The sequence below is a fragment of the Leuresthes tenuis genome, unplaced genomic scaffold, assembly GCF_036924035.1.
Source record: "Leuresthes tenuis unplaced genomic scaffold, fLeuTen1.0.hap1 SCAF_2, whole genome shotgun sequence".
Classification (NCBI taxonomy): domain Eukaryota; kingdom Metazoa; phylum Chordata; class Actinopteri; order Atheriniformes; family Atherinopsidae; genus Leuresthes; species Leuresthes tenuis.
In genome coordinates, this window is record NW_027325356.1 from 11,541,735 (window position 1) to 11,772,581 (window position 230,847).

The 230,847-nt window shown below is 41.9% G+C and overlaps 2 protein-coding genes across 4 annotated transcripts; one reads left to right on the forward strand and one right to left on the reverse strand.

Annotated features, from left to right (window-relative positions):
• The first annotated feature begins 56,753 nt into the window (after window positions 1–56,753).
• Window positions 56,754–174,185, forward strand: fto (FTO alpha-ketoglutarate dependent dioxygenase). Of its 2 annotated transcripts, none has more exons than XM_072380192.1 (10): window positions 56,754–56,836; window positions 76,798–76,875; window positions 77,015–78,041; window positions 80,435–80,560; window positions 85,263–85,342; window positions 85,701–85,844; window positions 91,845–91,964; window positions 108,017–108,141; window positions 171,822–171,983; window positions 172,661–174,185. In XM_072380192.1, exons 1-10 carry the CDS (start codon window positions 56,759–56,761, stop codon window positions 172,665–172,667), a joined length of 1,947 nt encoding a protein of 648 aa, XP_072236293.1. In that variant the 5' UTR covers window positions 56,754–56,758; the 3' UTR covers window positions 172,668–174,185. The 2 variants fall into 2 exon arrangements, with proteins under 2 accessions (XP_072236293.1, XP_072236294.1); XM_072380193.1 differs by having other exon boundaries at window positions 171,822–171,962.
• Window positions 174,186–217,383: 43,198 nt separating this feature from the next.
• irx3a (iroquois homeobox 3a) lies at window positions 217,384–220,890 on the reverse strand. 2 transcript variants are annotated; one of them, XM_072380195.1, is made up of 3 exons: window positions 220,271–220,890; window positions 218,671–219,706; window positions 217,384–217,711 (listed from the first exon to the last, which is right to left on the reverse strand). In XM_072380195.1, the coding sequence occupies exons 1-3, from the start codon at window positions 220,487–220,489 to the stop codon at window positions 217,695–217,697; spliced, it is 1,272 nt and encodes a 423-aa protein (XP_072236296.1). In that variant the 5' UTR covers window positions 220,490–220,890; the 3' UTR covers window positions 217,384–217,694. The 2 variants fall into 2 exon arrangements, with proteins under 2 accessions (XP_072236296.1, XP_072236295.1); XM_072380194.1 differs by lacking the exon at window positions 217,384–217,711 and having other exon boundaries at window positions 218,085–219,706.
• Between the last annotated feature and the right edge of the window lie 9,957 nt (window positions 220,891–230,847).

Below are 230,847 nucleotides of genomic sequence, written 5' to 3' on the forward strand. Positions count from 1 at the left end.
TGTCCCACGCTCATTTACAGACTCCATTTCACAAGAGCTGTAATTTTTATGTTTTGTGTCGTTGATGGACAGCATTCTGTTGGTCAGTGTTCCCGCTCGGTGTGTGTATATACAACAGCCTTAATTTTGCCAAGATATCCGACAGGCCCGGTCCATCTGTGTGAAAATGTTGACTCCCAGTGGAGTTGTGACTGACACTCACTGCCCAGTCTGCCTCATGCCAGCCATTGATCGTTGCATATATCTTTCTCTGTGCTTCCCAAACCTTCATCAACAGATGCGGCTGCAGAATTGATTAGCAGCAAGTCAATGACCAAATCTCTTTGGAAACATTTTTATTTATGTGTGTGTTTATGTGGATAGCTTAGAGGGCCATTAGTAGGATTACCTTTGAGGCTTGGCTGAACAACAGATGTTCAAGGACGACTCAATCAATTTGACTTACAAGGGGCTGCAGTTGCCGGAAACAAGTGATAAGTCTGGGGGGGGGTCTAGATAAAATCGGTTCACTGTGGTAATGAGCAGGTATAGCAGAGCAACAAACATGCTCATTTTAGAGTGAGATCTGACAGGTTTTCTGGCTTTATAAGCTCATAGAATTAAATCTTTTAAAAGTTGATCATAACATTTGGTTTAAGTACTGGAACTATGATCATTTAAGTCTTATTGCAAATTTAAGTTTTAGTTTCAACTTCTGCCTGTGTAATAGGAAACCAGGGCCTTTTTCTTTTTTCTTTTATCAAACCAAAGTGTGCACATGATCTGCTTAATGTAGTTTCAGCATTTTTTAAATTTTTAAAAAAATTTTTTAGTTACTCCCAAACACATTTAGTTTGGCCTTTTCATATAACAAACATATGTGGTGCAACACATACGAATCAAAAGGATTTCATGCTAAACAGAATCGCATGGGTAGAGCATTTTTTATCAAAACCAGTACCAACCTCCTCAAAGGCCGGTTTTAATTTTAACTTGGGCAGAGCCGTGCATTCAATTGTACAAGCATATATATTGAATTCAAATTGATGTTTGATATGGATATTTTCCATTATATTTAAATAATCTCAATTCAGCGCAAAATTGATTATTTCTAAGAGAAGATCATGTTCTTTCTTTCTTTTCAATTTTCCCTTTTCCTTTTCATGAATCAAGTAGCGAATAAATGTGTTTCAGCGACTCACGATCTGCCTTTCAAGTCCATGCTCATGCTTCCTTATCTGCAAACTTATTAAAATTAAGTCAGAACACAAAATGGTATTTAAAAAGTTTAAGTGAAACAATTTGCATCGGGGATGTGTGAAAATGCTAATGCTTTCTTTCACTAAGCCTCACAATCACTGTCACCCATTTTCGGTTCTGATTGTTTTCCACATGGATGCTCTCATTCATTATTGCAAAATTATAAACATAAAGAATATCTCTGTATTAATATTTCTGCTTTTTGTGAAAGCTCAATCAACCATAATGTCCTAATTTTTTCTCTGTGAACCTCATTTCTTATTATCTCACTACTCAAGGAATGGATGTCCCAAAAGGGATTTATTTCATTTATCAGGATTATTGAATTAAATTAAACGAGACACTTCCCGCAAGCTGAACGGAGGTACCTTATCCACTTAAAAGGAAGGCCTGCTCTTCACTGCTATTTAGGCAAACACATTAGGCAGCAAATGCCTTTTGTTGGCTGAGCCTATGTTACTGCATAATTCATTTGTTCATTAAGGAAAAGCATTGAAAGTGCTTGAGGTAAGTGGAAGAGGTCATGTATTGAATGGATCTTTAATTAAGGTACTTTACAAGCACAGTTACACGACTGATGACAGACGCATCATGTTTGTTTACAAACAGAATTAGCAGGCCAGGAAGACAATAAGTTCAAATGAAATGACGAAAAAGGGGTAGAGGAAAATATTATTATAGAATTAATGCAATAACCTATCCGAAATGTTTATATGTCAGTATATATGTATTTGATCATGAGTTGGGATCAGTCTTGTTTGTTTAGATATTTTCTTACATCTAGAGATGGTATATGCCTGTCATAAAGAGGAGAAAACATTTAGAAAAACACAAGCTTCGAGTGATTTTCAAGAAGCTTTTCTGTTATGCTAGTTTCCAGCAGCAGATGGCAGACTATTTCCACTGATGAACAACCTCCCAGCACATGCTGAACTTCTGTACCCTGCTGCTGATGTTGGCTTGCCAGACCTCGCTGCTCTTGCCTGTGAAATGCATTCCCATTAAAAAAGCATTTTTAAAGCCAACGCCAGTGCTATAACAATCATCTCCCCAAAGCCAAGCCTCCACACACACCCGGGAGTGCGGCGCTGCCACACAGGCAGACATGTGGCGGTTGCCACAAACAAAGGCCCTGCACTCTCCTCCCCATTCCTCTTCCCTAAGTCTCCACATGGTTGCAGGCCGGCCTGCCATGGCCAATTACTCCCACAGCCCAATGTGTGAGGTCTCACAGAGACCCCAATCACCACTAACAAGATCAAGGTAAATTCTATCAGATCACACATTACAAACACTTATACACCTGCACACGTGTGTGCAAACTGTCTGTTCCCTCTCTTCATCCAGTCTCTCCCCCTCTTCCTCTCTCTCTGTCACAGTCTGAAATTATAACACATTTTGAGTGGCGGTGGAAAGTATATGGCTTTTTTTACAAAACAAAACAAAAATAACAGGGTGACAATCACGCTGTCACTTGGCTGTCTCCTCCTACTCTATGTCAAAGTTCAAGATTTTGATGGTGACACACAGCACAAATACAATGAGTTATTTCATAGTATGTTTACGCTGTATAGTTAGGGCTGTTCAAAAATACATTATTTTCTTTTATTTGTCATTATTTGTGCTATCAGTTGCTCCATGAGAGTCTCAGTCACTCTTTTTCAAGCAGGGCAGATATCTGATCTTGTGTTGTCCAAATCAGTCACTGATTACAAGGGCGTACATTTCACCCTCTTATCAGACCTGGCAAATGTGGACAGGTTGGTTGGCTGACAGAAAGAGAAACTCTACCCCTGTACCCTGATACAGCCATCAATACCCATGAGGCTGAGTGTCATGTGACTCGCATCCTGAACAGACACTGACATGCCTCCCGTGATAGGCAACCTTAGCGAGCCCATGCTTCATGTCCTCACACCAAGCTCTGATGTGGCAGCTTGCTAAATAATTTGTGCTTCTTTACCGGGGTCATTGGATAGAGAATATGGTCTTTGAATAATTAATTGAGACACAATCTAAGCAGCCGACTCCTGTTTCCTCCTCGTCTTAAGCAGATTGTCTGCGGCTGTCCCCGACTTTCATGCTGACTTGCCGTCTAATTCATCTGGACTGAAACCTCCATCATAATAACGCTGTCGGCAGACTGGTGTTAAGACAATCTTGTCCTGAGTGTGACCCACATGATCTCAAAAAAGAAAAACCACACACAGCCGCAGAATCTATTTCTATTTTGTGGATAAAAATAAAACAACAGCCTATTACCGCCGTGGCTTTGTTTAGCTCCATAATTGCTTTTCATTATTCAGTGCCCGATTGATACCCACTGTGTAGGTTGAAAGAGGCGCAGTTGTTCGAGAAAGGCTGAATATGAAATCTTTTATTGATACAGCTGTGTCTCAGATCTGGCTCTTAGAAATGCTTAGTGATAAAAATGGAGCCTGATTGTCTGTCAGTCTGTGAATACTAATGGCACTATTCAGGCTGCTTGAAGGCCCCGTGGTAGCTGGAAGGTTGGTTGTGAAACAGGCTTGTTACTTGGAGATTCCCTATTCAGTGCAATGGCAGCAGTTGAATCAGAAGTAACTTTAAAGAAAAAAAGTTCAACATTTGTGGAAATAAGCTTTGTTGTGCCTTTGAATGAAAGGACAAGGTTTTGGAACTATTTTTTTGTTTGTTAGGTAAATATGGGAATATGTGCAAAGGCAGTTAGCGTGAATTACCATAAGCACTGGAAATAAAAAACATTTTTTAGAAACCTGAAATTCACAATAGGGGTTATTTGCTGGACCATTTTGTTTTTGTTGTTTATACTGTAGCTTTTAAAGATAATAAAGTAACAAGGTATACTACTTCATTAGCTTGGTATTTGCTTTTAACTGAATATCTGGACAGAGCTAGGCTGTTTAGTTATTTGTTCCATTTCCAATTTTTATGCTGAGCTAAACTAATCTTCTGCTGGATGTAGGCTCATATTTACTAGCCAGCCCAGTCGCTTGAATAAAATGTACCCACTTTATGTCTTTGGACAGAAAGAGGTGTCACACAGACTCTTATAACAGTCAAACCGCAATGCCAAGGTGAAACTAAGTTCAAAAAAGACAAAAAAACAATGATCTCACACTAGACACAAACCCTGACCCCTCTTCCTGCAGATTTTGTTGCTGGTTGATAAGGCACACACTCATGTACTGTATGTTGGTGGAGAAAGGCTGTTTGCTTCACAGCACTGACAAACAAAAGGCACTTTGTGAGGTTATTAGATGTTCAAAAACATTACGATTATATGCTTTTGTTGGTTTATAGAAACACATAATTATAACTTTTTAAAAACCTGGCCTCACAGAAATATATGATCTGGCCACAAGTTTACAAAAATACTTTATGTGTAAAATACGTATGATGAGTTAAAATAGCTTGTTGGTACCATGGAGACATTACATTTATGCAAAAAGCACACTAAGTGTACATACAAAAAATGTTAAAATATCGCTATTGCCTGAGCAACTACTTAAAGCTCCTTGAGCAAAGCACTAATGATTACGATAATGCAAATTTCCTTTATCATTTCAAATCCCTCAAACTAATCACTGTTTCCAGACAGCAATACTCTCATAGATTAAGACTGTCCACTTTATTTACAAAGCCCTATAATACCCTCAGTGCTTAAACGTGAAGTGTAACTGACCCCAATTGGAATCACACCTCTAAATCTGTCAGTTTTACTGGACTGCAAGCAATATCATCATTTGGAAATCAGACACCAATACTCAGGCCTATGTCAACGAGGCTTAGCTTCATTATTTTGGATCTCAGAGCCAAGACTGTGATTCTCGTGTGTGCATTCCTCAAATACTTTACCATCACTGCAAATCCAATTCGCATTTAGCTGCCCTTGTGCTCGTTACTGATAGCCTTCCATGTGTATCTAAGTCCTCACTCTGATTTACTCTCATATTTTGTCCTTCTTTGGTGGTTTTGAGAAGATGTGATGTATGACCAGGGCTGGTAGCTCTGGATAATGCCCCAACATGGTTGTCAGGGTCTGTGTCCTTTCAGAGCAGTCTTGAGAGATAGGGCTGTAAGTCTAGAGCGTGTGGTAAAAAGGATAGAAAGAGACAGAGCTCTTTAAAAAAAATACACCAAGACAGGAAGAATGACACTTAGCCCTTAATCATCTCTATGTCTGCAGGGATCCCCTGTACTTTTGTGTCTATTGCAGATAATGGTCTTTCCTTACTTGACAGCATGTCTTTGCCGAGCCGGAGCTCTGTTTAAGTGTATCAGGGTGACAAAGCGCTGCTAGATTCAGTGGTGTCACAGCTCATCATGTAGTGACATTGCTGACAGCTGTGGTGTTAAGACAGTGCGGTTGTTGAATGAAGTTAGAATAGATTCTAGTACAGCAGACCCAACTTCCATAACAATACTTTCCCTCGGGATTGTGCTGCAATATGCAATCCAATAACACCAGCTGGAACCACTGGACGACAGGAAGGGGAAGTAATGGAAATCTGAAAGTGCAAACCAAAATGCTGCCTCAGTTATTGGAGCGCATGAGTGCTTGTGTTTCAGGAGAAAAACCAGAGGCAAAAAGAGTACAAGAATGACAATGTTGTTTGTGGGTTAGAGCTCTCACACGCCATAGTGGCTGGCAGGCTATCCAAATATGCTGGCTGTTTCCAAAGAAAAAAAAACTGTTGGGAAAGTCTCAGCTATCAGATATAACCACACCATCTTGAATCTGTCCAGCTCCATCACTTCTCCTCCATGAGCTTGTCAGAGGAGATAAGTCCTTGCCAGGTCCGCTAGTTTTAAGGAACTTCCTGTTTGTTGAAAATAGTACAGACAAATTGTATAATGACGAAACGTGGGCCAAGCATCGCGGGGACGTGCTGTCTCTGGACCTCAAACTCAGTTGTAACTAATTCAGCCTCAACCCCAAAACAAGCAGAACAACATGACAATGACCAGGCTTTGTCTGTTTCCACGCAAAAATGGTCCCTGAGGTTTGGCTGGATGTGAAGAGAGCTTTGCTTCTAGCTATCCATTTTCTACTGGGCTGTAAATAGTTTTTTTTTTTTAGCATGATCACATTTAACATGACCAATAAATGCACATTTTCCCCTCCACATTCCACTTATAGGTCATGCACAAACCCAGGCTGAGGACAACAAACTCTGTCTTGAGCCATGATGTGTTTGAGAGACCTCACAGCTAACTTGATTTCTGTGTTTGTGCTGCTGATCAGGGCCCTGGATTAGATTATTGTCATCCTCTATTAGAGGTTAAGATGAAATTAAATCTTAAAGAGAGATATTCTGAGTCATCTTTCTGTCCAGACGTAGCCTATCCAATTACATAGGCTGCCCTGTGTACTGTGCTGCTGACACTGCTGATATCTTGAAATGCATCCTAAACTCAGGTTTGTGGCTTTAGCATTGCCTTTCACCTTCTTAAATCATGATAGATATACTGTCCATTCCCTGTATGACATCAGCCCGACTTGCTTTATAACTCCTTTAACAAATAATTTGAGAGCACCATGAGCTATGAATAAAAACACAGGATTTCCAGATCATCTAAAATCCATATGCGAAAAATAGTGTATCAAAGATAGTTAAGCTATGCTATCAAGCATTTAGAGGTTAAAAAGCATTGCTCATTCTGGTTTGTTTGACAGAGCTAAGCTCAGATGACAATGCAGTAACTTGTACCAAGTGCCAAAAAAGAAAGCAATTGTTCAGAATTCCAAGGGAATCACAGCCACATACCCAAGAGCAAAATTTTGTGTAGGCCAGTAAAAGTACAGGCTGTAACCCAAGAGTCCTAAAGTCAGCAAACTATACGAAGCACCCACTTCATGTCTCAAAATGCAAATCTCTGATCCAGACTTTAGTTATTGTAACTACACAGAAAACATATTTATATTCATGCAAGGAAACAAATGGATATTATATTTTGCATTAGCATAGGGCCCCCCCCAATGAAGTACTGTTTAAGGCCATTCAGTTGCTCACTATGGAGTAACTTCCGAATGTAGTCGAAATCTCGCCATTTCTCAGCATCTGTGGTGACAAATGTATTCAATTACACCTGGGCAATCTAAGATAACATCAGTTCCAGCTACTGTCCCATACTAAACTAGCTGTCATTTTCATAAATATGTATAGTAGGTGTAATCTATTTTTAAGTGTGGCAGGTTGTAAAGTAGCCTTGTTGTTTTTACTTATTGACCTTAGTGAAACAAATGTAAATGTATTTTCTACTAAGGAAAGCAGAAACACACAACCACAAACCAGGTGAGATGATTCAAAAACATTTTCATCTTACATCTCACATGAGTCTATATGGAAATAAGAAGCAATAAAATGGTGTTTTACGATTGAGTTTTCATAATTGATTCTACAAGAATCTACAAATAATTAAAAATGTAATATAATGAACATTTCTGAAAGCAGTTTGTTGTGGTTATGACCCTGGATGAATGTGAATCCAATAACATATTGAAGAAAAAAAACATCTTTACTTTACTATTGTAATCGCACTGGGGTTAGTCGTTGCTGAGGGTTTGTGCTGGGCAAGTTCATTTGAGGTTATTATAAAGATCTTTAACACAACAGCCATCTACAGCAGCTTTGTGTATGTTTAAGCAGTGCAGTGTAATGCTGTTGCTGACTGTGTGCTTATATCTGGCGGCTCAACTGCGTTGCTGAACTGTAATGAATGTTGCTATAATCTATTTCATCCCCCGACCATTAGCAGGCTGTGAACACTCTAATACCAGTCTGGGCCTCATTTTCCAGGTCTCTGATCGCACCAAGCAGCGGGCACCTAATTCGCTCAATGAAATGGGGCTCGAGTTTACTGAGGCAGAGATTTAATATATCACGGAAAATTAGGTCAATTTTAATAAATTAGGCATCCCAATGAATAGTCCACATATGCTTACGGTGGAGAAAGGGCTGTTTGGCTGGTGGGAGGGCCAGTTGTTTTAACATGTGCATTAAAGGCGGAGGAGGAGATGGGTGGGCTGTCTGTGAAGTGCCAGTACCAAAATAAGGAATGTAAGACCTTTCTAGTTGCTCAGTGGCTTTGGAGTTCCTTGTAAACAGGAGCAATTAAGACTCTGGCCTTTATCTTCAGTCTTGTGATTGGATATGCATGGACCTCCACATCTAAATGATCTATTTTTATAGCTTCCTGGACCTCCCAAAAAGCCACTGGCTCTTCTATTGGCACACAGCAACTTGTCACACAATGCCTGAGTAAATAAAATATGAGTTAGAACATTTTCACCATGTTGCACAGGGTGTATTTTACTTTTATGGTAACATATTTTGCTCATGATGGAGGGGGAGTGCGAGAGAAGTTGAAATGCCTCCATAAATCATTCCTTGTGTTCTACCTCAAAAATAGTGCTCACATGATAAATGCTAGTTTACTGGAAGCATTTTAACTCAGCACAATGAATCTGTGTGTGTGTGTCTGTGTGTGTGACAAATCTGGAAGCATTTTATGGTCAGCCGCAGAGGCCTCTGTGATTGGACAAGCTATGTCACTCCTGGTCTTAAAAGACTTTGCACAACGGCGAGGGCATCTCCGAGTCATCCTTACATTTGAGGTATAAAAAATTCCACAGGATACACCACATGGTTCAGTTCAGTCCAGATGGCCTGTATCTGCAGGCTCTTGCTGACTCATGATTCAACTCAGCAAGCTGTGATTGTGGTTCTTAATCAATAACCATGGATTTCTGGAGTTTCACACCTACTGACCTGGAAATGGATTTGTCATTGTTCAAGGAAGTTAGTACTGAATCCGATACTGACTCCAGTGTGTGTATCTCATTGTGAGTCAAGCTTTAGGAAACTACAGCTTCTTAAATGTGAGCTTCATAATTTTCTTGTTTGACTGGCTTGGAAATAATACAGTATTGTTTTGGGAAATGTTGCCTGTCACATTCACATTCTATTCAGTGATAGCTCCCAACTCATCCATCCATTTTCTATACATATATATCTATATATTTTTCATCCAACTCAGGGTCGCTGGGGGGCTGGAGCCTATACCAGCTGTGATTGGGCGAGAGGCAGGGTACACCCTGGACAGGTCGCCAGTTCATCACAGGGCCACACAGACAAAAACAACCATGCACACTCACACTCACTCTCACTCTCACTCTCACTCCTAGGGACAAATTAGAATCACCAATTAACCTATCATGCATGTTTTTGGGAGGTGGGCTGAGTAGCTGGAGAGAACTCACACATGAACATGCAAACTCCACACAGTCAGGACTCGAACCAGGAGCCCTCTTGCTCTGAGGTGACGGTGCTAACCACCACCGTGCAGCCGTAGTGGAGCTTTTCCAAAAATGTGAAGTATTGTTGAAAATGTGAATAAAATCAGAATACAAATATTTTACAGACTGGAAACATTATTCAGTGCAAAAAAAAAAAAAAAAAATCACTTGATATCACATCTCAGAAATTTGCAATCAACGGATTAGTTATAATATTCGATAGTAAAAGAGCACCTCACAGCATCATTCAGAAGTAAACAGACTGCATACAAACATGACAACAACAACTTAAGAATTATATTTCTCAATGTAAAACTGCAAAAATTTGAAAGAATTTGTCATCTACAGTTCATAACATAATTAAAATTTCTGAGAATTCAGATGGATTTCTCTGTACATCACTAATAATTGGTCATCATTTTGAACATGACAGCTCTGAGTTAAAGGAGACATGTTTCCCACAATTTCCTGAAGTCTTAATGAAATGTCTTTGGTAAAAATATTACACATATAAACTACCATATCGCCCTTTTTAATCTTGAATTGGCAGCTCTTTTGGTTGTGCCTTATTCAAAATCTGTCCCACAGCTTTGAGTTACTATGATCAAGTTAATTTGGACACAAACTCCACTCAATGGCTCTTGGAGCGTGATATACCATGGGAGTGCATACAGTACCAAACCCAGGGGCTCACAACAACACACCAAATTTATGGAAAGTACTTGATTGGGGTACTGATCTCTCTTTCCGGGATCCCATCATGAGCATTGTATTGAACTGATTCAACTTTGGAAAACACTGCACCACAGAAAAGAAAACTGATTTAATATAATAGCTATACCATTTGGCCAAACAAAACATGTCAAAATTCTTCCTTCACATATACAACGCAAACATCGGGCTCTACTGTCAGTCAATTATTCTGTGCTTTTGGAGGTCAATGTTAGGAACTATTGTATTTTTAGACTTTTTGTAATGACTTAAGTCTGTTGCTACTGATGGTACATTCAATGACAAATCTGAATTTTAAAGTTCCAACTGGGAAAAAGAAAAATGACGAAGACCAATAAGAAGTTAGTCGGGACATAAAACATAGAATAAAGTTCTGGGAGTGCTTTATTAGCATTATTTTTTCCTTAAACCCCCCCTTTTTTCCACCATGTTCACATGTTAATACAATATATGTTACAAGACAAATCAGAAGCAAAAGCAACCAAGGCTACAACTCAGGATATCTTCTTTGAATCTGTACAAAACCACCATTAGCCTAAGAAAGACGAGATCAGACAGTTCAAAAGTTCTACATAAACTATTTGGAGGAACTAGCACCAACCAATCCTAATTACTTGCTGGGTGGGACAGTATTAGCTGGCCGAGGTTCACTGCTGCGGTTCTGTCTGACTGTGGTAAAGCAACGCAGAGCAAGTCTTTTGCTATGAGTGACAGCCCTCTCTCCTCTCTCCTTTGCTGTTGAATTTGACCCAATAACCAGATGGGTTTGCAGCAAAACTTATGATGAAGACTGACGCTAGTCTAACCAGTAGTCTGGGAGACTTGTGAGTACAAGAGCGCATGTCAGTAAGTTTTATGTGTTTTCTCTCTTGTTTGCATTTCATGCCACCAAGGAAAAGGCCACAATCAATGCTACCAGCAGCCGAGCCACCAACCATCCGTGTTTCCAAGGTATGTCCCTTGGGTCGACTACACAGTGTGCTAGTTTTCTCATACAGCTGCCTCTTGAGCGATGAGTCCAAAAGAGTCATTTAGACCCGCTCAGCTTTACTGTTGTCTCTCGGAAAATGAACAAAGTAGAAGGGGTTACTGAATCTTTTGTGAAGAACCCATGATTTTTGTGCTCAGTAAGTTAGAGTTAGCAGCCCTGATCATTATTTTATTGCAGTTTGTTCTTTACAAAATGAGCTTAGCAGAGTGACTTTTGTAGAGTCTGAAGAGACTTTGAGGAGGTGCTGAGAGGCTGAGTTGAGGGCAGGCTGTTTGTACATTTTTTAAATGTGCTTGCTGCTTCAATTTAAAAAAAATTAATATCTCTTTAATGAAGTAAGAGCATCTGAAGTAGATATAAGGTTTAAACTCTTTGCAAGTCGTCACATTCTGTTTTTGCTTACATTTTCAGTGGAGTCCAAACATTTGTGGAGATGTGGTTGAAGTCTAGACCTGCATTCCAACTCGTAGTCATTACCTTCTGGAGAAAGATGTACATATCTACACTGCTGGTCTATGGTTGGCAGTAACTTCATAAAGAAACAACATTTAGTTCTGTTATACGTTATTGCTACCTGATGAATGTAAGTCCTATATATATATATATACTTTTTTTGTTTTGTTTAGGTCTCAGATGGGATTCATCTGGCTCTCACTCAATCCTTCTTTTACCCCTGCCCTCGATTTGTTGCAGTTTGTTGCTAACTTTATTTAGCTGCAATTTTAGGCCAAACATCTGATGGGTTCATGAAATATTTCTGGCAAAGAAAGCTTCCCGATGTGGGCAAAAGCAAAGCTGATGATTGCAGTAAAAGTAGATTCACTGGCAAGAAAATCAAAACATGCACATTTCCTGACTGAGTTATAATGTCTGCAACATTTTTCACAGTACATTTGATAATCTCTAACCCTAACCAAAGAATATTGAGAAGAGCTTCTTTGAGTAATTGAGTAATTGTCTTTATAAACTTAGTGAGGCACAACATTTTACTTGTGATATTGTTATGATGATAAACCTCATCATGGAATATGAACAGGGTTAGAAAATATGCAAAATACCAAACATGTCATTGCTATACGTGTGATTAAAAACTGTAAATAATAACCAATCACATCATATGCATGGAAAATTATGTAAATAATCGTTGTATAAATGCAATGTTACTGCAGTCATCAGTCAAACAACTGAAATACAAAAGTGTAGTTCAACATACTTTGCATCGATAGATGTCTTGCAAAATAAATGCTTATTCAAAGAGGTTAAACTTTATGTCTTTTTCATAAACAGATTTTAAAGAGAAATCACATGGACTACTTGCATATTTACTCTTCCTGGTGGATGTTTAGAGGCTTGTTTTAAGCTCTGTGAAAGACATGCAGAGCTCCTAGAATTGTTCATATCATCACATTGCTCCTTCTGCAGTTCATAAACCCATTCCAAACAACCCCCCCCCTGCCCCATTCCCTTCCCTTTCGAGATAAATATGAAACCAAAAGGAAAAATTCATGCTTGAAGCAAGGAACTAATCTCCCTCCTGCCTGTTTCACTCTTCTGTGTTTAATTGATAGAAATTGCACGCATCAAAGAAAACGCACACTGAGATTTAATGGGCATAAAATGGACATTAGCATTTTAAAGAGGTGGATTAACACATTAATCCGGGCAATTTTCATCCAGCACTTCCAATGAGATCGTCACAGCGCGCAGGCTCCTAATGGGGCTTAACTGGCTTTCCGCTTTACTGCTGTTCTCAGGGATAACACCAAAACTTTTAGTTTTTGGAAGAGGGGGAACCGAAGGGGCTTAATTTGTGTGACGGCTCTTTCAGAAGTGAGCTTTTGCTTCCAAGTTCACATGACAAATTACACAAGTTGCACCAGTGTCATGGGTGTACTTCGTGTTTGTGTGGAGCAAAAAACACTTTCGAGACAAGGGTTTTAGATGGGGCGAATGCCAAAAAAGCAGTAATCAAAGAAGCTGTTGTTGGAAGAAAATCATGGAGTTGACTTTTCATCCATGCTGAACATATGTGGCTTTGCTCAGAGGGTCACACTGGGTTGCTAAACACAACAACTATATATATAATATAACCAAGTATTACTGTACTACAATATGGTATTGCTTTGCGATCAAAGGACATCCAATATGCTCACCGTCCAGCCAGATGAAACTTATTTGGCCTCATTTTCTGTGAATCACATCTACAGATGTGCATTGGTTGGAGACTTCCATTCCCAACCTCAAAGGTAGAAAATGCTCTGTACTGCTGTGGATTGTTTTGACGTACCACTTGTCAAGTCTTGTTGAATGAAGTGGTTGCCAGTTGGTCCCACAGGAGCGTTAGGAGTGTTTTATGTGAGCGGGATGAACCCATGAGCAGTGATGAGTACACGCCTCCTGTTTGTCACATAAAACATGTTCTCACACAAACTTCATACCAGCGCAAGCCATCATCAGTGACACAAACCCCTCAGTGGTGGAGATTAGATTACAAAGAGCTTTCTGAATACAGTGTCCCCAACAATGGTACGCACTTTCATTCCCTTCCCTATACGGCTGCTCTTCTCTTTTGTTTGAGGCATTTACACCGCAGTTTATGCACACACAACATGTAAGACCGCTGTACCTCCATGCAAAGAGAATGTAATGTAGGTCATCAAACAGGGCCTACTGGGAGAGTGTTGTTGTTTGTGAGCAGTGAGGCAGCCTCCAGAGTAATGGTGATGTGAAAGGAGGGGTGTAAAAAAAAAAAACACAATGGAACAAACAAAAGCTTCTTTGACAAACTGTTAAAATGGGGAGCACGTCTGTTTTGGGTGTTGTCACTGGTGGATAGAGGTATGGAAATGCAAAAACACTGTTTGCTCTCTCATTCCCTTTCCACCTGTCTCATGCTCTCCAGTGAATAGTTTATGCTACGCACCTTCTATTCACCTCTCCTGTACTTTCCGTCCCATTATCGCTCCAACATGAGTTTGCACTCAAGACAATGTTGGAATTTTTGATAACATGGATTGTGAAAATGAAACACTGTTCTGAATTAATAAACAACACGGTCTGGAGCTTTTAGAGTAGAGCCCTCCCTTTTCCTGCCTCAAGCTGTATTATTAGCAATATCATTTTTTCATTCTCTGCCCGTTGTCCAGTGCAATCTGAGTAATATTAGAAAAAGCTCTCAGCCTCCTGAATGGGAGTTGGGGATAAATGTGTCCTAAAACATGCTCTGCCTGGATGCTGTGATTTGACAAACACCTGAATCTGCAACAGGAATTACATCTGAAAAGACAGGCTACACTTAAAGGCATGTTTCACCATTCTCCCAGCTACCTTTGTCTGAAAGCCTTTGACATCTTCATACACAGGTGCTGGACTGTAAGATTCTGAGCTGAAGTATGGCCTAGATTTAGAGCCGAATGGGTACAAAGGCATTCTCATCTAGCAAAGATAGTCCTTTCACTGCAGTGGACACAGACAGAATATCATAAATTCATGGCAGTTTTATAAAGCTCTTGTTCATCTTCCATAACTTCCCTCTTCCACAATGAATACAGTAACTCAATCAGCCTTCCATTTCCAACACGTGTTTACCAGATAAAGAAAAAAGAGGCACCCTCCACCCCCAGCGTGAGAGATAAAGTTCACATTCCTGTGGCAAATGTTCTGTCATGGTCAGCAGTTTCTTGCCAGACAGTAAAACACACAATGCTGTATGCTGATCCAAAATGTCAATAATAGCAAAAACTCAAACTGCTCTTGCACAAAGAACAAATCAAATGTTGCTCAACATGAGCCACATTTTCCATAAAGTTCTCATCAAGAATTTTCTCTATGCACATGCTAATTGATTATTATTGACTCCTCAAAGTGGAAATACTTCAAATGTTAGAAGATCTCTGTTTGGATGTGATGACCGAGAGAAAGAGAAAACCATATACATACACAAGGAAATGCTCACCCAGCAGCAAACTCTGGCTCGTGTTTGAAACACCGTAAAAGATCTGTTCATCGCTCAGCCCTTTGAGAATAGTTACACTGTATCTATTGCTCGGTCTGATCCCCGTTAGCAGCTCGAGAGACAGAAAAGGACAGAAATTTTCAGCTCAACGCTTGTCTTTTCATTCTCCTCAACTATGCTTTTGACAGCCTCAAAAAGCTGGTAAGCTCAGAAACTTCTGAACCTCATGATAAGGATCAGCTCAAGTCAGACAGACGTTAGGCTGAGAAGAATCCAATTTTACATAAGGGCTTTCAGAGAAGCACAGCATCTGTAATTGAATATAGAGTACTCAGATAAAATGATCAAAGAAGAGAACTTGCAAAATTAATGAAAATAAATAAAGCTAAAAGTACATTTCTGTTTACTTCCAGAATGGTTTAAAAAGGATGCTGCCTTATTCTTAATGCTGAGACCTGTTATCTTCATAAGGGATATATTAGGGGTTTTGCTTTACCCCACAAAAGAAAAGAAAGAAAGAAATATTATAAGCGAACAGAACAGAATTTGATTAGGACACACATTTCTGTTCAATGCGTATGTGTGCATGTGTACGGATGTGTACGGATGTGTACGGATGTGCGTGGAATAGATCCATCCATTCCTGATGCGGCTCCCAGCAGTCGACAGCTCTGCCAACCGTTGTCATTTTCTGGCAGCCAGATTACTCTTGGGGTGGCATTTTCACAGTTGTCAAGTGAGGATTTAATGGCCAATTATCCTCAGATAAATATATCTCTGGTGAGGAGAGGGAGCCATCGTAGGAGTGGGAGACTATCGCTTCTAATTGTAGGCTAAAGAAAGAGGAAAACATGTCTGGTCAAAGCCTCCAGAGACGGAATGACTTCCTATATCCCTGCGCTGCCACTTCATCATCAGCCGAGAAGGCAGTTGGATCCTTTAATAGAAATAAATAATAAAATCCACTGTACTTAAAAATCACATGTTACGCAAACAGCACGAAGAACACTGTTGTCGTTAAACAGGGTGTCGCCACGCTCACTTTGACCAGAGCCATGCTGTCAATAGCTTTTTTTTTTTCCGCACTGTGGTGTCCATGACAGGAAAGGAAATTGCTCACTGAGGAGACTCTTTAGGACCGTAGGATGACTGAAATGTGGGAGTAATGGGATTGTGGAAAGGAAACATGGAAAACCAAACTTAGCACCTTGCTGCTGGGCAAAAGAGATGACGCCAGAGAAACATTATGACAAGTTTGAACATTCCAGTAATACTGTATTCTTTTTTTACACCAACATACTTCTTCACCACTTTACAAGCAAATCTTTATGGTCTGAAATCAGTCAGAAAGATTCTTTCATGTGTTCATGTCAATTTTAATACACACAGGCTAGTCAGCCTCTTAGTAGCAGCACAGGGGTCAGTGAGTCACGTCTGAGGGTCATCAAAGCAACCCAAAAGAACAGCAGAGCCATGACTCTCAGTCATGCCCCCTGTTTCTGTGAGATGAGCGTCAGTGTGTCCCATATGGTCTGGTTTATATGGGTTTTCTGTGAGTGAAGTTTTTCTTTTTTCTAAAAGTGACAGAAAAAGACTCTTTCCAGAAAGCAGCATCATACAGACACACATCTCCACTGCTGGCAGGTTAGCAGTGTGTAGTTGTCAGCTCAGCCCACGGCTAACGGGCGTGCGCCAACGTCACCTCAGGTTAATGACAGTGACAGTCTCAATCACTGGACTGGTGCAGAAGATTTAATGCTTCCCCTTTGGCACTAGGACGTGCTGATAATGATGCTGGGTGGCATGAAGCGTGTCCCCTCTGACATTAGCAATGATTTAAACTCCTCCAATGGTGAGGAAGTCCATCAGCACACACACAGAAACAGGCGAGAGAGCAGTCACTCTGCCCAGATGATACTTCTTCTAATCTATTGTAATCTTTTTCTTTTTTTCTCTTAGAAGAAAAGCACACAACAATAGACACATAAGTCCAATCAGTATAGCAAATCACATTAAAATGCAAATGACTTTCAAATATAAACATTAATTGGTACATCTTGTTTCCGATGCTATAACTCAAAATTAAATAAATCCTTCTGTGAAAAAGGGTTTATTAGTTGAATGTTTCACATGCGGACATACTTCACAGTCAAACTAGACTACACACTGACACACTATGGCACACCAGCCATCAAGAAGAATGTTGAAGGCCCAAATCAGATTTTAATCATTTGCTTTGTGACAGAGGTGTCATTTTGAGCTAACCGGCTACACTGCTAACCAGCTATGAAACAACCATGTGCGATGGCCTGTGCCACATATGTCGCACACATCTGAGTATGTCAAGCCAGAAGCCAGACATATTGCATGCATAGTTAATTATTTTCAGATTGTCACATGCAATTTAGTGTTGTTTAAGAAAACTTCCATTTCTAGTTGAATTTAGACAGTCACTTTGCATTTCAGTATTCTCCAGTTTGACCAGCTGATGTAGTTTTTCTCTCAGTGATTGCTCAAGAGTTACTTTGAGGAATTATTAAGGATGTTATTTTGATCTCTTGATGATTTGACTTTAATACACTTACAAAAGCCTGGCTGTATCTCTGTTATCTAGCTGATGATGCCATGTTTACACCTGAGGAAAACATCAGATTTTCACTCCGACACAGGTGTGATGGGTGTGCTACTCCCACCCACCAATGTGAAATAAACTCAGCGTAACTGATCAAAATTAAACTGAACATTTTCCCTCCCTGTTGCTACATTGCTCAAAATCACTACATGTGTAAGTGTAAGTTGAGCCGTTGCTGGATATACTCCATTTCCTCTTCTTCGCTGCCTCTACTCTTCATATTTGCATTATCATCATTGACACTATAATGATTGGTGTGATTATGCATGCAGACGGGGCTATGAACGGGTGTGTTGACACGGTGTTGACAGGCTGGCGCGGTCACATCTCTCCCACTGTCTCAGGTGGGAGTTCTGGTTATGCACAGTCTTCATTTAGATTCGATTACCGTGATGCACGCCTTATGGGTGTCACTTCTCTTCCGCTTCACAATTTAGGGAGATAGAATGGGCAGTAATTGTGCTACCTGGGTGCAGAAGGCCTGTTGGCAAATCACGCAATGGGGTGCGCAGTGGCATACTGTCTGGCTACCTTTCCCCAGCTCATTTAGTTGACTCCAGTTGTCAACTCGGGAATATCAATGTGTGCAAATTAGTTATCTGGGCCTTCATGAAGCCACACTGCTTCTTCCCGCCCACTCTGCCCGAGTGATGCCTGTTATGTCCAATTACACACCCAGTAGCTGTGATTAGCACGTATAACTAGCAGCTCCATCACGAGCCCCCATGCACGTGAACACATACACTTCATCTGCATGCAGAAACCAGCCATAACACAAGAGATACACATCCTTACCCGCATCTGCTTCATTAACCACTATCACCTCGTCTTAAGGGCAATACGGGTTAGCCCAGATATAACACTTACAAACACTACCATTGTGTGACACATGCCACGCTGACACATATTCCCAAAGTAAAAAAACCTGCTGGGAACAGAGAGATCGCAGTTTCTTCTCTAGTCAACAGAATTCTCATCTTACCAGCTCTGAAGCTTTTGGGTATTGCATATTGCAAACAGCCTACAGCAGTGTAGTTATGTGGAACCGAATAGAAAAGCATGCTGGTTTTGGTTGGTTGAAAATTAAATGTCAGATCTGTAGCGTTTACTGTTGTACAGTTGTTGTTATTTCAGTTAGTGGATATTGTGGCACGTCCCTCAACATGTCCCGACCAAAGAAACAGCATTACTCAGGCTCTGGCCACATGTGAGCCGCACATTACGCCAAGCTGCACTGGCCTCTGACCACCCCTGCTCTTAAACTGCAGTGAAAACAAAAGGAGGCAGAGAGTTCAAAGCAGTGACTGTTTTGTGTGTAGTCATGGTGGCCTGCCGTTGGATGCTTTCATCATATCTCTCATTGATGCCACAGTGCCCTGAGGGGATGATGTCACAGCAAGGTCAATGTCAAATATGAAAGAGGGCGTCGTGGCTGCCAAGAACTTGTGGGGAAAGGCAAATTCAACCAGAAGTGTCCTGAGATTGGAGGCAAGGAGGCACCATGTGGCAAATTTTCCTACCCGGCTCCACATAAGGCCTGTGTATTATCAGCCAAGTATAGGCCCCAAGGCCTATGGATGTAGAGATTCAGCCACGTGCTTACGTTTATGTCTCTGTCACTCTTTGTCTTTTCTCTCAAACTGTCTGGAACACAGTCAAATGGACAAAGCGCTCTGTGAACAAAGGGAGCACTGCTATCCTCAGTACGACGCTTACTGCTCGGAACAGCTGTGGAAATGTCAAACAGGGCTGAGATGAGAGAAGTGTTGCAAGTGGGATGAAACTGCTGACACCTCATTTCCTTTTATTCCAAGTTCTGAAGCTACTTTTGTCGCAGAATGTTTTTTATATGTGCTGGCCCTATCTCTCGTCACTTGTGCTTTTTACCCAACATCAACTGCAGAAACACAACACGTGCTATCATGCAAACGGCTGCTTGTGAGCCATTTGTTCTGCCTCGGAAGCGTGCTCCTTGTTTGAACCTGAACCGTTTGGATCTCTCCAAATTTACTTTTTAGAGGGAGTTCAGAGGGAGACACTGTTATTCAGACGGGCTGAAGGTTTTTCTGTCTGAGTGTGTTGTGATTGCTGTCTCTACTATCACTATTCTTTTCTCCCCGAAACGTAAATCTCATGTTTTAAAGATTCCTTTTAATGGGAATCAAAGTCTAAATATTTCAATACAGCTATTTTATTATTCAGTAGACTCACAGGCATTTCCAGCCATCTGACTACGAGAAATCCTTGTGCCTCACGTCTTAGCGATGCAGGTACATGGCTTCAGCTGGCAATATTACAAGGATTAGCATGGCATATGAAATATTTAGTGGATTTCTTCTCTCCATCCTCTAAAACCTAATAAATCAAAATGACTGCCAAATGTCATTAAAGTGATGGTCTTTGACTGGGTAACAGAGAGTCCCTTTTCATATTCAAATTTGGGGTGAAAGAAATGAAAGAGCAGAAAGGTTACTTGGTTTAGCTGACAACCCCCAGTGCCCCTAATGCCGGTGGGTGAAGACTCGGAGAAGGGCAGATGGAAGGAAGAAGAAGGAGTAGTGAGGCGCAGTGACAGAGAGGGTATTGTCTGATGTGCCAGCCGGGCGTCCTTGTGGCACTGGTCTCCTGTTGGCGCAGGCAGGGTGTCTGGCCTGCTGTTTTGATTAGTCCATGATGGGGTTTTTTTCTCCACTTTCCTTTTCATTTTTTGGCCGAGGTGTCACCTCACACTGGATCACAGGCAGGGGCTAGTGGGACAACCAGCTGTCTCTGTCACCAACTGTTACCGGCATTGTCTATCCTCCTTCACTGACTGAACAGATGATGGACAGTTGAATGGCAGCCACCATTCCGCCCCCACCTCACATCTTGCCCAAACCCAGCATACAGAGGAATCATCGATATTCATCCCCTCGCCCACCTCCAGCCTCCTTTTCTGTATTTTGACTCATTCATATGTAAACTCAAAGATAAAACATATGGTGCTAATTTGCAACAAATCAACAGTGACCCAGGCTGACTTTCCACTCAGGATATTCATAGTGAGAGTCACTAGGCACTCAGCACCTGTCTATGTTTGAAGCCTTCCCTTATTCATTACCAAAGTGTGTTGGCAAAGAGTGTCGACAAAGACACAGCAGGCCTGTAATTTGCATTCCTCCTACAAGGTGACATAATGATGTAAATTATCAAAGAAAACTGATTTTGCCGAGGTTGTCGTAATGCCATTGCTGCTGGTCTCTTGAGACTATTTGAAAAGAACATTATAATAGATACACAAGCCTCTGTTTGTTACTTTAACTCCAAGGGGAAATCAGCTTCAAAATCAATGTGAACTCAGTGAATGACAGCTGTCCTTGTGTCAGCAGCTCATCAGGAATGACAACACTGATCTAAGAGCCAAACAAACTTTGATTTCACTTCTCTTACATCATTACAACCACTCATAAGGTCACAGTATGAGCATAATCAGACTGAGGAACATCATGAAAACACTGCTGGATTAAAAGAAAACAACGTTGACAACGTTAATATCTATTATACATCAAATTGACTGTTAATTTTGAATAAGTCAAAGGTGTGAAATATTCATGCGGAGCTGTCCAAAGTTTTTACATTTTTTTTTAAGTTCCTTTTCTCTCCTCCTTCTTCTCTTCATGTTGACTTGACTTTCTTCTCCATTAATTATCATGCCCAGGAGGTTTTTCAGGGAGAGGAGCAGCCATCAGCCTGAATCGTCTTGACAAGGCGGCATGGCCCAATTACACCAGTGCTCCGCCGGGCTTTGATGTGGCGGAAAAGAAGAGAGATAGGGCAAATTGCACAGCGATATTATGGTAATGATCTGATTTAATCCTGCCACTAAACTTTATGTAGCTTGTTTAAAGAAGATGCTAACGCTAATTACAGAGGTGCACAGAGGTGCTGGGTGGGATCAGGGTGAGAGGCCTGAGCCAAGGGGCTTGTGGCAGCGGTGGTGCTGGTGGGAGTTTCCAGTCTACAAAGTGCAGCTCATAAATGTTGTAAATGAAAATGAGACAAAGTGGACTTATTTCTGTTTAATTATAGATCCAGCACAGGTGAAAAGGTCAGGAGTACAAGAGGCCACATGTGCAAGCTCAAAATCTGTTGGGCAACCGCTGCTAATTAACACATCCGAAGACGTGAGGTAGAGGAGATTTTTGAGGACAGGAATAAGACTGAGACATGAGAAAAGGCATACATGGGGAGGGGGCAGAGAGGGGTGTTACAAGGAACGCACGATAATATCAGCCTGTAATTAACTTGTCACTTCAATTACAGCCCCTCAGATTGGAATTGTCTTGGGTTATGGCGCCGGGCCCTGTCTGTATGGTTAATTAGCCTGACGAATAGCCACCGCACTCCTCTCTGCTCTCCACGCCGTCATGCCTGCAGCAACTTGGTTTGTTGTTTCTAATGATTGACTAGCATGGAGCACTGAGTGGATCAAACTCAAGAGAAGGAGCCCGACTGATCAGCAGTCAGAGACACAGTAAACCCACTCCATACTGTCCTCTATTATATTTTAATGGCTGTCATAACTTTAAGCTCTTTGCTTCTTTTTTTTCATCAATTATTAATGTCTCATGACTCAGAGTGTACTTGAAATAATCTCAAGTTGATATCATCTTCAAGCAGGTGGAGACAGATGATGGCTGGTTAAATCTGAAAGTAACATCAGTAGAGGGAGGCTGTCTTGCTAATCTTAATGTAAATCCACCTGTGGACCACATCCAAATGCTAGACAGAAAAGAAGAGGAATTAAAGTGCGACAGCAAAGATAATGTATAGCAAAGTTAGCAGAATTGTCCTGCAGTCTTCTCACTGTCCCTTTCTTGTTTGTCACAGCACAAGCTATTAGTGCCAGAGGAGATATGAAAGCAAATATCACACTGACAAATTGCAGACTAGAGAGAAGCTACAAAGCTTCCTTGCTGGATCAGACTTATCTTTGATACCATCTGTTATATTCATAAAGATAACTGTGTATACATCAATGGTCACAAAAAGTAAACATAATTATCTCTTTGCATTATGCCCAGAAAGAGATCAAAGATATTAATATTCTTAGATAGGGCTTTTAGCTTTTTAAATGCAGCGGAAGTACTATAAATATACAACAGAACGATAGCTGCAGTGACTGGCTCAGTTTGTCCTCTGTGTTACCTCTCTCTCCGTGAACATGAGGACATCTCCTGGGATGCTGAAGCCCTCTTTGTAAAGATTCATCATTTACACAGACAGCTGTGTATACTATCACAGCTCATGGTGTAACTCTTTGAAATCTTACTCTCATGCAGAACTTGTACTTGTAAAGAACTTCTGAAGAAGTGTCAGGCATTTTGACACAGGTATCATCCGCACTGGGCCAAGGTGGGCTGGTGTGTTGTCTCATAGTCTCAGAGGGAATTTTGACAGTTCTTGTTCCAGCAGATATGAAATGTATTAATTTATTTCAAGAAACAAGTCTAGATGTCCAAAGTGGGATATGTTAATGTGTTCTAATTCAATAGCAGAGCTTTGCCTAACATTGAAGCGAGCAATTCTATCAGAGGTATGTAATTTGTTTGACTCATTTCAGTTGATTTTTCAGCTATCTTGGTCTCATAGTAATACTGCATTTACTGCACAGTTTGAGCTTGCAAAAGTTCATAGCTGACTTTTAGCAGCACAGATCATCAAGTTAAGGTGTGGTTAAAATCTTCAGAGATTGCCATGAATAGATGGAAGTGTTATTTTTGTGGCTTGGCTGATGATATCACACACAGTGTCAGCAGGTAACACAGGTGAAGTCACTTGGGAGACAATCTGGACAGAAACTCACAACCAACAGTTTAATATCCAGGGGGCAGAGATGTTCCATCCCAGTGATCGTCATGTCCTAGAACTTGAATATCTCCTTCTTTACTGTTCCCTCTAATTATGCCTGTGCAGTCTGCAAGCTGCAGAAATGTCTCATTGCATTCCCAATATTCCTGCATCATCTTCTCCAAGCTTGTCCATTTTATCTGCCTGTGATGTTAAATTTCCCATAACGATCAAGAGAAAATTGGTTTAGAATATCTCCTTCTTTCTCCAATTTGTTCCTGCTCTACCTGCTCCAAATGTATCCTTGAAAAATGACCCACTGATTTATCATATTATGAGACATAAATGCAAGAATTCAGGGAAAAAACTTGGCAATCCAAGCTGTGCTCCCAAAAGAATCCTTGACAATGTCACATCTGTGTGTTCTGTTTCCTGTTTTATTATGGCGTCTCGTTCTCTGTTTCCTGTTCCCTCTTCTCTGTCTCCTTCAGCTTTCTCCCTGTAATTAATATCCCTGTAATTTCACCTGTGTCTCAGTGTCGTCTCTGTGTTCCATTCTTTGCCAGATTGTCAGCTCTGCTCCCTGTGTGTCCAGTACTCTCCCGGCCTCTGTGCTCCCCCTTGCCCTCTGTTTTCCACGCGCTGTGTACTTTGTTTGTTATGTGTGTAGTTTATTTGTGAATATGATTCCTAAAAGTTGTAAATTAGTTTGTTGGGTCCATTTTTCTGATTTTCAGCACTGTGAGTGTTCGGTTTGCTAAAACTGTAGCTATCGAGTCCAGTTTTCCTGGCTAAATGGAGTAACTTTCCAGCCTAGAGCAATTTTCTGCATGAGACGGGACTTCCTTCATTGTCTCAACGTTGTTGTGTGTAGTACTCATTTTTTACATCGGATTAATATACCTTGGTATTTGGTGGGGTTCCACATGACACATAGAAGCCAGAACCTTGCAAGCAACACGCCATGCAGCTGCTTCAGTTTAACCTTCAGTTGCAGCCTGCCAGAAAACAGGTATACAAGAGGGAGGATCCATTGGTGATACAACGATGAGAGTTCCGGCTAGACAGAAATGGCAGCTGTGCACTCTGAGTCCTCTTTTTAATATTTGCCAATTTAGTAGTTTGGCTTTGATTTTGCCTCATTAACCTGACGTCTGGCACCTTAAAAACACACCTTTTTTTATGTGAGAGGCTGATATGAGTAATAGTCTACAAGTTGATTCTTGAGCATTCAGTCCTACGGTGGGGGATTTTCTGTATATACATCAGAACACACACATAAAACACATTCGTCGAATGCAACTCAGAAAAGTCCTGACATTCCCTTTCCAAGGGTGGTGAAAGAAGAAAAGGTTATTTGAGAGATCAAACAGAATAGTTCCGTGAAGGCTTGATTTATGGCTCATTCAGAACGTCGCACCAAGACCAAACGACATCATGTCATGAATAAAATAATAAGGTCCCGTCAACATCCAGTGAAGAATGTTATAGTGGGAACGAGAAGCAGAAGTTGTGGGCGTTGTGTCATATGGATTTTTAGGAGATGTCCCTTGTTTGCTGGGTATTCAGGATTACACCACTAGCCAAATGTTTATGCATCGAAATTAAAGTGAAAAATGTACCTTACCTGCCAAAACACATGGAAGGTTGTTAGAAGGTTGTCTCTTACATCATCTGTCACAACTGCCACAGATTTTTTTTATTCCTTTTTTATTCAATTAATACATTTGTTGTTTTTAATATAGTTTCAGAGTTTTCTCTCTTCTTGTAAACCCAACTGTTATCTATTATGTTGAAATGAATTTCTGTGGGGGTCTCAACCATCTGCTGCAGGACCTCTTGATTTATAAAGCTGTTTATAACTGCATGGCTATATCCATAGAACGATCTCTGGTGGTGCAAAGTGAATGCCAGGAACTTTTTTGCTGGGGTGTGTTTCAGAACTTTAGGGTCAACAAAGTTCAACAGTCACTAACACAGATATACAAGGAATTTCAATAAAATCCGAATTCTTAAGTGATATGTTGGACCTTGATGAAGTGTAAGTAACTTTTCTTAAGTATTGGTAGCATGACTAAAATGGCCAGTAAAGGGAGATAAAATAGCTCTAAAATCCAAACAGCTGCCACATAGTTATGCATTTCACATTTCCTCCATCAGTTTGAACTCCCAGCAAAATATTTGTAGATTGATGGACTGTAGTCCCTGTGGAGTTGCTGGTAATAAAAAAAGTTACACTCTTGTACAAAAACATTGTTTTCTTTGAGGGTCTGCCATCAGACTATGTCATCCACTTGAGGTTATGCTATCCCGGTCACTGCAGAAGTCTTGGCTATGAGGGGCAGGGGTGGTGGCTGCACAAAGTCATGATGAGGCTTCCTCTCTGCCTTGTTCTCCTACATGTATCTGTCAGTTTGTGGCCTTCAGAACTCGAGCCCAGAGGGCCTACTGGGACTCATTCCGTCTGACATTGTCATTACTGGACGGCATACAAATGTTGTGGTTTACAAGATTGAAAACACAAAGAAATTGTGTTTCTTTTTCTTATTTCGGGTTGACAGAGACTGTGTTTGTGCACATATTTACTGGAAGTGAAATGATCTATAAAAGAAATGGCTGACCTATCAATCATATCTGGCAACAGCAAATATGGAAAAGTTTCCAGCTAATTTGTATCAAACTGAAGGAAGGATTTACGGTTCTTTGTCTGCCATCCTTTACACTTTCTATTACACAGATTGTCACGTTTTGAGTTTTGTTTTGTTATGTTTTCAGGTTCTTGGTTTATTTTCTTGTCATGTTTTTTTCCCCTATCACTTAGTTTCACTCAAGTCACCTGTTTCTGTTCTACAGCTGCACCTTGTCACCAATCATCTCCCCACAGTTTTTAGTTTCCAGGTTTACTCACAGTCATTGCAAAATCCTCATTTAACCTTCCATGCCACGTTTGTCAAGTCAGGTTTTTGCACCACATTATTTAATTATAGTCTTGTTCATGTATTTCCATAGTCTTGCCTTGTCTTGTTTTTTCACAATTTAGTATTTTTGACAACTGGCTCTGCTGTGCCCTTTGTTCTTTTCTTGTGCTTTTTTTTTTTTTTTTGTAAATAAATCTCAGTTTTTCCACATCGGGTCCTCCCTTCTCGCACCGCGTGACACTAGAATTTCGCTAGACATGGACCCAGCGGAGCTATGGGAGTTTATTGGGCTGGTTGGTGCCCTTCGTTCCTGCCAGAAGAAGGGCGCCAACCCTCTCCGATGGATGAAGGCGTCCGGCGAACTCCTGGACTTTATTGAGGACCATCCAGTTGTTGCCGCAGTGGCAGCATTATCCAACATTTTGGAGGAGGCCGAGTGGATCAACCAGGCAGCCGTGGAGGAGGTTTTTGGGCGGAGGCCTGCACAGGTGGCCGCTATGCCACATCCTACTCCCGCTCATGCCCCAGCTTACTCCCGCCCATGCCCCATCTTACTCCCGCCCATGCCCCAGCCTACTACCGCCCATGCCCCAGCCTGCTGCCTCTTTCCTCGTGCCAGAGATTTGTTCTTCCCTTATCTATAAATTTGTCTTCCCTTTTTTTTTTCATATATTTTATCATAATATTTGTTATAACTATTTTCAATAGAAATAAAGTGCAGCTCATCAGTTTGAGAGTGACAATTGCCAGGTTGGTCTGGTTCTGATACTTTGGCATTCATCCATATGAAATCAATCTCACCAGAAATTATACCAGGACTGGAGAATGAACACCTCATGAATAAGTTGAAATGCAAAACCTCTGTTGCAAGAAGACTGAATTCAAATGAGCTTTGTTATCAACCTCCTCCATGGTGACTTGCCAATGGCTGGACTGCTAGCATGGCCGTTATCCAATAGCACAAACCCTTTGATCAGTATTAACCAATGTGTAGCAGCGTCTTGGGTTTAGCTGAGGTTTGTCCTATCCTTTTCCATTTTGCAACTTGTTTACAAAGTTACGAAGGAGCCCCCATCCTATTTGTAGCTGTCAGTCTGTATGATTAGAATAGACAACAAAGTTTGGCCTACAACATTTGGAACATGCGTGCAAAATCTGTTGACAACAAGGCTTTGGAAGATTCTAAATCAAATTTAGGGTTAAAAGGCAAAATTAGACTGACAATTACTTTGTGAAACAGTGCGGCCCCCCCTGCATCAAAGGGTGTTGATCTGATTAAACTGTTAGCCTTCTTTATCCTGGGATGATCAAACAAAAAAAGTTCAGCTTGCTTCTTTCAGTGCTGCCATCAAAGTGCCCCTTTCCTCCCTTGCATTATGTGAAACTCTGAAAAGATCAGTCCACTGCATTTTATGAAATAACAGTGTGTGCATGGCCTCAATGTGCATACAGAAAGACAAAGCCACCTTCTTCATGGTGAAATGGCTAGAGGCATCTCAACCCACATATTTTGGTCCAACATATTCCATGCTTGTGTTTTACAAATTTGTTTATTTAAAGTTTGCTTTGGATCTTTCAGACTCACACAAACAGGTGCATCTGCAGTTTTAATTTGAAACACAGGAGTTCTGTTGCACATTACAGTTCACTACAGGTGTTGGAACCAAAATTTCTTTGCAGCATATGTTTTAGTTAGTTTCTATGTGTAATGCAGAACCGGCTAATGGTATTTTGAGTCCTTCATACATTGCAAAAGTTATTTGTGACATCTTTAATAGTTAAAGGAAAAAAAATACAATCCACTTTTAAACCGACATACGCCATTTATTCAGGCGTTCGGAAGTTTTGTCATCAAAGTGTACTGAGATGTCATCCAATCATGGTGTGACCTTGTCAGTGTGACCTATATCAACCATTCTAAAAAAAACATAATAATAATCATAATGCTGGCACCAATGACAAAGCAGACTAAGCTTCTGCTTTTGTCTGGACCAGAAAACCAAACTACAAGTGTAAGTACTCTGTAAATTCACCCACAGTAGACCCACGTAAATAGTCAGATTCTCGTTCAAATGCAGTCGTCTTTTACAAAGTCTATAAGAACCTTTCTCATCTCTTTATGTCTTTGTGATGTTTAAAAACAGGAGAAGCAGTTTGTAAGACACATATATAGTTTTTTTGTTTGACCTTTCGACTTTCTCCCAAGTCCAGTTTTCTGCTAATCCAGGTGGTGGTGAGGTGGTGAAAAGAGAAAGCAGCTGAAATGTAGATAAGGCTTTTTTCCCACTTTAAATAAGGACTAAAACTAAACTACTTTAGTGAAGTCCCAGAAAACTATACAGCTGAATATGAGCATTCATAATAATGTATCCTTTTAAGTAGAACCTTAGGATATATTCGGGCATTATAATCTGACCAAAGGTCAGTCTTTTTCTCAGTTATCCTAAACAGGGTAAAACACAATCATAAAGTTGTCATGCTCACAAACTGTTCAGAGCTGCTTTATGAGATTACGCCACAAATACCAAATCTGTCTGTTATTGCAAGTGACATTGTCATTATGCACTGACACAGCATCCCTGCTCTAGTGGGGCATAAAAATGTCCTACTAAACCGGCAACATAAACATGCTGATAAATTACATTTATATGCCATCAAGCAGCGACATTTGCTGACACCAAAAATGTTTCTCCAGATCTACCGAGGCGATGGTTCTCATTATCCAGCTGAGGAGGGAGCTGCGCTGGCTTGTTAATGAAAAATACACAGACAGTGACCTTTGTAAAGTCTCCCTGCAAATGACAGAGTTAACAAACTCCAGTCAGAGAGCAGGGAAAACTAGAAACAGAGGGAGCGGCCCTTGTTTCTCAACATACACTAGGATAACTCAACATTTTATCTGCTTGACTCTTCAGGCTGTCATGTTAGATGGATTATGACTGGGTCAGAAAGGCCACAGTGGTCACTATATTGCTCCAGAAATCACAGCTGCAGCAGGAGGAAACCTCAGGCCTAAGCTATGCCCAGGCACCAGGGGAGTTGGAACAAGTCAAAAGACATACTCCACAAAGAGTGTGCAGGAATTTCTATAATGGCTAATGTCTTAATTAGCCCATAACAAATAATAAAGCCCAGGACTGAAACTCAGCCCGCCAGATCATGACAAAATGGCAGTAACTGCTCACTTGGACTCCCAAAAAACATGTAACTCATTAAGCATGAGGGTAACAGGCTAATTTCCTATTTTGCAGACAAAGTTTATGGAGTAAAATCAAATGCAAAATTTTAATAAACATAGGTGTGTCCAGCAGACAGCACATAAAAATTATATTTTGTTTCCTTTTATGCCTTCAGATATGCAAGCTAGTATTCTTGCGGTATTATTGTACAACTGTAAAGGCGCATTGAAAAACAATTAGAGGATTTACTGCCAAGTGTCAAATTAAACCGCCTGTGACCTCTGGGTTCACTCAGTCATTTTCATAAATCCTTGCTTGGACTGATTTATTGAAAGACCTTAAGACGGGTGACCAGACGAACTGTGAATTTGCTGAGTTGATGATGGCACCATGTTTTTTATGCCCCAGCCTATTAGGCTCCTTTGGAGCTTAGCTGATGGCTGCTGGGTCAAAACAATGACAGTTGCTATATGAGGAGCAATCAGCCCTGGGACCATTAACGCAGGGGTAATCATCCTGTATAGTGGTACCAGTTTATAAAAGATGCACACAGCAATACCAGCAGACTGTGCTAAAGGATGATTGTGAATGCAATCAACTTAGACAAGACACGGATGGGCCCCACTACTTCAGGATAATTTACTGTTTGATCAATTGTCAATCTCACGCAATACCCTAAACTTACTTTAAAACCATCTTTGTGCTCTGTAGTTTTAATCAATTCCATCCATGTAGAGAGCCAAGACTTTTCTGCCAAACTCTAAAAATGATTTTCAGATCCGAGCTGACCGGGCATGTGCACTAATACTGCCTCAGAAGTTTTTGGGAAATGTTTCAGCACTTTGTGGAGTTGTTCTTTTGCTGCACGGCAGGTGCCCTTTCTCACGCTCTCACTGAGACCATCTGGGCCCGTCCAGCCTCAGCCTTAGCCTGCAACAGGCTCAGTGCCTGCCAAAGCCCTGTCACACCTGAGTACAGAAGATCAAAGAGCCCCGCAGTTTCTACAACCACACAGCTGCTGCACGTGCCAAACTTTCCTCTCTGCTCCGCTTCCTTTGCTTTCAGCACATGTGTTTCCAAGGTTGACCACTAATCCTCCATTTATGTGCATTTTCGAGTCTCTAGAATTTACAGGACTGACAACTCTGGGAACCCTCAGTCATGTCATTGTGTCTTCAGCGATGTTATCCCATAGCTGGTTCAACTTTTTGAGGCTTTGCTTGTTTTTGTTTGTTTCTTTCATCTTAACTGCAAAGAGCTGTATTCTGAGAGTGGGAGCATGAAGAGAAAGCTTGTATGATCCCATGCAGCCAGACCATAACCAGTAAGGGATAATTGTTGTTGGGGTTTCCACTTGTAAAACGATGGATTTGGCCTGCGATGGAGGCAGCTTTCCATACTAGCCAGCCCAAAGAGAAGAGTGTTTTCTGTTCAGTGCTGAATTAAAACTCCAAATTGGGACTGTCATTAGAAAATTCCACAGGGACTGCTAATGCAGCTGACTCCAACCAAAGTGAGAAAAACCTCTAGGGCAAACAGTGCATTCTTGATCCAGCCCTGTATCTGAGCAGCAAACAAACAAGCATATATAACAAAGATATAGCCAACTGATTAAACACGAGGCAGAGCTATTGAGTATGGCTCCGATTGTAGAGGTTTCTGAACTCTGTCTACCGATTAGTGTAACAAAGACTGGCTTGAGAGACAACTTGAAGTTCATGTCCTCTGCAACTCAATCCTCGTCCACCAGACAGTGTCTAAATGATATTATTGACTTCTGCAGATACAGTCAGTCAAAGTTAACTTATTTGTTGTCGCTCCAATGACTGATTCTTTTAAATTCACCAGAAATCTCTTTAATGTTACACTCATTTCCAATGATGTGTCAGTGTTTGTCCTTAGCCATCCCCTTAATATATCTAACCATACAGAATGTTCAAGCATGTAAAAAATTTTGGATTTGATTGATTAAGGAAATTGCACACAGTCTTGTGTTTTTGAACATTCTCTGGAAAGCTTCCCACTGACGTGTATATTGGAAAGAATGGGTTAAACTAACATTCAGAGCTGTATCTGTAGATGAACTAATGAATGTGGCTAAAGTTCTTGGAAGAAATTAGGTATTGCATAAACTGAGCGAATAGCAATAGTGTTTAAGGAGCTGCACAAAAGAGATATACAGTAATTATACTGATAATGTGGAAATCATGACATAGTTTACTAAGTCTGTACCCAATATTTTGTATCAGATGCAGCTGTATGTCTCAAATAAACTATAATTCAGTGAAAAAAAAAGCTTTTGCTCGCATAACTGATATTCACTGTACCATTACTGAGACGCGGGCAAGGCCACGCTTTTATTTTATGATGCAGATGTTTATCAGAAATGAGTCACAGCTCCTTGGAACTGGAAAGCTGCACTGTGATGTACCAGCATTATTGTCTGACTGCCAGATGCAGCGGTCTCAATTTAATGTTTTCATGACAACTGTTAAATCGAGGCAAAGCCACAGTGTGAGCATATCCCTAAGGTCAGATGTGGACCACCGCTCTAGTTTTCCGTTAAGAGTCACATTCAAGATGTTTCAGTTTCATCCTGAAATGATATATCCAGTGAATGAAATGATGCCTACCCTTGATCTGCTTGCCCAAAGCTCTGACAACAGGATGTACAGATGGACTGAGTTGGAAAAGACTCAAGACTTTCTTCTGCAGGTTTGAAAAAGAACAAAAATAACTTCAAAAGCAATGTTGTCACTTTTCTTTGCCATCTCTGGAAAGCCATACCACCCTCCCAGCTCAATTATGCGTGTTTCAGGGGTTCCAGAGGACAGATCAGTTTAAATGCCACAAACCTGGCTGACAGAAAGGACTTGCAAAGTTAACATTGCTTGCAAAATGTGGAGATGGAAAATTAACTCTCTGCATGTTTCTGTGGTGTTTCAATTAGACATTCTTGAACCAAATCTGAAGAAAAAAAAAAGAAGATTAAATGTCTCACCCTCTGTAAATTTGAGCCATGTAACAGTGTACTTGCTTTATATTCCATGAAATGTTAAGCAGGAGTATTTGGAGTCATTGTTTATGATATTGTGGTATTTTGTATAAACAATTTTCACACACTGTATGTTGCAATATATCTAAACAAAAGCAGCTCTTGTGAGGACTGGATGAATGTCAATGTGAGAAAACTCATGCATGTGTTGACAGTGAAGGACAAAGAAGCAAGAGCAGTGCTTGTGAGGATGTTAGCAGACAGAAACTGTATCAGTGGTCAAATGACACGTTGCCTGTGTTCCATGAGGATGTGGGTTGTTGGTTAAGCTGTTAAGGGGGTGGGATGGGATTTACCAATAAGAACCAGAAGGTTTAGGGGTCATTTGGGTAGTAGTGACAACATGTCACTCACTGAATCAGCTCTTGTCCTTCTAATGTAAGAATTAACCAATCTCCATGCCAACCACTGCGGATTTGAGGGTGACCGGGCTACACGGCTTTGCAATACTTCCATCATAATTCAATAAGGATCAGTTTCACTACAAAGAGCGCTGGCGTCAGGGAAGGGAAATCATTCGAGCAACACAACGCAGAATGAAGTGCAAATGCTGAGTCTCGCCGAAAGGTTTAGATTTTGCTAGTCATGCTCTCCGTGATTGACTGGGGTTGAGAGGCATTTGGTCCGTCGCCTTATGTGTTCATGTTGGCACTCGCCTTCTCACCCGAATGGGGGCCAGATGTCTTCTTTTTTTTTTGAGCTGAAGACCTAAAGCACAGTGGCTCAGAGGGTGCTTGTGCTGCTCCAACAACCACAAGCAGCGTACACGCAAACTGGCACCATTTAATGAGTCACACAATTGCTTCGAAGTGAAATTACATCCATTTAAACCTGTCTTACACGTCACCCAAAGAGGCACAGAAAAAAGTGTCTACCTTCAATTTATAGCCGAATGAAAACCACAAAGACAAAAGTGGGACATGTGCAAGTTATTATGTATACACTCCATTCTCACTGATGAGAGCAGCATGTATGAAAGGAGGGGTTGAATAGTCTCTGCCCAGCATATTTGTATGATAGCAGACTTTGAAATGGAAAAATCAAAGCAAAGCTTTTTAGAACAAAATGTGAACTTTCTTGCTGTCTCTTCATGACCAGGCATGGTAAATAATCATCGTTTCAGCTGTTGCGCCATCAAAGGCTGCGCACTCCAGCACTTTATCACAGGTGATCACAGGAAAGTCAGGAGACATGCTCGGTGAATAAAAGCAGGCTAGGAAAAAGTACGGTCTGAGCTGCTGACAGAGTACAGAGAGGGCAGATTGTTTTGGCATGTAAAACCTACACTCACATATAAGTGAATATAGGGCTATAAAGCCTTAATACAACACTTGGGAGTTATGGAAAAAGCTGGTACATGGCCTATAGTTAGAAGCAGAGGGCCACCATGTCCCAACAACTGTCCACAGCTGTGTGGGTGGCTGAAACAGTGTGATGAAAAAAACACAAGAAGAAAACAGTGAATTTATCTGATGTGCTCGTCACAGACAGAGTACAAAAATATACAGCTGTGGTACTGTCAATAGCCAACATACAAGGCTGCGAATATGGTGGCAGGTCATGTAACCCGTGTCAAAGACATTTCCCAGAGACAGACAACAGGCTTATGTGAATTTCTTTTATTACCAAGAGCAATGCTAATATGTCAGAACACCAGCTGCTGCAGATTAGCCACTAAAATATGACTCACATTATAACTAACACTATAACATAGTAAAAATTAAATAAAAAGTCCTAAAGGTGAAAAAAATGAAAAGTGTCGTCTTTTTTTCCTTACTTCACTTATAGAGAGACACCCTTGAAATGAACAATATTTAGTGTTTTCAACAAGGCCGTCAAAGTTCAAACTGACTGCGCGGGTCCTTTTTGACAAAGGAAACAGGCTAATAAATGTGCTTTTATGCTTTTGATAAAACTTCTGGCTTCCTGGGGCTTGCCACGCTTTCATGTCAAGCAGCTGGGCAAATGAGTTGACTTTAAGGCTGGAACTGGACCTTAATGTCTTCCAGTCTTCCAGTGTGCAGTGCAGCCTCCATCATACTGGAAAAGAGGGGAAAGAGCTGGAGGAAGTAACACCTGGTTCCCTGGAGTCCCATTTTGGAGGCCCCCGCACAGGGATAGCCTGCACAGTGCCACTCCGAATGGCCCACGCGGCCCTAAGCTGCACCTTTTAGGATGTTGAAGTGTGTTACCGTAACGACCAGCTGAGCAGATGATCTGAGGCAGAAGGCGCTTCGCAACGGCATTTAAACATCAAGGTGAGAGGTGGGGCAAGATGGGGAAATGAGTGTGAGCATGTATGTGTGTGTGTGTGTGTGTGTGATAGAATGTGTTTTGATAGTGTGTCAGGACTAGCAGGGTGAAACCAGGTAATCTGTCACTAATAAATCCTTTTGTCCTTAGCATGTGCTTTACAGACAGCCCATCTTTCTCTGGCAGCTGTTGTAAAAGTATCAGCCACAAGAAGAAAAGTCCAGCCAACACGTTCTCTGAAACACATCCATATGACATGCAAGTTGAAATATGTGATCATGAAGGTGGTACCATCACACATACACACACATACACACATGTGCAATAACACACTGGACTTGGCACATCAACTTCACAGGCCGCCTTCCTCTCCCACTGTGTTGAAAGTTGAACCACATCTGGAGGCGCTGCTGCAAAAAGGCAGCAGTCCCCTCCTTCTCCTGTGCAGTCCTCATCATCCTCAGTCCCATTATAAATCCCACCTTGCTCTGTCCGTAATTATTCCACTCATGCTTATGCAACAAAAGCAGTAGCCAAGCCAAATGACAAACAGACCAGAGCTATAAATTAAGATCTATTTCTTATTTTAATGGCTTGCACTCTCATAATGTTTGCCACTAATTCTGTGCTGCAAAAAGTGGCAACAGTACTCTTTTCCCTGCACATCAGTCTTATTAACACCAAGTATCTACGTAACGCTGCAAATACAGCTTGTATTGAGAATAAAAACGAAACATTTGTTTCCCAATTGTAAATTAGTCTCTGCAAGGAGATTCAATTATTCAATGTCTTTAAAGTCACAGTTACGCATTCAGTATTGTCGTGAAGCTGCACACATAAATAACCAGCTGAGTTAGAACTAGTATTCCCAAAAAAACAGCCAAAAGAAAAACATATCTTTGGGTACAGGCCACTGTAAATCATTATCCATTGTCAACAATTCTTAATTATTCTCAGATCCAGAGCAACACATAGATTATCCAAATCTCCCTATTATAACAGCTCTGTTTGTGTTTTACCCCATTAAAGATGACTGTTCCGATTGGCCTCCAGAGAGACTCTTGACCCACAACCCTTCGTATCTCAACCGCTTGGTAATTTGTGCCAGTTTACCTCTTTATTACGCCAGGAATCTGAGAGGACAGAAGGAGTAAGACAAGAAGAGCATAGAGGAGAGCAGCTCTCCCCCATCCTGGGGCCTGCCACTCAGCTGTACCCAGCACTCGCTTAATCAAGCAGGCATGTGGCATGGTGTGGCAACTGCCTGGGTGCATAAGTAGCTACACATCTTGTGGTTAGCGCTGGTTTAAGACAGGACGGATGTGGCATCGTGGCAGCCTGTCTCAGCTTGTTCCCGGTATGTTTGTTTTGACAGTCAGCTAAGACCCCATGGGCAAGCCTTTGCTGATCCAAAAAACATAATACATTTGGTTTTGAGGCAGAAATAGAAGCCACATTATGCTTCAAATAAGTTGTTGCCCAGAGAAACATATGAAATAAAACACAGTGTTTAATTTTTTTTCTTAATACCCCCTCATGCCTTCTGGCTTTTTTTAAAAAAAGCAGAAATACTCAAACATGCATTTCAGCCTTGCACACCATATGTATGAGCATTAATCAAATGCTCCTGGGTCTTGCCTTTAGTACCTGATACACAATATAACAAATGTTCCTCCAAGCAGCACATCTGTAGAGGATGTCAATAAAGGACTTTGAAATGTACACCAACGCCAACACTTGGAAGACAAGAAAAGAGGGCTTTGAAACAGCTCCCATTGGAGGTGCTCGGTGAAAGGAGGACCAGCGGGGTATTGAAAAGCTGTCCGTTTCCCCAACTTTTTCCATATGTAAATCCACATTCCCCAAGGGTTCCTTTTCTCAGAGAGGTATCTATATATGGAGCCACTTTATTATGGACAAATCCTCTTTAATGTTCTTGTCAGTGGAGTAACAGCTGGAGTGGAGATAAAAATGAGGAAGCAATCTGCAGCAGCTGTTGAAGTATTAATACAAAAATTAACTACTGTGTGTTGGTTAATTGCTTTCTGCTTAATGTGCTTTCAAAAGCCTTGATTCCTCTTTTCTGTTACACAATCGCAACTGCGGCGGGATATCAAGAGGCCTGTGAAATTAAAGATTCCATTTAAAGGAGCAGCCCTCCTCCGCCCCCCCTCCAATTCTTCTCACGGCTCAGCGGTCATAATGGACTCATGTGTTGAATAACCAAAATGGTCACATTAGACACCTGCTACTGTGGTCTTGGTAGGCACAGATAGGGAACTCTCTCAGACTGCAGCAAACACAAGTGCCGCTCATCCGTCAAGAGCTCATGCAAACATTTCCATAAGTGAGACTGTAAGTTTATAACGCTCCACTCTGTCTCATTCCAGCGATCGCACGCCCACACAGCCGGCTGAGTGACGACGAGTGATTTCAAACAGCACAGCTGGTATACTTGCTTTAACTGCCATGCGTTTTATTTGCATTATTATCTGTTGCCACCTCACTCCTCAGATCCACTCTGACGGAGGCCACATGGAAACACTTTAGAACAACGTGTCCCTTTACAGAAAACAAAGAGATCCCCCCCCCTCTCCCCTTTTCTTAAAGAGCCGCAGCTCTCCTTCTCTGGGGCCCATACATGTACGGGTCGTCTATCCAGCGCATTTAATTCCATGCTGTAAAAACAGTAATCAGAGCCAGATGAAGTGGGAAGAATTGAGAGACATTATGTTTTTATGGATAATTTGAGGTTATTTATGCAGGATAAATAAGGAAATAATGAGCCCCAGGCAGAAGTACTGAGGACGCTGTTTGCTGTTTGGACACTTTGCAGTAAATACTCCACTCCACAGCACTAATCTTTACAAGTACTATTAAAGATAGATAGATAGATAGATAGATAGATAGATAGATAGATAGATAGATAGATAGATAGATAGATAGATAGATAGATAGATAGATAGATAGATAGATAGATAGATAGATAGATAGATAGATAGATAGATAGATAGATAGATAGATAGATAGATAGATAGATAGATAGATAGATAGATAGATAGATAGATAGATAGATAGATAGATAGATAGATAGATAGATAGATTCTTGCTATTGTTGTCCATTAGATGGCTTACTTGTACCATAAACTTCCAGCATACTGGGGAGGTTTGGGGCTCACAGTTCACTATCAGGCCACAGTTGATATCTTCCATGAAAACAATGTTGGATAAGAGCACTGTGTGACATATGAGAGGTCAGTCAGAGGGCTCAGCAGAGCAAAGAGTTAAAAGACGGGGAAGAGGTCAAGGCAATCTGACAGCAGTTATTACTCCCTATTACACACCCATGTGTTGGAAACTGTATGCTATATGCTCACAACCACTGTGATCAGAATGTGCTTTTGATGGACTGCTTGGATTTACATCAGTACAGTAAAAATTTGAGAGAGAGAAGAAAAAGAAAAAAGAACAGAAAAAGGTTTAAAGGTTTAGGAAATGTGAAGGATGTACAACACAAACTCAGGACAGTCCTGCTGACCAAACAGAGGAATACAGAAGAAGAATGAAGAGGTGGTAAAATGGCAAATGTATGTTAAAAAATCAATTTGAATATATTCCAGTGTGCTGATTAAAAAGATGGCATGATAGCGAGGAATCATGACCTTATCCTACTGCACAAGTTTTAAATAGAAAAAAAAATCCCACCTCCTCTCTGCTTTGATATTGCATGTGTTGTGAACATGGAGTCTGTATCCCTGCTCCAGCGGCACCACCTCGAACTGTCATTAAAGCGCATGTCCTCAGGTGGAAAATGACTTCTGTGGGGGAGCTTCTCCAATGATAACATGGATTTGCTCTAAAATACGCTGCTTTTCTCAGTGCATCATGAATAAGTAAACCTTGACGAAAACCTTTCGCATTTTTTCACCATCATTCCTAATGCTTTTGCTCTCAAGATGCACATTGTGGCATGCATAAAACATCCTTTTTCCCCTTTCTCTGCCTCGGCATTGATGGATGGAGTAAACTTGTGCTCACAAAAGGCCCTTTATGGCAAAAAAGAAAATAGATGAACAAACACAGCAAGTAAGTCTAAAAGTGTCTGAGGCGTAAATTGAGGCCTAAATTATATGTTACTCCTTTTCCATTTAGCTAAGCATTGCTGTATGAATTGTGTTAGCGTCACCAGAGTTTACTTTGGTTGAATGAGCTTCATGTGATCTTTTAATTCATTCAATTGTCACTCGTTGCCCTGGAAAACAGAGCTGTAATTTTAGCCATGGCATTGATAAGTTTTTCACTTAGCATTGAGAGGATTAAATCAATTATGTTGATTCTGTATTTACTGCTTCCATACCCACTGTCGTTTGTAATTAGCTTATTGCTTTTGATCTGATGTAATGTGATGAAATGTCAGCAAGCAGCTCTGGGAGCCTGCTTGGCTGAAGCAATTGGGGTGGGCGCCACTTCCAGGTTCCTGAAGCACATCCCATTGTCCAAGCGAGGAGAGAGGAGGGGAACGGGGGACCCCGGCGACTCGCGTGAGCGGCTGCAGACAGAGGGGCAGTGGGATCGCTGCCGGAGTGGAGAGAGGGACCACCCGCTGAGATGGCAGCATCCTCCAAACCTCATTACCCTCAGAGGCCTTTCCTTCAAATGCATGTGTAATTACACCCCACCCTGCCCCACCCCATTCCCATGAAAGTTCTTACAACACCTGATACCCACAGGTAGAGCGCCACACCACAAGGGGGGAGGCCCTTTGCAATGATAGGGTTCCAAGGCCCGAGGGCCCGCTTAGAGTGACTACCATTCTAGTCTGCCCACCCACATCAATCAAAGACCTCATAACACAGAGATTGATCATCTGCTTCAGAGAGAAAGAACTGTTTATTCATGGAAAGCTAATTGTTGTGCCCAGCCACTGTTGTGTATCCAAGTCTGTACAACAAAGCACAAAGGATTCAGGACTGGATTTGAAAAAGTCCAATATATTTGGAGTTGCCTGAAGGACTGGATGTTGCCTGACTATTTAGGGAAGGGAATCCTTTTCAAGTTAATTCTGTCAACCTTCTGGTGAACAGACAGATGAAGTCTTTGGCTTAACTGATACAAGAATGAGCAGGACCTCAATTAAATTCAGTCTCAAGTGTTGCCCATCTTTCCTCAAAGCAGAACAGCTCCCGCACTAACCCAACAGAACCCCTCCCAAAGCACCCCTTTATCACCCCCTTCTTTTCCTTTCCCAAACTGGCGAAACAGGCCCATGGTGCTCTGCAGACTGTTCTGTTTATGAAAGAGGTCAGGGTGCCACATATGGTCAGCACGTTAAAATACACACAGCTCCTGCCGTGGCTGCTAAAAATGTACTGCGGCTGTCTGTACATGCAGGGATAAAATAAACTCTGGATGTTTCAGCAAGCAGTGCTGAGAATTTAATGATTGAGTGTTTGAAACTATGGTCAGATTTGTACATGAAAAAGCAGAAAAACACACACATCTTTAAAAATCCAACGATATTGGGTTAGACGTCAGCAATATACAGACTTGTTTGACTTGGCAGGACTGGACGCGCAGATTTGCCTGGGATAAGTGTGTGTCACACGCCATCTGAGAGGATAGCAGGGCCGCAGTAAGCCGTAGGAAGCTAGCGGTGAAACTAAACACATGCAATGACAGCCACAGGCAGTTGATGTGAGCCAAGGAGTCTTAATTCCCAAAAGACTGGCCTGAGGGGAGAGAAAGCAGGGCTACTGATAAGTGGAATAAAGAGCAGAATATATGAGTACCTTCCCCTTCAAAGCAAACCATTATGTGCCACTAAGGTCTGATTATTTTTAGTGCGACTCAGCTGCTTATTTCTTTTGGCTTCATGGAGCTCGTCTTTGGCGCTGTAACAGATTTGTGGTTCTATGTTTCACCTCACCAGCAAATATGCTCTGTGTTTAATAAGAAAGAGGTTAGAGATTACACTATAGATTGTGCGAGCACTAACAAAAATGCCTCTAGTGGGTTTTATGATCATCACGCCATCAATAAAACCTCCTCTAACACCAAAGACAAAATTTCTACAACACCAAAGTACACAGCTTCTGCAGGCGCCAGAGAATGTGAAGAGAAGGTCAAGCAGAGATCATGGCATGTCACAGGGTGTTGTTCTTGTTTTTATGACTATAACGCCTTGAGACTGGGTGCAACGTTTTAACACTGTAAGATTACAAGTTTTCCAGAAACAGCCTGTTCATTCATCACTGAGGAGATGCAGTGAACTCCAACCTGCTCCAGCTGGCTGCCACTTCTAGCCACTGTGGTGAAAGGTCATATTTCTTAATATATTCTATGATTTAAGTTAGTTTTATTAAATAAAAATGTTGAATTAGTGAAACTCTCCAGACAGTGAAAAACAAAGGCTCTGATAGTATACGAGGCGCCTGTCAGAGTGAGCAGGAGTTCAGGGGGGCATCGGCGGGTGCTGCTTGGGGTGTTGCTCTCCAACGCCCTGTCTTTACGAGATCAGTGGTGGTTCTGTGTAATCTGCTGTGACCTGTGGCAGGAAGACTGTGTCCACCTCTCCGCGCAGTGATTCTTCCTTACACCTAGCAGTTGTGGGCAATAACCAACCATAATTCCATCTCCTGCTGGGCAATGAAAAACCTCCCCCGCTGTTCTTTGGGGTTTTTTCCAGTTGCAAGGTCATGGGCTAGCAAAGCATTGTGGGAGGAGAGGGGTGACTGAGCTGGAGGAGGAGGAGGAAAAATTTAGGGTGTACAAGGGACAGCTCATATAAAAAAAAAAAAAAGAATAAAAAATTTGTGTTGAGAAAAAATGTGGTGTGTAACTATTGGAAGTCATCAACAACAGAAAATAATAATTAAAGTGCAGGATGAGGGAAAAAAAAACCTGAAGCTGTCTTTTCGTGGCTGGGAGACCACTGTCATCATGTCTCAGGAATTAGGCAAACATATGCTGGTCTGCTGCTGTTGAAACCGAGGCGCCTCGCTCAGGCTGCGGTTTGGGAACATGAAAGGCTTTGTGGGATGAGCAGGAGGACTGGCCCTAATTCAGGGCCTCATTGCCAGGGAAGCTGGCAGCAAACTCAGATTGTGGGACAGGGAAAGGAATTTGGTTACATATTCCAGCAAGGACCGCAGCTCCAAACAAACCAAAGCAACAGGCTGCTGAGCAAACCATTCTGTCCGCATTCAAACCCTGGCTAATGCTGCTGCTGCTGCTGCTGCTGCTGCTGCTGCTGCTGCTGCTGCTGCTCTTGTGCGGACAGACTCACTCCCACCTGAGTGAACCCCTGAGGAGGCTGCGGAGGGCAAACATGGAGAACAGGAATGTGCAGGGTCAAGCCTGACACTGAAAATGAAGCTCGACTATCCTGCTGAGATCTAGTCTCAGGCAGGGCTCAGGATGCTGGCAGTAGGCTCCCTCATTTGGACGGAGCTTTTGGAAAACAAAGCAGGCTTTGTGTTGTTTTATTGCAGCCAATTAAACTCCAAAACTCAATATCTATCTCTGAGAGGATGCACAGAGGTCAAACTGAGATGTGTAAGGGAAACAGACAGGGCAACTGTTAACAGGTCCAAATAATCTCCAGGCTGCGAATTTCACTGGGTTTAAAACAGCATGCCATCACTGTAACTCGATCAACTTAGCAAATTGGATCAAACTCTTTTGCTCCTGTCTTTGCACAGCCTTTGCAATATATATCTACAGGACAAGCCTCTCCTGATTGCTTTCCAATAAAGAGACATTTTCTGGCTTTTTCAGAATGGCAGGGATTAGATTAATCATGTCTCTGCTCAGGGTCCATATGATTGTGGTTGACTGTTTACAAGTTTTCTCAGATGCTTTTTCTGTGCCAGGACATAGTGGTAGAGCCTGAAACTCATTCTCGCATCTGGTGGTCTTTTCTTAGACTGAGTTGTAAAGAGAAATCTGTCACTTCTTGACAGTGGAAAGTGCAGATGTGAGGTGGCGTTGGATTTGCACTGTCTTCCTAGCATTTATTTAACTTACTTTAGTTTCATTTAGTTGAGGCTTAACATGTCAAGTATTTTCAAGTGATTAATTATCGTTCAGAAAATCTGAATTATGTCGTGCAGTTATCCCCAAGCAGCTAAACACAAATGTGAAATGAACTACTTTCATTATTGCTTAAGATTGTCTCTCAAGCAAGGATTTGTTACTGACTGTATCATGCCCAACCAGTGGGAGGCAGCACAGACTGGAGGATAATAGGATTAAGAGTGCACACACACACACACACACACACACGCTCAGTTGCATGCAAATATACACTGAAGGTAAGTGACTCCTGTGGTTAAAGATGACCGTATCACACATCTGGGGTGCAGCCCCGAATGGCCGGTGGCAGAGGAGAGGACCAGGGTCCGTGGCCTAAGAAGCTGTGACATGTGGCATGCAGAGTGAAGAGCAGACCGCATTTCAGTCTCTGCCTGTAATCCTGCGCCTGAGAGCAATGTTTGGTTTTGGTTAAAGACACTGTTGTCCCACATTTTCATCCACTTCTAATTACAACATAGCTGAGGCTCGGCTGCAGCCAGTGTAACCGTTGTTGTTGTTCCTGTTTGTTGACATTATACACCCATCCCACACAACACACTTGTAACACAGATACACACACACACACACACATGTATGTTCAGACTGATTCAGGCACATACAATCAAGACCAGGTCATTTACACCCATGTGTAACACCACTGCATGTGCCCACATACAGGAGCGCGCATGCTGTATTTAGGGACCCTCAAACTCCCACACACACACACACACACACACACACACACTACAGGGAGGTTTTACACTCTTAAACACAAAGAAACATGCACATCCGTCCACAAAGTCATCATCATAGTTGAGTGGTAACCATTGCTGAGCCCAATATAGAGACACAAATGTGTTTGGTACCGCTGGGAGATTAGCAGGAACCACACAGAAAACCAAAAAACACTATGTAGACATTTGGGTGGAACGGATATCACAACTTGTACGTTTGTGAGAGAAATTTAGTGCGGTGAAATGACGTGTATATGCCACATACTAACTGCACAATACAAATGAGTTACCGTTGATTAATAGGTACCAAATACGAATGGTTGAGTGTGATAATTTAACAATATTGTAACAAATTAGTGTACAGCATTTTATTCTTGAGGAAAAAAAAAACTTGTCTTATATGTCATATAAAAAATATCAGGATTATATAACTGACAAAACATTGAGGTAGTTGTTGTCTTATTGATTGAATGTGGACCATTTGAAAAAGTTGCCTGTGCACTCTTATATTAACAAACACACACTAAGAGCAACAAATAGATAATGCTGGCACATATCAGGACCAAAGCTGCAGCTGGGAGTCATTCTAAATACACACTGTAGAGTGTATGCCACAGTTTTGCAGTCTGTAATTTAATGTTTACAATTAAAAACCCATGTGTTGTCTCACTGAATGCACAATTTACTGAATCAACGCCTTTAAATCAAGAGCTCCCTTCAGTGACAGTCTTGTGTCTCCCGGAGGAATCTGCCATTCCAAACCACAGTCTGCAATCCCCTCGTTGCTCTCACTCCCAATCACACACTTTATCTCCAGTTGCTGACTAATTACCAAGAGCTGAGGGTTATGGGAATGGCCCCAAAAATGTCAGTTTGATGTTTTTGTGGTTTAGCATCATGGGTCGCTCTTCTTCTGCTTTGTTGTTTTATTGTTTGTCGACTTACACTGTGTGAAACTGGGGTCGGATTTTTCATAGGTCAGGACGGGGTCAATTTCTTTTTTCCTTTTCATTAAAACTTATCATCAGTGAAAAGAAAATGAGCTTTTAGAAACTGTAAAAGTACATTGCTTCTAACTTTGCTATTTGTACATCGTAGACTGTGCCGCAAGACATGCCTGCAGATACAGCCTGTAAGGGTGGCATTGTTCATCCTCATTATGCCACCAGTAGAGGCATGCTTACATTAGACGACTGACATGGATGAAATGTCAAAACAAAACTTGAAAATAAAATATGCTAAATACGTCTGAAAATTTATTTAAGCCAAGTGGGCCAGATTATAACTCTGTTTTATGTATATATTTTTCAAATATCTTACGTAATGTAGCAATGAGAAAAAAGTATAGAAAACGTCTTAAGCGGTGTTCCTTGAGAGTTTTATTCCCAACAGACCAACAGTGTTTCAGCACAGAAACAAAGGAACTAACGTTTTCCATTGAAAGCGTGAAAATGAAACTGGGAAACTCTGAGACAAAGTGAGGCATCATTGATTGGCATCATAAATCATACTTCTCTCTGTGTGATCTCAGATGCTGTGCATGAAGTAATCTGACGACATGCCATTCCACCGCTGATGTGCGTGCGAAACACCTGAGGTGACTGACTCATATAGAGACAGTGTGCAGTGTGACATGTACGATTCTCTGGCGAGGGGAAAAAAGAGGGGGTGTGCTTAATGCCTCTGTTCACGATGAAGCAGCGATTTATGGAGACAGGGTGTGTCATCTCATTCTCCGCTCCTTTCATCATAATCTCCCCCACCACGTTCAGAGAAAAGCTCACTGGAGGCCATCAGCCCTGGACCGCTGCCTGGGACATCACACAGAGATCTACCTATGGCCTATTTTAACAATTCACTACACACTCGGCTCATGGATTAACAGGCACCGTCTTCAATTTGGAGGAGTATAAAGGAAGTCAAATGTATGACAGAAGTGGCCTTCCTAATGTATACGTGTGAATTTTTCAACTGCTCAAACAGAAGTGGAAGGTCTGCCGTGCAGCTGTTATTTTCTGCACTAACTGACTAGTGACAGGCTGCAAACAGGAACACACACACGCAATGCAATGTTAAAAGCCAGAACGCAATAGTAGAAGGAACAGTTGATGCATTCAGAAAAAAACAATATTACTCTCCTTGTATAAAATGTCTACTACAAACTACAAACTCACATTGGATGATACTGCTTTACAACATACAGAAGTAGTGGAAGAAGTACAATCATTAACATGGGGTGTAAATACAAACCCTATTTCTGGAAAGCTGGAAAATTGAATAATTTGATTTTAGCAACACACCCAAAAAAAATGTTCTGGGAGATGGGCATGTTTAGCATTGTTTTGCTTTACACATTTGCAAGTCATCCATGTCGTGTGCACTCATGCATCCAGGTACCATCAATGTTGCTGGCTTTTGTAGCTTTTGCTTTTATCAGCCTGGATGGTCATTCTCATTTTAGGCATTTAGAAAAATGTTCCATTTTTTCACTTCTGTTTTTCTAAAAGCAGCTGAAATGAGGACTTGTTTGACCAAAGAACTGAAGCACATCCAGAGAACTCACCAGCCTTTATGTTGCCTCCTTGCATAGCACAGTTATGCATTACATTTCTGGATGCAGCAGTGGACTGTATTGAGTGAAAATCATTTTCCAAGTTATTCTTGAGCCCATGTGGATGTATTAATCATGGTGACAAAACAGCTTCTCATGAAGCGCCACTTGAGAGTTGAGAGGCTATCTTGTAATGGCTTTTACGCTTTGAGATTTTCCCTGACTTCTTGAATCCTTTTTCAGTCTTATCCACCGTGGATGATGAAAAACCAAAATTCTTTACAGTCTTGCATTTAGAAATATTTTTTGGAACTTGGAACTTTGGAATTGATGTTTCTTTGACCAAATTTGGCACAATTTGGTGAGCCACAAGCCATCCCTGCTTCGAAAAACTAATTAGTTTATGGATACTCCTTTTATACCCAATCCTGACACTCTTACCTGTCACCAGTTAATAAGCTGATTACAGAATCTTCTTGAAAAAATGTTACTTTTATATTCGGTAAACTTTTTTGTCTCAGTTTCCCGCCATACCAATTGTTTTTTGTTGGCTACAAATTCTAAATTTGTTTTTGATATTTAAATACAAAGAAGTTGTTCGGTGAAAACAATGAAAATCTTTTTGCTGCATTTGTTAAAAAGGACTAAATGAGCAAATGACTGACTTCATTATGTGTTGTATTTAAGGAAGTGTCTCGACTCATCTTGAATCAAAGATTTGTAGCATCAGAAACACACTCTGTAGTCAATATCCAGTAAGATAGTTTTGCATTATTTAGTCTGCAGTTTGACTTTTTTCTAAAGTTACGTTGTTAAATCTTAACTTTGACTGTAAGTAACTGCAGTTATGACTTAAATGTGTAATAATAAAACAAATTTTTTACCGTTCTAAATTTCGATGTTTATCGTCTGTCAGAACTGTACTTGAGCTGCTGACAGGCAGCTACACAATACACTGTTTTTTGGTTTATTCATTTTTTTGAGTGGCAGTGCCCTTATTGGTGAGTTCAGCCTGGAACTTGGCCACCATTCATTACAACAAAATTGTTGCCTGCTTTTAACATAATTATATTTCTGTTGCTTTGATTCCAGTCCGAAGTAATAAAACACTTCTAACCCAAACCTCAAAATCCATCCACAACTACAATTAAAGTTAAAAGTGCAGTTGTTTTATGATAAGAGCTGCAGGCTCTGTAGCCACCGAGTCTTGCACCACCTGCTTCTGATTGGCTAACGGCATGTTATTTTCCCCTCACACATAACCCAGCATGCACTGGGGTTTATTTATTAGGAATTTGAAAAAAAAAAAGGAGTCACTAATCTGTGTTCGGTTCAGACAGCGGGCTCCCCCTACACACTTGCACACACACATACACATCTGTGTACCAGCTGAGCAGGGAGCAGTCCCACTGTTAGGCTTTCACATATCAAAGAGCCTGGGGTACTTTGGCACCGCTGGGGTGATTGTCCTTTTTTACAGAAGACAAACAAGCAAAGAGCTCGGGATGTGGTCCAAAGCCGCCTTTGACACAGTGCTGAAATTAGGATTTGGCTCTGTGACATGCAGCATAGACTACATGTGTAAAAAAGTAAAATATTGGGTGACTATAGAGAGACAATCTACATTCTTTACCATGAGGAAGGATCATTTTCTGGATTGGTCAGTGACTTTAAACTTGAGGTATTTTGTGTCAGGCGTGTGTTGAAAATATGATTAGCATAATGTGAGTGGTACTTCTCTAATGTCTGTTTGACAGATTTTTTTCAAATGTCCAGATGCTACACTGTGACATCAATTACTACACAAATAGAAAGTTGTGAGAGATGATCAGTTGAAAGCCTCTCTAAATTATCCCACAACTGTCAGAAGCTCCCTAAGAGACTTGTGTTTCCAAAACAGCTTATCATATAGCAGCAGTGGAATCAATCATCATTGGTGGTAATAGCAAAAGTTAAGACATGAATAAGGATGATGAAGATTAAGGCAGTGCTGTGCAACTTAAAATGATCTTAAAAGACTTTGCATGTAACACACAGAAACAAATCACAGACATCCAATCTGTGCACCGCAACACAAATACAAAGCACTGCTTTCAGCAAATGGAAACAAGGCCCATTTGGGATCAAAGCATCTAATGGGTTCTGAATAACCAGAAGCTGCTTTCAGTTTGGGGCCAAACCAAACAGACAATGAGACATGCAAACACATGTGCCACTGCAGTCCAAAAGATTTTCAATACTGCATAAAGAATTGAAGCAACATTTCATCTCAGTCTAACCTCCTCACAACCATACAATGAACATCTCGGTGGGGACAGTAATGGCTAACAGTTGTGAAAAATGACTTGCCCGAGTTTAACCAGGGGTTGTGCAGTTGAGACACTTTTACCAGTGAATGCAAACAGTTCAAATATTTTTTGGTGATGATGGTTAGTTTTCAGGATATGCCTTTTGCATTTGTGCGCCTCACTCTGTCTTGAACTGCACCTCCATCCTTTTAAGAAAGAACAGGAAAAGCACGCGCTACCAAACATAACCTTTGAGGGTGAGCAGGGGAGAAAAGTGTAAAGTTCCTCTGCTCTGTCCTAAACCACTCTAACATTCAATTGGATGTACAGTAATTAAACATGAAGGTGGCCTCAAAAGCATATAAGAAGTTATGTATACAGGAAGTTGGGTGTGATTTAAACTTTTCATTCAGTGTTAAAAGTACCTGTCACCATCAGCACGCTCCACAATGTTAACTAATTTGGAAACGGGGAAAAATGTGCATGGATAAATAAACTCATTTCAGTGTTCATGTCAGTGGTCAGACTGGTGGGTTTGGGTACACTTTGGGCTGTCAAATGAATCATGATCACTTGCCAAACTTGAATCAGCCTCACATTCATCACTCTCAAATTTATTAGAAACAAATGGGTAGAATAATGCAATGAATGTGCATGCAGTCAGCGAAAATAAAGTACCATACAATAGATCTTTATTATCAATTTCAAAGACCCCCAACTGCTGTTTTCCCAAGTACTACCAATATCACTCACGTCCTCAATGTGTAGTAACAATTGCTGTCGTATGCGCGCCTTATGTGCATCTTACTGAATTGAGAGACCAGTCACACAATGAGACCTAAACCTGGTAACACTGACTCAAGGGGAAAACACGCACATTAAAGACCAGAAAAAAACCCCAATAAAAAGCCTCTAATGTAAAACAGTCCTCATCAAAGAGAACTTTCTCAATATTTGCTGAACTCTTACATATCATATTAATGCCATATCAGCCATTGTTGGCTCAGGCTGCGTTTGATCTGCAGGCCTGTTATAACTCTGGGGTAATGGGAGTGCTAATGAGAGGAGTTGGCACTTTATAAACACTGTCAAGAGCAGGTGGGAGTAGGGGGTCACATTGAGCCATTGTGTCCACCTCAGCTGGACCTATTCAGAGAGACTTATTTTCTTAGATCACGGAGTGTTTTGACAGATCAGCATATTTCAGACAGACGTCTTTGTTAAAAGTTAAGTCCAGGGTGGTTGATTATATCATGCTGAACAAATGTGTGATTAATCTGAAGTTTGGTGCTGAGCTATGGGGCACAGGCTTCTCCAGAGTAAAAGGTCACTTCTCCCTCTACAAAAGATATTCACCCTCCTGATGGAGGCGAGGACGCACACAGAGATCATGTGCTCCCGAATAGAGTTTTATGATGTCTTTCAGCTTGACAATGTGCGTGAGATTTAAACAGGGGCTCTTTTGTATGTCAAAACCTCACTTTTAATGGGTTTCTTATAAAAGTGCTCAGTGATCATGGTATTCAAATCACAGCAATAGCAAAGCGCTTCCTCATTTTGGTGTCTGGAAGTGATCCCAGGCAAGGAGGTGTACCACATCTTACACTAAGGCTGCACGCTCTTTCTGTTCGCTAACTGAGGGGTTTTTTCCTGTAGTGGTATACGATTATTTATTGAGGCTTAATCAACATGTATAGAATGGTGTATGTACTTGGACCATTTTAAAAGTCCCACTGTGCTCTTTAAGTCTTGTCTATGTGGTTGCAAGAGTTTGAACAATTCCCAGCACTGCTGACATTGTGGCTGAAATAATCTTGCTTCACTTTGACAATAACAAAAGGAAAGCAGGTGCTTCTCAGTCTGTGATGACCGTAAGAAACAGGTCAAATTCAAAATCCAAATCTTTGACAACCTGTGAAGTTTATGAAAAGAGTAGTGGAGAAGCAAACTAAACCAGTCAGGCAAAAAGAGAAAAAATGAAAAATAAACAAAGGGAAACAGCAGGAAACCAGGAAGCATGAAGAAATAAATTCAAAATGGGGAACACAAGGAAGAGTCAAAGAAAATCTGCTAATTGAAAGGACATCAGAAGTTAGTAAAAAACAAAGAGTGAGTATTGTAATCTTCTGATCCATCACAAGTGATCCAAACAGGCACTTATGAATTGAACAGACAAGAAAAATGATTTTATTATAATACTTTTGTTATAATAATTAAATAAGTTTGCTTCAATTTGAAAAGAAAGTGATAATGTAGTTTGATCTTGTCTTTCCCCCAAACAACAGCCTAATGCACTCATTACAGAAATCAGGCATGAGCATGTGTAAAGGTGCTCTTTGTAAAAATAGCACATTTTTAATGATGAATTTATTTTACCAGATTTTCTTTGGACCAGCTCCAACACACTGACATGATTGAAATCCATGAAATGACGCAGGTGGCTGTCTCACATTTGGATGTGCAGTTGATGTTACATTTGATAGTTTTTTAACATAATGCAAATAACAGGAGTATTTATATAAAAAAGTGGCTCTCGTGGAAGTTACAGTCCCACATTAGAGATTTTGGAAAAGCCTCTATAATGTACCCACTTACAACTTCTAATCTTCCTCATCTCTATTGTAGAGCCACATTTTTATTCCCTGCAACTAATAGGCCACCGGGTGTGAGCCACACAGGTACCCTGGTGCTGCAGAAAATACTGTTTAAGCTGTACATGAGTAATGTGGGGGTGCTTCAAAGAAACAAGACAAAGGTGGTAGAGTATATGGGGTGGAAAAAGTCGACAAGAAAAAAAAAACCTCTTCTGAACAGACATAATCATTTGGAGGACCCGAGCACATAACCTAAATAACACATTTCAGCTTTTGATACAACCACTAATGCCTGCAAATAACTCTTTGATGTTAATTGAAACCACTGGGCAGCAATCTGCTTTATGGTACTGACAAATAACAGCTTCCTAAGGCTAAGCACTGAAGGTTAGCAAGCAGAGAAGGCACATACTTGCTCCATATGCTCATTCAGTACAAATAAAAATCAAAAACAAGCTTGTCTTCATAGAGGCAGAACAATGCTGAGGATAGTCCCAGGCCTCCACTGCGATGAATGAAAAATGCTGCTTACAATTCTTACCAGTACCTTCAGAGGTCCTGTGTGGTGCAGAACAATGCTTTGCAGTCCTGTTTTCAGTTTTCCCTGTAGTTTTCTTCCTCTCTCTTTCATAGCGTAACCAGAACTTGATAACGCAATTATGATATTTAGGTGGTCCAACTGAAACTCCTGCATCAGAAAGATGTTATTCACAAAGAAGCCTGTCTATTGTACTTCAGGTTTTTTAGGGTATACAATACTTTGAAACATGGGGGAAAGATGATCGCAGGGCTCTGGTTTTAATATAAACACAATACAATGGTCCCAGTCTTCCTTTGCTTTAGTACATTCTGGCAAAGTGTTTTGTTCTTTTTACTCTCCTTGAGCTTTTTAAGACTCTCGTTATATCAAGGGAAACCTACTCAAAAGGTCATCCGGCGCTGATGCAAAGTGCAATAACAGAAAACATAACCACAGCGTGAGCACAAACATATTGACCAGATCAGTTGAGAGGGCTATACGATGATAGAGGAAGTTCAAAGTGATTCTTCTTTCCCCCTTCATCCCAGATGATACCACATCAGAGTGTGTACAGGGGTGACCTTGTCCTCAGCCAGACTCCACAGGTCAGACATAAGAGAAGAGGTGCCTGCTTTAGAACCTGATTCACTGTAAGACAAATGACAGGCTCTGTTGAGGGAGGTAATAGGCTTGTCTCTATGTAAAGAGCCTGTATGTTATGATTGCTCACAGAGCCCCAAATGTGAGCATCAAACGAAAAAGGTCCCAAAGAACTTTTCCTCTTTGACATCCTTTCCATCATGATGATAGACAGTGAGAACCTGTGAATGATTGTTTGACTCATTCCCTCAGGTAACAAACTATTAGGTTGCACAGAAAATGCTTGTAGGAAAAACAATTTTGACAAGACCAGAACAAGAAGAAAGCATTTTGAACTTTATATATACAGGGTTGGGTGTTGTGAACATTGAAAATTATTTCACTTTCTTTCTTTTTTTTTACAGTAAGCTGAAAAGAACTAAAGTCGCTTTCTTTCTGAGAACTACTGAGAAATTTACAACTACTTTCATACAAAGGCATGTCTCCTAACTAGCTAAGCACAGACAAAAACAGCGAGAGTAAGTAGCTAGCCTTCATTTCATATTAAAAACTCAGGGTCATGTGGGGTCAGGGTGCCCTGTGCCAGCGCTGAAACCCTTATTGGTTACCCCAATACCAGTTTTAAACATTTCAATTAAAGTATACACAGTTTACAGCAGCCTATATGAAATGTAGTTGCTGAGATTTGAAAAGAGAAACTATTATGTAAGAGTACAAGTGAATGCAGCATGAAATAACGTTCCCTGTGGGTTCATCAGCATACTGCACTGAGAGGCAATGATAACTATTACCGTAATCTAATGAGAGCTATTACTGCAACTCACAGAACCCCATCTGTAATAAAACCAGTCACAATATGTAACTCAGACCAAGTTAATCTAAAAATGGATGTAACAGAGCATTTTCTGAGTGTGATTCAATCTTTCACATAGAACACATATGTTATCATAATGTTAGCCAAAAGTGAATTTACTTGCTGAATACTTGCTTATCGCACTGAATAATCTGGAGGACTGGGCTGAGATTTTCATACTTATAAAAAAGACTGAGATGATATAATAGAGTGTTCAACCCTAGAACTAGAACAGCAATGTCAGACAGTGCTAGAAGATTGATTATTCAACAAGTGGATTAATGTACAGTTTACCTTACTGGAACATAGTACAACACAAAGTCTATGCAAAATAAAACTGCAGCCTTATGTGTCGAACTGGAACATATCTACCATACCTACCCCAACAAAATATTGCTGTCTTTCAACTTCACAGCTGTAATTGAGAAACTACGACATTTTGTGCTGGGGATCAACTTACTATTACCACAGGCTGCACATAAAGATGGACATAACCACTGTGATGTCACACATTGGCTTTTGGACTTCTGCTCTGAAGCTCTGATTTTAGCATAATCTATTACCATTTTGAATCTTTTTTTTAGCCAGAGGATAAGGAAATGAATTAAAGGAACAACCTATGCAGTTCTATTTGGTAGCTTACTTGTTACTCGTGTCTATGTCCATAATAAATGCATATTTCTAAGTCTTAAGACAACTGGATTATTGATTATATACATGCTATAAAGCCAACGCTGACTTTTGGAGGAAGAAAATCTGATACACTTTATTCATAATCTCACAACCTAGATAAAATTAGTACTTGTACTGCAGCATTCAGAATCATAATCTGTGAGTGGCCTCCCAGATAGTTATTGAGACATTCTGAAAATCAAGGAATATAATAGTAATAATGATAGTAAAACGCAAATGTTATAAGTAGACAGACTAGTTTTTTGCCACCAGTTTGAAATACAGTATGATATTCCTTGATTTGGACAATATTGTGTAGGTGAAAAATAAATCATTTTCTGCCTCCTCTGCACAACACAACATATAATACCTTGTTTGTATAATACATGCAATAATTCGATTGAAATTTTTTTCAAGTTGTTGCCGTTGCCTCACAATAAGAGGGTTCCTGGTTCGAATTCCGTCTTGGACCTTTCTGTGTGGAGTTTGCATGTTCTTCCTGTGTAAATGTGCGTTCTCTCTGGGTACTTCGACTTCCTCCCACCATCCAAAAAAAACCCATGCATGTTAGGTTAATTGATGTCTATAAATTGAGTGTGAGTGTGCATGGTTGTTTGTCCCGTTAGTCTCTGTGTGGCCCTGTGATGGACCAGGGATCTGTCCAGGGTGTACCCTGCCTCTCAGCTGGGATAGGCTCCAGCCCCCCTGAATTGCATTAAGCAGGTATAGACAATGGATGGATGAATAGAAGTTGTTGTTTGGTTAATGCCAGACAGTTTATTTGCTGGGAGTAGACTTCCCTGCTGTCTTCTTTATATACAAATGAGATAAAGGGTATTACCTGGTGAGCTTTAGAGTTGTTTGAAGGCAGATTTAGTTAGTTTTAGTGAGTACCAGGCTAGTGTTTCCTTCTTTTTCCAGCCTTAATACTAAGCTGAGCTAATGTTCTACTGGCTGCATTATCAAAGCTGTCTACTTTCAATATCAAATCTATAAAGTTCTGACATAATTCATTAGCCTAACAAATTTGAATGATATATGTTTTTTGAATAATTCAACAGGGCCCACTGAGCACCAATGATTCTTCTGCCATGGGGGCTGTGAGGGCTCTGACATCATCCCACCAGCAATGGAATCAGAAACCAAGCCTGTGCAGGAGTCATTGTACAAAGCATTGGGGCTGTCTTCCAGTCGAAGACCTATACATTGTGTTCACTCATAGAGCAACAGACCTTACAAAGTAAGCCAAAAATGTTGACGTTAACCCTAAAGATAACTGACAGTGGAAATATGTGAATGAAAGTTTAAGACATAAAAGGGACATATTGTAATGATGGATTGGGGTGCTAGGGGCTGCATGTTGGCAGATTTTGACATTGTAAGATTATGAAGAAGAAATTATTTACAACATCATAAGACTTTTTTTTCTCACAATAGTAACCCTAAAGAGGCTCCATGTGCAGGCATATGTCCAGCTGAAAAATCGTTGACATGCATGCACATGGATCTAGTTTTCTGAAAACGATTCCAAGGATATTTTACAAACATTTTCTCCCCTTGCAGGACCAAGACAGAGGAGAGGAAATGTAGGATATAAATAGGAATCAAAAGAGCCCCCATTTTTTTATTAGTTAAGGATGCCAGACGCACTGACATCTTTGAAAGTGGGAGAGCTTTTGAGCATTTTACAAGACAGGTGAAAGAAACATATGTGTTAAATCACAGTACCCCACTCACTTGGGTCAGCTCTGCCATAAAAGAAAAAAGATTACAAAGGGAAATAATGAAGACACTGATCAAAGTCTGTAATGGTAATATGTAACAGGTGTTTCAGGCCCCTGCACCGCCCTCCCATGACCAACACCACTCCATCCGTGAAACTCTCATGTATTTCACATGTGCTTCGATCGGAGCAACAGACAAAGCATATTTCAGCACTATTCAAACTATGTTATGGGCAGTCTGGTTTGACTCTTGGAGGGCATGTGCAGGTGATACACAAAGGCAGCCACACAGGCGCTGCACATTTACGGTGCACTTTCATGATCTGTGGTGAGTAGAAGAGGGCTGACGTAGTTGAAGCCCACAGTGATGGAAAAGCAGGCACCTGGATTTCGGATGCATGCAAAAGTTGAAAGAAGATTGGCGGGACTGAAACTGGAGTGTGTTGAAAGCATGACTGCTATTTTTACACAAAGTCAAAGATGAAAGTGGCTATGCTCATGATTGACAAAAAGCCAACAGAATATATTTAATATTCATGTTGAAAATAGGATCCTTTCAAGACAATATATTAACACCTTCTAGAAAATGTAAATAATACTAATATTAGTAGTAGGCTACTACTAAAACTACATCTACAAATCCTAATAATAACAATGATAAGAATACTGATAATAATGATGTAAACGTATTTCTCTTGCACAGATTTTATCTCGCCATTTTAGAGACCGTAAATATGACATCACTGATTTAAACATATTCTGAGAAGCCTGACTGCTCCGTACAGCACTATACCTGCGCAGCACCTGCGCAGTGCAACATCTAGAGCGTGTCGGAGCTGCTTCCGCCGCGCGTACTCCGTCTCTCTGGGACTTGTAGTTTCTTTCACTGCTTTTTTAGGATGCCCTGCTAAAAGTTTGCTAATGAAATGCTTCACACTTAAGCTGTTGACGATATGGATTTTACTGACATAAAATAAACCACTCACTAATATGTGCTCCGTCTTACACGGGAGAAGGTCGAAATGGCGTTTATTCGTGTACTACAACAACCAACATCGCCCCTAATGAAAGCGAGGCAGTGTAAACACAACTCCAGGAACATGAAAAGATCGGGTGACAGTGAGGGGGAGAAGAGAAGAAAGGTATTGATAGCGTTTTTCTCCGTTAGGTCTGGCATATTTGTAAGCCCTGTGGCTCGTTGAATGTCTAATGCTCCTTATGTAATGCTGCTGGCTGCATTTTGGAGGCTAGAGAGCCGGGAATGTCAGCGCATACCTCACCTTGCCTGTTTCCTTTATTGTGTTTTCCATTTTCCCCCCAATCTACCACAATGAAGAATTACAGATACATTAAAATGGTGTTTTTTTTAATCACCGAAAAACACTTCTGACAAGAAGCTGTAGGTTGCAGAACAATGTGTTGGCAACATGTTATATTGAGTGGAAATACGGTATGAATGACTATAAGCAACATCTGTGAAACGACTGCAACACAGTTACTGTAAGAATGTGCTATTAACATTAAAGTAAAAACATACGTAGAAAAGAAAGTTGTTATGCTGGGATGTTATTCTGGTATGAATCGGATATAATGAGTCAGTTTGTTGTGTTGCAGCATCGACGCAGCTCAGTGCAACAGAGACACAAATGGTAAAGTTAATGTGCAGATTTGGCAAGCAGCCAGGCCAGCAGTGTACAGCTGTTACAGCCTGTACTTCTGATACAGTGGATAATAACCTGTGCTCTGCCTGTATGAGAGAAACCATCATTTATACGCTTAATGTTTTCATACTGTTGGAAAATAATTCCCTCTCTTCAGATGCCAGTTGTGGAACTTAATACAGGGTCACATTGAGGAGATAGGTGTGTTTGTAACCTATGAGAACTGAATGCTAATGTTTCGGGATGACCTGGGTTAGATCAGACTTTCACTTACCATGAAATCGTAACTTGGCAGTCTGTGGAGACATTAAAGGAATGGAGGGAAAGACCTCTGCGGTACCCAAGGTGTTTCTGGGCTGTTGCACCTATATGTAGTCTCTCCTAACGTCTGTCTGTCTGCTTCTCCTCTTATCTCCCAACTTGGACGCTGTCTGCTGTGGCACATGTGTTTGGATCATGTTAGACAGCAGTGAAACTATGTAAGACGTGGTTCCTCCTGTTTATGAAAGCAGCCACGGAGGCCAGATGAGCGGCTCAGAGAAAGAACTCATTCCAGCTGGCCCTCAGGCAGTCAGGCAGCGCCGCACGGACCTAATGCCTTTGCTTCCTTTCTCTTTAGATAAATAAAAGGATGAGCAAGAGGAATTATAATTGCAAAATGACAGCATGACTATTAAGCAGCCAAAGAGGGAGCTGCTTGCACTTTGGCTAGTTTTCACAATTTCACTGGTTGTATGATGAAATAGCTAACTAATACTTTGGATGTGATGGCAGTCTTATTCAGTAACTGAGTGTGTTTTACAGTGCTGCACAAAGTGAGAGATGCATTATTGTGATGGGCGCACTGTTGTTCAAATAATGAAATGCAAGCCCCAACAGATTAGTGCCAAATGAACACACGGTCCTTGTAGAAAATCCTACCACGCTACGTCAGATTATCATTTACAAGTGGGATGCAGTCGACTCCCTGAATATACAGAAATATATGCTTTTAAAGAAAATAATATGAAACATTGGTCTTGGAGCCTTTTGGGCATCAACCAATCCTGTCGATTTTATGATTTTTCTTTCCATCAGACAGAATTCAATACATCATGAATGATGAAAGAAAAATTTGAACTTCTCTCTATGATCTCAAGTAGCATTCAACTTGTTATCTGATGAGTTGAACACATTTGAATATGCTTTATCAGTATTGTCATCACAGGATGAAATTCCACTCATGCCTTGGCAAGTGTGAAAACAGCACTGACCCTGTCCCTTAACCCGATGTTCTAATGCTGCCTTTGATGCAAGCTCACCATTTGGACAGTGATGACAAGTATGAAGTGCTGTGTCGAAACAGGAAGTGTGCGTGTTAGCGGCAGGCTAAGTAATGATCACACAGGGTCACCAGATGTTGTGAGGTCCTGGGCTCAGCCCAGCCCATTGCTTAGATCAGCCTCATTGCTTTGCTCCAGTTGTGGCACCTAGTGCAAGCTGTTTAGGGTATTTAATTTCTAAACACTCATTAAAATGGTTTGTGTTTCCCTTGGCAGTCCTGTTAAATTAACAGCTAGTGAGGTAAAAGCTGATTATGTAGCCACACGTCCAGACATGGTTAATCAATTCTCCCCCACAAAATGTTAGCTGCTGAATTAGTGTAAAGGAAACGATTTATGGCAACTAATGCCGATGTCCTGTCATGTCGAGCCTGGTGTTTTAGCAAGAGGGGGGTGTCAGATTCAGCACATTCAGCAGCTTTGTGCTCTGCCGGCCATCTTTTTCTCCCCCCTCCAAACCTAGCCTACATGCTGCTTGCTCTATTAATGAGCCAATAATGGAGAAATAGTGTTGGGTGCTGACATAAAACATGGGAATGTATACCTAGGGCTGAGTAGCACATAAGCTCCAGCAGAGCTAGATTTACACCAAGGCTCTGTGTAGAATGGTGGAAAGGGGAACACTCTGCATGGGGGCTCTCAGAGCTTCATCAGACCCCCGCTGGTCAGGCTGTGGAAAAGCCAGGGCTTAGAAAAATACGGCTGTGGCAGATAATGATACCATTACACTAATGGAGCTGGCAAATGAAGGAGAACCCAGATGCCCTGCTTTATTACCAGAGGGGGTCATTTCCTCGCTGCATTCCTAATGGCCTGAGCACACAGTATTGATCAGGCTATCATGCTGCTAATCCTCTACAGAATTACTTATCACTGCCTAGGTGTCGATCCACTGCATGCCCTGTGCTGGCCTAGCCGCTGGGTGGCTGCTGCTTGTCCGGCAGGGACCTAGTGGGCTGCCTACCCAAACATGATTTAGGGCCAAGAAGGGATGGCGTTTGGGAGGTCTTAGTTGATGGGCTGGTTAGTTCATTGTGTAAAAAAGGAGGCAAATGAACCGAACAGCTTTCATTTAATTAAGAAGCAGGCAATGATGTGGTTCCTCCCTCTTTATGGCCCTACTGGCCACTGTGAAGCTGAGGAAGCTTGGGTGTTGTTCTCAGTAATTGTGTTGTGCTGTAAATAAGAGCAGACAGCTATTCTGTCATCAACAGCATGAGGATGCCGCGACCACTTGGCCTGATTTGATTACCATGTGCTCTACATATTCACCTTGACACATTTGTTCCTTTCAGCCCATGAAATTCCCATCTCTCGTAGTGGTAACATAAAAAACTGATTTTTCACAGTATGCATCATTTAACATCACTTGGAATGGTGTACCCTGAGCCCATCATCAGTAGAAATTAATATGAGGGTGAGGACTTTTTGCCCAGGGCTTGTGACTTTCTGTATCCTTCGTCTTTTTACTGGGCCCCTGTGTGCATTAGCATCCTCGGGCCGTTGGAAGCGTGGCATCCCAGCAGCAGACCCCTCTTGTCACCTCTGGCCTCAGCTAATCAAAGAGTTTACCTTAAGGGGTGCATTTAGCCCTGTTAGTTAGCGCTACTTCAGTAGCCATAAAGATGTATTTATATATTTCCATCTGGAACAACCTGTCGCAGCTAAGGAAACGAGCTATTGATCCAGATATTTAGTCATTTCTTTCTGCGTGTGCCATCAATATTGTGCAAACATCCATCCAGGCGTCCATGTGAGAGTTGACCTCAGCCCTGGCCTTCGTTTGCGCTCCCATTGGAGCTCAATGATATACTATTATGAAAAGTAAAATCAATGAATGAATATGAAGTTTTGGTGTGTAATATAGCGCTGGCCTGCGGCCCCAGGTCTTTCATTGATCGGCTGTGTGCGCTTTGGAGGGGGCAGATTTTTCTGCTGCTGTGCTTTTCATCTACATGTCTTTACCTTGTCTTGCCTGTTTGATCTTTGCTCATATATTTGGATTGGCATGTTTACACAGTTTAACAAGTCTAAGCCTTTATTGAAATCAAACCATTTGCACTAAAATAGTTCCAAGGATGTCGTAACTTGGGTTAGCATTAAACTAATGTAGCAATAGATAGAATGCCAATGTGCTCATTTAAAAAAGAATCTCCTTTCAAATCAATAATAAAATGTGTGAGGCGTGGTGTATCTCGGATTTCACACCTTTTTCTTTTGGCCTAACGGATTTATTCTCAACAGACACTTCGGGGGCCCAAAAACTGTACAAAAAAAACCCCGCCTGCTTTGGCAATTTGAAATAGTAGAGAGTCAAGACAGAGCACAAGCAAATGTTCGATGGAGTGTGTGTGGTGTGCTATAGACATACAAGTCACATGAGTGTGTGGCCATGACTGATGTATGATTGCTCATTGTAGTGACAGTCAAAAGCACATTTCTGCATAATAAAAGCATGCGTTTTACATAATATAAGCAGCGCATTTTGCAGGTCAAATAATATGTGGATTTGAATGCTATTAATAATTTTATTTGTTTATTCGTCATATTTCCCACTGGCAATTTCGGCTAAATATATCGGAAGCTGCTGGACAACAACCTCGGATACCTTCCACAGCAGGCCCATAACAGCCGATGTAAACTCTGGAAAGTCAGAATCTTTCAAGTGGATGATGGAAGAATTAATTACGTAGCTATGTGTTTGTAGTGTACATTCTTTATTTTCTTATTAAATGTCTTAGAACCAGTGGGTTGCTGGAAAGATGTGAGGTAATCTACCAAGCTGCTAATTATCAACACACACTGTGGCTTCTTATGATTAGTGGGAAAGACCACGCGTGTCACTGCATTTCTAACACCAGTCCATGTTGAGTACATGAATTTATATATGACGTTAACATTTGCATGTGGAAGGATATCAAAGGTCACAGCACACTGCGCTGTCAAGGCATGATATTTTGAGATATTACAGTTTGCTGTGACTCGATGACTGAATACTACATTGACTCAAAATAACCATCTGAGGGCCATCTGTGAGATTTCTGTGAGACACTTACTGCCACCGGATGATAAGATGATATGAGACACAGTCCTGTTTTACCCGCTGTGTAGGTATGCTTATTTTAAATTTTCCTGGAGAACATTATCCATCTTACTCTGTATCAGTACTTCGCCTGCTCTTCTATTTTAAACATCTACTAACTACATGGTTTTGTTGCATGCTAGAAGTCACGAAGATTGTCCAAACCGTCGGTGACAGCTTATGTGTTTGACAGTCCCTACCGAAGCACCTCATTGTAGCGTTAAGGCTTTAGCCACACAACTCAGTATATTTGCAAACAAGGCAGCGATTTGGATCATGGGAACTGACCGACCAGATCAGCCGTCAGGTTCAATGACTTTCCATCAAGAATGACCTGCCGAAGTAGGGTTCATCTGTCATGCATATGTCCTGTCACAAGAGAGCCATAGAATAATCAGTTAGATCAATAGATGGTGGTGGCTCATTGGACTTGTGCTGAATAAACATGGGAATGACCCGCTCACCTCATACACAGAGGCAAGAGCCTCTGGAGGGTTCATTAGCCGCTCAAGGCTATGATCCAAGTCAGTTGTTGACTTTCATTTCTGTTTCTTTGGTATGATGATGGTGTGTGTGTGTGTGTGTGTGTGTGTACATGTATAGTCTGTGTTTGGATGGATGTAGTGCCAATACTCGCACAAAGAGAAGTTGTCTTTCAGGAGTGTGTTTTGAGGCTGTTAGTGTACGGATATGTGAGATAAGTTGTCTTTTAGGAGTGTGTTTTGAGGCTGTTAGTGTACAGATATGTGAGAGAAGTTGTCTTTTAGGAGTGTGTTTTGAGGCTGTTAGTGTACAGATATGTGAGAAAGAAAGTATAAACCTTCTCTATTCCAAGGTTGTTTTTTTTTTAAATCATCTGGTTCTTACCAGTTTTTAAAATGAGGTAATAACAGCCACAGAGGAACAGCAGCACAGTAAAACCATGTCTTTATTTATTTGGAAAAAAAAAAAGCTTGTACAAAAGGCAGAAGCTGTGTGTGGAAATCTAAGTGCATCCCACGATTAAGTGGCTTGTTGAGCGAGCATTGGCAGTAAAAACTCAAAGTAATAATTTTGGCTCAGTCTTCCCTACAGCGTTGCGTTCAGTTCCTTGGTGTTTAGGGCATTCACTGAGGCGCAGCTCTCTTTAGCAACGTCAGTCGGGTCGTGGTCTGTACTTTGACTGGGTCATTGCAACATCTTCATCCTTTTCTTTTTCAACCATTCTGTTGAAGAGTTGCTGCTGTGTTCAGGATCATTTTCCAGTTGCATGACGCAGTCTCGGCCAACCGCTGCGTTTGGTTCTCACCGAATGGGACGCGGTGCATGATGGCCAAACCTCTTCACATTGGTTTTGTCTGCCCAGAAGATGTTGTTCCAGAAGTGTTGAGATCCGTTCAAATGCAATTTTATAAACCTAAGCAGTGCTGTTGTGTTCTCATTCGAGAAGTTTTCTCTTGGAAACTTTTCTAAACGAGCCATTCTTGTTCCCCTGAAAGCTCCAGACAGGCACACTGCATACATCACTGCTTTTAATAATATAATATTTGTTTAGCATAACCTAATAGTTTTGTTCATTGTGTCCTGATAGTAAAACTTTAAACTTGAAAGAGGATGTACCTCTTTTTTAAATGACCACGGGTTACATTATAAAACCATGAATACTGAAATAATTTACAATTACCAATGTAATGGTGCACCAATTAGTGACTTATTCACTTTAAAGAATAAGGAAGAAATATCAGTAATAGTCAGTGCTCCCCTTAACACATCCTAGCTGCCCTGCTTTTTGCTTATTTTGGCTCTAATGCCAGTAAGAACTTTTTCCAGGTGGTAAAATGCCTCGCATCTGACAGAGCCTTGTTCGTGCTGTTTATTTGTGAAACTTATTTTCCTTTGTAATGACTCACCTTTCTAATAAAATAAACGTACCTACTGGTAACATCTGGTTTCAATGGAAGGCCCAAAACCTTTCATTCACAAAAGCTGCAGGAGACCAGGTTCACAAGATGCTGTAAACGGTAACTGTTAATTTGTACATCATAAGTTCGTTTCCATAAATGTGAGCAGTGAAAGTGTGTTAAAATACCTGGCACAGGGATTCCCTCGCTCAGCCAGAGACAGAGTAAAGCGCTGTTATTAGCTTAGCCTGTTGTCGGACTCCGCTGCTCAACAACCACCGCCAGTGTTTTCCTCCTGTGCATACAAAGGTAACGTGTTGTAGGTTGTTACTCTGGTGATTTATTGGATGGATGGCGTCAGGCTTGAGGGGCGCTCTGTCTTCTCCTATGTAAAATTAGCAGAGAGCAAACGAAACATGAAAAAACAACTCTTCCTTACTTTTTTTTTATCACCCAAACAGACCTTACAGATACTGAAATTGTTTTAAAGACATTTTTATTTGCCAAACCTTTGGCTAACTGCTTCCATTTTAGGACATTTGTAACCACATGAACGTCCATTGCGGTGTAGGTGTCCTGGTTATCCTGGATTTGCCTTCTTGGAGTTTTCTTTTTTTTCTTTTTGTACAAAGTATTTACTCCGTATCAAGTCTTTGAGAACTGTCTGCTCACTTCAGGTGGGCTGTTCATGTCTCAGTGATTCCTTCTCTGAGTCCTTGTGTGTTTTTTCTTCATCAGTCTAACTTTTTCTTGCATATGCGAAAGAGCCAAAGACAGCTTGACTGGCATGCTGTCAGACAGGCGATGCCTTTCCAGTGGTGGAGCATCAGCCCTTTTCCTGAGAGCTTGAATGCGTGAGTGTGTGTGTAGGGAAAGTGTGTGTGGGGGGGGGTGTTGTCAGGACGTGACCAGCACACTTTGCATGTTCTTCCTGAGACAGGTGCTCCTGGGCGAGCACTGGTGCATGACAGTTGCCTTTCATTGCTGTCTTCTCTGCACTTAACCCCTGACCAGCCCTCCCTTCTTCCTCTGGCTCCTCATCCTCTTCTCCTCTCTCCTCCCTCCTCTTTTTCCTCCACATCTGACCTCTTCTTACGGCTCTTCCCTCGGCCGTCCTGAGTGATGGACTGGGAAAGCTAGCGGGCGGCTCGCGCTTTGTATGTGGTGGTGGTGAGGTGCGGCCGGCTTGTCACAAGCCTAACACTGTCAGGCTGTGGAAATTCAGCTGTCCAGACCAAACTGCACAAACATCCGCTCATTTCCACACACGCGTGCACCCACACCGCAACTTTTTGTTCACCAGTCCGTAATTCCATCCACTGGCGCTGTCAAGCACTTGATCAAACGTGCATAAAGAAAGGAGCCCCTTGGCTGATTCCCATCCTCTCTCCTCCCAACATAATTTAGGCAGATTTTCCCTCTTCTGCCTGTTTCTTCAACTCTGTTTATTCAGATGAGCCTGTCGAGGGGGCAGCGGGTCACATCCACTTGCCTGGCTAAAACGGTCCTGAATTGAGGGTTGTCTCCAGTGAGATGGAGAGAGAAAAACACAAGGAGGGGTTAGGAAGGGCTGCAGTGCGGTCATGTCAGGGCTGTTTTCAGGTCTGTGTGTGTGTGCTGCGGTAGGGGTAAGGGTTAGCGAGTTTGAAGGTTCACTTGTCAACCCCTGTGTCATGCTTGCCCTGGCCCTGTTATGTAGAGGGCATCCACTGTCATTTGTTTCAAGACTGTCTGAAGTGGAGTGAGCCACAAAGCATAAAAAGTAGTCGGCATACTCTGAGCTCTCGGGTGCCTCGGTGTACCACATATTCATTTAAGAGTGCAAATTCCTACACTGCAGGAACCGGTCCTCTTTTTTCCCCTTTTATCAGAAAATAAGCGCAGAGGCTCATATTGTTTTTCAGTGATTTGTTTTAGGGTTAGCTTTGTAATCTCAATCACAACTGTGTTTGGTATTTAGTCAAGATGGAGACATGAGTCGCGTTAAGTTTATTTCTGCTTTTTTCTTTGAGCTTCATCATGTTAGAAGTTGGTGGATTACAGTCATCCTTAAAGCCAACTCTGCAGACACACTCTACGTAATGTAAGCTTTTGCTTTCCATGCAGTTATTCTGTTTTTTTTTCAAGTTTTTTCAAGTTTTATCTCAATGTGTTTGAACTCATACATATGTGTTTGTGATTTCAGGTGTGTGTGCGTGTGTGTGTGCGCGTTTCATCTTGCGTACATCTCCCACATCCTCCCCTCTAAGGGGAAAAAAAAGCAAATGTTTAAGACTCTTTAAAGTTGTTGTCGGAGTGTCAGTGAAGACACGAGCACAGCATGAGCTTAATCCAACAACAGCCTGTCTGCCATACTGTTCAGCCGCTATCTATGAAAGAGTGGACCCCTTCTTTGCAACTATTGTCACATATAGGGGGGCATTGTCACATATGAGATGGACTCATGTAAATGCGGTGACAGGCTAGTGTCTCAGCTGACTGACAGCACAGAGGGATTGGGCTAATCTGAGTGACTGATTTGAGGTGCACAGCGGCTCGGCTGTCCCCATAACTCCTGAGAAAAAGACAGCTTCAGCGGAGTTATCTGTGTTTGTAAGTCCTTCTGCTGCGCTGGGATGACAATAGGGATTAGTGCCAAGGTTCTTTAAACTGTTTTATTTTTTTATTTTTATTTTTAGGAGGGGGAAGGGGGAAGCCTTATCGGTGTCTCGGCAGCATGCTGCCGCAGCCAGTTTTCCTTGACTGTCAATTAAAGAGGGGATCATTAACTTCAAGGGTATAAATGTTCTAACACTGGTATTACGTTGGGAAGCTAAGTCGCTGACAGATGTTCCAACTTTAATTCTCCACTTGTTTTTTTGTCCTTTAATTAATTTATGTATCACTATTCGGGTTTTAAATATTTTTTCCCCCTGTCTGCTCTTTGTTAGCCTGTAATCTCAGTTGCCATGGTAGTCGCAAAGACGATTGGGCCTTGTCACTCGCCTGTGTTCCTTACGAGGTTCAATCGGCTAATGCATTCAATATCATCCAAACTGAAAGGTAAACAGTATCTAAGGGTGCATGTGTTGTTGCACTGCCTCAGTGCAGCCTATTGGGCGGGAGGAGCACAGCATCTCTGCTTCCAGTTCTTCGGGCTTTTCAGGAGGACTCAACCACCTAGAATGGTGCTTGATAAAAGCAAAAGGAACACAGCTTGTACCTCTGTACTCGTGTGGTTCCTTGGGAGGCAAACAAAAGTAGCTTGCTACTTTGGGGTTTTTCTTTTGGAAGCTTTGATGGCGGTTGTGAAGCATCTGTGTGACAGCTGTGGTTTTTAAGCACAGAGCTGTGGCGGGATACTTATAAGGAAGGTGTATACAGTTGGTAGCTACATGGAGAGAGAAAGAAAACTAGAGGCGGAGAGACGTTAAGGGGAGTAGGAGAGACAGGCGACAGAGACTGCTAATGGGCAAACTCTCTTCATCCACCACCACTGCCATCACCATCACCACCACCCCACTCTTTTATGACAGCTCTTTTCCTTTGTTCTCCCCGTCGGCCCACTCTCTGCTGGGGATTCGTGACAAGTTTTCGCGGGCTGATCAAACGGCGCGGTGACACCTGATTAGGATATTGCGCATGTTTACAGTCGTGCATGGCGAGGACCCCCCTCTGCCCCCCTTCACAGACAACAAGGGAGACTTCACCTTGACTAATTAAATTTGCACCTGCAATGCCAGCTGTGACAGCCACTGGAGGGCTGCATTTATTTATGCCACTCTGTACATACTTCCTGTGACGTTCATGGAAGCTGAGTTCGCACTAGCTCATCTGTTTACTCTCAGCATGGGTTTCTCCAATAGCTGCCTTTGTTGTGTTTATATCTGCCATAATATTGGTGGTGGTGGGGGGGGATTAGTCCTCCACAACTGAGACAGACGACTGCAGTTGTGGAGCCGCTGCTGAATGGGAATGACTGGTTAGGATGTGCAAGCTCAGGAAATCCCAATGTGTAATGTCCTCTGACGTATTACTCAGAACATCTTTTACTTTTTCATGAACATTTTACATTTCCGGATACTATATTGTCACTAATTCCTTGAACGTCGCTCACTGTTTGAATGAAAAAGTGAAATCCAGATGTCGCTGCAGTGGGATAACAGAGAAAATAGAAAACCTTTTTTTGTCAGTTTTCTAAAGAGTCAGATCGTTTTTAGTAGTAGCCAGTGGATAAGCTGATTGTATTAGAGTCAGCTCTGCACGCTAATTAAAACAAATTAAATTCTGTATCATCTCTTGAGTCCTTTAGATCTCATTTTGAAAGGGTTTTGAACCCTCGTTTAGAATAATGTGATTTGTGAGCTTCCTGGCTAAATGTGTGCCTATTTAATCATGCATTGATGTGCATACACACCGCGTGTGTGCTTGTACATGATCTGCCTTTCAGAGCGTGCATGCGTGTATCTATCTAAATCAGTGTTGAGAGTGTAAAAGGCCACAGCAGAAGTGAGCAGGACATCAGTCACCCGGCAGCAGGAGACAGGGCCTGGTAATTTGCGGCTCTGCCCTCTTTTTCTACACACCCCCTCCGACCCCCCCAAAACTCTGCCTCCCCAGCCTCAAATTGACCAGGCTCGACTGCTGGTCATGCTGTATTACATGGGTTAGATGAAGTAATTATTTCTAGGCCACTGACTACAAGCAAGATTAATAGTTTTTGAAACGGCCATAATGGAGGGCTGACCCACCGTGACATAAGCATTATTTCAAGCTCACCTCCACTCTCATCCCTCTCACCTCTGGGCACTGGCAGAGTGTGATTTATACCTGGGCTAATGAGGGGAGGGGACCTATGAGCTTGGGGCCTCTGGCCTACCAGTGCAGTGTTACAGGACTGTACTTTGGAGACAGTTGAGGCACCTGAAGACGAGCGATTCGATGTTTGCTTGAGTTTTGATCAGGTTAAATATCATCTTTTTAATTCAGCTATGTATCATCTTGTGTGAAACTTGAATGGTTTAGGTTGCTCTTTTGTAAATGATCAATGTCCACTGACTTGTCCTTGAAAGGGCAAATACTTTTGATACTGAATCCCAGTTCAACCTCCTCACCCTTTGTGCTCTGGAGCCTGAAAGATCAGAAAAGCTGGAGAGCTGTCACTAGGTGGCACTTGGACATCATGTTATCAGATATTTTGTCCCCTTCCTTGCCTTCTTCACCACATCCCTCCCCCCATGCTAAGTACACCGCGGATGTCAAGGTGCTTTATTTTTATTGGATGAGGGCAGTGTGTAATGCATTCACCTCCGTTCCACCCAGCTGTTAAGTGCTGCGGAACATGGTCTGGCCAGGCTCCGCCCTGTTAACCTCTCTGATTGGCTGTAATAATTAGCGAAAGTGAACAGTAACTATGGCGCCTAGATGAGTTTGGGACAGCTTGCAGCTGCTTGATACAGTGGGCTTCAGTGACTTGGGTCTGGGCCACCCTGCCCACATCCCTCCTGACTCAGGTCCATGTGCATATTTTGAGCTTTAATATTAACCCATAACTTAAATACATGCGTGTAGCGTGGCATCAGCAATTACATTTTCAAATGGCTGGGTTTGTAAACCTCCAGGATGTTAATCTGTCACCATTCAGGCTACTGCGAAGACTGAAACGGATTAAGCCATTCAATTCCTGGTAGAATATTTTCCTTTGTTCAGAATGAGTGAAAGAAAAATAAATAAAGAAATGAGGTGGCTTCTCAAGCAAGACAAGTGCCGCCTGCTGTACTTCTGGATTTTGCTAATGCCATTATGGCAAACTTATCTACTTCACTAGCCTACGAAGATTGTCTGACTGTCATATAAACAGCCACAAATGATATTCAGCCCTTAATGCAAAATTAATCTGAGGTCACATCATAATGCCAGTTTATCTGGGTCAAAGTCTACATGAGATAGGATTAGACCTGTCCTAGATGTGCAGTCCACATCTGTTTTGAGCCTTATGTTTTTCTAGTGGCTTAGATTGTTGTCAGGATTTAAACTTAGAGCAGAGCTCTAGCTTGTTAATAATACCATATGCAAAAAATCAATTTCAGCAAATAGGCCAGCAGATCATTTAGGAGGTTATCCTACTTTTCTGTGAAAAAAAGCAGAGATAGAGATAGAGTTCATAGCAGAAACGTTGCAAATTCGGCCTGTTCCTGGAAAACCTGGCGTGCATTGAATGCTATTTTTGATGTCTTGCATGGTCTTCTGATACTTTTCCCCTCCAAAATAGTGCATCTTAAAATAAAATACCCCTGAAGTGTTTCGCCAAGCAATGCAGTGCATCAAATCTTATGTTCAGCACAAGGTAATCATATACCACATGATAATTTTCACAGCTGTCAACCAATCAGGCACATTTCCCCTGTCATAACCCCTCATTTACCCTTGACTCCCAACCCCTTGGGTCGGATTGCACATCATCTTTATCCCAGATGAAGTACCAGACTCGGAAGTGTCAGAAGATGATCTAATATGGAGCCAAAAGGACACGAAGCTGGGAAATCATCGTCATTTGAAGAGGTTGCTTGTCACGGGATGGGCTTGATCAGCCTGTGCTGCTGTACACAGAGCCGGGTCTTTGCTCTGTCTAACAGTGGTACTGGATTAGAGACACAAGCCACTTTTACTGTGATCAGTCACTCACACACAGAGACGTGCGGCAGGGCTGAAATCCTCCTTGCGCACTTCATCCATGTCTTGTACAGGCTTCTTCTTCGTCAAGCCTACTGTATGGAAATGAGGACTGAGGAATCTTGCAGTTGACAACGAAAGCACACACCAGTTTTTCCTGTTTTTTTCTGTTCTTTTCTATGTCTAATTGTATATAGCTGCTGTAACACTCACTGCTGAGTGAGATAGAGTCCCAGGGTGTGTTGGCCTATAAAGCTGCCTGACCTGCCTGAATGCTTCTGATCTGTGACATGTTGAGACAATGGCAGAGTGTGTGAAGATTCTGGCCCTACACCCTTCAGACACTGTGTATCGCTAAGTGCTATTGAATTGTTTACTGTCACAAATCACAAACCTTTCAATGACCAGGTGCGACCACTGTACACCCACTCATCTGTCCATCCAGCTGCACAGCCCTGAGCAATGTGTTGGTCTGCTGGGCTCTGAGGGGCGTAGCGCTGGCCTCTGGAGCTGGGGATTTTAAACGCTCCACCTGATTATTGATCTCTTCTGCCTCGCTGAGCCAGCCAAGCCGGGGTTGCAGAGAAACACAGAGAGAGAAAAGAGCCGGGCTGCAGAGGGGAAGGGCAGTCTGGTGGCCTCAGTCCTCTGGCTCTCTGGTCTGTCCTTGACACTGCCTATGGGACAGGCCTGGAGGACGCCTCTTGTCCTCGCTGTAAGCCCTGCATCCAGCCCCCTACGGTTAGCTGGCCCTCCCCCGTGGGCCTTCCTGCACTTTGCACAGCCATATTGATTTTTTTGGAGGGGTAGGGAAAGTGTGGCTGTATGGCAAAAGTGAAAGAGGGAGGGAGGGAGGAAGGGGGAAATGGAGAAATCGAGGGAGCTTTCTAAAGCACTGACTTCTCCTTGACTGCACCTCGAGACGCGGCAACCCTGTTAGAACAACTCAGTGGCCCTGGTGCTCCGCTGAAAACTGCTAATCACAGTCTTTCAATCAACGCTCTGCTGCCTCTCTTCTCCTTTCTCCCTCTATCCCTCACCCGTCCTCATTTTCTCACTCTTTCCCCTGACTGAACTGGACCCAGCCTGAATACCAAGGGACTGTGTCTGCATTAAAACTGGCCATTCCACATGGAAAACAGCTGACCTCATGAAAGCATGTTGTAATTTGAAGGTGAAAACTAAAAAGCTTTTTTCGATCGACATAATCCTAATGGAAACATTATGGCCTGGCTGCAAACTAACAATTAAGGCAAAATGGGTATCAGTGGGGCTTGCCAAGAGTTCATAGACGTGTGACATTGTCTCTTGTGACAGCAAGGCTACTAGTTTGAATCCTGCAGATGGTGGCAAACTCTAAATGCCCTTTAACAAGACTTTTTACCTCTATTCGTCCATTGGAGGAGCAGAGGAACTTTTTATTATTCACCAGAAACTCCTTAGATGAGCCGAGCAGCTCCTTTGTGTGAAATCGTTGGGGTATGTGAGTGTGAAGCAGCTAGTATGTTTCTGATAAAGAGCATGCTCAGTCAATCACTCCCGGATAAATAAAAAAGGTTATGTAAGGCATACATCGACAGATCTCTTAAACCGCCCCCCCCCCCCCCCCTTCTCTTTCTCTTCTTTTCCTCTCTTCTTTTCTCCAGATTTGACACTTGCTAAAGGTCACAGAAACATCTTTTTCCCCCTTTGAGGTGTAGATAAGTGTGAAATAGATGTTGACACCAAAGACACACTGAAAAGCACTTAAACAGAGTGGCCATGTGCCAACCTGTCTGAGACTGGTTCTGTGCATTTGTAAATACTTTTGAATGATTGATCTGGAAACGTGGGTCCTGCTGTAAGCCTGTCAGGTGCAGTGAGAGAGATGAAGAGTTCAAAAAACAGATGAGGTTCCACACTTCTTTCTCTCTGTTTGACACACATGCACACGCACACTCCCCATCAGACGAACAAAAGAGCGGTTTTAAGTAAGAGTACACATGGCCGACAACGAGAGACGAGGCAGGACTTTGGATACTAAACTCACACTGGTTGTGTGTTTGTGTATTCAGTGACAGAAACGGTGGCCACGTTGTGTGTATGTGTATACGTCTAATTAATGACTGGCAGTGGTCCCCCACAGCGCTGGTAATGTGTTCAGATCAGTGCTATAAACAGGGCGTGAAAGGTCTACCCAGCACCGGCCTTTTAAACGACCGGCCTGTTGTTCAGGTAGATGGATGGAAATGTTCTAATATTAATGATCACATCTCCCGCCACCCTGTCGCGAGGTGAAATGAACAACTCAGCCCTCAGCCTCCAACAACAATTAACGGGCCGAAGCCGGGCCCGCCTGCCATTTGTCATCACTTACCCCACCTGGGCAGGCCCTCCGAACACATGCTGAACATGTCTGTCGATACATACAGAATGTTCCCTGATTTGAAAAAGTATGCAGCGGTTAATGGGATGCCATTTGCACTCTCATTTCTGGGCACACGTGTCTTTTTCTTTTCCCTCTCATTTGTTTCTAATCAAAAATTGAAAAGAAAAACTGGAAAACAAAAGAAGTTTGTGGGAGTCATAAATTCAGTGTGACCCCTGCCTTTTATGATATCTGTCATGTGTTTCTCACTGAGAAACGCTGAGGATTATAGTCTCAGAAACTGACAGGAACATTTGATATATTTTTGTTTGCATGAGTTAGAATGACGTACTTTGGATTAAAAAAAAAAAAAGTTGGATGAAAATGTAAGCTAGACCTAAAGCATGAGAGGATAACGCAGACCATCCCACAACATTTACATTTTAACAAGAAAGTTGCTGAAAGCTAATTTTATTTGGGATATTTCTGGCAACGTCTTCCCGACTGACCTCCCGCCCTCACGGTGCAATTCATATTCATTGGCTGGCCCTGAGCAGGAGAATGAAGACATGGGGTTACACATTACCAGTGCCCCAGCTCCGAAGTCAGCTCCCACACATTCCTGTTATCTATTCACCGGTCTGCCCAGTCAGCCATCGCACTGAGTCACCAAGCTTCTAGCTGATACGCTTAAAATAAATGAATGCCACAAGGGCCTGAAAACAAAATGTCAGAAGAGAGAAATGGTTAATTTTTCACCCCTAGTGTTTGTTCAGAGTGGCATGCATGAAATGAAGAAGTGTAATGTGTGACAATATTTGAAAGAGGTCATTTGTGACATTGTAACTACTACGGGAGCTGATGATGTTTAGTTTGTGCGCTGGGCAGCAAACGTTTGTACAAGTGATAAAAAGTTGAAGCCCTGCAGAGAATGCCGAAGCTCTTTGAGCACATGTGGTCACGTGCGCGTCAAATTATCTGTCAACGGCCCATTTATGTGTTCTGGCACCTCAGTGGTGCGTTGTTTGAAGTCAGTATCATATCCAGAGGATGAGATAGGCCTTGACCTATAAAGTTCTTTATGGAACAGACAGGGCGACCATTGGCTCGGACCTTGGGATTTTGATTTGAAGGGCTTTCGGAAATTATTCTGTGTATCTTTCTCCTCCGTTTTTGTCTGCTCAAATATGAACTCAGGGTTTCCGCGGTATCCTCTATGCTCCACACATGCAAACACAAATGTCCTGGTGGAACGGGCACACCGTGCCCTTTCTCCACTCCGTGTTGCTTCACACAAAGTTCCTACATTCTTCGATCCGGTGCCAAATGGACCCGGGGAGGAAGCACCTTTGATGTACACGGAAAGCCTGTCTCTTTGAATTTGACGTTTTACAGCCGACTTGTCAAAACTGTTGATTCACCATCACTTTCGGAGAGTGGGACCATTTCTGAAATGGGTGTCTGACAAGTACCATTAGCTTGCTGTTTAAACACAGCGCTCTATTACACAGCTATCTCTCATCACGTCATGCTTTGGCTGCAGAAGGTTCGCTGTGTGTCTGCAGCCTGTAAAATGTGCACTGGAGAGAGTGCTGCCCTCCTTTGGTGGGAGGTCTTGAAGGAAATGTGTCACACTTCTCGCCTCACAGTGTAGTACAAAAGATGTAAGTATAGCCTTTCTGTCACACTAAAGACGACTTATCCAAAAGGCAAAAGCTACATCTTCTGGTGAATGCTCTGGACTTACAAAACTTTGAAGCTTTTCGTTGCCTTTTTAGATGCATCGGCCGAATCTAGACAAGCCTACGGGAACCTGTGTGTCCTCTGTCAGTAGTTGAGAGAAATGCTTCTTTTTTTTCTTACAGTGGCCCTTCTGGGGCAGACACAAGTCACATTGGAGGTGTTTTTATCCCTGCAGCTGTGGAGTTATCTGGCTATTTTGAGCTATTGATGCTAAGCACTGGACATTAATCTACTCCGTGAAGATTGCTTTGAAGAAAGTGTCCGTTGGAGTGTCACAGATGTGAAATAAATGAAATTATTAAATATATGGTACACAGTTTGATATCTCTTATAGGCTAGATCAAAGCAAACCAATTGAGTTCTATTCTACCTAATATGTTTTTCCGTGATAAACAGTCCGGCTGAGGGAATAATCCTATCAAGGAAGAGAGAGATTAAGAAAGCAGAAAAAAAAGAGGGGAAAAAAAGCATCAGATATATCACTCAGCACAGACGGTTTGCACCGCTACCGTGAAGCACCCGCTTTATTATGAAATTGGTAATCTCGTTTCTTGGGTCTGAGTGGAAACGCAGACCTTTTTTTTTTTTTTTTTTTCTGCGCCTTGTGATTTTTCCTTTTAGAATCAGGTGCAGACACGTAGACAGGGAGACAGACACACCAGTTCTCTAATACTGCGAGAGTCCATCTGCCTCAGAGGGCTCCGGTAACTTCTCGCCTTTGCTTTTTTTTCTGTGGAATTTCTTAGTAGGCTGATGTATTTGACACATGTGTGACAGCCTTGGTTGTGTGCGATTGGGGATGAGGCATCACGCTCGCTATCTCAGCTGTGCATTATTCAGACAGGACATATATATAGATATATCTATATATATGTATTTTGAGTGTGTTTGTGTGTATTATAGGCACTTTTGTTTGCTGTGAATAAAGCAGACTGTAATCATATTACTTCTACAAATATGTGCACACAAGTGAACTATATGACTGCCAGCTGATTTGACCAAAGACTCGCCCAGCTGCAAAAAGAGATAAACACACACAGATGCATACACACAGCACTAGCCCAGAGTCACACCTTGATATTTTCAGCTTCTGTCATGAGTTAGACTTTGACACCGACGAATGTGTGTCAGCTTGTCAGTTTCTTCCAACAGCAGCCTTTGAATGCAGTCTGGCCATGAATAGTGCATGTTGTTTTGTCTTTTTTTTTTAGGTTCCAACTGTCTGCAAGTCTGTTTTTGTTTGTTCCAGAATAACTTGGAAGGGCTGCACACTCTTGCACATCCGTTAAGAAAACTTTCAGCAGGTGTTGTGTTGTTTAGCCTAAGGTAAAGATTCAGCCCTGAAGGTATATTCGTCAAACTGCCTCAAACCAAATGCCCTCCCATTTCTTTCTGCCTCCATTATTGGGGTCTTTTTTTTTTTTTTACCCCTTCTCTCCCTTCTGTCTTTAATGCACATACTTTCACCGCTTGCCCTCTTTTTCGTATCCATCCTTCCTTTGATTCCGGACAGAAAACTTTTTAGAGCTGTACTCTAATGTTTATGAACAGGACGTTTTACTTCTCTCTAAAAGTCGGGACATATTATGGCAGCTGTATCCCATATTTCCCGCAGCGCACCACATGAGGATTTTTGCATTATTAGCACGGGGAAAATGTCGGACGCGTGTTGTAAATGTCGCGGAAATATACACACTGCCTTTCTGACTGAAACGGTTGTTGATGCACGAGCCATTCATCCAAAAACTCAAAGACTTTTCTCCTTTCTGCTGCAGAAGCACCACGCAGAGAGTATGTGGGGAATTAATTGCAACTTAAAGAATCCACATGTGCATATAGATACAATGCACACATACGCTCACGTACATGGGGGAAGAAGAAGTGGGGCTGAGAAGCTAATTTTATTTGGTGCCATAGTTTTTATGTCGGTTGCTGTTTGAGTTACAGGTCAGAATGGAATGTGGCCCAATGAAAGGCACTTTGATTCGTTCACCAGGTTGACGGTTTTATTGGAGGTGCTCTGTATGGCACTGGGCATCTTTTATAAGGTTGTGAAGAACCCACCAGAAGTCTTTTTAGAATAATAAAAATGTGAGACTTCAGTGAAAATGACCTCTTTTCTTGTGATACCTCAGTCACTTCTTTAGGCATCGTTTGTTAAAAATGACTATTGAAAAGGACCGTTAATACCTTCTGATTCAGTTATCATGATTTCATTGTAGCGAGCTGTTCTTTATCTCGGTACATGTTGTCCTAAATGATTATTTTTCTTATAGTTGGCTTCACTTCGGTAGTGGGACGTAAACTCTTAACCCATTCAGAAATGCTCTAATACACAGTGATTAAAAAAGAAAAGTTCAGGCTAGTTAGACACACAGCTACTTATCGGTCTGATTTATTTGTGCCGTGTTTCACAGAGGCGTAGGCTACTGCAGGAGTTGGGAGACCAGAAGATCCCCTTTCTGGGACCTTCAAATCGAGGTTTTCAGCAACTGGTGAGTCAGCCCTACCCCAGAAAAAAGACACCCCAAGAGGGTCCAATGATACCTCCTACATTTTGAAAAGCAAGATGAATTAAAGTTTGTAAGGTTTTATGTTTCTGGATGTCTTGGTCTTTGTCTTTTTGTTTTCTAGTGGGATTCCAGTTACTCTGGCCTGGTGTTGAGGAGATCGTGCTCACTGCCTACTGAGCTGCATGGGCGGGTTCAGGCTGCTCTGCTCACCCTCAGAAGGAAGGGATGCCTCCTGAAGGATCTTGTCCGCGTCCGTGATCGAGACGTGTTCACGGCAGTGTCACGAGCACTGCTGGGTGAGCCGGGCCACACCTATCGCTATCTGGACACACGGCTCTTTGCCATTCCCTGGCACAGTGAGGACACCGAGGTCAAAGGAAAGAACTGTTGTGAGCCTGATTTGAGGGCAGCTTGCAAGGCATTGTGGGAGCTTAACACCTTTTTCTGCTCTGATGTGTCTCAGCTGAAGGAAGGGGACAGGATAACACAATGTGCGAAGGCAGAGGCCGAGGCCAAGCTCGGTGAAGAGGGGGACACGGAGTCAAAACACAGTGAAGACTCCAAGAATAGTGAAGGAGGGGACTCGGAGTCCAAACAAAGTGAGGAGGGGGACACGGAGTCAAAGCACAGTGAGGAGTGGGACATTGAATCCAAGCACAGTGATGAAGGCTGCTCAAAACAAGAAGGGGAGTGGGAGACTGAGTTCAAACACAGCAGTGAGGAGGGGGAGTCCTCTCAAGTCAAACAAAGTGAAAGCAGCGCTGCAGCAGCCTCAGAACACAGCGAAGGATGCCCCGGCTGGGCAACCGACGCCATCAGCGGCAAAGAGACTGCGCCTGTGGGACGAGAGGCCCAGGAGAAGCCTGTGGCTCAACTAAAGCACAGCCTGCTAGATTACCACATTCAAGACAAAGAGGAACACACAAGTGGGCAGGGTTGTTCCCAGCCCAGTCCTCCACAGGTATACACCGGTCCAGTCAAGTTCAATGTCACCTTACTCAATTACATGGACCCGGCGCAAATGAGCCATCTCAAAGAGGAGCCTTACTACGGCATGGGGAAAATGGCTGTAGGGTGGCACCATGATGAGAATCTGATCACTCACTCACCAGTGGCTGTTTACAACTATAGTTGTCACGATGACAAAGGTAAGGGTTATTAAAGTCCAGCTGATGACTGATTTAACTTTCAGAGGCTTTTCTCTACTCTTTATTCTCTTAAGCCAAATGTATCGAGCTAATCTTTTGCAATTTAATTCTGAAAATTAGCATTCATCTTCGTCTTCCTCTTCAATATCCATCCCATCAACTTATCTCAGTGGCTTTTTGGTGGATCAGATGCAGCCAACGTTGTGTATTATGGCCTGCCAGCAGCGCTGTAGCAGCTGTAGACATGGCCTCTAGTGAGGCAACCATCAGATCCATCTATGCGATAGTGTCAGGGCATTATCAAATGTCATCACCAGTTCGCTGCTGACAGTCTTATCACCGCCTGAGCGTCGGGAGATCACAGACATTTGAATCTGAGCTCTTAACACCCGCTCAATGGCGCAGTCAAACAAACAGGCCTTATCACACACACTGCATCTCATCTAAATCATTTCCCCAAGAAATGATCGATGTGCAATTATCTGATACGGAATAATGAGGCCCGCTTTGATAAGTGTTCCTAGACTGTACTCTATGGATAATACGATGTCTCCTAATTACGGAATGTGCACAATCTGAAGAGCTGATAGTATTTGCTGATTGAGTTGATAGAGAGATAGAGGGAAATTTGCTTTCTAGATAATATCCAAAACAAACTGTTGGACACAATACAGCTATATCTAAAGTGTTCAAATCTACAAATTAATACAGAGTGCACTCTCAACATAGATGACTTGTGAAGGGCCTTATTGCAGTTTGCCTCAACCTTGTACCATCAACCAAATTAGTGAATTTTAAAGTTACTGTCAAATGTCCCTTGCACAGCTACCCAGGAGACCATTCCTTGCTCCCTGCAACGTCTGGAATGAGCGCATAAGCATATTTTTCCTGTTGTGGATGGAGCTTTAGTTTTTATATATGGTAGATGTGCTTTACCCTGAAAGGCAGGAGGTGTACACAGTCTGAATCTGTGTCTTGAAACGGTAATTTTGGCGCACAGGTGCAGTTCCAACTGCTCTGACATCCCAACACATTTTACTGCCAGCCTTTCTTCATTGGACTTGCTTAAGGAGAAACACCTGCTCCAGAGGTCTGCTTTAATAATTTGTTCTCGGCTCTTTCAACCCTGAGCCTGTGAACACAGGCTTCAAACGCCGCAGCGTAACACCTTGCCGGGCTTCGCAGCTATGTCTTCTCTACTTCTGTGTGACCCCCACTGCTCCAGACTTTAGAGGGGAAAGTCTGACGAGAACTATGTTCCGGTGCTCGGCTCAGCCAGGCCGAGCTTTTAGACGCACACCCATTCCCGAAGAAACATCAATGTAGCACGTTAGAAATGTCAGATATTCAGAGACTACAGGTTTTACATTACATATGCTTCTTTTGAGATCCTTTTTCTCTCTGTTCCATCAGCCTCACTTTGTTTTGTTCTTTTGACCAGAGTACTGTAGAGTTGCGTCTTTCCCAGCTGCTCTGATCCAAAGGAATCTGCCGTGACATGTTTTCCGGCACAGAAGATGGTCTTCCACAATTCCTGAGGCCTTAGGGAGTACAGTCATTAGCAGGCTCTCAGAGCACAATGGCTGGAAATTAAGTTACTATTTATCCGTGCTGAGCAAAGGAAAAGGCAGCCGTGGGGCAGAGAGGCCCAGAACGACTTTAGTATTGATTTTGCTGAAGGGTGTTGGCCAGCCCAGCCAAATCTTGTTTTCTTAGGATGCCATGTAAGAATGGAGGGAGAGACAGAGAAGAACATCGGAGGTGGTATCAGTGAATGGGTTCAGCAGCAGGAGTATCATAGGATACATACTGTCCAGTAACACACTCTCACACACTCACTAAACAACATCAGGGGCTTTTATCTCACTATTTCCTCTTGCACAGCATAATGATAGCATAAAGATCCTGTGCTAACAGCCAATATGACCACAGCAACACGTATCATCTTTGTGTGGACGTTAAGTGATTCTTGCTTTCTGGAGACAAAGGCTTACATCTTACATCCATTGTTTGGGTGGTATTGATTTAATCATTGCACTCCATACTTTTAACCTGGTAATTCTTAATTTAATTTGGTTTTATTCTATTTTCTGGCATCTGTGATAAGTAGGCGTTGTTATAGTGTTTCTGTACTGCATTATCCAGATGTAACACTCACCAATTTGGAAAAAAAAAAAAACGGATGAGATTCATTTTATCTGTAATAGGTTGCAGTTTGACCTAACAATACCCACGTATTTCCATAAAAAATGTGACAAAATTGAAGTTAAATCATGTTCCTATTACACCTAACCAAGTGTCACTGGGTGAAAGTGGCAACCTTGAGCTCAAAAACATGAATATTAATGTAAGATGCTAATGTTACAGTGAGCTGGCCTGTGTATGACTGACAGGTGAGAGCAGTGAAGGAGGCAGCGGTGAGAAAGCATACTGGAGGATTGGGCTCAAGGTGGCCTGGGACATCCACACACCTGGCCTGATGCTGCCGCTGGAATCTGGAGACTGCTATTACATGAGAGGTACTACGGTTTCTCCATAAACACGCACGCATAATGCACACATGCACATGTTAACATGGTGCTCGCACAGCTCGCCCGCATTCACCACCGTGTCTGAGAGCGGAGGAAGGAACGCTTTCATTACCCTGTGTTTTAGTGTTTCTTGTACTTTGTCCCAAATGACCCGTACCAGCAGGATGCACTTCACTCCCGCTCTTCATGCTCTGCGCTCGTCTTCTAATTCTCTCTGCAGGAGGAATGGAGCCGAAGCATGTGTGTGTGTGTGTGTGAGAGAGAGAGAAAGCGAAAGAGAGAGGAAGAGCGGTTACTTGGCCTGAACACAGAGCTTTAAGGTTCCATGAAATTGTGTGCATTAGAGAGGTTAGGAAAACCAAATGTTATTTTTTGAAGTCCTGTGACCCATTGCTGACTATGTCTCTATGGGGAGAACAGACAGCAAGCCACAGGGGTGTAAATCATAGCTTAATGCTTTTGGCTGCTGCGGACACCTCCACCCTCCTCTTTTTGGTCCCATGGGTCCCTCCAAGCGTTCTCATATTTTCTGAGTGCAAGGACATTTATCCACATCACAACAGAAGCCTCTGTTGAGACGGACAAGAATTGAGGACCCCTGGTTGGATGGATGGGGGATTTATTATTTTATAAAAGGCATCGTGATGTCATAAGTATGAAAGAATAGACATAAAATACGTTCTTGCTTTAACCGCTTGATGAATTATTACACTTTATTTTCAAATAAAAGATTAGTTTGTGTCATTTTTAAAGAAAGACAGACAAGGTAATTATTTGTCCCTGAGAAATAATATGTGTCATTATGCTTTATACTTTACACAATATACTTTTATTGTTGTTTATTGAAGCCATGTTTACATCCCAGAAGTCTGTTTTTCTTGTGCACCTTTTACGGTCATGTTTATCTAATCACTTTATGATATTTCAATTTTTACCTCTTAGTATTAGTTGGTCTCATACTGCCTTTCATTTTTAACAGCTATATCCATGTAGAAATCAACATGCTTTTCTTTATTCGCTTATTTCAGATTTTTAGCCTCCTATTCAAAAACCTCATACATGTATGAGAAAATGTGTTTGACCAAGTGATTAAAGAGACTTTCTTGTGATTAAAAGATCACAGTTTTTATCCCCTCAGGATCAAATAAGATCCAGACAATAACCCACAAAGCAACACGTGCTGTCAGTTTTTTTTTATATGAAAACACTTCAGGTTTACACCAGCTCTTAGCTTCTGGATTTTTATTTTTTATTTACTTATTTGTTTCATCATGTTATGGACTTGGAGTTGGGAAGGGCCTTAACCAAAAAGGTTTTGGAAGGACCATCTGGACCATCTCTCTGTCTGTATTTTCTTGATGATTTTCTTGAGATTCATTGAGTGTTTTTAAGCTCCGGGGCTCATGAGGCTCATTCTAAATCTTTATTTATAGAAGGTGTTGTAAAACCTGTTCAAGTGAATCTCTTGGAGAAAATGTTGGGTTAGCGGGTAAGTGTTGCCACGTTAATTCACCTTCTGCTTAAGATATACATGTAATTTAAAGTCATGTGAAAAGGAAAGTGCATCCTCTTTCAGCTCTAAGGTTTTATGTATCAGGACATAATAAAAAATATCATCTGGTCCTTTCTTGGTTAAAATGAGATAAATACAGCGTGTCACGTCATAAAGAAAATTGGATCGCTGCACTGGCAGTATTTGAAAAATGAAGCACAAACCATGAGTCAGTAGCTTGTAGAACCACCTTTAGCAGCTGTAACTTGAAGTGATCATTTTCTGTATGGCATTATCAGTCTCTCACATCATTGTGGAGGAATCTTGGTCCCATCCTCTTCACAGCGTTGCTTCACTTCACTGAGTTTTGGGAGCACTTGTTTGTGCACAGCTCTCTCGAGGTCCTGCCGCAGCATTTCAGTCAGGTTAAGGTCTGGACTTTGACGGCACCACTAAAACACAGATTCTTTTTTCTTTTTCAACCATTCTGTTGTAGATTGGTGTCCAGTTTCTGTGGCTGCTAAACACCCCTCCACTATCATGCTTGACAGTTGGTTTGAGGTGTTTGTGCTGATATGCTGCGTTTGCTTTTTAAACATCTTTGTTTCGGTCTCACCTGTCCAAAGAATCTTGTTCCAGAAGTCTTGTGATTTGTTCAGATCCAACTTTTTAAACCTAAGCAGTGCTGCAATGTGTCTTTTTCTAATCGTACATTGTAAGATTTAACATGCTAACTGAGGCCCGTGGAGTCTGAGATGTAGCTCTTAGGTCACTTGCATTTCTCTGCATTGCACGGTCCGACCTTAGGGTGAACTCCTGGCAATGTCGGCGACTGTCTGACTGTCTCTAGTGACTCCAAATAGTTTATGTAAAATAGTAAATGGTCTTATAACCCTTTATTTATTCACACATGTCTGAATGCTCCAGACAACCAAACTGCCCAAACTTCTGCCCTCATAGAGGTGCTTACACATCCTGTGGATCAGTTCATTAAGTTCCTTCAATAAGCTGCACCTGGCTGCTACTTACCTTTTCTATTCCTGTGCTGGAATTTGGCTTAAGTTTAGTTGAATAGGTAAGTGTCAGAGGTGTCAAAATGTGTTTTTGTTCATACGAGCTTGGATTTACCAAATTTATTTTCATTGTTGTTAGTTGATTTTTTTTTTATAAACCTTAGAATTGAAAGAGTGTGTCCTGCCTTTTACACATGACCGTATAGTAGTATTAATTTGTATCATCCAAATACCATGGATGCGTAAATACATAGACTGTGGAGTCATCAGCAAATGCATTAGACGCTTGATGAAGACAATAATTATGTTAGTATTATAAGTAATTTTGCTCTGTTTTTTTGTATCGTGACAGTAAACATGTTGATACACTATATGCGATATGATGTAAAGTTACATTTGAGCTGTTTTAAAGTAGCTTTCAAACCCTAACAACTAAAAAGGAACAGAAGGTTTTAACAACTTCCTCATACCCACTCTTTGAAGATGTTTTCATCAGGGTTAGCAGCAGTGTCTGTACCTAATATTCAGCTTGACAGGCCTTGAAGCCAACCTCCTTTAGCGGGATAAGATTTACAATAGAACCGTCAGTTTCAGGCCAACCATGATAATAGAGTGATGGGCTGTTGTGCAGACCATTCTAATGGGACTTGACTGTCGCGGATCAGTGGGGATTTATGCTCCACTTGGTGAGTACGCCCTTGAGAGGCCAACTGCTCTACAACGATAGCGACTGACACAGTCCTCGGCCGTCTGTTGCTTTGTTGGCCTACCTGAATTAAATACTTGGCACAGTGCACAAACATATGCACTCACTTATAAATTTGCACAACTCCCTTTTTGAAAATACACACATTTGAAGGGTGCTTCTGACCCTCCCTCATCTCAAATACACACAGACAGAGCAGTCACATCTAAACCAAGTGTTAAAATATTTTGTACCGATGTTTCAGTGACATACACCCTGCGATAAGTAGTTTTTCTGGTATTAAAAGGAAACTACAATGGCATATAACCACAGACACCATTATGTATTTTCAGCACCATTTGTCGGCGGCTGGCCCTTTTGAACTGCTAATGTCTGAGCTGCTGGAGGCAAATTGAATCACCATCATTTCCACCCAAATGGAATTTCAGTGGTTAAAAAAGAACAATGCAAGTCTTGACACCAGGCCTGTTCAATAATCTGATTTCCAGCTCCCAATGCACAGGGGGACTGGAGAAAGGAGTTGACCCAATATATTTAAAAGCCTGCTTCCTGGAAAAGGAGGACAAGTGGCAGCAGGCACAGGGGTTGAAAGAAAGATAAATATTTATTACAGTTATCGAGTTTGCCTCTACTCCCTCCTGATCCCACTGACTGCATCAGACGCGCCAAGAAAAGAGCAGATTGATGGAGATAATTTGTTATTGGATATAAACAGTTTTAAAGACGCAGAGTAATTCTGCCCAGAGACCTAATCCTTCACAATCTCATCAGGGTGAAGAAAACACCGGCAAGTTGTTTTGTTTGTCACCGTCTTTTTTTTTTTTTTTTTTCCTCCCACCAAACAATAATATCTTCCTCCCAAAGCATTTGGCTGTTTGACTTTCAAATCATAGGCATTAGCTGGTGTACTCTTGCTCAAGGCGGGTGTAAATATGCACATGTGCTGTGAATGACAGCTCTGTCATGGCTAAATTAATTATTGGTGTGAGGCAAATAATGGCAGAGCTGAGAAACATCTATACACACAAAGAAACACATGGCGGGATACGCAGGAAACAGCACCAAGGCCTCTTTGTAAAGCGCGTGTGATATTGAACAAATGTTTGTTGGTATGGCTCTTCCATCTTGACAGATTGAGCACGATCTGGTTTTGTTTGGTAATTAAAATTATAGTAGAGTGCTCGCCACTCTACTTGATTTGGTGCTGGACCAAGCTAAATCTGTCTGAGTGTACAAGCTGATTTAGTCTAATTCACTTCGTGCTTTTCATCTGTTTTTCTGCTGTAAAGTGTTCTTTTTGAGGGTCTGCTCTTTTCTTTGTTGAAATGAGCAAAATCACTCAATAAATATTAGATTAATATTCTTTTAGTCTTTTCAGGTTTGAGCTCTCTTGTGTTCTAGCCCCTCTCTGTTCTTTTGATGATTCTCGGCGGGATTGTTAGTATATGCTGATAGTTTACTTTTCACTGTATCCACCAGATGACCTGAACAGCACCCACCAGCATTGTGTCCTAGCTGGAGACAGCGCACGCTTCAGCTCCACACACAGAGTTGCAGAGGTGAGAAGTCAGAAAAACTAAAGGGAAAAACACTGCGTTTCAAATCTGTGTGGAAAATGCTGTGCGGTATGCAAACAGTCTCTTTTGGCTTCAGTTTGAACTTGTGGTTCAAAACTTTACTGACATTTTTTTCCCCTTAAAATATGCAAATTTTTCAAAAATGGGTAAAGCAACAAATCTTTGGTTTTAAAAACAAATGGAATACCATCTTTGGGAAAGTAAACTTTTGGCATTATTCATAAGACCACCATTAGGTAGACAGTTGTTTTCTTATTTCAGCATCTTTATATCGAAATAAAACGGGTAATCCCTGCTCACTGGTAACGTTTGGGATGTTGGGTCGTCTCATTCCTATCAGTGTTCCAGCGGGACCCTGACCTACATCCAGTCACGGTGCCAAGAGGCCCTTTCCAACCTGCATACTGACCCCGAGACGGGCTCCCACAGTCTGCTGACCCTGCAGCCGACAACGCTGCAGCACTGTGAGGAGATTCACAATGAGGTAAGTGTTCATATGCATGTGCATGCACTTATTCATGCAATAATACGTCTGTAAATGTGCATTATGCTTCTTTTTTTTAGATTAAATTTTTGTGTGCTGGCAAAATGGTTGACACATATCTTTATGGCACTGTTGAGCCTACTAATGCATCAGAACTGGATTAAATGGAATCCAAACAGCATTTGGAAATACTTGGGCTGAAAGCCCTCTTGGAGAGGTGAGCCACACTGGAAAGCAGAATATGGTCCAAAAGTGTTTACACAATAGCATGGCAGTCTTTGAAAGTTTTAATATATTCATCCGTGACTGTAAACCTCCCTGACACAATCTGAGTTGTACTGATGCTGTAATCCTCAGTAATCTGTTACTCCAAGGAGGTTAAAAACAACTAAGAACCATCTGTAAATATGATGATGATTTAATCCAAACAGCATCGATGTTGTTGAATACAAAGAAGGCATTCTTTATGAATAACATGGATAAACATATAGTTCAGGAATTTAATGTATTAGAGCAAACATGTATTTGTGCTTTCTGCATCATATGGATTTACATACCTGTAGTGTATGTAGATCCAGAGCACGTATGTAAATTACAGCTCTGTTAAACTAGTATTCTGTGGAGAAAGAGTTGACAGCAGTCATATACTATTATATCTTCATTTCTTTATGGTTAAGGTTCCTTCATGTCATCGCTTTAGTCAGCTAGATTACAAGCAATGCAGCATTCCAACAAATACAAATCTCTCATAATTGAAGGTGCACACAGTAGGATCCAGAATAATTACAGTCATTTATTAACAGAAACACGTATGGCATCGATACTATTTAATCGTGGATGATTTTGTTTTCCCTGCATCGTGAGAATTAGAGACCATACTGGGAGTAGTGTGATGGCAGGTTAACACTTTTTGAACAGCAGAAAGGGAGCTTGCCAGCTTTCCGCCCTCTACTTACCTTGTTTCTACTCAGGGAAATGCTTTCAATATGAAATCCAGGTTGTTCTCATTTGTCCTGGCCTTTGATGGATCGTAAGGCAATAGCCTCTCCATATGTTTTCTAAAGATGGAGTCTTGCCCCTGTCCCCTCCCTAACCCCCGTTCATACAGAACAATGAGTGATGCTGGCTTGGAGTACTGAGGGATAAAGTGAGGTCAAAAATGAGGAACTTGAGGGTCTGACTATAGAGCTATTGGCCTCCTGTGTTAGCTTGCCGCAAGGCAGCAGTTAATATCACATCTCACCTCTCCCCCTGAACACCCCTGTGCCCAAAGTGCACATCCAAGCCGACGCTAGCATCCGGGCCCCTCAGCAGGATGCCATGACAGATGAGTCTGACGTAAGGTTGTTTAAAGGTTGTAGACAATATTAATTATTCAGCACTGCCAAACAATAGGGCTGTCTGTGCTGGGGGAGAACTGCTGCGCTAGTTGAACTACCAACACCTGGTAGTTTACTGCATACCGCCACAGGATTACCAAGCATAGGCCCTCACCAGGGGGGCAAGGCAGGTTTATTTAGGAAAACAGGGAGCTATTTATACAAGGTTGATGTGTGTCTGTATGTGGGAGTGCTTAAGTAAGAAGGTGGTGCTCTCAGGGGCTCAAGGCTACCCTACCTGGCTCTTGCAATGATCGATGTGGCCATTTGTTTGGAGCTGCCCACGAGAGCAGAACACCCACTTAAATGATGTATTGTTGGTGGAGTTATTTATGATGACGGCCCACTTTGGTGCTCGGTGGGTGCATATTGCACGGGTCGTGTTTGACATGGACAACCGAGGAGTGAACAAGCCTGAGACATGCAGGCAGCCTGACCTGAGCAGCGCCTTTTGGGCCTCTCCTTTAAATGTGCTAAACAGCAAACACGAACCAGCTGACACTCTGCTGATATTGTACAATAGAGGGAAGGACAGGGGCTTGGCATATTTCAAAGGATGTAGGTGGGGCCTGATGATGATGAAGTGGACCGTCTGCCATCCGGGTGTCGCTGTTTGTTGATGGTGCAGGGTGTCTGGTTGAAGAGACAGAGATGAAGAAACCCGAGCTTCCCACCTGTTTGTTGAGCGTGGTCCCTCTCACTGTCTCTTTTTAATCTTACCTGCTGTCTCAGTCGGCAGGGGTAGTCAAACATAGCGTCGCCACGCAGCCCCCATGTGCACGTTTGGCTTTGAAATGCTAATCCCAGACGCAAATGTCGTGTCTCATTTAAAGCCACTGTGTCACTTCCCAGGTGGGTGTGTGACAGAGTGCCCTGAGGGACGCCCTCTAATGATGCTAGTCCCCCCACAGTAAATATTGAAGGGAGGGACAAGGCTTCCCCACATGTTCTGGCAGAAAGTAAACCTTGCAGAAGCAGGTGTGCATGACCTTCAAGTGTCCTGCTTTCAAAATGCCTCCCCAAGGCTCCCAAGTCTTTTCCTGGCTTTCAAACACCCTTCTTGAGGGGCTTGTCATTGTAATCGTATAAATCACTTCTGAAAACATAGTTTTTCTTGCAGATCAGTGCTGTGTGTAGTTTGTATTTGTTATTTTGTCCGTGTTTACTGCTTTTTCTACCCTTAAGCATTTTATTGCTCACCTTACAGGTTTAAATTTATCTCTGATTTATAATAGGGATGAAATGTCTTGAAAGCAAATGTGTTTCACCTTCACTTCTACAAAAATGAGCTTTTACAGATTTTTTTTATGTTGTTTCAAGACTGAATGAATGAACTTGATAAAACTGACACTAATATTGAGTTTTCCGTCACTGGGGGGTAAAACTACTACTACTGATAATAACACAAATAATTTTGGATAGAATACAAATTGACATTATAACCTTGTATGACCACTTTAGCAAGTATGTGATGAGTGTCAGGTCACTCACAGAGAGTTGGAGGAACCAGTTATCCTGGCCGACGTGAGAGGAGGCCGGGATAGGTAAACAGAGGAGGATCGATCACACTCTCATCAGCTCTCACCTCAGGGCTCCGGCTCGGAAATTGATTGGACCCGTTCAGGGAATGCCGTGAAGGTGTGGGGGGAAAAAAAGAAAATGCCTCTCATTAAATAAGAAATAAGAGGCTTTCTTGGCTTTAACTCCAGAGTTGCCAAGGTGGGTGGCCGCACCACTAATGTGGAGCTAATGTGTCGTTAGTGTGTCCATCACCTGGAGAGATGACAGGGACTGCCGCAGGGGAGTCACTGGCTCTCCTCTCACTCCCTCCTTGCCACCTCAGAGAAAAACTAGGCCTAACAACCACCCTCTATTTCGCACAGGCTTTCGATCCGTCTGCCCGGATGGGTGGCATTTAGTCAGAGTTCCCTGCTTGGCAACTCTCAGCTGGGTGGCCAGACTCTCAAATACCAACTAGCCAGTGCTCCTCAGTTGCTTTAGATGGCCTGCTTTGTGCCTGCCACTTGCCTGCGCTGTGGGGGACAGGCAGCCATGTCAGCTCAAAGTGGAGACACAGGTTGGCTTCTTCTCACCAAAGGACAGGCAGACAATCAGAGAGATAGAAGGAGAGACAGACTGAGAGAAAAGGACGTCCGATATTGGCTCTCGTGGCTTTGTTGTGTGTTTGAGCTGTAGTGATCGAAGGGGAGTGGATTTGGAGTGTGTTGAAGGGACCATAAAGGATGACATTTCTTTGAAGGGTGGGTTGTATGGAGTGACTGAGAGGCTGCTGAGCTGCGCCACTGACTGTGTATTCTCCCTGACATGCCCCAGTCCTTGCATGTCATCCCTGCTGTGATCAGAGCCTTTTGGGAGTCAATGGCAGAACTACTCTGTGCACAGATTCTGCCCCAGACAGGCCACTCAGGTTGTTTGTGTCAATAATTCTCATCCTTTGTTGTTTATGAGGTGATGGCTGGTGGGTGACTTGACTCATCTTACAGAGCAATGACCACTGGAAAACGCCAACATTTGGAACAATATTTCGGGCACAATGTTAATATTTGGCAAATTCACTTTTGCTATCAAGAATTGGAACTTGGCTTTAACTCAAAATTACTTTACTTTCATCCTTCTTATGAAAAAAAGGAACACTTTAGGAAATGTGGGAAGTGACAGCCACATACATTCAAATGACCAACCCAGATATATATATATATATATACTATACCAGTGTTTAATTTCCTGATACGTATGTTTGATTTTCTTATTTGATTTAATGTTAATTCTTACATACAATTTAAACCATCATTCAAGACACAGAACCGGTTTTAATATATGTTCCATCTGTAAAAAAATCTCATGCAAATGTCTTGTTTTTAAAGCTTGCTCCATCTCATACACCACCAACAACAAACAGTTGTGCTCATATAAGATGCCAGACACAAACAAGTTAAATATGACCAGCGTGGAATGCCCTGTAGCCCCCCTTTTATTTTGTTTCAGTTTGCTCTATTTTTCTTTTCCTTTTGTGCGCCCCTGTTGAATGTTGTAATATTTCAATGCAACGCTGTTTATGAAGGAAATATTGATGTGGGAAAAAGTATAACGCTATGATGCTAATCCGCTTGCGAGTAGCCAGATGAACCAATTGTTGTGTTGGGAGCGAGGCTTCATTTGTCACGGATCACATGATTTCTCGGAGACTGATTCAAACCTCGCATCGGGGCTTCATCTTAAATGGCCCTTTCTACCTGACATGAGCTTCAGTTACGTATAGATTGTTGGAAACGGGGTTGGATTACAGTTGAGGATTGGCATACAACGCCAAAAAACTGTGCTATTGGAGTATGAGATTCATCGAAAAACAAAAAAGGAAAATAATAACGTAGCAGGAATTACATCTCATGTGACCTCTTGAACAGAATTATGTGCTCAAACCTGTAAGTTGACTGCCTGTAAGTTCACGGGTGAAAAGACTTGGTTGTATATGTTGACTAATGCTCTGTTAGAAGAACAACAAAAAAAGCAGTTTTCAGAAAATAAACAATAGCGCTCTCTGTTCCATTTCATATCCGACTCCATAGTATGCAACTGCAATTTGTGTTGTACAGTTGTGTACGTCAAGCTGAAGTGGGATGTGCATTGTTTTCTCTGGATGATGCTTTGTAAGGCGTTTTAGGGGGAGGACAACTTGGCGTCTTGCGTTCATGTTGGTGGCATTTGTGGCAATCTCTGACATACGCACTCACATGGCAATTTAATGCAGAGACATTAACAAAGCCGCTTACACACTTATGCAGACACACACGCGCGGGGACGCAACCACACTGATGCGTGTACAGTGCAGGTCCAAACTCACAAACAGGCATGCTGAGCGACACACTCAGAAGTGGTGGGGCTACACCTGGCTACGTGAAGCATCCTGGCGAGGATTAAATCAGCACTTCAAAAGAGCAGGAAACAAAAACACTCCCAGCGGAGGAGAGGGGAGCGGCTCAGCAGCAGACACTGTCATCTCCAGACGGAGCAGGAAAGGAGGGGAAGGAGGGGTGAGAGAACGAGGAGAGGAGGAAGTAGATGGAGTTTTCAGGTGTGCTGAGTGGAATTTTTTGGGTGAATGAACTGTTTGCGTGTGATGTTTGCATATCTGTGGTTTTTAAGGGTGTGACTGTTGTCACAGGGATGACCACAGTTTGGCATCTCGGCTACATCATTTTTTACATGCAATGGAAACGTTTCAGTGTAGCAATTTGAAACATAGTTTGGATTTCCTCTGTATTCTTCTGCAATGTACAAAACTGTTGAAAGAAAAAGCAACGCCTAAGCAGACCTGTCCCAACGTTTGACTGGACCCGAATAAATCGATATGTTAATTCAAAATGTTTTTCATGTTTATTTTTCATTCAAAGATTAAAAAAAGATTGGATTTTATACAAATATATAACTGTATTATTCCTAAATGACAGGTTTCGTGTTACTCCATATTACGCTGTTGTTTTTTAAAAAGTTTTCTCAGTTTTTTGTCTTTCTTATCACCGATCGGGCTGTGGGAAAATGTTCCCTCTGTGCTAATATTGTTGTCCTCTGCGTGTGTGTGCGTGCATGTATGTTTGTGCAGGTGGAATTCGAATGGCTGCGACAGTACTGGTTTCAGGGCCAGCGTTACGCTCGTTTCTGCAGCTGGTGGACCAGGCCGATGGAGCAGCTGGAGAAAGACTGGAAGCTCATGGAGACCATGGTGAGATAGCTCTGACACGCTGCTGGTCATGTGACAGCTTTGAAGACCAACTGTTACAATCGGTTTGGTTTAGTACACCACTTCATTTTTGCTTTAATTATAAGTAAAGTCCAATTTAATTCAAGTGTACGTAACCTGATTTATTCCTTGCAAGCTTCGATTGTGTAAAAGCCTGAATGTCTCCCACATGTGTTACTGGACAAGCTTCAATCATAGAAAACTACTGCTTCTCAACAGCTGAAACATTTAACGTAATATTGTTCAATTTGCCTGCAAATGTCCTAAGAAAAATTGTTGATAAGATTAGGCTCCAGGCTGGTTTACCCAGTGATGAGATGAAAAATGTGGTCATGAATGTGAGAGCCCTGTATCCACAGCCTGAAGGTAAGCGGCTGTTTTAGTTTTGCAGTGTGTGTGTAATATCCAACAGTAATTACCCTAATTTGAAAATATGGTAAAATATACTATACCTTGAACTAAATCTTATTGGATTAAAAGCAATATTTCTGTTCCTATTATCTAGATAAAACCATAATATGAATCAAAAAATGAGTAATAAGAATGTCATATTATGCCATTTCCTGAATATATTAGTGGCTTTATATTTCAATCACTCCTTCATGTCATAATACAGATTTTCACATTTCAAATTGCCCAACAAGCCTCAGCTTTTGCTTCTTACAGAAACTACATAAGTGCTCCACTGTCCAATAATGCTCCTCACAGGGGAGGGCGAGTTTAAACTAACATGATGGAGTGCCTAACTTCACACTATGCTGCATCATTAAGGATGTGTCATGTGTTTAATCGTAGTCTCACAGAGGTTTTATTGGAGAGGAACGTGGGCACATGGCTATTACTTATACACCACTATAAAGCAATCACGGAGCAATGTCAGGTTTGTAATTAAGTCACCTTAGTCAGAGCCCTGATCAGTACATACTTTAAGTGTAGCAAACACACACGCAGAGATTGTTGAGGATATAAAGCACGTAAACACACGGATATATATGCTTGGTCTTGCTTTCTCTCCCAACTTATTGCTTCTACAAAGTACCTCTCTCGTGGCTGAATTTCAAAGAGTGTGCATTCATGTGTGCATGGCATTAATGTGTGTGTGTGTATTCAATAGCCAGACGCGAGTAGCAGCAGGGGGCACTCTTGTATCACTGTAGCAGCAGCATAGTGAATGAAAAAGCTGTGCTCCTCTTTCTCTGCCGGCTCCCTCTCCGTCTCTCACCCACTCCTGCTGTCTCTGGGAGCTCTCTGTCTCTGTCAGTGTCGAGCGCTGAGCAGTAATCACATCTAATGCTCAGGCGGGGATAAAGACAGGGGCTGGAGGAGAACAGTGCTGCTGCTGCCGACGCTGCTCAGCTCTAGTCGTAGTCTCTCTCTCGCACAGTGGAAGGGCCTGGCAGAGGGTGGGTGGGGGTGCTGGTGGTTTGGGGGTTATAGTAGACGGGGACTAAACTCATCCGAAGCCTCCACCTCTGGGCCCAGATGAAATGTGTGATTCGGCCCCGCGTTCAGAAAAGGGCACCGGTGAAATGTTAAGTTTCTCCGTCTTGCTAATGGAGGAGCAAATGGGGGAGTTTCTACATATCAAAATGTGAATTACTGTCACTCACCGCCAACTTAGCAATAAACTTTATACAAAGCAGCAAATATAATACGAGCCATTTTTTTTTTTATCCGAAAAAAAGTTTGCAAAATTAAAAATAAGTGTGTAATGCACATTTGACAATGAAATGATGTGTAAAATGTATTATTTCAGCATCTCAAAGTGCACGGATACGCGTTTATTAGAAGAGTTAGCGCTGCAGATTAGAATATTCACATTTTCAAATCACACAAAAGCAAGCATGTCTTCTGCAGAAATGCATATTGAACCAGTGCAGAAGTAATCCACTGGTGAGCACATAAAGGTAATGATTCACTATTGTGATGAAAGACAACGTTATTGCTTTTGCTAGCAATATTTACGTACATGCATCGACCTCTGATATGCTGATGAAAAGCACTTCATAGATGTGACTTATAGATTTTCCTTTTAGAGGCTTCGATAGCTGCGGCTTTCTCTGACGTTAGATTAAAACACATTTCTCTAAATTACTTTGAGTTATTTAAATGACGGGGCGGATGGGGGGGGGTCCTTTATAGCATATAGTTTACATTTTGATGCTGAAAATTGACAGCATATACAAGTGACCTACTGCGTACAGATGCTGTTTACTTTTTATTTATTTAGATATTTCTGTTGCCTGCAGAATATATTTTTTAACACAGCATTATTTTTTTAGTCAAATCTGATATCAGCGGGGGTATTTTAAAATAACAAATATATGTCTATTTAAATAGGCTTTATAAAATGACACCGTATTGTTTTATACACCATGCTGTAGCAATAAAACAGTCTTATTGTTTTATCCTGCTAAAATAGTCATACAAACCACCAGGCTTCCTCTCTTTATTGTCATATTTAGCAACAGTGTTGTGGGATGCGTTGGGCTGCGTTTGTTAGTCTGTATGAAGAATATTGCAATATTGGGGGGGGGTCTCGCTCCTGTTTATGGATACTGTCTCTCCCTGGGGCTCCCTCTCTGCTCCTCAGCCTGTTGTCATGCAAATGCTCATCCTTCCATTTGAATGACATTCTGATAAAATACATAAATAAATATAAAAAGAAGCGAAACAAAACAAGTCCACTCGCTTCTTTTTGATACCTCGTGAATTCATGTGGTTCCTTGATCGAAAGACTCGGGCTCCCGAATAGTCTTCAAGAGCACTTTATGTCAATGTACAGCAAAGAAAAATGTGTGTATGAGTGTGTAAAGGTAAAGGAAGGTAAAGGAGGGTGGAAGAAGGGCATTAACCGAAAGGTTTTACATTCCCTTGTGATCCAAAGTGCTGAAGTCCGTTTAGACCTGCCTGGCTCGGAGCCTTGTGTTCCCTCGTGACTCTGCTATCATAGCTATCACACAACAGTGACATTTCCTTAAACTAGCAACAACGAATAGCTTCCATCTGAGTGACAATAGACAGAGAATCTTGGCTTTATGCAGAATATTTTAAATGGCGGTGTGATATTTTTTTATCTTTCTTTTTTTCACTCTGGGGGAGAAGCGGCAGCGAGCCCATGAGCACATCTCCTTTCTTCCCCTGTCCTCTGTGTGTGTGTGTGTGTGTGTGTGTTAGCGTGTACATGTGAGCCATTGATGGTAATGTATGCACTCGGCGTGACTTTAATTGATTTAGCAGCTCTGCTTGCACAGTACAGCTTTTTCCCTAATTTGTCACTTTCCTGACTTCTGTGGCTGCTCATCTCACAACTTCAAAAGCCAGCGGATGCAAAGAGATTTCAGTGCACTCCGTCGTCGTCTTCTTCTTCTTCTTCTTCTTCTGCTCTCTCTTTATGTTCTTTCTTTCTCTTGTTTTCTCCCTCTTTTGCTCCTGCTATCTCACCGTATCTCTTTCTCACATTTTCTCCCTCATTTGACAGCAGAACGAGCCTTGTAGATGGAAATCTTTTCAACACCTATCAAGGAAATTAATCTACTTTCATAATAAATGGGATCCACTCAGTTGAATACATTTGTATACTTCAAGATGTACAAAACAGGAAGTGGTATCGGGGCCACGTCTTCCTCTGCTCCATTCACCCAGCCTGTCAGTCCCTGTTTTCAGACGGTTTGGTCACACGCACAGACGCACGTATACTACATATACACAGTCGGCTTTTTTCTCCTGGCGTGACAAAATTTACTCCCTCTGATTTATAATGGAGGCTGTCTTTTGCATGCTTGTGCTTTTGTGCGGAGATGCGCTCGGTGACCATTTCATCTTCTCCCCTCACTGTAATAACAGTCCTCGGAAACAATCTAGGCTGCCGAGGAGGGCAGCACTGCAATCATACGCCGCCTGGCCCGGTCGCCATCAAGAGCTGATTAGGTTATTGAGCAAACGTGCTGAGGAGGGGGTTAGAGGAGGAGGGATGGCAGGCGGTGAGGTGCGAGGAGAGTCTGTGGAGTCAGAAACATAGAGGGGGAGGTAGAGAACTGAGAGAGGGACTGCATGTGTGTGTGTGTGTGTGTGGGGATGGGGGGGTGGTGTGGAGGGTAGGGGGGTCAATGTAAATGTTATTGCTGTGTGAGCTCATTTGATCAAAGTCCTGGAAAGGTTAAGCGAATCCAATCTGGTTTTGTATGGCAGAGTGGAGACACAGGCACTAGGGAAGAAACCCCCAGGACGGAGAATGGATTATCATATTGGCGCTGGAGTAGCAGGGGCCTCCGACGGACAGTTTACTCTGCCTGTAATGTGTTTAGACAGCAATTGGCCTTAATAACCTTTATTGACTTCAGAGGGTCAGTGCCAAGAATCTAATTATCAAAGTGTATCAATTTCATCGGAGTTTAGAGTTGCAGCGCTCAGAATAATTATTTTAAGGTCGGGCCGGGGCAATTAATCCCCTCTCCACTTATTTGATGGCTTTGTAAAACATAATAAATGTTAAGGTTTCCTGTTGTGCGTTTCTGCGTAAATAATTTTGAGGGTGCAGTTTTTTTGTGACGACTTATTTGGAGCTTTGCTGGTCCAGGTGAGAGGAAAAAGGCGACCTGTTTTCAAGGCTAGAGGCTACAGCCGAATTACCTTGCAGATGTTTACCAGCAGTCATTTTTCTCTTTCGCTCGCCGATTTACTTCCACAGTTGGGCAGAGTTTTATACCCACTTTATATGCACACATGGAACCCAGATTAATTAGAAGTGTGAACTAAGCAGTAAACTGTTTAAAGAGCATTTTTATTGCTCATTATGAAGCCATTTATTATCTCTTACATTAAATCACACTGTTTAGGCATCGTATTGTTTTGCATTTAAAGCTTCATGCTATGTAAATAGGCTTATATGTTGATTATATGCCATTTCTTTGCTGTTCTTCGCTCATACAGCGTGTGTGGATGTGTGTATGGCTGCTGGTTTGTTTGTATGTGTCAGTGTGTCTTTACGTGTTTGTGGAGTGTGTCCACAGTGAGAGTGCAGCTGCACGGTAGTTTATCCTTCATTGACAGTCAATATGTGCTGTTACCTGGATAGTAGCAGCTGTTTCTCCTTATCGCGCTACATAGACTCGAGGCCTAATCCACACATTCATTATTGCATGGCCTTGTTTACCGGCAGTTGTATATTAGCATGCTTGCTTTGCCCTATTTAGACAGAGCTGTATAAAAACGAAATTACTGAGAGATTATTGTTATTATTCATTTAAAGAGGAAATATATGGCTGTTAATACATTTTACATCGCGCGGCAGCTTGTGTTTGGAAATATAAAATGAAAAGAAGCAGGAAGAGACACGAGAAAGAGAGCAAGAAAGAGAGAGGGGAGAAAATGTAGCGGTGCAAAGGTATTTGCAATTCTCTTTGAAGTCCCTACTCAACAGGGTAAGCTGAATTTTCGGCAGCGCCTGATAGTGTTTCTGCGTAAATGCTTAAACCCCTTTAGAGAATTTTCATGGACAGATACGCGGTGGCTTGAAGGGAGCGTTCATGTTACCTGGAGCCAATGCAGCCCGCAGCTTTGTACCTAAAGATGTACACTAGTGTTGAATGGAATCCCACAGAGGTTTGTCTGGGACAGAATCTCAGTGCAGTATCGCTGTAACCCCGAACAGGTTTAACCCTGTCAGTCTTTCACTAGGCTCTCTCACATGTATTTATCTACATGAATTGAGACGTGGAAGGACAGAAAGACATGCTTACATGCACACAGCGGTGGCCATTAAGTTGAGTCTAAAAGCAGCGTTTTGGTAAAGTTTAATGTTGGGAACACCTTAGTGAAGAAAGAAACAATGACTGCTGCTGCAGTTGAACATTTTAGTTCAAATTATTAGTTGGTCTGTTAGGTTTTAATGTTATGTGATAAAATGAAAATGGCTCACATGCAGACAAACACACTCACAACTGTTCTTGTTCATAGTATTGTTCATAGTGTTTTACTGTGTATTAGTGATTCAAACCTGACACCAGCTTTTCACTCTCCTTTAAAATGATTGAATTGATCCATGGTGAACAAGTGTAATTCTTTCCTAATTACAGCATATAGTTCATTGTTCCAAAACTTTTTGCTCCTCTGCATACCTACTGTCCGCTACGGTATTGTGCTTCTGTACACTGTTACTGTGTTGAGTTTTATTGACAGCAGTTTGGATAATTCATTTTGTTTGTCTGTGAATTGTGATGTCGACAGTGTTTTTTACTCCATCGGTAGTCTTTGAAGGCAGCTTGTCTCGTCTTCTTAGAAAACAAATGAGCCCTTTACAGAGACTGATCTGCCTTATCCGCTTAGCAGCACCCTCAATCCCTGCGTTTATTTATTTACTTACTTATTTACTTACTTATTCATTTGCTTACCTCTGTATGGATTTGGTTTAATTTCTCCCCCTCTACCCGTAGTCTCCCCCTCCTGTTCCTCTCCTCATCCTTGGCCCCGATCAGCACGATAAGCCTTCAGAGGAGGGGAGATAACATCCATTAAAGTGGTAAAGAGGAATTATGGGGCAGCCCAGATTAATCACTGCTCAGTTTAATCGCATTCAGTGTGGACGGCTGCGTTGGCTGCGGGGTGCAGCTTCTTCCTGTGTCATACCAACAGAAATAGAGAGAGTGAGATGCAAGGATGAAGTGTGTGTTTGTTAGAAAGTGCCTTTATGGGGGAGAAAGTACATAAAGATGAAAGAGAGATTCATAGCAAAGCCCACCCCTCTTCATCTGGAGACATTACCGCTAACCAACACTTGACATGTAATTATTCGACTACTTTGATCCAGGTTTAATTGTTGACTCTTGCAGGCAATCATGTCATAGTTGTTAAGTAACTGAAAGCAAAGAAAACAACTCAATTTTTTTTCTTTACTTGATGTATAGAATATACGGTCAGAGCTTTTTCAGTATTTCTCGTGTTCAGAAATAGCATCGCGCTTATTGCGACTTGATTCTGAGCTCTGTTAGCCTGACTGAGCGCAAATAGAGCCTTCATACCCTGAACTCTGCACACACACTTTTTAATAAAATTATTCAAAATCTATATCTGGCTCCTCATCAGGTCCTATGGTTGATATTCTTATTATTGTTTATCTTCACGCCAACTCAAATTCATTTCGCATTTATTTGCACAGCCCATAATCACAGTCTTTGGTCTCACGGGGCTTTATTTCACCCACACATTGTGAAACAATAAATTAAACCAATTAATTAAAATAAAAACAGCCCACCCCAACTGTAGATTCTCAAAGTGTACAGTAACAAAAAAAAATAAAAATGAAAAGAAATCCCAGTTGAAGCCTAATTACAGGCAAAAATAGAACATACCTTCTTTAGGTCCTAACAAGGTGATCTGTTTTCTTGTATCATAATGCACAAGTGAGGACAGAAACCACAGGATGGAATTGATAAATGGGTACATACAATAAATTAAACAAAAAGAGGCAGCGTTATAAGAATTTATACTTTTCACTGATCCTGAAGTGCCACCATTACTGTGAGTTTCGGTGTATAAATGAGTGGATTACTAAACAAATTTGAAGTGCTTTGTAGAACCTACAGTAGCTGAGGTTGAAAAGACATTTTACTATCTTTTAATCTCTGAGGTGTATGCGGGGAAAATATCTTCCATTACAGTGGTTTTGTGTGAATCTGCTTATGCTTTGGCACCTCACTAAAGTTGCAGGACAAGCGATCGGGGTTTGATATTTATCCGAAGAGACGCAAAGAAAAGAAAGACTTGGGGAAAGACGATTATTCACAATATTTGTGTATTTTTTGGGGGGATGAATTTTTGGGTGGGGGATCAGGGGAACGAGTTGAGGGGAAAAGGTTGTGGCAATTGCCAGGGGTCTGGGAAAGAGAGAGAGAGATTACAAAGATTAAAGTTGGAGTCAGAGCTTGTAAGATAAAGTAAATAGAAAAGAAATGAAAAGCTGATGATGTAAACAAGGGGATGTGAGCACAGTGTAGAGGAAGCACAAGTCCTGGGAGCATTGAGGGGAGTTTTTGGCTTCACCTTTCAAAAGAAGAAATATACAGCATGAAGAGGATAGCTCAACAGAGATCAAACCTGAGAACTTTTTTTACAGCCATGTTTTTTTAATCAACCGCTCTCGTTTACATTTGTAGATTTTAGACTTCATCCCTCCACATTGTGCAGCGCCACTGCTATGCTTTCCCTGCAGATAGTGCGATCTGATAGGTAGTGTTAAATGGGTGAGATGTAGGACAGTGTAATTAACGCTAGTCCTTTAGCGGGCCCCGCCTTGCTCTGTTGGGAGTGCCCGATATAGCACTCATTAATTCCTATTTGTGTGTAATGAGAGGGTCATGTTGGATGTAATAAATGGCTCTTTTATTTGGGCGAAAGCTGCAGGGCAGCAGCCTCTCCTGGCTAACAGTCTCATAAACACCCTTTAGCCACTCTCAGCCTCCCTGGGTGAGATCAATCACACACACACATACACACATACATTACACAATAGGAGGGCATATACTAGGTAACTGTGTGGAAAAATCAGGTGTTTAGAGATGCTAACTTTATGGTAACATCTCTCATTTCTAAGACCAGTTAGAAATTTGGCAGTTTTTAGTTTTATTCTTTGCAGACTTGTGACAGAAATATGTTCTCTTTGTTTTCGAGCATATATTTGGTTGTCCAAGGTCACTGCCAATTTAAAAACACAGCTCTGGCATTTTGTTTGGGACCCCTAAGGTATAAGTATATCTCATTCAGCGAGCAGTTTGGATTTCTGCCTCACATACTTCAGAGTCGTCAGATCCAGCCTCCCCATCTTTATCTCCAACACACTTCAACTTCAAGTCATACCGCATTTGCTGTACCTTAAGAAGTGAGGAGTCGAAACTCTTTCGCTCTGCAATTATTTTTCATTAGTAGTTTTTTTTGGTTCACTTAAGAAAGAAATGGGCTAATAATGTTTCACCAGCACGTTGTCTAATTTTCTAATGTCTCAACCTTGAAATCTCCCGTCTAATTGGTCTTCTTTAATTTTCTTTTCTTTCTTTTCTTTCCGTGGCATTTTGACCAAAGCACGTCAAACATCTCATTAAGAAGAAAAAGACGCCATATGTCTTCTTTACTGACTGTAGCAGTGATCAAGAAAGAGACATTTAAGATTCCAGTCTGTGGTTTTTATTCATTTTCAGTTCTGTCAGCTGATAAGGTACTCGATCTTCTTTTTTTTTCTCCTTTTTTTTTGTATGGCATTGCCTTTCAAAGAACAGATTGTTTTCAAATGCTGTTTAAACACAGCACACTTGCAATAAAAGTTGGCCACCGAACATCATCGTAATTAAGCGCTCTTATAAGGAAAGATTAAACTAAAACTACAACCACCCAGCTAAAGGAAGTTTGAACCATTTGAGCTTTTGGATGTGAAGGATGTGAAAATACAGAGTAGCACAGATTTCTGATTCACTGCAGTAATTAGGTCCATAATGGAACTCAATCCAAAGCGTACTTTATTCACGTTTAATTCCCTTTACTTAATTAGATTATATCAATGTGCTCCAAAATCTTTTAGGAGTGTATACGGCTTTGTTAAACATGTATTATGAAATGTAAAAGCTGTTAGAATGTCTGTGACTTCCTTTCCAGACTAAAGTAGACAGCATCTTTAGAGTATGCGAGTTCGTAATCCAGTTATATGTAACTCCCTCATGGGGTGCGCCATTGTCTGTTACTGTATAGCCAAGTGCTTTGGAGAGAATTGTTGGAGGCAGTAAAACTGCTAGTCCTATTTAAACATTTGAAAACAGCACACTTAGCACACTCTGATTTGATTTAAAAGTTACAGGACTTGACATGAAATATTGCAGCAGAGGATGAACTGATAACCGGTAACCAAAAAATGAGTTGCCATGACAGAGAAATTCAGAATAAAATCACAAAATAAAGTGTTAAACTCCTGTAAAATTCCAAGCTTATCTTTTAAAACCAGCATTTGTTGATGATACTGAACAGACCTTGTGGTCTAAGATAACTACACAGTATTTTATGGGAGGGAACCTTAAACTTTGGAGATCTTAATCTGTTTCTTTTAAGATAAAGTCATTCTCTTTCACTGTACCTCTTTAGGTAATTCCTATTTAATGACAGACATGACATTTAAGAAGACCTGCACAGTCTCACTGCAGCTGCTCTATGGTCTCCAGCCCGATGCAAAAACTGAAGAATTACTACTTCTCAGACTTCTTGTAGTCACAAAACTTTGTTGGCCATGAATTTTAGTCCCAGCAGGCGTATATATACCCCCCCCCCCCCCGACTAAAACAAAATTCTTCTATGTGAGCATGTCAAGATGGATGGAAACCCTTTTTATTGGTTTAGCATTTTTGAAGACTTGAAGTATGGTGCAGTGTGTGTAATACTGTAACTCCAGGGCTTAGAAAGGCGGGCTTTGGCCTCAGTCAGCAAAAAGCTTTTTACTGGAGAGAATGAGGTGCTGATCACAATCTGCTGATCACAATCTGCTATCTAGCTAGAATCTAGACTCAGCTTTCATACACTGAAAGAGCGAAAGGGGGCTTTAAGAGAGCAGAAGGTGCTTGAGTGTCATGCTTCTCGCAAACATCTCTGTCCAGCTCTGTCTTCATTGTGCCGAATTACTCAAAGCGCCTCTCAAAGCTCTCTTGTGATGGATGGATTGCGCATTCAAGCAAGGGCCACTGAGGACTGAGCACAAGTGCGTGTGTAGCCCCCGTCCCAGTGTGCTGGAAAGCTCATTCAGACTAAGAACTATGTGGTTTAGTCATTAAACCAACTGGATCCACACTCCCTATCATGAAACAGAAACAAAAGCCTCGCAAAAAACAGGCCGGTGAATTTTTATGTGATATTTGTGGGCCCATTGGACTACGACTTGACAACAGATTTGCCTTTTCTTCTCACCACCAAAAGGGAGCACCACAAAAGCTTCTGAGTTCTGCTTCATTTGACCCTGTGCAAAGCATATGTCCGTCCATCCTGCTTGTATTCTGTCCTGAAGATGGACTGCCATAAGGGCCAAAGAAAGCATCCCTGCCCACTCGAGTGTGTTACAAAGCCTTCAAACAAAATCACTTGTCATGGGGTCTTTCCTTTTTGGGACCGTCTCTATTTCTCCCAACCCTTTGTCACTTCAAACATGTTACTCTGATGTTTCAGACACATTTTTCTAATGTTTTACACTCCATATAATCTGCTGTGTGTAGCAAAGCCCATTTTACTGGCTGACATAATTGATGGTGCCCGAGACCTCGCAAAGGTCAACCTGGCAGAAAGGCCTCGGTTTCTGTCACCATGGAGATTGCGAGAACACATCAACACTGCCACACATACACACAGACTCGCACAATAAAAATAGGGATCTCTCTGTGTCCCTTTCAGAAACTGTATTGATTTTTTTATTAAAAAGAGAAAAAAAAAGTAATCATTTAATTTGGATACTTTATTAGTATAGTATTCAGTATGTTCTGAGTACTTTTACAGTTTTACAGGGCTGCATTTCAGCACAGCAAGTTTTACAACAAGCCCTGATGTTAATTCCCTGTAAATTTTAGTTGTAAGAGCTGCTTAGACAACACAGAAGACACACAAACACACAAAGAGAAAGCTTCCGTGTATCGTCTTTGAGAGAACATTTTTATAGAACTTGCTTCACTCATTTTCTGCCCTGTTTCCTCTGATAAATCAAAGGTGGCGCAGCTTTAAAGTCTAGAAGACAGCCCTCACCGGCAGTGCCGACACCCGTCACTCTTTGCACGTACACACACATTCACACAAACAAAACGCTCGCAGGCGCGCGCATGCCCACTTCCACCTTATCAGCCAATCACACATAATGGAAACTGAGTAAATTTAATTTCAGATATGCCTCAATTTCGAGCCATCTGTAATTGTGTGACAGGATGCAGACGGCAACAAAAAGAAGTAAATAAAAAAAAGAAGAAGAGAGAAAAAAATGTGTACATACACGCACGCACGCACACACACACACACACACACACACACACACACTGTTTTTGACTCTGAGTGGGATGTCACAGAGAAGTGAATGTGGCCCTGGCTTATTTCTTTCCCGGGCTAATATAATTTTTCCACCAGTGGAGAGTTCCCCCCTCAAGTGCAAAGTAACTGCAGTGGCACGCAGAAAACACACAAATCCCTTGTCCAGACTGGAACTGGCCTTGGCAGGATCACAACTCCCCAGTTGTTTATGTCGGTGAGCAGAAGCTATCCATTACCCAGAGCAAGGTGCCTGATGCCTTTTTCCACCAGCGGTCAAAGTGATATTGGTTTCTTGTATTAAAGGGTTGAAGGAGATGCAGGCAGCCGTGAGTCTGCCAAACTCCCACTCCCAAGGGCAATGAAATCAGGTGTCAGAGCAGCTGAACTTAAACTGTGGCAAAAGTCCATGTTGCCAATCTTTAGGTGGGCAAGGTCAGGTTTTAGAGGGATGTTGCTACATGAAAGTACTGATAACACAGATGGTAATTTTGAAAGTCATGTCATTGCTAACGTCCACAAATGTGTTTCTCTGCTTTTGGTGCAGTAAACTGTCCACACTCCTTCACCTCTCATTACTGTGAGTCTGAAGTATTTTAGTGGATGGATACAATTAAAAACCAGCAGAGTCTTAAGTCCCACAAGAGTTCTGCTGTGCTCCTCTAATTACTAGAAACGTGTTCTTTTGCTTCACATCAGGTGTTCAAACAGGACAGGGAAGATGCAGCTGACTTGATGGAAAATAATTGTTGCTGTACATGCTGCATACCACGGCTATAATTCCGAGTTGCCTGCCGTGACCCAACAGTCAACAAACACGAGAACGGATTACTAGTTAGCACCATGCCTGCCTCCATATGGGCACAGAGACACATTGGCAAACAGAAGGACAGGAGAGTCTGCTGGCCTGCTGCTCAGCTGTTACACATTCCTGTGGCAGGGAGACAGGAGGAGGTTGCCAGTCTGACAGACAGAGGTGCTCTTAGGAGGGGAGGCGCCGTTGTGGCAAATTAACACCAGTCACCAGGCAAAGCTCAGGATGTTTTGGCATTACTGGTGAGTTTGTTTACCTCATTTCTCTGTAGGTTGCCATCACTCACTGGGATAGTCTATTCTGGTGTAGAAATCTCCCCTGTCTCTTTAACTAGTTAATGGAGGATTTCAGTTTGCGGATTTGTGAGCACCTGTGACCTGCAGATGTTGAAGTTTTCCTCTGTAACAGAGTGCCAGTGAGCTTAAGAGTACTTTGGGTCTCCTGAAAGTCCTGGTCTAAAGTCAGTTTCGGCATTTCATGGGGCGTTAATAGTTTCTGAGATGCTCTAGTGGTCAGCTAGTAGCTGAGTTCTATAGAGTGTAAACTTTCAGTTCTGCGTGCATCTTTTTTAAACTTTCCTGCCTCGATCTCAGCTATTATGCTACCAGAGACAGCTATTCTGTGAAGTTTCACGTCATGTTGCACTATGTGCAGCAAGAGTCCTCTCATTGTGTTATTCTGTGATGAGTGAGTGACATGTTGTTATGTGATAGAATAGACAGATGCTTGTTGATGTTAAGATACAGTCCTGGCTCGAGGTGTTAGTGAGCTGCCCCAGGCTGCCCTCCAGCCAGCCTTTGCCTGGAACGCTATCATCACTCGAGCTCAGCAAAAGCTAAAATACCACCTCAGCCTGACTGCCTGTTTGTTTACCTACCCTGCCGCTACACAGAGACGGAAATGTTTATGCCTAACTGTAGTCAAATATACAGGGCTGAAATTAGGGTCTGGAAGCCAGTGATGGGGTACCAAGGCCCTTCTTGTCCTCTCATTCACCTCAAGATGTGGCCAGGGTCAGAGGGACATGTGTGGTCAGCATCAGGATGATAGAAGTAGATGCTGAGGACAGCTACTGTCATCGAGAGGTAAATAGTTGGAAAGAGGGGGCTGATTTGTGCTAACACAGGCCCAGAGATAAAGGACTGTGGTCTAGCTGAGACTGACTGAGGCCCGGCTTGACCAGTAAACAAGCAGTGGGCTGCCAAAATGGCCTGGGGATCAGCCTGAGGCTAAACCCGAAGGCCTCTCTCAGCACCGGGTCTTCTAAACACAAGATCATACGTGCACACATTTTGGCACGCAACCACACAACCAAACATTTTCATCTATTATTTATTGTATTCATTATAGGCACAAAAATTGCCACAGAAATTTGCTTCGAACAGACATAACAAGAGGTTTTTGTCGAAATGAACACACGGTCCATCAAAGCAAAAGTTCTGCTTTATAAGCCTTTCATCAATGTCAGGGTTGTTTGTCTGTTTTTAGTGGCATCAGTCATCATCATCATCATTGTTTGGGAAACCTCATCCATTCATTTGTCTTAATCATATACCAATTTGCACAGCTGTCAATATTTTAATAGTTGTAATATTGTCAATAGCTACAATATTTTATTTTCGCCTTGTTTACATACTATTTGCTCTTTCATTCATTTGCACTATATTTATCTTTAACTTGCCCGTGTTACTTATGTACCACTGCCCAACGTGCCTTTAATTGCCACCCGGGGTCAAATAAAGTTTTTTAGCTGATCTGAATTTTATCATGTGCTGTCTTCCCTTTCTTGTTTTCCACTCTGTGTCCCACCCAACTTTGAGAGCAGCTGAACCAAGCTCAGGATCACGTTGGAGCAGGTTTTCAGATCCACTGCGGCTCTCTCGCTCTTCACTTTCGTGCGTTCGTGCAACACAGCCAGCATGGCAATGCGATGTCTACCGGCTGAGAATGTGAGACAGTCGGAATCTACTTTCTGGTACTTTCTTAGTGTGTCATTCATCGCAGGAGGACAGGGTTTGATCCAAACTGAAAGACACAGTTTCCACAGGGAGTACAGCCGGCCCTGCCTCCTCCTGGTCACCATAATCTTTAGTGTCTCCACAGAGTCAGGTGTAATCAGTCACACACCGCTACGTGTTTTGACACCTGTCCTACGTGGTGCAGAGGAAGTAAGCATATTTCTCCTCTGCTTTGGAAACACACACAGACAATCAAAGCTTTCGTCACGTGAATTAAGACAGACAGGTAGATTGTCAGAAAGGGATTAAAAAAGAGAGAGAGAAGAAGAAATGAAGGTTCCCTTATAGTGTAGGTTTTTTTGAAAGGAAGGTTGGATGACTGGGGAGGCGAGTCACTGTTAATGGGAAGAAATGAACGCGCTTGACTGGTGGATGTGACAGGAAGAGACTGTTCTTAACAAGGCGTCAGAGTCAGTCAGAGTTGCAGATCCATCACTTCTCTGAGGCTTGGCAAAGCAGAGGGGGGGGGCATTTAAGGATATTCAGAGAAGGAGAGAGTCTGTGACGGGTGGAGAGGAAGAGGGAGACTGCGAGGGGAAAGAGGGATTTGAGTTTGGCTGACAGCACTGCATTTAATTTGGGCTGCCAGATCCTTTTTCATTTGACTCCCTCTCAACCAGCTTAGAGGTTGCGGAGGACTTGGTGGCGAAGGTTTGCAGGGATGTCTCCGATTAGCAGTGATGTGCCACGTCACACTTTAAGCCGGCCGGTAATTCATGTTCAACAGGGGGATACTCACACATTACACTGTGCTGTGCAGGACGTGATTAATTGACTCACTCTCTAATATTGGGTGTAATTTGCCCATCCTCTGATGTGAAACTGACTTTATACTAGACTTACTGTATGCTGCCATCCCAGGGATGCTATAATTGAGTCTTGGCTCAGAGCTGTGTAATTTCTAAACTGAGGATAGAAGCTCAAGGATGGTGGGAATCGCTTCAGGTAGTCTTTCCACCCAATTCTTGGCTGTTAAATATTTAGTGTAAGATTTAAGACAGCCAAATGGTTTTAATACATCTTACTCTGTGTTGTAGTGAAGGTCAGTTGGGGTGAGGGTTCTTTTTTCAATTTTAGATATTTCTTTCCTTTCAGGTCCTTCTGTGGTTTACTCACATTTTCATTCAGTTCTGCTCGATAGACCCATTTTCCATTTCTGCTCCTGTTTTCAGACAATGCTCTTCCTGGCTACAGTGGAGGAGGAAGGCCAAGTAGGGGAGGGAAGGAGAGAGATGGCAGAAACCCTCCTGTCTGCTCTGACAGACAGACACCAGCAAAGACAGACATGGAGAGACAGGTAACACAAAGAGCCACCAACTTTTCTCCCGTTGCCTTAGACAGGTAAAGGAACACGATGAAGCAGGAGCTCCATCTCATATTTAAAATGAAAAGACCAGCACACACCAATATAAAACTGTCACTCAAGACACATTTTGGAAACCACTTGATATGTCTTTTTGATATGTGCAATGTTTATGTGAAATTGCTGTTGAATTGTTTTTTTTAAGTCATTAAATGATAAACAATAGAAAGTTTTATGTCCCTTTCAAGCTTTCCACATTTCCTGATCAGTTTACACACATCACTCCAATATAACAAAGCAAAAGTAGGCTTTGTGAATGTGTTGTTCATTTATTACAAATACAAGACAGCAATGTCCCATTTACACAAGTACTCTGTTTTGAAACTTGCGACTGAGCTCAGTTGTAAATGCGGTGCTTCTGCAACTTGAGTGGAGTCCACTTGTGCCTCATTGAATTCGATGGACATCACTAGTAAAGAGAGCACACACTGGTCTATATAAAGCCCCGCAGATCCACAGATGCCTGTAGACCTGAGTGAAGGGGCTGATCTTAAGGCACGGGCTAAAAGAAAGAAAGAAATACAAGAAAACTTAATTAACATTTAAAAGGCCCAGAAGCATCCTAAAATGAAAGATTATTTGAACTACCAGTGGACTTTTTAGATCTGGATGCCAAGCTGAGTAATCTTAAAAGAATGGCTTTGATCAGACAGGTAACCAACAACCCAGTGGTCACTATCAGTGATATCCAGTGTGATTTCACTGGCTCAAGTGTCAACACCTAGAATGTGAAAAGTTTCTATAAGCATTCTATTACCATTGAAGAACACACACAGCTTCTTCTACAGCTTCTTCAGCCATTAAGATAATGACTAAACTAAGCTATAATATGTAAATGTTGCATGGATTGCCACGACAATACGTAAGCGGAGGTTGCAGCTAAGCATGATGGTTCATTTAATGAGTAACACCAATTTGTTCACGTGCAGTCTTCCCTTAAATGGTGTGGTGACCACATAATCAAACAAAGTAATCAGGAAAAACATCACGTTGTTTCTGCAGTTTGCATCAACGCTTGCTTCTGAAGAGCTGATGTGAATTCCACAGATACATGGTGGTGTGGCTGGGGTGTGTTTTGTGGTCCTTGGGCCTGGCAGCTATCGCAGTGACACGTGTGTCTTGGATAAGCCCACTCACTTCCTTCCCTCCAGATAAGGCCAGAGAGCACAGGGATTAGAACCCTGGCCTTTCTTTCAGATAAAGGAAGGCCTCACACATGCAGCTCGGTATTATTTTAGCTGTTCATTTTCTCAGTCACCCTCCACCTCAACACCAGCAAGGACACACACACACTCTGACATACATGGTTTCACAAGCACAGCATTCACACATGTTTCACTGCTTATTGTCTCTTTCAACAGATTTGACCTTGGTGTCACACACAGACAAACGCACACTTTGAAACCGAAATGATCCTAGAGATTGAAGAAAGCAAACGTGCCAGGGGGTTAAAAAGGCATCATATTTTCTTTTTTTTTTAAATATATGTCAACTTCAGGCTGTGATGGTGCCCTCATCTTTCCTTGGCGCCCCTTTGTTTTGAGTTGTCCCCTCCAGTTGACCCTTTGCTATGTCCCATACTGATGAGCCTTGTAAACAGGCTGTTTCCACTCACCTTGCTCCGCTGTGTCGACGCCCAGTGCCTCACAGCTCTGATGTGGGGCCTGCTCTGATAGTGCATTCCAGCTGCATGTGCTGAAAGCTAGAAACCATCTCACCATCAGCACCGACCCCCACCACCCACAATGCAGTGTTACCACCTACTAACCGTGTCTGACCCCAGGCTTTGCTCAGTCCACCCTAAGATCCTGACAACAAGTATCACAGACCAGGACAGGAAATGCTCAGTTGTTGTCGGCAGGGCAGACAGACGTTTACTCTATCAGCAGCGGAAGACTGATGAGATTAGTTTTGGTGGAGGGCAAGCCTCCCGCACAATATGTTTGAACTCCAGCTGCTCCTGATACCTCCTCTTCCCTTTACACACATTTAACGTCAGTCCCTAACCTCCACCGTCACCACTTACATAAAAACCAGGGGTCATCCTGTCAAGTGGTTGTCAACAGATAGCATTTGTGCAAAACTAAACACATGGCTATGTGCAATGTTAAGTGGGACGTGTTGATACTGATTAGGGATTTACCACTGATGATGGTCAGGGTTTGCTTTGCTGGTTCCTTTACAAGGCAAGGAAGTGCACATTTATTCACCCAAGTTTTGATTATAGAATACAGAATATTAAAGAATAAGACTTCAGTCAGATTTATTCAAACCATCATATATTTTCATAAAAGCACTCACTGAAATAGGGCCTCTAAAGCTAATCTGCTGATTCAGTTTGCTGCTTTTTCATATTTAGGGTCCTAATTAGATTGCAACACAATATTCAACAGGCAAGCTTTTATCTTGACACTCTCTGTTGTTTCCACGGTTTCCACTCAGCACAGAATACTTGTAGAAGGATGGTAAAAAGGAGGAAAAGAAACATGACTGATGACTCTAGCTAGAGGCTCATAAACATACACAACCAGCACTGATTGATTAAGTTTGCTGACTTTTCTTTCTTAAACACGAGTTAAAGCAGCACTCTGTGCTCTGCAGCCTGGGCCTGCTTCCTGCCATTTTTTTTTGTCTCCGGGGCATTTTTTTAGCTCAAGCGAGGAGGAAAGAAAGAGCGATTGGACCTGGTGACCAGTGGTTCTTCACAAGTGACTTATAGGCACTCAGAGTGACTGATGCCTCGGCTCACCGTGCGAGCAGAGGCAGTACATTCATTCACTCTGAGCCAACCAAGTTATGAGAGCTTTTTTATTCTTATGAGCTTTTCTGGTAACTGGGTTTTCCCAATGCACATGGCGAATTCTTTGATAGATGCTGCCCTCCGTGTCCCTTCGGTAAATGCCCCGTGAGTACCCTGGAAATAGATGGATTATTATGTGGGTGGGTGACTCTACTGCAGTGGAGCAGTTCAGTATGCCACACAGGAAGTGCATATTGAAGAGCAAGACACAACCTCCAGAGAAAAGGCCCATTAGGATAGGAAATAACACATTCCACAAGCACCAGGGACATTTCAGGTTTTAAAAATTCGCACATCATGTTTCCTATCTATGCAATTATAGGTGATAAAGAATTCACATTGAAAGTGCATATAATCCTTCGGTCTACAGTTTTCAGAGGAGTTTTTCTTTTAACTTCTCAACAATAGTCACTGCACCTTGTTTGATGCTGTTTTCAATCTCTTTGCTTACAGCATAGCTATCTTTAAACCCCTCTGGCTGAGATAACCTTATGTTGACCCTCCAGATCCTACAAGTCACTGCTCTGGCCAACAGAGAAAAAAAACAACTCAGCAACGACAAAAGCTTTGTCACAGTCTGCAAGCAAACACTGAAGAGAACAGCTGCAAGTTTTGTACTGACCATGCAAACTGCTGTAGGCTTTGTAAGGTCATTATATGATAATGAAAATCATTACAGAATTACATGGGGGTTTAGGACATGAGAGCAGCAGGGAGGGGAGAGGAGGGCCACATTGGGTTTGATAAATGGACTGTGAAGGTGCCCATCTGGCCCTCTCTATGGCTTTTTCTTCCTGCTCCTTTATCCACTCTTGTCCTTTACTACCCCTCTTTCATTTCCCTCCTCTCTTCTCCAGTGGGGCCAGTGTAAAAGCGAGCAGGCCTGGAGTGAAAGATTAACAGAGTGCAAACGCAACTCAGCTCTGTGGAGGAAAAAAGAGGAGGGGAGATGGGTGGAGGTGTTTATGACCTAAAGCAGGGTTTGTGCCTGACTTGGGAAACCCCGTCCTCCTATCACTTGGTTTTGAACAGTAGGAGAGAAGGCAGCCATTGACCTTTGCCATCGGAAACAGTTGGACAGCTCAAGGTGTGTGAATTGGCAGACTTTTGAGGCACTGAGGTGGTAATACATTACAAGGTTTAAAAAAAGATCATTTTCATTTGGCCCATAGTCCCTGTACTTCTTAGATTTGAGAGGGGGGAAAACAAAGATGGCAGTTGCAAACAAGTTGTTTACTGAAAATAATTAAAATGGCTGCAAATTAGCTGCATTTAGGGTTTATAACATAGTCTAATAGGTGAAACTGGGTTGCACAGATAAGTGAGATACTTAAATTACTCAAAAGTATCTATTTCTTAACGTTTTACATTTGCTTTAATTTATTTTTAAACTTATTTTTCAGAATGTTTCATTGTTTTTGTAATTCAGCTAATGTGGCCCTTCAAAAAGATAAATCATCAAATAGACACTCCTTAACAAGCTGTGCTGTCTCTAATGGCTGTACTCTAACAATATATGGCATAGTACATCTGTTGCTTGTGTTTATTACTTTTCTCCAAATTGTGGAGAGTTACTGAGGTCTTTATCCAACGACAAAGGAAACATCAGCTGACATGGCATGCAAAGCTAAAGGAGAGAGAAGGAGGTCCACGTGTCCACAGCTGCACCCATCACTCAGCTGTCCAGCTCGACCCATGACCCGTAGGGCTGTGTCCCAGCCTCCGTGGGCTTTATGTTTCCCTCCATTGTCACCCTCTCTTGTCCTCACCTGGCCAGGCTGCTGCTATACAAAAGTCCAGTCTGTCATCAAAACCCAGGGTCACCAGGGGCCACAAGGGGCTGGAGAGGTTGAAGCTGTGCCCAGCCGGGGATGACCCCACCAGTGTTGTCATCTACCAGTTGCACCCCTGTGGAGATGCATAGTGTCACAGAAAAAAAGAGGAGAGAGACCTTCATCGGCTGGCACTTCATTCCCAGAGTGGTGACATTTCCTTTGTGCTGTCTGTGACAGACCCCGCCCTGATTCCTGCACGGAGGCGGGAGAGGGAGTTGGTAGACAATGGAGGCCCCTCCATCCCAGATGGGAGTTGGAAAGATTGTCAGTGTCATGCCCACAATAAAAATGGACAGATCATAGCCTTGTCTAGTGTAACCAATGACCTCCTTAAAGCCTTAGAAGTGGATGCACCAGACAACATGGGGCTGCCATCATGCAAATACTCACACTTTAAGGGTTCACTGGACACAGTAAACACAAGTTCTCATTGCACCTCTGACAAAGACATCATTTAGTTATCTGAGATTGCTGAAGTGGGTTTGGCCAAATACTCAACGAATTCCTCAAGACAAAACATTATGCCCTTCTAGATACATGTCACACAACCTTTCACTGTTAAAACCGACATACTTGAAGATGGTTGCAAATAACACAAACAACAGCATGCCTTCTGCACAAGAAAGATGTGGGAGCTCAACAAACCTCTAAATTATAGTACTATGCAAAAGTCTCGAGCCACCCCTCATTTGTTTGTATATTGGCAGCAAAAGAAGAAATAGGTGCAGCAATTTGTATGTGTAAACACAGGCAGTATATGAGGCAGTGACGGAGTTTGTTTGGTCTAATCTTTATCACAGCCTGAACACTCTTCAGTAAGTTATCTAGTAATTTCTTTAAGTGGTCTTCAGGAATAGATCTCCTGGCTTGTTGAAGGATCTTCCAAAAGGATCTTCTTTGGATGTTGGCTGCCTTCTGTTCCGTTCTGTCAAGATGATCCCCATTGCTTTAATAAAACTGTTCTTCAGTTCAGTTCCTGTGTCATTTGGCTTACCTCAGCCTGTTTTCCTTCCTTAAGAATGGCTTCCTTACAGCCACCGTTCCAAGAACACCATTTATGAAGAGGCTTTACTGAACAGAAAATGGATCAATCTCTCAGGTCCTGTGTCAGGTCTTTACTGGATCTTTTCCTGTCTTTTAAGGAAATTACTTTTAGATACTGTTTTTTTTAAGGCTAGCCACTTCTTCTTTTTTCCTCCACTTGTCCAGTTTCCTCCAATTTTCTAAGGACCTTTGCCAAATCCAAGAGCTATTAGCCAAAAGAAGCATCTTCTTTGTTCAAAAATGCTATTTCATGTCCGTCAGACTGTTATCTTTAGCATTGTTTATAGATGCTACTCAAGAAATTGCAACAGATTATGTGTCTTGCGTCTTCCCAGACATGTAGTGAACATAAGTGTGTGTCTGCGTCACTGTTTAAAAGTTCTTTACCAAACGAGTAAAACACAACCGTGGAAATTTCAGGTGTAAACTGTTTGTAAACTGCAAATGTTGTGTGGGAATCTTTCGTGAGAGGGAAATTTCACAATATTGCCACTTTGCCATTCAGTAGCCTCCTTTTGTAGGGTGGGACCCGACTCGTTATCAGATGCGTTTTGGAAACAGCGGATGCAAGGCAAAGTGCGGAGAAGGTTACATCAAGCTGTTCCTCAGCACCATTAAGGGTGGGAGTGCTTTGAATGGTGCCATAAACCAGCACTCTGGTTGGGATCGGTTGTTCTGGGCCCGTTGTCAAAAATGCCTGTGTGATGTAAGTTGCAGCAGTTTGAGGTGACGGGTTAATCAGATCTCCCAGACAGAAGGCCCTTCATGGCTCCCACAACAGCGGTCTTGTTTTGAAAGCAGTACAGACAATGCTAGCTCAGTCTGTTTTCCTTGGCATAAGTTAGCAGCCAAAAGTTTTGCTGGCTGCGCCCTTGTTTTCATTTACCTCAAGGGTTTGTTCTCTGCAGTGGTGGGCAAACACCTGCGTGTAGTGGGTGGAACTCCGTTCTCGTGCCCTGTTGTGGGTGTCTTACATTGTGCCACGTACTTTTACCGTCGTCTGCATTGTCGTGTTTACTTGTCCCCCCTTGGTTCAGGGCACTGAAGGAGAAAACAAATAAGAACATGTCATCTGCCTCTTTCATCACCAGCCAGCCTGTAATTAGCGCAAGCGCATTGGTTAGCCTAAGATGATGTCGTCTAATTTGTCCGTCTTTATCTAAAACACGACTGTGTGGTCCCTAAGAACGGGCACATTTGTGCAGCGAGATCGCCTGTGGCCTGGGTGTTTGTGAGGTGTGTGTTTGACCGTAAATTATGAATTCTTTTCTCATGCACCCACCCCTGTTAAGCAATCAGTCAGTTATGCATGACATGACCTGACCTCAGCAGAACCTCACAGCTGCTGTTGCCGTAGCAATCGTCCTCCCATCCTAGTTTGCTCCAAGGCTGGGAAGCACATCAGAGTACGTCTCATTCTTGCAGGAATGTGCTTTGAACGAGATGACTGATGATTCCATTTTGTTACCTTCTACTTACTGTGCAAACAAGTTCTGCCCATATAAATATGCACTTACCTCCATCTTGCCTGGTTCTCAAACAAGTCAGTAATTAGCCAGTGAGTTACATGCTTTCTCTCACTCTGCGGTTAAGTATGGGACTGGAAAGTTTGCAGAGAAACACTCCCTCTTTGTTATATATCTCTGCTTGTCCTTGCCTTGAGCTCCAAGTGACTAAATTATTTACAGGTTTTAATTGAAGCAGTGATTGCAAAAGTATGCATTTCACAATAAGATCTTGTCAGTGTACTGTGGCATGGAAAGGGGGAAAGGGAGAGTAAAAAATGTCATTAAAAGTCCCACAGACATTTAAACACACTTGTTGAAGACACAGTCGCCCATTAAAGGCTGCCTTTTTTTAATATGGAAACATGGTTTCTGTTTGGAAAAGACAAGAGGGGTGGGGGTGTCGAAGGGGTGGTTTGGGCCTTTTTCATTGGTAGTTAGGCAAACCAGGACATTCTTTCTGGTCAAACCCAACATCCCATAGAGCTGATAGAGCATGATTGGGTGTGGATGTGTGGCAACCATGTGAAACAAACAGCAACAATGTAGAATTATGAGACGATGGATGTTGTTCTCATCAAGAATACTCTCCGTAAAGCACACCGTATCTGATTTGAATCTGTTTTGTTCTTTGATAGTTGATTAATTGATAGCAATTCCAGAGATGAAACTTTATCAATCCACTCCAATACTGAATAAACATTGCTGTTGTGGTGTGTAAGCTAATGAGTACAGTGCAACTGAGACAGAGAATCGTGTTGGACGCTGGAAACATACAGATAACCTGCACAACAGATGCTTATAAAGTTTTGGATTGTGTTTTGTGTGTGGTTCGTTCCAGGCCTGTGTTTTGAGGTCAATTACTTTTGTGCTGCTATGCAATGTTGAAATCACAAAACTAACTGCATTATATGCGGCGTTTAAACACACGCACCCACACACATGTACTGTACGTCAATACATGCATGCACACCACATGCACTCCTTAAAAAGAAAAAGAACACACACACCTCCCCCCCTTGAACTCCATAAACACATCTTTCTCCCTTTCTCTGTTAATTATAACCTACACTGCTGGAACACTTCATTTCATTGCGAGCATATTGTCTCTTCAAGGCTGGCAGGCAGGTCATAAATTATCCTGAAGGTGAGGATGGAAGTTGGAGGAGATAGTTATGAAAATTTCATCTGTCTGCCGTAGCGGCTGCAGCTGCTCCTGTCACAAGCCGTGTGCTGGAGGAATTATACCGGGTCAGCGTGTGCGCATGTAAGTGGGTGTGCTCCTCACTTAGCTTTATATGCGTTGGTATGTGAACACATGTGAGCAGCTACAGTGTGCGCAAATATACGTCACACTCTTGCACCCTTGTGTGTCTCCACATTCGTCCCTGTGTTCCGTGTGTGTCGGTGGGCCAATGTGTACAGCAGTTGGCCAGGTAAGACCTGCCTGTCAGTGTGTGGAACATCTCTGGCATCCTTGTCACCCCAGGGCCCCCAGCTCTGCCCTGAAGCAGGGAGACTGGGCGGGGGGACAAGCTCGCAGGGCGGTCCCCAAGCTGTCTCTGTTCATTACTGCTTCAGAGATGGGACGTGGCCGGCAGGTGGCCAGACCTTTAGTCCTCACCCACTGTGATCATCTGCCGCTCTGTTCTTTGCGTGTGTAGGTGGGTGGCTGTTCAGGTGTGCTTGAGAAAGAACAAAAAAAAAAAAAAGAAGAAGCCAGCAGAAAATCGTTGACTTAGGTAGGGAAATGCATATTTTACATTTGACCTAGGAATTTGTGTTTGTGACAGACTACTGTGATGAAGCACAGTACCTGTGCATGCACATCTCTGAAAGGCTGTGTTTACATACTGACGCGTTTACAGAACTTTTGCATTTGGAAGAAGCTGGAACGGTGCTTTTTAGCATTTTCCTGACGGAGCATCGAGCATGTCTTTGGCGACAGACAGCCACTCAAAGTGGCAATTAGTAAGAAAAGACAAACACAGTGAACCCCCCCCCCCCCATCTCCTCCTAAGACAATCCACAGTTTCTTGCAAAAATTCTATTAGGGCCAAAGTCCATAGCTGTTAATTACAATTCTAACTAGCTTGCTTCCTGACGAATGGATTGCTTCAGCAGTGATGTAGGATAAAAGGGATATCAGCGATTTCACTTCCCCGTACAAAGGCTGCCTCTGAAATGGGTCATCAATCCCATAGTGATAAATGTCTGGTGGAGTAATGACTCTCTTATCGGCGCCGGATTACTGCAGATATTTGTAATTAGTGTAGCCACACAAGTCCCCAACAGATGTTTTGGAGCCGGCACAATATTAAAGCCTTGGTTTATTGCTAAATGGGAACTTTCTGGAAATAATAGGGATAGTCAGAGCTATTGTAATGCAGCAGACATAGGTGAATATGAAGGTCCCGGTTTATAAGTCAGTGGGAAAGGGTGCATATGCTACACACACACACATGCACAAATGTATGAACACATGTTCACATTTGTGAACTGCTAAATACACAGCCTGTGGTCCATCCTTTAGATATTGTGCTCATTGGTCACATGACTGTGAGAGCCAGGGGCTTCTCTTCTCCCTCTTTTCCTCCTCCTCCTTCAGCCCTAGAGGTAGCCACTGCTACGCCAGGGGGAGTGAACGATTCGCTTTTAACTTCCATTTCTCCTATTTTGGGTCGAGATTCACTGGCAGCCCTGAAGTTTTTCCTCCTTCTTCCTCTTGCAGCTCTCATGAAATCACAATGAGATGTATTCAGCCTGAGGTGTAGCTCTATTCACAATGCAGTTTGACACTGTGAAGCCCTGCTCCCTTCTGTTTTCAAAATACACCTGTACAGACGGACCACTGACAAGCCTGTATTACTAATAAAACTGTCCTCACTGGTCGACTGTTTTTCAATATAGATGTAACGGTAGAGACAGTTGTCTTTGATTCTTTCTGTGTCTCTTCACAGATATGTGAATATGAATGCATATGCATTGTGGAGAAATGGTGCCAGTGAGCCCTTTGTGTCTCGACTGCGGGTTTGTTTAGGCTTTTGATACATACATTGACCCACCATCCAAGGAACCTAAGAAACCTATATGCACACGCACAGCCTGCCCGCCACAGACAGACGTGTTAGCAGATGCAGCCAGAACTGGTAATGGCAGGTGATTATAAGTGGCACATGTGCCAAACTAATTAAACCCCTGGGTTGACAGCAGCATTTGGTAGCACTGGCACTCTGGCATGCTGGCATTAGAATAATTGTAGCAGCAGCACATTTCACCTGCGAGACTGCAGCTAACAGCATCATTTATTTTACAGCAGGTTGCACCGGATGTTACAACAGAGGCTGGAGTTAGCTTGCTTTAGGTTTGACGTGTATGGCAACTGTCGGCGCAGATGTGACGGCTCCCCACTGACTGTTTGAGGCCACGCTCTCTAACAATAGTTTTTAGATTTTACACAATAAAAAGCACAAAAATGCTTCATCAGGCTGCTACACTGTTTACTTAATAATGATAAAAATGAGGGAGAGAAATGAATATGGCTGCCCTTCACTTATTCATTGATATAAAGCGTAACAACGGGTGATCTTTCCTCCTGGAAAGAGGAGGAGGAGATGAGCTGCAGGCCTTGTGCTACCTCTTATTTCTTTAGATTCAGCTTCTTAGAAGCCAGGCTTTCTTGTGATCTTTTAAAGTGGTCTTGAGCGATAGTTCTCCAAGCTTTCTGTAGTTTTTTTCTTTTATGGACATTGGCTGCTTTTTCACTCATTTTCTGTTAAGTCCTTAAACTTGATCATTTTCAGAGGAATGTCTCTTTGTTTTTGAAGTCACGTAAAGAAATTACAAGTAAGCTTCTCTAAAACGGTTCAGGCTGTGATGACGAATAAAGGTGCTTGTACCAAACATTAACATTCAAGCTTGTTAGAATTGTGCAATTAGTTTTTGCTTTCGATACTGTATTACCATGCTTCTCTGTTATTGTATTGCTTCATCTATTTCCTGTTTTCCGGCAATGTACAATGAGATCAGTTGTGCAAGACAGCACCACTTATAAACTGCATGTACAGTACACAGTTTGCATATTCACATAGCCATATATATATATAAGCCTAACATAATCCTAACACAAATATGCGTATAAAATTCCTGTAATATCATATCATGTCTTATTTTGTGTTGTCAGGAAAGGAACTTGGATGTTCTTTTAAGGAACATCAAGCCAGTTTTAATGAGGAGATTTGAAGGATGACAGATTCATCCAGCTTGATGACCCTGCTCTGCATGTCCCCCAGTCTGAACACAGTATATAAGGCAGGCGGCAAGGAGACAAGGACATGAGGACAAGCCTTTTAGTTTGTTCTTTTCTCAGGTCATCACTTCTCCAGCTGGAGGGTTGGAGCTTTGAGTCCTCATCACAGAGGTCAAAGCTGTGCCAGGAGGTCAGAAACTGCAACAGGAGGCCCACCTGCACACATTCTGTACATTTCCCCACGTATACTTACCTATGCGCACGCACCTGGAGAGTTGAGTAAGAATTCAAATGTCCCTGCAGTTCTGTAGAAACTAGTCTGCCTGTAACCGACTTGACTGATTCATGCGATTGCCTTGTGTCATGCAGCAGGTGTGGCTAGGCCAGGTGCGCTCTGCGCTGCATCACAAGGTGTGTGTGTGTGTGTGTGTGTACTGAAGGCAAGAGGTAGATCTGATACAGTCTGTTAGTGTAGTGTAGTGAGCCAGGTTATGCAAGGTATTTGAGGTCATTGCTTGTACTGTCAGATTTATGAGCTGTGGCGTGGCATATGATACACTTTCATGTGATCTCCAACCAAGACCAAGACAACTGTGCTCTAGTATTTCCATGCTGTAAATCACAACGATGACAAATCGCTCTTGCACATTTTCCCAAGAGGCTGCACTGTCTTGTCCGTTTTCACGTAATTGCCTCTTTGCTTTACTGCATATACTGTATATCACTTGCTGAACCATCATTTGCTTTATTCGGGCTTTTATTGCACATGCTCAGACTGTGTTCACTCTTGATAGCGACCGTGTTAAGCTCATTGGAGAAGAAGTGAAAAATCAGCTCTTTGAAGGCACAACTAAGTGGCCGATGGCTGCTGATAGCTGGGGCTTAGTGGATCCTCATTATGTGCTGTAGCAAGCTGATTAAAATGTTTGATTTCCTCTCAAGTGTGTGTGTGAGGGTACAGTCGAGTGCTTGTGTGTGTCCTGTGCACGTGCAAGCGTGCATGCGGACTTGCATGCTAAAGCATAGGCCTTTGGGCTGCTGCGGTGTGTTATCTGCCTTTTCAACCTTGTCATACTAATTACAGTCCGTATTTACTTACATTCTCTTTTTGTTTTCTGCCCTCGATAGGCATCTGTGAGCGCCTCTGTCTAGGCTGTTCTCATTAACAAACTGATGATGTGTGATAGGTCTATCTTGTGATGATACAGGGAGCTTTTCCAGAAAAAGAGGTTATGATACAAATGTTGTCAGCATTTTGCAAACACAAAGAACTATGCTCTTGTTATCAGGGATGCTGTGATGGCAATTTTGCCACTCCTTGTTGGTGGGGAAATACTTCAAGTTCAAGTAAAAGCCAAATGAAATAACATCACCAACAGCTCGTATCAGACTTTTATTACATCGTAATATTGCCCCCTGATTCTTCATTGGTTTCTGACTTGTTTTAGGCCTGTGAGTTGATTAACAAGAAAGAAATGCCGTAGAGGAAGAACAAAAGGTACTTTGGATACTTTCATGTTACTGTTCAAGAGCCACATGATAAATGCTGTTTCCAAGGCACAATATTTGCTCTGGTTTTCAATAACTTAGATGAACAGCATCTAAAGAGATTGATTAGACAAAATAATTTAATTAGATGTAAGAAGTATCCACATGTCACTTGCTAGTATCTTAGAGATTCAATTAGATTTCTACTCTTTATTTTCTTAGTAGCAGTGACATCTGTCAAGTCACTGATCCCATCCGGCACATGGGTCCCTCACCACAGGTCACCGAAGAAAAGACGAATGGATCTGACCACACCTTAAAATGACCCCGGCTCTTTGGAAGTTAAATTTCTGATTAACCAGACCCCTTTATGGCACAGTCACTGAACTCATTATTCAAGCCTACATTTGCTATACAGAGACTTACAATAGGATTTGTAAATAGTTAAACTGGACAGGAAGCTGTGTGAGTATACATGGTGGGGTGAGCAGGGTAGAAGTTGGTTGGTGGGCTGTTTTTCGGTGGGGTGAATGGTTTTATGTGAGTCTGAGTGACTGATTCCCAGACACGGAGCACAGTGCATCCTGAATAGTTAAATGGCATTTATTCAGCCGGTTAGTCTGGGAAAACATATGGTGCCATTTGGAGGCCCAGACTGGTGCACGCTGTTCTCCTGTAATTAGACTGGCCCAGCAGAGCAGCTACATAACTGCTTCATGATAACCACCCTACTGTAGCCTACAGTGCTGCTGCCACCCAGCCCTGGCTGCAGCACAGGACCAGCACACCACATTACACATCCAGTTAACACACTGTTCAACACCAGCGAACACCAGTGACGCCGCAGCCCTGGCAGTCTGTGCCAGCTGCCAGATTTACTGTACATATGTGATGGCACAAACAAAACTGTGCTTCATTTATTTGTGCTTGTAATATGCATGGAATTTGATTTTAGTTTATTAAAGCAGCAACTGTGTGTGCATAATTAGTGAATGAGGCTGCCTTTAAGCTGCATTTTGGATGATTTGAGGATTTCAGAAAAAAGGTTAAATATATTCAATCATTTCATATAATAACCATTTCATTTATGATGAATAGCTATCATTTTGTGATCTAATAAAATGACAATTTATTCACAAAAGCTTCCACTTTATTGCAATATTTCATATCTTATAAAACACAAGGTCATTGTGGAGTTTGCCTGCTGTTACCTATGTCTGAGCTCCATATGAAGATTTAAAAGTATACTTAATGTAAAGTTGTGAATATCCAATACTACCTATAGCTCTGTAATTTACCTGTTTTATGAAGCACACCCGACTGTAGGATGTCCTTTCTTTTTTTTTTTCTTTTTTCTTTACCACCTCATTGTCTCTGCTCTCATCTTTTGTTACGCTCACCCCAGCTTCCTTCCACAAGGATTAGGGGAGCAGATTGTGGGTCGAAGGCGTAGGTTGTATTGGCAAAGCCACTGGGGCGTCAGCTGGGCTGTTGTCCCGTCAGGAGGGGGGTGAACAGGCTGGCAGCCTGGCGGGAAGGCCCTGTTAAAGATACACTGCTGGGAATCGGACTGAGCCAGTGCCTTGCCCAAACCATGCACATGTACAAAGACATCAACACACATACACATAACATACACACACTGTGGGAGAACTGGTAAGGAAAGTGGTGGGGGTGTCCAAATGTGGGATGAAGATGTTTCCTCTCTCATTTATAAAATCTGACACCACAAGTCTGCCCTCTTCTCCTCCTCCCTCATCAACATCCGTTCACAGAGATCACAGACACACATGCACGCTCATGCTGGCGCTCACAGAGTGAAACTCTAAGCCGCAGTGTAGCTGCAGTACCTCTTACTACCAGTAGATCTTGGCTTAGAAAACAAAATGCATCTATCTACTGTAAAAGGATTACATCAGCTTGTTTGTTTCACCTCTGTTCCGCTAAACCTCCTTTGACTAAATACGTATCTGGTGTCTCCATTTAACGCAACAAGCAACAAAGCCACAGCCGAAAAGCCCCCTTCAGAGACCATCAGAAATGTGCAGTTTCACAGATTCCACTGCATTTTTCCATGTCAGTGTGGACACCATTTGAACATCTCAGTGGCATTAGAGGACATTTGTGGGTACAGCAGGCATTGTCACATTTCCCCACACATCAAGAGCCACAATAATATGTGCAACCCATACCCTCTTAACATGCACGCATACCGCTACATACTGTACTACATACTGTCTAAGGCCAGAAGGCACTGTCTGCATGGCAGGCTATCCTCTTGTTGTCTGTTGAGCAAGTAAAGCACGGGAGTACCACCAAATTTGCATATGCAGACATGTATATTTCAGTAGCGTTTAAGACACACATCACTGGCGGTGAATTATGCATGGAGTTGCTACAGTGGAGGTGCTTGTTTAATGCTCTTGTGAAGGGAAATTGAACTGTGTTTTCTTCTGCATATGACACTTGAGGCCCAGGGCCCATTAAAAGTACACATAGCAGGCAGCCTGTAAATGGACTGGTGCTGTACACAGTATTCCCTTCTTACAAAGGGGGCCGAGCGTAGGGAAAAGCGTCCGACAGGTTCTGACGGCTTGGTAATAGGATTCCTACCTCTCCAAAGGGACCGACTGAGGTGTTGTTGTAGTATCCTTGTAGACCACTCTGTCTTTTCATATGTGAATATGCGCGTGTATTTGTTAAATGCGGTGCCGTGGCAGAGATGAGTGACTGAATAATTCAAAACTGGCATGTCTCACAAAATGATGCAAAACCGTGCATGGATTGTCAGTGGGAGGAATAGAGTGTTGCAGTAAACACAGCCTAAAAGGCTCTTATGCATTATAGAGCCTTTTGAAACTGTTTTCTCATATGCAAATGGAACACACAGCTGCAAAGGCTTAATACGAATCTCTCCCATTCATTGCAAATCCAAATGAGGCATACGGCTGTGTATGTTTACATTTTGCGCATAAGACTACCAGAGGAGGATGGAAGGTGTTGGTCGAAGCACACGAAGATTACAATAAATGACACAATTCCGCTGATATCAGTGTTTACTTTAAATAATGAGCGATTTGAGCTCTGGCTTTGCCAGCACACATCAGCTATGTTCTCATAAACCTTTCCTGGACTGGCAGAATACACTGCAGAGGATGAGCATCATTAGATATGTCATTTAAGACACCTATGCTCTCCCACTGCTCTATATTTATCCACTTGCAAGTCTGTAACAGGCCCTCAGGTCAACACATCGTGTCCCTACCTGTCAGCTCAGCAGTGGACTAGACGTGTGGTGGATAGAGACAATATGAAGTCACCTGCAAGTCACCCTGCCCTCTTCTCTCTTTTCCTCTCAGCTCTCCTCTTTTCTATCCCTCTTTGCTTCACCTTGCCACTGGATGCATATGTGACTGTTGGTATTTGCTCGATGATAGAACAGTTCATATTTCTTTAACAACAGCCTTGTTTAGCTTGGCTTAGTACCAGTGAATCAGCTATTTATAGAGTTTGTTTTTGCCACCTCTGTGTGGTAAATGATGATAAGCCGAGCCTGTAATAAACAATCTCGTAAAAAGCTCTGCAGCTCAGCCCTCAATGGCCTTAGGGGCTTGTAAGAGCTTTATAACACATTTATTACCTCTTTAATGGCCTAGGAGCTTCAAGCCATAACATAAGCTAACACTAATTTAATTTCCTGACATATATTGACTTTATGTTGTCTTTAAGTTTTGGTTATTTTGCCAGCTTGATTGATTTCTGCCTAGTCCTATAGAAAGCCCCCCTTAATGGATTGTGGCACCAAAGAGAACTGTAGTATATTCAACATGTGCCTCAATTATATGTTCACTAAGTATTCTGAGTCTGGTAAAAGAATAAAAGAATCCATTACTTTTGTTGCCAAAAGCGCACGTTCACTCAGAACAGACGAAAGGGCCAGCATGGGGAATAAAGATATTTGATGTTGAATCTCCCCCTATTTACAGTAGGATGCCTGAATAAACGTGTTCAGAAGCTGGAAAGTGCATTATGACCCGTAACCCTGAGGTATTTGAAATGGAACAGCAGGACTGACTTTGAAAAAGAATAGGAAAGGTGCTCTGGGCTCACTGGTTTATGCCTTGATGTGATTTGGACTGAAAAATGAAAAAAGCCCGTTTATCTGTTCTTTACCTTTTGTGGCTGAAAACTGCAGGGTTTAGGAAGGGGAGGCTGTTCAGATACACTGCTCTGCTGGCAGTGGTTGGAAAAAAAATAATCTTTTGTTTCTGTTTGCAACTCCAGGAGAAAATGATTCCGAGAGGAGTACTGTAAGAAGTTGTCTTGATGTTGGTTGCTATTTACCTATTTTTCCTGTCATCTATATTTATTATTCAAACTAGAAGTGTCATTACAATTCACATTACTATGGCATTACATTTGAAGCATCTCCTAGGTCAGACTGGGCCTTTTTTACAAGCTTTCCAATCACCCAGATGCCCTATCTGTAGAAATTTACCCATTATGGTTTATTAAACTAACTGTTGGGCTTCAGTATCTACTTTTGGCTCCAGTTCCACTCTCTCCAAATGCCTATTTCAACCTCTCCTCCATTGTTCTTTTGTTAGAAAAGAGGCAAGGTATCAATCTTTCATGTTTTGGAAAAATCTGATGAGTGCTATTTGCCCGAACCTCCTGCTCAACAGAGATTGTGGAGCTGGCGTGGGGAGAGAAACACAAAATTGCAGAGTAAATCAATACTGGGCCAGTAATGTTAAGGGGGGGGGGTCCCTTTCAAAGAGCAGACTTGAATTCATACGCCTTGTGTTTTTGATCTCTCACTGTACTCATTTCATTCCAGACGCAGTTGTTATCATAGTTGCTGTTGTTTGTATGTTATTTTAGCTTCTTTCCCAAGTAGCTATTTTGCAATTTGGACAAAAACACAATTGAAGGTCCATCTGTTCCCAATGCTCCTAACGTCAGACAGATGGGGTTGTCTATTGAAGCCATACCGGGATCCTGGCAGGTCAGAAGCTTCGGTAATGAACACGTTAAATATGAGTCCAGACTGATTTCATCATAACAAGTCTTGCTTTTGCTAAAATGTAAAAATATTCTTTTATGTGAAGTTAAGCAGTTGCACTTAAGTCTTGGCGATAGTCTTAAAACAAACAAACAAAAAAGAAATAAAGGACTCGTGCTTGTAGATATTTGTCAAAGTGGTTTAAGTCTCATGAGACAGCTGCAGTTATGGCTTTATTGTTGACAAACTCAGATCTGTACATGACTTAGTGAAAAATGATTTGCTATTCCACTGTGACAGTTTGTTGTGATGGAACAAAGAGATGAAGGTTTAACATGCATTAATATGCAATAGTATGGTGGCTGCGCTAATATTCTTCTAACTCTTCAGAACAAATTCTTTCCCTTCCATTTGTTTTCATGTGCTTTGTTTTTGGGCTACTCAGACTACAGTGACGGCACGCGTTGTCAGCATGAGAGGCTCCGGTCCTAATTGAGCCCCTAACCACTAAACCTGACTGTACTGCTCAGTATTTTGTGGGACATGCAATCCTGATTCTGGTTGAGCTTCACTGGGCTACTAGAAAGGCCACAGCACTTTACAGAGGCCACTGCAACTTTTGAGGAGTCATGGGATTTGTCACATGCCTTCACTTTCAAACTCCTCACATTGGGTTTTAAACCACTGACCTTATGCTTGTCCAATTATAAATGTCAAAGAAAATCTTACTAAACACTTCATACGTATCACTTACACACTGCACATGTGTGTACAAAGCTTAGCCACAGACCTGTATGCTGTTACAGAACAGCCTCCTTTCTTCCTGTCCGATCTTGTTTTCTTTTAGGCTTCTACTTCAGCTGTAGTCTGAAGGAAGAAAATAGTTTTGATAGCTGCTAATTTCTGTTTAGCCTCTGAAGCTGCACAGCTACAAACAGGCTCGAGCAGTACGTAATATCCCTCCACTGACTACTGTCTTGATACCTTGAGGTTAGCAGTAAAAAAAATACATTGTCTGTTGGCGACATTTGTTTACCGGATCAGTTTTTCTGGGGACTGATACATTCATGTGGGAATTATAGCCATTGCATTTGTTGCAAGACATTACAAAATCATCTGCCGCTTACCGGGTGTTACAATAAGGTAAATTAAACTTTAGATGACCAACAGCACATGACATGTTACATCGTGTTATTATTTCCTCAATTAAACCCGAGCCAAAATATATATATGAGTGAAAAACTAGGTCTAAAGAAAATAATAGGGTAAGTAGCAGTCAAGTGCTGTCAATCAAATTCACTTGATTAATTGATAATCAGCAAATGTGATCACCTCTTTTGGCAGTTTGTTGGTGTGGAGCATTCAAGAATGTGTTGACATCATTCCAACATTGACAGATATGAGCAATTATGTAAGAGAAGCAGTTGTTGTTGCTGTCTACTAATCTGGAAAGTGTTTAAAGGCTAGTCCCAAAAAATTGGACTCCATCGTTCTCCCAGGAGAAAGGTTATGTGAATGTTGAAGACATTCCCAGTCTTCCAAGGAGTGGACGTCCTAACAAGTTCACTCCTGGCTTGAGATGCTGCAGTGATGAGGGAAATATCACAAAAGGATTTAAGAGCAGCATCTCACATCTCAGTTCGTGAACGTTCAATTATGCCACGTACCACAAGACCAAAACGGTGATGTTTGGTCACATTGAACAGCGGCGTGTTTGCACAGCATTCCAGCTGTCAAGCGTGGTGGTGGAGGGGTAATGATTTGAGATTTTTTTGCAGCAGTGGGATCTGGCCACCTTGCAGTCATTGAGTCGAACTCTGTTTACCAAAGTGTTCAGGAGTCAAATACGAAGGCATCTGTCAAATAGCTGGAGTCTGATCCCAATAAACAGCAGCAAACCTGCAAACATAATGGTTGAAAAAGAAAAGATGCAAGATGTTGCAGTGCTCCGTTTTTTCAAAATTTTCCCCTTTTTTATTGTGTCCTGATACTTAAAACCATAGAATTGATTCTGTGTGTACTGTCTTTTTCACATTACTAAGTTTGAAACACAAGTAGCTGCCAACTTTGTAAGTATGCAAGTAGAAACATTTCTAACAGAGTTCTTTTACCTAGAAACAAGCCTCGGGGCTCTGACCAAAACACTTCTAATATAGGAAAATTGAGCAGCTTTGAACTTTTGTGTTTTTGATAACTACTTGGTATGCTTCCTGGAGGATAACCTGTGGGTTTTGCTTCCCAAGCCTTAATCCCTTTGATTAAGTGCCAGGGCAAGATAGCTTGGCACTCAATAGGCCCTTTACCTTCCTAATATCCTCACTGTCCTGGGCTTGAAAGCAGCCTTGCTCTCAACTCTCCGTATGTGAATCTTTAGCTCTCCTTAGTCCAAAGACTCCTCTGCTGAAAGTTGTTTTCAAAGTTTGGGCCAATAACCTCCTTCCTGTACTTTCCCCCATCTCTCATCCTGTTTCAGGTCAAGATGTCCTCTGTTCTTTTGCTGTTTATGCATTATGATTCATAGCAGCAAGAGTGTACGTGGTACAGCACTGCGCCTCTCCTTCTCTCTTCCCTACCTTTAAGTGACTGATTAGAGCTGATGGCCTCAGAGGACGAGCATACAGTGGTTGCTTGACTTATTTAGCTTAGAGTAGTGGGCTGCTGGATGAATACTGGGATGATTCCTGGGTCTTAACTGAATACTGTTGGACCAACTGGGTTCAAGGGCTAGTAAAAATTTAATATGACTGTGTTGTTCCATGATTTACAAATTGTTTCATGATGAAGTGAATTTATCCCTCGTATTGACATACTTCCTTAGCCTTAAAAGGGAGGAGGTGCTGTTTTTACCAAGTATGAAATATTACAGTATTTCTTTTGAAATGGCAAAGCTCACCAGACACGGAAATGGAGCAAGTGCTGATTTGGACTGGTTCCTGATTGAAATGGAACTTATTTTCTCTTTTAAACCCATTGAGGCTCTCTTACAAACATTGAAAAAGGAGACTAATAATAAGAAGAATCCTATACTAATGCATTCTAAAGCAGTTTGACAAGAAGTACATTAATGTGAGATCTCTAATTGTATTTAAGAATTTTCATTTACACGACACAATACCTCGGCTTGAGACCACTTTTGGAAATACTTAAAGATTAGAGATTGTGTAAGTAGGAAAATTCTCTTTTATCGAGAAAAAAATCCCCCCAAAATTTACGAAGGGTTACTGACAATGTTTCACAAAACATCCAAGTGGTAGAAGATATGTCCGTGGACAAATGTGATAGTCTGAGAACAATATAGGGAAAAGATCTTATGCATTGGATGAAAGGATATGGGAGATGCTTCTTTCCAACACTGAGGATTATATCGAGGAAGCCAGAGGCAAATTTATTCAATACAAAATTATCAACAGATAGCTTTACACTGCAGAAAGACTCAATAGAATAGGCCTCATTAAAGATGATTTACATTGGAAATGTAAGGAGAGAACATGGCTCATACATTCAACCGTTGTAGTTTCCCAAAGTCTGCTCTTTGTGGAGGAGAATTCTGCATTATGAGTGGATGGTTGGAATGTGAACTTCCCCAAACACAAAACATGTGTCTTCTTGGAGAAAGAAATGTAGTGAATCATTTGAGAAAATCTGAATTTAGAGTGTTAAAACTGGCCTCATAAGTTTGGCCTGGGTGATACAAATTTGCTGGAAGGAGCCCTAAAACGTTTATGCTGAGTATGCATGTTTTGATAATGAAAACGTGCATGGGAAAAAATGCTGGGAAGATTGAAAAAGAAAAAGGACATTGTTAATGGACAGCGTGATGGCATCAGTGAATAAATGTCTGAACAGGATATTCTAATAATAAAGACACTTATAAGAGGGTTTAGTTGTTGTAGTTGTAGCGATTATACGCTAAAATAAGTGATGATCACTGTACATCACTGTGACCAGTTCCCTACTTTTTTTTCATATCACTCCTGTCATCACCAGTTTAAAAATCTGCCTGAATGGGGGTTCGTTTTTCTCTTTGTTTCTTACTGTTACATTATTGTTAAAAATGCAATAACGGGTAAAGCATGTTAAGATAAAACAACAACTTTTGGGTATAAAAAGCAGATCATTTACAAACAACTACTACGGCTGAACTTAGCATTCGGCGATTTTAAAGCCTGAGTTTGATTGGAACCTGATGATTTACTGTGTTAGGAACTTTTCTGCTGAACCAAGCATAACATGTGACAACAAAACTGAAATTTAGGATTTGGGATTGGAAATGGGGAAAAATCGATCACTGTCAGAGCCATAATCTTGCTTGTCAGTATTGTTATTTCAAGGAACTAATTCATCTCCATTATACCCTTCAGGTTTTGTTTAGCAAAAGTTTAGCTGTGGTACATTTGTTGATGTTAAGTATTTCTTACATCTTAGTTTTTCTTACATCATCACCACAGTGCAAACAAAAGTTTTCTGCAGCTTTTCTTTGTCTTTTTATGGGACTTCTCACAAATCTTGCTGCCTTAAAAGTAAATGAGCGTGTTTGGCCTATAAGAAAGTGGCATTTTTACTGCTTCTTCCTCCTGAAATTCCCAAAGAGGGGCTTTGTTATATCTCTGTATCTCTCTGCAGCTGCCCAAAGACAACCACAGGATTTTGATGGAGATAGAAAACAAGACACCCTCTGAAATTGGCTGACCCCTCTGCGCCTGCTCTGCCCACGCCACAGAGATATGAGGGCACTTTGACATAGTTCTGAGGGCTCTTTTGTTGTTTGCCGTGGTTAAATTCTGCCTCGCACCTTTCAGCATGAACCCCCTAACTTAAAACATAATATGTGAGTGCATTTCTAAGCATTGACTTGTTCGGTCTTTATTTTAAGCTTTTAGTCTAAATGATTAATCATCTGAAAAATAACACATAGGTTGGAAAGACGGCAAAGCTGCTGTAGTATAAACCGTTCTGGTTAGTTTACATGTGAGGTGTGCTGGAAGTGAGCTGAGAAATGCCTGTAGCCTTGGGATATGTTTGTTTCATGGTCAGCACCCCGTTTAGAGGCAGTCCAGGCTAAGCACCAAAAAAAACTCTTTTCAAACAGGTTTAGCCTTTCAAAGTAAGCAAATTTCATCACCTGTGACATGTCAGTAGGGATAGATAAGTCAGCGTACAGTACATTCCATGTTCAGTATATTTGGCTTCCCTTTAACGGTATCTCTTGTCAATCAGCAGGTCAGTTACAGGTGTAGTCGTGACATGTATGTTATGAACTTTGATGAAGACAGTCACACAGTTTGTCCTTTGCCATGCCGTGACTTAAAGCAACACTAAAGCAATGTCCTGTGGCATCTAGATAATGCAGAGGGTTGAGTCATCCTTCATGGTAGATATCTGCTTTTACTGCATGCTCATGTGTTTGAGTGCTCGTTTGCATACTTGCCTGTGTACATAACTATGTGCCATACTCAAGAGGGGCTCCATTACTTCTGTAGCAGGGTATCTCTTAACTGCTCTCTTTTTAATTATTTATTTCATGAACAGTATATATATTTTTGTTGGGGGTTATTGGGGCATGAATAAGCGTGTGTCACGGCCTTTTCACAATCCCTTATGAGCAAATCCCACCCCCATCCCTGCCTTGCCCCCAGCAGGCCCAGCTCAGAGTTCTTCTGATAGCCATGAAGGGATTTGAACTGGATGGGCAGACCCTGACTGGGTTGATTGCTTTGAATGGCATTGGCTAAAGCTGCCTTTGAAAGCAGGGGCGTCGATGAGCGCCTTCTCAGAAGAGCCTGTGTAGTCACTGCCTCTGGGAGGGACCCTCACTAATACCCCAGCCTAAGATATAGAGTAGGAGGCAGGGATCACCAGTCACCCGCAGCCATACGCACACACTCATACATGCATGTAGGCATGCACACACCCCCTTACTTAGGCAACAACAAAAAAGTACTTCCAGTAAACTTTGGGACTTTTACTTATGTTTCCTCGTAGTTGATGGTTCTGTCATTCAAGCAATGCAATAACTAATTTTACCCTCTCAAACTGCTGTAAAGTGAAGTTCTTCGTGTTACATTGCAGTCATCATTCATGTCTGGCATGCTGTTGATGAACGACATGCCAGACATCTTTCTATATGTGCTGAAGTTTACGCGATAATAAGCTCTGAACAGCTTGCAAAGATAGAGAGGGAGGATTTCCGGAAGGTGTACGTGGGCTCGCTTGTTTGCTCGCTGTTTCACCTTGTCCTATTGCTCTCATAAAACACCTTGAACATGAGAGAAGACAAATTACAGCTTCAGACACAGGTGTCTTAGCACGTTTTTGTCTCTTAGCAGGCCCCCAGGGTGCATTACTTGTGTTCCACAGGGTTGGCTGTGACATGGGAGCTGTCACTAGTGGAACCCCTGAGGCCCAGGCTGCTGCTCTAAACAGGGTGGCCCTCTCTCTTTGATGGCCTGTCCCCCTTAGCAAGCAGCCCCTCAGCTTAGGACAGGTTTGCACCCCTGAACCTCGACCCCTTGCCCCAAACCCAGTTACTCCTTGACTTTGCTCTCACCTCAGTCATGGAACAGACATGTCCACCATAAAAATCCTTGGTTATTAACATGAAAACAAAAGCCTGTACAGCTTCAAGCTCATTACAGTGATGGGTGCAAGTTAAGGCATGACAACATCAGTGTTTTTACCTACCTGTCTTTACCGTGTTCATGCATATGGAAACATTCCTTGGTAACGCTTGCTGAAGTCAGTAAACCTTGTGTCAGAGTCAGAGACTTGAGGAATCATGCTTGTCTTTCACAGCAGTTGAATGGCTTCAGGCGAAACAAGCTCATTTTGTGTGAAAGAGAAAAAGCAAGAAGGGGAAAAGAAGTAGCAGTAAATTACTGATAAGTGACAGAGAGAGGAGCTTATCTCGTCACACCATCAGCATGGAATGAGGGCCTGTTGTGTGTAAGTTAACTGTCTGACACGTCTCATGATGAGGGTGAAGGTGAGTGAAACAGACTCAGAGGTGAACAAGCATGGGAAGAAGAGGGACACAGTAGAAAAAGAGAAAGATGGCTGGCAAGGAATGGGTGGTGTGTACAGTGTACCTAGTTTTATTTTCAATTGCAGTTTACAATTTTTCATGGTCATGTCTCCCCCGCCTTCTTTTCAAAATAATCGGCTGTCGGTTTTTGCAAGTCTGGCTGCCTTTCATTTCAGAGGTTTGTTTTTGAAAAGCTCACTATTATAGCCAAATGGTTTCTGTGCTTCTCTAAACACGGCAAGGCATTAGGCTGGGCTCCGGTTTCAGAGCCTGGCTCTTAATGAGAGACCCAATCAAACAGAGGGAAAACACGGATCAGCCCTGCTACACCAGACCCAACCTGTGGTTTACCTCTTGAAACATAACCGCACTCCTTCATTCTCCTCTCCTTTTCTTACTTGTTTCTTCCACTCCCTCCACCTCCTGCCATGACTGTTTTCTTTTACAACCAAACTTGATCAAAGTTGATTTTGCAGCTGCACGGTTCCACATAGATCTGTAAGTAAACAGATTAACACCAAGGCCAGAATTTGTCCTGACAGTTTGCATGGATTGCATGCATGGTGGTGGAATGCTTTGTTTCATCTCATATTAGTAGAGATTCTTTTCTACACTCATGGACACATCAGAACAAGCCTGAAATGTCATTTAAGTAAATATAGGATAGTAGACGTAGAGTACATGACTCTCCACAACTAATTCACTTGAATATCAAAGTATTTCATTCAGACTTTGGCCAACATAGATGAGTAATTTACTTTTTCTATCTTCACCTCTCACATGTTGCAATATATGCTGACCTGTATGGCTGTGTGAAGAGTGTATTTAAATTACACACATGTAGCAGAAAGCAACTTACAAGTTGGGAACACATTGGGTGGCAATGTAGGGTTTAGAAGTTTACTCAGGGATACGTCGACTGGATAAGTCGGGGATCAAGCCAGCGGCTCTCCTATCGAACAATGACCATTCTATCTCAGTTGACAGAATGACAGCAGAGTGTACCACAGTTTCAGCAGCTATGAGGTCTTCTGTTTTCTCCAGACAACGTTTCGTTCTCAGTGGTTTGATGATACACATGTAGGTATTTTACCATCATGCAAATCTGTAAGCTTTCAACTTCATTACCTTGATCAGTGCTACTTGAAGGGATCCTTCCTTTCTGCTCCTTTTGTGTACTTTGAATGTAATCTTGCCACTTATTAGTGATCATGCCACGTGGAAAAACTGCTTTTATTCACATGAAAGCAAAACTTGTTTTTAATAATTCCCTTGTCATTGTGGGTTTAAAGAAGGAAAAGTAGATAAATTGAGTTTAGTAAGGATGGAGTCTGAGATTTTATTTTTAGGCCTTATTGACTTGTCCTAATGCCAGAACATCAATGTTGAGCTGCAAATGTTCTGAACCTTTTCTTTATAGCAGTCAACATCCGGTTAGTAAGACAACACATCGACTCTCTGCATCTCTTTCTCCAGTGTGCAAAGTTCTCTGCTGAAATGGCCGTGGAGGTTGTTTGCTCTACACTACAAAGTCTACCCTCCTGTAAAGATGTAGTGGAAGAGATGAAGGAGAGGAGGCAGAGAACAGTATGCACAGAGAGTCTTCTGTCACTCTGACACTCTTCAGACTTCTGGCAGTGGGGACTATGATTTATAGAGGAGTCTCCATGTTGAACCTGAGCAGGATCACTCGATTGTGCAGGAAGATTGGGGGGAGGCAGCACAGCCTCCTCTGTCCCTGGTGCTTCTCTCATACACCTATCTCAGCTCTTCTTATTTCAATTTCTGTTTATAGTTTTGACGGATTATAAAAAAAGCAGTGCCGGATGGATACCTACTCTTTTTTTTTTTCCCCCTCTGTTCTTTTCCCTTTTTTTCAAAGTGAGTGATTGTTAAACAGTTTATGCATTCTCTTTCTGCCTGTGTTTATTGGAGGTTGTGAATTAGGTTTGAAACCATCACCGGAGGTTGTGTTTGAAACTTGAAAGGAAGCCTCCATAGCACAGGCCCCCCTCCCTTTCTCTTTCTTTCTCTCCCTCTGACTCTCACTCACTCACTTACTCACTCACTCACTCACTCACTCACTTACTCACAACCTCACACTCTCTCAGCTCAGTTGTCACACAGTGGCGCCGCTATCTACACATTATTAGTTATTACTTTATCGGCTCCCAAAGCTGTCAGAAGACACCCTCCTGGAATATACAGCAGGCATAAGCCATCAGTCCTCATTACGCTAGACCCGTTTGCAATTTACACCCAGCTGCCGCTCACACACCCATGACAACATGCTAATGTGAATGTGTTTGTGTGTGTGTGTGCGCACGCTTCTATGCAGATGACAAGGCTGCACACATATGATACGAGCACACCTTTGAGGGAAAGCTCTCACATGTATGAATGGAATAGGGCTAATGTGCAACATGATAAAAGCATCCACCAAGGCCTTTATGTATGCGTTTGAAGAAAGCACAGGCTTATGTTTTTTCATGTTCAGTGCCTCTGCTCTTAAGCCACCAGGAGGCAGGGACAACACTGAAAAAAAGCTGCTCAGGTTAGCTCGAGTCCTGCTCAACACACAGGTGTGCGGTAAAAACCCCGAAGGCACCTGGGACAGAACAGGGCCCAGCAAGTCAGGCGTGGGTGAGTTACTGCATATCCCAGAGATATAAGGTGGAGATCAAGACGTACGTCATGCCTCCTGAAAAAAAGAGCTCTTTGTGTGCGTGTGTGTGTGTGTAAGATGGAGGTGGTAAGGTTGTAAAAATAAAACGAGCATTGCATCAACATAATGAATTATGTTTTGTTTCAACCCTTGCATATTTTGCCTGAGGTGGCTGTCATGAACAGATGTACAAGTCAGGTTCTCATCATTACTGTTAGTGAGTGTGAAGATTGTGCAAATCAGACCTCCTGCACCGGCATGCCGATGGATGCTTATTACACAGTCCTGCTGCCAAGGACTAACCTCTCTATCGTTTGATCTAGCAAAGTGGCCACATTAGCACTGACTAATTCCCTCGACTGTGGGTTTGGAAATAGCACACGTTCCTGAGGCCTGCTGTCACACTTTGATTGTAAGGGTTGAGTCTCTGAATCCTCCCCACGTAATTTTCATGAGAGGCAGCAGTTGGGCACCAATGTGTCATTTGCAGGAATGGCAACTAGCTCTTGGAATGAGGAACTAGTAGACACGTAGGAGTTTGTTGAACCTTTGTGAAAATATTTAGGAACTGTGTTGTTGACACATTGTAGTACGTTAAATGATTTTTGGTGGGGTGGGGTAGACATTGGAACTCATCCCAGCTGCCATCAGGCAAAAGTCAGGGTACACCCTAAACGGGTCGTCAGTCCATCACAGGGGCAACGCAGAGACAAATAAGACACACAACCATGCATGCTTACACTTGCTATTAACCTAACATGCATAATATTGGACTATGGTAGGAAGCCAGAGTACCTGGAGAAAACCTGCACATGCTCAACGCATATGAGTATTACTTTCAGAATCCACTGTTTGCAAGGAAAGCATAAGTAAGCTTGAAGGCTGAGTAGAGAGGTAAAATCCCATGTGAAATGAATTGAGAAATATAGTGTTGTATGACCATTTGCATATAGGTACTACAACACTGAATTATTATACTGAAGGCACATTTTAGAAATGCTGTATATATATATTAAACTATGAACGTATCTGAGTTGTAAGCTAAGCGCACAGCCTGCACTGACAATTAAGTTCTGCAGCAGTCCTACAACTGTCTACAAACTGTAAACAAAAACTACGGGTAAAGGGTCTTTTGAGATGAAATAGGTGATAGATGGTATATTTTTTCTGTCAAGAAATGTGCTGTAGAGGTTCTGTAAACTGGTGCAATGTGCTTCGTTTAGCAGCTGGGCGTGTTGCAGCATGCAAGCCTTTGAAGCGATAGTGTCTCTACATTGGTTACTGTGAGAAACAGACAACTCCCTATTTGTCTACCAGAGCATTATCAAGAGAATGCAGGAGTTTGGATGGCCAGCAGCAACAGGAAGGATTTGCTAAGTTGCTCTTGGATAGCAAGTCTCCATCCTACATAAAGCTAAACACAATTATGCAAACTTTTTTCAGCGAGAACAACGCAAAATAATGGCTTTAATATATGCCCTTACCTCCAGCAAGTGTTTTGTATGCAAATTAGGTGTGATTTCAGGGACGAAGAGGCGGAGTGTCTCTTGCATCCATCCATCTTTTGTTGCCGCGCGGATTAAGGGAGATCTGTTATGGTTTGTTAACATGAGAGCTTTTGATTCGGACTGAAACGAAACCATGTGTAGAATTAGATTAAAGACAATGTGTGATGAGTGGAGGCCCAGGCAAGTGCTGGACTTCACCCGCCCATACGGCAATGCTCACCACTGTGGTCCCATTGTTTGGCCGGCTTCTGTTGTGAAGTGGGTTTTTGTCCTGTTTTTGTTCTGTAATGGGCTATAATAACTTATATAAATCACAGTGACTGAGCCGAAGCTCCTCGGTTTGGGCTTGGCATTGATGGAGGGCCTGGCTCTCCAGGGGACTGTTGTGCACAAAGTCTTGTGCGTGGTGAGGGAAAGTTTGAAAGTCAGCGAGCTTTAGGTTTGACAGTGTTGTTGTGTTGTGAAGGGAATCAACCCGGGGTTTTCTTCTGGGGAGGAAGGTCAAATAAAGAGGGAGGAAAGCTTTGATAGTGATCTACAAACAGTGTGTTGAACCAGCACAGGTGAAGATGTAAAAAAAAAAAAAAAAAAAAGAGGAGGAGGGGGGGATTCTCTTCTCTCTTTTGGCTTGCCTGAAGGGCTTTGTTTGGACATCAAAAAGAAAGTGAGAAAAAACTATTATGATATCAGGCAGCGCTCATTAAAAAGAGAACGTAAGTGAGAGCATGAAAAAATGTCTTCTTGGAGGTCTGTTAAAGTGGGAGTGTTTGTTTTTAAGGTAAACTGACCACGGTGAAGGTGTGTGTTTGTGATAGTGTGTAGGAATGACAAATGAAGGAATCAAGAATTAGTTAGAGCCCTCACTGTGTTCATTATTAGTCAGTGATGTTTTGTCAATAGTGGGACTCACATTGTCTTGTAAGCTTTGGGCGATGTGTTTAGTTGCACTGCTGGGAATTGTCCGCAACCCGGTTTTACACTGAAAATAGCCCAGAGGAACAGGGGGTAGAGGAGATGGAGGAGGGGGGGTGCAAAGAGTAACCACTGATTAATTATGCACATCCCTGATTGTGACATGCTATCTGCCGCTATTAATGGGCAAGGATAATCACTCTGGATTGTAATTGCAGCCTCTGTCTTCAGAAGTGTACTGTGTCCAACATCAATCTTCATACGAAAGCCCGCAATTTGGTGAGGAACTTCATTTGCGACTGTTGTTGAGTCTCCAACTCATTTTCAAAAGGGAAGGGAAGTGTTGAGGAGAAGCGGGGGCAGAAAGGGTGGAGGTTGCTTTAAATGCTGTCAGCCATAGACAGGCAAGTTAGAGCACAGAGCCGGGATATTACTGTATGCTGCTTGAGGTTATAAAAAATAATTAGAGATCTGTGCGTTGGGAAAAAAAAAAAATGTGTTTTGAGGTATATGAAAGTTTTCACAGCTTTCTTTGTTTGAACTTTTAATTCCACTCTAAATGAGTGTCATTATTCTCACTCATGCATTATTATTGTGGAGGAAAATATGCAAGAACGTGGGAAAGAAATATCACATTAAAATGTTAAATACAAGTTAATGAGAATATAACACTCAGCAACGAATTATTAAGGCATCATCAAAACTGCCACAGAGCCATCTCAGGTATTGTTTTTGCTATGAATTGTGTTTTTGTAAATGCAAATGTCTGTCTCGTGTCATCTGTGTAATAACTCTGCCTATTAGAGGAAAATATAAATAAGATAAATGGACAGTTTATTCCCTATTTCATCCAATTTCAGCACATTTTTTTCATTACAAACTCAAACCTTATAAAAGAAAATAAAGTGAAAGTGAGCCCAGCTCTCTTATTTTTTTTTTTTCTCCCCTTTTTTCTGCCTTGTCCAAAAGCTTCTCTGGCAGTTTGTCTAAAAGCTGAAATGAAATGAAGAATGTAATTAGAGGGAAGGAAAACTTTTAAGGGGAATTTCAGAATGTGGAGCAATCAGAGCCTTAAAAGCAGCTTTTGGTTCCCCATCAGAGAGTCTCCTGCCCAGCCAGACAGTGTCAGCACACAGAGACTGTAATGGGCCTCTTTTCTACAGAAACTCTCAACACATTTCATTTTATTCTACCTTCTGCGAGTGTGCTTTGCATCTCTCTTATAGATCCAAGAGAAAACCACAATATACAGGAAATACAGGAAAGGGAGCTTGGTGGTGATGAGTTAACCTGGTAGGTGATGGGAATAAAGTAAGAAGTGGAAAAAGCTGTTGAGTGAAGACCAGGTGTGAGAACTGGGGAGATTGGGCAAGAAATGTATGAAAAGTAGCATGAAAAACTCAGTTCATCGGTGCTCCCAGGCCCATTGGTGAGACTAAACAAACAGCAAATGCTTCAGAGAGACACATTAACTGTAACTGCCCTTGATCTGGCACTGCTTAGAATGCTGTCGGCATGGCTAATAAACACTTCATTTAGTTTTAATGGTGCCGGCGCCTCTCTGCAGCCTTCAAAAGTACCCTTTATTTGGGTCATTTACAGCTCTTCCTCGAGGAGGGCCCAGGGGAGGGCAGATCCAGTCCACATCGCTGTCTGTCGGAGCACTCCAGACCCGGGGAAAATTAATAGGGCTATCTGGGAAAAATAAATAAGTGATGGGCTTCACCCCTGCCAAACAGCCCTGAGAGCTTATTAAGGAAAAGTGAGTGAAGATGGGGCATGAGAGAGAGTGATTTTAATTTTAATTTTCACCTTTTAATGTGGGGCCAATCTTGTTCTTTTCTCAGTTTATCCATTTTATGCTCTTTTATTCTATTTCCTTGTGCACATCCTTCTGCTTTCCTCCTCTTATGTCTGTGTTCCTCTACAGTAATTGTAAACACCGCAATTATGGATTGTGTGAGACTTAATTATAGTTTGTGGAGAGGCCTTGGGGAGCTCTGGCGGAATGCTGCGGCTGATAAAAACGCCAGCTCATCAGCACCCCTCCAATGGTGGCAAGCCCCAGCGAGAGTTGACCAAAGGGAGCCGTTCCCCCAGGGCCATCCCAGCCGACGGACCAATTAGTATTAGGCAGGAATTAATCTTAACGGGACACAACCACTCAAACAGGTCCTCCCAAGGTGAGGAGGAATTAATGTGGTTGCCTTATTAGTTATTGCTGCTGTTGTCTTCTAGGTCATTCTGCGCGTGGGCTTAGAAGTCTCGATAGAGCAGATCGCCCAGTAGCAGACATGTGTTCTTCTGCATGCGTCGTATTAAGCCATGAGTTGGAGGAAGCTCCCGCATTCAAAAACAAAGATACCCAAGCCGGAATCGAAAACATTCCACCAAATTTTTTGCTGTCCGTGTTTGCAATTTCAAATTTTCCAGAGAAGGTTTTCGGAAGTCATTTGGAGTAGGGTGGGGGGGGTTTAAGGCACTAGCCTATAAATTTTAGTAACTGCTTCTTGTATTTAGACATTTAAAGCTCAGCCCCGTTGTCAGATCCCATCAAGAGTGGCTCATATTGTGATCCATGCCCAGTTTGAGTATTGATTTCTTGGGAGCATGGCTCCATTAAGGTCCTGCCCGGGGGTGTGGAAGGGTCAGCAGGGGAAGTTGTGGGCTGCCGTGACCTCAGCTGCAGTTTACAATCGATTAACTCTGACTGGGAAGGGAGAAAGTCCTGGGGAAGTAAGCACAGAGCCCCACATGCGATTAAGCTACATTAGCCCTCTGGTCAGAGCTGTTCCAGAGGTTGCAGTAAGTTAATTAGCACTTTCTTATGATATCAGTGATGACAGGGGTGGAGCGGCTAGCATTGATTTGGCTTTACTCCATTTCAGCCTTGGAGACTAACCACCAAAGCACGGCATACTCCCAACCTCCTGCTTTCTAATCGAGTACGACAGGCGCATCACTACCTGGAAATGATTAGTAAACACGAGTCCCTTTCAGGTATTAATATTCAGACCAAACAGACCAAATCTTGACAATAACACTGCTATCTTTGATGGCTGGAGTTGAAGAATTGTTGGCATTTGACACTTGATATCAGCATCAACACTTGATGGTAAAATTAAAGGAGATTATGGATTAGTATTTATGGTGTCTGACAGTTTGCAATGCTTCGACAAAAGATAGGTGACTTACAATCCCAACACACTTTGTGTTTTTCTGCTTTGGCATCCCATTACATGTCTTCGTCAGTGACTCTTAATTGTGTTCCTCTTCTTTCTTAAGAGAAAACACAAAGAGCCTCCACTAATTTCTTACTCTGTCAATTAAAATTTAAAGATGTGAGAAGGTGCTGGTCTTTGTCAACCTCACTTATCACATAAGAAACTTACCCATCTCATCATGTCTCTCCAGTAGTTCCTTTGTTGCTTTCCTGCCATTTTATTTTTGGCATCCTACTATGTTTCGTTCTTCCACCGTCTTCAGCTGGTCTCACAGTACTACCTTTGTTAGATGAAAGATTTGCCAACAGATCGCTCACAGTCTTTGTTCTTCCTCTTTTACAGTACACTGCTCTCAATATTGTTTGTTTTACCAGGAGCTAAACTGCGTTGCACCTTCCTTTTCTCTCTGTAATGCTTCGTCTCCCCCTGTCTGTTATTGCTCGAGGCCCAGCCAGGCAAGTGAACAGCGACAGATGAAGCACCTTCTCTGTCAGCACTGTTGGAGGGAATTAATCACGATTCAATAAGTGCTCTGATGAGGATTCAGAGATTCTTGTTAGAGATAGAGCCATCAGGTGTGTCTGATTCATCACACACTGACAGCAGCCTCGGGCAGGACACTGAGCTAGATATTAAGGCCCGTTTAGGACCTAGTCCTGCCCTCAGGTGATGGTGGTCAGGAGTGAACAAAACTTGAAATGAACATCCACCAGCCAAGAGATTGTGGGTTAAAATTGAGGCAGGTAAAGTGATAGGCCAACATGACTCTTATTGAAGTGTCCACCACTGTCTAGCACAAAGTGCCAGATCAGGCGCGTAAGCAGAGTCCAGTGAATGCTGCCCATTTATATTATATATGTGTGCTATATGCAAAAAATGAGCTGAAACATCAGTCAGGATTGCATGAACAAAATTGAAGCTGTGATTTACCTTTGAATGTTTCAATGTTTTCTGAACATACTTGCCTCTTATTTTTAAAGCCATCCAATTGTCATTTCTCCAGTTATTCCTGAGCACAAGAAAATGTTAAGAAAGCTATAAATGTAGATTAGAAATAATAATAATGGAATATTTTTCTGGTCACCTTTTTTCTTACATTACTATAGACACACATACTACAATGTTGGCTGTTTATGTAAAAGGTGTCTATCAAACCCAGAATATGTAAGCCCTGTAAATTTAAGCTCTTTTTTCGCACATGATTTTTGTTAACTGCTTCAGGGACAGCATGCTCTCAGAGTAACTCTACATTCTTCTCCGTAAATGTACAATTAATTCATTAATTCTTTTTTTTTTACTGTAGATCTTGATGGTGTCCACCGCTTATCAGATTCAAGCTTCAAGATAGTTTTATTTTTAAAAATCAATTTCCAGTCAATAATAAGAAATAATGTTCCTTAGTAAGTTTTCTTTCACATCTGTCAGGAGAGCAGGTGCTACTCACAAGCATTAGGTGCTTCCCTTTTACCAGGCTTCTTGAAGGAACCCGATCAGAAAAAAGTAATGCTTTAATAGAGTGGAACCTTAAGGAGCTGGGGGCTGATATTGCCTGTTTCAACAGAGGCTCATCTGAGATGAACTGATTTACCAGACCGCTTGTTGCTGTCTGGGAAGATGTGCATAAATAGATACATAGCAGATGATTGGCTGAACTACGGGTTTACCACAGTCTTTACTTGCCTTCAACCAAAAGAAGCTATAGTCAATCAGAAAAGGTGATTATTTTACCTGCTTTCAAATATGAAATACTCTTCAGTTCTGTAAGCAAATCATGTAACCTCTTTAGGATTCGCTTTGACTGGCTGTTATCATACCTATGACCCACCCATAGCTGGCAGTAAAGGATGTTGATTGGATCAGGCCGCTGTTGCACAGTGCAAGATTGAGTCTCTTTTGAACATGATCTAACAAATCTGGGTAGAATCTATCTACCTCTCAAGGTGTGACTATAAAAAAGAAACTTTGAGATTAAATTATTTAATTTCTTTCTTTTTTCTTTTTTTTTACAAAATCGTGCAAGGCTACTCTAATGGAATCATTAATTGATAAGCTTGCATTTCATTAGACTTTTACATGTTTTTGTAAAAAAATATGTGTTATTTGTTGCAGTTAGTGGAACTTATCAAATGTTTTGTGTCACATGTGAACCACAAACACATTCACATACGTAAACCACTGTTATTTATCTTATTGTGCAGTTCCACTGAGAAACAGGCTGATACTAAACAGACAAATTCCCCTGCATATTAGTGATTATATGCGATCGTGCCTCTACATGCCAAGGAAGACGCTCATCTTATCTGGAAAGACTGACTGTATGTAATGGCCTTATAACAAATCTCTGACATGTCATGAGATAAGAGTTCAACCCTGAGGCTAGAGAGGACCAATAGGACAAAAGAACAGGTTGAAAAATAATAAATATCCTTAAAACGGTACAAATTATAAGTGTTGTGCGATTGAGGGAGTCTAAGTGATGTGTTCTTTGTGTCTGCACTGAGTTGCACATTCCTTAGGGTAATTTACAACAGGGCTGCAAGCAGCTTGTTTAATTTTGGAGCCCAAATGAAAGCGTTTGCGGCATATTGGGATATTTTTCTTGTTAAGCAATGTTTAAGGTAGAGATAGACATGGCAGTAATTGCAGGTTTGACTGGGAGTTGGAGTTTAGTTAGCAGACATCAACACGCCCCTTGCCTTGGGAAGAAAATGGGAATAAAAAGATAATGTTGCCGATGAAGCATGAGAGAGGTATGTCAGCCACTTAACTGTTTCACAGTCGGGGATTCACATGAATCCTGGTGAAGATGTAAAGTAGTTTCAAAGTACGACAGGAAACATTTGGAAAAAAATAAATAAAGCGGAAAAAAAGTAACTGGGACAGAAATTAAGAATGAGGACACATCAGCCTGTAATAGCGGTAGCATAACAAACACAAGCCAAAATTAGTCTCTCACAATAAACTGACAGGAGTAAAAAAACAAGCCTGTGTGCATGTTGTGAGATTATAATGAGGCATTGATTGTTTGTCCTCAATTTCCATTTCAGTTCCCTCTCAAATTGAAGGCAGACACTTGTAAACATCCATACCTATGTCTTTGCTGTTCTCATTAGTTTTCTTTTTACTTTCCCTGCACGTTATTGAGCGAGACGATCTAGATCCGAGGGCTCATGTCACTTCCTGTTTGCGGGACTGCTTCCTGTTTTCCTGACCGTGTTCTGGTCGTCTCTTCCCAGGCTGCTGTTTATCGCCTGGTTTGCTGCCCTCTCAATATTGCAGTCCTTTGGGATGTTTGTTTGTGCTGCTTTTTATTATGCCATTTTTTTAACTGCCATTGTGGCAAGACAGGAATGTGCCATTGCTTGTTGTTGGCTGCTGGAGTGAGAAAGCCCAATTACCAGGGGTCCCAGTGCCTGAATACCACTGAAGTTGGGCTGTATATGTGTGTGAGTGTGTGTGTTCGGTTGAGGTTGTTCTGGTGAGCAGCTGTCCCAGGCCTCCTCGCAGTGATGGCAGGGGATGGTTACGGCTACAGCCGTGACAGCAAGGAGGAAGAAAAAGCAGGCATGCTCATAAGGGACTTCTCATGTGCTGCGTGCTGCCACCCTGGTACTGCTCAGCAGCCAGCACCCACTGTCTGTCTCCTAACTGCTGTCTGATGTTGTAAAATCTTGAATGCGACACTGTAGCTGAAATTCTCAGAGTTTATGCAATATGTGTGGCCAATTAGAGCTGGGGTTATGAGGCTGATGTTTGGATTATAGTCAATTATTCCTTCTTCCCTCATGTTGACCATTAAATCGTGTGTCATTAGTTACTTTACCAACTGTGGTGGTAGCCCAGGAAGGCAAACAGTCTGTCATACACGTTTCTCTGTGGGTGCATAGCAAGGGACACGTGCATCTGCCTGCAAAATGATGACAGTATTCCAGGAAGTTTTAGAGCCCAGCATATTATGGCTGCTATCTAATTAAAAGAAAATAGTGAGCACATTGCTGTTTGTATTGACCGAATTTTAAAAACATACATGGTTGAATGGTTTGTAATAGTTGTAGATCTGTGAAGATTGCCCAAGATTTCAAAGTCCTTCAACTGAACAAATATATGAATTTTGAGTTGTTTTTTCTTTTCTTTAGAGTTGTAGAGTTTGCGATCTCTCCACTGTGTTCTTCCACTGTGGACAGTGTTGTTTATGACACAGCACTGTCTGTCTGTCTCATATTCAGTGTGGCAGTGTAGTGAGCGGTGTCTAATGGAGCCTCTGATGAATAATGAGTCCATACACTGGTAATGTTCTGTGCCGAGTAACGGCTGCATTGGTTTCTGTCCTGTTAACTCCGCTGGTGTAAGATTGATTGTGGTGTGCTCTCCAGTCATACAAAGACACTTCATTGCTCGGCAATGAAAATAAAGCTTCTCCCTCTGAAATGAAGAGCAATGGCACTGGAGCAAAGCAGACCAGCGCCAGGCCTAGAGACAACCGCATCCCCATGCCACCATGAGTGAATGACATACCATGAAATAAGCAATGCTCCAGTAAGACTTATTTGTTTACACACTGCTATCTGCTAATTGAGGTGCAGCAGAGTTTATTTTTGCCTCAGCTGAAGTGAACTTAAGTCGTCCCGATTAGGCCCCTCACCTTACTTAGAGATCCTCCACCAAGACTCTCCTTTAAATTACACATGACACTGTGAAGAAACATCTAATAGAAGTGTGTAATGGGCTCTGATGACAAACTACACGGTTGGAAGACCATGTAATCTCCCTGCAATTAATTAAAGTATGTCCTGTGTATGTGTGTGTGTGTTTGCATTTTTTTTCTCACTACCTTTCTCTCACACCCAGCCTAACCAGATGCCACCAAATAACTGAAATAACATTGCCTGTCAACAGTAAAAAATGAAGACCCATACCCTAACAAAGAAAGGTACTTAGAGCTGGCAGATGCAGGGTTATTTGTGCTCCAGTGCTTCTCAGTGTCCCGGTTAGGGTCCTCCACAGCTCAACATCTGTACCTCCACCCGCCTAATTACCCACAGCACCCCTGCCCAACCGCTTCCGAGTCTGTCACCATCTCAAAGCTCGTCGAAGAGACGAAGAAGTAAAAGTGAGGAGAGCTGGTACTGCTGGGCTTTTAAATGCATTTCTACTCCGCGGTGTTTTGTTTTTGCCATGTTTAATTGTTCCCGCTTCAGAGACAATCTGTAACAGTGTTGTGCAGCGCTGCACTTTGCTAAGTGAACAATTTAGTATAATTGTCTTCACAAAGCATTTACTTCACTTTTAACTGAAGCGTTGCATCGTACCGATCAGAAAACTTTTTATGTTGAAGGAGACACTCATTCTTCGTTCCTTTATCGCTTTCAGCACATTGTTCTCACAGTTAACTTTTCTCATTTATGGTTTTATTTATTTCCCACACTAGTATTGATTTGAAGACAAAGAACAATTAGGTCCATTTTGGGGATAATTCCTTCGTCTTCTCTTATTTTTATCAGTAAATGAGAAATTTTCCATGCTTTATGTAAGTTTTGATGGGAGCTATCAGTTTAGAGTTGCTTGTGCCATTGATTTGATTAAAGGCATTACGCATTGTCTAATGAGTTTTACACATGGCTGAGTGGTGAATAATCACCCAGCGATTTCTGACCCAGAACTCCTCTTCACACCCCCTCCTCCCTTCGCTTTTCTCACTTTCTCCCTTTCTCACTCTCCTGGAGCAGAAGGCCAGACACTTGGTAGTTTGCAGAAGAGCTAACGGAAATCAATTGAGACCATGATTTGAAGAGTTTTCTCTTTCCCCTTTCCTCCTCCTCACAAGTCAAATTGATTCCTTTGCTTGTTTTGCTTTAATATTCATTTTAGCTAAGTGTTTAGTAAATGCGCAGAGAATATGAATATTAGATGTCAAGCATCTTTGCATGAGATCAGTTTTGAAAACTATAAATTTTACGCTGCTGAAAATTGTCTGGCAATTAAAGCGTATTGTGTGTAATAAGCAGTGTCTCTATCGGGTGTTTAGCTTTATCGAGTCTGTCTGGAGATGGAACTCATACCTGCTGCTCTGTGAAATGCAGCACATAAAAGATGGACTGAATATGTTCCCGGGGAATATTGCCCTCTCCAAAAGACCAATCCGTCTTGCTTAGGGAGGCAATCTTAGGTGCGGTAGATAAACTAATATTTGTGTATAACCTCAGTCAGACAATACAAATGATCGGATGATTTTTCATCTCCTTATGCATACAGGGAAATATGAAAAATTGAGGTTTAGGAATATTTGCAGGGTCTGCAAGGCGGCTGGCTGGGCCGCTGAGTGCCCTGGGCCACGCTCCTCACCAACGACTGCAGAGTGAAGAGTGATGAGAATATTATACCCGTCTGTTTTCCGTCACTCCCCATCCTCCCCTCCCACCTTCTTCATTCTCTCCTCTCACCACACTAATTCATACGGCCACAAGATGGAGAGAGAGGCAGCAAGCAATGTAAAATGAGAGCCGCGGCAATTCGCGGGCCGCTTCTCCGACTTGCCTTCCTTGATTTTCGCCACCTGTCCATTATCTATGATTGACAGTCACGCTGACATAAATCTCCTTGTCTCCCTGTTCCTTTTCATTGTCCCCCTCACCCTAAACTACCACCATTGCCAACACCAGCCATCGGCATAGGCCCTCCTCTCATCCTCTGGCCCTCAGCTCTGACACTGCTGAAAACTTCATCTGCTTGTTTTGCTGGGCCAAAGAATTCATTGCATTGGGGAACTGATGGGCAGATGGGGTCACAAAGTAATTCAAAGCGCTGAAATTGTGTCCCTGTGTTTGTGGAGAGAAGACACTGGAAAGGCTGAAGTTCTAATACTCCATCTGTTGGAAAGATAACCTAACATGGCATCAATCATCTTGGATCTGAAAAGTCAAAACTAAACCTTGTTTTTACACAAGTTTCTTAAACAAGTAGCTTCAGTTTATGCAGTTCTATATTTCTTCTTTTTTCACAGAGTGAGCAGCCCTTGAGAGCACAGCCCAGAATGTGTTCTACCAGTGTCAGTCAAGAAAAGGGCATGTTTTGCTATAAGACAGAGAGCATTTGGTCCCCCTCAAATATAGCAGCCTGCTCTTCCTGTCTCTACTTTCCCTGCCTTGAAAAAAAACTGCTGAATCCCAAAGAATCCAGCCGTCAAATGCAATTCCCCTCACCACCACTCCCTGACATGGAGATGGTGACATTTACCCCCAAGCTCTCCTCTCCTCCCCCGCAGGTTTGGGAGTTTTTATTTTTAGATTATTGCGTTGCCTCACGTCAAAGCCTCCTTGTTTTCCCTTGAAAACCTTTCTGTTTTCTCTCTATATTTCTGCATTATTTGCCTGTGCCCTCTGCTTTTCAATATGTCTTTTTTTCTCCCCCTTTTATTTCATTTTCCCCCACCTTCCTACTGTATTCCTCTCCCACCCTCTTTCCCTTTATTTTAGCTTTACTGAGGTGAGGAACCTCTCCCCTCTCCTGTTCATGATAAATCAGGGGTGTGAGCGGCGGCACTCAGTCGGAGGCATCAGTCGTGAGGCTGATGAGATAAGCGGCGCTCATCTCGCGGCCCTGTATGGAGATTTATTGGGCTGGGATAAGCAACAAGCTAGCCATCACTCTCAGCCAAATAGACTCCCCGCCTGCATGTGTTTATTCTTATTGCACTGCCACGACCACTGCCACTGTCAGGGCTGGAGTAGCCCCCGGAGGCCTGCTCCATGGTAGAGGAAGCCTAGCCCTGCTCTCTGGATCATTACCTTCTATTAGATCAAGAAAACAAGGCTCCACAGTGGGGCTCTGAGTGACACTGATGGCCCAATTTTTCTCTATCTCTAAGGAGCACATAGGCATATATAAAATAAGGTTATAGAATATATTGGCTCATCACATCCGAGTGTCGACTGTGTTGTCTGCCTGTTTTTGAATTTTCAAACTCTTTTGGCACATAGAGACAATTTCTAGTTATTCACCAACCTGCCTCAGACAAACATGAACTGTGTATCAGTGGTGGGGTTAGATGTTAAGAGGCATTCAAGGAGAGATAGGGTTAGAATGAGTGTACCTATTGACCTTGTAGATGAATTTGTGATATGCAAACTACTAAACCATAACTGGTCAACCTACGAACACCTACTAACATCTGGCTTTTAAGTGCAAGTGGAAGTGTTTAATTCTGTCCAGCAGCAAACAACTCCACAGTATTTATCAGCTCCGGTTGTGATGGAGAGCAAAATACAATCATTGTCAATCAAGGTGCTGCACTTGGAGCTGCAAGGGTGTGTACATCTCACTTTTTCTTTACATTTACCAATTGTATTGTCCCATCTGGACGCTCTGAAATTGTCAGCAACACCTTGTGTGACAAAAAGAAGCGAGATTGGTGGATTCTGCTTGACCGCAAGACAGATGGGAGCTCATTCTCAGTCCTGCTGTGTCAGGCTGACATCCTTGTTGCAGTCAAATATGATAAAGCAGCCTAATTATCTCAGAAAGTTGTGGTTATTGGAAATTGTTCTCTGATGCAGCCTGAATGATACAGTGTAATGCCATTCTTTCATGCTATCATAGTTTGATGCTTGTTTCCTGGGATTTAGTACTAGTTCCTGGACTGGCTCTGAATAAACCGTCCCCCTCAGAACACTGATAGTAAACTTGCTTCTACTGGCAAGGGGAAAGGGTTTAACATGTTTTAACTTACTAAATATTGGTTTCTTGTCCTTCTTACTCCTAGTTTTGAGACCCAGGGTATGTAACTTGACCAAAGAAGAAATTAGATTTGACAGAATAAATTCTGAATTAATACAAAAAAAAATGCCCCAACATTGAATTTCAACAATCTTACTTCATTTGGTTTAAACTGTAGCTTATGCTGGCTGATTCAGAAATGCCTTTTTGAATATCAATTACTTTAAATAAGTATGTATGCTAACAAATGAGAAACATTCTTAAATACTCTTAAAGACCTTGCACCATTTTACTTTTGGCGAGGTGTTGCCTTCCTCTTTGAGGTTTTAGGGACCACTACACCTTCTATATTTAGAGCCATGCATTATGTGGCCACTGTCTTACGACAATATGCAGCTCCAACCACCTGAATGACACAATATCTTGACATTGATATGGAAAGATGGCTACTGTTACACCATTCGATCATTTTATCAGTCTGTAATTCAGAGCAGGGTTTCCCCAAGGTTATCATTCCAAAAGGTAAACTACATTATAATAAGAAAAATAACATTTTTAGGTTTTAGAAACGCACAACAAAGGGAGCTCCTAAACTGATTTGGTAATTTCGATTATATTTGGCATTTTAGAAATGATATTTTTGGCTTCTTGTTGGCCAGACAGGCAACAGGCTTGTACAGTTTCTGGGGAAGCAATGCAGAGTCATGTTTTTTGTAAGCGCTGTTCGTATACTGATTGCAAAAAGTACCAATGTCACATTGCCCTCTAAAATACAATTTCAGATTGTAGGTTGCACCTCGCCAATTATGCAAAAATGTTGAAAGTGCCCCATGTCAACTTATGTCAACTCTTTAAAGCATCAGACACTTGAATGCCATCATCCTGTGATGGCCTAATGAGGCTACAGTGGTCATAGCTAAAGTTACAGCGTCTCACCTTAATCCAGCTGCTGATGACAGAATTAATTTCAGGTGACCAGAAGTCTAACACATTCAGCGTTGCCCAGATGGTGTCAGTGAACCGCAGGGCAGGATGTGCACATCAAGCATCTCCTCCTCCCTCCGTTCACCCCTTGATGCCACAAAAACATACACTCCACTCACCCAACAAGATATCCGCAAATTGCTTTTACCCTCCTCACCCCGAGAGTGTACACATGAACGTACACGTACTCACACAAACTTAGGCCCGAGTAGGGTAGTGGGGGTTAGTTTTTCAGCACTCAGGTTATATTTAATCATGGCTGGTGGATGAGGAGGCTTTTCTCTTTATGAAAGGTATTAGAGAAGCACTGTGTTTTCACTCAGCTTTACACTCTGCCCCCATGCTTTTCCTCCTCTGACCTCTGTTACCGTGTGCCAGGGAAGAATTTGATAAAGTGACACCACACTCCCACTATCCCTTCCCCTCTCACTACGCCTCCCATCTCTGTCTCGGATTCTAATAGTGTGTCTGGCAGATCTTGACTGCCTCTCATCTCATCAGTGGGGTCACACCTTTGAGTTGCCCTCGTACTCTTTTCACCAGCTCCTGTCTTGTCATTTATTTTGCTGCTGAAACAACCCGCAAACTTGAAGGTCTGATTCAATCTCCTACATCCTTAAGCAGCTGTGGTGGACAGGTGTGCTAGAGGCAGGGAAGAGGGGCCAGGCTTTTACAGCACGAACATCAGACCCTGTTCATCCTTTGCTCTTTCCTCACCAATCTGAACTTTTTCTTGTGCCATTCATTGTTAAAACACTCTTTCGTTATCCAAGGAAATGTACTATGACAGAGTATTCTGGAATTCAACTTTCTCTTTGCATTCTAACAGTATGTGACTTACCCCAACTCTAGTTGATCTGTACTTCTTCTTCTTAATGACCCCATTCTCTTTGATCGAACTAAAGTTACAAAGGAAAGTGAGAAGAATTGGGAAAGCTCCAGCAGGGGTTTTACATGCCTTTTCAACACTTTGAGGAAGAAGGGATGCTGTTCATTCTACTTCATGTTGCACCCAGGGACTCTAACCCTCTTCAATAGCATGCATCAGCAGACACTTGGCCATTAGGTAGATTGACAGTGATTGTCTTGCCTGCAGAGCTGAGGCAGCCTCTGCTCAGCTCAGATGCCTTCTTTGAAATGCACACATATAGATTTTGTGTGGGTGAACAGAATTAACAGAAAATGTTACAAGCAAAGATAATCGATAATGTGTGAAAGATGCAGCGGACAGTGTGGAAATCACATTTTGGACAGGTTGCTACTCCATCATTGATTGTTTGTAGCTTTAAGCGGCTACTCTCTTTTTTAACTTAAAGGCTGATGGTCAGTGTGTCCGTGATGCTCATACCTTGAGCGCTGAAAAGTCAAGGGGGAAACAGGTGAGATGTTAATCCCAAAGTGAGAACTGTATTTTCTGTCTTAAAGACCTGTCTGAGTTGGGCATGCTGAACGGAATGTTGCTGTATCTTTTATCACTCCTTTTAGACGCTGCTCCTGGGGTATGGTAGTTTTTATTCCTTGACCTGTGAGAGAGCGCTGATAAATGCATATGACATCTGCGATTGACCTGGATCTAACTCTTAACGTATCTACCCAGCCTTTTTCTGTTTGAGTCTCTGTGTGCACAATCAGTCACAACAAGAATCTTTAGGAGGTTGAGATTGTCCTGTATTATTTATCAGTGGTAGTGATGGAGAGGAGCTGGCAGGATCTGTGGACTTATTGATCCCATCCTCTGGTTTCGTGCATCAACCCCTGTGGGGGAGGAGAAAAGGAGGCTGGCTGAGCCCAGGCTCACACATTCTCTCTGGAGTGTCGAAGACATATCCAGCCCCACTTTTCTCCTCCCTGGCCAGCCCAGTCTCATAATAAAATATGTCACACATACATTTGCCCACATGTCCACAATGCAATAGTTTTACAACCCATGGTTGTCCGAGAGTATTTTCTGTCGGGCAACGTTCACGTGCCATGACAGGAATTGTGACACAATCGAAAATGTGTACATTTTTGTATTGTGAAAATTCAATACTTTGCACAGTTGATTGGTAGAGCTATTTGATCATTTCTTATCAGGGGCCTCACTGTTCTGTTATTTTGTTTGGGATGCCATGTTTATCGATTGACTCAATTTTTTGTCATGTCATCTGCCCTTAAAAAAGATCTACTAGCTGATTTATTTGGAACATGTTCATTGTTTACTCAGTACTTGGCTTTTAGTATCTTATCACACAGTGCTCCCCAGGTTAAAATTGCATAACCATACAGATAACCGTCAGTCAGAAATAATAGTTTCTTTGTTCTTTCATATTTAGTTTAATAGTATTTCCGTTCATGATGTGAAGTTTGGAAACTGTGCTGTGTTAAAAGCTGAATTTTGTAAAGGATGTGTGAAAGGGCTATAACCCTCATCTGGATTGTTGACCATACAGTATATTGGTGCCTTGCAAAGGCCTCCTTTTCACACTCTATGCCTAAGTAATCCCTCACTCCACACATTTTACGGCCTTGCTGCACAAATGCAAGCAGGCTAAATTAGGTCGGCCCCCTTTTAATACCACAGAGGGGAGAAGCAGCCATTATGAATTATCCTTAATTACAGCCATTTCCTAAGCTAATAAAGCTGCAAAATCTTTACTGCAAAGGTTAGTTTACCCCGCATGCCTAAAAGCCGCTATATGTGTGCGGGTCTGAAACTGTGGGTGTGTGTGTGCAGGTGTGAGTGTGCGAGCTCATGCATTCAAGCGTACATGCTGGTGATTGCTGTGTCAAGTGTTCATATGTATGTGTGTGTGTGTGTGTGTGTGTGTGGGCGCAGGAGAGCTGCCTGGCTGGTTGGCAGCACCCATAGTCCCATTAATTTCACGTGGGCTCCCTATCACCAGCCACAGATGCCTATAGACACGTAAATGAGTCTCCTGCGAGCAGTGGGCCGCCTCAGCCAGCCAGCTCGGGCCTAATGGTCTGGAAAGCCAGCGTATGTGACGGCAGGAGATGAGGGCCTTATTTACACTGGCAGACATTAGCGGATGGACGCTGATTCACTGATTAACACGTCACCTTCCCTCACATCCTTCCCCCTCATGCCTCCACCAGCTCCTCCCTCTTTATGCTTTCTACATTGATTGCTTCATACATAAATATGCAGAAGTTTTTTACCAACACACACACACACACACTCTTTTTCTTTTGTGTCTTTCCTCTGAATTAACTTTATCGTTCAAATGTCCATACCAATAAAGGTACATACAGTAAAAGACACACAAATGAGCACATATACACAATATCCAGTGTTGGATATATGTGGTGGCAGGCTGTTGAGAAGGGGGAAGCCATCTGTGAATGATAGCTCCTGTGGAAAGATAATGTTTCTCATGCAGCGCCGAGTGAGGCGCTGATGGAGGAAGATGACTTTTTGAATGGTTAAGTGGATAGATGTTAGATCATGGCCGCAGCGCTCCCATACGCCTCACCCACCATCAATCCCTCCCTCTCTCCTTTTCCTCTCCTCCTTGCTGTGCTTTTCTCTCTTCCTCCGTCTGCTGGATTGTTTATTGAAAAGGCACGAGGAGGCCGCAGATAAGAGAGGCAAAGCTAATGCCATGATTTGTGTCAGTCACGCTGTACAATTTGTTACAATCGCGACACTTATCACAATATAATATGTTTATTCTGGTCAATTAAGTGGCGCAGGAAGGCCCCTGTATTTGAAGTGTCACATACGAGATGGGATGGGGTGAGGGCGATCAAAGGAAATGGAACTAATCTAATTGTACAGCATCTCACACTGCTGCCACCTCCTTTGCCACTGCCAGTCAGCCTATGAACTAATGCATTTTAGGAGAAAAGAAGGGGCATCAGTATAGGTTCATAGGCACAGAGATGATTATATGCTTTTCTGTTTGGACGACATGCATCACAACAGACACAATGATTGGAAGTATATGTACAATCAAGCTTTTTTATCACATAATTTTGAGCTACATACATAAGCAATGGCTTGGGCACTTCGGACTAGCATAAACTGCATATACTATCAAAACCACTCAGACTCACAACAACATCTAGACTCTCTATGTGCTCATAGTCTTTTAAATATAAAATAACATATATATTGTAACACAGGTATGACAGGAATCCTAAAAGGGGGCGTAGAGTAAATATCTAAGATCTACAGCGACATTCGTGCACAAACACATGCACAGGCCTCATTGAGCTAGTATGTTGGAGTCGGCACATTCACTTTCTGTAAATGCTCAGGCAGATGCCATATAGATGGGTCCATCCGCTCACTTTTCGTTAGGTCAGTACAGCTGACAGCACACATGAAGACACACACCTGGACACATTGTGGCATGGTCCAGCGTGGAGTCAGAGCAAAAATAAAAACAAGCCAGGCAGTGAAGGCAGACTGTGTAGCAGACCAGTGCCTCCATCGATCTGAGAGGGTTCATTAGGTAAGTGCTGACATCACAGATTGATGTCTCTTTAAACCAGTGCCTGCCGAGGGGCTGACAGGGAAAATCAGCACTATTGACTCCTTTAGTGGTATTTGTGTGTGTGCCTTTGCAACATATAAGAGTGTGTGAACATACGTGTTTATGTATGTAAGCACATCAGTGTCAGCGTGCACATGTGCACATATGTGCCAATAAAATAAACATGCATGTACCGACATTTGTCACGCAGGTGTGTGTGTGTTTATGTGTGTACAAATACATGTGTGCCACACTGAGTACCCTTGCTTGGGTGTAGTTGTTCACTAATGTCCCTAGTTATACACTCAGCCATGCGGCTAAGGAGCCTGTCAGGTTGTTTCTGCTTTTTACACCACTATCCATCTGCTATCACAGAGTAGGGAAGAGATGGAGTGGAAAATGGAGATGAAGAGTAAAGGAAAAAACATTGAGTGGAGCAGTCAGAGAGGGACTGGACAGAATCTCTCTCCATCTATATTTCAGCAGCACATCTAGGAACTGTGTTTGGTAATTATGTTGTGTGAGTTGCTGACTAATTTGCAGTCCTGAGAGAATCTTGCTTACCTTTAATATGAGGCCTTAAAACTGGTCAGTTCAAAATAAGGAGGCAGATTTTCAAGCCTAATTTGTGAAAGATGGGATGGAAAGTTGTCTCTCTCTGTGACCTCAGTCCCCTCACCCTGTAGTTGTCGATTGATTCGAGATGTCATTTGTATCTGATGTGTTTCTCTAATTAAGATCAGAGGGGAATCATTGCCATTGAGCAGCCCCACACATGCATCGACCGGGGAGGGGAGCTGGAGCTGGTGTCGGTGCAAGGATAGACTGGACACAAATGACAGGAGTTAAATTGCTGGGTGTAGCACAGGTGACTTGCTGAAGAAGCAGAGAGCTGTGTTTTGTTTTGCTGCTCCTGTGACCTTCTAATTACAGCACGACTTCTGGCAGCATTGGGCTGAAAGGATCATCAATTGGCTGTTTTCACATTGCAGCTGAGGGTAATAAAGTGATCTTTGCTGCTGCTGATCTGCATCTCTTGTAATCTATCGATATTTTGTAATAATTGTCAACAGGGTGCATCGACAAGTAAAGATCAACAGCACATACTTAACAGTTTTAAGCACTGATGATAATACAATAAATATCACCTCCTCTACACACGACGCATCTTTTAGTTTAAATGAGCAATCGATCAGCTCCTTTGGAACATAAACAAAGTGTCCACATGTCCAGTTGAAATGTCTCTAACCAATCTATAGTCTGGAAGAAAATAAAGGCAAATTGACTGATCTGGTTTTAATAGTATCAATACCCAAAATGGTGTATTTTCACAAATGGGGAAAAAGTAAAACAGTTTAGAAAGTTTGCCTGTACTTTCTTTTATCCTGAGCTGAGCATAATGCAAAGTAAGTGATAGAATTGAGAAATGTGCAGAACTGAAGACGGGGATCCCTTCCAGGCCACCACCACCGGAGGCACATAGCTATTGGCTGCCTCCAGGAGATTAAAGAGAATAATTGCCAGCTGATTGGCTGTTTAATTTTTCATGGACCTTTGATGCACAGGGTGTTTGTATTACCTTTATCAGCAGGCATAATAATAGGGTAGAGTTTGACTCACTTAAGTGAAACGGGCTTTTTTTTCACAGAGAAGAGGAGCTCCTACTCTCTCTCCCAGCAAAATGATGGAAAAAGGTGTTGATCTTTGCAGTGAAAAAAAAAAAATTTACAAATTATCCATATTCCTAGATGTAGACACTGTGGAGAGATTGGCCACACGACTCATTGTAATGCATGCAAAATTGATGCATTTTTCAAGTCTAAGTAATTGTATTAGAAAGATGATAATTTTGTATTACCCAAAACATATTGAAAAGTATTTCAGTTTTTGATTTGGAAACAAAGTAAGAAAAATCTTTAATATGCAAAGTGTTGCCTGAAACTAGCTTATATAGTCTTCTATTGCAGGTATAGTTATATTCCGGTGTGAACACACACAAGTATTAAGGCATTTCAAATAAGCCTCTGTTGTTGTGGGGCTGCTGCATTCTGCTGTATAAGAGCATACAGTACATGTCTTTATTGTCTCTGGTAACTTGTGGTGGTGTATGTAATGGATTTTACTGATCTCATGCCCATAGATTTTTTTTCAGTTAATTTAGTCTCAACTTCTGCTGAGAAGGTGTCTCAGCAGCTGTTGTGAAGGCTGCACGAGAGTACAGGAGCAGCTAGTTGTGCAAGCTCCTCCCGGATCAAGCACAACTGCGGTTGACAGTCTCATGTTCATACCTCTGCATGGTGACACTAATCTCTTCTAGTAGGTGACCTACCTCCCCATCTCCAAGCTGTCTGTAGGTGTGTGTGTGTGTGTGTGAAGTGTATGATGGCTGCAGCGGATGTCTCCTCTGCGGTTCCGCTTCAGAGGTCCAGGAATGGTGAGCTTCTCATGGTTGTCAGTTTGAGGTGGAAGAGCAATCGTTTCTGCGGACAACAGTCCCATCCTCATCCCTGCTTCCCGTCGACTTGGATTAGTTCCTCTCGCTGAGGAAATTTGCATCCAAAATATTTACTACTAATTCTATTTTTCACTAGATTTCAGTTTTTTCTTACATTGTCTGCCATCCGTCTCTGCCCTTCTCTATTTCTTTTCTCCTTGTTTTCCCTCGGACGCTGTAGAACATTTTATTACAGTTGTCAGAAAGAATAACAATTCTATTGTGGAGTGATTATAACAGGGTGTTTTACCCACAGATCACCAGAGCAATTAAAATCTGTAAATAAGGCTGCCCATGATGCCTCAGCCTAAACAATGGGGTCCCGCTGAAAGAACGTCTTTGAAGGAGAACTGTAGACGAGAGAGTTTCTCTCCCTTTGACTCTCTCTCTCATTAATTAGGAGGCGCTTCTTCAACCCGACACAGCTGTGTCGATGGGCAGCTTTGCGCAATCACAGTGACACATATTTCAGACACAAGATGAAGCTGTTTACTTTTGTGTAGGACCTCATAATACACCGATGCACTTTGTTTTGCAGCATGGCAAAGATAATGCAAGCCCAACTGTGCCAGTCACACTGTTAGGAAGAGGAGAAGAGAGAGGCCAACACCAGTTACTTTTGGGAGGCAAACCTTTGCCTTTGTATGATTAGCACATATCTACACAATCAAAAAAGTAGTGAAATTGTGGAATGAAATTGGTGAACTGCTTTAAAACCACTGAGATTATTTGCAGTAATAAGTGTCATACAAACCGGAATAAAATTTATGAATGTGCTCTTTTTTATTATTTGTAATGGTCCCTTAACTTCTAGCTAGTCTTCCGGCCACTATTTCTGGTACCCTGGCATATTCAAATGATAGTGTCCCAAGTTGATGTCATGTTATTGAATGAACAGCTCAGATATAGCTTAAGCTAACCATTAGCATACCCATTAGCTCCTTTTATTTAGACTTTAGCATCATAACATGGATTGTGGTTAACTATCTAGTCACAAAGTTCTCAAAGTGATGCAACATCTCAAAGTACTTCTTAATGTTTCTTTTTTTGTAGATACAAAGGGGCTCTTTGTAGTTTTGTGGGAAGACATGTGGAACATGTCATGTATTTGGTGTCAGGATGTGTGCGTATTGCTTCCGTACCCACCCTCTACCCAGTTCATAAATTACTCAAAAGTGGAGTTTGGGCAGGTTTGAGCAAAGGAACCAGATAAATAGAAGGAGGGACCGTGGGAGTATTGCAGTTCAGCACAGTACTGTGATGATGCTAGTCTCCATAGGCTTCACCAGAGGCTATATGCCTTATCAAGATCCTGTTTACAGTCAGCCAAAGAAGCTGCCAGCCACCCATTTCCATAATGCTGCCTCCGGTCCTTGGCGGAAATTCATTTCTGTGCGCCGGAGATGCACCATAATGCTGCCTGCTCTGTACCTTCACTTTGCAATCTGTATCTTCTATTTTTCTCTTTTGTTGCCATCTGCTTTCCTCCCATCTCATCTTTTTAACACTCCTTATTTGTTATGTCTGTTTTCCTCTATCTCTTTAAAGTAATCTTTTTTTTTTTTACATTTCTTGCAGCCTTCACAACTTTTGGCCTTTGCATTTTGTTGAAATCAGGCATTAATGCAAATATACAGCAAATCATGCCTGATATATGTTGGAATGTTTTAATGTGTGTGGAAGCCTTTACTTGTCCATTTGGAATAGTGTCCTAGTCAATCATGTCTGTGTGTCTTTATTTGAATTTTCATTAGATATATTGTACATGATTTAGATATGTGCAAACAATCAGTGTTTTTGTGAGGGTAATTTCTATTATACATCAGTTGCACTGTTGTATGGTGCTGTCTTTCATACATGTCTATGTCAGTTTCCCATGTCCACTCCTCTGTGTATTTGAACCCATGTTTCTACACTCAGACACATCTCTGTGTGAGCCTGCCAACTTCAGCTTTTCCCCTTGTTCTTTTCTGTCATATGTTTGTGCAGATTTTTTTTTTCAGCTACAGCCACTTGTGTAGTTGCCATGTTCCTGTGCCTGTACATCAGTGAGCATCTGCTCTTTCAACAAGGTCCCCATGGCCTCAAATGTCAGACCAAGCAGCTGCCAGACAAGTGCATTGTGCACCAGGCTTGTGTTTCACCTCCTCCCATCCCTCCACTTCTTGTTCTGTGATGTTAACTGTGATTGAAAGTAAGTAGGCAGCCACAAGTGGAGGAGGGATGAGGAGAAAGGTTATGTGCTTTTTTTCTTTTCTTAGTTTTTTCTTTTAAGAGCCGTATTCTTGCTGTTAGGAGAAGTCCAGTTTTTACTTTTGCTCAGCTCTGGACTGTTCTCCAGGGCTTTTTGGTCAGGTAGGGGGGCATGTTTTCTGTTGTGCATCATGTGCTGCTTTCTTTTCCCCCTTGTGTAAAAGACCACTGCAATGGGAAGTCATTTGTACTTTTGTCCATTTTGGGCCCTTGTAGTACCATGTGTCAGGGGAAAAAACAATGTGTGCACTTGTATCTCGTGTATCCCGGTGTATGTGCACATGCACACATGTGAATTGCTCTAAATATGCTCATAAACCTGAGTCTGCGTCTGCTGCATTGTAACATTTAGACAGTGTGGATTCATTGCGTTTCATTGTATAGATGGTACAACATTTCACTGGATGTCTTTTTCAGAGTATATGTGGGCTTTTTGCATGAGTGTCTTTTTGTGTGAGCAGGTAGTCATGGGATGGAAGCACCGAAGCAGAAGAGATGAAGGGTGAAAAGACAGGCAGGTACCCCCCAGGAGGATGCTGGGGGGCAGCAGGCCAGGGGTAGCCCCTCTAGCTCCCTCCCAGCACACTCTGCTCTGCTTTCAGACACTACTATTGATTTGTCCAGCAGATTAGACCACAGGTTAGCTGCTCTGCTAAGTACTGCTCTTTTCACCTCCTTTTGCTTACAAAGACCGGGCACTGGTTCCATTTGATGCCGGGCAGTATTTCCTTAACATTGCTTTTTCTAGCCATACCACTCATCAAGCTTTTTTATTTCCTGGCATAAAGTTTGTGTGAACCATCAAGGGGAACCATAAGACACTCACTCCCACCCCATTAACAAACCAGCCGTTACCTGTCATACCTCACAATTGTCACCTGAGGCTGTAGTAAGCCATAAGTTCCTTGGAGAATAGGCACTTTAGCTGTCAATCAGTCATCTGCCTTCATCTCAGTATAACTCGAAGTTTAAATTATGTGGTAATTCTAGCCTAAAGTAGATTAGTCCAAACAGCAGCTTGAAATTGTACCTTTACTTTTCTGTGTGTGATCATCATGTGCAGTGAAGTGTAAAGTTTGAAACTGACAGATGTAGATGGAAGCCAAGGCAACTCTTGATCAACTTCAGACAGTTCATCTCATTGCCAAGATCTTGTGTGATCGGAAGTCAGTCGGCAGCACCTCAGTGCTCGCCGACATCTGGATGAATCGAGTCTTCAAAAGGCTTCATTGGTGACACATTAACATGGGGCAAGCTACCTGAAGGACTCTGAATTCTGAGCTGTCACAGGTGGCAGATGACATAAAGCTCCTATGCTGCTCTGCTTGTTTCATAACATAACCTAACTCATGTTGAGAAGAAAATTGGCACCTGCCTGACATCAATTAAAAAGCAGTTTCTGAGATGCAAGGGAGTGTTGTTGCAACACGTCTTGTATTTTTAATTAAAACATCCTATGAGTCGTCGTCGGCATTTCAAGTGTCGAAAGTCAGAACAGGTGTGAGGGTACAACAATAAACAGTGATGAAAAGGAACACGACAAAGGTTTGGGTGTAATACAACTTCTCACGCATATAATTGTAAGCTGGTATGTCCTTACAAGACATAGCAACACAATTTATCATTGTTGATCAGAAAGCTGAAATGTCGAACAGGATAATACCAGCTTATCACGTTATTTGTTTTTCCTCTTGCTCACAGCTGCATGTCATTTATCATGGCAGTGAGCCAGACCTGTTAGCTTGAGTTAAACAGGTTATCTTTCTGATGAGAAATGAAGGCTATTACCAGCAATGTCAGCCATGAGAAACAAAATGCTAGCCAACTTTAAGCCTGCCTAAAAACATTTTACAGAGCAGGCATGTTCAGAGATATCACCAGTTTTGAATGGTCATGGTTTATACTTTTACTTTTATACTTTTACGTAGTGTTATTATGTAAGTTATGTAAGTTATTATGTAAGTTATTAACAGTGGATATCACAGTTCATCGTGACTGTTTCACAACTGACTGCAAAAATCTAAATGTACTTTTTCACTGATTTCCCTTTATTTTGAAGTATTTATATCTCATTTAAATATTTCATAAAAATGCATCGTAACTATGAACTCCCCTCCAAACACAATGACACAGACTAGCTAAGAAATGAATGGAATGAAACAAAAGAGACGCATTGATCACAAATTAAACAGCTAATGTGATAAATATATATATAGTCAAGGGATGCTGGCAAATACTGGTAAATAATGTGGCCTGTTCTTTGGACCGTTGTTTGTCATTGGGTGTACCTCCTAAGGATGCAGACAATGATTGATGGAATAATCTTAGTTTAATCTGTGGAGGTGCTGCCAACTGCTTAATTAATCAATTTGATGCACACAACAAACTTGTTATACATCTCAACATTACATGCCATGCCAGGCTCCAAGACACTTATAGCTGTAGCTATTTTGCTAGCTACCAGTACCACTTACCTGCAACATCAGTGGGGAGGACAGGGACTAATTGCATGGACAAATGTTCCAGACTGCAGGGTTTGCAGTTCTTTGGGCCCAGTCCAGGCCCTGTTTATCTAAACCTCTGTTGGCAGTCATACACACACCACACACGCTATGCTCTGATTTAACCAGAGGCAAAGCCCCCACCATCCCCACTTTCTCTCATCAAAGATTCATAAAGGCAAGGTTCTCAATGATTTTCTGTCTCTTCCCGTATTCACAGCTTGTTGTCCTCACCCTCCCTGTCTCCTGCCAGTCAGACATCGGAAGTCAGGCGGAATTACGGTTGAAGTGGCCGCTGGCTCCCAGTGTTTTTTTGTGTGTATTTATGTAGGTGTCTGCGTATTTATAGTGTGTATGTTTGCACTGGTAAGCATTAGGTGGAGACACAGGGGTAGCACATGGGCAGCAAGGCAAAGGGGCAAAGGGACAAATGGACAGTGACATGTTGATGTTGTACTAAAAACGTTAGAAGCTCCCATGTGGGGAAAGGAGTCAGGCTCCACCTCCTCCTCTCATTGCCTCATGCACTCCTTCCGCTCTTCTTTGTCTTCCTCTTCAACCCCTGAGCCCTTTGCATAGTGGCAGCTTCCACACTGGATCTAAAACTAGCTCAATCAGAGCCCCTGTTACCAAGCCCAGGGCACACCATCTGTAGCCCTCGGAGTCCTTCCGTGTGTGTGCGTGATTGTCACTATATACATGTGTGTCCATTCAAGTTTGGGTGTATGTGTGCTTCTGTGAACCCAAACCACCGTGCCTCAGCCTGTTAGTCTTGCTACTTACCAGGCTTAGCCAGATGAGGGCCACTCAGCCCGGATCTAATTCCTTCGGCTCTGGCTGCACTTCATTCCTGGCTCTTTTCGCCTCTCACAAGTGCATCTGTGACCTTGGCTGACATCAGAGGGGGTTAAACTGTGGACTTGGAGATGCAACCACAGTGATTGAGTTGTAAGCTAGTTTTTGGATCAGAGCTTGAACACAGCCATCTGGGCTTTATGTGGGGCTCAGAAAGAGGTTATCCCTCCCTTATTCCCCACAGCTGACCCTGGATCAGCTCAAACGGCAGAGAATTTAGCGAGAAGCATCCTCATTGGGAAAGGTAGTGCAGAGCAGGGTGGTTTATGGAGTGTAAAAATCATTTAGACAGGAAACTAATAAAGAGTTTATCTTTCTTACCACTTCACTTGTAATCCCTTTCCTTTTATTATGCTGAACTTTGCTTGTTGCTTTTGCCGTGTTGTCGTTGTGGCAACAAGCAAACCCTGTTTCTGTTTTACTTGACTCAACAATAATCACCACCTCTTTACTTTACTCACATCAGTATCTGTACAACAAGGTGTTGGGGTCAATAAATCACAGCTTTGGTATACTGACATTATGGATATTGCATCAAGTCGTGATACAATACAATACCAGCAAAATGTTATTAAATGCCTGTTCACATTTCAATGAGTGATTTACACTGACACTTAAAACTTGCACCCAGCTCATTTGCATTAGGCAAGTTCTGACATACTAACTGTGTTAGCCCTATGCATCCTGTTTGGTGCATTGCCTCAGGGCCCCAGCCTGGCTGCTCTTCCAAACAAATTGTTGGCTGTTCGCAGCCCTTTAAATGCTGAGGCTTCTTAATTACACTATTTACTTAATAGGGTGAAACAAAACTCATGTTCACGCAGCAGGAATACCAGGTGATGCAGAAGTTCAAACACCTGGCAGAAAGCACTCCTCTGGCACGGATGCACAGCAAACACACGTGTACGCTTGAATGCACACACACCCACATACTGTGATACAAATACTATAGGCTTCTTTCATGCTTAACTGAGTTTGGGACTTTTTGTTTCGTTGGTTAACTGATGGAGACAGAGTATTGGCAATTTTTGCTGTTTACTTAAAGCAGATTTGCATATGAGCATACGGACATCTTCTCCCACTGTGTGCCACTCCTTTGTTTGTCCAAAAAACATTCAACTGAATGGCCAACAGCCTACCTAAAGAATCATAGCAATCTGCTAGATCAGGCTGCCAGAACTACCTGACAAAAAACAGTGTTTTCATGGTTAGTATGTATTCCAAGTGCTCAGCTTTTGCCATTTGCTTTTACAAGAAAGTTTTGTTGATCATATTATAGCCTCCGCCTAGACCCATCCAATTTATGAGGTTTAAGATTTATTACTCTTTTATTGGGGTGTGTTTACTGTCAGCGGTTTGCACGCAGTGCTTATTGTGTGATGTCATCATGAGAAGAAGTGTCAACAATGAGGTAACTTTTTGTATGCAGTTTAAATAAAATGTCATATTTATTCAAATATCTTTCCTGCTCCTGAAGCACCGCCCTTTGTTCCGATGCATTGTTAAAAGAGAACAGCGCATTCTCAATTCTTGTACAGCAGTTTATTGCACATATTTCTGAAACAAAATATATGTTGTGCAACAGTTTAAAGCTTCTATTTCACAGCTTTGCTTTACACAAAAGCTTCAGAACTTAACACCGCATCGCCTGGAGCTGGAAGGATGACTTGTAAATAGGCCGTTTAAGTTACAATAGACTATAATTAGCTAGACCAGTTTGACCTCTGCCATTGTCACTTGAAGACAGGTGGGAATTGTGCCTACGTTGGCTCGACATTATCATGTGAGTGCGGTCAGGTGCTGTCCAATGGCATGGCTGTGTTGCTGTTGAGGCAAGCCTCATCCATCACCAGCTTTATTGCACCATTCAGATGATGCCCACAGGGCGCTGATGCTTGGACAGGAGGGAAGGAGCATGAGAGGCAGGGGAGGGTTAAAAATGATCGTTTTACAAGATCACCCGCACAACAAGTTTTCACAGCAACGGCATGCCATTTCCATGGAAAACTAAGAGTTAGTGCTCCCAGTGCCACATTAACCATCTTCCTGATTCCCTAACAGCAGATTTACAGCCTTCCAACGCCGAGCTGTGAGAAAGCGCAATCACTCGCAGGCTCGTAACCTTTTTACCCTCACCATCAAGTTCTCTTATTGCTCCAATTTCTCTCATGGGCTTTATAAATAAACAGCGTCATCAGGAAAAACCTCAGTGTCTCTTCGGAACCAACTCTAATTAGTTTTGCCTGTATACATACAAATGTTTCACTGTGGTATTTAGCCACATGCAGCTTGTTTGGGATGCTGAGTTGAGCTAGGCGGCCATAGCTGCTTACTGTTAGCCTTAGAGTGTTATTGGTAAGGCTCAGCAAAAAACTTTCTGTTTTCTCGTTTGTTCTGTTCTCTCCGTCTTTCACGTCAGTTTTTCTGCTTCTGTTGAAAAGTCCTGCAGCTTGGCACAGGTGGCTTGATGGCCTAGAACCACAACACTTCTCATTCCTTCCCAGTCAGCCTGCAGCACTCGCAGAAAAAAACTGTAATTTTTACTGAAATGTACACACATTCATGGACACACTCTTTCTCTGACACAGACACACCAACATACACAGACCCAGAGCCTTAGGGGGTGATCTGTCACTCCACCCCTTGTCGGAAGAGTAAATGGCCAGGAGGACGATATCTATTTGTCCTTTTCCTGCCTTTTTCTTTTTATTAGAACCTGATTGCATTTGAACAATAGTTGTCTGCTCGTAAATTTTCAGCCTGTGTTGACATTAGGCCACATTCCATCCCATAGCCTGAGGAGGAGAAAGACCAGGCCAGGGTGTTCGGTAATTTGTTACGCTGTTAAGCACCTAATGGACGTCCACCTGGTTTTTGAGCGCAGTAGCTGTAGTTCAGGGGCTTGCCTCCTTTGCACTTCCAGACTGCAATAGTGTTTTATTGCCTTCAATTATGAAGGGTGTTTAGAGGCTACCTGGCTTTGTGTGTGTTTTTCTGTTACATCTGGTTCACCCTGCTCCAGAAAGGGCAGCCAGCCAGGCCACATCAAACACTCTGGGTGTGAAACAAGTACAGACTCTGCAGGTACAGCGAAACTTCTCTGTTTCTGCCACAGACTTCTTGTTACACTACTTACTCTACATGAACGCAGTGCAAACTCACGGTCGTGTGCTTCCAAATAGCTGAAGAGGCCAATAATGAGCTTTATTTATTTCATGTGGTTTAATGAGTTGCTCACACTGCAGCTGTTAAAAGGGGGACCTCACAGTGTGTGAGGAAGGGGCTGCCCCACCCAAAGGCACCCATGTCCCCTGGCAGACTCATTGTTCCTAGCAGCAGCAGTGCCATGGTGGCATGGGTGTTGAATTGCGGGGGTACTTATATCCCAAGTAGCGACCACCTTGTCTCCTTACCCCCTCTCTTGCTAATGCATTTTTGTGTGGTTTCCACAACCGTTAATTAAAGGGGAAAAGAGTGCATCAGATGTTAGTTTTATTAGCCCAGGCTCCTTAGAGGGAATCAAAATGAAAGGAACATATGTCATGCATTTGATGATGCCCCCTCCCTCTCTGTTTTTTTCTCTCCACAGTTGCCCACCTCACACACTTAGAAAGTGTACAGTCAGCAGCTGTCTGCAGACACAATAGCATTTGATTGATCCTGAGGAAACGGTTAAGACGCGGCCCTGCCCACGCTTTCTTTCTGGCTGGCTGGTTCACATTCTGCACCACTTTACATTTAACGCTGAATGTGGCAGTGATTGGTATAATAAGAGTTGGAGATGGTGGTTTTGAGATCTGAGGCACTGTTTAGGCTCTAATGAGGGCAGCCCTCAGAGTTCACAGGACCTTCGGAGTCCTGCATGGTGTAGGTTAAGATTCAAAGCTTGACACTTAAGCATTGAGGTGTTGAGCTTTTGGCCCACTGACTGTGTCCTTAATATCTTGCAAAATGGTGAAAGATGAGTATGTAGATAAATGAGATCTGTCTGTCTGTCTCTCCACTGATTATAAAGCATAACTGCATGACATACAAAGACAGATGTGCTGAATCACTCATTTCTTACAAAATATTGCACAAATACAGAAAGTACATGGATAATATACTTCTTTCATTCTTTTCTTTCCACAGAATGTGATTACTTGCCTTACCTTCAGGGGCAGGCTGATTTATGAGACACATGCCTGTTTTTTCATGACTTGTTTGATTGCATTCTCAGCTATCGGGCACTCAGACTGCCAAAGTCGTAAAAGTTCACACCTGCACAGAATTGCTAGAGCATCAGATGAAACACAGACAGAGTATGAGGAAGCAGGTGATCTGAGGTATTTTAGTCCCCTTGATTGACATGGCCGATTGATTGATATTCATTTTACCTTTACACAAGCTTTATCTTCTGGTGTGGTTTCGATCATGTTCAAGGCATGCCACATACTTTTGAGAGGTTTTTTGTGCACTGACCATCCTTATGACATTCTTTGATGGTGATATTAAGGCGTCATTGGAGGTTTTATGCATGTATACATAATTTGCATGACTTCACAATAAGCAACTGATCAGTTGGTAGATACTGAACAGATATTTGGTATGTCCTAAAAGATATCCTGAGTCAGGCTGTCCACACGGCCTAGTCTCTAGTGGTTACAAATGACCTCCTGTAGCAATAATGCAATAAGTGTTGTCTCCTATCTACATTCTCTGGGTTCTTTTTCACTTGGCCTGACACAATTGTGCATTTATCAGTGTAATTGCATGAGTCGGAAGCACTGATGTTGTCTATTAGGCGGATTTCCATCCTGTTAAGAGCAGAAGGCCTTTTAATGTATGGCCCTGCTTGAGTGTACTGCTGCACAATTACACACCGACCAGAGATTGAGTGGACTGATGATGCTGATGATTGGAGTGGGTGGTGCGATGGTAGTGATGGTATTGGACCACCCTGCACTCCTCTAACAAGCCTTTCAGAGAGAGTCTAAGAGTGAAACAACAAAGTGAAACTAGGGTTAATCATTTTATTTACTCGTTTGTCTCACTCCCTCCTCTTTCTTTAACCAAGTGATGGAGCTCAAACCATGAAGAGGGGGAGAAAATCGATGGGGAGCGCATTACAGTAAAACGTATTGATTAGGAGACCTGTGAGCAGTGTGTTGGTCGCAGAGATGGTGGAATGATGCAATGCTTAAAGGAATTTATCCTTTGACTTTTACATTAACCTTTTATTGACTGCTTTGCCTGTCCATAATTAACACTCACTTTAGCTAAAGTGGTTAGTTTGAGCGCAAAGGGGGCTCGGGCCCTTATTGCAGTGAGGGCTGTGGAACTCCTGCCCCAGCCGCAGTTCAAGTGCACTGTACTGCATGGAGGGAAAGGCCTCTGTGGAATAGAGGCGATAGAATCCTAGATACCTTTCGCATTAGCATACCATTTGAGCAGGGGCCTGCCGGGCTATAAGGTTTCAGGGCAAATTGAAATGAGTGATTGTATTGCCAATCTCTCTTGACCGAGCGCCAGATGGGATAGTTAGGCCCGTATCTGTCTGGGGTTAATACATTGGAACAGCCTGGACTCACAAACACAGTGTCTACCTCTTCAACACCCCCCAAACACCACTGAACACACACACACACATGCACACCTTTTTGTCTTTGACCTTAACTTTAAGGTGGACTGTTCTGCCATGGGAAAGTCTTTTCGTGAGGCTTGTTTGTACGCAACCGTGGCTTACACAGAATATCTAGCAAGAGCCCTGGAGAGCTTAAGGCACCTTGCCTTGTATTGACTTTTTGTTTGGTTCCATTTTAGCAGTCAGGGGACGGTACTCTGGGAACAGTGGTAGATTGTGTAAAAGTGTGTGCTGAATTACCTTCACTGGATTATCTTTGATAGTCTTCCATTCTTGATATCTTTTATATCTCTGCTAAACCAGGATCCTTCTATTTGTAGCGTAATGTTGCAAGATCCCTTGTCAAATAAATGTAGCGTCTCTGTTGAAGGCGGGTAGTCAGATTTTAACGGTATGTAGCCTTTCATTACGAGTCAGGCCAGCAGAAAAGAGGCAAGAGTTTTTCCTCTCATAGCTCTACTGCATGAATACTTAATCAGACCAAATCAAAAGCCTGGGTCCCCCTAGCCTGTGGTGTCCTCAAGCTGATGTCAGCAGAACCACACAGCGTGTGTGTGTGTGTGCTGTCTGGGTCAGTTAGCGCTCACAAACTGTGTTGATATGTATGCCAGCCATGTCCCTTTCCTTCTCCTCCTCCTCCTCCTCCTCCTCCTTCTCTGAAGTGGTGCTTCCTTTAATTCGCACCCTAAATAAATGATGAGAACATTTAAACACACGGCTCATCGCAAAGCCCCAAGGTCGCCTAATCGTATTATTTATGAAGTGATGTGCTACATAATGGTACTTAGTGCATGTTAACAGATGCTATTATCAGGCCCTGATCCAGAGAGCTGAAGATATATTAGACAGTGGATGTTAATGTTGCTCCTCACCACCATAATGCAGCCGCTCTTCAAGGGGCTAACCACACCAAAATGCAGCACTTAGGCCGAGAGCCAGTCGAACATTAAGTGGCTCCGGAGAAAATATATTACCACAAATTGTGGCAGCCCCAGGCTGTCCCCTGACAACTTTAACATCCCCCTCATCCCATCCATAACAGACCCCCATATCTTAGTGTTCAGCTCTCTGTGCCCTCTCCATCCCCTCAGTCAGTCACTGGCCACAAGGTGGTGGTGGTTGAGTGTGTGTGTGTGTACGTGTGTGTGTGTGTACAAAGGGCTTGTTTGAGGTTTTTATAGAGTGTGGATGGGGTGAAGAGAAATGACAGAGCCTGGTATAATGACCGAGTGGGGAATATAACCGGCCTTGTGGCTCTGGAAGCCGCAGTTCACAAGCACACGTCCACACACAATGTACACATGCCATCCTCTACCTCTCCTTATGGCACCTCCAGGTCAGGGGTCATTCTCGTCTGTCAAGAGGCAGAGGGAGGGCAGATTTACAATGACAGCAGAGAGCAACATGGAGTCACAGCAGTAAATATTTACACAGGTCTGACAAAAGATGTGGCCAAGGTCTGCGGGGGTTCAAAATACAGTAGAAAATTACAACTGAGCCCACATTATTTGTCATACAAAAATCATGCAGTGACATGAAGAGGCTGCTTTTCTCACTGCTCTGTCATGATTGCGACAACAGAGAGTGATGTTCTTGTGAAAGCATCCTGCTGTGTGTGCCTCTCTGTGTGAAATGAAAGGGGCATTAATCATGATTCATGATATCACGGTTTCTCATCACTTAGAAACTATTGCAGCCATTTGTGGCTAAGAAGCACTTTCCTGACACATCACTTTCTTCCGTTCTTTCAGTTCCACTCACTTTAGTGAGCTTTACCTTCTCAAAAGTTTTTAGATATTCCCAAAGCAAGTAAAGTGCAAATGTACAAAATGACTATACCGACAACTTAAATCATCTTCCGGCCTCCTTTGTAGACACAGATCAACACAGACAAATGTACTCTTTCCTTTTCCAGAGCTTCTCGTTGAGAGCGGTATTATGAGGAGTCATAAAACGAAGACAAAACACTCAAGCTAAGCACCTCCTGGTCAAACACACAGTACTGTTCATGTGTTTACAAAGAGGTTAACACACACACACACACATGCGATCATATAGAATTGACTAAACAGCTTGACATTTCTTGGACTGGCCCCATTAAATCCCTCATCAGTCAATACAGAAAGATCAGATAGAAAGATCTCTGTTTATCTTCACTTACAACAGACCCACTGCTGTTGACTGTTACTAGGGTGTGTACTGATATTACTCATGTTGTGAGAACATAAATCTGTTTACACACTCACTTTTTTGGAATTTAGCCTCCGTCTGAATACAAAAAGCCCCTAGCATTTGACCATTTGCACTGCTATAGTAGAGTGAGAAAACACAACTTGTAGTGGTCTTAGAAAGTTTTGTGAGTTAGCTGCCCTGATGCTGATGTGTGTGCCTGTCAATTGGTTTCTATGGGAGGGAGGAGTTAATGGCTTTGTGTGTTTCCTGTGTCCTGTCACCTCAGGTGCCACTCGAGTCTGGCCCAGACGTTACCCCCTGAGGAGGCCCCAGTGGACCGACCCTTCTGGGGTGTGGATGACCCCAGCATGCCTCTGCCCTTTGATCTGGCTGACATCATCAACAGAGTGGAGTCACTGCTCTGGAGGTGGGCGCAAGATGTTGAGGTGTAAGAAAGTGCTTATATACACACTGGTTATCTATATCTGTATGTATGTATTTTTATATAATGTAGCTCATGAAGCATGCATTTACTCACAGGTGATCAACTTGATATTCAATACTTGCCTATGATTTAGTGGACAAACACAAAAAGTTGGCCTTGTCAAGAACACACAACACACACCAGTTGATGCACAGTGTTTTTGATCAATCACATGAGTTGCAACTCTTATTTTCTAAGTATTAAAGTCGATTTTCTGCTTGTCTTAAAAAGACGTTTCATTTCTTAAATACTTTTTTCTGTTTACTGAACCATACTGTTCTTTGTTTCACACCTAATTTGTCTTTTTTTGCACACAAGCCAAGTTTTCCATTTACTAACAGAGTAAATTTGAATATATATATAAATATATATATATATATATCGGATATATCAATAGAGAAGGTATTTGCTCTGGCAAATACTTGAAGTTGGGTGTGATTTGTTCTCAAACCACGGTGTGAAACCAGGGGTCCTCCAGATCTGAAAGAAGGCATTTCAGCCTCTTGTTCTATAAATTTAGATATTCTTTTTTTTTATCTTGTTAAAGCTTACACATAAACCCTCATGTTCAGTCCTAGAATTAGACGCAAATAAAAACAAAGATAAAAGAATGATCCATTTAATTTTTTCTGCTCCAACAGGATGTGAAGGATGGATAGATGAAGTGAGGAAGAAAGATGTTAAATGAACCCACCAGCTTTTCTGAATGGTCTCCACATCAGCTGAGGGGAAAGACCACTCATGATACATCTGTTGTGATCCCACCAAGGTTGATTTCCTTTTCATTGGGGCATCTACATCCCCTCACCTACTCCACCCTCCACTCCCCCAGCTGACCCAGGCATCTCAATCACCGCAACGTGGATTTGGCTGGAAGGAAACCAGACCACCACAGTAGATTCAGCGTAGTGCTTCAGTAACATGCTAACGCAAAGCTTAGCACCAAGCCACTAGTGTCACAACGGTCTAACGAAACATATGTGGAACCTGCATTTCAGTGTTAGCATACATTGTGTAACTATTTATTATTTCTGTGTACTCAGTTACTTAATCTCATGTAACCCAGACATGCTTCTATTAATGGATTGACACATTCTCAGTAGCCATAGTACAGTACATACATATATGCTTTCTACTTGTCACACAGTGTTATAAAACAGTATAGAATGGTAAGAAAACTCACTTTGCGCACATGGTATTGCATTCTTCACTTGTACATTGTGTAACCCCTTTTATTGTGTTCCGAAGTGGAATGAGCCTGAGAGACCAAAGAAAGATTATGATAAGAAAGTTATGAATGTCACCCAGTGGAAAACATGAAGAATGTGTTGTTAAGTGTTTATATGGTGCAGTGGTGTGCTTGTGCCATATTGTTGCGAGAATGTGTGTGTTTGTGTGTGTACTTTAACCATGTGAATATTCATGTGATCAGTCCTCGGCTAGCGTGTTTGTGTATGTGCGCGCTCACTCTTCATCACGTCTACATTGAGGCGTGTGTGTATGAATGTGATAGTGTGTGTGAGCCTGTAGACTGCCCGCCAGTTGTTTGTTCTTGAAGACGTGCGTATGAAGAAACAGAGTCGAGCAGCAGAGCCCCCTCTGCCTCCGCTCTGATGAAAGGCAGCACTGATAGAATGACCCGGAACACAACCGCCGTTTCTCATAATTACAGCTGTTCAATCGCTTTTAATTACTCTTAAAGCGTGTAGAGCACTACGTTCCCCTGTAATGCTGCAGGCCATCAGAGAAAGTGAGAGAAAGATCCGGCACTTCTGACAAAATCCACTTGCAAAAAAGCCAAAAAAGAAAAAAAGAGGAAAAAAAATGGGTGGAGAAGGGGGCCGACGTCAAAGCAGTGTAGCAGCCCTCCTTGTTTGATTTCTCTCGCTATCTAGTTCATGATGAAGTAGAGATACTGTTTACTATTAAAAATGCAGGATGCACTCGTTTTTTTACTTCTGAAGTTTTTTCCAAGATGTTAATGATTGCCAAATGCTGTTCTTCTTGCTTCTTCTTTTTCTGCGCCTTTGTTGTTTGTTATTGTCAGAGAGATTTGTTTGTAGATCGGCAGTAGCCTTGACTTGTTTGAATCACTCTGTGCTCCCTGCGCCTCAGCTTGTCTGTCTGAAGCAATAGGAATGGCAGTAAATAAAAAAAAAATGTGTTTTATCCATTGGCCTGTGTCCCTCTTATTTCTTTTATTTCTGTGTATGAATTCAATATTTGTAATGTTGATTGATTTTATTTCTTCTATTTCACCTGATTTAAGACTAGCCAGTCAGTGCAGGTGTGTGTCTGTTTATGCGTCTCCAATAGTGAAGAAGCCTTCTCCTTGCATTTCAGTATTTTCATAGATGAACAAGACAGGAATTGATCCCTTTTTTATTACTGTGGCTCTTTTGCAGGAATATGCACAGTACACGATCAGCACTAATTAATAAGTAGAAAACATAGAACATAAACATAAAACACAGAGGTAGCTTTTAGTGCCACGCAGGGCCCATTTAATTTGAATAGCCAGTATCATCATGTAACTGTATCCAAAGCTTTTAAATGTTATAGATATATTCAGCAGAGATGTGTTTTCACCAAGTTTGCTTTTTTTATTCAGCTGCTTCCTGTTTCTTCTCTCTTAACTTCAAAAGAAGCGGCTGGTTCAAAATCTTTTCCACCACTGATTGATTGATGGATTGACTGATCGAGTGATGTCACTCAGTCAAGAAGTGATGGCTAATAATCTGTATCCCTCTCCAAAACCTAACCTCCACACCCTTTATCAACTGGCATCCCAAGGTTTGCTTGTGTTAACTACTTCCTGTTGTGACTGAGTGACTGAGTGATGGATGAGTGTAGAACGTTCTCCCCTCAGGGGTCGACTGAAAAAGGGCCCCACTTGAAGAGACAATTACACAGTGCTGATGAGAGCCACAGGTATGCATTGTTCTGACCGGGGTCAGCCGCCAGGCAGCTAGCCAAGCCATCTCCAATTAGGCCAACAATAGGAGCAGGGAGAGATAAAATAACCAGGTGTGTGATGGGGAAAGGTATCAGTTCGGGGTCATATCCCAGTCAAATGTTTCAGTGTGTGACTATAAGGTTGCAAATTGAATGAAGTATGGTTAAATAAAATCAAGAAATGGAATTCAATTCAAATGTGAAAATGATTTATATCTACTTTGTGAGGAAATTTTGAAGATTTATGATGCTATTTTGGTGAGTGACTGTGAGGGTGAACTGTATTTCATATTTCAAATGGAATAAGTACATAATAATGTATTTTCCCTATAAACAAGACTTTACAATCTGTTCTTGTTTTTTTGTTTATCATGCTTGTGTATGCCAGTGCATACACAAAGCACTCTGAAAATGTGCTCTATATTTACACAAATGAAAACATGTGTAAAAATGTCTGAGCATGAGTCTGTACAAATAAGTCCATGTGTGTGTTCAAGGTTCATGGTGCGTCCGAGCAGTCCAGGCTGGTGTCAGAGGCCCTGGGGCCAGAGAGGCAATAGTAATTGTAGAAGCTGGCAGGAGAGCTGAAGATAGCATCGCCGCTCTGGGGTAGCTGTCAGCAGTGGGATGGGCCGCTCTCATTTGTCACCAACACAGACAAACAGCACTCATCAGCACAGACAAAACACTGACTTGATTGACTACATGTGAAGCAACACAAGCCCTAATGTTTTGCAACTGTTAATTACACAGAAGGTCATAAAAAAGGCAGATAGACAAAGTTTCGCATCAGCATAAAGGCAGCACATAAAGTGTCTGTTGCAAATTAAGCCAGAGGTTATAGATCCTTACTTTCTTTGTGATGCTGTCTTTTTTTGTTGTCACATTCTTTTTACTTTACTTTTTCTCATTTATTGATAAAAGCTCCTTGATGATACATTGGTGTTAAATGGTAAACAAAATTACATTTTAGGAGATTAAAACAGTGTGTAGTTGCATCTACTTCCCTCGTAATTATTCTACCAAAGTCAGGGGATAGGGAATATTGAACTAAAATGAATAATATATTACATACTGTATTTGTGGTATAAGAATGTGAATCTTTGCTTGCAGCATCTGCAGTTATCTCCTCGTCCAGGAATAACTCCTATTAAATGTTTCTGGCAACTGTTGATGAGTTCTGAACATCAGCTTGGATGAACTTCAGCCAATTCCTCCATAAAGAATCAGATGAAACTCTGAGATATTGGTGGGTCCTTTCACATAAACTGCTCACATCAGGTCCCTCCACATCAGTTCTACTCGGTGAAGGCCAGAACTTTGACCTGACCATTCAAAACATTTCACTCATTTCACTTTTCTTTAACCGTTGTTTGTTACCACAATTTTTAGGTTGGAGTCCTGCTGGATCTCTTCACTTCACTACATGTGAAAAGTCATGTAAAAGACAGTAGTTGTTCAGTCTTAATATTAGAATAATCCAACCTCAAATGAACACCACCACATTATATATCACAGAGTAACATTATCTAACAAAAAGCAAGCCAAAATGCAGAATCAGTGTGTGAAAGATTAAGGACACTTCATGATTCAGTTGCTTGTAGAAACACAAGAACTGAAAGCAACCTTTTTCTGGATGACATCTCACACATCACTGTGAAGGCATTTCCATCCACTCTTCTCTACAGTGTTGCTTAAGTTACATTTAGGTTTGCAGACTTATATTTTCACACAGAATTTTAGTCGGATTGAGACAGGCTTTATCCCGGTATTCGTTCTAAACAAGCCATACCTGTTCAGTCTTTTTCTAATCGTACTGTGATGAAATTTAACATTTACGGCTATTTGTTTAACATTTACTTTAACTAGTAGCAACGGTGTACTTAGTTTCCCCCCACACTACTTCTACCTCAAGAACACTACCTCCAGTCTCAACTCTTGTTTATCTGAGGTTGTATTTAGCTGTTAGTGTAGATTTCTATTTTGCTGGCAAGGAAGATGCTTTCTCTGCAGCCCTGCAATGTATACCAACTCAATTCAATTTCAGTTAATTTCACGTCATGTTTATATGACCAGTTCTTCTTAGGTCTGATAACTGGGAAAGTAAAGAATATTCAATTAGATATAGTCCAATTAAATCAAATCATAATCCACTTCAATATAAGTCATTATAATCTAATGCAGTCCAATTAATGATGATTTTATAATTATATCAGTTCATAAAAAGAAGCCTATCTTAGGGAACAGATCACTTAACTCTGACTATTTTTTTATTTGTATGACAATGTGATGATGTTTTACTTGTCATAGTTCTACAGAAATTGGGTTGTTGGATGTGTGTAATCATTAAAGTACAAAAATACTTTATTTTTCATCCCTGCAGTCTCCCTTATTTGCTTCACCTCTCAGACTGCAGCCTGACCAAAGCAAGTCTTGCTACATCTGCTAAAATCTGAAGCATCTCGTCATGCAAAGCCACAGTCTTCTCTGATAAGAGGTTGATCACCGCCGACGTGTTCTCTTACCCCCTGTTCATTTAGCATAAGAGTGAGGGTGAAGTCAAGTGAAGTGTTGATGTTAATGCAGTCAGGAGCCTGGCAGCAGAGCGGCTCTGATGAACAGAGAGTATGGCATGATGGGTGTGTGTTATTACTGCAGAGTACAGAGATCTTGAGGGAGAGAGGCCTTTCAGATCAAACAGCAGTATGATCAAATGTAGACCATGTTTGTGGGTCGTTGCTGTTGCCCTGGCTCTGGTGACCAGCAGCCCCAAAATCATCCGTCCTGCAGGACCTCGGCCTGTTTATCTACCTCTCTCATTTTCAGTCTGAAGTGGTTGACCCATTTCTCCCATTCACTCCTAATATTCATCTGAAGCCTCTTGTGCACTGCTGGTTTAATCATCTTCAGCTACATTCCAAAACGCCCCAAGACCAGTTTAAAAATTGTGGCTGCAGTAAAGATAGAGACTGTGAGAATGAGGATTGGAAGCCTCTATGGGCTGAACTGCTTGCAGTATCGTGTCATTTAAACTAATAACAGAAATCACCTGGACTGCTTTAAGGCACCGAGCAAGAGCCAGTTTTGCGCGTCAGCTAAAGCTCAACGTTTTTTTCTTCTAGCATGACGCATGTTTCACTTCAATCAACTCAGGTCCATGGTAGTGGTTATCAATCACAAAAAAATGTAAACATGTGAGAATTATTTTTAAAATATTAAAATTCCAAAACACGGCATTTATCCTTAATCACTGGATCTGTCTCATCCTTTTCTCCTACTGCTCCCACAGTGTCAAGGTCTCACCCTCCTCCCCACTTCCCCACCTCTCCAACACACCGTGTCCTGCATCTCCAGAGTGGCAGTGAAGCATCTCCACTCATACCTGTCTCTCTGTCTTAACGTTGTGAGCCCTGTTAGCACCCCGCCATTCATATCAGCGGGATTAAATGGATCGTTTTCCAACGTTGGCGGTTTCTCCGCGAAGTGGTCTTGATGTCAGGCCAAGCATAATTGAGTCATCTGCATTTCATCTAAAATGGATGAAAGGACTTTCTGATATTGCCAGTCACTTCCACACACCCTTCCACACATACACAAACCCTAAGCCCAGCAGGAGAGAGAAAAGGCTTAGGTTAGCATTGCTGCTTTTTAGAAAGGTAGAACAAGGAGAGACATGTGTTAATCTACTCTAGTGAACCACTGCTGCTCATGGAATGACAAGTCAAAATAGACGCAGTTTAAGTAAGTAAAGACACTTACTGAAGGGGTGGATGTAGTCACGATAAATTCACTTATCCACATAGCATCCTCAGTATGATTGTACACTCCATTACAGAAAAAATCACCATTTCCTGGCCTGACCTTTAACATGTGCTGCTTTTATGCATTGTAGCGCAAGATGAAGAGCAGGAAAAAGAAGTGTCAGTGAATACATGTGATGCATTCTACTTTGAGGCAGTTGGGATCAAATATGCCAAATTGTCTGTTTTTGACTTTGATGGTTTAATGGCTTTGATAGTTTCAGATTAATTTCTGATACTGTGGTCAATTACTAAGATGCATTTTGCCCAAAAAAAATATATAATTTCCTCTATCAAATGTAACAAAAGAATAATCACAGAGTCGGACGAATCCGCTGATTTGCTTGACTTAAACAACTATGTCAGAGCTGGAGATGAGGGAGAGATGATGTGGAACAAGAAAAAATGTATAGGAGACAGAAGAATTTGGGGGTGTAAAACAATTGTAAACAGCCTACACACATTAATAAAAATTTTACTGTTGCATATGGAATTCCAGTTATAGTCCAGCTCATTTTTCTATTTTGACACTGGTATCAGGTTTAATATGGGCATGGTCATAACAAAATTTTGAATATTAGGTCATTCTTAGGATCAAGTGATATGTGGGATATAAGGGTTATAAGATGGGGGATAGCTTAAAAAAGGTAGTATGGGTAGCAGAAAGGTATATTGTATTCAACATGAGGGATGCTCACCTTATCTGCTCCAACCTTTTGGATGAATTGCTTGCCAGCCCACTAAACATACATGCGCGCACACACACACACACACACGCACACACACATACACACACACACTTATATGCCTAACGCTGCTGCCCCTTGATTGACAGCTCTTCAAATGAGTGTCTGAGTAGCACTGGGCTCTGGCCCTCCAAGTAAGTGGGCCGTCAAATTACATCCAGGGGACTGGCTGGCCCCCCTCTCCCCTGGCAGAGGAGATCTATTTATTTGTCTGTTTATTTGCTTGGTTTAAATATTTGGTGGGGGAAAAATATTGAATTTTTGTCCGCCGGTCAAAGTCCCCTCATATTTAGTTAATAAAGAGCAGAGGAGGTTGTTTGCCCAGAAAAGTGCAGGATAGGGGACTTTATTTAAGGGAGTCCTCAGAGAGATGCTGGTGACCTTCTTCTCAAGGCTGTGTACACTGAACTGAGATTCACTCTGCCTCCAACAGCCTCTGTCATTTCTGTGTGCATTTCTTTCCCTGTTTCTCCCTGCTTTCTATCCCTTCTTACTATTCCTCTCCTTTTTGCAGCCTGTCTCTCCTCTTTCTAAAACATCCCTCACCTGATGTTCCTCTCCTTTCTTCCTGCCTGCTTGCCTGTCTTTCTGCAGAGCCTTGCTCTATTTGACTGGAGTCTCTCGCTGGATTCCTCGGGCTGCATCCAGGTTAAACTCTTAATTGCTTCGGCAGTGGGTGGTTTAAGGCGCTGGCTCACTGCAGCTCAGCTGGTCCCTGTGCAGGGGGCTGTGGGGTTACTGGGGAGGTCTGGGTTGTTCTGTGTTCGATTGTGGCTGCTGCATGCTGGCAGACAGAGCTGGGAGATGATAAAGACTTATTAATAGATGCTGAAGATGACCTCTGACTGCAGCTCTACAAACTTATGGTGCACATTGGAGATAAGACATGATCTCTATCTATCTATCTATCTATCTATCTATCTATCTATCTATCTATCTATCTATCTATCTATCTATCTATCTATCTATCTATCTATCTATCTATCTATCTATCTATCTATCTATCTATAAATTTACTGTACATGTACTGACTCCATCAGGTAGGTTGTACAAGTAGAATTTTGACAGTTCCTGCTGTTAATGTAAATATGGACATCCAAAGGGCCTGTCTGCTGTCTTGACACTCACACATACAAATAAATTGTACCGCTGTGTGCATCAGTCAGGCTGACAGCTACAAGACCCTCCCATCTTGTCACATACAACCACAACACATGTCCACGTTGATCCATGTTACCACTCAGCCAAGCTCTGCTCCATTCTAATGCTTCTCTGTCATCAAAATAAAAACCTGCAACATGCCTGCTCAGCTAATCAATGCAATCAATTGTATATTGCATCAGCTTATAAATATGTTGACACTTGTCAGGTGCTTTAAGGCAATAGCAAAGTCTTTTTTTTTCATAGTGTCTATACTTTACTGTATGTGAGCTTTGCAGGCTGAGAAAATCCAGCTCCAGAGGCTCATTTTCATAAGGCTGTATTACCGAGTTAATGCCCCCCATCTCAGTGCTCCACCCCTGCCATTGATTCCTGTTTAAAAGGCTATGGGTAGTCAATACCACCCCTCATCACCATCTGTCTCTATTTACTAATAAATAAAGTGGAGTGCATTGACTGGTTTGGCCAGGCCTGTAAAAGCATGCATGCTAATGAGTGCTGGGCCTCTGTGACCAAAGAGGGTGGGAGACGGTGGGGATAGTCTACCCCTCCACAAACTCCATCTCTGTCTCCATGGCTCTCACAAGGCACAGCACTCCAATCATGGTAATTGCCCGCCGGTGCAGTAGTTGTTCAACATCGCTCATCAGATGAAATGCGGTTTCACTTCAGCTGCATAGATTTTTCTCCTAGGCTGGCTTGTATGCTCATTCTTGCGTTGTTTTTTCCTCTACAAGTAGTGTGTAGGTCGACTCTCGAGGTCGTGTCCAGTCATTTGTCAGATGCGGCCCATAAGCGCTGCCTCACCACTCTGTTACACTGATCAATTACAGATCATACAGATGGGCTCATTTAGAATGGCACCCGTAAAGCATAAATTGTAGAAGGTAGTCAATCTTTTCCATCCACCTTGTCCCTTTACACCTTCTCCTCCTGATTTTCTTTATGTCAACATGGGGAAAAAATCCTCTTTGTTCTAAAGAAGATATGTGAAGAAGGAAAACAATATTTCAAATCAAAGAGATTCTTCGGGTGAAGACGTGACAAGCTCATTTTAATGCATTTCAGCAAATAACCACACATAGGCTGTACAAATGTATGTTAGCATAGTTTGATAATACATAATGATACAGTCAAAAGCAGACAAATAGGCATGTACATTCACACATACAACTGCAGCATCCATTTGATTTGACACTGATTTCCTGAGAGGAGGGGTGGTTCTGATATGTGGAGGCTCTCATAGCTCAGCATAACACAGTACTGCTGTGTCAACTGTGACCCCAGCGACCCTGCAGGAGTCAGAGAATGGGCTCTAGGGTCGCTCTGCGACTCAGGTGAAATGAGGGGTCAGAGGTCAGCTGTCCAGTGTGTCAAGCTTGCTGATCAGGAAGTGTAGCCTCTCGCTTGAGGGAGTACACAGGGAGTGTCATGTTTTGGACACATACTCGCACTTTGACATAAATCTTCCATGCTTACATGCAGTGGAGCCCCCCCGCTAAGTGAGCATGCTGCAGGAAAGGGGTGGGAAATGCCAGTAATGCCAAGAGATGGGATTTGTTCTACTGACTGACCAGTCAGTGTTCATAGCTCAGAGGAAGATAATCTGATGATTAATACTGCAGTGAATAATGGTCTCCTTACCTTTAAGACAAGTAAAATATTGTCAGTGCCATAAAATGCCATTAAATACTTTGCATTTGACAACATCAATATATTTTAGGAAGGATATGTAAACTCTTTACAGTAGCAAACACCTGCTCAAACCTACAAGCTGTCACAGTATGTCAAGTATGATTGATTTGGTGGGCTTTGCTGAATTTAGCATGTTTGAAGCAAATTATTAGAACATAACTATGATAGTTATTAACTTTTTTTACTATCTTTTGTCCTATTATATTTTAGTTACCTACATTTTTAGCTCTGTCAACCAAAACCTCTCGCTCAAATTCAGAAGCATTTCTACTTGAAGTATTCCAATACTTTTTCTCCTATCTGAGGCGGTATCATACAGTGTCAAACAGTCCCAAGGTTCATGTTTTTTTTGTCCCAAGCCCTGCTCTCTATCTGCAGCTCACTTCCATTGTAGACACATCCAAACAGACCCCCTACCTCTTCAGCGCTGAGGCAGCCCTTCCTTCCATCCTAAACCGAGAGTCTTGGGTTAGAGAGCTCACTGTTGTTCTGAGCCACCCCAGCATCCTGGCAGTGCTATGAAGGGAAACTCGACTGCAGCACCGCAGTCGAGTTTCCTTCCCCTGTCTCATCTGAAACAGGCTCTGCTGGCTGTCCGGATCAAACTGGCCCACAGTGTGGTGCCGAGTCCTCTCTGCAAACAAGAAGAGGCCAGTGCCTTAAAGACTCACAACAGGGGCACCCATCCTAGAAGTTTCACTTTTCAACAGCCTTGGAGAGGTAGTATTACAAGGAGAGTTTATGCCTGAGTGTGTGCTTACATATGTTTCAGGCTCTTTAAATGTAGTCTTTTGAATATATACATACATATGTACATGCACACACATATGTTTGTGTGTGTGCGTGTATATATGTATGTGTATGTATATGTATGTATATATGTTTTTTTTTTATGAAAGTGTTGTTTCAATGCCATTTTATCAACCTGCTACTCTTTAAATGTTAATAACATGTCACAAAATCACAAGTCACAAAACATTTCCTTCTAACAATGAGTGCTGTTTTTCCTAAAATCTGGCAACGCCTGCCCAGTCTTTCTAGAAAACATACAGTGACATTTGTGGACATGTCCAAAATATCATATTGTCATGTTTCATTGTTGTAAATTATGAAAGGCTGTTGGGTCCTTTTACCGATATATATATTCATATACATATATATATATATACATTCATATACATATATGTATTCATATACATACATATATATATATATATATGAATACACAAACACCAATTTCATTCCATTAAAAATATTTAACATTTTACCATTTCATGTTATTATAAATGTATTGTTTTTTTTAAATTTTAAGCACACTGATGCATCTAATCTTCATTCAGAGGCCAACTGATGTCTTAAGTGTCAGGTCTGCTTCCTTTATCTTCTTTCATCTTTGCTGTTGAGAAGGAAAAAGACAGGCCCCCTTCACTTTCTTACTTCTCTCTCTTCACTCTTCTCCTCTCCTTGCCATCTTCCACCAATCACTCTGTCCAGGGACTCATTATTGCTTTGGTAAATATTTCATAGACCTCAATACCTTTGCACACAGCCACCTGCCAGCTGCCTCTCTTCTCACACACAAACCGTGGATAGACAGATCAAAATGAAAGAGAGCAAAGGGGAGGCGGTGGAAAGAGAGGAGCGGAGAAGGAGTCTGCTGGGGTTTTTTTTTTTCCTGTATCTACATTCTCAGTGAGCTTCATTCAGGCTTCATAGCGGACCAAGTCCTTTCAAATGCTGGAAAGATTCCCTGGATGTTGTCAAATCTATGCTCAACAACGTTTTGTTTTCTGAGGTCCTGTTTTTTGCCCTAAGCATTTGTTTTTTTAACTCAGCACATAAAAGGTTTTGGGTTTGGTTTCTGAGATGGTGGTGATGGGGAAAGTGGTGGGGTGGAGAAAGAGCAGGAGACGAGAGAATGAGCTGGTGGGCGCTCAGGACAAGACAGAGAGAGAATACTAAGCCTGTCCTTCTTCTAACCTTGAAGAGGCCTTTGAGCAGCACCTACTCTCCCTCCCAGCTCCTCCTCCTCCTCTTACTATTTCAGCTCCACCTGTTTACTTTGACTGGGTTAGAGAAGGGTCTTGCATCACCTGCAGAGTGCTCCCTTTTATTCTTCCCTTGCCCTTTGTCGCTCTTCTCCCTTCCTACCTTGAAGAAGGCTCAAAAAAAGTTGTGATCCAGAGATTAAATATTCAGTTTGGATGGAACCGCTTTAAGTTGTTTCAGAGTGGATAGCGTGTTGCCACAGAGCTTTGACTTTATAAATAAATGGTCAACAGTGGCCTCATTGACTGCTCGGTCTCCTGTACATATATATGGCTGAGTTGTTCCTGTGCCCGGGGCTAAACTTTGCCAGTGAGTTCCAGGCCTTAAATATGGATTAGCTGTAGCTGCCTCTGGACACACTCCTATGATGCTCGGTATAATTCTGAATTAAGCTCGGCTGTGGACACATAAAGACACCTGGAACAGAAATTTTAAATTCTTTGGAAAAGAAACACTGGTAACTAAAATGTGGCTGTACAATGAGTCTTGGTCTAGATGTACTTCCCATTCACACTGATGCTAATTTTAGTGTTTAACTTCTGTTTTATCAGTCATTTCTGATCAAACTCTGACTCATCAAGTCAATAGAACATATTATATGGGAACCAGCCCAACTTTAACTGCTTTCCCTTGCCTTCCAGTATTGGTAGCTACCCATTTACAGTTCACCTACTCTTTTAAACCCCCTTTTCTGCACAAGCTCCAAAACAGCTCTTGTGTCTGTTAAGGGAAAAGCTTGACACTTGGTTTTCTTTGAGTTTTCCTATGTAAATGCATGTTCTCACATTTGCCTCGCAGTGTTGGACGTTTCTACCAGGAAATGAAATGAGTCCGTAACAAATGTTTTGGCTTCTGTTGAACTCTTTAGCAAACTGCGGCTTGCCAACTGTAGCAGTGTATTTGCGTTCCCAGAAACCTCCTGGGACGCTAAGTGCCTGAGCCTCAGGGCAGGGGCCAAACAGTTTCTCTCTTTGATTGAAAATGCTGTGAAAGAAATGTTATACAGAGTTGCATAGGTATTAGGATAAAAAGGATTGAAATGAAAATTTTCTTTTGTAGATATATTTGAATCCATTTGTATTTGATTTATGCGAATAGAGATATGGTTTTGGTCTGGCCAGACCATTTAGGCTTGCACGTTAATCTGCAGGAAAAGGGTTCTTTGAATGTGATAAAGACGCCCTTGAATACAGGTTTGGCCTAAGTTGAGCTTAGCCTGTGAACAATTTGTGTCTCATTGATTTTGTGTGTGCCCAAGTGTGTGTGTGTGTGTGTGTGTGTGTCTCACTGTGAGAATATGCAGTGTGCCAACACCTATACCCATAAATCAGCAATAGGAAATTATATGACACAGACTGAAGGACCTTACTGATATGGGCTGGAGCTATAATGGGCACGGTTTCAGGTGGAGGAAGACATCAGCTGCACTGATCTTTATTAACCTGCAGGGCTTTGGAGATTACTACTGTACAAGCAGAAACACTATGCAGGTCACTCAGATGATAAAAACTTTCTCTTCCCAATGCCTGTACCACACACACTCGCTTCTGTACAGTATTTTCAGTGGAAGCCTCGACAGCACTGTACCAATGCATGAATGATGAGCTGTATTCACAGTTTGTTCAATGTGCACACGCAGACAACAGCGTTTGTTATTCTGTCTGTTTGTTGCAGATAGAGACCAGGTCTTGTTAGCTGTCAGGCCAAGCATCCACAAAGCTTTTCTCTCATTTATTGATGGGGATCCACTAAATTACAGGCTCAAACAAGAGAGACAGCAGCAAAAAAAACAACCCTTGTAAAAGTTTCCTAAGAGCCTCTCATATTTCAGCATTGTTGGTATGTACACAAAGAAAAAAGAGAATTAATGTCAAGAAGATCCCAAATGCATTTTCCTTTCTTTCACTTTCTCTTTTCTTTTGGCTGTCATTCTTTGGTCAGACCCTGTCTGGTCTTGCTATTATCCTGGGGCGTTATCAGTGTGTAGCTGCCTCTTCAGATCAGGCTTGCGATAAGGCTAAATAAATGGAATGCTTGGCTAGTGGACATAGGTCAAGCCTTGTTTCGCCCTTGTTTTTTCGTGAGTTGTTGTGTTTGTCTGCAGGGGAAGTGGAGGGTGCAGTAAGAACAGTCTCTGCAGTCTAATGAACTTATTGATTTCAATTTCAGGGCTGTTCTCTCCCCGCCTGATGTTTCTGAAGCTTTCATCCATTGCTGGACATAAATTAGTTACTCCGTCTCTTGATCAGGGCTTTATTTTGCTCATATCTCTAGCTTCCTCGGTCTGGCTCTGAGAGCCAGGTTGCTATCTTGGCAATGCTGTTTTTAAATGTGTTAAAAGCTTCTGTGGTTAGATGGATGCTGCCTTAGTGTGGGTGCTTTCTGTGTGGCATAGCATACACCTGTCTCTGGCAGAAATGAAGCTAACAAAATGGCAAACTCTGTGTATATGTGCACTACTGGTTATTGGGGATCACTAAAGATGCTTATGTGAACGCTCCCCAAAAGGGGTCAAGGAGCAGCTGACAACTGTTTGTGCTTATCCGTGTGTGTGTGTGTACATGAATGTATGTGCATCCACTACTAATCCATATCATGTGTCACATGCACATCATGTTTTCCCCACAAATCTATGCACATATCCAAATATGCCAACAAACCTGAGCGCAGCACATTCCCAAAAGAAGCCCAGCTTATGGAAAATGAGTGTTCATTGGTGCTCGGACAGGAAGCTTGCTAGGCCCAGCCCTAACGAGCACTCTGGGAGCCTCCACTCTGAACCCAGTACATCCGATATCCCTGATGATATCCAAAGGCTAAACAGTTAGAAGGTCTGGTTGCTATATGTAGATGCCTGGCACCCCCTACCCCCCGCTCTGAATCTGATACTCTGGGAATCACAATGCCAAGGCTGAGGGCTCCAGTTAGTTTTCCAGAGTTACCAGTCCCACAACATGCACAGGCTGCAAAGACCAGGGAGAGACAGATAGACTGAAAGTGTGAAAGAGAATTGATGCTGAGTAGCACAGGTTTTAATAGGGCTGTCAGAGTCATATTGTTTATGTCGTGTTCCAGATTAATCCATTCTTCCTTTATGAGCCTCTGCCGCCACCGTAAATTGCAGGCACGAGGCCGGTCCACTGTTGAGTTACGCCTCGGGGATCAGTGCCACACATGGGCGGAAAATAAATCATTTCCCCTGGATTTAATGCTGGGCAATACCTGGGCCCTTTGTAAATAAAGCCATGGATGTTTTTACTCCCCCCTGTTTTCTCTTTCCTGCCTCCAGGGCTCTTATTGAATCTCAAAAGGAGAGGGAGAGAGAGACATGAGAGAATAAGAGAGAGCAGAGTTGAAGGGAGACCAGGGAAGAAGAAGGAAAAAGATTCCAAGCAGGGAAGGATGAAGAAACACAAACCAAGATAGCTTCACCAAACAGACATGTAGAGAGAGAGGATGTAGACACTGGCTGGGGGTGATATATGCGTGGAGTGCTGATTCTCCGGGTTCTCAGGGTGTGCAGGTTGAGATCTGTCAGACTGTCTAAACACAGGGCCGACTGTAATGCACTGCTCTGGAGCAGTGAGTAGCACAGAGCAGACAGCCAGCTTCATCAGTACAACCAGCAGGGTGACACAGCTCGGTTCCAGTGCTGGCCGTTGCATGTGTTGCCAGCCTACTAGTATCCTACTTCCACCCTTATAGCCTTATAGACAGAAAGCAGGAAACAGAGAGCAGGACAGAAAGAAAGGCTGAAACAACTTGTTCATCCTGGCTCTTGCAGTCTGCCAGTCCGAGACAGCCAGTGGGAATGGCAATGTGTGTGCTGCCCTGTCAGTGCTTTATGAGTTATACATGATGTGCTATGTGAAAATGCTTCCTGTGTAGTGTGTGTATCATGCCTCTCTTTTTTCTTTCCATTTTCCTTTCTCTTCCTCAATCCCCCTCCTTCTTTCTTTCACACCCTCTTTATCTCTACTGTTGCTTTCTAGAGCTCAAAGTTTGCTTTACTTTTCTGTGACAAAGTATTCCCTGGTTGTTAAATGTTAATCAATGGCACGCAGCAGAATGACACGAGAGGTTCCAGCTTTTGGTGAAGGAGTGAAGCTCAGCTAGATCTCGCCTAGGGTAATACTGGGCTGCTGTGGATGTACATTGTCCAATAGTCCACAATGAGACCAGGGCTCTGCTACCCCTCAATATTGTTTTTGTTCCCTTTGTAGAATCCAAAGCAAATAATTACATAAATACAGCCATGGAAGAGAGCATATACTAATTCATTTTTAACACAACCATTTAACCTATACATTATTCATATATCCAACAATGCCAGGGGGCAGGAATCAGTGCTCCCCTCAACCATATATCTGCCCAGCTACAGAGAGGGTGATGCATTATTCAGGGTGTGCCAGGCTAAAAACTGCTCTGCTTGTTCTCGCCTGCTGGAAGCAACAATCATCTCACTAGGATACAATTCTCTGCAAGTCACTGCCCTTTCCTTCTTCTGTCTGTGTATTGACCTCTGTTGCATCATGGCCATTTACCATCTTTTCTTTATCATAGATGCCTTGCTTGGAATTTTGTGTACCTTACACACGTGAAGACACACCCACACACGTACATATACATATATATGTACCATTTGCTTGGGAGCTTGAGGATTCTAATATATAGTATCTATGTTGACATTATCTCCTTTTTCACTTATGACAGGTCTATATCGCCTACCTATGAACAACTTTTTCTTCTCATCCCTTTAAACTTTGACTGCTCTCTTACACCTTAGCCTCACCTTAGCATTCTTACACCTTAGGAAGAAAAATAAATACATTTGTTTCCTGAGCCTGTTGTTTTCTGACTCTCATTTCCCACTTAGAGAAAACATTCAAATTTCAGCAGAACGAGGATGAATAACCAAGACCTGCATGGGAGTCCTGCTGCGCTTATGCACACTTTTGTCCCAGAAAACAGGCCACGGACTGATGTTTCTGTGAGAACATTACAAGTTACAGAGGAGATAGCTGAGCAGTCACCTAATATGTTTTTTCATATACTGACACAACTGTCAAATAAAAACAGTTGTGTCACCAAAATGGCCAGACATGGATAAGGTGTACATAGACACTTAGATCTGCTTTTATTAGTCTTACAAAGTTTTACTTAAACTTACCAAAGTTAGGGGTACAGCGCAAAATATGTCGTGCTGAATTTCTGTAAAATAAGCTGAAATCAAAATACAGCATTACCTTTGTGGGTAGAGGGACAAGATTGGTCTCATTTCTTATTTAAAATCAGCTCCATAATTTGATCTTTGTAAAACTTGAGTTTCTGCAGGTGTTTGGCAGGAGGAATGATAGCCTCAGGGCTAGGAGCTACCGTGAGGCCCCACTGAGATTTCCCATCATCTCTACAGTCTGAAAGCAGCTTTTCAAACAGCGCCCCTTCTGAAGTTGCCCTTGGTTCTACATGTGTAGCAGTAATTATGAATGAGGGGGACTAAGATCTGTACAAAACCATCAAACATTTTACAGCTTGCTGCTATTGTAATAAAGATCAATAGACAGTATCAGTCCTGGTTTTGAAGGAGAGGTGGTGCTGAACATTTTCCCTCTCATACTTCCTCTCTTTCTCTCTCATTTCTCTTTTCTTTCTTGTTACTCTCTCTCCTAATACAGAGCCAGTGTTGCACAAGCGTTTTAATTGCTGTTTGTAGTCTTCTCTGATGTGACACCCGTCCTGTAAAAGAGCAGGAGATGGAGATAGAGAGGAAGTGATAAATCTTCATGCAATGTTGGTTGTATAGCAAGGGCCAAGGCCAAACTTCAGCCGCAGTGAGTGTTCTCTGTACATTATGTGTGCCATCACGTGTGTCCCATGACCATGTGCAGTATGCCTTTACACAGTATATCATCACTTGTAATGCCTATATGCATCCAAGTGAAGACAACAGATGTGTGTGTTTGTGTGTACCATGTATTTCTTATATGAGTACCACTTACTCCATGTGTGTATGTGTGCTTGTTTTACTATGTTCATCAGGTAAAAAAAGCTACAGACACACAGCTTTATGGGGACAAAAACTTAACAGGGTTACACGGTGACTTCAATTTACATGTTTGCATGTGATCAGTGTCTTTGATGGAGTGTGTGTGATGTAAATCTCATCATCAGTGGGTGTGCAGGGCTTAGGTCTTGGGGCACAACAATCAGAAAAGCCAGGATACACGTGTATCTGAGTGTGTGTACATGTCTGTACAATGATTAAACATACTCTAAAGTCAAAACAACCACATGGGTTTATGAACACTGCATTTTCCTCACATTTTCTACAAACCTGAGAGTGATGGGACTGTTAAAGCAGACTACCCTTGTAGGTTGAGGTCATTTGACCGGAGACTGAAGACATGGAAAAGCTGCAGATCAAATAGTATTCTGTCTGACAGGAGGAGATAAAGAGACTGTCAGCCTCGCATCAGAACAAAGCAGCTCCTCAACTCTCTGGCCCACAGCAGCTTCTTGACAGCCAGTGATGCAATGGTAAATCAAAAGGTGGGCAAGCTAAGACAAATGTTAAAAGATGATAACAATACCAACACCCACTGAAAATAAAAATGTGTAGTTATACCAGTTATACCAGTTTTGTTCAAGGTTGCTCTATGCACATTTGCATAGCCAATGATTTAGCTGTGAACTGACTATCATGTATTTCTGTAAAGCCCCTTTCATACTGGACAAAAAAAAAACAACAACATACACTAATACTACCTTCAGACAACCTGATCTCACCTGAATTCTGAAATAGTCCTGAAAGCAAACCATCTTTTTTTATCCATACACATGGACACAAATTCTGTATTTTTTATTCACGCCATCAAACACAACTTTCAAATTAATGTATTATTTCTACTTAATCAATTGATATTGGTTATAGTAGAATATGCATGTTAGACGTAAGCATAAAAATTAAAGTCCCTAGGTAGTGGACAATGTTTAATTGTATATTATGGCATATTTTTAAAGCTGTGCAAAGCAAAAACATGCCTCTAGATGTAAACAAGAAGGCATGGAATAGTTTTTTTTTAATGAACTTTAAACTGTTTTTGTTTTAATAGATATACCTACATTTAAACACCCCCAAAATCCATGCAAATTTCTGAAAGAATTTCCTGATGACTCCCTTTGGCTCCTAAATTTTTATTCTGGGATATCCCCTCTCCCCACTTCAGAAGCTGAAAAAGTCCACCCAATTTAACAATATTTCGCAAATCTTCATAATTTTGAAGGATGCAACAATAAAATAGAAATCCAAGTTCAGTTTTAGTGAAATAACACCAGCAAACTATTATTTTTCCTATATCTATATTTTTTCCTATGCTCATCCACTTGTGCTGTGGCACTATGGAATGAGAGGGAGGTCCACTGTCACCCTCCCTGTTTGATAGCTACTCCCCTAACTTTAAGCATTACTAATCCCAAAGTAATCAACCAAACTTCAAACAAAGTCAGCATCCACAATTGTTAATTTTCTGTAAGAGGAGGTGAGCATCTACAAGGTAACTGTGTACACAAGGCAGACTTGAGCTTTTTGGAAGGTTTTTGGATGTCTATCTGGACAGATGTTGACAAAGCAACAGTGCTGCAAACATTGAAGATACCGTCACAAAGCTTCAAAAGTATACAGATCAAATGGGTAAAGGCTGAGTTAGAAAAATAATGTTATCTATCTCATGAGCTCAGTGCTCATGAGAAGAGAATACTTGCTGTAATCAAAGCTGAAGGTGGTCAAATAAATTTGTAATGCGTGTGACTTTATTTTATGGTAAGGCAGTGTACATAAAAGTGTAGGATGTTGAATCTCTGAAAAAGTATCTATTGAATTTTTTTTCAGTAACACTAAAAACAGGTCCGATATACCCAAATGCCACATATATACACAAATACCTTCGACAGATTTAATAGAACTGAGTTTGATGTGATTCTGATTAGTGAAAGATACCCCTGCCATTGCTCAGAACTCCGCCGTGCTGGACTCAAATCACAAGATCTGATATCACATTTACCACCTGCCTGCTATGATTATTAGTCAGGGTGTAGTTTGAGCTGAGAGCCCGTGAAGCCGAATGAGTTGGGGAAATGAGCCAGTAGGACTTCATGCTCTCATACGCTACAATACCTTGCCAAAATGAAAGCATAATGTGCCACGAAATCTCCACGAAACATTGCAGAGCCTGCTCATGCGTCGAGACTTTGTAAGTGTGATACTTTTCAGCTGTGATCTGCTGTCTCACGGCAAAAGTCTGACTGATGAGACTGTATCTGTGATGCCTCTTTCAGAGTGGTGTTACATTCACTGCCTTGTCACTAAGTGATTAATGGATTTAAAATGACATGATGGCTGGGATATCAAACTGTGTACTGTGGAGAAAATATAGATTTTCTGCTGAGCCTCAGTGTGTCTGTTTGTGTTGATAAAGACTAAAACATAATCTGCCTCTTATTATATGGATAATTCACTGCCTTGAAGGGAGCTATGGATGATTGCTTCACTTTTTCCCCCACTTATTCAAATAATCTTCAGCAATTGTCCTTGGTGATGCACAGTTTGAGCAACCAATGGATTGAACAAAAGGAAAAACAAAAGTCACATCCACACAACCGTTTGTCAGAAAAAGAAAAAGAAGAACCCTCACTCCATTGAATATAAGCACTTTTCAGTTGGTTTTATTCAGCATAAGAAATAAGAAGGCTTTAACTGTGCCAATCAATGAGGTTTGGCATTTAACTGTAAACTTTGAAAGGCACCCATAATCTGACTGCATTGTTTTTAATGTCCATATCAGCTACTTTCCTGGATAATCATTTTATCTGATAAATTAGGATTTCCGACACTCTTATCAGCTGTGCACTTGCAGTTGTTTTTTAATCCTTCCATTCTGTCTCATTTATTTAATTGATTCTGCAGCACAGAGGCTTTCTTCAAGAGATAATGCACTTGTGAGAACAGGTCATGATCCGTAAATAAGGGAATTTTGCTACAGTGTATTGGCCACAATGCATTTGCCAGCCCTCTAAAGTATTTCCAGAATGCTGGAACGTACAGCTTGACTTTGTTTTTCAGCCTGTGTTTCCAGAGAGTGTCTCCACAGTAAATAGCCTCAGCTAAAAGCTGTAGAGCTGCATCTGTTTGGAAAAGCTTCCACATATGTCCTAACTCAAGGCTTGAACCAAATTGTGTGTATCAGGATCACAACAGTGCCTACCTCTTTCACTATGTCTTTACATAATTTTACTATAATGTGAGCTGAGCTTGAAAATGGAGCGCTATGATAATCCAATAGCATCACAAGAAATGGCACTAAGATAAAAATAATAAATGTTCTGGCATCTGTGCTGGACAGTGATAACAGCTCACCCAATAGGACCCCCCCTCACCTTTTCTATTGCCCGACAAATATACCACCAATTTGGTCTTGTGGTCCTTTGAGGTAAGCTGTTTATTTTAAACTCTACCCAAACAGAAGCTCTGGGGTTTTCTTTCTTTCTTTTTTTACGTAGTGGATTTTTGTGAAGATCGAGTTATGCACAGACCAGGATCTTTTTATTCAGGTGAAACTGCTATCCATACACACAATCAAATTTTTTATTTCTGTTTAGAAATCATGGACACCATGCCCTTCCTACTAAAGAGGAGAAGGACTATATGGCTTGTTATTGATGCGCAGTTAAAAAGCCTGCATCTCTTACGGTATATAGGGGGGTGCATTGGTGCCTTTGTAAATGGCAACTTGTACATTTGAAAAGGCACCAGGCATATAAAAAAGTAAATTTTAGAGCAACATATGCTCCAAACCAGATGACATCGTTTTCAGTGAAGGTCTTGTGTATTTCAGCAAGATAATGCTAAAGGGCATATTGCATCTATTACAACAGCATGGCTTCGAAGTATAAGAGTCTGGTTACTGGACTGACCTGCCTGCCTTCCAGACCTTTCACCAACTAAAACATCATGAAATGCAAAACACGCCAAAGAAGACCCAGGATTGTTAAGCAGCAAAATCCTATATCAGACACGAATGGGACAACATTCCTCTCCCAGGGGTCAAGGATCTGGTCTCCTCAGTTCTGAGATGTTTACGGCCTGCTGTTAAAAGAAAAGGGGATGCTACACAGTGTTAACCATGACCCTATCTCAACCTTTTTGAGACATGTTGCTGCCATCAAATTCAAAATGAGCTAATATTTGTCTCCAAAGAGGAGGATTTCTCACTTTCAACATTTGATTTTTTTTCTATGTTCTCATGTGAATAAAATATTGGTTTATGAGCTTTACCAATTATAGCATTCTGTTTTTAATCACATTTTGCACAGCGTCCCAACTTTTATTGAACTAGAGTTTTACATGTTATTGTAAAAAGGCTTTCATTTCCACAATGTTTATGAGTTTCATTAAAGATTGAGGTTTGATTAACTAAAACATGTAACCAGGTTATTGTAATCCCTGTGTATGCAGTCTATTATTCTTGAGTATTTGCACGTTTCCATATATGATTACAAAGTACGAAGGTCCCTGGAATGGCATGAGGAGCTATTGTCAGCCATTAGGCCTCTCAATCCCACTTGATATGGTGACATGAGCATACTCCCATCGTGTCCACGGGCACCTGTTTGGAGGTCAGAGATCATTCTGTTAGGGGTAATCCCCACAGTAACCTGACCAGGCCAAGGGATAGTGGCAACCACACGTGCAATGGTGGACCAGGCTATCCCCCTAATACTACCGCTAATCACATTTTAATTGAATTCCAATGAACATGTAAAAACCTGGTTCAGTTTTGTTATTCAATTTTCCCTAACAGATGTCCCTGTGATCCCTGTAATGTGATCTGCTGTGGTGACGTTTTCTGTCTAGAGATACTTGAATTGCCTGAACTGAGTGAGACGAAACAGAACAATGAGCTCGTCCTTAGTATAGATTCCATCATGACGGAGGAATGGGACGAGGGGCATGGAGGGTAGAGTTAGAGTAGTTTTCATATATGGAATGTCACTGGGATGAAGTAAAGCTGTTATTTCAAAAATATATATTTTTAAAAACATCAGCTCTTCACCCACTCAAAAGATCACTATTCTTTGACTGCCAGATTTGATCATGTAATTAAAATGATTATGAGTGATAGTCGTGGCCTTTCAGCCTACTTACAGCTTGCTTAGACACAGCCTACTGGGGGACCCAGGCCAGTATTTTAAAATTTAAATAGACAGTATTCTACATGCCAGTGGTAAATATACAAACCAGTGCAGTGCCCACTCAAAATGTGCTTGTTTGTTATGGGTTGAATTATTAGCTTATTAGAATTCTTCCTAATCAAAAAGAATGAAGTGTGTCTGAAAAAACACAACTAATTAAACAGCCAAAGTTGAGCTGCAACAATTCAACAGTCGTGGTACCAGTGGTACAGTGTATACTTCATGTAGACTTGTCAAACAGTTGTCGAGAAACAGACCCAGAGAAAACACTCGCTCATACATTTTTCAAGAAATTAACAGTTGTCATGAAATGTAATGGATGGAGACATGTGCACACACATGCAATTCCTCCATTTATTAAAGAGATTAGAGAGGTGCGGAGTCTTGCTTGTACGCATGTCAGTGAGCAAGGCCTGGCTTTAGAATCCCACAGAGCTTTGTGTTGGACTTATGTAAAGAACCACTGTGTAAAATCTATGACAACTTTAAAGGGGAACTCTGGTATTTTTAAACCTACACCCTATTTCTGCCATGAAATACATTTTTCTACTCACCGAGAACAGTTTGGCGAAAGTCGGCGTCCTTCGGAAGATATTTAGATAACTCGCGATCCATATAATGGAGTGAACGGGTTTAGACGATGCAGCCTGCTGTTATGTGGCTACTTGCAGCTATAGGAGAGCTAACGGAGGGATTTCTACACAGGCACTCTACTGGGATGACTTCATTGACACGCATGGCTGCAGCACAGCTCATTCACTCTGGTAAGAACGTCCATCTTAGTCAAAGTCGTCGTTCACGATGTCAAACTTTGATAAATATCCTGCCATGTTGCACAAAACTAGCAGTAGCAAACTCTGTGTGAAGTTAGCCGACTGTCACAGAGAACAGAGTAAATAAACTGTGCTGCAGGGGGACGTGTGGATGAAGTGGTCCCAGTAGAGTGCCTGTGTAGAAATCCCTCCTTTAGCTCTCCTATAGCCGCAAGTAGCCACATCAGCACCTATGAGCTAACAGAGCTATAGTACACGTTCGTTCATTCATTCGTCTTAAAGTTTTGGTGAAATAAAGACAGATAATGCCTTATTTAGAGGTTGCATCGTCTAAGCCCCATTCACTCTGTTTTATGGATCACAAGTTATCTAAATATCTTCCAAAGAATGGCGACTTTCGCCAAACTGTTCTCGGTGAGTAGATAAACGTATTTTGTGTAGGTTATGGTGTAGGTTATAAGATCTTAGAAGATCCTCCTCTATGCCAATTATAGTCTAATGTTTCATCCCATTTAATCTATTGTAAAGAATTCTGAATGGGACTTTTTTGTTACTTTAGTGTTTGTAGGTCAATGTGTTTGAATGTCAGCAGTGGGACTGATGGTGATTGCTTGAAGGAATGGGAGTGCTGGGAGAAAGTCCTGCTGGATGAGCTGTTATCAGTGTCCAACATTGTGTTGACACCAGAAGGACTCTTTTCCATCCTATTGCGAGTGTTAACAACCCAGGGATGGCAGCTTAAAGCTCCTTCCTTTAAGATACTGTGATAAGATGAAATTAAGAAGATACGATAAAATATGATAGGACTTGATAAGAAAAGCCTACTTTAGGGTAAGATAAGAATTGATTAGTTTTTTTGTTGTTGTTTTTTCTTGATCTTCTTCTTAATTTATTATCATTGCGGTTATTAACATCATTATCATTAATACCATCATCATTTGATTGACAATGAATTCCAATGTTTTATGTGAATTGATTTGCTGAATGTATTGTTTAGTGTAATTTTGCTCACTTTTATGTTACATTAATGTAGCTGTAACACCATGATTACGGTGTGTTGCTGGAATGATGGACATCCCCATGTTAGCAAAGATCACAGGGGACAGGGGGATGTAAAACTTAGTTTCATTTCATATATTTGTGTTACAATGATCACAAAAAATTGATGGCTTTTACGAAAAATACACATTAATGAAGATTGATACGAAAGAGTGGATTGACCCCTGTTAACACTGGAAGGAGGGTGTGCCGGAGCTGACCCCCTGACATGAAACTGGACTGGAATGGACTGAAGTTTTATAGTCCAGATTTCCAACTTGTGAAGCTGGAAGATCTCACAAACTCCCCTGGAAACTGTTGGCCTTTAGCTCCAGTGGCTATGGCCATAAAACTGCAATGAAGTACCATGACTTCTAAAAGCTGATGTTGGCTCTTAAATTCTTGAGTTTGTCCAGAGCCCTCCTCTGTCCATTACTGTAAAATAACCCAGTTGTAACACCCAGGTTGTAACTAGAAAATATTGTGCTCATTAATTTGAGTTTTCTCAGAGTTACTCTTTTTATTTCAACAAACAGAGTATCAGTTTGGTTCTGTTCAGGAACCATAGAGCCTTTCATCCAGTGGTGAACTGATGCATTTCCAGCATGAGTTCCAAACTCTAGTCTAGCGGTTAGCAGTTATGCACCTGTAGGCTGATCAATATGTGTATAGTAACAGTCTTCATTGCTTGTTGTTTTATATGGGCAGGGTTCAGACAATGTAATGGAATCCTGAAAGCAAGTAGTTATTAATATCTTATCATTTCCATGTGTTTTTAAAAATTTCACTTTCTAACTCTAATAAATTTTCATTATTTTCTAAACCTAATAATGTTTTTTGTGCCTTACCGTAACCCTAACTGTGACTAAGAGCAAATAACAAAAAAATATTAAAGTAGGTTGGGTGGGAATCGACCTCGCTGTAATACCACAGTTCACTCACTCCTCACAAGTGTAATGAAACATGTAATAGCTGTGCAATATCACATTTGTGACAGTTTTATGTAATACAAAACATAAGCATGTTAAGAATAACTAGCATGTTAAAGTTTTTGAAGTCTTGAAAATGTAGCATTTCACAATTTTTGAGCATGTGTGACAGTTTCACATGACACAAAACATGGTCATGTTATGATTTTGAAAGGCATACGTGGCATATAACACGTTTTTTTGCCAAGAAGATATAGTTATTTTACAAATTTTGAGAATTTATTGTGAAAGTTTTGTGCTGTAGATCACAATCGGTATTATTAGTCCTGTTGTGAGACTGCAATGCCATTCCCATTCTGATATGGCTAGCATTTAGCTGTCACTGAGAACCAGGACTTTTGGTTTTAAACAAACTTTTATTTGTTCTGCATACCCTGAATGTCATTTGTAAACACAACCACAGTGATACTCCACTGGATGAAATGACAAGTCATATCAGAAGAAAACTAGTCCCACTGCTCTGAAAACACTCCAAATTGTTGTTACCACAATTCGGTGCTTACTCACACTCACACACATCATCAACATTTTCCACACCACAATATATCATTCTTATATGGGATAAACAAGCTGTTTTTTATTATAAAACACAGCGATTTTGTTAAAACCTCAACATGGAATGTGTTTTAACTCCTCTCCACTTTGCACTCTTCTGCTGGGGCTAACTACCATGGATTCTTCAATTTTGTCATAATCACATACAGGACATTCACTCTCACTGCAGTGATGGAGTGATTTTGTTCATATTATCAGTTAGGTTGTCTGTTTTGTATCTTTTAGGCACAAGTGGGACAAATTACAACGTCCCATTATGGGGCACAAACCATAAAAGACAGCAGTTAGAGGGATCAAGATGATCTGTCAACCAGCTTCTATCCACCTCACACCAACCAGCTGCCTCAACTCAAAGCAGTGGATCCACCCACATACCTCCAACTCTCTGATTTACCACCACAAGCAAAATAAAGTTTTTTGTCTGCAGCCCACTTGCCTGTTACTGAGGGCTAAATCAAAGGCCTCCCTGTTATTAGAGCCAATGAGCTTTTGAGGAAAACAAAATCTGACTGTGAGCTTAAAAAGGGTTTGTCTCATTTGATCATTTATTACACATTTTAGTGGTTTGGAAATAACTGAGGCCAGCGTGGTCTACATCCCTAATTGGTGCTCTTTTTCTCCCATTAGTACATCCAGACTTGTGATCCTACTAAAACAGGCATGAGAAAAAATATATATTTTCCCCCAAACAAAGCATTTGTCATCAGTTTGCAGTTGCTCTGTTTGCAAGCATGGTTCAGATTTGCTTCTATCCACAGCTGTCACTGAGCCTGTTGGACGTCCTGGACCCCAAACACACAAACCAAAAGAGATTAGTGTGCCATGTCAACCCATTGCTTCCACAGATGGCACGGATGCTTTTAGCCTACTCCCTGTAGACAGCTACTCATTGATCTTTCATACTAAACTCCCCACAGCATGACTCTTGATACTGTTTTATTTATCATTCTGGCATTTACTATTAAGGCCAATAAAGTTTGACAAGTGAGGATTTTAACTGTAGGGGGCACTGTGGTTTCTGTGCAACATGCTGGGGTGGGGGTGGGGGGGGGGCACAGATTTATTATATGAGAGTCAGAATTGTCACCCACAGTAATACCTCCCCTGTCTGTCTTTCTTTTAGCCCTCTGCTTGCTTCAATTCCCTAGGTCCAAATCCAGTCTATAATTCACTAGTGTTGTCTCTCACCTTGACGTACACCTAGTAAACGTGTAAAACATTCCGGTGGGATTTGCTCCAATTTTAATAACAGAAAATTTCAGACTGTCTATGTGGGGGTTGGTAGTAGTGGTGGTGGTGGTGGTGTGTTTGTGGGGGGGTATCAGTTACTACTTTTTAAGGATCCTGGCACAGGCCCTAGGAACTCCTAAACTCCAGTCCAGAGTCCTCATCCAAAACCAACACAGGGGACAAGCAGGCAATTTTGGAAATGTGGTTTTCAGTTTCTGAGCATACTTTCCAAGGGTGTTGCTCTCAGGCTGACCATGATGATATTTGGTCCTGGCTCCAATCCAGGACATTACCTGTGTGAGTGTCAGGTGATAGCCTCCCTAATTACTTTGGAAGGCAAACAGAGAATCTTTTTCGTTGAGATTTCACAGAGCCCTATGCACCAGTAAATGTGTTTCTCCTGTGGTAAAATGTGATCTTTTGACTAATGAAGGACACGCTTCGTTCTCTCAACTGAATCACCCTCAAATGTTGGCCTCTAGGTGGAGCTTAGCCCACTTTTTTCTTGTTTTTACTGCAGTGAGCACTGGCACGAGTTTAGATGAACCTTTGTGAGTAAGTATTGATTTATGGCTGGTGCTTGAGGTGTGCATCTCTCCAGGGGTAATCAGCCTGCCTGGACAGAAGCTTGTGTGAACAGTGGCTCTCAGACATCACTGACACTCTGTTCAACCACTGGACCGAGAGCCACTGATTGGAGTCTGCGGTCTGTGGTGTGTGAGTCTCATGCACACACCATAGCAAACTAAAGCCCTCAATCACTGGGTCTTGGTCCAGTCCATGCCCCCATGTTCCAGAATTGAGTGACGCGTAGCCTGTAGAATGCTTATTAGAATCTATGTTTCACAAGCAGAGCAGGGATAGTAAATCGTTCAGGCCTCAATGTTATTATAGCTGCTGCTAACAAGCCACTCTCTGTCTACTTTATTGGAGTTAAAAAGTGGATTTTATGTAGTGTTTGGCAACTTTGAAAAAAATATGAAAAACAATGGAAACTATTGCTGTAAGAGACAAGACCACAACATGATGAAAACATGTTCAATTTCTCAAAGGCGCCCTTTAGATTTTCAAGACCTCTGCTACTGACAGAAACATCATTAGACAACAAAAACATCCCGTTTGTGTTTTCAATAACATCAGAAAGAGGAGGGGTGCTATGGGAAATATGTGTATCCTATGTGATGCCTCATCACTTGGTCAAGGCCCCTGCTCCAGTACAGAGTAAACAGATTTTCTCCCTATGGCCCCTCTCCTAAATCAGATCAGTCTTTTTTTTTAATGTTACATCTAAGGGCCTCAATCCCATGTCTAACTACCTAGTCTTTTGTTTGCTCATGTTTTCCTTTTCCTCTGTGGATCGGCTGGCTCCGACCGTGTAATAGAGTGCATATTGGCCAAGCGAGGCAGCCTGCTGTGACCAGATCAGATGTGTGCTCCTGATTATGAAACTCCCTTTTAGTCACTGACAGACATGGTAATAAATGTGTCCATAAATTGAATTTGGGGCTTTTGAAAAGGAGCAGGACTATCTAAAGAACATTTCAGCTGATTGTCTCCAGCCGACATGGCAGCGCTTCAGTGGGATTCTGGGGGGAAAACTGATCCTGCTGTGGTGTGGTTAGAGAGTTGGGAGTGGAGGGTAATGGGCTGACGGGGGTGTAGGATGGATGCCCAGCCAAGCAAAATAAAGACTGCTTTATTGCTATTGAGAAAATCATTTGATTGAGTTTGCATAAATAGGAAGACAAGAGATCAGTGTGCAAGAGCGTACGTGTATGTTTATGGGGTTGTATGTTTCACTGTTACTGTATTTATGAGTGTGTGTGTATGTGTAAGTGTATGTACAGGTGTATGTGTAAGCTATCAAGTGCCCTCTTTTCTTAGAGGTCTGCTGAACAGGAGCAAGTTTCTGAGTCATTCAACCAACTTTAAAAGTATGCTTATAGTCACTTTGACGCTTCCATTTACAGCAAAACTACTGAATTTCGGTGAAGTGGTGTTGACAGCAGAAGTAGAAGGAAGGCCAAACCACTTCATTCCACTGTCGCATAAGATGCAAAGTAAATTCAACAAGGAAAAAAAACAAAAGACAACAAAAAAAATTATTTCTTGAATTTTATAGTTTGCTTGGCTTTCATGATTTTTCGTCAGAATAAAATATTGCCATTTGACTCTTTAAGAAATCATAATTATGTGTGCAATTGGAGGCTGGAGGGGTGCAGGTGGACTAAGTACAAAAAACAAACTATCTCCATAGTTTTTGCACGTCCACCTTGAACACCACTATTACAGTCTCTTTTTGAGTCATGTGTTTGAGCATTTTTGACATTGAGGTTCGTATCTAGAAATGTAAAATAGTAATATTTTACTCTGGCAAGTAGAGTATGTATGTTGGGTTGGAGGCAAGGCGTGATCTACAGTATTAAGACTAAAAATAAAGAGTCACAATAAGTGCTTTTATAGGATTAATTTTGCAAAGGTAAAGTAGTCCCACTCCTACACATGTCCATGCTAACTCTATGCAGAACTAAATAATGAAAAGCTAAGCTACACAGTCCTCACTATTACTTCAAATCCTGAACCAAAACATTGATGCTGGCCAAGAGATGAAACTGTGTTGAAATGAGTATATTTAACCTGGTCAGTCATGAGGGAGGGACATAACTTCTCAGAGCAGTGTGACACACGTAACTCAGCCACCAAGAGTCACACATCCCCAAGTGTTTGCCAGGCCTGTCATTTGGGCTTGATTTTCACAGAGATGTGAGGTTATGGGTCTGAAAGGTTCCCCTGGGGCAGAGGGCAACCTGAGTCATTGCCAGAAAACAGACAGGAGCCGTCACAGCCCTGTTTTAGAACTGGCAATCTAACATGATGTTGTGAAACTGTTATTCTTCATTATTTATTCACTATAGACGTCTGTCTTGGCATAGGGAATAGTATTCATTGTGTGATTTTAATTTTAGCCATTTCACCCTGCTTTTGCTTCAGCATCTAGTCATTTTTTTATTATATCTAATTTTCCTTCATTTTTGTCATTCACTCTGTCTATACCACTCTTTCTCTTTCTATATATTTCTTTCTCGCTCCATCTGTCTATGCTGCTTTTCTTTGAAATGTTGTGATTCACTGCTTGTGATCTTTTTGAGCTGTCTCCTTGAAGTCTGTGTGTCTCCTGAGTGCAACCGCAGAATGGTACATCATTTCTATTCCATGTAATTTCCTGCATTTTATAAGGTGCATTTTACTCACCCTACAATAGTGAAGACTGTGCTTTTCTTCAGATTTCAAAGTGTCTGTCTCTTCCACCACAGGCTTCTGCATGGAAACCATTATCTGGTATGGGAATGTGCCAATATTAGGCTGCTAAGTTTCTCTCTGATAAGGCAAAAATGAAATAAAATCTTCTCAGAGTTGTTTCAATTATAAGACCATAATGAAACAAAAGTATATAGGAGATGTACTGTATTATATCAGCCAGGTACAAGCACAAAGTTACAAGGCAGTCCATCATGAGCTGGGTTTCTCTTATTATGAATAATAAATGTTTTATAGGTGGTTTAATAAAGGCACAAAACAAGCAAATAATCCTAAGAAAGAAATCGAAAAACATGATTTAATAAGCTGCAGGAAGTTCTGACAGACAACAAAAGTTATCTCCCATAATTCTCCATAAAATCTAAACCCATTTAAATGCCTCCACCTGTGTTACCTTTGCACTGTGCAACATTGCAGATGGACTCAATTACACTGTTATTCTTACTTATGCCTCTCCCTCATTTTCTCTCTTGGCCTGTCAATAAAAAGAGGCCAATAAATCACTTAGCTGTCTCTGCGGGTTTGGGGTATTGGTGTTGGAGCGAGCTGTCCTACCAACACAGCTGAGTAGACATGACTCTCAAAGCCCCCAAAAACCCTTCCCCACTGCCCTCACTCTAAAAAACCAACATGGTGAAAATTACATTTTGGTTGAACAGACTAATAAATCTTGGCCAAACGTGGCTGCAGAAGTGGAAAAGAGGCCCTCCATGGCGGCTACAGTCTCAGTGATGTGGATCCTGTGCCGGGGGAAAGGGGAAGCCACATAAGAGGAGGTTTGCATTAGCACCGGGTAGATGAGGTGCAACGGGAGACAGTGGGAGGACACAAGGTCTAAAAGTGCTGCTGGATTATAGGGAGAGATAACTTGTATGTGCAAGGCAAGCAGCTCTTGAGATTTGTGTTCAGATAACAGAGGGTCTATTATGATCTATAATTTCAAACGCAATATGGAGAAAATGTACGCTTATTTTCGGGGGTGAAGAAAGACTTCTAGTGAAGAAAAGCTGGGCATTTGAAGTTGTAACTTAGGAACTTGGGAACTCGACTTTTATTTTTATTCCCTTTAAGAATTACCACATTAACAACATTTTTGGCAGCTGCTCTGGTGTGCGGTGTAGATGGTGGGTATTAGCATTACCTTGTGGCTTATTCCGAGTTACTGCAGCATGTCCACATGGTTGATCTCTGTTAGTTTTCCATTTCTGGGATCGGTTTGACGGGAACAACCTCTGTAATGCCATCAGCAGCCTGCCGAGGCTAATTAAAACGCACATCTACAAATCTGCCAGCAATTACTGCACCCAAAAACATTTGGTGCCACTCACAAATTTGCAGCAAAAAAGGCTGTGTTTACCATGTTAGCTTTTCATTTCTCGGAGCATACCCGCAAACACAAACGGTGGTTGAAGACTTCTTTGATACAGCAACGTTCATATTTATTTTGCCATTTAAATGTTACAAAAATGTAGGCATTGGGAGACATGATAATGGAATCCAGATTTTGGCTTTATGTAATTTGTAGCTCTGTACAGAGTCATTTCATTTCAGATTATAGCCCTGTGTAAACTGTGCTGTTTGTGTCTCTCAGGGTTATATTGTGTAACAGTCATCTGGATGTGCTTTACTGTCCTCAACAGAGCCAGTTTCTTATCTGCATCACCCTCAACCCGCAACCTCATGATCATGTGGTGCATCTACTTTGCCAAATCACAAAAACAGCAAAGTGGGCCATTTGTATGCAAATTCAGAGATGTCACTTTAAGTCCCCTATCTTTGGCATGCTGATGAAAGCACAGGCGGACATGCATCCATGCAAAACTATGTGATATCTCACTTTTATCAGTTGTCTTTAAATTGTGATCAGAATAGGCACTCATTTTATGTAACTCGATTACTCGATTTATGTAATTAGAATAAAAGTAGCTTGACCAGTAGCTTGGTGTCCATAACACCCAACAAGTACAAACTCCATATGTGCTGCATGCACAGCAGCTGTATAACTGACAGTAATCTAACTCACAGAAACTTCTTTGCACCTCATCTTTCTTTGCAATTTGAATGTACTGTCTGAAACTTTTCATTGTTAATGTTTTTTTGCTTGAATTGCTTTCTTAAACCCACCTGGGGCCTTTCTGTGTGGAGTTTGCATGTTCTCCCTGTGTATGCGTGGGTTCTCTCCGGGTACTCCGGCTTCCTCCCACCATCCAAAAACATGCATGTCAGGTTAATTGACTCCAAATTGTCCGTAGGAGTGAGTGTGAGCGTGCATGGTTGTTTGTCTCGTTTGTCTCTATGTGGCCCTGTGATGGACTGGCGACCTGTCCAGGGTGTACCCTGCCTTTCGCCCGATGACTGCTGGGATAGGCTCCAGCCCACCCGCTACCCAATTAACGGACTGTCGGTATAGAAAATGGATGGATGGATGCTTTCTTAAAACTTACAGAGGGATTCAAGCAGAAATTATTTGTGCTGCAGTTTGCTGCTAAAGATGCTTGCTGGTCAGCCTACGTTGTTATACCTTTCATTATTGCTATTGTTATGAATGACTTACGTTCTAAAAGATGATCATATGTTAAATTCCAAGTTTACATTTATTTTCCGGTTTTTTAGTTATTAATTTATTTTTGCACACTAAAATGTTTCTCCTTTAATTTGCCATAATTTCAAAAAATCACTGGGGCGAGAGTCTGTGCTTCTTTCTGTTCAGCCTGGAATTCTATTCAGCCTTTGTGAAATAGCATATGACTAACATGCCAAGTGTTGTTGTGTAAACACGCTGTAGATGATGATGCTGAGCCTTTTACTTTGACACTAATCCTAACAGTAGTTGGGTTTCTATTGCCGTTTTAGATGTGCCTTTAGAAGAAGTGAAAGAGAAAGGGTGAATGGAAATGGTCAAAATAAAATTAAAAAAACGCTAATTAGCTAAAAAGTTAATGCACTCGCTTGAAGTTTGTTTGCCTTTTTTTTCTAGTTTCAAAAACTAGTCTAGGGCTTAATGGGTTAAGCTGTGATAAGAATAAAAAGCTTATTTCTGTGTTCTCCATTCTTCTCTGCATTAATTTGTAACCTTTATACAGGGAAGAAAATTATCCTGTTTTTCACCTATGGTTTACTTTTCATTCTCCTGATGACTGCCATCTAAAACCATTAGCAATGACATGCATGTATGCAAGCAGGAATGAACTTAAATGCAAATTATTCCTTCTCTTTCCTCTTACATTTTCAGCCTGTGTATCCACCAACATGATGTCTTTTGTCAGGATGAGGTAAGTGTAGGTCTGCTTTGAGTTATGATTGCAGGTAACCTGTAATAAACCATTGTTGCTTATTCTGGGAACTATAATTGTATCACACCAAACAATATTTACCAATGCACGAAAACACCGCCCTTCACCTTGGTGTTAACAAAAACACATCTAAAAACCTTCAGGACTCATAATGCACTAAAAAAACACTGTTGTAATTGGGCAATTACAAAACAGGCAGTTAGAGATATGAATGTGTCATAAATCAATTCTTACAATAGCAGTTAGACAATAGACAGTTTTGCCATTTCATTATAATCTGATATGATCTGCCTGAGTCACCTGTGATGACTTGTGTAATAATGCATGGGAGTATTTTGTTAGGACTTTCATATGGGCTTTTTGAATATAATTTTGTATTTTTCTTTGGAAACTATATCCCAAGGTAAATCCAGGGATAACAAATATACATGAATACATAAAAGACTTACTTAAAATCTATTGTTGACGAAATAATGCTTTCACATTCCAAACCTCCCTCCCAGCTCATTCCTGGTGCACAAGAATGGCGTGTTCTTCATACTGCAACAGAAATAAAAGCATACACACAAACACACACATCTGTACTGTATATGTATCTTTATATACACACATGTATATGTGCTGTATCAGAGGGAACAGTGGAGGAACAGAGATGATCCCTGAGGGCCACAGAGCTGAGGCCCCTTGAATTGGATTAAAGTGGTTTCTGAGGAACACCTGTCTGTCACTGACTGATCCCCTACTACCAGGCCCCAGATGGATTTTGGGTGTGGTAGGCCCCATCATAACTCCTTCCTTCATCCTCCCCATTAACGCTAATTTTTGTTTTTTTTCCTGTTTTAACCCTCTTCCGCAGTATTCCCTTACCCTGCGTGTTTGGCATTCTGTTGGAGAACTTGGTGGGGGAGGAGGTAGGAAGGGGGCAAAAGGGGGATAAAGAGGCTCGGACCGTTTAGTAGGATGGCCAGCTGTGTGCCAGCAGTGCTTTGAGCAGCGTGGAGAAAGCCCTATTATCTCTCATACACACACACCATTTCACACCAAAACCCAGACCCTGCAAAATTAGGCAGACAGATTCTGCTAAAACCATCACTCATCCTTATACATGCATGTGGCCTGCTCCTGTGCACACCAACTTATACACGCACACGTGCATATTCTTTATTTGAGTGCTGTGTGGGGAGTTATTTTCCTTTTTCTCTCCCCTACCTTTATGCAAACTCACGGAGGGCCCAAGAGCTCTCATGCCATGTGTTACCGCTTCTGACACACAGGACTAAACATTTCATTAGAGCATGGGTCGAATCTTCCCTACACATAGTCTTATCTGTCTGCTTTCAGTCAGCCGGCCTATTGCACAGAGGCTGGACGCCTCTCACTGCTGGTAGGATATGAGCAATTAGCAAGAAAGACCTTTTAGCACTGCCAGCTGATTTGTGGCCAGCTTCTACATATGCCTGTAATTCACTCTGACATTTCATCTCCTCACTTGTCACAGTCTTTATTGTGTATTACCACAATATAAACAATAATGATGAAGTAATAATCAAATCGGAGGCAATATAATCATTTTGTTTTCCCCTGCGCCAATGTCCACTGGTTGAACTTGTGGGAGACAGCTGATAAGTGAACGTTCTTGTGTGGAGTGGAGGTCTCAAGAGAGCCAGCGGAGGCAGCCGGGGGGAGCCTTCCCAAGTCAGCCCAGGGGAAATGGATGACAGTTACACTACCCTCTGGCCAATTAACTGTCATTCTAGCTGTTGGTTTAACTTGCTGACCTTACCTCTTCTCTGCTGTTTGTCTTATCATTTCCGGAAAGAGGGCCTCATCTGTGTATGTAAAATGGACTGGTGACCTTCAGGGAAGGGGAACAAAGGTCACAGTGCATCCACTGTATTTCTTTCGCGTGACAGCAAATATACCGAGAAGTCTTCTGGGAATTCGGGGTGTAGGAGGAAAGAAGTCCTGTGGGATTGAAAGAGAGCTATCTGTTATTACTTCCAATTACTCCCCAATCTCTCGCTCTATCTACCTGTAAAATGACATTAGATATGCCTGTTCTCATGGTCTTAAACACATGAAGACTGTGCTTCTCGGTGATGAGGCCCCTGGGAATTCAAGATCCATATTCCCTGCCCTTAAAGTCATCAGGTCGTCGAATGAATTCACACATCTGCAGAAGCAAAGTTAATTTATTTAGGAATTGCATGGGTTTTTGTCTTTGAAAGGAAGTGTTGACATTAGTAGGAGGAAGTTGAATGCGGCTCCCACGTTTTTCCATGGTCAAGCGTGGGTTTGAGGCTGATGTGTGAATAGGGGTACAGTTCCAGTGAGCGCCGCTGTCTTAGCATGACAACAGAAGGGGTGGATTGTACTGGCCCTTCTGCATAAGGAGACAGTGACACTGTGCCCACCCCTCTCTGTTTGTAAGAGTGTCACTTCATTGTGACCAGTTGCTGCTGAGGGACAAAACCTTGAGAGGCTTCACAGCTGGAGATAGCAGGAAGCATTCATACTTAATGCTTGGCTTGTTCAGACATTTTTTGCACTGCATCTCACAAGAGCCCACTTCCTACCTCCCATCCTGTCTCTGACAAGAGATAGATAGACAATTACATCTTTCATTGGCTTGATGAAGTCTTATCTCTATTATTAGAAGAGGTCTCTTAAATGGTAACCATAAATATAGCAATAATTATTATACCCTGAACTTGTTATTTAGCGTTAAATGCATGCTTACCACTGTCCTTATTTGTAATGTACTAAACTCTTCCAGTCACATTGGTGCAATCATTGTCATTACTCCATTTGGCAATTTAGGTGATTCTGAGAAAAGCTGTCATCTTTAATCTTCCGTTGTGGTGTCTTTGGACAACTTGTCTTCAGCAGATGAAGGAGATTTCCCAGGCGTAAGTGAGAGACAGTCGACTGAGAATCAAATTTGGCTCAAAAAATCCTCCTTCGGCATGCATTTAGTTTTCTTATTATACACAAGCACCAATCTATCCTCATGCCACCGCTGAATCACTGTGTCGCCTGTCCTTTCTTTCTTTAAGAAACCCTAACAAAACAGGCCCACGCATGAATGCACATAGACACATACTCACACACACACTCGCACATTAATAGTATAGCTCTCCCCTTCTCTCATTTGCATGGCAATGCCATTATCTAGCTGTGAAGTGTCATGCTGGAGTGGCTGACAATGTTCCTGACAACAAGTTTATCTAAGCACAAAGAAAGTTGAGAAGAATAGAGTACTTTCTCTGTCTCCTCTTTTCCTGGCTTTAGCGTATATACTTTTAAACTCCCCATGGAGCATAAGGAAGCATGTCGCCCAGCCTCATCCTGCATGATAGACGGGCAAATCCATTATTTATACCCCTAGCAAAACCCATGGTAAACACTTTGTATAAACATGTAGTTACTGTTTTAGCACTGTGGCTTTTTTAGTCCCTCCTCTATTTCTTGTCATGTTCCTCCACCTTCTATTTTTCTTTTATTCTTAATATAAAATAAGTTTATTTTCACTAAATTTGTTATTAATTTAATATAACCAAATGTACTACTGCAGTCTTGGCAAGACCTTCCTTGGAAACAGGATCTCTGCTCTCAGTGGGACTAACTAAGTTAAATAAAAAAAATACAAAGGTTGAGCTGCTTGTCAGTATTCATTAATAGTAGCGGATATTGGATTGTATGGAGACACATTACTGAAGACTTTCAAGCATGGTAGATTGTGAGGACTATTGGCTGAAGGGAAGAGAATCAATAACAGGGTTTACAACTTAGACACTGGTAGGCATCATCATTACACAGCGAAGCCCTCTCACCTGCTGTTATCGACCTCCCTCTCAGGTTTACATGGCTTGTCTGGTGATGTCATATTGTATTGGGCTGTGTATGTGAGCGTCTGGTTTGTGGCAGCAAAGCAAACAAAACCCGTCTGGGTCACGCGGTAATGTGCGGGGATGTGAATGGCCCTATCTGTGAAACCCGTGTTTGAATAAATCACTTGTGGTGGAGTGTTGCAAAATACAGCACGGTGATAAGTTGGAGCAGCCGTGTCCGGTGCTAGTAAAGTCTCTGTTGCTCCTGTGTTGTGCTGATAAGCAGGAGCAGGCCGAGGTGGCTAAACAATTTCCTGTACATGGTTTACCTCCCACCTAACAGCACACAAGTTCTCAAGAACAATGATTAGCCAACAAGCTGCTTGGGTACACATACCTGCAGGGACATTAATTTATGCACCCAAACACACACACTGATTTGTGTTTTCATATGTTTGCCACATTTAGAGTAAAATGTCTTAAACTTAACTTTTGGACAGTTTTGTCAGGCAAAAGTACAAATACAGCCATGTAAAATTATGATTAAATTTGATAGTAAAAGTAAGAATTATCAGCAAGATTTAGTTAAAGTATTAGAGTAAAATGTTGTTTTGGTCCCTCTCATCATCATTAGATTATATTAATTTAATTGTAAGCAGCATTTTACACCTGAAGCTGCTGGAGGTTGAGTTAGTTTAAATGACTGCACATATATACAATATATATATTTTATATACAAGGATATCAGATAAAAGGAGAAACAGAAGATGGAAAATGTCTTTAAAACTTTTTGTTTTTAAATTTAATATTTTGTGAAATATTGAATTGATTGACTGTTTAATGAAACAGAATCACAAGAAAAGGTTATAATAAAATTGACTAATTTTATCCTTAAGAATATCTACTTTAGAAGCGTATTATATTATGTATATTATGTATGTATATATCTAATTCGTCAAACTAACAGATAGTTAATTCTGTCCAAAAAATTGAAAGTAGAATAGAGTACATTTTTCCCTAATAAGAGTGCAGTGAAGACTATGTATAAAGTAGAGTGAAAGTACTTAGTTACTCTCCACCACTACCACAAATCAAGCTCATCATTTCTACTCTTCCTCCTACTCATTCAAGAAATTCTACAACTGATCACAATGCAGAGCCATAGCTTAATTTCTGATAAAAGGTTTATTAAAGATGTTTCATGGTTACTGAGTCCATTTCATTTCACTGTAAACTGTTAACAGGAATCGAAATCAATCAAGTTCCTCATATTACCCATGAGAGATGTTTTAAAGAGCTTCGTATTGGCAGAATGCTGAGAAAAAAAAGTCAAAACAGTATATAAAAAGAGCTTCATATCCTGCGGTGTGTGCTTCTGATAGGGAAGTGATGGATGTAGCCTATTGCACGTAATGAAAATGAACTCAAACTAAACGGGATGTGGATCAAAAAGAGGGACATCACCAGTGATCATCGTTAGACTTCCTGCACATCTTTCCGCCTCCACTGTGCCTTCCTTTACATTACCATTATTAAAAAGGAGAGGACTCTCTTAATAAAGTCTATTAATCACACCAGGGGAGTCGGTTCATCGGTTCACCCTCTTGTGGGGGGCTCTAATCAATCAAGCTTGCTGGTAATGTATTCATGGGAGATGTAAGAAAGGACTTGTTTGACAGTGTTCCAAGGAGGAAGAATTTATTAAGTCCCCTGCAGCAGCCAGCCAATCCCAAGGAGTCGTGAATACACCCCCAACCTTTACCCCACCCTTGTCCTCTCTGCCTGGTACTGCGAATAAAAGGGCCTTCATAATGTATTAAGTCTGTACAAATATTGGAAACGTTCAAAATATGTCCTCTCATTAACAGTGATGAGTGAAAGCTGGAGTATTGGCATTTGTCAGATATGCTCCGAGTGTAAAGGCACTGTTGTACAAGGCCTCTGCTGTGTTGGGTGATGTAGAGACATCACTCTCTTGCTAGCCCTCTCAAAAGCTGGAGAAAATGTGTCTTATTAGTTCACATGAGGTGGTGAAATTCTGTGCTACACCGCTGACTAATGTACAAAGCTGAGAAAGCACAGGGCTGATGGTTTGCTGGGCCTCTATCAGTGGCGTGTGAGTGGAGAGGGTGTGGAGAGGGGACATCAGGCCGGTAAAATTGTGCAGCTGTTGGAAGCAGCTATTAGGCCCACGTTTTTTTTTTTTTTAAACCCGCACATTTGCTCATCTCCACAATAAATTGTTTATGAGCAGATTGACGGGGTGAAGAGATGAGGGAATGTGGCTTTTCCCCAGAAACATTTTTAAAAGATTCTTATAAGGATTCTATTAAAAACAGTGTTCCTGCAATTTTCTTTTACACTGATTTTAAAAGAGCATTCACAAATGTCGACACTAAATACAACATTGTGTGACATAGAAAAGAAAAGTTAAGAACATACACATGCTTTGGCTGAAACATGTTTTATAGAAGAGGGGGCATAAAAAGCCCTCACTGCCTTTGCTTTGTCCTGAGGAGGAACGGAGAGAAGGCTATACTTGGCTTCAAAGCCACATTTCCATAATTGCCCTGTAACTCGGGCCTGTATGAAGGATCTGAAAGGGGCTGAGGAAAGCACAATCTTTCAGCAGGGTGAACGGCAAAAGCCTCTCCCTCTGGCCGGTGGCTCTGTCTCCCCCTTCCCCACTTGTTGCCTTTCGGATGCAGGGAAAGAATTCCTCTCTCTAACCTCCGTCAACAAAAGGCATGAAATCAGTGCCCTCCCTCTCTCCCGCTCCGGCCCCGGAGAATGTCACTCCTTCTGGGCCTTTTGTCCTTTGCTCAACTTAAGGAAGCACAACAACCCCTCTCTCTCTGCTCCCTGGCTATTCTTTAACATGTAACTGGTGCACTTTCACTTACATTCTCAATAATGAATGCGCCATAAAACATGGAGGAGACACAGAGTCGAAGAGGTAAAACCGAGCTCTTCGTTTTCTCTTCTTTCAGCCCCAGAGTGTGATTGCTGTAACAAGCTGCAGTGGAGTACAGCGGCCTGCAGGCCTGCATAGGAAGGTATGTGCTGTGAGGAACATGTGTTCTTTAGAGCAGATCCCAACTCGTTCTGGTGTGAGGCAACATGCAGGCCCAGTGCTCACAAAAGGGCAGTGACTCTCTTGGCCTGGGCGAGCACTGGATGGGGGCGCGGTCAACAGTGGCTCATAAAAGGATTAGTCCACTGCACAAAGACAGTGGGCCACTTCTAAGTCTGACTAGGTCCACAAAGAAGGTGACATTTGTCCGTCTCGGTGGCAGGAGGGGGTGTGGCAGAACGGTCCAGGCTGGAGGGTAGAAGGAGGAGGTGGCACTGATGGTGGGACTACAATGACAGAAGGGGTGGATGAGGTGAAAACAGAAGAGTGACCCCTCTTTATTTGCAGCGGCCTCTTCTTTCACAGGGCACCTCTGGCCCCCTCCAAAGCGCTGCTCTAGTGTTTATTTACTCCAAGGTTTCTCCCCATTCACACACAGCCCTCTGATGGCTCCATCGGCCAGACCCTTTCAGCTGCCTGCTACTGCCGTCCACCTTTTCCCCAGATCAATGAACACTTCGAAAGACAGATTAGATTTCCTTTTAATGATTCCATTTTTCTCAGATTTTTCCCCTTCTAAATAGCTGTTTAACAGTGCATTACGTTTTACGCCCATGTAACTGTGTGTAGTCCTGTCTCAGAGTATTGAGGGCGAAAGCGAGCAGCAGTCAGCAGTGCTCAGGACAACATACACAATGTGATTAGATGGGAAATGAAGTACAATTTGTTTTCACTGTGTCAAACGTGCCATGTTTCCCACAGTCCTAATACCATAAAACTATTAATTAATTAGTATCTAATTACAAGACAGAGAGTATAATTGAGAATCTACTGCTTTTTAAAGTGGTCACAAAGTCATTTAGCTCAGTTTCACAAACTTGCTTCAAGAGATAAACACATTCTCTGGGCTTAGATTCTTCATTTGGAAATAGAAAAAATCAGTTGTGTCACATTTTACACTTTTTTCTCCCCCACGTCTATCTTTAACTCTTTTTTTTTCACCTTTTTTTCCTTTTGATGAGTAGATTACTGTGTGTTTGTCGGGCAGTTCCGTGCCCCACAGACTGTGAACCTTGAACAGAGCATGGAGCTCAGAAATAAGAAGAGGAGTCAGTGTTGATTATTGCTCATTAGACAAGAGTACATCCACTTAATGTTCAGGGAAATGAGTAACACACTGTCAGCCCCCTCTTTCCACTGTACCACAACGCCCCACCAACCCGATGGAAATTGGTCCGTATGTAGCTCAGAACAAAATGTAAGCTAATGCATTCCATTTGCTCTTTGTAACCGGGAGCAGGTTGGACACGTATGGCGACATAAGCAGGCGTGATTACTTTGTTTCTGCAGAGGCGTTTTAATCCCTAATTTCATGCACTGATCAGAGGAGAGGCCCTGAGCTCTAGACATGATCACTGGCCCTTCAGTAGCATTTCAACTGAATCCCCATGATCAAGAGGGGGGCTTGTTGTTGGCCCCTCAGGAGCAAACATCCTGTGAGCTGTGAGGAAACAGGCATCCTTATGGTCCAATATACCCTCACAGCCCACCACTTTTCTTTTTTTTTTCCACTACAGCTGCATAAAAATTTCAAACATTAATTTAGGGTACAGGCCATTTTTTGACAGTAATATTTCGTTGAATATATTTGATTCATATTGATGTCATATTTATCATAAGGCGCCTTGATGTTCAGCATTGCAGCTAATTTTTATTACTGCTGTATAATTATGAATCATCAATGTAGGTGTAAAGCCGATCCCTGAAACAAAACGAAGTGTGTAAGCATTTGCAAAAAGAGATGAAAAAACTACTACATCAATCAGCTGACTGATGCCACTTATGAATATGCATCTCGCGGTCACATGCGGCTCTCTCGGAAGATAATTGATTCGACAGGAAGGCGACGTGGGGTGAGCAGCTCCAAAAGGCTCCGGAGTGTTTCCCTCGGTTGAGCTGGGGTTGGTTTAAAGCACATTCTAAACCCAGAGAGGATACGGTTCAGGCGAATCAACGCTTTTCATCTGCCTTTGCTGGTCCTGACTGGCAGACATTAAAAGATATTGTTGACCAGCTGAGTCGAGGAATGTGTGACAAACCGCGTTCCTCTGCACGTTTTTCAAAATATGAAGTCATAATCTTTAAAAACACGTAAAGGAAAAAAATAACATTTCACTCCAAATAATCAAATAATGGATTTAGACTGTTTTAGAGCAAGATGGTTCAAAATAAGAATTTGCATTACATTGAAGTCTTTGAATTTTTTTTTTTTTTGCTTTGCGAAATTTGAAGTTTATTTTTCTATAATTAATTCTTATTATTCAGCCTTCCCGACCTTTGATTTTCAAATGCTTTATTTAATTTAATTTGCTTTTTTTTTTAAAGGGGAGATTGTCCGCAAAAATAAACGATCTCTCAAATGTAACAACACTTAAGTTAAACATGAGAAACGTGGAATATCATTTCAATAGAATATTTCTAACCCGAGCACATTAAGAAATAAACTGCATCTATTAATAGGCTTTTTTCAATTTTATTTATTCCACTAAGGCTTTTTCTGACTGCTGTGACTTCAACTGGAAAATGTCTCTTTGATATTTTTTGAACGCGTTTCTTGACCGTTTGAGCAAAATTTCATTTTTTTTCCACGCTTTATTTTCAAATCTTTGCTGGCTTTTTGAAGCATTGAAACAAACGCAGCACATTTTGTCTGATGTGCTGCGTTGGAAGAAAAAAAAAGATGAAGTAACAACACAAAAGCTTGAAAAGGGGCATCAAATGTTGACAGATTTATAAGTGCAAGAGGTTACCATCGAACTGTGCATCACAACTGCTGGATCATGTGAGAAATGGCCAAAGGAGGGTTGGGCAGAGAGATAAAAATGTGTGTGTCTGTGCGTCTGTGCGAGACCGACGGCATGTGACTGTAGAGGGAGCTCCAACACTAAGTTTACATAAACTTCCTCTGATAAGGACTCACACATGCAAATGATCACATCACGGGCAAACAAAATAAATTATGTTATTATTAGTTGTACAGCCACGATATATTACAATTATAACATAGAGCAGCGTTAGTTGAGGAAAATGCATGATGTATGCGAGGGGCAAAAACATTACAAATTGAGCAAAATGAGAGGTGGGAGTTGTGCTGCTAAGCCAGAATCCATCTTCAGGATCAACTGAACCAATCTGCCCGAGTCCCAACGATGTTCCAGCAGCCATCTATTACCTAAAGTCTCCTTTTAAAGTACAATTTCAGACAGAAATTAATGAAAGAATTGTTCGTTTTAATGCGACCGCTACGCCTCTATAGGGATAATCCCACAACATTAATATCCAAATGTATGCCGCAGCACTGGCTAATTAGCCTTAAGTCCCCCTACTATAAAAGTGTGATAAATCCCTCTCGAATATTTACTTAACGCTGCCACGGAGGATGAAGTCTGTGCCCCAGGCTGTCCACTAACGCACACACACACACACACAAAGAGTGAACCCCAAAGCAGTGCACTTCAAGCTGCAGTGCACAATAACCTCCACCATCAAAAGCAGCTGTCAAAATACTTCGGTCACAAAACAGCTTTTTCTTCTTTTTTTTTTTAAGTTGCAGCAGTTCATTTATTAGCCAAAATATAGACTTTCTTGTACAATTTGGTTCACAAGTATGTACATATTCTTAACTTTATATACAAAACATTTGAACATCAAATCCTCACAGAACTTACAAAAAGAAAGAAAGAAAGAAAAACCCACAGACTACAGGTTCATACATTATTACATTAGCAGTTTTACACAGGACATGCTTACAATGTAAGTAGGCTATACAGAGATGTTTTATTCTTATTTTACATTCCATATTCAAATCAATTTTTTTTTTAAAAAAGGAGGATGAGTGGGAGTTGAGAGAACCATCGATGCTTCTAGTTGGTTCTGAGGCCTGAAATGACACACAGCAAGGAGAGGGGGGTGGGGGGTGGGGGGGATTATATATATGAAAAATAAAAATAAAATGTAGTGGGCGGAAAACAGTAATAAAAGCCTCGTGAAGAGCTAAAACACAAAGTAATATAAAAGTGACAGTTGCCTTTCAAATACGAGTGAATTTCCATTGAGCTCATTTGCATGACCAGACAAGGCCTTGACGAAACAACACAAGCGCGCGCACACAGGAATACAAAAGATAAAAAAGGATCAGAATCAAAGCTAATTTTGGGGAAATGTGGCATTAAATAAAAAAAGAAAAGAAAGAAAGAAAGAAAGAAATGCAGCATGGCATCAAAATTTAAATTCCCGATTGTAATTTTAACTGTCAGCCTCACTGTCCTTGAACTGGGTGGAGAGCTGTTTTTAACAACTTTTTCTTCTCTGCATCCAAGGCACTAGAGCTCTCAGCAACTGCGGTGGAATACATTTAAAATGTGCCAACTGAACTTCCTGGTGTCAAAGCCAACCGTGGGTTTTAGTGAATTCAGTGTTAAAACTAGCTGAAGGCTTTATGTAAAACGTTAAATACACACTCGTGGATGCATCAACAACACATAAAATAACGAAGGGAGTGAAAAAAAAGAACAAATTTCACCAAATTCAACATTTGTTTTTTTCCTTTAAATAGTTTTAATTTTTTTTTTAAATCTTTTTAAATTGTTTTTCTACATAATGCTCTTGGACATTTTCAAAGCAGTCACACTCACTCACACACACACACATCACACACACAGTATTCTTTTAGCTCTAACATTGTAACACTGATCATCTGTGAGGCCTTGACAGAAAATAAAAATCCATGAGGCAAAGAAGGCAAAAGAGGGTCTAAAGTAAAAGAAATGAATGACGGGCGATGGAGGAGCGTTTTTGTAGTTATTTACACATGCGCGTCTCAGTGTCGGGGACATGTACCTGTGATGGGAGTATCTGAACTATGACTCTTGTCCTCCGTTTGTCTGCTGCTGTAGAGGGCCAAGCCGGTGGCTGTGGCCTGGTTCGCCAGTCCCAGATAATGATTCGAGTTCAGTAAAGCCAGCTGGTGCGCCGAAAATGCCCGGTTCGTCCAGTTCTGGATTTTCCCAACAGGACAAGAAGAGATAAGTCTGTGAGGGGCAATGAGGGTCTGAGCGGCCGGCCCTGCTGAGTTGCCGCCGTTCATTTGCGGCGATTTGCGCGGATTGTCGGGGGCCGTGGCTGTCTCTGCCAAAGACCAGATCTTTGGCTTCTGGGCCGGGGCAGGGTTGTTCTCAGAGGGTGGCGAGCTAACGGACACCGGGTTTAGTTTGAGCTGTTCTCCGTTCGGCGGGGACGCTTTGATGTCCAAAGAAGAGTGGTGGTGGTGGTGGGTGTGGAAGTGCTCTCCTGCTCTCTGTGCGTCTTTGCCCTCTTTCCCCACAGCCTTTAGAAATCTCTGGTCCGGCCCTTGTAAATCCTCATAGCCGTCCGAAATCTCAGAGTCACTCCTTCCGTCTAGTTTAATATCTGAATGCAGGTCGTCCTGGTCGTCCAAGTCGTCCTTGTTTTCAATATTTTCCGTGTCGATGTTCTCCAGGTCGATCTCCTCCTCGTCCTCCCTCTTGTCCCCCTCCTCCCCCTCGTGATCGCTGGTGTAAACATTTCCCTCTTCATCGGTGCGGTTCCGCGGGGCCCAGGTCATCTTGTTCTCCTTCTTTAGCCTCCTTCTTGCGTTGGCGAACCAGGTGGACACCTGGGTGAGGGTCATTTTGGTGATGATGGCCAACATGATCTTCTCGCCCTTGGTTGGGTAGGGGTTCTTGCGGTGCTCACTGAGCCAGGCCTTCAGGGTGCTGGTGCTCTCCCTGGTGGCGTTTTTGGGTCTGGACGGGTCACCGAACTGATATTGGCCGTACGGGTAAAAAGCAGGGTGATGGTGGGCAAACCCAGGATGCTGGACACCGGGACTGTCTTTCAGTTCATACTGAGCACCCTGCAAAGACAAAGTCAGACGGTTTTATGAGACTTGATAGATTACCCATAACCATGAGATACTTAGAGTTCTTCTTGAAGAAGAGAATCATGCCTCATAGTGCGACATGTTGACTTATAGTAATCAAACAGCAGTTGGGTTCTTATTAAAAATAAACAAACAGGTTCGTGGATTTTTTTTAAAAAACACAACCTGAAATCTTCGCCAAGCGTCACAGTTGAATGGAAACTTTAACACATTTCAATCAATTTAAGCAAATATTCTCATGGATTTTTTTGCATGTTTGTTTAACACATCATGCTCTTTGAATATCTCCAAACGTCCCACAGCAAATGGAATCAATTTTATTAACAGTTCAAATGAAAATACGCGTCGTGTTAATGCGTCACTTTTTAACTTCTTCTAACTAAATTTCGCAGACGTTTTAACTACAAAGTTCACCTCGGCACTCTTGAAGTTTAGGCTCAAAATGCGCCTGTGAAGTTTCCTTACAGGCATGTGCACTTTGTTTCTGCGCAAAAGTTTGTGGAAAACTTAAGAAAGGGAGACGAAAGAGAGACTCACCAACTGATTGAAAATAGATATATCGTTTGAGTAGGGAAGAAACGCTCCATAGCCCTGCGCCGCCGCGGCGAAAGGAGATCCATACATAGTGGAGAGGACGTTGGAAAGTGCGCCGGACGGACTGAGCTCTGTCCCGGCTCGGGCATTGCTGGCGATCCCCTGGCGCTCCGGTGGGTATATCGGTCGGATGTACTGATATCCCAGCTGAGGGAAAGACATGGTGGTAGGAAAAGGGGGGAAAGTCTGCGGCAGTCACACAAAGCAATGAAATTGCCTCGATATCCACTTTTACAGTGTGAGCATGTGAGCAACAAAAGGTGCGAGCACGGGAAGTCTATATTTCCTCGGGAACAGCCAGTGTAAACGATCCGGTTGCGCCCCTTATTTCTTCCTCTTCTTCTTCTTTCCACCCTCACTTCCCTATTGATCTGGATGGACTAAGGTCAGGTCCTTACAGATTGCTTTAGATTATTGGGACTCCCTTGCTCAGATTGACATTTCTAGTCGTTTAGAAGCCCCTCCTATTTCTCAAATCTCACCCCTCTCGTACAAACCACACACCAAACAGCGCTCTCTCTCTCGCTCCCTCTCCTCCTTCCTTCCCTCCCTCCCTACCTCTTTCTCTCTGTCGGATAAGTGCACTGACGTCGCGAGCTCTTATTTGAATGGGGTTTCAAATCTCATTTTATGGCTCGCCAATCTATTTCATTTGGTGTTTGTTCGCCTGTGCCTCCATCACATTTTGAGTGTTAATTCTGTAAAAAAAAAAATTACCGCACGGAAAAAAAAAGTATTAAGCATTTGGCATTTTTTAAATTTTTTGTCATCAATTTGCCTCAAACACACAAAACGCCTTCAAAGTTTTTTTTTTTATTTTCTTGAAAGCTCTCGTGCCTCTGCAGAAGGTTATGGGTTAGAAGCGTAACATGGAGTAAAAAAAAAAAACCCACTTAGACCAAGATTTTTAATGAAAGTTTACACACAAACAAAAACAACTTTATTCTCTGGCTTCTCTGTATTCTAAATTCAATAATAAGTATTCTAACACAAAATCACAAGCAGAGAAAACAAACACGAATCAATAACCAATGTGTCCGTGGCTACTAAGGGAGGTCATGTCTTGAACTGATCCCGGTTCACATGTTTACACACATTTTTTTTCTTTCTATGTATCGCTTCTTCGCTGCGTGCAAGCTGTGTTTTCTTACACCGGTTTGGAGGTGTTAAGGGCTCTAGGAGGCAGGAGAATCGGAGACAAGTCATTCTTTAATTTGAGACATCAAACAGGTCGCATGTTAGCCATTTGACATCAAAGAGAAAGCTGATGATGGGCACATTACGCTGTTAATGAAGACTAAGTGATACACATTCTGGTGGATTGGGCTGGAAAGATATTTATTCCGGAAAATAACACTCTGCTTCCAGAAAGCATGAATAAAACAAGAAAAAAACAATATCCGGAAAAACAAAACAAACAAACAAACATCTACAAAAACAACAACAACAATAATAACGATAATGATGATGCTAATAACAGATTGGTCCAAGAAAAGCTTAAGAGAAGAAATTATGAAGTGATTTCATGAAAACACTTTTTTTTCTTTTATCCGCTAAAGAATCAAACACTCATCCCGAAAAAGAAACTCATTTGGTAATTTTAATGCAACCTGGTGTTTCTTGTAAATACTGCGGATTAAAACAAAACAAGAGAGTCAGAATTGAAATTCCGTGAATCAATATATCAAAGTGTGTTGGGGGACAATCGTAATCGCATTTCAACCCGACTTCATATCAGCATCTGTTTTGTTAATCGTTTGCAAAACAACCGCAGAAGTTGAATGATTATTTCACGCACCGTATTTGAATGTGCTGTAAGTCTTAATGCCTTATTGACAGCGTGATGAAATCCCATCAATCTCAGTTCAGGTCTGATAATGCGATCCGGTTTTCTAAGAACTCTGAACTTGTATAAACCTTTAATCTTCTTTTGCAGCAGATAGTTATCATTGTCTGGGAGGGATAATAGCAGCTATAATTTCTTATGTGGAGCTACCCATAAGGATCCGCCTTGTTTCTGTACAACTCTGTCCTGAATCTGTGTGCGTGTGTGTGTATGTGTGTGTTCCTCGCCGACATATACCCAACCCGGATTATGGGGTTATTAATTACAGCGGCTTGCTGGTGCCATCCGACCGGAATGGTAATCACTACATAACAGTCAATAGCACGCTCACACTTTAAGCGTGCGCGCATGCCCGTGTTACATTGACCTGCAAACTGAGGGGGTCCAAATATTGTGCGTGCGCGCGTGTGTGTGTGTGCATGTGTTGAGCGGGAGGGGGGTACTTATAAACAGGCCTAATTAGATGGCATATGGGACGTTTACGTGCAGAGTAACGCAACAATATTGTGGAGTTAAAGAAGGGGGAAAAAAAACGTTCAAACGTTGTACTTCAGCTGGAGAAAAGTGTGTGAAAGAGACTAATGTGTGTGTGCTGGAGAGAGAAAGAGAGAGAGAGAGAGGGAGAGAGAGAGAGAGAGAGAGAGAGAGAGAGAGTCAACGTGGCTGGGCCGTAAGAGCTGACTGAAAGTAGCGAGGTGTCTGCCTCCTGGTGTCCGCTGAGCAGCGCCCCGAGTCCGGATGGACACGTGTCTCATCTCCGGGACCAGATAGCTCAGACGTCTCCCTCCGCTCCCCACCTCACCGCTCCACCCACGCCACAGACTGTGTCTGATTTATTCCCTCCAATCAAACACACCACGCACCAACTTAACACTTTCACACCGTCCCGGGAAACTGGCGCAGCCATAAACGCATTAAGATGCTGCGCCCCTTTCTCCTGAAGGGAGTCCTGGTAAACAGTAAACTAACCTCTGCTTGACTTCCGTAAAACACACTCACAGCGCAGCAGGGACAAACCAAGCACTGTGAACAACAACATAACTGTAGCACAGGCTGCATAATAATTCAAATAATTCATAATACTAATAATACTAATAATTATTATTATTATTATTTGCAGGTAGGTTGAAATTTGTTCTCCAAATACTTGTGGGAGAATGCTAGGAGCGCGCTGGAGCCAGTTTAATCTGTAGGTGCTGTAAAAAGAGGGCAATCATACACCAGTGACTTGAGGGCTGTTTTGTATAGAGCTCTTTGACGGTAATTATGCAGATGACACAATTTCACATTCTCATAAGCAAACATACACGGCCTATCGCTCGACAGTAGTTCCTTATGCAATACACAGGGCACCGGCGACACGTCGCAAATGATGAACCGAGCCTCCGCAAAACAGGCGAGATCAAAGGCTTCAAACAGAGGCACTTCAAATTACATATTTGGATCTTTTCCATAGCGCCTCGGTGACAGAGAGAGGGGGGCGGGGGTTGTAACACATCTCTTATCTCACATGGAATCAATTTTAAGGGAGCCCTTGCTGGTCAGTGTCGGTTAATTACGCTGATGAGTGAGGATTTGGGAAAGAAAACCCAACTGATGATCCCTGGATGCTTGTGGTATAGCTCGAGTTATGAGTGTGTCTGCGTGTATTTGTGTGTGTGTGTGTATGAGATTTTAATTATTATTTTTTTGCTATTGCTTGGCACACCCGATCTAATTTTGTTAAGCATTTCTTGAAATGTGAAAATGCAGCAGCTTTCAGAGTTTGTTTGACTCATCAGATTTTTTTCCCCCAGCGTCATAGCAGAAAATGCAATGCAATGCTGAGGAAAGATTTTTAGGGTACTATGATACCAACAGAAGCCACTGGTCAGCTGAGGTCAAACACACAAGCTGGGGAGACAGAGTGATAAAAATATGAAACAAAAGCTACAAGAGAAAAGTCTTCATGTAAGTCATAAAAGTGACTGCTCCTATATCAACCCATCTTATTACAAAGCACCTATTCCCAGCTGTTGGAAAAGTAGCTGTTGTTGTTAATCAGAAATGTTCCTCAGTGGGTTCAAACTTCAATCTGTTGGTAACCTAAAAAACTAACTGTGCAACACATTCAGTCTCAAAATAAGCTCCTTCAAACTCATGTCCCATTAGGGTGAAATAAAGGGCCAATAAATCTTGCAGTGTTAAAAGAACAGTGAAGCTTAATCCAATAAATGAATTAGTTTCTAAAATTAATTGTTCTTAACAGCAGAAGCAAGTGTAGTTTGAAAATACATTTAAAGTTTAATTTTTTGACTGTTAGCATAATTTAAATAGTGTGATTTTAATTACATTACACCAACCAATCATGCATATTAAATAGATAGCCTGAGTTTGATTTGCATTAGTGGCAAAGTAAAGCATTTTGGAACCTTTCCTCTTGCTCACACCATTTGGAAACAAATTAATAGTCAATGGACTGCAACTTATTAAAGTGGGTTATGACAGCAGATCAAAGTGTGAATTAATGCATTAGCAAATGTTTCACATTAACTTGTTAACTTTAGGTTCCAGGCTACTACTAATTTTGAACAGTGAAGTCATTCAGGCCAAGCACAAAGTGAGAGATCCCCTTTAGATTCAGGTGTTGAACAGAGCTTTGAACAAGCAGCTGGCACCTTATAAATTTTGTACAATGTGCACATTAACTTAAATACAGTGTGTTCGCGTGTGAATGCTGACTACTACGTGAACTAACTATAACTACAACACTGTCACTGGCTTTAAATGTAGTTTACACTTTTCTCATGTTGTTATATATTTGATAAATATATTGATGTTATTAGAGAATCGAGGGACGATGAAGTAGTGTCTGAGGGATTAAACTTCCAGTCTGGTTTTGCCAATTTTTTTATGTTTAAATTGACCAGACAATTCAAAAATCCTCCAACATTAACTTCTTCCTCAAAATAATTTTACTCCTGATTCTTCTTAACATACTTTTTTGAAACAGACATTATTTGGATAAGAAACACATCTACAGTTATAAGTCGGGAACTGAAGTATGTTACCAATATAGCTCAGGTCAGGGGAACATCATCAATTTAAAATAATCCAAGGCTGTGGTGCACAGGTATATTACCACATTACGTATAAGTCATATTACAACTCTCACATTGCATCTTGGTGAGGAATCCTGGCTTCAACAACTGTGTGATAACATAATGCTCATGCTATAGAGATATGATATGATTTGAGTGCCTTTAACAATGCTCCACTGAAAGTGAGTTGTAGCTTTTTTTATATTAGTTTCCTCTCTGCCCACTCACTCGCCGTCCATCTGCTGCAGTTTCCCCTGTATCAGTAACACAAGGCATTGATTTTACGGTAAAGTCACTTTGTAAAGGGAATGAGTAACTCTGGGCCCCACTATCACTGTATTACACGGGTATGGCCCACGTAACAAGATGAACATTGATTCAGCATTACGGATGATCGATAATGAAATAAGTAACTTCAGGGCCAAATTAAAATGCAAGCTGGCTTGATGCTGCCAGGCTCTGTGAGAGGTGACAGCGGGAGAAAGGAAAGAAGAGGAAGGGAGAGGGAAAGGCAGCGAGAGGGAGACAGAGAGGGGGAGAGAAAGACTGCAAGCCGGTGGCAAAAGAAAACTCCCTGTGTACAGAAATCATGATGCTATGAAGATGCTAACACGTATCATAAAGGTAGTGGTAACCTCTTTCGTTTTGTTTTAGCTAAAAGACACTTTTAATATTTGATGCTATTTGTTGGTTCCTTGTAATCAGTTGTAACAAATTCAAATTTGCATTTCTCCACTTTTCTTAAAACTGCATGTCATTTCATGCTCTGCTGGCTTAATTTGACATGTGGAACCTTTTTCAAACAGATCTTGAATGAAAAAATGATTGACTCTTAAACCCTTGATTAATTAGTACTTTTCCCATATTAAGTTTTTTAATTCGATGCAAATTTAACTTTAACTTGTTGGTCCGTTACCCATGGCATCATAGAAAGTAGATAACATGGGTGAATGATGAATGGCCGCTGGCTGATAGAATTAAGATGATACTTATAAGATGTTATAAGATAAGACATTTCTTTGCCAAATTTGTTTCACAAGGTTATTTGTCAGTTAATACATACAGATCAGTTGATACATCAAACATAAATAAATAAATAAGTAAATAAATATGTAGAAAATTTTAAAGTATCCTAAAAAGATCATTCCTGGGTACTGTTCCTCAGAGCATTTACAATGTTCTACTTTTCCATTTCCTCAGATTTCCACTTCTGGTCCATGGACCCAGCCACCATCCATTCACTCACAAAGTTGCACATCCTCAAGGAAACAGAATCTCTTGACCCTCACTATTCAATAAAAACACCCAAAAATCTCTCCGTCATGATAGGATAACATGGTTTGTCTATTATGGAGTGTGTTAAACCAGTGGTAGCCAATGATTTCTTCCGTGGGCCCTAAGCTCAACTTCATGAACAGACCAATATTAGTTTCCCAGCACTTTTGGCCTACTGAGCTATACAAAGCCTTAGTCCTTCCAGCTGTTGCTGCTGCTGGTTTAGGACTGGAGAAGAGGCAGCTGTACCAACATGGGTGAACTGAGCTTCCTCATCTGTGGAGTGGCCTGGACTTTGCAAGGGATACATGGTTGATAGTAGACAGCAGGGTGATGAAGCCAAAGAGGGATTCAAATTCTGGACATTAGCCGCTGTGTAACCGAATCTTTCTGTGATGCTGCAGTGACCATGGCTAATCAAAGATGGATAGTTGGAGAAGGCACAGAAGTGGCTGTTTGGTCTGGAAAAGTTGACTTGCCTGTATCAACCATGCTGATATTGGACAGATGTCACATCAGTCACATCAGCAAGCAATGGTAAAAGATAAAAATATTCAGGATATGAGATTATTGGAGTTTTGGCCAATCTTTAAGTATACAGTTTTCAGCGTTAGCAGATAACTTGTCACTATATAGTAACCATGTTGATACCATTTTGAATCTGCCATTCTTCTGAAGTTACTATTGTAACAACAGTAGAACTACTACTGTTGTTGTTTATGGGGTAGTTTTTCAAGTAGAAATGTAAAGTGAAAACTTCAATAAACATGACAGCAGAAAAATCCAATACGACTGATTAAATAAGAAACAAATGGTCATACTGTTGGTTACCTTTTAAATGTCTTGCAGTATCATGATATTACCCCAGTGAAAACTTTCAACTCGATTTGTCTGTGTCATAATTAGCATTTTCTTATTTTTTTTTGTTCTCTCTGGGATCCAGTCATCATATAGAACTACATGGTTATGAGAGAAAAATGGGTCTCTGTGGCAGAGTTAAGCAGTTGTCACAAGTGTTGGAGCGATTTGAAGAATGCAAAATGTTTCTTGGAAAAGCTATCGGGTTACAACTGAGCAGTAATAGTTAGCATCATGAGAAAATACCTTATGCTTTCTCATTGACATCCTTGTCATCTTGAATTTTGCTGTCTAGTGCTCTAGTTTCCATTAAATTACATTAGTAGCAAATGCACATCCCGTGATAATTTGTTATGGAAGTTAGTTTGGTGTGTACCTTACTTTCATAATCAGCCCCACTAAGTGTCAGAGCATGCCAATAAACTGAGGTCTGAGGAGACTTTAAAGACTTTAAAGGCAAACCATAGCTTTGATTAGAAATTACCCACCTAAACACTGCTTTTATCAATGCAAGTTGTGCCAAACAGTGACCAACACCATGAATACTTGCAGGCTCATATTAGAGTCATGTGAAAAAGAAACTGCACCTTTATTCAATTGTGAGGTTTTATGTATCAGGACATAATAAAGAATCACCTGGTACACTTTTACTGCTACCATAGAAATCAAAAGTAGCAGCCGGATGCCACTAATCAAATATACTTCTAAGTGTGACCACCAATTTAAAAGCAGCCTCGGCAGTAGATTTGTCTGGAGCATTCAGGTGTGTTAAAAAGATGCCTAGGAGGAAAAACAGCAGTGATGATTTTAGAGAAGCAATTGTTGCTGCCCATCAATCTTGGGAGCGGTATGTTTAATCCCAAACCATTTTTAATCCCTAATTCGACAGTGAGAAAGAATATTCACAAATAAAAATATTTAAGAAAGTTGTAAATCTTCTCTGGAGTGGACATCCCAGGAAGTTCACCCCAAGATCAGACACTTCAATGCTCAAAGAAATACAAGAGCTACATCTCAGAATCTACAGGCCTCAGTTAGCATGTGAAATGTTAAAGTTCATGACAGTACAATTAGAAATAGACCAAATCATTGTGGTTTTTTTGGAAGGTTTGTTGGTACTAGAAAGTCTTTTCACATCATAGTTTGTTTATTTATGGCAGCACAGCTCAAGTTTGCAAAGTTTCATCGGAACAATACATGGGACTTCTAGAACCATGTCTTTTGGACCAATGAGACTAAAGAGACGTTTGGTCATAATACACAGCACCATATTTGAAGAAACAGTTGCTTGACAGTTGGCAAGCCCCTAACAACTGTCAAGCACGGTAGTGGATGGGTGATGATTTGGGATTGTTTTGCAGCGGCAGAACCTGGACACCTTGCAGTAATTGAGATGGCCATTAACTGCTCTGTAAACCAAAGTATTCTGAGTGAAATGTCAGCCACCTGTCAGCTAAAGCTTGGCTCAAATTAGGTTATGCAGCAGGACAACAAACGCATGCTCACCAACAAATCTACGACAGCAAGGGTGAAGAGAAAAGAATGAAGGGGTTAAAATAACCCAGTCAAAGTCCAGACCTCTACCAGATTGAAATGTTGATGCAGGACTTTAAGAGAGTAGAGCATAAATTAATGCTCACAAACTTCAATGATTTAACGCAATATTGCAAAGAAGGGTGGGTCAAAATTCCTCTACGACAGTGTGGAAGGCTGATAATGTCATACAGAAAATGTTGTTTTTTATAAGGTACTGAATCTTGAGAATTTTTTTTTTTTTTGCTAACTGCTTCTGCATTTTGTCTTAGTTTTTGCTAAATAGGTAATGTTATTTGGTAATATCTTATGTATAATCTGAGGATCATTTCCCATATTTTTCAGGAGGTTTTTCTTTTGTCCTGATACATAAAACCTCAGAATTGAAAGAGGCTGTACTTTCTTTTTCATATAACTTTATAATTCTGCATGTATATATGCACCCAAATGCAGGTTCTGTTCTCTTTTACTATTATTATTACTTTGACCCTTTATGCTTAAAGCATCAACAAATAGGTATGAAATACAAAATGTTAATGAAAACTAGCCTTCTTATGTTTGTCACTACTGTAAATAAAGACAAATTGGCAAAGCTGGGCCTGTTTAAGAGAAACCATAGAAAAAAAGATGGTTAACATATTTTAGACAGTGATTTAGCCTATATTGGTTCCCTTCGATTGTCAACCAATATCATCTGTTTAAAGGTTTTGGGAAGTTCAGTGTGACAAGTTGAAATAGCAAAAAATGGCTATCCTCTCAGTTTTAATAAGGCTAATTTATTGGTACATTTTGTCCTTGTACCTGCTGGTCCCTCCAACACTGGCCTAGATATTTCATCATCTATCTGATAAAGAGAACATTGACTATGTATAGCTCCAGCTGATGAAGCATTGGGATGTTGGCAACTCTCTAATCTTTTGCTTAGTGCCACCATTTGGTCCAGAAGTTGGTGTCAAGATACCTGAGAATATGTTCCTTAACTGTTTTGATGTATAGTATATACTTTCATCAACACTTCTCTTGCTTGCCCCTGTGAAAAATTCTGGCCCAATCACTGGTTTGTAAATGCTAAAAATATCTATGACAGAATGTTGTGCGCTCAATCCAAAAATTTCCTATTTTCACGTGTAACGGACACATTATTCTCCAGGGTATGCTAAAAAAACAAACAAATCAACAATCCCAAACAAACACATCTTTAGCCTTGTTTGGGTTCACTATGCATGTAAGCACATGTATGCATACATCCACACATATGCTTGCAGACGTGTGTATATGCATGCATGCAAGTGCACGTGTCTAAGCCTATCTGTTGTACAACAAGCACTGGAGCAAGACTGGACCCAGCTGTCAGGTCACTGCTGTCACAACCAATAACGATTACCCTCTCCCTGCTCCTCAATTGCTGCTTCATAACCACCAACGCAGGGGAGATCCGCCCCTTTTAGGAGAACAATGCACCCATGAGTGGGCCTCATCATCGCCTACGCCCACTCTTATCAGCCCTCTGAGAGCCCACCAGACCCCATCTCTGTGTGTGTGTGTCTGTGAATATCTGCTAATCTTTGTGTAGCTGTCAGATTTTTTTCAATGGGCATCATTGGCCCGACATAGACCCAGAATAATTCCAGCCCTTCTGGCACTGGCAGATTAAACACTAATCAATACATATGAAGTGCATATGTTTATTTCCTTCGCTCAATGCTCCCTCATGTTTAAGTTGACGTAGCTCACAAGAGAACAAATATCAAACTTTTCCCATGCCTTTTTCGTAATCTGTGACTCAAAGGGACGCCAAGTCCAGCGCATACCAGCCCTGTGAAAACCCTCCCTATTTCTCAAGCAGCCACATTAGCAGACTTAAACCAAGTGCACATCGCTCATCAGCATCATTTGGTGGGATTGGGTAGCCATTAGAGCATATATTC

Excerpts from the sequence above, each read along its gene's own strand:
- irx3a (XM_072380194.1), bottom strand. The coding sequence starts at position 220,489 with ATGTCTTTCCCTCAGCTGGGATATCAGTACATCCGACCGATATACCCA. Across the intron at positions 219,707-220,270 it reads TATCTATTTTCAATCAGTTG|GGTGCTCAGTATGAACTGAA; the intron begins GTGAGTCTCTCT and ends TTGTCTTTGCAG.
- fto (XM_072380192.1), top strand. The coding sequence starts at position 56,759 with ATGAAAGCGAGGCAGTGTAAACACAACTCCAGGAACATGAAAAGATCG. Across the intron at positions 85,343-85,700 it reads CCACACACAGAGTTGCAGAG|TGTTCCAGCGGGACCCTGAC; the intron begins GTGAGAAGTCAG and ends CATTCCTATCAG. Across the intron at positions 108,142-171,821 it reads AGACAGACATGGAGAGACAG|GTGCCACTCGAGTCTGGCCC; the intron begins GTAACACAAAGA and ends CTGTCACCTCAG.